General features: G+C 39.4%; 1 protein-coding gene across 3 annotated transcripts; it reads right to left on the bottom strand.

Annotated features, from left to right (window-relative positions):
- Positions 1 to 54,023: 54,023 nt before the first annotated feature.
- RSPO2 (R-spondin 2) lies at positions 54,024 to 222,866 on the bottom strand. 3 transcript variants are annotated; one of them, XM_068983953.1, is made up of 6 exons: positions 222,769 to 222,866; positions 206,558 to 206,571; positions 134,798 to 134,986; positions 112,066 to 112,209; positions 109,853 to 110,041; positions 54,024 to 54,469 (listed from the first exon to the last, which is right to left on the bottom strand). In XM_068983953.1, exons 1-6 carry the CDS (start codon positions 222,864 to 222,866, stop codon positions 54,354 to 54,356), a joined length of 750 nt encoding a protein of 249 aa, XP_068840054.1. In that variant the 3' UTR covers positions 54,024 to 54,353. The 3 variants fall into 3 exon arrangements, with proteins under 3 accessions (XP_068840054.1, XP_068840053.1, XP_068840055.1); XM_068983952.1 differs by lacking the exon at positions 206,558 to 206,571 and having other exon boundaries at positions 222,773 to 222,866; XM_068983954.1 differs by lacking the exons at positions 134,798 to 134,986; positions 206,558 to 206,571 and having other exon boundaries at positions 109,853 to 110,038; positions 222,773 to 222,866.
- Between the last annotated feature and the right edge of the window lie 65,492 nt (positions 222,867 to 288,358).

The following is a 288,358-nucleotide window of genomic DNA, read 5'->3' as shown; positions in this document are numbered from 1 at the left end:
GAGAAGCTAAAACAATTAGCCATGATCATTTGGCAGCCAACCCTTCCAAAACAGAGATAATTCTGTGTAGCAGAAACTAACCAAGAAAGACAGGTCGTTCATCTGTGGCCATTCCTAACTGAAGTTGAGCATTCCGTTAATCAAATATCTTCCTATTTATAGAAATCTGAACTTGGGCATATCCTAATTCACGACCCTTCAGCAGAGTATCAGTTCCTGACTTTTCCCCATTACAGTGATCCATACATGATGAACACAACCCATTGATAAACTGACAGAATAAAAGAACAACACGTAGGATTCTGATACAAAGAAATCCAGTGAGGGAGACCTTTCGTGGTCCAACTCATGAGTGTCACATTTTATACTGTCTCTTTCTGCTTTAGTTGTTGGTATTGTTCAGTTGCTAAGTTGTGTCCGACTCCTTGTGACCCGATGGACTATAGCACAGCAGTCTTCCCTGTCCCTCGAGTTTGCCCAAGTTTATGTCCATTATGTCAGTGATGCTATCCAAGCATCACATCCTCTGCCACCCTCTTCTTTTGCCTTCAGTTTTTCCCAGCATCAGAGCCTTTTCCATTGAGTCAGCTCTTCACATCAAGTGGCCAAAGCACTGGAGTTTCACTTCAGCATCAGTCCTTCCAACGACACTCCAGGACTGATTTCTCTAGGTTTGAATGGTTGCATCTCCTTGCTGTCAAAGAGACTCGCAAGAGTCTTCTTCAGCACCATAGTTCAAAAGCATCCGTTCTTTGGCACTCAGCTTTCTTTATGGTCCAACTCTCACATCCATACATGTCTGCTGGGAAAACCAGAGTGTTGACTAGATGGACCTTTGTCAGCAATGTGATTTACTTTTTAATACGCTGTTTGAGTTTGTCATAGCTTTTCTTCCAAGGAGCAAACATATTTTACTTTCATGGCTGCAGTTACCATTTGCAGTGATTTTGGAGCCCAAGAAAAAATGTCTGTCTCTGTTTCCATTGTTTCCCCATCTATTTGCCATGAAGGAATGGAACCGGATGCCAAAAACGTTCTTAGTTTTTTGAACGTTGGGGTTTAAGTCAGTTTTGTTCACTCTCCTCTTTCACTTTCATCAAGAGGCTCTTTAGTTCCTCTTAGCTTTCTGCCATTACAGTGATATCATCTGCATATCTGAGGTTGTTGATATTTCTCCCAGCAATCTTGATTCCAGCTTGTAACTCATTCAGCCCAGAATTTCACATGATGTACTCTGCACATAAGTTAAATAAACAGGATAACAATATGCAGCCTTGATGTATTCCTTTCCCAATTTTGAACCAGTCTGTTGTTCCACATCTGGTTCTAACTCTTGCTTCTTGACCTGTATACAGATTTTCAGGAGACGGGTAAGATGTTCTGGTATTCCCATCTCTTGAAGAATTTCCACAGTTTGTTGTGATCCACACATTCAAAGGCTTTAGCATAGTCCATGAAACAGAAGTAGGTGTTTTTCTGGAATCCCCTTGCTTTCTCTCTGATCCAATGAACATCGTCAATTTGATCTCTGATTCCTCTGCCTTTTCTAAACCCAACTTGTTCACTCTGCTAAACTAGGCAGTATTCTCAAAGTCCCCCTTTTCTATAATTCCCATAGTTTTTTTTCTGGAGAAAATTATAGAACCATTCTGATTCACTGAAAATCCATGATACATATAGCTTAGTTGATGTTCTACCATCTTTTTATACTTATTTTATTGGCTCTTAAATACCCTCCTCCATAGCAACTATACAAAAGGTCCAGTCTCCCCAGATATTTCCACTTAAATTAAATAACTCCACCTATTTGTATTGAGAAGGAAGCCATATGACATATTTCCTCATTTCTCTTCTTTGAAGTGTGTCTTGATATCATACCATGATTGGACTGTCTTTGTAAATACAGAAAGTGAGAACGCAAGGTACACAATAGACAATTACAATGATAGACTGCTTTTATATATAACTAAAAGTTCATGTAACTGCTCAGCCATCTGGCTTATACATGGAAGAGAGTAGACTTACAGAATTGGCTGAGAAACACAAGAGGAATCATCTGCTCATCTAACAAACATAGCTTGAGTTCCTAATCTGCCAGGAACTGTACCGAAGATTGAAGATAATAGTTCGGTCCTATGGGGCTCCACACAAGAAAGGCTTTTCCAGTTTGAATTCTCTAATAATTGTATAGTCTATCTTGAAAAACCTATGAATACTCCATTAGTCAACTAGATATCTACTGACCACATCAGATATAGTAAAAATAAGTGGCTTTCTTTTTTCACCCTACTGTAAGAGATAAAAATAATTGAGTTGTTTTTTAACTCAATATTTGTATGAAATCACAATTCTAGGTCCTTTATCCAGTATTCACTTTATACTCAGCACTGTTTTTATTTTCCCATTGCTTTGAAAATGGACCTATTCTCAGAGTCACCTGTTTGATGATGACTCTTCAGTGGTTTCTTCTAGTCCTGATTATCCCTCTAAGCACTCGTCATGCTGCCTGCTGGACATTTCCAGTTGGTTGTCTTGCTGTCTTTCCAGTTATTTGATCAAATTTATCCTTAACTCAAAAATAAGTACTGTTTCTAAAATTTATATTTCTATCAATAGCACCACTTTATTCTTTCAGTGATTTTTGTCACAGAGTTTGGTAGTCACCATTGATGTGCTGTGTCTCTCAAGCCTGAGAAATTATTAATCATTGATCATGTTGGTTCATTATTTCTAATGTTCTCTGATCCACTTAAAGAAATGTTCTACCCACCCTTCCTAGTTGTTGACTCTATTCCTTAGGACGGTTAAAGAGTAGGGTACAGTATCCCTCAGTCTCTCTCTTTCTATTTCTTCATATAAGCACATCCACACTTTTTATTTTAAAGTTTTGCTGCCTATTAATTATAGTCTTTATCACAATGTAAATTAGTTTTGACCATATTTCTCTATAGCAACTGAGAGGGAAATTTATTTCTCTCCATTTCAGTAAATAGCTAATGAAATAGAAAAGTGGAAGTATACCCCTAAAATACGTAAGTCATTTACAATTCAGAAAAACTGTTTCATTGTTGCTTATTTTTATACATACAAGTCAAATTAGACCACTCTTTACAACATTATTGTCTCCATGGGTTTTTTTTTTTTTATAACTCTGACTCTGAAAGGCTGGGCCTTACCTGGATGTATAATCTCCATCTCCAGGATTAGCAGAAGATTGACATATGGCTAGTAGTAATCCCATTTTCTTGCATTGATTGATGGTAACTTCATTAGACTAGCCTATAAGAAACCTGAAGGATGGGACCTTGTTTTCAAGTATTTGGATTCTTAGATCCTAGCAAAGAGCATTGCATTTAGTGAATTTGTTCGATAAAGAAACCCTGATTTTTGCTTTTTGAAGGCGTTGTTAAAAGAATAAAAAGACAAACCACAGACTTGGGGAAAATAGTGGCAAATTAATTGTTAAGCAATTGTATTCAGACCTCATGAAACAGTCCATAGCGTCGCAAAGAGTCGGACATGACTGAGCAGCTGACACAAGACACACATTCAGAAAATACAAAGAACTGCTCAAAACTCACTAATAAGAAAATAATCAATCTAATGTTTTAAATGGGCAAAACAATCAAGCAGACACTTCACTGAAGAAGATATAAAGATGACAAATAAGCACAGGAAAATATGCCAACAGCATACTAACTAAAGCCAATGATATACTACTATACACCTATCAGAATTTCTAAAATGAAAAGAGAAAAAAAAAAAAAAAAAACCCTGACCATATCAAGCGTTGGTAAGGATGTAGACCAACTGGATCTCATACACTACTGAGAATGTAAAATAGTAAGATCACTTTAGAAAATAACTGGTCAGTTTTTAAAATCTTAAACCTACCATAAAACCGAACCATTCTACCCTTAGGAATCTATTTAGGGGGAAGAGGGTTTCCTTTGTGGCTCAGCTGGCAAAGAATCCACCTGTAGTGTGGGAGACCTGGGTTTGATCCCTGGAAGATCCCCTGGAGAAAGGAAAGGGTACCCACTCCAGTATTCTGGCCTGGAGAATTCCATGGACTGTATAGTCCATGGGATTGCAAAGAGTTGGACATGACTGAGCAAGTTTCACTAAGCAGTAAAAAAGCTCACATTCTCACAAAGACTTGCACACAGATGTTTCATGGTAACTTTTTTGGGAATAGCCAAAAGCTGTAAAGGACCCAAATATCAATCAGCTGGTAAATGGACAAATTGTGGTATACTCTTGCAATGAAATTTGTTGCTCAGTTGCTCAGTAATGTCCAACTCTTTGCAACCCCATGGACTGCAGCTTGCCAGGCTTCCCTGTCCTTCACTATCTCTCAGTTTTCTCAAACTCATGTCCATTGAGTGGGTGATGCCATCCAACCATCCTCTGTCGTCCCCTTCTCCTCCTGCTTCCAATCTTTTCCAGCATCAGGTTTTCCAGTGAATCGGCTCGTCACATCAGGTGGCCAAAGTATTGGAGCTTCACTTTCAGCGTCAGTCCTTCCAATGAATATTCAGGGTTGATTTCCTTTTGGATTTACTGGTTTGATCTCCTTGCTTTCCAAGGGACTCTTAAGAGTCTTCTCCCACACCACAATTCAAAAGCATCAATTCTTCAGCGCTCAGCCTTCTTTATGGTCCAGCTATCACATCCATACATGACTGCTGGAAAAACCATAGTTTAGACTATATGAACCTTTGTCAGCAAAGTGATATCTCTGCTTTTTAATATGCTGTCTAGGTTTGTTATAACTTTTCTTCCAAGGAGCAAGCATCTTTTAATTTCATGGCTGCAGTCACCATCCACAGTGATTTTGCAGCCCAAGAAAATAAAGTCTGTCACTGTTTCCATTGTATTTACAATGAAATACTACTCGGCAAAAAAAAAAAAAGGACTAGTATAACAACATATGTTAAATCTTAAAATAATAATGCTGAGTGAAAGAAACCAGGCATAAATGAGTACATACTGTATTATTCCATTTATATAGAATTCTAGAAAATTTAAATAATATATAGTGACAAAAATCAGGTCATTGGTTGCCTGGGGACAGAGCATTGCCAAGGGGTATAAGTACACTTTCAGAGGTGATGAATATGTTCATTATCTTCATTGTAGTAATGATTTCATGGATGTATACATATGTCAAATGTTACCAAGTTGTACACTTTAAATATATACAGTTCTGTGTATGTCAATTATTCCTTCATAAACCTGAGGGGAAAAAAAGGAAAACCCTTACTTTCACTGTATTTGAAGATATCAATCATAAGGGATAAATATGTCACAGAGGGAGACTTGCATTTTTTTAATGAAAATCTGACTAAGGATTATTGCTGCAAATGTAAGATTGACTCATTCAGTCACTTGTGCCATGCTTAGTTTCTCAGTCGTGTCCAACTCTTGTGACCCCATGGACTGTAGCCTGCCAGGCTCCTCTGTCCATGGGATTCTCCAGGCAAGAATACCGGAGTTGCCATTTCCTTCTACAGGGGCTCTTCCCAACCTGGGGATCATACTCAGGTCTCCTGCATTGCAGGCAGATTCTTTACTGTCTGAGCCACCAGGGAACCTATTCACTCATTCACTTAGTATCTACTTATTTAGGACTTATCTTCTAGGTGCTATTCTAGGCACCAGAAATATATCCTTGAATGATGAAGGTAAAGTTCCCACTTTCTTGGAGATTAAACTTTAGGGGTAGAGGAGATGAAATACTTATTGCATAGACAAATTGATTCCCTGTTTTTGTCAGAAAGAGTGCAGCAGGGGAAGCAGATAGACAGGAATGATGTGGGGTTGTAGGGACAGGTTTCTATTTTAATTTGGATGGTCAGGGAAGATCTGACAAGTAACATTTGAGCATACAACCTTTTTCATACATCAATGGTTTTAATTCACAAATTTTCATAATTTTATTTTTTGAGATTTTAGATAGGGAAATAATGTTCTGGAGAGTAATTTATAATTCCTTGATCCTTTATGTGACTTACTTCCTCTATCTTAAGAAAGAATTTGGGGGGTTTGGTGGTAGGGGAGTGAGCTACAGAAAGTTAAACAAAATGTATATAAATTAAAGGCCTGTGAGAATTCTAAAAGCCAGACACCAATTAGGGAGCTAGTTTCAAATTAGAATCATCTCTTTAATTACAACTTGGAAAGGAATTACCTTGCTCCCCATAATAGAACATGTAGTTCCCTTTCATTTTGCAGCTGGGCCTAAGCATTCTGTTTTTTATTTACCTTTTCTTGTCTGTACTGACTTTTATGTGATGAAATCAACACATTCATATCAACGAATGATGAGATCATTTCTATCTGAGCATATTGGCCCCTCTGGATTATAGTCTATCATTTACCATCCAGCCAGCATGTACTAAGCCCCTACTATGCTCTGTGCATGAGGCTATGGAAATGAATCATACATAGACCTTGAACTTGAATGGCTAATATTGTCTCCTGTAAACATATGTCTTCTACATATATTTATATTTAAATATATTCACATATAAATGTAAATACATTTACATGTATTTTTAGTAGATACATGTAAATAAGTGAGAAATGAAATTGTCAGAGGTGTTGACTTACAAGATAAAGCAGAAGGAGAAAGTGGCTTGTCATGCCCACTATTATGGGTGTCCTTGGTGACCTTTCTGTGAGGTGGAGTTTTCTCCCCCTCACTGTGATACCGTGTCTTTAGCTCTTTGGAGCCAAAAAATCTGTTATATCTTTAAATATCTTTCAGGTACTTAAACCTCTTCCAGCTGTTTACCTATAAAGTTGGAGATAGGTAGCAATAAAGAATTAAAATATACAACAAATATAAAGTGTCTTACAGATTAAATGTCCAACCGATGTTACTTTCCCCCATGTTTTGCTCACCCTAAAAATCAAGTCTGATTTTACATTTCAAAGGGTCTACAAAATTATGAAATGTTTCAGATACAAAAGAGTTTAAGGAATAAATCAGTCAACTTAGCCTCAGAAACAAAACATTATCAATATAGTTGACATCTATGTATCTGACTTTTTCATCTCTCTCCTAATAGTCAGTTCAGTCGCTCAATCGTGTCCAACTCTTTTCAACCCTGTGAATCGCAGCACCCCAGGCCTCCCTGTCCATCACCAACTCCCAGAATTCACTTGAACTCATGCCCATCAAGTCGGTGATGCCACCCAGCCATCTCATCCTCTGTCGTCCCCTTTTCCTCCTGCCCCCAATCCCTCCCAGCATCAGGGTCTTTTCCAATGAGTCAACTCTTCACATGAGGTGGCCAAAGTATTGGAGCTTCAGCATCAGTCCTTCCAATGAACACCCAGGACTGATCTTCTTTAAGATGGACTGGTTGGATCTCCTTTCAGTCCAAGGAACTCTCAAGAGTCTTCTCCAAAACCACTGTTCAAAAGCATCAATTCCTCGGTGCTAAGCTTTCGTCACAGTCTAACTTTCACATCCATGCATGACCACTGGAAAAACCATAGTCTTGACTAGATGGACCTTTGTTGGCAAGGTAATATCTCTGCTTTTTAATATACTATCTAGGTTGTTCATAACTTTTCTTCCAAGGAGTAAGTGTCTTTTAATTTTATGGCTGCAATCACCATCTGCAGTGTTTCTGGAGCCCCCCAAAATAAAGTCTGCCACTGTTTCCACTGTTTTCCCATCTATTTCCCATGAAGTGATGGGACTGGATGCCATGATCTTCGTTTTCTGAATGTTGAACTTTAAGCCAACTTTTTCACTCTTCTCTTTCACTTTCATCAAGAGGCTTTTTAGTTCCTCTTCACTTTCTGCCATAGGATGGTGTCATCTGCATATCTGAGGTGATTGATATTTCTCCCAGCAATCTTGATTCCAGCTTGTGCTCCTTCCAGTGGGTGTTTCTCGTGATGTATTCTGCATAGAAGTTAAATAAGCAGGGTGACAATATACAGCCTTGACGTACTCCTTTTCCTATTTGGAACCAGTCTGTTGTTCCATGTTCAGTTCTAACTGTTACTTCCTGACCTGCATATAGGTTTCTCAAGAGGCAGGTCAGGTGGTCTGGTATTCCCATCTCTCTCAGAATTTTCCACAGTGTATTGTGATCCATACCGTCAAAGGCTTTGCCATAGTCAGTAAAGCAGAAATAGACGTTTTTCTGGAACTCTCTTGCTTTTTCGATGATCCAGTGTCTGTCGGCAATTTGATCTCTGGTTCCTCTGCCTTTCCTAAAACCAGCTTGAACATCAGGAAATTCACAGTTCACGTATTGCTGAAGCCTGGCTTGGAGAATTTTGAGCATTACTTTACTAGCGTGTGAGATGAGTGCAATTCTGTGGTAGTTTGAGCATTCTTTGGCATTGCCTTTCTTTGGGATTGGAATGAAAACTGACCTTTTCCATTCCTGCGGCCACTGCTGAGTTTTCCAAATTTGCTGGCATATTGAGTGCAGCGCTTTCACAGCATCATCTTTTAGGATTTGAAACAGCTCAACTGGAATGCCATCACCTCCACTAGCTTTATTCATAGTGATGCTTCCCGAGGCCCACTTGACTTCATATTCCAGGATGTCTGGCTCTAGGTGAGTGATCACACCATCGTGATTATCTGGGTCGTGAAGATCTTTTTTGTACAGTTCTTCTTTGTATTCTTGCCACCTCTTCTTAATATCTTCTGCTTCTGTTAGGTCCATACCATTTCTGTCCTTTATCGAGCCCATCTTTGCATGAAATGTTCCCTTGGTATCTCTAATTTCCTTGAAGAGATCTCTAGTCTTTCCTATTCTGTTCTTTTCCTCTATTTCTTTGCATTGATCACTGAGGAAGGCTTTCTTATCTCCTTGCTATTCTTTGGAACTCTGCATTCAGATGCTGATATCTTTCCTTTTCTCCTTTGCTTTTCACTTCTCTTCTTTTCGCAGCTATTTGTAAGGCCTCCTCAAAAACCATTTTGCTTTTTTGCATTTCTTTTCCATGGGGATGGTCTTGATCCCTGTCTCCTGTACAATGTCACGAACCTCATTCCATAGTTCTTCAGGCACTCTGTCTATCAGATCTAGTCCCTTAAATCTATTTCTCACTTCCACTGTATAAGGGATTTGATTTAGGTCATACCTGAATGGTCTAGTGGTTTTCCCCACTTTCTTCAATTTAAGTCTGAATTTGGCAATAAGGTATTCATGATCTGAGCCACAGTCAGCTCCCGGTCTTGGTTTTGCTGACTATATAGAGCTTCTCCATCTTTGGCTGCATAGAATATAATCAATCTGATCTCGGTGTTGACCATCTGGTGATGTCCATGTGTAGAGTCTTCTCTTGTGTTGTTGGAAGAGGGTGTTTGCTATGACCAGTGCATTCTTGGCAAAATTCTGTTAGCCTTTGCCCTACTTCATTCCATATTCCAAGGCCAAATTTGCCTGTTACTCCAGGTGTTTCTTGACTTCCTACTTTTGCATTCCAGTCCCCTATAATGAAAAGGACATCTTTTTTGAGTGTTAGTTCTAAAAGGTCTTGTAGGTCTTCATAGAACCGTTCAACTTTAGCTTCTTCAGCATTACTGGTTGGAGCATAGGCTTGGATCACCGTGATATTGAATGGTTTGCCTTGGAGACGAACAGAGATCATTCTGTCGTTTTTGAGATTGCATCCAAGTACTGCATTTCGGACTCTTTTGTTGACCATGATGGCTACTCCATTTCTTCTAAGGGATTCTTGCTCACAGTAGTAGATATAATGGTCATCTGAGTTAAATTCACCCATTCCAGTCCATTTTAGTTCACTGATTCCTAGAATGTCAACAGTCACTCTTGCCATCTTCTGCTTGACCACTTCCAATTTGCGTTGATTCATGGACCTAACATTCCAGGTTTCTATGCAATATTGCTCTTTACAGCATGGAACCTTGCTTCTATCACCAGTGTCATCCACAACTAGGTGTTGTTTTTGCTTTCGTTCCATCCCTTCATTCTTTCTGGAGTTATTTCTCCACTGATCTCCAGTAACATATTGGGCACCTACCGACCTGGGGAGTTCCTCTTTCAGTATCCTATCATTTTGCCTTTTCATACTGTTAATGGGGCTCTGAAGGCAAGAATACTGAAGTGGTTTGCCATTCCCTTCTCCAGTGGACCACATTCTATCAGACCTCTCCACCATGACCCTCCCTCCTTGGGTGGCCCCACGTGGCATGGCTTAGTTTCATTGAGTTAGACAAGGCTGTGGTCCGTGTGATCAGATTGGCTAATTGTCTGTGAGTATGGTTTCAGTGTGTCTGCCCTCTGATGCCCTCTTGCAACACCTACCATCTTACTCGGGTTTCTCTTACCTTGGACGAGGAGTATCTCCTCACTGTCACCACTCCTGACCTTGAACGTGGAGTAGTTCCTCTCAGCCCTCCTGCGCCCCTGCAGATGCCACTCTTTGGACATGGAGTTGCCTCTCTCCTAATAGTAACCCCTTCCAAAAGTAATTTCTATCCAAAATTTTCAGTCTTCAACCCATGCATTTCTTTATATTTTTACTACTTATGTATACATATATACTACATGTGTGTACAATGTTGCTTTGTATGTTTGTAAAACTACATAAATAGCTTCATATTTTAGGTATTCTGAAAACCAAGATTTTCCTGCAAACTTGTCTGTAAGATGCATCCTTGTTGATATATATAGAACTGGTTCAGTCACTTCTCTGAGCTCTTCTTTGAAGATATGTTATGACACACACACACAAATACACAATAGAATATAACCCACAAAAGCAAATAAAGTCAGTGAATCTGTTTCTGTTTTGTAAGTAAGTTCATTTTTAGATTCCTCTTATAAAAAAATCATATAAAATTTGTCTTTCTCTGACTTTACTTAGTATTATAATCTCAGGTCTATCCATGCTGCAAGTGACATTATTTCATTCTTTTTAGTGACTAATATTCCATTGTATACATGTACCAAATCTTCTTTATCCTTTCGTCTGTCGATGGACCTTTAGGTTGCTTCCATGTCTTGGCTGTTGTAAAAGTGCTACAATGAACACTGGGGTGCATGTACTGTTTCGAACCATGTTTCCCTGTGGTATATGCCCAGAAGTAGAATTGCTGTATCATATGGTAGCTCTATTTTAGTTTCTGAGGAAGCTCCATACTGTTCTCCATAGGGCTGCTGCTGCTGCTAAGTGGCTTCAGTCGTGTCTGACTCTGTGCGGCCCCATAGGCAACAGCCCACCAGGCTCCTCTGTCCTTTGGATTCTCCCTTTCCATTCCCACCTACAGTGTAGGAAGATTTCCTTTTCTCCACACCCTTCCCAGAATTTATTGTTTGTAGATTTTTTGATGGTGGCCATTCTGACTGGTGTGAGGTGATATTTCATTGTAGTTTTGATTTGCATTCCTCTAATAATTAGCAATTTTGAGCATCTTTTCATGTGTTTCTTAACCATCTATCTGCCTTCTTTGGCAAGACGTCTAAGTCTTCTGCCCATTTTTAATTGTGTTGTTTGTTTTTTGGATATTAAGCCACATAAGCTTTTTATAAATTTTGGAGACTAATCCTTTGTCAGTCACATCATATGCAGATATTTTCCCCCATTCTGTGAGTTGTCTTTGTGTTTTGTTTGTGGTTTTCTTTGCTGTTAAAAACTTTTAAGTTTAATTAGATCCCATTTATTTATTTTTGTTTTTATTTCTATTACTCTGGGAGACAGATTGAAAAGATACTGCTGTGATTTATGTCAGAGTGTTTTGCCTATGTTTTCCTCTAAGAGTATTACAGTATCCAGCCTTACATTTAGGGCTTTAATCCATTTTCATTTATTTTTGTGTATGGTATTGAAGAATGTTCGTTTCATATCTTTTACATGTAGCTGTCCAATCTTCCCAGAACTATTTATTAAAGAGACTGTTTTTTCTCCATTGTATGGTCTTGTCCCTTTTGTCATAGAATAATAGACTGTAAGTGTGTAGGTTTCTTTCTGGACATTCTGTCCTGTCCCATTGATTTATATTTCTGTTTTTGTGCCAATACCATATTATTTTTGATGACTAGAGCTTTGTAGTATAGTGTTAAATCAGGGAGCCTGATTCCTCCAGTTCTGTTTTTCTTTCTCACATTTACTTTGGCTATTTTGTGTCTTTTGTGTCTCCAAACAGATTTTAAATGAGGTGACTTCAGTGGTTAAAAAAAAAAAGTAAGTGAAATCTTGCCATTGAAAACAACATGAATGGACCAAAAGAGTATAAAGCTATGTGAGATAAATCAGACAGAGAAGACAAATACCATATGCTTTCACTTAGGTGTAGAATCTAAAGATCAAAACAAACGAACATTTACAACAAAACGGAAACAGAGTCATAGATACAGACAGAGAACAAACAGGTAGTTGCCAGAGTGGAGGAGAGAAATAGGTCAGGGAAGTTAATAGATACAAACTTTCAATTACAAAATAAATGAGTCAGGGTGATGAAATGTACAGTGTGGGAAAAAACGTTTTCAAATGGAAGAGTGTGAAATGGTAATTCAATATGGTTTCAACTGACATTTTCCTTTCTACGGGTGGAGCTGAGCATCTTTTCATGGGCTTAGTGGTCATTTGGGTTTCTTCTCATATGAATAACTTTTGCCAGTTTTCTCCATGTGTCTTCATAGCAGAATAGGATGCAATTGAATCTTTTTGGAATATATATTTTTAAAAACATAAATGAGGGAGATTCTTTATGCCCTCCTAGTGTCTATGCTGAGAGCTTTGAACTTTCCTCCTCTCTAATAAATCCTATTCACTTGGTACCATGAATGTTTGCATGTTTGTGGATTCCGTTCTTTGGCTGCATGAATAAGAACTCAGATTCCTGTTTCATCTTTTGGGAGCTCATCTGGGATTCCTCAGTGCTGACTCAAGCACAGACACTCACTCTCAACTGTGTCATTCTGTAAGTCCTGCCTTTGGGGGGACTCTTTACCCGGTGTCAGTGTCTATGCCAAGAACTCTGTACTTTATTTCTAATAAATCCTATTTGCTTGCTACCATTAAAAAAAAAAAAAACATAATGAGATTTTCCTACCACCTGTATCCCCAACCACCGTTTTCCTGTTTATAATTAACTTGTTTTCAAATTTGAAATCTGTAAGCAACACATGGGATTATTGTTTTTACCTGGTGGTTGTTCCATCTGTGCAGTGAGGGGAAATATATTAAGTAGAGTGAAACTTATGGTACTGTGACAATTTTTCAAGGACCAGAGAGACCAGAGTCAGTCAAAAGGCATTTAGTATCCTTGTGCAGAGAGAGACAGGGTGAAAATAAAAGAGAGAGAATGGCCATTGATGGTTCAAAGTCACAGAGAAAATTGAGAATGGAAAGTTTCATCCCACTGGAGAGCTTAGGCTGGAACTGTCCTTGAGTACAGAAGTCCTAGGACCCATCAGCTTGGGTATGAACCTGTCTGTCTGAATACAAGGTAAAGAATACTGGGTTGTACAGAGATGAGGGAGTCCATACCTGGTATCCAGAGTTTCTTTACAAAGCCTGTTGAGTCATGCAACATGATGGATGTTGCTTCAAGGTTCTCTGACATTATAATGAATAATATGCCTATGGCTTGTATTTATTAAGTGTTTGTTATATAGGAAATACTTTGGAGACTAGCTCATTGGATTTATCAATACTTCTAACAGATTATTGAACCATTTCACAGATGAAAAACCTGAGGTTCATACTGGGGAATAGTTTACCCATAGTCATAACTGATATGTTACAGTTTGCCTTGTGATGAAGTCTAGATTCATTTAAAATTCATTGGGAAGGAGAGTTTAGTTATTCTCAAGTTAAAGTTGTTGAATCACCCACCTGCAAGTGAGAATGACCAGTTTATTGGGAAATGGCTGGGTTATTTCACACCACACCTCACATAGCATTTCTTTACAATGAAGGTATCATATGTACAGGGTATATAAATCTCAGAAAGGTGGATGCCAGGTCACCACTGAGAAAGATCTGACTGGAAACCCAAACAGTTGAATATTTCTAAACATATAGCACTTCTTCCTTAGTGCTATCATCCTCAATCATCTCCCCCTGGATATCGGTAGAGGGAAAAGGTACTCTTACGTCACAGCTTTCTGGATTTATCATAAAAATGATGAAACCTCAGATGTTGGCAATTTTCAGTTCTGCAAGGAATTTTTAACCACCTAGCTCTATGATCCCACACTTGCATATGCTAGCCAAAATGAACTCCTCCAGAATTTTCTTTCAGGGTTCCCTAAAACATTCCCCACTCTCCCAAGGTCACCTATCTCTGAGGCTGTGAGAAGTACTTGAGTGTGAACTTGAGGGTCTAACTGCCAGTTGTTGTTATTTAGTCACTAAGTTGTGTCCAACACTTTTGCAACCCCATGGACTGTACAGCTCCTGTCCAGTGGGAGCCTGGCTCTGTCCATGGGATTTCCCAGGCAAAAATACTGGAATGGGTTGCCATTTCCTTCTCCAAGGGATCTTCCTGACCCAGAAATTGAACCCACATCTCCTGCATTGGCAGGCAGATTCTTTACCACTGAGCCTCCAGGGAAGCCCTAACTGCCAGTGCTAGAAGGTTTACTTACTACTAAAAGAAGTTTCTCAGATGAAAATTCAGTGTCTTTTATAAAAAAAAAAAAAAATTAAACATGTGTTTTAAAAGATAATTTGTTCTCCCTGAAACGCTTTGTGCTTTTCAGCAGAATGAATCAAGCCAATTTGGTGGTGGGGGGTGGCGGTGGGTGTTCATCTTTAAAACTCAGGTGGCCGCTAATCCACATAAGGTGTTTACTCCTTTGAAGTTTCCTTTCATTCTGACCTGACAGGGTTTTAGTCAAATCTGGCTTTAGGAGACCTTCAGAGATTATTCTCTGCCTAGGTTGTGTCCTCTCTGTGTAGTGGTTGAGCCCTTGGCTTAAATTTCAAGGGGAGAACCAAGTTGCTGAAGTACAAGGCAGACTAGGAGAGATTTGTTTCCAGTTCAGGTAAGAGGGTGTGTTTTCAGTTCCAGTAAGAGGGTGTGTGTGTGTGTGTGCGTGCGCACATGCATATGTATGTGTGCGTGTGTGTGCGCATCTGTGTGTGCATGTGTGTGCGTGCATGTGTGCACGCGCTGCTTTGGTTTTACTGGAGTGAACCCAGGAGATATGTATTGAAAAGTTTAATTGTGTGCTTAGTGTTTTCTAAACATTTATGTTTATCGGGTCTAGAAATAACTTTGTTTCCAAATGGTAAGGACTATACAATGGTTATTCTCTATATATCATTCTTTCCCCAAGAACTTCTTACCTAACTTGAAATAATGATGAAATAATCTCAGTAAATTATCTAATAAAAAGTGTCATGCCAAATTGACCCTGAGCAGCAATGAAAAAGTAGCACATAAAAGTGGTTAAGCGTATTACCCAAAGTTCCCATTACTGTATTCAGCCATCTCGCTTTACAAAGCACTAATATTTCTCTTAAATAGGGTCATGGATCATTAATTCCCTACCTGGCCTTGCAATCTCTTATTATTAAAAGTGTTACTTAGCAACTTTTAGACATTGAAGTTAATCCAAGCACAAAAAGCCAAAATGTCTATTGGTCTCTTCACTCTTATTGTAAAAAAACGATTGATGTCCTGTGCTGAAATATTTTTCATTTGCTTTCTTAGAATTATATTGTATTGACTGGGTTAGGGAAAAAAAGGAGTAAAATGTAAGTTTCCTTGGCTCCCATAGATGAGAGAACAAAATCAAAAGCATATTAGGTGTTTATCTCATATGTCTGCTTCACTATTCTTCATAAATGAAAATGATTTTCTTCTGTCTTCCAAATGTTGGATTCAGTCTTTAAACAATACATACCATGTAATATCTAGCTGGTAATCCAGCAGGTCCAAATATGCCTATTGCTTTTTCTGCAGGTTTGATTCAGTGTCTGCAATTTTTTTCCTGAAAACAATCGGGTTTATGTTGATTACCATATCCTGACTGCTGGGGCTACTAGAACTGTCCAGGATGAGAACTCCATTTCCACTGCAGGATGTGAATTTAATGCTGCACATGCCTATCTTGAAATTCATATGTTTTCAAGAAGATGATCAACATTTTTTGTCTTGTACAGATCTCCACATGTAGCTAATTCTGCTTACATGTCTGTCTTCTAACTGGAGTTGAGCTATTGGAGGGAAGAGGTTGGCCAGCTAACCCATGTTGCATGGATCGATTGTTTCATGGAAAGAAGAAAGTTTTGATTACTCATAGTACAACCTGATAATACATTATTTATTTTAAGTTTTGAACAGAAACTTCTTTTTTCAAGTTGAAGTCTGTACCTAAATGATGCAATCAATGTATTTTAAGTATCTCGTTTAGGTTCCTGAAATGCTTTGGGTACCAAGGCATGGAAAATTAAGGATAAAAGACTGTTTTTCTCAAGAGGAAGTTTAGAATTAAATGTGATAGCATAGCTTTCTACCTGAGAGGAGAAAGCATCTTATTATTAAGGTTTTAAAATCTCATTTAGATGGTTATTAAAACTTGTGGATTTAATAACATAACTGCTCTTAAATAGTGGCTATTAGCTATCATCATTCTTTTCTCTGTGCTCTGCATATAAAACATACTTGTATTTGTTACTTTTTTCCTTTCAATTAGATCTCAAAATAGGACATTTTCATGCACTATTGGTAGGAATAAAAATTATGATAAACTTTCTATAATGTAATATGGAATAATAATAAAAATCTTAAAATATACAAACTCTCAACTGACCAACATTTTAATTCCAGGATTTTCTCCTAAAATGCATTACATCTATAACAGTAAAATATAGGGATAAATAAATAGTTTATTTAAAAATAATATATATTATTTTAATGATTGAGGGCAGTTACAGAATAATTATAAATAAATATAAATTATAAAAGAGTTGTAAAGCCATGCTTAAATTTTTATTATTCCAATTTTATTTTTCAATGGATAAATGCATTCAGTTCAATTCAGTCGCTCAATCGTGTCTGACTCTTTGTGACCCCATGAACTGCAGCACGCTAGGCCTCCCTGTCCATCACCAACTCCCGGAGTTCACCCAAACCCATGTCCATTGAATTGGTGATGCCATCCAACCATCTCATCCTCTGCCATCCCCTTTTCCTCCTGCCCTCAATCTTTCCCAGCATCAGGGTCTTTTCAAATGAGTCAGCACATTAAGAAGTAGAAATAAACATACTAAAATACTAAAAGGAATGCTCTTTTGGAAGAAGGGATTATAGATAATTTTTGTTTTCTTTTTAATTTCTATATTAAAATATAGAATATTTTATAGAAATATATTAAATATATAGAATATATTAAAATGATTGTTACATGTTTTTAAATATTAGTTTTCAACATTTGAGGTTGCCTCCTTCTTTGTTAAAGATGTTAATCTAAAATTTTATGCCTGTGTATCAAAGATTGTATTTAAACTACAGAAACCCTTAAGTTATATTTGAATTTTTCAGGAATGGATGTAAACCCCAATGAATCCTTAAATGCAATGATGTTGAACTTGGAAAGCGTTCCCTTATTCCATTCTTTCAAAAAACATTGCCTGAGAATCAGCATCATGGGCAAACACCAACTGTCCAACTTTGCAAGTCACCTTAACACTGCAGGAAAGCAACAGATATTCCCTGGACTTGGGAAAGAATTTTATAATGATAGATCCCTAAGTAAATATGTAAGACTGGGTCTATTGGACTGATCTCTTTGCACATGGTGGCAGAACTTTTGTTTTAACAGAGGAATTTATTCACAGCTCATTTTTAACACTTTGCATTCAAAGTGTTCAAGTATCACTTGGCAGGTCTGTTTTCATTGCTAACTTCATGCTGCTTGAGGGCAGTCATGCACCACATATTTTTCACATACCACCCCTCCCAATGCACAGCACAGGCACTGGCAGATAATAAGACACTATATATGTTTTGAGAATGAGTGAGGAATGTGCAAAGGCAAGCCTTATTTATCCTAATGTGGGTCATGTTTCTTGACCTTTGGTGTTCAATAAAGCTTTATAAGTGCTTTTTATATTTAAGTTAAACAGAACTAAGTTTTGGTGTCAAACTTTTGAATAAGATGATGGAAACAGGCCTTAAATTTAGTTATAATAGCTGTTTAGTCCCAGAGAAAACACCTCTACAGTTTCACAGAACATTTGGCTGCCAATTTCAGATTCATTACTGAACAAATGTTAGTTGATAGCCTGGTTTAAAAAGAACCATAGATGTAGATAAATTACTCACTCATTCTGTTTCCTGTTGTGTCAAATGGGAATACCACTATTTGCTTGTTGTACCTCACAGTCTTGTAGAGGCCAAATTTAAAAAATAACAAAGCTCTGCAGAAACATTACTTATTATAAGCCCCATGTTAAATGATCTGGGAAAGCAATCCTTTAAACCCCAAATTCCTATCTTCAGGGAATTTATAATCAAATTACAAGTTTGAATTGTTCAGTCTAACAATGGTGGGGGAGTGGTTAACAATGGTGGGGGGCAATTTATTTGTTTTTTGGATCACAGAGCAGAATTACCTCCATGATAAATCAATCCATCAAAGCCTCCTATTTCTACTATAGACTTTGTGAACCTGTGCTTTTTAGCTGCTCAGACTTTCAGACAGTTTGAAACCTTAATTTTCGTAATTTTGCACATTTGAAACAATGACAAGAGGCAAAGATTCTTATTGTTCTTTTTGAGTTTTTTCTGCTTTGAATAACATATAATTTCCAACAAAAATCATGGACCATAACTTTTCCTGAATTGTTTTTCTCAAGTTGAGACAGATTATGGGAAAACAGAGGGGCTGGTGGAGTGGGAAAGAAAGAGACAGAAACAGAGAGAGGAAGAAAGAGAGACAGGGAATATGAGGGGCAGAAAGGGAGGGTGGGAAGCTGATAGAGTAGAATCAGGACTGTCTGCGAAGGTTGCATTAGCATCTTATATTCATCCTCTTATCTCCTAGGCTTGTGAAAAATTTACCATATTTCCTGAATGAGGACACTTGGTAAACATTTTAATATCTTCATATAAAATAATTTTTTAAGTTATAATAAGTTTTCTCAAAATCATTGTCATCATTGCTACCAGAGGAAGGGAGAGGTTATATTTAAGGAATAAGTCTATACAGTAGTATAGAATTGGCATCACTAAGAAATTCTGTCACTTTAGGTAAACTTGGGCATGTCTAAGATATAAATTGAATCTGCCTTCAACTGGGACAATTTGAGTTTTCCCTGGAAGAACACAGAAGGAATTGCTCAGGTAATAATAGCCCAGAGATTTATGCAGAGCAGATGTGGGATGTGAGGTAGTAGGGAAAAAAACCACTCCTATCCTTCTTTTATCTGGGCCCCAATTTCCTGTAACTCCATTGTCTAGGGAGTCCAGACCAGTTTCTGGACTCACTATAAACTTTACCCAACCTTCAACTACACTCATTTTTATGTAGTTTTATATTAAATCATCCAAGGCCCTCACAGAATCATAGGGTGAGTTTGTGGTAGCTTTTCCCCCAAATTATTCTGGAATGTGTTTGGATTGGCATTCGAGCACCAGTTTTATTTGTCTCCGAGTGTAAATCAAAGAAATAATCATTTCTGGGTAGAGCCAGATCCAAATATCTCCAACACAGCTGAAGTATACATGCAGTCAGTAGAATGTTATTTATTTTAATTCATTTTTATAAAATACTGTTTGTACATAAAAAAGTTTTAAAAACAAATCATGTCAGCACTTAATCAGTACTGTGAAGTTAAAAAAAAATCATATAATCTGAGAAAATATGTTTAATAATTGGTGCCAATTTTTAGATGGTGGTCTTTTGAATTTTCTAAATTTCCTAATTAGGGTGTAGTAAGTTTAATGACAAAGGACTGCACACAAGCACCTAATTATAGTGGAGCACCACTGATATTGAAAAGCTAAAGAAAGGGTAACTGACATACCATCCATTTTGCCTGTTGCTATTCCGCAAAACACATCAGAGTTCAAAACTATAAGATGAAACACATTCAGCCAGCCTATTTTCAAAAGCTCAATTGCCTGTGTTTTTGAAATGCACTAATTTAAATTTAAAGACACATATTTAATGTTTCCCCTTTGTAGGCTTTTCAGCAGCAAACACACGTGGCATCACCATCTGTTTTCTGCCTGGTTCATTACCAATTCATCCCCTGCTCTGTGTGATCAGATCAAGAGGGTGGACGTAAATTTGGCCACCTGGGCACTGGTGTCATTAATGGGCAGTCCAGCCACACACTCATAAAGTGGTTTTGCTTGGAGCTATAGCTTCGTGGTGCTTCCTTTTTCCATTTGATCAATGTTGAGTTTTGCTCAGTAAGCTCTTAATAGTGTAATTTCAGGACAAACTAAGAACCAAGAGCTTTTCAGGAGTCCTACATATCTAGGAGAAAATAATTAGTGTTTTCAGGGACAAATACAGATTGACAAAACTCGCAGGGGTAGAGTCAGAGAGAGAGTAGAAAGGCAGTGAGAGATACACAAAGAAACACAAACGGGAACAGAGAAACATACACAGGGCCTTGTCCCTTTTATTTTAATGAATATGTATATGAAAGAGTTCAGACTATTTCAGTATAATTCTGAGTATAGTTCATGATTGAAAATGGGTGAGTCCATGTTTTTTCTTTGTTGTAATAGAAACCCATAGCTATTCATCCCAAATCACTTAGTTCATCACAAAATAAAGATGTTATATTTAAAACAGATGTTTTACATCCCTAATTAAAGCTTTAACTGACCAAATATCACATTGCAAACTACAGTGAATGGAGAAATAATATGATAAATTATGAAGTCAATTAAGACAGATAAATCACCCTGTTTCCTTTTTTCTACCTCCTTTAAACATTGAGCAAAATCACAGAAACCCAGTTGTCTTAGAGATATGATAGAAAATAATTTATAGTATAGCAATCACAGAAATTAATATAATTGAAAAATCTTACAATTAATATAAAAATTATAGCCTGTGAATCTCAGAAAAACTTTCTTGTGGTTCTGAGAAGTCAGATTTTAATAATCAAAAACTCAAAGCATGTACCATTAACCAAATCCTTTAGTGAAAGCCTACTATGCAGTTTTGAGAAATAGAAGGATGAAATATATAGCATGGACTCTCATCTCAAGGATTTACAATCAATTGATGAGATTATTCACTTGAAAAAGTTATATTAACTCTCAAATCATTTTTACAGTGGAAATTCAGAGAAGGAAGGTATTGTAAGTCAGGAAAGTAAGGGTACATAGAGGAGGTGATAAGAATTTTGTGAAAGCTGGTAAATAGTCTTCTAAAGTTACCAAAACAAAATACCATAGACTGGGTGGTTAAGTAACAGAAATTTATTTCTCTTAGTTCAGAGGCCAAACGTCTAAGATCAGGTATTGGAAGGTTTGATTTTTCTTTAGACCTCTCCCCTTGGTTCACAGGTAGCTATCTTCTCATTGTGTCCTCATATGGCTTTTCCTCTGTGCATGCATGCTTTTGGTGTTTCTCCTCTTATAAGAACACCAGTCTTATTGGATTTAGATCCCTCTTATAACTTTATCACCTTCTTGATGGCCTTATCTCCAAATGCAGTCACACTGAGGGTTAGAGCTTCAGTGTAAGGATTTTGATGGTGCATGATTCAGTGTGTAATAGCTGGAATTTGGATGGGAATATTTTGTGGGATGAGTGGTCAGTGATGTGATACATGATATGATAAGGCAGTCAGAGATCAGCCTCATTAAAGTAGAATAATTGCAGGCTATTAGTTTCAGTCATTTTTTCCTTTGGCTTTATTGAAGTATAATTGTACATTATTTGATATATATTATGGTATATATTATGAAAAAATTCCCCCCATACATCACCTCTCATATTTATCAATTTATTGTGTGAGAGAACATTTAAGTTCTACACTCAGCAAAATCCAGCTATACAATACAGTGTTATCAACTGAAAATCACCGTTAAATACAGATGGTCCTTGTGATTTTTCAGCTTTACAGTGGTATAAAAGTTATATGCATTCAGTAGAAACCATGTTTTGAATTTTGATTTTTTCCCTAGCTACTGATATTCAGTACAATTCTCTTCCTGTTTTTCTCTCTCTCATGATGCTGGGCCACAGTAGCTAGCCACAGCTTTCAGTAAACCATGCAATCTTGAGGGTAAATAACTACTCTGCACCCAAACAACCATTCTGTTTTTCAGTTTCAGTATAGTATTCAGTAAATTACATCAACTATTTAATACTTTATTATAAAATAGGATTTGTGTTAGATAATTTTGCCCAGCTATAAGCTACTACAAGTGTTCTGAGCACATTTAGGTTAGACTAGGCTTCCCTGTGTATGCAGAGTACATCATGAGAAACGCGGGGCTGGAAGAAGCACAAGCTGGAATCAAGACTGCCGGGAGAAATATCAATAACCTCAGATATGCAGATGACACCACCCCTATGGCAGAAAGTGAAGAGGAACTAAAAAGCCTCTTGATGAAAGTGAAAGAGGACAGTGAAAAAGTTGGCTTAAAGCTCAACATTCAGAAAACAAAGATCATGGCATACAGTCCCATCACTTCATGGGAAATAGATGGGGTAACAGTGGAAACAGTGTCAGACTTTATTTTTTTGGGCTCCAAAATCACTGCAGATGGTGACTGCAGCCATGAAATTAAAAGACGCTTACTCCTTGGAAGAAAAGTTATGACCAACCTAGACAGCATATTAAAAAGCAGAGATATTACCTTGCCAACAAAGGTCCATCTAGTCAAGGCTATGGTTTTTCCTGTGGTCATGTATGGATGTGAGAGTTGGACTGTGAAGAAAGCTGAGCTCTGAAGAATTGATGCTTTTGAACTGTGGTGTTGGAGAAGACTCTTGAGAGTCCCTTGGACTGCAAGGAGATCCAACCAGTCCATTCTGAAGGAAATCAGCCCTGGGATTTCTTTGGAGGGAATGATGCTGAAGCTAAAACTCCGGTACTTTGGCCACCTCATGTGAAGCGTTGACTCATTGGAAAAGACCCTGATGCTGGGAGGGATTGGGGGCAGGAGGAGAAGGGGGCGACAGAGGATGAGATGGCTGGATGGCATCACGGACTCGATGGATGTGAGTCTGAGTGAACTCCGGGAGTTGGTGATGGACAGGGAGGCCTGGCGTGCTGCAATTCATGGGGTCGCAAAGAGTCGGACACGACTGAGCAACTGAACTGAGGCTTCCCTGAAGGTCAGAGAGTAAAGAATTTGCCTTCAATGAGAGAGACTCAGGTTTGATCTCAGGGTCTGGAAGATCCCCTGGAGAAGGAAATGTCTACCCACTCCAGTAACCTAACCTGGCAAATTCCATGGACAAAGAAGCCTGGTGGGGTTGCAAAGAGTTAGACACTACTCAGCAACTATGTTCGGATAGGTTAAATGTATTAAATGTATTTTGACAATATTTTCAAATCATGATGGGTTTTTGAGGACCTAATTATGTAAGTCAAGGAATATATTTGGATATTATGCATCATGTAACTAAAAATTTCTACCTTTTTACCAACCATTTCTTTCTCCCCCACCCCTGGCAACCACTTTTCTACTCTCAGTTTCTCCACATGATGCCATGCAGTATTTATCTTCATCTGTCTGGCTTATGTTGCTTAGCATAATGCTCTTCAGAGGCATCCATGTTGTTACAAATTACACAATTTTCTTCTTCTTTTTAAAAAATTTGTTTCTTGTTTTTTTGGCTCTGCTGGGTCTTCATTGCTGCACTGGCTTTTCTCTAGTTGCAGCAAGTGGGGGCTACTCTCCAGTTGCAACGGCTTCTCAATATAGTGGCTTCCCTTATGCTGAGCATGGGCTCTAGGGCACGTGGGCTTCAATAGTTGTAGTTCCTGGGCTCTAGAGCACAGGCTCAATAGTTGTGGTGCATGGGTTTAGTTGCTTTGCAGCATGTGGGATCTTCCCAGGCCAGAGATCAGACCTGTCTCTCCTGCACTGGCAGGTGATTTCTATACCACTGAGCCACCAGGGAAGCCCCACAATTTTTTTCTTTTTTAAGGCTGAATAATATCTCATTATATATATATATACACACACACACACATATATATATGCATTTTTTTCCAGGCCTTCATCTGTTGAGACCCACTTAGGTTACTTTCATACCTTGGCTATTATGAATAATGCTGCAATCAATGTGTATGCATGCTAAGTTGCTTCAGTCGTGTCAAACTCTTTTTTTGATCCTGTGGACTCTAGCCTGCCAGGCTCTTCTGTCCATTCTCCAGGCAAGAATATTGGAATGGGTTGCTATGTCCTCCTCCGGGGGATCTTCCCAATCCTGGGTTTGATCCCGGGTCTACTTATTTCTCCTGCATTGGCAGGTGGGTTCTTTACCTCTAAGCATGTTCTCTACCTATAAGCATGTTCTTTACCTCTAAACACCATGGGAGTTTAATTATTTCTTCAAGATAATTATTTCCTTGGAATTTATAATCAGAAGTGTGGTTGCTGGATTATATGATAGTTCTATTTTTATTTTCTTGAGAAGTCTCCAGGCTGTTTCCCATAATGGCTATACCAGTTCACTTTATCACCAACACCATATAAGCATTCCTTTCTCAGCTTATCATCTTGATTTTTTTGATAACAGCCATCTTAACAGGTGTGAGATGCTGTCTTATTGTTGGCCTTTTAGTTTAGTTTTGTTTTGGTAACTAGAATCATTTTAATGGAGATTGTGAAGAGATTGGATTCTGGAATAAGTTAATATTAGTTAAGAGTAAGTGTGAAGTGTTGTCTTTTTAATTCACTCTTGGGATTATCATTTTCATTATTCAACATTTTTTATTTTTTCCAGTTTTACTGCATTATAATTGACATATGACATTGCATTAGTTCAAGATATATAACAATGATTAGATATGTCTACATTGTGAAAGGATTATCTCAATAAGTGTAGTTAATATTCCTCACCTCACAGTTACAATTATACTGTCCTAGTAACTTTATAGTACAGTATTGTTAACTATGGTAATTATGCTATAGACTATATCCCCATAACTTTATTTTATAACTAGAAGTTTATACCTTTTGACCACCTTCATTCATTTCCTCTACTGTCACCCCCCGCCTTTAGCAACCACCAATCTGTTATCTGTTTCTATTAGTTCAGATTTTATCAAATTCCACAAATAAGTGACATTTGTGTTTCTCTGTCTTATTACCTCACTTGGCAGAATGCTTTCAATTTCCATCAATATAGTCACAAATGACAGAATTCCATCTTTTTTTATAACTGAAAACTATTTCATTGTGTGTATACATGCACATATCACATTTTCTTTATCCATTCATCCCCAGATAAACACTTAGGTTGTTCCCATGTCTTAGCTATTTTAAGTAATGCTGCAGTGAACATGGAGACACACGGATGTGGAGATATCTCTTTGATTTTTCCTTTAGTTGAATATTCAGAAGTGGGATTGATGGATCACATAGTTCTTTATTTAATTTTTTGAGGTGATGTCACACAAGTTTTCAGAACACCAGTGAACAGGGGTTCTCTTTTCTCTCTGTCTTCACTAGTATTTGTTATCTGTTACTGGTTTTTTATGACTGCCGGTTTAACAGATGTAAGATTATATCACATTTTGCTTTTGATTTGCATTTTCCTAATGATTAGTGATCTTGAGTATCTTTTCATATATCTCCTGGTCATCTGTATGTCTTCTTTGGAAAAGTGTTTATTTGGGTCCATTATTCATTTTTTAATTTGGTTATTGTTTTGCTATTGGTTTTTATGTGTTTCTTCTGTATTTTGGATATTAATGCCTTATTAGGTGCGTGTTTTGCAAATATTTTCCCCCATTCCACAGGTTGTATTTTCATTTGATTAATGGTTTCCTTTACTCAGCAGAAACTTTGGTTTGATGTAGTCCCATTTGTTTATTTCTGCCTTTGTTGCCTTTGCTTTTAGTGAAATCCAAAAAAACAAAAAACAAAAAAACCTACTGCCAAAACCAATGTTAAGTTTACCCCATATGTTCTCTTCTAGGAATTTTACAGTTCAGATCTTATTTAAAGTCTTCAATTTATTTTAGGTTTATTTCAATGTTTGGTATAATTTAGGGATCTGGTTTCATTCTTTTTCATGTGACAAGTTCCTAACACATTTATTGAAATGACAACCCTTTTGCATCATATATTCTTGACTTCTTTGTCATAAACTAATTGACCATACATACATGGGTTTGTTTCTGGGTTCTCTATTCTGTTGCAGAGAGCTATGTGCTTGTTTTTGTACCTGTGCCATATTGTTTTAGTTAATGTAGCTTTGTAGTTTAGTCTGAAGTCAGGGAAAATGATACATACAGCTCTGTTCTTCTTTCACAATATTGCTTTGGCTACTCAGGGTCTTTTATATTTCTATAAAATTTTAGAATTATTCCTAGTTCTGTGAAAAATATCACTTAATAGATTACATTAAATCTTATCTGTAGATTGTCTTGAGTAATATCATCATTTTAATAGTATTAATGCTTCCAGTCCATGAGCAAAGTATATCTTTCCATCTGTTTGGATCCTCTTCAGATTCCTTCAGCACTGTTTTATAATTTTCCTTTTACCTCCTTAGATAGATTTATTCCTAGGTATTTTATTCTGTTTTGGTGCTATGGTAAATGGAATTTTTTTTGTTTCTATTTTTGACAGTTCATTGTTAGTGTGTAAAAATGAAACATTTCTGTATATTAATTTTCTAGGTAGCAACTTTATCAAATACATTGAGCTCCAGTAATTTTTTGGTAGTGTCTTTGGGATTTTCTGTATATAGTATCATGTCATCTGCAAACAATTTGGACACCCTATTATCCTCTTTTTTTGGTCGTTGGTCTAACTGGGACTTCTACTCCTGTGTTGAATAAAAGTGGTGAAAATAGGCGTTCTTGCCTTGTTCATGATCCTAAAGCTTGCAACTTTTTACTGTTTAGCATAAGATTGGCTATGGACTTATCATATACAGCCATTTTTATGTTGAGAAAGATTCTACTATACCAAGTTTTTTGAGAATTTTTATCATAAATGGATGCTGAATTTTGTCCAAAAGCTTTCTCTGCACCTGTTGAGATGATCATAGGATTTCTATTCTTCATTTGTTAATGTGGTGTATCACATTCATTGATTAGCAGATATTGAACCAACTTTGCATCCCTGGGTAAATCCCACTTGCCCATGATTCATGATCTTTTTAATGTATTGTTAAATTTGGTTTGCTAATATTTTGTTGATGATTTTTGCATCTTTGTCCTTTTTTATTGGCTTGTAATTTTCTTTTCTGTGATATCTTTGGATTTGATATCAGGGTGATGCTGGCCTTATAGAATGAGTTTGGAAGTGTTCCTTCCTCTGAAATTTTTGGTAATAGTTTGTGAGGATAGGTGTTAACTCTTCTCTAAATGCTATGTAGAATTTACTCTCTGGTCATGGACTTTGGAAAATGTTCCTCTGTCATCTCCTTTTGCCTAATTTGCTGGTTTTTTCCTATGTATCTGGTAGGTTGGTTATGTTTTCTGACTTGGAGTAATCGCCTTTTGTAGAATTGTCCTATGTGTCCCAGTAGCACATTCTACTCTGCTCACCAGAGATACGTTCTCTAGGGGTAGCCTCCTGTGGGGTGTGTGGGTACTTCTCTTGTGGTGGACTGGCTACTATGGTTTATCTGGTAGACATGGCTGGCCCCTGGTCCAATTGTTGCCAGACCCTTCCTTGTACAGAGTCTGCCATTTCTAGTTGGCAGGGCTAGGTCATGAGGCAGCTGGCTACAGGAACCGAGGGACACCCAGAGCTACTGTTGGTTCACTGGTGGTAGAGCTGACTCCTGGGGTAGTTATTTTCAGGGTCTGGATTCACAGATCTAGTGTCAGCCTGCTAGTTGGTGGGGCTAGTTGCAGACATGGTTGGCTTTGAGTTCTGAGGTATCCCAAAGCTGGTCTACCAGTGTGTGTGGCTAAGTTTTAGTGTGGCTCATCTCCTTGAAGGAGATCAAAGTGTCTCAGAGCTGTTGTTTGTTGGTAGATGGATCTAAGTCCCAGCCTCTGACTGTAGACTCCTGGAGGTCTCAGAGCTGGTGTCAGCCCATTGGTGTGTGGGGCTGGATCCTAGAGTTGCTGGTTAAGAGACTCAAGTTGTCTGAGAGCTCTTGTAGGCCTGCTGGTAGGCAAGGTTGGGATATGAGGGGTCCCAGGTCTGATGCCATTCTGCTACTCTATTGACTGTATCCCAGTAGGCAGGCTGCAGAGGCTCAGGTGATCATGGGGCTGGTGTCCACCCACTGGTGAGAGAAGCTGGGTCCCAGAGCTAGTGCTGCCCCACTTGCAAGTAGAGCCAAATCCTGGGGTCTCTGGTGCAGGGCTTAGGTGTCTCTGAGCTGGCTTAAAACTATTGGTGGGTAGGTCCAAGGCCCAGGGGTTTCTGGGTGTAGTTCAAACTGACTGGTAAACAAAGCTGAGTCCTGGGATCTCTGTCTGCACAGCCCTTAGGGCCAGGAGCTAGTGTAGGCCTGCTGGTAGGTGGACTGGTTCCTGACAGCTTTCTGGGGGTTCTGGGGTGTCCAAGAGCTTGTGTCAGTGGGTGGTAGCTGGGACCAGATCCAGGGTTCCTGACTGAGGGGCCAAGATGTATCAGAACTACTGTTGGCCTGCTGGTGGGTGTGGCTGGTCCCAGGGCGAGGCTTTGGTGGGTGGGGCCAAGGCCCAAGAGGTTGCAGGGCTAATGCTAGCTCACTGGTAGATGCAGCCAGGTCTCAAGTTCTCTGGCTACAGGGCCCTGTGTGTCCTAGAGTTGGCATGTCAGCCTCCTAGTGGTGGGGCTGGGGCCTAGGATTTCCTGAGGTTGTTATTTGTACGCTGGTAGGTGAGACTGGTTCTGAGACTGGAGCTGGATCACTGGGGGTCAGAGCTGAGTCCCAGTGTCTCTGGCTGTAGGATCCTGGGTGTCCTCGGGCCACAGTGCCTACACACTGGTATGTGGGGCCAGGTCCTGGGTGCTTTAGTGATCAGGATTGTATCCCAGCATGATTGTGGGCTTAGGAGGTCTTAAGGCAGCCTGCCTACTGGTAGGTGGGGCTGTGTTGTTGCCCAGCTAGTTGCTTAGCCTGAGGTGTCCCAGTGCTGGTGCCAACAGGCTGGTGGGTGGGGCTGGGTCCAGGTGCTAATAAGCTGGAGGGAGTTTTCCAAAATGATGCTTGCCCGCACCAGTGTCCATCTGATAGAATGAGCTCTCTATAATGCCTGCCACCAGGGTCTATGTCCGCAACATGAACTGTAGTTTTTCCTTTCTCTTCAGGAGACTTTACAAGAGCAGCAAATGGATCTGACCCTTGCTTCTTTCAAATTATTGTTTATTCCCTGGGTCTCAGAATGTGTGAAATTTTGTGTGTGCTCTTTAAGAGTGGAGGCTCTATTTCCCACAGCCTTCTGGGTCTCCCCAAAGTAAGCTCCACTGGCTTTCAAAGTCAGACATTTTGGAGACTCAGCTTTGCAGTGTAGGATCCTGAAGTTTGGAAGCTCAGTGTGGGGCTCAGGCTCATTGCTCCCTGAGGAACTCTGCAAGTTTAATTATTCTCTCATTTGTAGGCCACTCATCCTGGGGTATGATTCTTGACTATACCACAACTTGTTTATATCTTTAGTTATATAAGGTTTTTGTTTTTGCTAGATTCTGGTCTTTCTCATCAATAGTTAAAACTTTGGTGTGCCCATGACAGGAAGTAAACTCATGGTCTTCCCACTCTTCCATCTTGGCCTGGACCTCTGTTTATAGTTATATTTAATCTTTATACAACAGTTATAAGTGATTTACCCACACACATTATATGAGAGTATTTTGAATTTAACTATATGTTTATATTTACCAGTGAGTTTTATACTGTCATATATTTTCTTGTTACTAAACAACATCCTTTTGTCCCAGCTTGAACAATTCCTTTTAACATTTCCTGTAAGGCCAGTGTAATTGTGATGAACTCCTTCAGCTTTTCTTTGTCTGGGAAATTCTTTATTTTTCCTTTTACTCTGAAGGACAACTTTGCCAGGTAGAGAATTATAGGTTAATAGCTTTTCTTTTTTCTTTTAGCATTTTGATTATGTCATTCCACTCCCTTATGGCCTACAAAGTTTCTGCTGAAAACTTTCAGAGTCTTATGGGGGTTCCCTTATGCATAACATGTTGCTTTTCTATTACTGCTTTTAAAATTTTCCTCTTCTCTGTAACTTTTGACAATTTCATTATGTTTGTTGGTGTGTGTCTCTTTAAATTTATCTTATTTGGTTCTCTCTGGGCTTTCTAGATCTGGATATCTGTTTCTTTCCCCAGGTTATGCAATTTTTCAGTCATTAGTTTTTTTAATAAGTTTTTTGCTCTCTCTTACTTCTCCTTCTGACACTGTCTATAATGTATATACATTGGCCCACTTGATAGTGTTCCAGAAGTCCTTTAAGCTGTCTTCCTTCTTCTCTCTCTCTCTTTTTTTTTTTTGACTCTTCTAATTGGATGACTGCCCTGTCTTTGAGTTCACTGATCCTTTATTCTGTTTTACCTAGTCTGCTATTGAACCCCCTCTATTGAATTTTTGTTGTTGTTCAGTTGTGCCGTCGTGTCTGACTCTTTGCAACCCCATAGGATGCAGCACATCAGGCCTCTCTGTCCCTCACCATCTGCCAAAGTTTGCCCAAGTTCTTGTCCATTGCATTGGCGAAGCCATCCAGCCATCTCATCCTCTAATGCCCTCTTCTCCTTCTGCCCTCAATCTTTCCCAGCATCAGGAACTTTTCCAATGAGTCAGCTGTTCGCATCAGATGACCAAAATACTGGAGTTTCAACTTCAGCATCTGTCCTTTCAACGATTCACAGTTGATTTCCCTTAAGGTTGACTGCTTTGACCTCCTTGCTGTCCAAGTAACTGTCAGGCGTCTTCTCCAACACCATAACTTGAAGGCATTAATTCTTTAGTGTGCCACCTTTACAGTCCAGCTCTCACAACTGTCCATGACCACTGGGAAGACCATAGCCTTGACTATATGGATCTTTGTTGGCAGAGTAATATCTCTGCTTTTCAGCACACTGTCTAGATTTGTCATAGCTTTCCTGCTAAGAAGCAAATGTCTTATGCTTTCATGGCTGCAGTCACCATCCACAGTGACTTTAGAGCCCAAGAAGAGGAAATCTGTCACTGCTGCCACCTTTTCCCCCTCTATTTGCCATGAAGTAGTAGGCCAAATGCCATGATCTTAGTTTTTTAACATTTAGTTTTAAGCCGGTTCTTTCACTCACCTCCTTCACCCTCATCAAGAGGTTCTTTAGTTCCTCTTTGCTTTCTGCCCTTAGAGTGATATCATCTGCATATCTGAGGTTGTTGTTCCTCCTGCCTATCTTGATTCCAGCATATAATTCATCCAGCCCAGCATTTCTCATGATGTGCTCAGCATAGATTAAACAAACAGGGTGACAGCAGACAGCCCTGTCCTACGCCTTTATCAGTTTTGAACCAATCACTTGTTCCATAGAAGGTTCTATATTTTTAGGTTCAGTTATTGTATTTTTCAGCTCTGTGACTTTCATATGTTTCTATATTTTCTCTCTGTCAAAATTCTTGTTTTGTTTGTAAATTGCTCTCATCTCTTCAGTGAGCATCTTTATATCATTACTTGTTGTATTTTTTTAACAGTTAAAATAAAGGGATTTTTTTTTTTTTCTGAGCCAAATTGAGGATTATAACCTAGGAGACAGATTCTCAGAAAGCTCTGAGAATTGTTCTGCCTGTTAGAAGTCAAAGTTCCAGTTGTATATGTTTTTGAGAGTAAAGATTATATACCAAAATGATATACTAATATTTTACATAATGTTCATCAAAATATATTGTCAAGGTAAGCACAACAAAGTGAGCACTAAAACATTATGACTTTCCCTAATTTAGGTTAGCAAATCTATGAGGCTGCACATTACCAAGAGATAAAGAAGCTATTTGAGTAGAAATACTGTTTTAAAAAAAACTATAGTTAAAAAATTTCCTTAAAAATTGATATAATTTATATCCACATAATTTATTTGTTCTTAACTATCATACATAGATTATTCATGAAAGTTTTATGAGACATTAACTAAGTCATTATTTTAAAGATCTTTTTTTCATTTTGCTGACAAATTTTATAACAGATAAAAATGAGCCTATTTGATTTTACTTGACACAGGTATAATAAATATGTATAATATGCATAATACTGATACCTTTAAAGACATGTCTATATTAATTTCATCAACAGAGTTAAACTAGCTTTTATTTAGCAAAAATAAATTTATTTATAATTTTATTTATAAAATTTTATTTATCTTTATTATAAAATTATATTTTATTATAAAATTTTTATTTATATTTTTATTTAGCAAAAATAATCCTAGATCATATGAAATTCAAAAATATTTTGCTTAGCTTTATTTTTTAGAATCTATATTTAATTGTCGAATCAGTATTTGATATATATATATATATATATATACACACACAGACACACATAGATAAAAATAGACATAGGCAGAAATCTCATAGTTTTTATTTAAAACTTTAGGAGTGTTGTTGTTGTTGTTCAGTTGCTCAGTCATGTCCACATCTTTGCAACCCCAGGGACTGCAGCACGCCAAGCTTCCCTGTCCTTCACTATCTCCCAGAGTTTGCTCAAACTCATGTCCATTGACTCGATGAGATGATCAAACCATCTCATCTCTATGTAGCCCCCTTCTCCTCTTGCCCTCAATCTTTCCCAGAATCAGGGTCTTTTCCAGTGAGTCGGCTCTTCCCATCAGATGGCTACAGTATTCGACCTTCAGCTTCAGCATCAGTCCTTCCAATGAATATTTAGTATTTATTTCCTTTAGGATTGACTGGTTGGATCTCCTTGCAGTCCAAGGGACTCTCAAGAGTCTCCTCCAACACCACATCAAAAGCATCACTCCTTTGATGCTCAGCTTTCTTTATGGCCCAACACTCATATCCATACATGACTACTGGAAAAACCATAGCTTTGACTTTACAGACCTTTGTTGGCAAAGTAATGTCTCTGGTTTTTAACACACTCTATAGGTTTTCTTCTACATCATAGCTTTTATTCTATGGGGCAAGCGTCTTTTAATTTCATGGCTGCAATCACCATCTGCTGTGATTTTGGAGCCTAGAAAAATAAAGTCAGCCACTGTTTCCACTGTTTCCCCATCTATTTCCCATGAAGTGATGGGACCAGATGCCATGATCTTCGTTTTCTGAATGTTGAGTTTTAAGCCAGCTTTTTCTCTCTCCTCTTTCAGCTTCATCAAGAGGCTCTTTACTTCCTCTTCGCTTTAGGGTGGTGTCATCTGCATATCTGAGGTTATTGATATGTCTCCCTGTGATCTCGATTCCAGCATGTGCTTCATCCAGCCCGGCATTTCTCACGGTATACTCTGAATGAATATAAGTTAAATAAGCAGGGTGACAATATACAGCCTTGATGTACTCCTTTCCCAATTTTGAACCAGTCTGTTGTTCCATATCTGGTTTTAACTGTTGGTTTTTGACCTGCTTACAGGTTTTTCAGGAGGCAGGTAAGGTGACCTGGTACTCCTATCTCTTGAAGAATTTTCCAAAGTTTGTTGTGGTCCATATAGTCAAAGGCTTTTTTCTGGGATTCTCATGCTTTCTTTATGATCCAACAGATGTTGGCAATTTCATCTCTGGTTCCTTTACCTTTTCTAAATCCAGCTTGAATATCTGGGAGTTCTCAGTTCACATACTGTTGAAGCCTAACTTGGAGAATTTTGAGCATTATTTTGCTAGCATGTGAATTGAGTGCAATTGTGTGGTGCTTTTTACATTCTTTGGCATTGGCCTTCTTTGGTATTGGAATGAAAACTGACCCTTTCCAGTCCTGGGGCCACTGCTGAGTTTTCCAAATTTGCTGGCATATTGAGTGCAGCACTTTCACAGCATCATCTTTTAGCATTTGAAATAGCTCAGCTGGAATTCCATCACTTCCACTAGCTCTGTTCATAGTGCTGTTTGCCTTGACATGAACTTCTTTAAAATTAATTTTTATTGGAGTATAGTTGCTTTATAATGTTGTTTTAGTTTGTACTGTACAACAAAATAAACCAGCCATATATATATGTGTGTGTGTGTATATATATATATGGGGAATTATGTAGGTAAGCCCTTTCCTGGGAGAACTTGGGGAATAGTCATTTTCACCTGTTCACTCAGTCTGGGCTGGGGTTTTAGCCATCATGGGGAGGGGAAGGAGGTGTTCTTCTATACCCACTAAGAATCACTTCTTTGCTGCATTTGTGTGGGATCATGAGTGCCATCCCCATTGGCTCTTAGAGCCAGGAGATCAGAGGCCTGTCCCTCAGGCAGCAGCCATGAAAGCTGGGGTGTCCGATGTGAGTATGGCTCCCCTCATGGAGATACTTGTTACCTGGAGTGGCCTATGGGGAGAAAATGGAGGAGGTGTCCATCAGCTTCCCTGTTCTCCAAGAACAATAGTTGTCAGCCCCTTAAGTGCATGTTAAGTTAAATGTCTGGCCCTCAGGCAGAAGCTTTTAAAGTATGCAGATTCATTCCTTTCTGGGAGACTAGGAAATGGGCATTTTTGCCTTTTCCCTTTGCACTGAACCTTGGGGGATAGCCATTTAATAACAGTTTTTGTGGGTTTCATGGGTGGAAGCTCTATTGGCTGTCAGAGCCAGCCAATCCAGGGATCCGTTCCTCAAGTGGCAGCACAACAGCAGGGGTGCAGGTACGTCTAGCAGCTCCTTCCGGGGAGATACTAGTGATTTGTAGCCAGCTGCAGGATGACAGGGAGGTGTCCACTGGTGTCTGTGGTTTTCAGGGATGATCACAGACAGCCCCTGGATGTGTGATAAGTTAGGAACATAACCCTCAGATGTGTGTGTTAGTCCCTCAGTCGAGTCTGACTCTTTGCAACCCCATGGACTGTAGCCCACCAGTCTCCTCTGTCCATGGGATTCCCCAGGCAAGAATATGGAGTGGGTTACCATTCCCTCCTCCAGGGCATCTTCCTGACCCCAGGATTTAACCGGGTCTCCTGCACAGCAGGCAGATTCTTTACCATCTGAGTCACCAGGCAGGCCTCAGGTAGCACCTTTCAAACTATGCAGATGGACCTCTCTCAGGCAAAAACTGGGAGATGAGCAGTTTGCTTCTTCTGCTCCCTCTGCACTGAGCCTTGGGCAGATAGCCATAGTGAGAATTTGTACCAGTTAACAACTGCTTCTTTGTTTGCTATAGTCTTGTGGGTCTCATGGACAAGAGCTTCCTTGGCTTTCAGAGCTAGGTGTTTTGGGTGCCTGACCCTCTGGTGGGAGTCTTAAAAGCTGAGGTACTAACTTATAGGGTCAAAAATTCTTCCATCTTCAGGAAGAAGCTGGGAGTTTGAAGCACCCTCTCAATTGTATGGTGCTATCCTGGGAGAAGGGTTTATGGTAAATGTATGTCTCAGCCTTTCCTATCCATTTCACAGTGGGTATTTTCTCACTTGCCCGATGTGGAGGAGTCATTCCTCTAGTTTATGGATCTCTTTTAGAGCTTTTACTCTGTAGCTGTACATTCAGTGTGTCTGTGGGAGGAGGAGGACTGAAACTCTTGATCAACCCCCACTATTGGCATATTATAGGCTCCCTACACTTGTTGCATAGGGTAGGTGTGTGGAGACAAACTATGGCGATCATGCGTTGCCTTGAATATCTAAGAATATTTTATGAGCCTTTGAGAAAGTATGACAACAAATTATTGCACCATCATTATCAGAATGTCAATCTCTTACATCAAAATGAGACAGTTCACTAAAAGTAGATGTCATTGTTCTAATTCTAAACTTACACAAGCTAATTATTTTGGTCAACTATCCTTTTGATTTTTCTACTTTTGTGTATCTACTGTTTGCTGCTGCTAATTTGCTTTAGTCGCATCCAACTCTGTGCGACCCCATAGACGGCAGCCCACCAGGCTCCCCCGTCCCTGGGATTCTCCAGGCAAGAACACTGGAGTGGAGTGGGTTGCCATTTCCTTCTCCAATGCATAAAAGTGAAAGTGAAAATGTAGTCGCTCAGTCGTGTCCGACTCCTAACGACCCCATGGACTGCAGCCTATCAGGCTCCTCCGTCCATGGGATTTTCCAGGCAAAAGTACTGGAGTGGGGTGCCATCACCTTCTCCGATCTACTGTTTAGGTTACAACTAATAAGTAAGAGTTTCTTGATCCTAATAAAAAGTGAAACACTACTCTGAAACCAAAGAATTGATGCTTTTGAACTGTGGTGTTGGAGAAGACCCCTGAGAGTCCCTTGGACTGCAAAAAGATCCAACCATTCTATCCTAAAGGAAATCAGTCCTGAATATTCATTGGAAGGACTGATGCTGAAGCTGAAACTCCAGTACTTTGGCCACCTGATTGGAAGAACTGAGTCACTGGAAAAGACCCTGTTGCTGGGAAAGATTGAAGGTGGGAGGAGAAGGGGATGACAGAGGATGAGATGGTCAGATGGCATCACTGACTCAATGGACATGAATTTGAGTTGGTGATGGACAGGGAGGCCTGGTATGCTGCAGTCCATAGGGTCGCAAAGAGTCAGACACAGCTGAGTGACTGAAATGAACTGAACCCTGAAACACTGCATTTATACAGAGTAATGTGAGACCATGCAAGGTAACTGATGACTTCAGAATCTCAGTGGATTAATACAATAAAGGTTTATTCCTTGCTTGTGTAAAATCAGAATTAGGTTGACCAACCACCCAAGGCAACTGTTTTTCTGTGCATTGACTCAGAAATCCAGGCTTATTTCATCTTGTGATTCTGCCTTTTTAGTCACAGCCAAAGAAGAAAAGAAATCATGAAGAGCATATATCTGCTTTTAAGTGCCCCAGCCTTGAAATGACACATATAGTTTCCTGCCAAATTTTATTGGTTAAAGTCAATCACAAGACCCCACCTAACTAAGAGGATTGAGAAATAGAATATTCCTTGAAGGTCAGAAGGAGAGAACTGGATATAAGTAAGCGCTAGGTTCTCTACCACATTTAGTTTTTCCAGATAGTAGTAATATGTAGGAGCGACTAAACTTAGGAGAAGCGTGTGTGATGGGAAAAAAAGATTAGAAAAGCAAAAGAAAAAAAAATTAGAAACATATTTTTCATTTACAAATGTAATAGGACTTAAAACTTTAGCCATCCTATTTTATACAATGAACACTGAAAAATGTACTCTGACCCTTGTCTTGTTTTCCAGTCAAGTACCATGATTATGTATGTGTGTGCAGTACCTAACACTGTTCAGACATGTATGGTCTTACATCAGAAAGCTGTTACAAAAGTGGCCCAATAATTACAAGTTTAAAAAATCCTCACTGTTGAAAATTACAAGCCTAAGGACCTATAATTCTCAGAAGTCTGTTTCTTGCTATTCACTTGATATATTTCATTAAATTTTAAAGAAATTAGAAAATTCTTAGTTGGGTCATTGAAATAATTATTTCATCATAAGTATAGATGAAATTGGTATAGTAAAATATGGTAACCTGAAATTAAGTATCATTATCACATTTATGTAAAGAATTTAATATAGTTTTTAAGAATTTACTTGAGTTCATTCTATATCAATACTGTTTTCAAGGAAAAATAAAACTATTGGTAAGTTTCACTTCTGGAATGTAAAATGAGGGAAAAAAGATTGAAAAGACCAAATTCCTTGATTATAACAAAATTTTCCTAATTGTCCTCCACTTCTTCTGGTGATTTTTCCTAAAATGAAGGGGAAAGGAACAATGTAAGCCTTAAATCCAAGCTCTTGTGGTCTCTCTTAGTGACTGACAGATCCTGGTTTTCCTCCCTGGACACTTTCTCACTGTCTTTTACTGGTACTTCCTTTTTTGGTTGATGTCTGAAGGTTGAGTGAGTCTATGTTTCTATGCTCCTCTCTGTCCATTCATTCTCTGCATCAGCCCACAAAGTTCCTTGGTGCCAAGTGCCATCTGTACACTGATACAGCTCACAATTATATCTCTAGCCCTGACCTTTTCCCTAAACTCCGTATTTATATCCAGCTGCCTATGTGGTATCTCCATTTAGCTATTTAGCAAGCATTTCAAACTAAGCATGTGAAAAATGGATTTATTTAAGCTCCAGTTTTCCTTACTTCTCTATATATCCTGTTGCATAGGGCAAGAAACTTAGGGGACATATTCTGTTCTTTTACCCCATGTTCCTCCTGGCTACCCTCTAGCAACTTCTCGCTTTGGTCCATACTTTGATCATGCGGACCCTTTTCGCACTTCAAGACCTTTGCACCTCAAGACACTGGTTGTTTCCAGTGTCTGCGCTACGTCTTTCCCAGATCGGCATACACCCAGGGTCCAGGCTTCATGCCAAAGTCCACCTCTTGAGAGAGATCTTCCTTGACACTTCTGCCATTATCACATAATCTGTTCTGTTGTCCATAGTAGAAGAGCACAGGATGACACAGTCTAAAAATCACTGAGCAGCCAAAATGAATAAGCCGGAAAACAGGCGCACTACAATCATTGTCTATAAAATTTCAGTTTTAAAAAGACATGGCATATTAGGTTTTCATAAAATGAAGCCAAACTCTAATGCAAAGAAAAGGCACTAAGATAATGGGGGAATACAATTAAGGAATCATAGTCCCTAGAAGTATAAATAAGCCAATAAGTGTAATCAAATAATCATTTTGAAAAGTGTCTTTTGCTGTGTCTAAAATGTGTCCACTTCTATAAGAACAGAGTACACCACTGACACCTGTTACAGAAAAAATATGGGGAGGTCTTGATGTTGAAGGGACAGAAGATAAAGTATAGGTATGATTCTCTAAACAGAACACAAGGGCTCTGCTATGCTACAAGATAGCTGCCACAATGAAGTTATAAAGGAGAGAACTTAGAAAAAATAATTTTGCTTTTTGAGGTTTTACTATTTCACTTCAGGTTTCGGCCAGAAATATACTAAGAGTCTATGGCCAGTAAGAAATAAAGCTAGAATTGGAGTGAGATATCAAGAGTGGAAATATCAATTCTGTACTTATCACCATACACAGAGTGGTTTTAAAATAGCATATGCATTCAATACATTTAGTGGATGCCTCCAGAGGCAGATTGTGAAGAGCTGAGGCAGAGTTAGAGGCAGCCTCTCAAAGAGTTTGCAAGGGGAGTCCATGAGCCAACAAGTTATCTTCTGTATCAAGGATTCAGGATAGTCCTGGACCAACAAGGGTCAACAAACCCAGCCTGCGGCTAAATCCAGTCTCCCATTTATTTTTATATAACTGGTGAGCTAACAATTTTACATTTCTTAAATGGGTGGAAAAAATCAGAGGAAGAGTAATATATCACGACATGTGAAGACTGAAATTCATATGTGTTTGTACATAAAATTTTATTGCACTATGCTGCTGCTGCTGCTAAGTCACATAGCCATTTGTTTATATATTGTCTTGTTTTGTGCTACAAGAGCACAAAAGTAGTTTGAGTAGTTGTGACTGAGACATGTGGCTTGTAAAATCTAAAATATTAAATCTCTGGCCCTTTACAGAAAAAAATCTGATAACCTCTCTTCTCCAAAACAGACATAGGGAGGAAAGGTTGTGGTTGAACTTTATATTGATAACTAAAGTAAGAGGGAGAAAGGGAACCAGTAGGAAAGAATTAGAGTTGGATGTGCACCCAGACAGCATGCTGCCATGGAAGCTAAGGTTATAAAACCGATGGAGGAGAGAGCTGGTTAAGACACTAGAGAACTTCAGAACACCACCAAAGGGCCACTGCTGAGTTACTTAAAGGGGGATATGCATTTCTCCAAGTATAAGTGACTATGTGCCAAGGAGTATATGAAGCCACAGGACCCATAAGCATGAAACATCATCTTGGAGCATGATTTCACTCCAGGTTTGTGGAGGGGTGGGGGAATGCTAAAGGCTGGGGGAGTGGTTTTATATATAAACATTTTACTGAGTAGAATGCAAAATTTGCATGATGTTTTATATTAAAATTTTTGTTGCATAAATAATTTGTATATTTAAATCAGGATGCTGAAACACTTCAAATTTTAAATAAGTCGGCTCCATGTTAAAATCCTAGAATTGTAAATTCACTTTTCTCTGTCTTTAAGGGTACTTTCATGGGAAGGTTTGAAAAACAGGACATGGAATACTCGAGAGGGTATTTCTGAGAGACAACAGTTGCCACCATCTAAGGCTTTAAGTTGACCTGGAAATCAAAACTATTATACCGCCGAAAGGTTATGACTCCTCTGTCAACTCCAGTCTATTGGTAGTGTTTCCTTGGAAGAGCTTTGCTGGGATGGATTCTGAGACTTGTGTTTAGTTCAGCAGTGTTTAGATTAGCAATGTGTTCCAATGCTGGGGGAGGTGATCCATGGCAGTTTGCTTTAATGATTCACTATAGATTAATATGAGAATCTATTTAAATCTTTGACACACTTTTCATACTGTTTAACTGCTTAATCAGAGTTACATTAAGCATCTACTTTCAAAGCCAGAGTTGCCTTTATGTCTCTGCCTTCATGATTCAGGGGTATCAACAAACATGACAAGCATATCCAAGTTTACCATAAAAGAATCCTTGAAAATTTTACAGTAATTATCATCGCAGTCCATTCTTAATCCCCACAAAATACATAATCCCCACAAAATACATAAGAAAATTAAAAGGACACTATATTGCATGTGAACATTTTAAATATTTTATTATACAAGGACAGGATAGCATTTCAGAGAAGGCAATGGCACCCCACTCCAGTACTCTTGCCTGGAAAATCCCATGGGTGGAGGAGCCTGGTAGGCTGTAGTCCATGGAGTCGCTAAGAGTTGGACATGACTGAGTGACTTCACTTTTACTTTTCACTTTCATGCATTGGAGAAGGAAATGGCAGCCCACTCCAGTGTTCTTGCCTGGAGAATCCCAGGGACGGGGGAGCCTTGTGGGCTGCCATCTATGGGGTCACACAGAGTCGGACAAGACTGAAGTGACTTAGCAGCAGCAGCAGCAGGATAGCATTTGAGAAGCTAGCAGAATAAATGTATTAATAGAAAAATAAATGAAAAGTCGAGCGACGTTGGGGCAAGAATATTTAGGATAAAAATAGGAAAGTTCAGAAGAGAGACAAAGAGGATCAAACAGGCTTAAGTGAAGAGGTAGGGAGAAATTCAAGAGATGTTTCTAATGTAGACTCATTAGAATCTAGTAGCAGATTTGATGTATAGAACAATGATAGTAAATGGTGAATACAAGAGTCTTTTAGCTTAACCAACTAGGTATGTAAAAATGTTAATTATTAAATGGGGAAAGCAGGAAGAGGAATTGATTTGGGAGGTGGGTAAACCAGTGATTATGCCATAGCATCACAGAGAACTACATTATCCAGGGTCCCTGGTTTCCAAGCAAGTGAAGACAGGTGCTGTTGCAAGACTGGGAGTGACTGTAGGGAGAAGCTAGGGTATTTCTTAGTCTCTCACTTTGCTTCAGGCAGCATTTCTCCTGGTGACTGGAATCTTTTCCGAGATTTCACTTCCTATTAGACAAGTTTTCTGTGTTTGGTTCCAGCTTCCCTAGTGGCCATAGCTCTAGCCTCAGCTACAACTCTAGCTCTAGCTGGGTGGCCTTGCCGTCTGGACTTTGGAAACTCCACCTCATCCTGTTACCCCTCTTGATAGTGGCTTTCTGCTGTTGCTACTCTGGTTATCTTGTCACCCCAATTTTAGTTTCTCATCTCATTCAACACTGGTATAAGCAATTCCCAATATTAAATTTCCTGTTTGAAATACCTAGACTGTTTTTTTTCCCTTATCTGAAACCTAAATGATAAAGTAATTAATTCAGTTCTAGAAATATTGAGCTTCAGATAAGTATGGGGCCCCCTGGTAAAGATATTTAGTGGAGGCTTGGAAATAGTTAACAAAGCCCTGGAGACAGAGATAACAGACCTACAAGCCAACAACTGCAGGTGGTAGTTAAAGCCATAAGATCTGATTTCCCAGGTGGAATGAGGAGGTAGAAAGATTAAACCAAAAGGATTAAGCAGTGGGCTAACCCCTGAAAAGTCAATATTTTTTTCATTTAAATCAGGAAAGAACTGAAGACTGAAAAGGAGTAACCAGAGAAGTAGAAACCCAGGTTAGGAATGTCACAGAAGCCAAATGAGAAACAAAAGTCCTCAAGGGAAGGGCCCAGTGGAGTCAAATTTGGTGGAAATAGCAGATAGAACACATTAAAGGATTGAGGCAAATAAAGCAAATATTTTCCTTTGTGTCTAGCAAAGGGACTGTATTGCTATGTCTGTCAGAACAATTATAATACAGTGGCTGAAAGAAACAAGATTATGAGTTAAGACATAAATGAGGATAGGAAGAAGTTGACCATGTCAAGGAACATAGGCTACTTTTTCAGGATTCCTAATGATGAAGACCTTGAAAGAAAGAATACCTTAAGTTGGAGGGAGAGGAAGGCCTGCAGCTATGAATGGAGTGGATACTGAAGGTCTCACTGAAGAGGGGATGGGTCAAGAGTAGAAGCAGAATGGTTACCCCTTTTGAAATAAGGAGGATAATATGGGTGGTCAACATGTTCAAGGTTACTAAGTCTGCTTTTTGTAACATGGTATTATCAAGAAGTATCCATTGTGCGCTGCTGCTACTGCTAAGTCGCTTCAGTCGTATCCAACTGTGCGACCCCACAGACGATAGCCCACCAGGCTCCGCCGTTCCTGGGATTCTCCAGGCAAGAACACTGGAGTGGGTTGCCATTGCCATTGTGCACAGATTTCTCCCAAATGAACAGAAATACCACTCACTTTTGCTCTCCTACTCATAGCTCCCCTCTAAATCAACAACAAAAATGTAGTCCATTGAAAGAATCATGATCATTTTTATATATAAATCACACCCTAGGGGCTGAGTGTTAACTCTTCTCCAAATGTTTCCACCAAGACATGAAAATTCCACATTTTAAATGGGTGATATGTGCATTATGAGAAAGAACAAAGATATATTCATAAAATTGGCTTTCCTAAGTGCTAATCTGTCAAATTTTTTTTCTCTTGTGATGAGGTCATTTAAGATTTACTCTCTTAGCAACTTTCGAATATGCAATATTTTTTGTGATACAAATCTATTAACTACAGTCACCATGCTGTACATTACATCCCATGACTTATTATATAACTGGAAGTTTGTTGCTTTTGACCTCCTTCACCCATTTCACCCATCCCCCACTCACTTTTTTTTTTAATTGAAGTATGCTGCTGCTGCTACTGCTGCTAAGTCGCTTCAGTCGTGTCCGACTCTGTGTGACCCACAAGGCTTCCTTGTCCCTGGGATCCTCCAGGCAAGAACACTGGAGTGGGTTGCCATTTCCTTCTACAATGCATGAAAGTGAAAAGTGAAAGTGAAGATGTTCAGTCGTGTCTGACTCTTCGTGACCCCATGGACTGCAGCCCACCAGGCTCCTCCATCCATGGGATTTTCCAGGCAAAAGTACTGGAGTGGGGTGCCATTGCCTTCTCCAAATTGAAGTATAGTTCATGTAAAAATATTATGCAAGTTACAGGTGTACAATATAGTAATTCACATTTTAAAACCTATACTCATTTATATTTATCAAATATTGGCTATACGTCCTGTGTTGTACAATCTATCCTTGTAGATTATTTTTTAATATAGACTTATTTATTTTAATTGGAGGCTAATTACTTTACAATATTGTATTGGTTTTGCCATACATCAACATGAATCTGCCAGGTTATTTTATACATAATAGTTTTTACCTCTTAATCTCCTACCATATTATGCCCCTCCCCTCTTCCTTCTCCCAACTGTACCCACTGATTTGTTCTCTATATCTGTGAGTCTGCTTCTTTTTTTATGTTCACTAGTTGTATTTTTTAGATTCAGCAAATTAGGAAAACTCAGCAGTGGCCTCAGGGCTGCAAAAGGTCAGTTTTCTTTCCAATCTCAAAGAAAAGCAATGCCAAAACTACCGCACAATTGCACTCATCTCACACACTAGCAAAGTAATGCTCGAACTTCTCCAAGGCAGGCTTCAACAGTATGTGAACTGTGAACTTTCAGATGTTCCAGCTGGATTTAGCAAAGGCAGAGGAACCAAAGATCAAACTGCCCACATCCGTTGGATCATTGAAAAAGCAAGAGAGTTCCAGAAAAACTTCTGCTTTATTGACTATGCCAAAGCCTTTGACTGTGTAGATCACAACAGACTCTGGAAACTTCAAGAGATGGGAAGAGACCATCTGACCTGCCTCTTGAGAAATCTGTATGCAGGTCAGGAAGCAACAGTTAGAACTGGACATGGAGCAACAGACTGGTTCCAAACAGGGAAAGGAGTACATCAAGGTTGTATATTGCCACCCTGCTTATTTAACTTACATGCAGAGTACATCATGAAAATGCTGGACTGGATGAAGCACAAGCTGGAATCAAGATTTCTGGGAGAAACATCAATAACCTCAGATATGCAGAGAATATCACCCTTATGGCAGAAAGCAAAGAAGAACTAAAGAGCCTCTTGATGAAAGTGAAAGAAGAGGGTGAAAATGTTGGCTTAAAACTCAACATTCAGAAAACGAAGATCATGGCATCTGGTCCCATCACTTCACGGAGAATAGATGGGGAAACAGTGGCAGACTTTATTTTGGGGGGCTCCAAAATCACTGCAGATGGTGACTGCAGCCATGAAATTAAAAGACTCCTACTCCTTGGAAGAAAAGTTATGACCAACCTAGACAAAATATTAAAAAGCAGAGACATCACTTTGCCAACAAAGGTCCATCTAGTCAAAGCTATGGTTTTTCTAGTAGTCATGTATGGATGTGAGAGTTGGACTATAAAGAAAGTTTAGCGCCAAAGAATTGATGTTTTTGAACTGTAGTGTTGGAGAAGACTCTTGAGAGTCCCTTGGAATACAAGGAGATCAAACCAGTCAATCCTAAAGGAAATCAGTCCTGAATGTTCACTGATGCTGAATATGACTGATGCTGAAGCTGAAACTCCAATACTCTGGCCACCTGATGCAAAGAACTGACTCATTTGAAAAGACCCTGATGCTGGGAAAGATTGAAGGCAGGAGTAGAAGGGGACGACAGAGGATGTGATGGCTGGATGGCATCACTGACTCAATGGACATCAGTTTGAGTAAATTCCAGGAGTTGGTGATGGACAGGGAGGCCTGGCGTGCTGCAGTCCATGGGGTCACAGAGAGTCAGACACTACTGAACGACTGAACTGAACTGATGAACATTGGGGTGGGTGTATCTTTTCAAATGACAGTTTTCAAATATATACCCAGGAGTGGAACTGCTGGGTCATATGGTAGTTCTATTTTTAGTTTTTTGAGGAACATCTATACTGTTTTCCACAGTAGCTGTACCAATTTACATTCCCACCAATAATGCATGAGGGTTCCCTTTCCTTCACATCCTCACCACCATTTGTGTTCTTTTTGATGACAGCCATTCTGACACATGTGAAGTGATAACTCATTATGCTTTAGGTTTGCTTTTCCTTGATGATTAGTGACGTTAATCATCATGTGCTTGTTAGCTATCTGCATTTCTTCTTTAAAAAAAATGCCTATTCAGGTCTTCTGCCTATTTTACAACTTGAGTATTTTTATGATGTGTTGTATGAGCTATTTATATATTTTGGATATTAACCCTTTGTTGGTCATTTAATTTGTAAATAGTTTCTCCCTTTTGGTAGGTTGTCTTTTCAGTATATCAGTGATTTCCTTTGCTGTGCAAAAGTTTTTAATTTAATTAGGTCCCATTTGTTTATTTTTGCTTTTATTTCCTTTAGGAAATTATCCTGAAGCTTTAGGAATCATATACAAAAAGATATTGCTACGATTTATATCAAATAGTGTTCTGCCTACGTTTTCCTCTAAAGGTTTTATGGTTTCTGGTCTTAAATTTAGGTCTTTAATTCATTCTGTGCTTATTTTTTGTACATGGTGTTAGAGGATGTTCTAATTCCATTCTTTTACATGTATCTGTCCATCTTTCCCAGCACCACTTGAAGATACTGTCTTTCCACCATGTATATTCTTGCCTGCCTTGTCCTAGATTGGCCAGAAGTCTGTGGGTTTATTTCTAAGCTCTCTATTCTATTCCATTTTTTTCTTTTCTTTTTTTTAATTTTTATTTTTTAAATGTATTTATTTTAGTAGGAGGCTAATTCTTTACAATATTGTAGTGGTTTTTGCCATACATTGTAATGACTCAGCCATGGGTTTATATGTGTTCCCCTCCTGAACCCCCTCCCACCTCTCTCCCCATCCCATCCCTCTGGGTCATCCCAGTGCACCAGCCCTGAGCACCCTGTCTCATGCATCGAACCTGGACTGGCAATCTGTTTCATATATGATAATATACATGTTTTAATGCTATTCTCTCAGATCATCCCACCCTCGCCTTCTCCCACAGAATCCAAAAGACTGTTCTATACATCTGTGTCTCTTTTGCTGTCTCGCATATAGGGTTATCATTACCATCTTTCTCAATTCCATATACATGTGTTAGTATACTATATTGGTGTTTTTCTTTCTGGCTTACTTCACTCTGTATAATAGGCTCCAGTTTCATCCACTTCATTAGAACTGATTCAAATATATTATTTTCAATGGCTGAGTAATATTCCATTGTGTATATGTACCACAGCTTTCTTATCCATTCATCTGCTGATGGACATCTAGGTTGCTTCCATGTCCTGGCTATTATAAACAGTGCTGCGATGAACATTGGGATACATGTGTCTCTTTCAGTTCTGGTTTCCTTGGTATATATGCCCAGCAGTAGGATTGCTGGGTCATATGGCAGTTCTATTTCCAGTTTTTTAAGGAATCTCCACACTGTTCTTCATAGTGGCTGTACTAGTTTGCATTTCCACCAACAGTGTAAGAGGGTTCCCTTTTCTCCACACCCTCTCTAGAATTTATTGCTTGTAGATTTTTGGATTGCAGCCATTCTGACTGGTGTGAAATGGTACCTCATTGTGGTTTTGATTTGCATTTCTCTGATAATGAGTGATGTTGAGCATCTTTTCATGTGTTTGTTAGCCATCTGTATGTCTTCTTTGGAGAAATGTCTGTTTAGTTCCTTGGCCCATTTTTTTTTATTGGGTCATTTATTTTTCTGGAATTGAGCTTTAGGAGTTGCAACTAAGGTCCATCTAGTCAAGGCTATGGTTTTTCCAGTAGTCATGTATGGATGTGAGAGTTGGACTGTGAAGAAGGCTGAGCACTGAAGAATTGATGCTTTTGAACTGTGGTGTTGGAGAAGACTCTTGAGAGTCCCTTGGACTGCAAGGAGATCCAACCAGTCCATTCTGAAGGACATCAACCCTGGGATTTCTTTGGAAGGAATGAGGCTAAAGCTGAAACTCCAGTACTTTGGCCACCTCATGCAAAGAGTTGACTCATTGGAAAAGACTCTGATGCTGGGAGGGATTGGGGGCAGGAGGAGAAGGGGACAACAGAGGATGAGATGGCTGGATGGCATCACTGACTCGATGGATGTGAGTCTGAGTGAACTCTGGGAGTTGGTGATGGACAGGGAGGCCTGGTGTGCTGCGATTCATGGGGTCACAAAGAGTTGGACACAACTGAGTGACTGAACTGTATATTTTTGAGATTAATTTTTGTCAGTTGCTTCATTTACTATTATTTTCTCCTGAAGGCTGTCTTTTCACTTTGCTTATAGTTTCCTTTGTTGTGCAAAAGCTTTTAAGTTTAATTAGGTCCCATTTGTTTATTTTTGCTTTTATTTCCTTTACTCTGGGAGATGGGTCATAGAGGATCCTGCTGTGATTTATGTCCAAGAGTGTTTTCCCTATGTTTTCCTCTAGGAGTTTTATGGTTTCCAGTCTTATGTTTAGATCTTTAATCCATTTTGAGTTTAATTTTGTGTATGGTGTTAGAAAGTGTTCTGCTGCTGCTGCTAAGTTGCTTCAGTTGTGTCCGACTCTGTGCAACCCCAGAGATGGCAGCCCACAAGGCTCCCCCTTCCCTGGGATCTCCAGGCAAGAACACTGGAATGGGTTGCCATTTCCTTCTACAATGCGTGAAAGTGAAGATGCTCAGTTGTGTCCAACTCTTAGCAACCCCATGAACTGCAGCCCACCAGGCTCCTCTGTCCATGGGATTTTCCAGGCAAGAGTACTGGAGTGGGTTTCCATTGCCTTCTCCTAGAAGTGTTCTAGTTTCATTCTTTTACAAGTGGTTGACCAGTTTTCCCAATACCACTTGTTAAAGAGATTGTCTTTTCTCCATTGTATATTCTTGCCTCCTTTGTCAAAGATCAGGTGTCCATAGGTGCATGGATTTATCTCTGGACTTTCTATTTTGTTCCATTGATCTATATGTCTGTCTTTGTGCCGGTACCATACTGTCTTGATGACTGTAGCTTTGTAATAGAGCCTGAAGTCAGGCAGGTTGATTCCTCTGTTCCATTCTTTCTTCTCAAGATTGCTTTGGCTCTTTGAGGTTTTTTTGTATTTCCATACAAATTGTGAAATAATTTGTTCTAGTTCTGTGAAAAATACCATTGGTAGCCTGAAAGGGATTGCATTGAATCTATAGATTGCTTTGGGTAGTATACTCATTTTCACTATATTGATTCTTCCAATCCATGAACATGGTATATTTCTCCATCTATTTGTGCCCTCTTTGATTTCTTTCATCAGTGTTTTATAGTTTTCTATGTATAGGTCTTTTGTTTCTTTAGGTAGATATATTCCTAAGTATTTTATTCTTTTCATTGCAATGGTGAATGGAATTGTTTCCTTAATTTCTTTCTGTTTTCTCATTGTTAGTGTATAGGAATGCAAGGGATTTCTGTGTGTTGATTTTATATCCTGCAACTTTACTATATTCATTGATTAGCTCTAGTACTTTTCTGGTAGAGTCTTTAGGGTTTTCTATGTAGAGGATCATGTCATCTGCAAACAGAGTTTTACTTCTTTTCCAATCTGGATTCCTTTTATTTCTTTTTCTGCTCTGATTGCTGTGGCCAAAACTTCGAAAACTATGTTGAATAGTAGTGGTGGGAGTGGGCACCCTTGCCTTGTTCCTTATTTTAGGGGAAATGCTTTCAATTGAGGATAATGTTTGCTGTGAGTTTGTCATATATAGGTTTTATTGTGTTGAGGAATGTTCCTTCTCTTCCTACTTTCTGGAGAGTTTTTATCATAAATGGAAGTTAAATTTTGTCAAAGGCTTTTTATGCATCTATTGAGATAATCATATGGTTTTTATTTTTCAATTTGTTAATGTGGTGTCTTACATTGATTGATTTGTGGATGTTAAAGAATCCTTGCATTCCTGGGATGAAGCCCACTTGATCATGATGTATGATCTTTTTAATGTGTTGTTGGATTCTGTTTGCTAGAATTTTGTTAAGGATTTTTGCATCTATGTTTATCAGAGATATTGGCCTGTAGTTTTCTTTTTTGGTGGCATCTTTGTCTGGTTTTGATATTAGGGTGATGGTGGCCTCATAGAATGAGTTTGGAAGTTTACCTTCTGCAGTTTTCTGGAAGAGTTTGAGTAAGATGTGTTAGCTCTTCTCTAAATTTTTGGTAGAATTCAGTTGTGAAGCCATCTGGTCCTGGCCTTTCATTTGCTGGAAGATTTCTGATTACAGGTTTGATTTCCATGCTTGTGATGGGTCTGTTAAGATCTTATGTTTCTTCCTGATTCAGTTTTGGAAAGTTATACTTTTCTAAGAATTTTTCCATTTCTTCCAAGTTGTCCATTTTATTAGCATATAGTTGCTGATAGTAGTCTCTTATGATCCTTTATATTTCTGTGTTGTCTGTTGTGATTTCTCCATTTTCATTTCTAATTTTGTTGATTTGATTCTTCTCCCTTTGTTTTTTTGATGAGTGTGTCTAATGTCTTTTCAATTTTATTTATCTTCTCAAAAAAATAGCTTTTAGCTTTGTTGATTTTTGCTATGGTCTCTTTTGTTTCTTTTGCATTTATTTCTGCCCTAATTTTTAAGATTTTTTTTCCTTCTACTTTTCCTGGGGTTCTTCATTCCTTCCTTTTCTAGTTGCTCTAGGTGTAGAGTTAGGTTATTTATTTGACTTTTTTCTTGCTTCTTGAGGTAAGCCTGTATTGCTATGAACCTTCCCCTTAGCACTGCTTTTACAGTGTCCCATAGCTTTTAGGCTGTTGTGTTTTCATTTTCATTCATTTATATGCATATTCTAATTTCTTTTTTGATTTCTTCTATGATATGTTGGTTATTCAGAAGCTTGTTGTTTAGCCTCCATATGTTGGAATTTTTAATAGTTTTTTTTTTTTCCTATAATTGAGATCTAATCTTACTGCATTGTGGTCAGAAAAGATGATTGGAATGATTTCAATTTTTTTTTAATTTACCAAGGCTAGATTTATGGCCCAGGATGTGATCTATCCTGGAGAAGGTTCCATGTGCACTTGGGGAAAAGGTGAAATTCATTGTTTTGTTGTGAAATGTCCTATAGATATTAGGTCTAGCTGGTCCATTGTGTCATTTAAAATTTGTGTTTCCTTGTTAATTTTCTGTTTAGTTGATCTATCCATAGGTATGAGTGGGGTATTAAAGTCTCCCACTGTTATTGTGTTATTGTTAATTTCCCCTTTCATACTTGTTAGCATTTGCCTTACATATTGTGGTGCTCCTATGTTGGATGCATATATATTTATAATGATCTATGTGTCTGTTTTTGTGCCAGTACTGGTCTGGATTTAATTAGTAGCTTTGTCATATATAGTGTGAAGTCAGAATGGGATTCCTCCATCTCTGTTCTTTCTCAGGATTGTTTTGCCTATTTATAGTCTCTTGTGTGTCCATGAAAATCTTAAAAATTGTCCTAGTTTTTGTGAAAAGTACCATTGCTATTTTGATAGAGATTGGAAAGGAAGATGTAAACTGTTACTCTTTGCAGATAACATAAGATTATACGTAGAAAAATCCCAAAGATGCCACCAAAAAACTACTAGAGCCCAAAGAATTCAATAAAGTTGCAGGATCCAAAATTAATGTACAGAAATATACTGCATTTTATACACTAACAATGAACTACCAGAAAGAGAAATTAACCTCCAATTTAAAGTAAATTAAAAACAACACAAAACAGAAAGAAGTGAACAATCTCATTTGCCATCACATCAAAAAGAATAACATATAAAGGAATAAACCTACCCAAGGAGGCAAAAGAAGACCCATAATCAGAAAATCATAAGACACTGATGAAAGAAATTGAAGACAACATAAGCTGATGGAAAGATAGTTTTCTTGGATTGAAAGAAAAATGGCCATACTGCTGAAGGCAATCTACAATGCAGTGCAATCCCTATCAAAATACCACTCAAGCTTCTTAATTGAGAAAGTTGTAGTTCCATATTTTACTTCTACAGATGCTAAGATACCTGAAAATGCTAAGAAACCAGTTTCACATGTTCTATTTATATACACTGTATGAAGTATATGAATGGTATAGCCACTTATGGAAAACCACCAGATCTTCTTTGTATAATTATCCTGAAGCTGTGCATTACACTGTAGTCAGTCAGTCTTTCTTTCTCTGACTCTCTCTCTCATGAGTGCATGCATGCAGTTTGTTTATAACTGCTGCTGCTAAGTTGCTTCAGTCGTGTCTGACTCTGTGTGACCCCAGAGACGGCAGCCCACCAGGCTCCCCTGTCCCAGGGATTCTCCAGGCAAGAACACTGGAGTGGGTTGCCATTGCCTTCTCCAATGCATGAAAGTGAAAAGTGAAAGTGAAATTCACTTCACTTGCTTATAACTAGAGGCTTAAAAATCAAGTAGCTTTAATCAATTCCTATAGAAGTTTGAGCAAAGAATATCCAGACATCAAAAATAGTTTGAAGGGAATGGATATTTTCATAAATATATTCTAGTGTGTTGATAAGGAAGATAATTTGGGGAATAAATAGCCAAGGACACAGGCAATAAGAGTAGCAGGTAACAACTTGTGTATTGCTTAGTCTATACCATGCTGTACTGACCATACCTTACACAGTTTACCTTAAGACACAACCTTACATGGTAGGTAATACTATTACCTCCATTTTACAGATGACAAAACTGAGACCTGGGAAGACAGTTTGCTCCAGATTAGACCTCAGGCAGTGTGGCTTTAAAATCCCCACTCTTAATCACTCTGTGTGCATGCTAAGTCTCTTCAGTCATGTCCAACTCCATTGCTGCAATGCAATTTATAGCTAGTTAATCTCCTCAATGTACTTAAAACGCAGGTTTTTAAAAGTTGCTTTTTTTTAAAGACCACTATTTGGGGATACAGTTGATAAAATATTGCTTTCCCCCCCAAATGTATCTCTAAAGAAAAGAATATGTCCACAAAAATAATTTTGAATTTTTTAATGCACAAAAAGAACATCCCAGAAACAGAACAAGTATTGATTTATTAACGATGAAGCACTATATAAAGAAGCCCCCTCCCCACTTAGTAAATAGGAATATAGTTTAAATAGATGTGAAAGGAAGTGAACACTTTAGGATTAAATGCAAACCCTAAAGTTGTATACAACATTCATATATGGCTTATCTCATAGCAATATTATTTTCATAATGATGTACATGACATTTATACTTATTGGTAAGATGCTTTTGACTCAAAAGTTAAACAAAAATGCAAAGAGGTAGTTTAGCCAATGCAAGGTGAGAAAAAAGGCTTTTACCTTGCTTTGTTTTTTCCCCTCAAAAAATCTTCAACCATTCCTTTTGGTTCTAATTTTCTTCTGGATCATCCAAGAAAATAATAATGCTTCTGGAAGAAGCATCATTATCAAAACCCTCTAAGAACTGATACCCCCTAGTGGACAATGGTGTTTTTGAAAACAACTACTCTGAAAGTCACCTGGGAAGTCTCCACAGGGTTCCTCTCTCAGTCTTGAATCAGAAATTCTGGTTCAAGGGGGCCCTGTTAAGATCTGACCAGTAATTGTAGGAATTCCTCGTGTTTTCTCCTCCAATTCTATGCATGGTCTCATGAGGTGGTCATTTCAGCACTGACCCAAGAATATTGGTAGGTGCTCTGTCATTGCAAGTCAGGAACTGCTTTAAATAAAAACTATACATATTGAAGTTTGAAAGTAAAAATTTGAAAAATTCTCTAGCTGGCCTGTGAAACTGCATGAGTAGTAGTATAAGTAACTGCATGTAATTGCTCATGCAGTTGTGTTTCATAAAGTCATCACATCTTAGACTCAAAGGCAGTTTTTGGCTTCTGACCTCCAGATGCCTCATGCGTTAGCTATGGTGAGGAGTGGGGAAGGTCTATTGATATTCAAATTCTTTGACAGGAGTCATTTGATCCTATGTACAAACTAGCTTATCCTATCTTTACAATAAGAAATAAGCCCACAAAGAGAAGTTTCAAGGGGCAGCAAAACACTCATCAATTCGCAAAACTAGAACAGTCATTTATGGGACAATGGTTAGAAACCACTAGAAACGGGAGACATAACATTAATTGGATATGACTTGTGACACAGAAAAAAAGCATAAATATACAGTAAATAAGAGGTTTATATGCAGCCCCAGCAGGATATGTACACATCCGAGCTGCTGTGAAACTGGGCAGGAATTCCTGCTGCTAAGAGCAGTCTCCGGACACAACAGTTGGAAGGTAACAGATGCTGAGAACAATGTGTGGTAACACTAGGCAGATATCCACATACACTGATGCTTGAAAATGCACAACGTGGGAAAAACACAGGTCACAAATGAAACAGCACTTTGCCAGCCAAGGGTCGTCATTCCATAAATATGCACAAGTCAGTTCTCCAGTCGAGGGGGTGGGGGTTCTGCAGTCTTGCAACTCCGGGCAGGCAGCCTCTCCGCCTCGGGGCACACAGGGAACCCAGTCACACGCTCTACAACTCACTCCTGCTGCCTTGGCTGCAGGTCACAATCGCCCACCTTCACAGTCTCCCGATGCAAATCAAAGCATAAATAACATAGAGCCCACGCTTGCGGGTCCTCCTTTCCCAAGGTTACTGGGAACAGGTACTGGTCAGAGCAGCACAAATGCCGCCACCACATCCAGGAGTGGAGAGTAGCTGTGTGCACTTTTGCAAAAAAACACCACCCCCTGCCCTCCACCCAAAACAAAGCAAAACCTCCACCCTCCGTGTCTTTTATTTTACTGGTTAGCTCTGTCTGTAGCTAGGAAGACGCTGTGTTGCTCCTGGGCTCTTTCTATCAGCTTCCTCTTCTTTTTCTTGTTCTTTTTCTCCTTTGCTTTTGGAGTTCTCTTCCCTACAATAACCGGAAGAGAAAGAAATGAAGACATGTCAGAAAAGGCTCTTGCTCTTGGAAAGAAAACACAAAACATTAAGAGTTTTACACAAAGCCCATCTGGAAAACATCACCTATGGAAAAAGCAGCCTCAAAGAGAAAATTGTTCACATTAATTTTGATGGAATAATAATAATTTACTAAATTGGATATGCTGTCTCAGAGACTGATCTTCCCGTTACAGGGAACTGGCATATTTAAAAACCTCCCAGCGGCCTGATCAGTCTTGCAAATATCATTCTGCCACAAAAATTCCATTTATCCCCTCCTCCTTTTAACAATGCTGCCCTGTGCTAGACATCTTTACATCTTTCTACTGCTCCACATGTCAGTGGGTCAAAAGAAAATAAGCATTTATCTACAGTAAATATACCAGAAGTTTCAAACACCCCTCTCCCTGTCCCAAGGGAGAAAAAAATGTCTAGCTTTTAACATTATTCCCTCAGTGTTCTCCAAGGCCAATATTTGAAATGACATATGTGGAATACCTCTTTATTTTCTATAAAAATTCATGGGGACATCATTTATTATGTGGTTTATGGCTTTTTATATAAATCTTCCTAACCAAGGTATTCTTACTGAGAGCAAGAAAAATGCTTGTTTCTGAGGAACTAGTAGGGGTGTGTCTTACCACCAGAAAACAATCACACCCTGTTATTCCTGTTTCTCCTTTTCACCTTAGCCACTAGGAAGCCCAGACCACAGCTAAATAGTTGAGGTTTCCCTCCATCAGGAGTTTGGGGATGCAGTTTTCCCTTGGTCTTGACTTCTTCCACTTTGTGGTTACCATTTCCAGTCTTCATAAGGTCTCAACATTTCTTTGCAAGTATGTCTACATCGAACTGTGAGAAAAAAGAATACGGAACATAGATTTTGCTTTAGGTCCTTTGCCCTCTTTGAGTTCTAAGCACATAGGAATCATGGGACTTTGTGAACAGGAAGGAGCTTGAAAGTTCATCTGCATTTGTAATTTGGTACTGTACACCTTCAGTACAGGAACGTTCTTCTTCACAGAGTAAAAAGAATCCTCCTGTCAGCTCTTTTTCCCCTTCTACCTGTCCCTACTTCCAATTTTATCATGTAGTTGCACAAAACGTAAGCTTTCTCTTCCTGTGAGGTATAGCTATTTGGTACCACAGATAGAACATTCCATTCTAATCCATGATCTCCATCCTTCCTACATCTAAGAAATCCAATATTCCTGAGATCCTTTTATTACACAGACATAGCTGGTCAGCTTTTCAATCCAGAGAGTGGAGAAGGTGGCTGATGACACGACATGGAAAATAAACAGACCAGAGGTTAGGATGATAGATACGTGCTGTAGGAAACTAGAGTCATCCAAGATTAAAGGAGGTCATGGGACTTTTAAGTGAGGAAGGTGGTTCTCATTTCTCCTCTTTCTGATCAGAAATGGTCTGTTTTGTTTGAGAATGGAAAACAGTCTCACTCATGAGATGCTGGCACCTGGTAGGCACATAGTTGGTATTCAATAAGTACAACTTTGCTGAGTTAAACTTTTTATCACAAGAACAAAGATAGGATGCTATGGTAAAATAATAAGAATATAAGGGTACCCTCATATTAAATTATAAATGTCCTTGAAGTTAACTTCTGGTTCTCATTAAATTCTGGCATTAATGTTATAATGGCATTTTGCCATCTTTAAATGTAGTTAATCCTACCCAGTGAAACTTTAGTGGAAGCCTTCATTAATCAAAGAAACTGTAAAGTTACAACTATTTAGTAACACTGTGTCTAATGATGAGACACACCTAATGAGGGCAGAGAAATACTTAACATAAAATAGCATATTTTAAAAGAAGCTCCACTTATAAAGTTTAATGAAGGTTGTCTTAGTTCTATGTTCTCTCTAAAAAAAAAATCTTTTGTTAAAAAAATTCACTGCTGACTACCATTTAAAAATTCAGTCCATTTCTGTTTCATTTATTTAAAGGCTGGAATTTCTTTTAGAATCAAAACAAAATTAAATGAAAAAATATTTATGCAAACATTCCTAGATTTTAATATTTGTTAAGATATATGCTGAATATACATTATTTAAAGAAAACGTCACAATCATTTCAATTCTTCATATAAATTATGTAGTTGAATGTTAAATGTCCCCTACTTTCACTAACAGCAAATCCATGCTTAATGACTGAAAAGAGACGGTTACTTTCATATCACTTACCTAATGTATTATTGTGATGTAACTGTAAGTGCCAAGTGTTTTTGTGTTTGCTGGCTGATAGAACACTGTGGGGTAGGGAAGTTATTCAGTATTTGCATAAGGCAGTTCATATTGTGGCAGAAAATTCAGAAATGCTTCTGAAAACTTATTACCAGTGTGATAATCATACAATCATATAAAATAAGTTATATGGTACTGCTTCCAGCTAGAGATGTTTCGGGAGATTTTATTGCAACCCTAAAATTTGCCTTAGACCTCTCTCTTAAATGACATCTCTGTGCTATTGGTTCATTGCTGGGCTTTGCTTTTGGTCAGCCCTATTTCTCATGTAGGATATATTGCAAACACCAAAGGCTTAAAGCTGGTTAGCCAAGATTTGACCATGGACAGTCCTAAATGAACTGAAAATATTTTGTGGTCCATAGTAGGTTGTTTTGACTTTAAGCCAACTCTGAGTAATAAACTATTAAAATATAACCTACCATAAGGTATGGAAGGGGTCTTGCACACATTTTCTGAACTCTACTAAGATTTTCAGATATAAAGAATTGGGAAGATTAAACCTAATAAAATATATATATTTGAAGGTAAGTTATATTGGACATGTGAGCATGTTAATTCATTTCCACTTAAGTTCTCAACATCTGTGACTATGAAATTAGACCCAGAGAATAACTTCTGTACTTTCAGATTATTTCACATTATCAAGCACATTCACTCTGAGCATTTAAGAGCAAATATGATGCCAGTCACCCAAAGAGTAATTCAACTCATGAACCTAACTTTCTTAGTTCACAAGAGAAAATGTTCTGCCCAAGATGAGAAGAAAAGGTTTGAGTTTTATGAGGAGACTGTCAGCCTTCAGGTATGTTCAACTCCAGTGAAAAATTCTGCATATCCTAGGTACTTGAAAGTTGTCTTAAGTCACTATTAGAAGAATCTCTTCAAGATCAGGCAGAATTTGATCTACAGAGCAAATATTAATAGCCCTGTTATGTAAATGCAAGAAGATGACTGGCCCAGATATTAAAATTTTTAAGGAAAACATTGCATTTAATAGAGAAAGGCCCCTCTGGGAGGTAAGAAACCTGGTAGGTAGGCAGTCTTGTAACTGAGTTGTCTAGTAACACATTATGGCTGTGACTTTCAGTTTTGACATTTATAAAATAAAGATACTACAACCATCTTTCCCCTTGAAGCTTATGAGGCATTATGTAAAAAAGGTTGTGTTCCTAGGATGAAAAGATGTGTAAAATATCACGAGCGAGACATGATTATCATCAAAATGAACAAAGTTAGAAGGATGCTATCAAAGCTACACTAACCAACATAATGACATTGACTTGCACACATGTGGAAATGGTCCTACAGGATAACCTATCAACTCTTCTACAGAAAAAGATGAACAGTCCCTTATGGAAATACTCGTAACATCTAGCTTTAGATTGCTGCTATTAGAATCAGAAATAGGATAGATTATTTTGAACCAAGGTATCAGTCAGACTCACAAATTACATGAAGCTGTGAAAATACCGGCTCCACTGCCAGTCAAACATGAATTCCATTCTTTCATAAGCTCCTTCATTCAAGGAAGGTCTTCAAATGATTTTTCCTCTTACTATATTTAGAGTCTTTTCATCATTGGAACAATGGTTCTTGTACATACATCAGTAACATACTGTGGCTGTCTAGGGTTTACATTTTGATTACTAAGTGCTTTGAGAAAGATTTCCTTATGGTAAATACAATACAAAAAAAATTGAAAAATAAATTCAGTAGCTGTGACTATGGAAAAAGATAAAAGCTTCTCTCTGTAGACACACATGTACACACACAACAGGGCAAAGTAAGCCACATTATGCAAATGTAATTGACCATAATTACCATTGTTATAGCCACAACTATGATGAAGAGGCTAATCACCTGAAACCAGTACCAATTTTTACTAAATTTTAATGATAAGTCTGTGATGTTGACTGGAACCTGGGCTTCACTGTATTTATGAAATTCAGTATGGGGACTTGGGAGTCACCTCCAGTGCTCCTTCAAAGCAGCTGAAACTGAGGACTAGAAGTCTAACTACTCATTCAATGAATCTTAGACTTCAGATGGGGTGCTGGATGCATAACATAAGGTTGCTTCAACATCTAAAGCCACAAGGACTGAGATGTAGACAATAAACAGAAATTGGGTTATTTCTCTTTTTTTGTATGAGCAACTTCAGTTTGCCCAATAGCAAACTAAAGCAACTGAGATTTATTTATTCAAGAGTGATTGATAATTCTCTGGAAAAGTGCCAGCTGCTTCCTGAAATACTTTAAAAGCTAAAAATAAACACACAAAAGACAAATATAAGTCATAAAGGAAGTAAAATAGCTATTAAGTATATTTCAAGAATCAAATCTCATAATTAAAACCTCCAACTAGAATGAGTTGTCACTGCAAAAATTCTTAAAATATGTAAAAGCTAGCAAGACTGTGATAAGATAGGCATCAGGATGCATTATGAGAATATAAAATTGATACAGCCTTTTTGAAAAGCCATCTGGCAATGTATACAAAAGCATTAAAAATATTCTTAACTTTTGACTCAGATCTAGAAAACTAGCATAGGAAAGTGACCAAAAGTTGGACAGAGATTTACATGTAAGAGATGTTTACTATTATTCTAGAAAAATTGCAAATTACCTAAATGTCCTACTGTAATTTTTCATGACTTCTTTTTTTATGATTACAGAAATAATAGTTTGTTTTCAGCTATGAAGTTTTTTGTATTTTAAGGCCATGACAAATTTATTCCTAGGAGTACTACTATAACTTGTCCCTAAAACTTATCATAATGAGTATAACGAAAAGCCTGTCATTCAGAAGCATTCATACTGTGGTGGTAAGCATGTTCCTCAGTAGAGGCATCCGTCACAAAAGTATCTAAGCCGTGAAACCTTAAGAACTACTACCTAAATATTTTAGACATTAACCTCACAAAGCTTCTTTTATCTAGAAAGGAGTCCAAAGAGGCAAATATGATGAACATGACTGGGACCTACCCCTCTATATTCTACACAGCCCAAGATAAAAATCTTACCACTGTTCATAATGGTTCAGAACAACATATTGATGGTTATTTATTTACATCAGCTGGAAAGCTAGAGAGAGTGAGCTAGAATAGTGAGTCTATTTACTCCTTGATAACAGTAGTACAGAGTTCATTAATTGTATTTTTATCTGGTTTTTAAAAAATGCACTCCACTAAAAACATTTCACAGAGAGACGGTTGTCTTTTTAAAGGACTGGCAAATTGTTCAATAGCTGTTTGATGACTATGATCAAATTTTCTTTGAGAAAATTTTAGGGACAATCCAATAAACATCATGGTGTTGAAAAATAACAAGCCACCTAGTAAGGAAACTTTACTAGACATCTTGAATTTCAAGTCATAATTTCAAACTTCCAAGTAGTCACTTAATCTTTTCATCTTTATATATATATATATAAAAGAGCATGTGCTTTTAAAATATGCACACAATCTGGAGATAACTTACTAGTTAGCTTGTTCATATTACAAGGCCATTGGTGGAGAGTAACAACCATCCAAAGTAAAAAATAACCAAGAAAATGGGTTTCTCTGAACATATAACATGAAAATGATTCAGAATTCAGAATATGTACTACCTATGCAGAGTTATACTAACTTGTAAACACTAATTCAATAAACCAATTCTGTGTATTATCTGTAAAATTTTACTGTTCTTTGTTGCAAAAAGACAGTTACAAAATGGCTTCCTTTGTCTTTGAGGCCTCTCTACTCTTCTCAGAGACAATTTAGTAGGCATGAGGTCTGTTGCCTATTTTGCTGAAAGGGAAGTCCCATTTAGTTTAAAAATCTTATTTCATTGTTCAAACTGATGAGAGTAGAAGAGAAAAAGTAATCCTGAGGTTTACCTAAACCTTTATGAATTAAGTGTATTACCACTAAGATGTCCTGCATGTGGTATTTCAAAATTTCCTCAGTGAGTAGCTCTAGAAAAAATAATTGTTCTTCAGGTATAGGACACAACTTCTACTCCTGATAGAATATTCTATCAGGATATCACAACTATTCCTGAGTCCTTATCAACTCATGTGAAGCAATAGAGATTACAGAAAAGTAACTTGAATAATATCTGAGTTTGTTCTATACAATATTGATCACTCCAAGTTCTTTGATATCTGGTACCTCAAACAGAAAAGGAAAATCAATTTAGACAAAGTTCCATAGAGTTTAAGATGAGTGAGAATAAACAGAGAGGTGGCTTCAAAAATATCTCAGGTTGTTTTCATAACTACTTTAGATTCACTGTAAAGGACAAAGAGTTTCAGGGTAGAGAAGACTGAAATATCCTGTCCAAAATTTCATTTGTGTGAAAAAACAAATATATAACTCTACCACAAGGGGGCAATAATTCACTTTTACTGTAAGAATATCTCTGGTTTCAAATATATATATACAGGGGAGGTTTTAGGCTCTCACATCTTAAACACTTTCTTTTAACCCCAACTGAAGGTCTTTTTTTTTGGCTGGCAGTGGTAAGCTCTGTAATGGACTAAAGAGTACATAGCATGATCCGAATGCACGATGAGGAAAAATATAGTTATTACATTTCTATTAAAAAGATGTTTGAAGGTAAAGGAGGTGAAGAAGAAAGAAAACAATTAAGATGAAATCTGCTGAAATTATGCAAACATGGATTTAGGAGGAAAAAAGTATTATTCATAAACTCAGGTTTCCACTTTCTTACGAGGAAAGTTAACCTACCTGCAAACAGTGGGTCTTTTTCTCTTCACATCTCTTTATCTATGAGAATGGCATTGTAAATATGAAAATGATCTTCATTATCTTTTGGTCCAGGAAATGCACGGAGACTTAATATCAAGTACAAAAGCTGATCACTAGGTGATGATTCCTAACCAAGGCTTCTGCTGGTGTTGGCTTCCCAGCCTCAGTCAGTGGGCTGTGTTCAAAAGAGTGGAGAGACAGCAAGTATGCCTGACATCACTACCCTCTGCTCTAGTCCAGCTCTGCTAAATGCTTTAGAAATGAAGCAGGCCAGGCATACAAAACTCAAGTGACCCATCCAAGTTCCTACAGCTAATCAGCAGCAGAGCTGGATTTGGAACCAGCTTTCAGTATTTCTCTCTCAATTTTACAGCTTTAAAAGTCCCTGGATAAGGACACAGCAATAGTTACTTTTCAAAAGACAGAAAAGCATTAGACAACTAATATTGCTGTGACAGACTTCTAGGAGGAAAGTCCATGACCTCATCTTAACTGAAAACCCTTTATGAACTGGTAAGTACAGCGTACATGACAGCTTATCTGTAACTTAGACTTTCTGTAAATTTATACTGCATTGATTCATTGCTTATTCTTTTCCATACTTTTTATCAAGATGCAATCTATGAAATTTCTTGAGGGGGCAAGTGGATTGGTGAACATTCTGCTCTAGACTACGCATTTTAAGCACTTCATGCACAGTCTCATGTAACTGAACATCATCAAAAAATGTAAGAACCAAACCATTCTGCTGGGATGTCGTACAACCACGCACCCTGTTTACTCAAAATAAATAAAATTTGCAGAAAACCATCATGCTTATTTGCCACTCTTAAATTAAGTCAGAAAAACATCAAGTTCTGCAGAGAAAATGATACTGATTTTATTTGATTAGGAGTGATGGGATAAGCAGAGAAGAATTTCAAGTTGCTCCAAAGCTGACTTCATACTGTAACGGAAGGTACCTTTTAAGATAATTCTATTTGAATAAGATGATTTAATCCCTTCATCTTGATCTTCAATCAATAGCCATTAACTAAATGAAAAAAGAAGTCCAAGAAATGATATTTAGGACTATCATCATATGGCAAGCATTTATTTAATTTGGACTCCACATAATTTGGAACTTGAAGACATACCTACAAGTAAAAAGAACATAAGTACTGGCTTCTATATGGTAGCCACATCAGAGCGTGGGTTATCAGTCTAGCCTATGGCACACCTAGGTGTCAGGCCCTACATGAGGACAGTCAACACGGGGTGACATGAGGGGATGGGCGCTCCAGCCTCCATAAATGTGTCCCCTCCCCTGTGCCCTTGCAGTACTGTAAACCTCCCTTCCTAAAATATTGGCCACCTTTTGTTGTAATTTTATGTATGCTTGTATTTCATGGCTACTAATTTGTGAATAAGTACAAATAGCCAGAATTTAATGCCAATATGTGTCACAGAATACTGGTTAGAGACTTTCTAAAAATCAGATATTCACTCAAAGTGATCTCAACTGCTATGGTGAGTTAGAGCAAAGATTTTAACATTGAATATGGTCAGGAGCCAAAACCTGACGTCTCTGTCGCCCATCATCAAGTGAACTCTCTTGCTTTTCCTGGGCTCCACAGGGCTTTCGCCCTCAACTACAGTTTACACATGAGCTATGAAGAGACCTCTGGCCCTGAAAAAACTCCCATGACCTTTTAGCTCACCTCCCTCTTACAAAAGCCTCAATCTCTTTTGCCCGAATTGCATACTCCCAAGGGAAGAATTCAATGTGCCTTGCTCCCCGTTGAGCTAAAACACAGACAGAGTCATGGATGCCTGGCCAGTCCACGTCCAGCCTGGCAGGGGAGTCCCATGACACTGGATGGGGCGTCTAGGACACATGGTTAAGGACATGGGTTTGGGGGTCAGATAGTCATAGATTCAAACCAGAGCTCTGCCTCTCCAAAGCTAATGATCCACTTTTTCTAAGGCTTAGTTTTCTCTTTTCTAGACTGATAATATCAATGGTATCCACCTTGACATTGCTGTAGGGGTAAAGAAAATGTCAAGTTTCAGATACTCTACCTGGCACGTACATGCTAAATCACTTCTAGCACCAGATGAGGTGCCTCGCGTGTGTTTTCTAATCCTTATGACAGCCTGCGAGGTAAGCATTATTTTCATTTTGCCAATGAGGAAATAGGTTTAGAGAAGTTAAGTAAATAGCTCAGAATCACACGGCTCGGCAGTGAGTCAAACCAACATCTGGCAGATTCTAAAACCTGTACTCTTTCCACTATACTCTTTGGATCCCTTGTGCCCAGCAAAACGTCTTTGATCTCATAATCATTTAAATGGCTGCTGAACAAACAAATTAATCAGTAAATACTAGACCAAAGAAAGGCATCGACCTCCCCATCCAGTCCCCCGACACATCAGGGTGCTTGTGGGCTGTATTAGCTCCCCTGTGGACCTGGCCTACAATCTCCATTTCTCATATTAATTATTCTCTGGGGTTAAAGGCCTTCAAAGCCTCAGTTTCCTGGGGTCAAGCAACACATTTAGCATTTTGAACTCAGTATCAACAGTGCGCCTGTGGTAAAACTCAAGGGAAGATGACACAAGGATGTTTCTTTTTCAGCTGAGAGTTCCAAGAGCTAGATCATGGGCCAGAGACAGTAGAATCCTCCAAGGAGGTGGTCTGTTTTTTTTTTCTTAAATATAGGTTCCCTAGCCATACACTCACTTCTGAATGAAACTTTCAGGCGGGAAAATCCAGGATTTTTGGCTAAGCTTCAGACATGATTCAATGCAAAATCAAGATGCTATACGAGTCTAGAACATAAAGCTACGCTGAAAAGGGTGTGGGCAGTAGAGAGAAAGAGCTTTGGAGCAGCAGAGAGAAAGGGGAACTAGTGTGTGCATGCTCAATTGCTTCAGTCATGTCCGACTCTGCGACCCCATGGACTGTAGCCCACTAGGGTCCTCTGTTCATGGGATTCTCCAGGCAAGAATACTCGAGTGGGTTGCCCTTTCCTCCTGCAGGGGATCTTCCTGACCCAGAAATCAAACACCTATTCTCCAGGTGAATTCTTTACCACTGAGCAACCAGGAAAAGCCCAAGGAGTGCTAAACATCCCTTTAAAATAAATGGCATCCTCCTTCCAACTCAGCTGAGAGGTCACTTCCAAATTATGAAATGAAGCAAACCTCTTTGTGCCTGGACTCCCCTTCCAAGGTTCTGCTTCTGGTGATGCTCAAAGAAAGCAGCAGAGATCAAGCTACCAATGTTGGAAGGCATGTGCACACCTTATCTTTTCATTCAAGCTGGGTTATTCATGCTGTAGGTCACTCAGGTTACAGCAGGTTCATTTCTCCAGTGATTATATCCCACAAACTTGCTTCACCCTATAGACTCTATCAATTCACTCAATATATTTTGTTTTGAAAGACAATCTATTTGGTTTGCCAAAATTCTAGAGTTGGACAAAAAAAGAAAAAATATATAGCTGAAAAAAATTAAACTTATTATCAACTTTGGAGCTTCTACCTTACTTGGGTACAGATTTGGCACTTTAAACATTGGAAAAACAAGAGAAGTACTCCCTCATACCTGGTGACGCAAATACCAGGGGTATTAAAATGTTATTGGCTGTATCACAGAAAGGAGGAGACATATTACAAATCTTTTTCCTTCTTTCAGAAAGATACTATGAGTTTCCTTCATGTTATTAAATCATCACCACGATGCTGTTAGCTGTGTGCCAGGACTAAGTGTTTTATATACGTTATCTCATTTCATACTAAAAATATTCCTATGAAATAGATATTCTCTTTGGTCCGACTTTGCAGAAGATCCAGAAGGTCAGAGAGGTAAGATGACCTCAGGTGACACAGCCAGTAAGTAGGAGAGTTTGGATTTGAACTCAGTCTGGTCCCAAAGCTTACCCTCTTATTATCCATTATGCTATACTTTCTCTCATCACCTCTGTGGTGTAATAACTGTGATCTCCTTAGAGGGAAGCAAGTAAGATGGAGTCACTATTACACTCCTCCCTTTAATCATAAAGTCCCACAAATCCTATGATTAGGTCATTCGATTAAACAGTTGAACCATTAAGTTCCTAAAATGGGGGCTGGGACTATCATTGGTTTGTTATAAGACCAAGACGATCAAGGGCATATTTTCTTTGTTATTCTTACAAAATAAGCAAAGTAAACAAACACTTGCCAAAATAAATAGTCTCTACAAGTAAAGATCAGACAAATGTTTTGGTCACTGTGAATCTGTGTCAACCACCAGAGTAGCAGCAATGGATTTCAATTAGAAGAAAAATACTTCTCAAGGTACTCTAAATAACATTTCACACAATTAATGATGATTAATTAAATCTAAAGAGCATGTTCCACACAATTAATGATGATTAAAGACATCACATTTCTAAGGTTGTAAAAAGTCTGCAATACTTGCTGGGTTATCTTGAATCCTAGTATCTTTGTGATTCAGTTCAGTTCAGTCATTCAGTCGTGTCTGACTCTCTGCGACCCCATGAATCGCAGCACACCAGGCCTCCCTGTCCATCACCAACTCCCGGAGTTCACCCAAACTCATGTCCATCGAGTGGGTAATGCCATCCAGCCATCTCATCCTCTGTCGTCCACTTCTCCTCCTGCCCCCAATCCCTCCCAGCATCAGAGTCTTTTCCAATGAGTCAACTAATCGCATGAGGTGGCCAAAGTATAGGAGTTTTGGTTTTAGCATCAGTTCCTCAAATGAACACCCAGGACTGATCTCCTTTAGAATGGGCTGGTTGGATCTCCTTGCAGTCCAAGGGACTCTCAACAGTCTTCTCCAACACCACAGTTCAAAAGCATCAATTCTTCAGCACTCAGCTTTCCTCACAGTCCAACTCTCACATCCATACGTGACCACTGGAAAAACCTTAGCCTTGACTAGACGGACCTTTGTTGGCAAAGTAATGTCTCTGCTTTTGCATATACTATCTAGGTTGGTCATAACTTTCCTTCCAAGGAGTAAGCGTCTTTTAGTTTCATGGCTGTAATCACCATTGGCAGTGATTTTGGAGCACCAAAAAATAAAGTCTGGCACTGTTTCCACTGTTTCCCAATCTATTTCCCATGAAGTAATGGGACCAGATGCCATGATCTTCATTTTCTGAATGTTGAGCTTTAAGCCAACTTTTTCACTCTCCTCTTTCACTTTCATCAAGAGGCTTTTTAGTTCCTCTTCACTTTCTGCCATAAGGGTGGTGTCATCTGCATATCTGAGGTTATTGAGATTTCCCCTGTCAATCTTGATTCCAGCTTGTGCTTCTTCCAGCCCAGTGTTTCTCATGATGTACTCTGCATATAAGTTAAATAAGCACAGTGTCAATATACAGCCTTGATGTACTCCTTTTCCTATTTGGAACCAATCTGTTGGTCCATGTCTAGTTCTAACTGTTGCTTCCTGACCTGCATATAGGTTTCTCAAGAGGCAGGTCAGGTGGTCTGGTATTCCCATCTCTCTCAGAATTTTCCACTTTGTTGTGATCCACACAGTCAAAAGCTTTGGCATAGTCAATAAAGCAGAAATAGATGTTTTTCTGGAACTCTCTTGCTTTTCCAATGATCCAGCAGATGTTGGCAATTTGATCTCTGGTTCCTCTGCCTTTTCTAAAACCAGCTTGAACATCTGGAAGTTCACAGTTCACGTATTGCTGAAGCCTGCTTGGAGAATTTTGAGCATTATTTTACTAGCGTGTGAGATGAGTGCAATTGTGTGGTAGTTTGAGCATTCTTTGGCATTGCCTTTTTTGGGGATTGGAATGAAAACTGACCTTTTCCAGTCCTGTGGCCACTGCTGAGTTTTCCAAATTCGCTGGCATATTGAGTGGAGCACGTTCACAGCATCATCTTTCAGGATTTGAAATAGTTCAACTGGAATTCCATCACCTTCACTAGCTTTGTTCATAGTGATGCTTTCTAAGGCCCACTTGACTTCACATTCCAGGATGTCTGGCTCTAGGTGAGTGATCACACCATCGTGATTATCTAGGTCATGAAGATCTTTTTTGTACAGGTCTCCTGTGTATTCTTGCCACCTCTTCTTAATATCTTCTGCTTCTGTTAGGTCCAGACCATTTCTGTCCTTTATTGTGCCCATCTTTGTATGAAATATTCCCTTGGTATCTCTAATTTGATTGAGTTAAGTTCAGTCGCTCTGACTGTTTGTGACCCCATGAATCGCAGCACGCCAGGCCTCCCTGTCCATCACCAACTCCCGGAATTCACTCAGACTCACGTCCATCGAGTCAGTGATGCCATCCAGCCATCTCATCCTCAGTCATCCCCTTCTCCTCCTGCCCACAATCCCTCCCAGCATCAGAGTCTTTTCCAACTCTTTGCCAGATGTGGCCTAAGTACTGGAGTTTCAGCTTTAGTATCATTCCTTCCAAAGAAATCCCAGGGCTGATCTCCTTCAGAATGGACTGGTTGGATCTCCTTGTAGTCCAAAGGACTCTCAAGAGTTTTCTCCAACACCACAGTTAGAAAGCATCAATTCTTCAGCACTCAGCTTTCTTCACAATCCAACTCTCACATCCATACATGACCATTGGAAAAACCATAGCCTTGACTAGATGGACCTTTGTTGGCAAAGTAATGTCTCTGCTTTTCAATATGCTATCTAGGTTGGTCATAACTTTTCTTCCAAGGAGTAAGCCTCTTTTAATTTCATGGCTGCAGTCACCATCTGCAGTGATTTTGATTACCAGTTATCAAAAGAGCAGAACATAGCTAATTATATTTTCCACAAGTATCTTACTGTTTAATAGAATGAGTTTACTTCCCCACAACTGAAAATGGCATTTCACTCTCCAGAAAGTATACTTAGACTGTTAAATATATATAAGCTAAAATCAAAATAAACTACTTCACATACACACACATATACACATAAATATCTGTAGTATTTCCCAAGTGCTGCTTATGTTCATGTTTGTATCACTATGTTCTAATCAGTTTTATTTGACTTATGTGTTAAATAAAAACATGAGAAATGAAAAGTTTATGTATAACATGAAAAAATTTAATGTAAATGATTTAAAATAAATCATCACTGAACCAGATATATCCAAGAGGAGACTTGCATTCCAAACTACTATAATTTCAGTAAAGACATCACCTGAAATTTGATAAAAACTACATTTCAAAGTCCTGTGTTGAAACTTGACCTAAAGCTTCAATATGAAAATGGTTATTTTAAAAAGGACTTTTGAGAAATACTACAGAGAATCAAAAAAGATGTCAATGGTCATAGGATATGTTAACAATTATCTTTTAAAATAGAACTGCTCTCAACCTTTCTACATTGTTGCTAATCAAAAATAGATATTAATACAATTATAGCTACAGAGCTATCATACAACCATGTGAAGTGAAAGTCACTCAGTCATGTCTGACCCTTTGTGACCCCTTGGACTATACTAGTCCATAAAATTCTCCAGGCCAGAATACTGGAGTGTGTAGACTTTACCTTCTCCCAGGGGATCTTCCCAACCCAGGGATCAAACCCAGGTCTCCCTCATTGCAGGCAGATTCTTTAACAACTGAGCCACAAGGGAAGCCCAAGAATACTGGAGTGGGTAGCCTATCCCCTCTCGAGGGTATCTTCCTGACCCAGGAATTGAACCGGGGTCTCCTGCATTGCAGGCAGATTCTTTACCAACTGAGCTATCAGGGAATACAAACAAAATAATTTCTTTATCTCTTGAAGTTAGAGAGAAAGTTACTGAGAACAGATGTGAAAAGCTTTCTGCTTTACCACTTTTCAAAAATTAGGTTACCATTTTTCAAAAATTAAGTTACCATTTTTCTGACAGTAGCTTAATTAGAACTCAGTTGGAAGACAAGGGATGAATTCAGAAAACTTCTGGAAATCACTTCCCATCAGTTTGATTCTAATACAAAACAGAAATAAATGTGTGGGTAATAAATGTAAGATCGTTACTTATACTTTGATCCTTTTTAGAAGTAATATTGAATTACCCTAATGTGTTTCCACTTGGTTACCTGATGAGAAGAGCTGACTCACTGGAAAAGACCCTGATGCTGGGAAAGATTGAAGGCAGGAGGAGAAGAGGATGACGGAGGATGAGATGGTTTGATGGCATCACCGACTCAATGGACATGAGTCTGAGTAAGTTCTGGGAGACCTTCAGGACAGGGAAGCCTGGCATGCTGGAATCCATGGGATTGTAAATATAGGACACCACTGAGCAACTGATGTGTTTCCAAGTCTTCTTGTAGAAGAATTTAAAATTCTACCAAATAATGCCATTGAAATATCTTAAATTCTGGTTCACTGAAAGTCTCAGTAGCAATGAGGTATGCAAACAAAATTACCAGGAACAATTTCTCTGAGGTGCATGTGTGTATTCCTAAGTGCATGTGTATCCAAAATATATGCTCCTCCATAGACTATCTAAGCATATTAGTTTAGAGGCCAGCTTACTTTCATGTATGTGTGTTCGTCTTACAGCATACAATTATATATTTTTGGATTATAACCAACAAATTACAAGTTTGTTTTAAAATAACACTAAAAAATTCTGGGGAATTTAAAAATTGTAAACTGAAGAAGGCTTGCAAAATTCCTATGGTAAACGTTTATGACTTGGAGTCATCAATAATCAATGCTATTTTTCTGGCTCTGACAAAGAACATTCTGCACTGAACAGCAAACTTTCTTTAAGGGGCTAGTTTTCATCCATAAAATACAGGAAAATGATTCCTATTAACTTAGGACAGAGCACAACTTAAGATTTCTCTTCCAGTTCCTGTGCTCATAAATAAAATATGGAAATAACCAAAAATATGGACAAGAGGAAGTTGTGTGGTGCCAGGGAAGAAGAGAGGGAGGAAGGAAAGAAAGGGAGAGGAAAATGATTGGTCATTATGGCTACCATTCAACTCAAATCCAAATTGGTCTAGGGGACCATTTTAGAAATATTTCCTCATTTAGAAATCAATCACTGATGTAACTCAAAGACAAGGAGACATTTTCATCATGATAGGATATGATTTTTGAAGCCTTACTAAACTACTACTTGTTAGAGCTTATCAGCTTATATAAAGATTGCTTTGTCATAGGTCCTATCCTAAGGATTTCCATTATAGAAACACCAATGAAACTAGATCATAAGGAGGTTCTGAACACATGATCTGCTAGGGAAGTGTGCAAGGAAGATGTTACAGAAACAAAATGGCAACATTTGGGTCATATGCATTTTGTTCTAAGCATTAAAGTAAAAAGGCATATGATGACTATAGTTACTAACACTGTAGTGTGTCTGTGTGCATAGTCATGTCTTACTCTTTGCAACCCTCTGGACTGTAGCCTGCCAGGCTCCTCTGTCCATTGGATTTTCCTGGCAAGAACACTGGAGTGGGTTGCTGTTTCCTCATCCAAGGGGATCTTCCCAATCCAGGGATCAAATCCATGTCTCCCATATCTCCTGCATTGCAGGCAGATTCTTTAATGCTGAACCACTGGGGAAAATTTGCTAAGAGTAGATTTCATGTGTTCTCATCCAACACACAGAACAGTAGGTATGTGAGAAGACATGTTAATTAGCTAAACTGTACTAATCATTTTGTATATGTAAATCAAATCATCATGTACACGCTGCTGCTGCTAAGTCGCTTCAGTCGTGTCCGACTCTGTGCGACCCCATAGACGGCAGCCCACCAGGCTCCCCTGCTAAAGATATACAATTCTTATTTAAAAACTAAGGAAAAGAAAATGGCCATTTGATTTGGTCCCTGGGACACCATCAATGACCTTTAAAGCAGGAGTTCAGAGATGCTGAATGCAGAAACCAGGCTGGCTGCATTAAGTCAGAAATGAGGGAGTCAAGCAGAGAACATAAAGGCTTCACTAGAAAGCACTGTTCCAAGAAAGAGATGGAAGGAGCAAGCAAGGGATTCTTCAGAATGGGGAAATCTGAGCTTATTGACACCTGAGGAAGAGAAGCAAACAGCACATTGGAGATGCTTTCTATGGCTATGATGTGTCTGGTCACATTCACACAATCAAAGGGGCTATAAAAAAGCAAAGAGAAGGGACTCTCTCCAGGCAAAACCGCATTAGCACCTTATCTGGTAATATTAGACTTAAGCAAAGGAAACTATTTAATTCCTGTGTAATTCGCTTTGTATCTGGAGTGCAGGGAAATCCAGAGACCATGGACATGTTTAATAGCTTTCTTTGGTTCCTGATCCCTTCCTCATACTGTCATTCTTAGATCTCTTTATAAGAGAAAGCCAAAAAATTAATGGTCTTTCCAGCAGGAAAAAATTGAATTAATGTATTCTCTGTGCCAAACTGTGATAATAAAAAGTAAATAAAAGAAAAAGAAAAGTAATATTTGAGCTTAAATCCTTTTCCAAATTCATTTCACGTAACTCCACAAATTGTGCATTACACAAGTTGAGTACACTGATGAAATACTGTGGCTTTTCCATTGAGTAATAAATACTCCCTAATGCCAGCAAAATTCTATTTTATAGGTAGAAATTAGATCAGTTCCCATTAAGGGTTATCTGAATGTATAATGTTATGTAGGTAAAGTGTTTTTTCCCTAAGTGTTACTCCATGGGAATTTTGTATACTATCAACTACAATGCACCAATAACATGTATACATTCAAAAATAAGTGCAGTAAGCATGACGTAGATTAAAAAATAATGGAGTATTTACATATATGTCTGGTTTAAGTGTAAAGTAATACAATCCTTCTGAAAGGAGACTTTCACCTGTTTTCTTCTAGCAATTTTACGTCTTCAGGTCCTACATTTTGATCTTTAATCCATTTTGAGTTCATTTCTGTTGATGTAAGCTAGGGGCCCAAATTCATTCTTTTGCATATGGATATGTAGATTTCCTACAGCCATTTCCTGAAGAGACTATCCTCCCCACATTGAGCATTCTTGGCTTCTCTGCCAAATATTAGTTGACCTGATGTGTTTGGGTTTACTTCTGTGTGTCTGCTCTTATGCCAGTACTAAACTGTTCTGATTGCTTTGTACCATAGTTTGAAATCAGGAAGTGTGATGCCTCCAGCTTTGTCTTTTCTCAAGATTGCTCTGGCTATTTGGGGTCTTCTATGGTTCCACATGAAAATTAGGATTGTGTTTTCTATTTCTGTGAAAAACAGTGATGGAATTTTGATAAGAGATTACTCTGAATCTATAGATGGCTTTGGGTAGTATCAATATTTTAACAATATTAACTCTTCTGATTCCTGAATATAGGATATCTTTCCATTTGTGTCTTCTTCAATGTCTTTCGTTACTGTAATTTTTGGTGTGTAGATCATTCACTCCCATGGTTAAATTTATTTCAACAGTATTCCCTTTTTTTTGATGCTATTGTAAATGGACTTGTTTTATTTCTTTTCCCAGTAGTTCATTCTTAGTGTACAGAAGGGTATGTTTGTATGTTGATTTTGTATCCTGAAAGTTTACTAAATTCATTTATAAGGTATAAAAAATTTTCAGTGGAGTTTTAAATTTTTTCTAGGAACAAGATCATACAGTCAGCAAATAGCCAGTTTTACTTCTTCCTTCCCAATTTGAATGCCTTTTATTTCTTTTCCTTGTCTAATAGATTGCTCTGGCTAGGAATTCCAGTAATATGTTGAACAGGGGTGGGGCAAGTAAGCACCCTCTCAACCGCATGGTCTTTGGTGATGCTCCAGGAAGAATATCTGCAGTGGCCACAAGGGCAGTTGGGGTTCTCAGAGGTGAGCCCCAGTTCAGAGGCTAGGGACCAAGGCAGGCAGCAGTAGTGGCTGGAGCCTGTTGTGAACACACACTCGGCTGTGGCAGGGGCCAGCTGCAAACACACACACAGTGGTGGGAGCCAGGGCAGGCGAGAGGGGCTGCAGCTACAGGTGCACCAGCAGCTGTGAGGATTCTGGCTGTCAGTGTGACTGTCCCAGCTGCTGACTCTGGTCTCTAGGGCACAGCAGTGGAGCCTGGTGTCAGGAGTCAGGCTGGTAGCATGTGACATACAGCTGGAGTGACTAGCTGCAGGTGCACAGTGGTACAGGCCAGTGATAGCAGACAGGGCTAGATCCGGATCCACAAGCAGCTGTAGGGGCTGTGCTATCCGCACACCCTCCTGTGACTGCATGGTCTCTCTGTGGGTGTGCACATAGCAGTAGAGGACAGTGATGGAGGCTGGGCCAGAGGTATGCAGCTGTGCAGCTGGAGGGGCTAGCTGCAGGTGAGTCCACCCAAGTGGTTCGGGCCAGTGACCAGGCCAGATCCAGGACCACAAGCAGCCTTGGAGGTCTTGGCTATCAGCGTGCACCTACATGGCTGTAAGACCTTGTCACAGGTGCACACATGGCCATGGAGGCCGATGATGGGCGTGAGACAAGCAGTGTGCAAGTGCACAGCAGGAGGGGCTAGCCTCTGGGTGCCCAGAGAGCACACAGAGCAGAGAGGTCAGCTGGGGGGCTCCAGGCTGGAGTCAGCCAGGCACACAGCCACAGAGGGTCCCCAGCTTTTGCTTGGGTGGGAGGGGCCAGGGGAGTGAGGAGGGACTCCGGTGGCTGGTGTCAGCAAACACGAATACTCTGGGGGTGAGAGCCCAGTGAAGTCAGTGGTGACTGTGTGGGCCCCTGGCTCTTCGGTAGCAAAAGCTGCTGTTCTCATCTGCAGGACAGGCCAGTGGGCACCGTGCTTTCTTCCTCTGTGGATCTGACACTGTAACACTGGCAGCCGTCTTTACGGGTCACGCCCCAGCTCTGCTGGTCTCTGGTAGGGGTGACTGAAGTGGGTCCTTCAAGTAATACCCCCGAAGGGCAGGGGAGCTGGTCACTCAGCCCACTCTTCCTCTCCCTGTGGGGGGAACTCTTTCCAGCTGGGGAGTCTCCTTTGGTGCCAAGAATGTGGCCTTGGGGGCCAGGATGATGAAGGCAGAAAAGAAACGTTCTTCCTTCCCTTTTTGTGGGGTTGTTCTCAAGTTGTTTTAGTCAACTGAGTTGCTGAAGTTTCTCTGATTCCAGAACTCTCCCAGCACTGTTTTAGTTTGTGGATAGCTCTCTACTTGATTGATTTTTGTGGAGGGATGGAGGCTGAAGATCTCCTACTCTGCCATCTTAGTGAAATCACTGATAACTCTCTACTTTATAAACAGAATGGTAGAGTGCAAGGATGACTTTATCATTGTTGTTTAAATTGTACATAGAGGTTACATGCACTTTTCAGTACGTATAGTATTTCTCTAAAAAAATACAAAATCACCATAAAATATCCCCCCAAAATAGAAAAACAACCCTCAGAGATAACTTGTTAACCAAAAGTGTATGTATCTATATATACATACACACACACATTCTGTAAACAAAAGTGTTACCATTCATAAATGCCAATCAACCACTTGGTTTCTTACAGTGTTTTGCAATGTTTTTTCAAGAAATGAATACACCGGCATTATATTTTATAATTGTCATACATTTAAGTATATCTCTGTCCTGTCACTACAGTAATCCTCACTATCTGAAGCTAATTCATTCCTGAAAAACAGGCTGGATGGCAAATTTTGGAATAGTGGAAGCCAGTCTTCCATTTTTGAAATGGAAAAAGTAATTTATTTCCAATTAACAAAAATATCCCAATTTCCCAGAATATCTCTAAAATCCTTGAAAATATCTATGTAACAATCCAGCCAAGGCTTTCTGAATCAAAAAATAAAATAAAATAAACAAGTCATTAGGTTATATAATAAAATTCAATAAACTCTTTAATGTGTTTGTGTTAACCAAGCAATGATGCTGTATAGTGCTGAGTTCAGTTGTTCAGTTCAGTTGCTCAGTCGTGTCCAACTCTTTGTGACCCCATGGACTGCAGCACACCAGGCTTCCCTGTCCATCACCAACTCCTTTACTCAAACTCATGTCTATCATGTATAGTGCTGAAAGCCTTCTATACTGGGAAATAAAGTGAGCAGTGAGAAACAGTATAGTGATGTGACCCCAAGAGAGCCACCAGCATTTTCTTCCGTTCTTGTTCCCATATGCCATCCTCTCACCCCCAGGAGTCTGATCCTCCACTCCCTTTGAATCTGGGCTTGCATGACAGACACGATATTCTGGAACTTCTTTCACTAGAATCATTACAGCTCCATTCTAGGCCCACCATCCTGTAAGGAAATCCAAGCTAATCATGTGGAGAGACTATGTGGATAGAGAGACATCAGTCAATACCAACTGTTCCGCCCACACCAGCCTAGGCAGCAAACATGGGAGTAAGAAGCCTTCAGATGGATGCACCTTCAGGAGTGACTTGATACAGCAGAATGAGCACCCCCAAACGAGAGCCTCCTCACTGCAACCGGTCTATGCTTAGATCCATGCAAAATTAAACTTCTTGATTGTTAGCTACTAAATTTTGGAATGTTTGTCATGCAGCAATGCACTATCCTATTGAGAAGACTGAGGTAGGATTGAAAGGCACTGTACCTCTTTCTTGCTTGGAGTCACATCATTGAAATCTTTTTGCCTGGCAAGTGCAAGTGCATCTGAATCCATCACGACAGAGTTTGACTCATAAATTTGGAGTAAAACTTCGCAAGTTACAGAAATATCCCCTTAGTGACAATTCATGATTGTCACTAAGGTAACACAATATGTCAGTAAAGATAACTTAGCTGGGTTACAAGATTATAGGGTTAGATTCTTCATCTTTCAAAATTTAAATGCTATTTCTACTACTTAGAAAACAAAACACCAAAACTGGAAGCCTGAGGACAGCTTGACTTTGATTTTTGTCCTTTGGATGTAAAGTACTTTCTTTAGAATTTTCTTTTTATCCTTTTTTCAAAATTTATTTTTTATGAAGGAAAATTGCTTTACAGAATTTTGTTGTTTTCTGTCAAACCTCAACATGAATCAGTCATGTTTTTGCCAGGCTATGACTATAGGTAGTTCTCTCTTTAACAGACTAAGTTCTTTGTCTTTATAAAACCGGGCTACTTTTCAACTAAGATTTTTTACTGTTAATATCTATCATCTTTTCCATCACCATTTTTAGCAATTTGTCCTTATCTGCTAAAATTCTATTCACTTCCCAAGTTTCTCCCCTATATAATTATTCTATTTCCCAAATGATCAGTTCTGTACCTGACACTCTCCAATGAACATGTTAATGTGACCATTCTATGTTCAGTTTCTTTCAACTTTTTATCTTGCCCAACCTCTGTTTATCTCAGTCTATTTACTATTACTTTCTAACCTATTTTATGAATGTTATGTTTTCCCTGTATCTTTCTGAGGACAAACTTTCCCCCTAATTTTTTCCTCTATCTTATAATACAATATCAGGAATCTGAACTTTGCTATGTTTTAGAATGATTTCCCTCTTATTTTACAGTAATTATTCCATAAATTCATATTTTCCTCCAAAAAATATAGTCTACTCAGATTTAAGGGATGAATTGGTGGGACTGCCTTTAGAGCTTCTCTTTGCCCATCTTGGTGTTGATTAAATTCCATATTCATCTCAACTCTTGAACAGTACTTGATTTAGCCAGCTCCCAACCTAATCAGCCTTTTGCTGTGCACCAAAGAATTGATGCCTTCGAATGTGCTCCTGGAGGAGACTCCTAAGAGTCCCTTGGACTACAAGGAGATCAAACCAGTCAATCCTAAAGGAAATAAGTTTTGAATATTCATTGGAAGGACTGATGCTGAAGCTGAAGCTTCAATCCTTTGGTCACCTGTTGCAAAGAGCTGACTCAATGGAAAAGACCCTGATGCTGGTAAAGATTGGAGGCAAGAGGAGAAGAGGACGACAGAGGATGAGATGGGTGGATGGCATCACAGACTCAATGGACATGAGTTTGAGCAAGCTCCAGGAGATGGTGAAGGACAGGGAAGCCTGGTGTGCTGCTGCCCATGGGGTCACAAAGAGTTGGACAAGACTGAGCGACTGAACAACAGCAACCTAGTCTGTGCTTCCCAGGTGGTGCTAGTGACGAAGAATCTGCCTGCCAGTACAGGAGATGCAGAAGACATAGGGTTGATCTCTAGGTTGAGAAGATCCCCTGTAAAAGGAAATGGCAACCAATTCCAGTACTCTTGCCTGGAAAATTCCATGGACAGAGGAGACTGGCGGGCTACAGTCCGTAGGTCCACAGAGTTGTCAGACATGACTGAAGACACACACACAACCTAATCCAATGATTAGGCATTTTTTCTCTGCTATGACTATGCTGAACTAAAATGGAACCTTCTCTAAATGACTGTTTAGATTTCAGACACAATAAAGAGAAACACATTAAATTACGATCTTTAACAATCACTCCCATCAGGTTCTTCCTGGCACCCCCTGACTTACAGCAGTTAAAGGAACCACATTTTCCAGGACCCAATGTGCATGCTTATGTAAATGCTTATTTTCTGGGGACTGGTATTTGTAAGAAGAGCAATACCAATAGACTTTAGAGAGAAAGATGAGGGAAAGAAGAATCTGGCTTCATAGGCAGTTTATCCTTGTCACTAGGAGCACAGGCCCTGAAATCAGACAGTGCAGATTCAAATTCTGGCCCCATTAGTCCACTTGCTCAAACCACACAGTTAATGCTGATCATCTCTGTGCCTCTATTTCCTCATCTGGAAATCATGAACAACAACAGAATCTAACTCACAAAATTATTATACTAATTAAACAAGCTAATGTATTTAATGGACTATTTTAAGTATTTACTATTAGGTATATCACTATTAGTTACAATTATCATTTTGTTGTTATTAAGCTGAGGCCACACAACAAAAGGACATGCCTCCAGTTTTCTAATTGACACGGAACTTTCATTTCTGACACAGGAGCCAGTCAGTTGCAAGTGCAGAAAGTATTTCTAGCTTTCAGGGAGACATAGTCAGCAGCAGCATAATGTAAATGACCCTCCACTTATGTTTTTAAATATAGTCCTTTCAGTTCTTACTGAAACTTCCCTCTGGATTCTGATGACAAGTTGCCGGTTGGTTTTAGTTTACAGTGTCATCCATTTCACCCTTATCAGGGTTTTAGGGAGAAGTCAGGAGGGGGGTCGCAAGGGCAAATCTATCTAGATACCATTCTAAACCAGAGGCCATTGATCACTAATCCTAAATATGTTCAAATGCTAAAACCTCAAGTTTACATGACTAAGGACAGCTCTCAAGTCCAACTCTCTTATGTTTACACCAATGGCACATGTCAAATTCTAAAAACCACCTCTCACTAATCAGAATTATTAAATGTGGACCCTAAAAATATCACAGTGCTGGCCAGGACATGGAGAACACATCTACTCCATCAATCTGCCTTAAAATGTGTCTGTATCCATTTATCCTGGAAAAAAGCATATTGGAGACCCAAAGGAATACTTCAGTTCTGTTCAGTCAGTCAGTCGTGTCCAACTCTTTGCGACCCCATGAATCGCAGCACGCCAGGCCTCCCTGTCCATCACCAACTCCCAGAGTTCACTCAGACTCACGTCCATCGAGTCGGTGATGCCATCCAGCCATCTGATCCTCGGTTGTCCCCTTCTCCTCCTGCCCCCAATGCCTCCCAGCATCAGAGTCTTTTCCATTGAGTCAACTCTTCGCATGAGGTGGCCAAAGTACTGGAGTTTCAGCTTCAGCATCATTAAAACCTTAAGTACCAAGGAGCTCTTGATTATGTGAATTCCAAGCCTTCTCCTGTGGTTATACAAGTACCGTTTTTCAAAGAGAAAAATAGTTGGCCACCGGGTTCTGTGTAATCTTTATGTTCTTTAAACCTTATTAGATCATCCTTTACTGCCCTTTTTCTCAAGTATATAGTTAACAGCCACTTCACATGAAGTCGCTCAGTCGTGTCCGACTCTTTGCGACCCCATGGACAGTAGCCAACCAGGCTCCTCTGTTCATGGGATTTTCCAGACAAGAATACTGGAGTGGGTTGCCATTTCCTTCTCCAGATAGTTAACAGAGGCACTGCTTAACTGAGAAAGTTTGCATAAATAACTAGGCTTATGTAAATACACCCATTCTTCTTTGGAAATGTCTCGTTTATTGTAACAAGAAACTAAAAGTTTAGTCGTGCCAAATTAGGTAAAGATTTCTCCAACACTGTTTCTGGCCTCACCTTTTGATTCCTTTTACTGGAGGTACTTACATTAGATAAAAGTAAAGGAACTGGGAGACATGCCATTCCAAATTTTTACGTATACAGCATTTAAAAGTGGTACGTTCCTAAAGTGGATACTTTCCAACAGTCAACTGAGTTCAGGAAAGCAACATTGCCTAGGAGGTTATTACATGCTCCTTAGAGACTGAGAAACCCAACGTAAATCTTCGCTCTGCCACATTCATTCATCCACAGCCTCATAGCTGGTATCTTCTAAGCCTCAGTTTCCCATTTTTTTAATGTAAGAAATAGTTGTTCCTACCAGATAAAGTTGGGGTTATGATTAAACAAGGAAATAAAGTTTTAGCCCAGTTCATGACAAGTACTGGGCTGCCCAGAAAGTTTATTTGGGTTTTTTCATAAGATATTATGGGGGGAAAAAAAAACAAACAACAGAACAAACTCTTTGCCATGCAAACAGTAAGCACTGACTGTATGTTAGTAGTGGTGGTGGTGATGGTGATGATAATAATAATAACAAAAAGACTATACATGAGACAGATAGGAAGAAATCTCCTTAGCATCCCTTAAACCAGCCACGTGAAACAAGCTGACTCACAGCCAAACCACAGGGGAGGTTTGATCACATGCCCGACACTGCCATAAGCTCGTCAGGGCCCTTCTGTTCCAGCTCGGATGGACTGTTAGCTTTCTGACTTGTGTTAGAAGTTGCTCTTCCTCCCACCTCTGGATGGATGGGAACTGCTGCTTTGAATGGGATTTACGTTACATCCTCTGACTTAAACAGCTTTGCAAAAGTAATTTTTCCCTTGTTTTGAGAGGATAAGTAACCCTACAGAAGTACTTGGGTTCAACAAAGTGAGGATCACGCAACAAAAGGCAAACACCCAAAGGAAAACAGAAGTGTAGAGGAGATAAACTCACTTCAGGATGGACGGCCAGAAAGAGATACATGCACAGTTCCCGCAGCTGGGGCCAACGGCAAGCTACGCGCCCCCTGTCTAGCAGCTGAAATGCAGCCAGGTCCTGCGGCTTGGCTCCCTCACAAACTTTAAATACGTGGACTTGCAGAACTGCACCCAAGGAAGCAAATGACATGCAAACTGCTTTCGGCTAAGAATAGAGAGAAAAGACAGAAGTTTTTCAATAACTTCAAGCTTGAAGAGATTATACAGATAAATGGGTTCAGTTTTGCCAAGGTAGAAACATTCAATTAAGTTTTCAAAATCTCTAAAGGATGCCTTAAAACTCTCTTCTCTTGCTTTGTCTCTCTCATCTTACAACTAGCTAAGATGGGTTGTAGGACATTTAGATAAATTTAGTATTTTAAATAGCTGCTTTTTCTTCTACTTTTTTCTACTCACCCAAATAGGTTTCCCTGGTGGCTCAGATGGTAAAGCGTCTTGCTTACAATGCGGGAGACCTGGGTTTGATCCCTGGGTAGGGAAGATCCTCTGGAGAAGGAAATGGCAACCCACTCCAGTACTCTTGCCTGGAAAATCCCATGGACAGAGGAGCATGGTGGGCTACAGTCCACGGGGTTGCAAAGAGTCGAACGCGACTTCACTTCAAATAGGTTTCCCACTCTGACAGGAAATGCGAAGCAATTCTGTCTACACTATTAACTCTGATATTTTTAAGAAGCTGTAAGGCAGAATATCTACCAGTGAGGAAAATTTTGCCAGTGGGGATTATGCGATCTCTTTTCAGCTAAAGTATTCATAGAAAAAAATCTATGTGTCTATTTTGCTACCTATTTTAAGTCATCTGGTTGATTCTGCTGTGCTCTCCTTATATTGGATCCTCTCTCTAGATGAGTGCCATTAAAATTGTTTTATCTGTCTTCTTTAATTGGACTGATATTACCAATATCCTTATTAGTTAACATCCATGTGAGGTATTATACTCCGCCAGGCATTTCACATGTATTGATCCACTTAGTTTTCATTACAACTTTGGAGGTGGGTGTTATCATTTTACAAATGAGTAAACGAAGGACTTGAAGTTGAGCAACTACAAGTAAAGGAACCAGGACCTAATTCCAAAGCTTCAACAATATGTCATCATGCCTGGTTAAGTGAAAGTTTCAAGAGTTTGAAATACAGTAGGAGTAGAGAGTAGGAAACCAGATTTGAAAGAACAACAAAGAGGATTTCAACTTCCCAGGCTCTGTTAGCCCAATCTCTATCAGTCTAATTGCTGTACTGTCCCACTGTCTCCAGTTCTGAAGGACCATAAATCTTTCAATTGCTCAGCTGATGAAAATGGTGAGTCCATCACACATCTGACCTAATAAATGTCCTTCCTGACACCATGTTCCCACCAGGATTTCTCGTGAATGGCAGAAGCAGTCTGAACCACGATGAAGAAAAATACCAAAAATTATGTAGTCTTGGTTTTGTAATGATTTTGAAGAATGTTGCTTCATCCCTAAATAAGTCATCTCACTCATGGCAGGCACTCAACAAAGCCTTATTGAAAACACACAACTCTGATCTCGCACTTGGAGAAACTGCTTCCTGTCAGGGGCCCAAACACCATCCCCTACGTCAATAGCAGAGCCATGCACTGAGGTTGAGCTGTTACCAGATTGGTCCTGACCACTGTGTGACAATGATATGGTTCAAATCCTAACTTAACTAACTGACATGCTAAACTACCAAGTAGGATTTTATAATCTGGTTTGCTGCTCATCATTTAGGCAGCTGTTTTAACCAAACTGGGCTAACTTGTTTTAGGACATACATAAAATCCATCATTCCTCTACCCAGGCTAGAAACATAATAGCACTTCGCCAGGGAATAAAAAAGCTGAGATGGCTCCCATTAAAACCTGTGACACGAAATTAAGCTAACTATAAGATGCAAACTTAAGGCTTAAACTACTTAATTCTTATTAATCTTACACTGAAAATTGAAGCTAACAATGGACAAGAGTTACTTTGTGTAAACTCTCTTCAAGTTAATGCTACTTCCTTTATAGTAAAAAGAAATGTTAATATAAAGTAGGTCTTTATTCTTCACATACCCTCCAAATCATAGCCTTGCAACACTTATAGCTCCAAGATAGCCAAAGTCCTGTAATGCCCTTGGTAATTTGAGATCTGTAGTACACTTTTGACATAGCCTCCTTTATTTTCCCTTTAAATGCTGTCAAAACACATGAATGTTATCACTCCACATTACTTATGTTTGGATGCCTGGTGCTCCCAAAATGAATTGAATCATTTTTGGTGTCAAGTTACAGAAACAAATATTGTACCAAAAATAGAAAAGCAAAATAAACCTTACAAAAGTCCAGTTACATAAAATTAGGAACTAACAATGAATATGAAACAAGACGTTGGCTAAAATTTAAAGTGAGGTGATACTAATAGAATAAATGCAACATGTATTTTTTTTTAAAGACTATCACTAAATAATAGTTAATCTAGAAATGTCAGCAACATTTTTAAAATGTGTATATTTGTTTCAAGGTAATACCTGGATGAAATTAGATTCTAGTTTCACATACTAAATAGGTACTCTTCTAAAGTTAGAGGGGGGAAAAGACCAGTCAAGAAACTACTAAAGTAGTCAAGGTGGGAAAAACGAAGGAAGAGTGGGACTGAACGAAGACAGGGAGTGCTCAATAAGTTGTTGAGGTGGTAGAATCAAGTAGAAATTCACTCAGTCGTGTCCGACTCTTTGTGACCCCATGGACTACCGTCCATGAACTTCTCCAGGCCAGAATACTGGAGTGGGTAGCCAGCCGTTCCCTTCTCCAGGGGATCTTCCCGACACAGGGATTGAACCCAGGTCTCCTGCATTGCAGGCGGATTCTTTACCAACTGAGCCACAGGAGAAGCTCAAATCAAGGAGAATCAGTGACCAGATGAATATGGAAAATAAGGATAACAGAGGAGTCAGATGATTTCCAGGCCAAAATGAGTCAGGAGGTGATGCCAGTCTCTAAAATAGGACATAGTAGGTGGCAGAGCTTATTTGAAAGAAGAATTAGAAGTCATTTTAAATGTTTAAAATTTGAAGTACGTCAATACAAGTAGAAATGTTGGGTCAGGGATTAGGGTAATGAAGTCACTGAGAGGGAAGATATAATAAAGAAAAGGTCATAACAGATAAATAACTCCTTGAGGAGAAGGGCCCAGACTCAGAAATACTGGGGTAGCCTGGAAAGAAAAAGGTTTGTCTTTTTCATGAGAAAATACAAGTTGAGTAGGTACAGTATTTGAAAACATACACATGGAAAGAAAGGTAAGGAAGTTTAATTGTCTGTCCTAAAGGGAAGATGTTGTCATCTGAAGAGTCAAGATTAGGAACAGCTTCTGTGAAAAATGAGAAAGAGCTTAGAGACTAAGAGGTAACAGGGTCTTCCATCTGGGCTGAGGAATTCGCTAGGATTGTGAGGTCTTCTGCACACATGGCTTGTGATTTCCTCAGCCTTAGACTGAATCAGGTTTGGAGGATTCTGAAGGATTAGAAGATGCGGCTAAGTCCCAGCCTATCCTACTGAGCCTGCCGTTCAGTCACAGCAAGACTAACAGCCGTTCTGCAACCTCCTCAGAACACTGCCTCATGGAGTTTCCACTTATATATACATATGCCTCTCTGATCTGATGCTGAGTTTAAGTGAACATTGTCACTATCAACATGAAAAAGATGGCATCATTTTTCCAGTATTACAACCAAAACCACATACATGTTCAGTCTGCTGTAAAAGTAAACTTAAACTCACATAAAGCAGTCAACTTTTAAAAAGAAACTGGCCAAAGAGACTGCATATTTGTTCATGTGAAATGTTGTTGTTCAGTCGCTAAGTCATGTCTGACTCTTTGTAACCCCATGGACTGCAGCACTCCAGGCTTCCCTGTCCTCCGCTATCTCCTGGAGTTTGCTCAAAATCATGTCCATTGAATCAGTGATGCTATTTAACCATCTCATCCTCTGCCATGCATATTTCAAACACATATGAAATATACATTTATTGAAATGATCCATTCTCTTTCCATCAGTGCTCCTTAAAGAAATGCTGGTCTCAAATTTATCACCCATATAAATAATACAAATTGATGTTAAAAAAAAAATCGTAAGTACCATCACATGAACAATTCTAAAAAATGTTGAAACCTGTGAACAGATTTCTGGGGGAGCACATATGCCAAATTTTACCTCAAAGGAATATTTTAAAATTCGTTTTCTTAAAACAATTTTTCAAAAGAAAAGCTTAATTCTTTTTGTTTTAGCCGCTTAATTTAGCCCCTTAATTCTGTTTGTTTTAACCGGCACTACTCAAGATTTAGAAAGCTTAGAAGACAAGAGCAGAAGCTAAAACTATCATTGTACAACACAAAAGATTAGAAAGTCAACATTTTTATGCAACTTTGTACTCATCTCAATCCATCTAAAAGTTAGAAACTTTATACTTAGACTGGACAATCTATTCATAAATAACCAGCTGTGATCATTTCAAAACTCTTTTCCATTGTGAAGGTTTTAGACCTTCATCTTAAAAAATAAAATGACCACATAATTCTTTCTATCTCTTTTCTCCAAAGCTTCTTAATAAATACACATGTTCGTTGCCTATCATGGGCAAAGGTTCCAAAGGCAATTCACAAAAGACGAAGCGCAGCTGGTAAACAAAAGAGCAGAAGAGGGAGCCCCCTCATTAACAAATGAATATAATGGAAAACAGATGAAATATTTTTAAAAACATAATTGTTTTAAAATAGAACACGTAGTTCTGGCAAGTTGTAGCACAAGGTTAATACTATTTTGCCAGTAGCACAATAATACACACAAGTCCTTTGGAAAGACATTTGGCAATATGAATTTGGCTAAAAAAAACCATTCTTTGATATAGTAATTCTACTACTCAATCTAAGAAAATAGTTCAAAATATTAGTACATTTATAATAATAATCACAAAAATATTTTCTTGTAAAATAACTTTAGGGTATTTTTTCCTGATTATAATACTAAGATAATGTTATTCATGCAAAATTTAAAAACTTCAAAAAAGTACAAAGGAGGAACATTTTACGTAGCTACATGCATTCAGATATTTCCTGACTACCTACTTATATAGGGCTTCCCTGATAGCTCAGTTGGTAAAGAATCTGCCTGCAATGCAGGAGACCCTGGGTTGATTCCTGGGTCAGGAAGATCCACTGGAGAAGGGATAGGCTATCCACTCCAGTATTCTTGGGCTTCCCTGGTGGCTCAGCTGGTTAAAAAAAAAAAAAAAAAATCCACCTGCAATGTGAGAGACCTGGGTTGGGAAGATCCCCTGGAAAAGGGAAGGGCTACCCACTCCAGTATTCTGACCTGGATAATTCCATGGAATGTATGGTCCATGGGGTTGCAAAGAGTTGGACACAACTGAGTGACTTTCACTTTAACTAAACACTGAGGACTGAGAAGTGGGTGTGACAGTCCTTTCCATCAGAAATATAAACCGTGTTGGCTTATGGTTGATTGACTAATGCTTCTAGGGATGCTATTGATTTTTTTCATGATAACTCTTTTTGTTTAGGAGCCTTGTTGACCAAAAAAATAAACTCTCCCCAAATGCAGGAAAACCTTAGGTGCTCAAATTTATATTTAGATATGGTAAAAAAAAAAAAAATAGGATTTTACCTACAAGGTGTCTTTTTATTCCTATGATTATATCATATCTTCCTAAGATACTTATATATATGTGTAAAGTAATTATATATATAATTTAATATATATTTTATACAATAGTCAGACTTTAATATGTATAAAAATGTCCAGATACACAAAAATTATGTACTACTGCAAATCTATAAGCTAATAAGTTTAAAACTAGTTTCAGAAAACATAGTAGTAACGCAAAAGCTGCCTATCATGAGATAAGGCTTTGAATTTTGCCATCTCATGGCTTCCTGCTGAGTCCTGGATTTGTGGGAAGTCCTTACACCTGTGGGAAGATAGTCAAGATTGGGGGAAACCATGACCAGGTCTGAATTAAAGACAATTGCCCAACTAAGTGAGCAGAATCAGGAGACATAAAGGCGTAGGACTGATGCATCAGGGCCACAGAATAGTACTAAATACTTACTCAGTGGCAGAAGGTGCCTGAGGGCCTCATGAATGAATGACCTAGGTTTATGTGTCTAAGAGGAGCTAGGAATCTGAAATAGTATTACTGCTTTCTAGAAGCCGAAGCTCTCTAGCATCCTAGCAAGTCATCCAGGGTCGGCTGGAGGAGTTGACAGACCCACACTAACAAACAGTAAGCATCGGGAGACACGAGCTATACACATGACACCATGTACTCTCTCTCCCTAAAGCCTGAAAGGTCCCATTTCATGGGTCCAAGGACAAAGAGTTAATGAGCGGTAGCCCTGGTGAGACAGTCTCCAGACGTGCAACTGCAAAGCCTTTGCTCTCTTTACGCCTTTGCTCTTTCTGCCTCTCATCATTTGAGGGCTGCAAAACACAGAAACAGAAATAGCAGGTGGCCCTACAGTGGAAGCCCAGGTGGTGGTGGCATCAAGGCTGAAAGAGGGCGATACCAACTGGAGATGCAAGGACATCGAGAAGCAAGATGGTTCACAGGTGGGACACCAAAATATTCACCCCTGGAAATGTAACCTGCAATTCTACATTATGACTTTTCTGGATAGTTTTATCACCAAGCCTTTTAGTAACTGAGTATATCACTGAATGGATTTGACCCATATTACTGGGAGAGTTCCCCCTCCATGTTTTCAGCAGACCACTTAAGAAAATATACATCTTGGTCATATATACACATACAGAGGGAATATGAATGAATGAGGTATATAAATACTGATATTTCTTGTAGGTTCTCTTAAAATCCTGAACCTGTCCACAATAGGATTCTTGAAATTACAACCTAGTAGGGCTTTTTCAGGCAACATTCTCGTAACATAAAAATTTAGTGTCCTTTAGAGTTTAAATGTCAAGTTAGAAGAGATTAAGACATTTAATAGACTCAGCAGTTTTATTGCTACAGATAAAAATGTTAGTTTTGCTGCATTTCTTGGCATGTTTATTGAATCAAATATTTGACTTCTGTTGTCAAGTGTATATGAATTCAGAACTTGAATATATTAAGAAATTAAAATTAACCCAGAAAGGTCCGAGTAATTTCATTCTTGTGACAGTTCACAACTACCCACCATTTTTCAAGGCAATGCTCTTGGAACCCTCTTTAAAACACATTATCTTAAACCTTCCAGTTATGAATTCCTGCAGAATTACTTAATGTATTGAAGTGAAAGGTTTTCTTCTCAAAATATACAGTCTCTTTGCCCACAACACTATCAGCACAAAAGGTCATTTATTAAAGCTGTAATATCCCACCCACTTAGTGAAAATAAATAAATACAATAAAACAGACCATAACACCCCAGCCTATCAACCAAATGGATTAAAAATTGGGTAACTCACCTGATTGTGGCTCTAGAAATGTTAAATGTATTTGGAAGCTAAACATGAAGCATGGGCTCAGGAAAAAGGAGCCCCTCCCAGGAGGCATATAGCCTCTGAGGAGACAGGTGACAGATGTGCCTGTGCACCAAAATAAAATAAAGATCTGGCTGACCAAGCTGAGAAGGAATCTAAACACAACAGAAACTCACGTTAGCACATGTTGGTGCCAAATGTATTCTGAAATCTTTGTGAGTAAAGCATTTTGATGAACTGAGGCTGTAAGTCATGGACTTGAAACGAAAACCTAAGCACCTACCCCTGCCTGCCGGCCACAAATGCTCCCCACATTTTGCCATAACACAGGCCAACATTGTACTGTGGCAAGAGATTTGAGGTTCTGCTGTTACTATGTTTTTAATGAATGGTAGGAATCAAAACAAAGCTTTGAATCAGCACAGAATACACTCTTCTCTCGAAGAGTGAAGCCAGGTCTCAGAAAAGACCAATGTGTCTACAGAAGATGAGGAAAGGTGTTGTGGAGAAAGGAAACATGTTTGTGAGCAAAAATAAGATTACAACTCTTGTTATTAACTCTGGCCAAGCCTAAACAAACTTTTTTTTTTCTTCCAGTTATTATTGAGTCATATGGCCACCGGCAGGAACTGTTATCACTTCATTTTCTGCAGAATGTTTCAGAAACTTGAAACCTCCCACACTTTCCCCCATGTGAATACTTTGGATTTTTAAACAACCATGAAGTGTTTGCTTCCAAAATTGAATACATTTGATGGCCTGGTAGTACAGCTGATCCCTCACAAACTGTTTAGCAGGGAGAATGAGGCAGCAGAGAAGGTACCTAGAAAGTTACTAGACCAAAGGGCACAATGATTTAAAAGTTATTCTGGGACAGCTACATGGAACAGCAGTTTAATTTTGAGCATTAAAACTGTCTTTACTGTGCCTTAGCCTCTGCTTTGCTGTTCAGTCACACAAAATAGAGAACATTTGCAAGTGTACAGCCTGGAACACTGAACATAAAGAAGTAAAATAAATTTGTTGTAATCTTCCTCGCGTTACTGACCTCCGTGAAGCACCTGCTCATCTGTAAAGAAACATGAAGCTGCCAAGTAAGTTAAATGCCAAGTATTCTGCCTATATCCTATGAACATTAAAAAAAAAAAAAAAAGCTATCTAGAATCTCAAAGGCCAGTGTGGGCTGCTGCTGCTGCTGCTGCTGCTAAGTTGCTTCAGTGTGGGCTACAACCTTGGTAATAAAAAATAAATAAATCCTTGATTTTTCTACAGCTGTTTCAAAAATAAAGTGCCTATTTGGGGTGTTTTTCTCTAAACATCATCTCTCCCCAAAACAAAACAAACTACAATGCTTAATATCATCTTTGAACTAGAGATAACTTTAAGGAAATCTCTGATACCAACAGATCCAAACTGACCTCTCAGAAGTCAACACAGCAGAACACAGCTTCCTCAGCCTCATAGCTTGTAACCCCCAAACCCTTTTCATTTTGCTATCATAACATCATATTCGATTTCAACCAGTTTGAAAGGCGTCCTGCCTTTTGCCACTGACCTGGCTAAAGAAACCACTTTGTCCCAAGGGGGTTTCCCCTCATGCTGGTCTACCCTTTCCTGAGCTCAGGGCTAGTTCTTAAATTTTCACAGAGGTGGTCGTTTCTGCTTAGAAGGTCAAGTGTTGAATTTTGCCTAAAAGGAACCTGAAATGTGAAACACCAGGTTTCACAGCTCCAGCCAAGTTAAGTATGTGTGCTTTATAACAGATGCTAGGCAGAAATGCAAAGGATTTCTGTAAAGTTTTAATCCTGTTATCAATCCCTTGAGACACACCCCCTTACCCCTGATCTCTCCCCTGGCTATGGTTCTACATTTTTATGGCATGTTTTATAAAAGAAAAACACTAGTAAAGATACCCTAGTTTCTGGTTTAGAAGTCCCAAGAGATGACACCGAGGTGTAGACTTAGATGGTTTTCTAATTAAAAAGTCAGATGATCTGTTTCTCTGAGAAAAGCTTCAGTTCCCAGTATGTGCCTGTGGGTGTTTTGCTCATGGCCTCTTGGCCCAAAGCCATTTAAGATCTGCCTCAACAAGCCCCTTCCTGAAGTTGGGTCTCTCAAATGGAGAGTCGGGATATCAAAGATTTGTAACCTTAAATATGTACTGTTTTATCATAATTTTACAAATATGTTTTAAAAGAACTTGGAGATCTGAAGAATATAAACACAGTTTTGAAAGGAAAGTCATTATATAGAAAAAGCAACTTGAAAATTTTTATCAAATAGATTAAACGGAATCAAATATACTGAACGGTTTTAGCTATTGATGAAAACATTAATCACATGTCCCTTCTGATAATCTTTTTTTTTTTTTAGGGTTAGAGTGGGTGAATTGAAAGAGCACCATTGACATGTATACACTACTTTGTGTAAAACAGGTAGCTAGCAGGGAGCTCCCTGAACACAGGGGAGACTGGGTGGTGGTGGGAGGGAGGCTTAAAAGGGAGGGGATATATATATACTTGTGTTAGTTTCTAACACAACATTGAAAAGCAATTATCCTCCAATTAAAAAAAAAGGTATAATATAACTCCTTTATGAACCTCAAGCAAATTGCCTTCAACATTTCTCTATGGTGCCTATTCCCTTCTTTCAGCATTTGGTTCTTGCTTTATAATTTCAGCTGTAGAAGATTTGTTTGAAATCTTGAATCACATTTTAACATGGCTCATGGTTTGTAGAATATCTATTATAATAAGAAACCATGCATCTTACCAAAAAAATGCATATTTTATTAATTTCTTTCAAGCCTGTTGATCAACAAACCCTTACACCGAGAAGACAGCAATTGTATTCAGACTCCAGAGTAACTATTTTCAACTCATCTGGAGCTGTGGCATAGACTACAGTCAGAACCCATCAAACAGCCTGAGACACAGAGCTGCTACAATTCACTCTCTTTTATTCTTCATCTAGAAATTATCTTCTGTGGTGGCTTTCTCTAAATCAAACTGCATGGAAGTCTAGGACTTGGGTATACAAAAGCTTCACCAGATCTTTGGTATAGATTGTGGATAATAGTAACAGCTGCAGGAACTAAATGTGTTAGTCACTCGGTCATGTCCAACTCTTTGCAGTCCCATGGACTATAGCCTGCCAGGCTCCTCTATCCATGGAATTCTCCAGGCAAGAATATTGGAGTGGGTAGCCATTCCCTTCTCCACAGGATCTTCCTGACCCAGGGATCGAACTCCGGTCTCCTGTACTGCAGGAGGATTCTTTACCATCTGAGCCACCAGGAAAACCCACAAGAGCTAAATAAGTCAGTACAAAAAAAAAAAAATCAGTATAATAAAGAGTACATTGAAATCATTTATAGAGGTAATTTCTGCACATGGTACATAAATAAATATGGAACATTTTTATTTTGTGTTTTGGGGCTACATCTGTAAAATCCACTAAGATAACCCTTGCCAGATAATTCATAAATTACTTAAAATATAAATGCAGTGAAATTTACACCACCATAAGATACCACTCTGATAAAGGTTTATTTCCATCAGAATGGGCATCAGTCAGACCACGAGTAAACTTAACAAGTGAGGAGTTGGCATTTAGGTGATCCCATTCTGTTTTTAGTGGCTTCCCTAGTAGCTCAAATGTTCAAGCATCCACCTGCAATGCAGGAGACCTGGGTTTGATCCCTGGGTTGGGAAGATCCCCTGGAGAAGGAAATGGCAACCCACTCCAGTATTCTTGCCCAGAGAATTCCATGGACAGAGGAGTCTGGTGGGCTACAGTCCATGGGGTCTCAAAGAGTCAGACATGACTGAGCAACTAACACACACATTCTGTTTTTAAATAGAAAAGCAGCTTGGTTTCATAGTTGGCAGAACCCAGTAATTCTGTAACTCTGAAGTGGTCCTTGATTGAACACTCTATAAACAATGTAGTAAAACTAATAAGTGAACTCTTAATAGTTAGTGTTTAATAGATCAGGTAGGTTATGCCCACTGAAAACTGACCCAGGGAAAAAACATGAAAAAGAAAATAATTTGAATTAGGTTATGCGAAGGTACAGAAACAGATGATTTTGAAGAAATGTAACGTACCTAACTTTCTTTCAGGGCTATAGAACTGCCTTGAATTATCAACCACCAATTATCTGTCTTCCATTAAAATGCCGCCATCTATAAGCATTTTTTAATTTACAATACTGTATTGGTTTTGCCATACATCAACATGAATCTGCCACGGTTGTACACGTGTTCCCAATCCTGAACCCCCCTCCCACCTCTCTCCCCATACCATCTCTCTGGGTCATCCCAGTGCACCAGCCCCAAGCATCCTGTATCCTGCATCGAAACTAGACTGGCAATTAGTTTCTTATATGATTAGTTTCTTATACATGTTTCAATGCCATTCTCCCAAATCATCCCATCCTCTCCCTCTCCCACAGAGTCCAAAAGACTGTTCTATACATCTGTGTCTCTTTTGCTGTCTTGCATACAGGGTTATCGTTACCATCTTTCTAAATTCCATATATATGCATTAGTATATTGTATTTTGAGTGGGGATGTTCTGTGCTAGACTTTGCAAGTCAAAATCTAAAATCACTTTAGGGAATCGACTCAAATCAGAAAACTGAGATAAGTATCTCCAAGCGTCCAAAGAGCAGCCCCAGTCTTTTTAAGAATTGATGAGGGTGGCTGCATTGTCCATGGTTACAGAATAAAAGCAGGCTATCTCTTCCAATTCTACAACCAATACACATTAGATTTAGAAGCCTTGGGGACACCAGAAGACTGCTGGCATCCTATGTAAATGGGGAAGATATATTAGCTGAAGAGCTAAATGTCCTATTTCAGACTGTGAACATTCTGAAGATCCTATTGTACAATCGTGGCCTAAACCTCTTAAAATTCTAGCATTAGCCTTTGACTGTGTGGATCACAATAAACTGTGGAAAATTCTGAAAGAGATGGGAATACCAGACCACCTGACCTGCCTCTTGAGAAACCTGTATGCAGGTCAGGAAGCAACAGTTAGAACTGGACATGGAACAACAGACTGGTTCCAAATAGGAAAAGGAGTACATCAAGGCTGTATATTGACACTGTGCGTATTTAATTTATATGCAGAGTACATCATGAGAAACGCTGGGCTGGAAGAAGCACAAGCTGGAATCAAGATTGCTGGGAGAAATATAAATAACCACAGATATGCAGATGACACCACCCTTATGGCAGAAAGTGAAGAAGAACTAAAAAGCCTCTTGATAAAAGTGAAAGAGGAGAGTGAAAAAGTTGGCTTAAACCTCAACATTCAGAAAACGAAGATCATGGCATCCGGTCCCATCACTTCATGGCAAATAGATGGGGAAACAGTGTCAGACTTTATTTTGGGGGGCTCCAAAATCACTGCAGATGGTGGCTGCAGCCATGAAATTAAAAGACGCTTACTCCTTGGAAGGAAAGTTATGACCAACCTAGATAGCGTATTCAAAAGCAGAGATATTACTTTGCCGACTAAAGTCTGTCTAGTCAAGGCTATGGTTTTTCCTGTGGTCATGTATAGATGTGAGAGTTGGACTGTGAAGAAGGCTGAGCGCCGAAGAATTGATGCTTTTGAACTGTGGTGTTGGAGAAGACTCTTGAGAGTCCCTTGGACTGCAAGGAGATCTAACCAGTCCATTCTGAAGGAGATCAGCCCTGGGATTTCTTTGGAAGGAATGATGCTAAAGCTGAAACTCCAGTACTTTGGCCACCTGATGCGAAGAGTTGACTCATTGGAAAAGACTCTGATGCTGGGAGGGATTGGGGTCAGGAGGAGAAGGGGACGACCGAGGATGAGATGGCTGGATGGCATCACGGACTTGATGTACGTGAGTCTGAGTGAACTCCAGGAGTTGGTGATGGACAGGGAGGCCTGGCGTGCTGCAATTCATGGGGTCGCAAAGAGTATCACACGACTGAGCAACTGAGCTGAACTGAATGATCTCCAAAGAGATACACTGGTCTCCCATTCAAGTACTAACCAGGCCGAACCCTGCTTAGCTTCTGAGATCAGGTGAGATTGGGCATATTCAGAGTGGTATGGCCATAGACTCCAAAGAGAGACATTGGTAACAATGGTATCCCCTAATTTAATCACACAAGAGTTCCGCAAGTTTTATTCCCTCTATGTCATAAGAATCAGAAATTAAGATTTAACTTTAGGAGTCTTTTGACTCCAAAATTCTTTGATTCCTTTATTGTACTGGCTTTGTAGCCTAAAATATCAGTAGGAGGTACAATTTAAAAGTTGTTTCCTTGGTTGACAAAAGGGAATATCATCTTGTGTTTAATATAAAAAATATTTTTGTCCGCCTTGGGAAAATCCAGATAATGGGACATGAAACCTTTTTTCATGGTCAACAAGAAAACTATTTCTCTAAGTTCACGGCTGAGGGTAGTTTTGGCTAATAGCTAATTCTGATTTTATCACTATTAAAAGGAATGGATGCTAACACTTTTTTTAAAAGAAGTCTGAATGTGTGGACAGTAGTTCTGAAACAAAGGTATAAAATGAACTTCTCCTGTCGTTCCTTTTTGTGTTTGAGCTATCTTTGTTTCCTACAGGGCTTCTATCTCCAGTAGCAGACAAAAGCTCTAATTTTCTCAATATGGAAAATGCCAGCATTAAAGCCAAATAAAGTCGAGTTTAAGATAATTACACTAGATTTCATCAAAGCAACTTGGCACTCATCAAAATTCAATCCCAGTTAGCTGATGTGATTTCATCAGGCTGCTTAAGAAGCAGGAAAATAAACAAAATGGAGAGACAATGAAAACAACGTGACAACTGTCAAACAAAATGCCGAGTGCAATGTTGAACATTTCCCTGAATGCAGCACAGAGATCACTAGCTCTCATCCCCACCACACGTGCACATAAGTGTGTGTACAAGAATAAATGACCGCAAGTTTTGAAGTTTCAATCCATCTTTCATTGTGCATTCATTGCTTAACACTGATTGTGGAATCACTGGTTACCAAATACTAAAAGTTGCATAAGAGATGAACAACTTAAGGACTGTCCGATTGAAAAAAAAAAGGGGGTTTTAAAATATGGGTGTCTAAGAGGTCACCACCCTTGTTTGAACTCCTTTAAGCAAGTTCTTAATAAATGTAAGCTATTATAAAAGGCATGGTTCAAATTAGGCTACTACCGATGTTATAGTTCTGCAACCAGATATGCTCACATGTCATCCACCTGGTGGAAAATTTCACATAGTGGTTCTTGGGATATACAGGTCTTATGTTTCTGATAAAGCAGAAGCAAACTGGTAACGGCAACACACTGCACTGCTTCAAACAAGGCTACAGAAGTTAGCCAAATAACTCTTAATTCAAAGCATATCTGATGACTGTATTAGGTCAGTCTGTGAGCTTAGAGCTGACAATTACACCAAGTAGAGGAAGATCTGAAACGCTACTGACACTTGACATTTGAAGCAGAAATTACTTCAAATTACTAAGGTTATCAATACCACTCTCAACATGAAGATACAAGACTACTACAAGAAATCTTTGCACACATCCAAGACATCCGTGTGGTTTCCTCCTATGGTTTTGATGTAAAATGAAAAGAGACGAAAGGAACAGGAGTCTACACGATATACATCTTACAGGGATTAGCATTAGTTACTTTTTACCATTTCATTTCATCAGAGGTTTATTTCCTTTAGAGTTTTCAAGAAAGGGATAGTTTGGAAAGTAGGTATTTTTATATACATAGATATTTTTTAAAATAGGCTCTTTGTATCAGCCAAAGTCTGTTGTAAATTTTCTCCAAGATAATAATCAAAGGCTTATTATGAATTCAAGTTTCTAGTTCTTGGTTATTATCTAATAATTAAATCAAGGCTATATCAATGACAAAATGACCATAGGACTTTTTCACCAAAAAGTGAGCAGAAAAGATGTAAGACCTGCCAGGATTTTCCCCTAGGAACAAGGGAAGATAATACCTACTGAGTAAAAATGTTAAAGAGGCAGCTCAAGATGAAATGAAGTTGTGTTTGGAGCATATCATGTGCTTGTCCATCTAATACCATATTTAACTCTATGTAATTTGCATACCCAATTAGAAAAACTGTAAACTAGCTAAAGGCAGGGTTGGGACTGTCTTATTGGTCCATCACAGAATCTTGTACAGTCCACCTTAATGAAAAGCACATACTTTATTGAATCAGCCTGAGCTGAGTTTTATACCACTATTTGGAGAGAAAACAGTGCAAAAATAAAGTGCCAATCAATACCGGAGATGTATGTATGCAAGAACATGAAAATCCTAGTCATAGCACCTCTGAGGAATTCCCAGAGATAACTATATGCTGAACAGAAAAGAGGCTGTGTGGGTGCTCTGTGATGACCTAGAGGGGTGGGATGGGAGGGAGGCTCAAGCGGGAGGGGATATATATGTACTTACAGCTGATTCACTCTGTTGTACTGCAGAAACTTAACATAACATTGTAAAGAAACTCGACCCTTTTTTTTTTTTTAAAGGAGGCTGTATGGAAGCAAGAGTTCTAGGTTTGGTGTCTAAGCCAGAAACAAGCTTTGCCCTTATCCTCTGTTACCCTAGGGAGTTCACTTATCCTCTCTGTACCTTAGCTTCTGCCATGTAAAGGAAGGGATGTAAATGAATGCAACTTAAACTTTTGTTTTAGAGAGAGACAAGTCCCCCCCCCCCCACCAAAGGAAAACACATGAAAAAAAAACCCAAAACATAAAAAGGAAAAAAGTAAAGTTATTCTCTCTCAGCCAAGGTGAGAGACCAGATACTTCCCTCCTGGGCCTCCTCCTCACAAGCCATGAAGCAACTCACGTCCTGTGAAAACTTGCAGAGAATCTAGTTTGGCTACTCCTGGATCTATGTCTAGAGACTTCTTCCCTTCTATGGATCCCATCTTCCCCTCAACCTATGGATTTCACTCTCTCAAGATTAAATGACTAATACATAATGGGTTTAAGAAATTGAATTCCCATAGCAAAAATGTCTTTAGGTACAGTGAAGCGACATGCATTACTGTATCTGTATACATCCACACCCTATACCCATCTTTCTTTCTGAGGATGAGCTTTGAGGTTTGTAAATGAATCATCATAAATCAGCAGAAACTCTCTTCCTTGTGATAATTCTTCAGTTAGTCTCAATTTTTTTCTGGCACCAGTCAATCTATGAGGCTCAATTTGGTAACATTAATTTTGAGGAATTTACTGGGTTCACTTGTTGTCTTTCTTTCATTTTGCCCCAATTTTTCCTTTCTTTGCTTCCTGACACATACATTATATCAAGTAGATGCCCCATATCTACTTAGATGGTAGCTATACACATCCATTTTTCATGTTTTTGCTCATTTGATCTTCTCCCTCTCCTCAATTTTACTTACTCAAATCCCCCCCATGACTCTAGATCTATATTCTGAATGTATCACCTTTTCAGCCACTATTAACCTTTCCTAGTTATACTGAAACCTTCATCCCTTTCAACATTTGAGGCTGGCTCTGTCATAGACCCTGTGCTAATCAGGACACTCAGTAGCTGTCCCAGCCATTTCTAAAACTGTTTCAGTTTTACCACCGAGATTATACTATGTGTGCACGGATGCTCAATTGCTCAGTTGTGTCTGACTCTGCGATGCTATGGACTGTAGCCCGCCAGGCTCCTCTGTCCGTGGGATTATTCTGGAAAGAATACTGGAGTGAGTTGCCAAAATGAGGTTAAAAGAGTTTAATGTTGAATATGCTGAAACAACTGTTAACTGGGATGCAAATTAACCTACATTCTCTCCGCCTACCAAAGGATATTACAATCTTCTAGGTAAAGAGAATAAAAAGGCTTTAAGTCGAGTAGAGATGACAGAAATAAAAAGGAACAGTGGAGAAACAGAACTGGATAAGCAGTTATTTTAAAAAGATGAAATAATAACAACCCATATTTTCTGATCCCATACAAAGCAAGGTACGAATGATGTTTAACCCTCTTAGAAATCCTATGCAGCAGGCATCTATTGAAAGGCATCTATTATTATGTTCCAAATATAATACATGCTGGAGTGTAGAAAGATTAAGTAAACTTTTCAAGTTTTCAAACTTTTTAGGCGGCTGAGCAAAGATCTGAGCTTGATTTGTGTGAATGTGAAGAAGAGATTTAAAGGCAGGGCTGAGGTCCTAGGTAAGTGGGAAGCTAGTGATGCCTTTAGAAATGTTAGCCATTCCCAGAAAAACAAGGTTTTGCAAGGATAGTAGGGTAGGTTTCAGCTGTGCTTAGTTTGACATGCTGGCAGGATATCTAAGGAAGCATCAATGGCCAGATCTGTGGGTTTGGGGCTCAAACAGGAGATGGATGATTCATGTTGAATGAGAGCATGACTAGGTAAGAGTAAACCCTGGGAAGAATGGAAAATACAGCAGAATTAACAAGGAAATTACAACAAAATGTAGAGAATAATAGGAATTCATCAACTTGCATATATGCTCATTTACTCCTCACAACAATCCCTTGACATAATATCCCCAGTTCGTAAATGACTAAGTTTTAGGAAATTAAGTAATTTGACTAATGCCATTCAACCACTGTGGGACCAAGACCAGTATAAACCAAATTTACAACTCTTTCCACTAGTTTTTCATACTGCTTTTTTTCCAATATACATTCATTCACTACCATTAAAGGTATAAGATAGAAGGTTGATGACTGTTTATCAGAGATAGCCAAGTTTGTGTTGGGGACTTGGAGGATTACAGAATTAGTGGGAATAAATACAACATTATTTTCCGTCCCACACCATGAACAGTGCAAATTGATAACTATACAGTTTTCTCCTAAACAGCATTTAACTCAGATTCCTTCTCAACCCAGCATTCCAGGCAGCTGCTAGTAAACAACATGCTAGATAAAACCATCTTAGATTATACAATTGAAATAGGATCGAGAAGAATCATTTCATCCTTGCCCTGAATAATATATGATTTGTGTACTTTAAACTGTCAGAATACTCCAAGATAGCTGGTAAAGGACATCCATTCGAAGAGTAACATCATAAATTAGAAAATAGGGAAAAATACATCCAAGGGTCTTGCTAAGTGGCAAATGGAAGCGGCAGTTAGAAAGCAAATATAGTTCAGTTAAAGTGTTAGTCACTTAGTCGTGTCTGACTCTTTGCAATCCCATGGACTATAGCCTGCCAGGTTCCCCTGTCCATGGAATTCTCCAGGCAAGACTATTTGAGTGGGTAGCCATTCCTTTCTCCAGGGGATTTTCCCAACTGAGGGATCGAACTGGGGTCTCCTTGCTTTGCAGGTGGAATGTTTACCATCTGAGCCACCAGAGAGGCCCATAGTTCAGTTAAGGTGAATGCAAAATGTATCTAGATCTTAAAAAAATGCACTAATACAAACTGGGGAATGGCTTGGCTTAGAAAGTTGGCAGAAAAAGATTTAAGGGTCACAGTGGACGGCGAGTCAAGGCAAAATCCTGTGCTCTTTAGAGAAGCAAGCATTACAGAAAAATGCATAAACATCAGAACCCAGAAGTATTCTCTGGGAATTCTCCCAAACTCAGACTCTGCTTGATGCCCTGCCCCAAATCGAGACGGGCGGTTTACCTCCTTCTGTGTGTATGCGCTCAGTTGTGTCTGACTCTTTGCAGCCCCATGTGCTGTAGCCCACCAGGCTCCTCTGTCCATGGGATTTTCCAGGCAAGAATACTGGAGTGGGTTGCCGTGCCCTCCTCCAGCAGATCTTCCCCACCCAGGAATCAAACCCGCATCTCTTGGATCTCCTGCGTTGGCAGGCAGATTCTTTAGCACTAGCCCACCTGGGAAGCCTGCTGCACTGTACCAACACACCCTCAGCCACTCCCACCTTCAATCAGTGTTCTACCAAAATACTCCCATGCTCAGAAGTCCTCTAGGACTCCCCTTTGTTCAAGATAAAATTCAAAATCCTATTCTTTCCAAACAGGTGCCTCACTCAGTTTACAGCTTGTATTTTTGTTGTGAGCTGCTTATGACTGCCATCCTCAATATCTGAATTCAGCCAGGCTCTTCTGCTCAGCCTCCCTTGGACACAAGAGGTACTTGTTGGCATCTATATCTTGTTCCTACAGTGTTCCATCTCAAACGATCTCCCTATTCAAACATGTTTTTCACCCACCTCTCCTACATGTTTTGCTCCTCAGGAAGCATTCCCTTGCACAACAGCTAAAACAGGATATGTTTCCTATCATTTCAGGGCCTATAATAATACTTATATTTACAAATTCAATTTTATTTCTTTGGTTACTTTACATGTTTCTTTATATTACTTTGTAATGTGCATTTTTTTTTCATCCCCAACTAGACTATAAACATTTGTTTCTATCACCTCCCACTCCCAATTTGCCCATTTCTTTAAAACATGAGATTTAAATAGTTCATTTGATGAACCTACAGACATAGCTAGGGGAAAATCACAGACTGCATTCGAAACTCAGCTCCACCTCTTAATACCTGAATTATATAAGGGAAGTAGACCTGAAAGAGGCATTAGAAGATACCCTGTAACATATTTTAATAAAGTCAATTCAGAATTTCCCTGGTGGTCTAGTGGTTAAGAATCTGCCTTGCAATGCAGGAGACATGGATTCAATCACTGGTTGGGAGCTCAGATCCCACATGCCATGGGACAACTAAATCTTGATTGATTGTATAGTTCCATAGAGAGATAAACAGTAAGCAAACTCGAGTCCATGCATCGCATGATGCAATGAAGAAGATCCCGCATGCCACAATTAAGACCCAACACAGCCAAATAAATATATTTTTTAAAAGCTTTAAAAATAAAGTCATTCAACTCAGTAAGAATTTACTCAAGATCCACGTGGTTCTCTCATGTCAAACCACTTTTAAAGGTTAAAATAATTGAAGGCCAGGCTTAGAGAACAAATATCACAAAAAGGTGTTTAAAATGTTAGTGTGGGGGCTGAGATAATCACCAGAAGTAACTCGGCATCTAAATACACAACTTCTGAACTTAGTTAAGAACATCTTACCAAGTAGATAAGACACTTGGCTTATTGAACAAGCTCAAATCATAGTTGACCCTCAGTACAAATGCTCATTTTCTAGATTCTCTGGATACCATGAAGTTCTCAGAGGATTCAATATTCCGACTGTATTCAAATGTAACTGGTAAGTCAGAAAGTCCTGATTCCATGATGCCTGTTCCTCCGTAGACTCATATTTCACTATTAAGCCTTCCCCCTTCACTGAGGGATAAACACTCCCAAGTTGCCCTCCACCTCCAGAAACATACATATGTTTGACATGTGTGTTGTTGAAGACACTGTCTGCCTTACTACTCCTTGTTCTTGATAGGCTTTCCCACTTGAGAAATCTGTTTAGTGTTTACCTTCTCATGGAACTAGAATATTCCCCCTACTGTGAGAATTATTAGTTTCCTTAATTAATTCTACAATGTAAGTCTCACCCCCTATGCACACCTTAATGTGTCTGAAGGTGAAGTATACATACATGTCCTGTGTGTGTCATGTATAAATGTGTGAATATGCATATACATTTATATATACATGAACGGAGAAGGCAATGGCACCCCACTCCAGTACTCTTGCCTGAAAAATGCCATGGACAGAGGAGCCTGGTGGGCTGCAGTCCATGGGGTCGTGAAGAGTCGGACATGACTGAGCGACTTCCCTTTCACTTTTCACTTTCGTGCACTGGAGAAGGAAATGGCAACCCACTCCAGTGTTCTTGCCTGGAGAATCCCAGGATGGGGGAGCCTGATGGGCTGCCGTCTCTGGGGTCGCACAGTTGGACACGACGGAAGCGACTTAGCAGCATGTGGGCATGTGTATATATTCATGTGTTTGTGTGTATGTTTGGGTATATATGTGCTGTGTGTATATACATATGTGTACGTGTGGTGATTTTCTCTCCAAAAGCTGTTATTAAATTGACACTATATTTTATAAGTAACCATTTATTTTTAATTAAGATAGAATCATAGCCATGTTTTCCCACTACCTGGTAGGAAATCCAATGTCAAATTTTTGGCCCAGCTATTTCACCCAACACATATTAGTATGGCCCATTCTCCTTGTCAGTCCTGAGCTCTTATTCTAAGTTTTTCCTAGTTCTGATCTTTAAAAATTTGTCCTGTTTTAGCATGTTATCAAATACTTTTTACATTAAGTTATCATTAAATCCTTGAGTAACAGGCAGGCTGTAGGTTATGACACCAATTATTAACGTCTCTGTACTTACACCAGTTCAAATAATTTTACTCATTTCCAAAGTCCTTAAAAACAAGAAAATAAGCCTGCTACACAGAATATTAGGTCCAAATATTACACAAACAAGTCAACTGTAAAGCAGAATCTACTGCCCTTAACATTTTGAGTTTAAACTGGAATCGAGTTTGCCACCTGAACTTTGCCCCCCTCTGCAGCACAAAGTAATTTTGTCGTCTTAACCACTTCTGTACGATGACAACATGAACCACGCTGGGATTTGAGTAGAACTCTGTCATCATTTCCATGAAAATGTTTTCTTTCTGCGTCCTAATCCTGGAGGAGATCCATAAGTCCAACTGGAGGTCAATCCAGTAGCTGGAGCATTTACAGGAAATCTCACCGAGCGACCCGCCTGTGCTTTTTATCAACACCATTTAAAGAGCCCAGAGAGGTGTCTGCTGAGGAAAATAAGTTGTTCCAAGAAACCATTAGGGGATTTATACTTGAGACTCCCTTATCTCATAAGGGAAAAAAAAAAAGTCTCCTGTAAGAAGGGGAAAAAAAGAAAATCTACCACTGACACCATGTGTGTCCTATTAAAGTTGTTTTTATTTTAGAGTGTTGTAAAAATTGTTTTATATATTTTACATTAAGATCAGAGTAGCTTACTGCTGGGTAGAATTCATAAAAGAAAGCCTCCTCCAAAACGTTCCTATCCTTGCCTTGTTACACATAGACCTTCAGTGGCATACGTAGTTGAGAAATCCTTTTTACGAGCACCCATAAAAGAGACTAGTACATGTTGCTCCAGACTCTAATTACATGGGGCTCATAGAGATTCCAGACGGGAAGCTGCAGAGAATGGCACAGAGGTGTGGGTTCACTCTCGCTCCCTGACCCCTCGGGCAAGCAAGCCTGGCCCCAGGACAGGCTCAAAATGCAGCTGGGAGAAGAGGCTGTCTTAAATCCCCCCACTCACTCCATGTGAGGGGCGCTGGTCATGCCCCTGAACTTCTGTGTCTGAGTCCAAGGCTGCACTGCATCTTCCCCTCTCCGGGCTTTGCATGAACTGCCACGCACAGCACACCAGGCCCCACTTTGCTGCTCCCCCATTCCTCAGACCCTTACCTTCTGAAATGTGAGAACTGAAAAATCTGAAGAAAAAAAAAAATCATTGCCCCACACACCCAGAAAAAAGCCCAGACAAGGAAGAATAAAAACCACCACCACTACCCACCACCAGGTGCCACTGGTTATCCCCTACCCTTTTCCAGAAATAAGTTTTAAAAATGTGAAGATAGTGTGTGGGGGTGGGGACGGCAGCGAGAGGAGATACACCCCAAGACACAGCCTGAAGGCTCATTGTTAATACAAATGAAGCAGGACTTACAGATACTTTACTGAGAGAAATGTTTGGGAAGCAAGTGAATCTTTGTTAAATGTCAATTTTATATGATAAGCATACATTTACATTTAAGAAGTGGCTGCTTATGAGTGACCTCCCCAACTTATAATCAAAATAAACATTACCATTTGCTGCCGTGTGTCCAGAGTACTCGGGAAATAGTACAATTTTCTTAAGGCGACTAACACAAATCACTGATTTTAAAAGAAACAATTTAGCTTAGCAAACAAAGGGGCAAAAAGAATTCCCATTTTCTAGATGCTCTCTTCTTCATATAAAAATGTCGATATCTACATTCTTGACAACTCTGAAAGTTTCAAAAGAAAAGAGGTTTTTCTCTTATCCTCTCTCCTCCAAACTACTTTTGAGGTTGGCATGTATAAAACAGACCACATAAATTGCAACTCAAATGTAAACAAAATGTACAGAAATAAAGAACATATGTCTAAAGCATATTTTCTTGACCCCATCTACTGAAAATGTGCTTATTTCCTGCTCTTGGTTTAATCCATCACAATCTACAATCATCTTTGGTTATAGCATCTAATACCTAATCCACATGTTGCTGTCAGTTTATACACAGAAAACAAAAACTAAAGAGGTCTTATTAATATTGCCTTTAAAAAGTAGATGTTTACAAGAGATTCTGGTTCTAGCTTGCTAAATAGTATTTTCTTTTAGATCCTATCAAGTTAAAAGCCAGAGCTTCCCCAGTGGCTCAGCAGTAAAGAATCTGCCTGTAATTCAGGAGATGTGGGTTTGATCCCTGGTGTGGGAAGATGCCCTGGAGAAGGAAATGGCAACTCACTCCAGTGTTCTTGCCTGGGAAATCCAATGGACCAAGGAGCCTGGTGGGCTACTGTCCATGGGGTTGCAAAAGAGTCAGACACCACTTAGTGACTAAAGAACAACAAAGTTAAAAGCCACTTAAAATCACAAAGTAGATGCTGGTCAAATAATGTCACATAAGAGGAGGAGTGAGTTATTTTCAAGTTGAAATCCTAAGTAGCAGTTTTTATATTTAAATTTTAGCACAGTCCTGAGAAAATATGACCTAGGGCTTAAAGCTTGGAGAAGGCAATGGCACCCCACTTCAGTACTCTTGCCTGGAAAATCCCATGGACGGAGGAGCCTGGTAGGCTGCAGTCCATGGGGTCGCTGAGGGTCAGACACGACTGAGCGACTTCCCTTTCACTTTTCACTTTCATGCATTGGAGAAGGAAATGGCAACCCACTCCAGTGTTCTTGCCTGGAGAATCCCAGGGACGGGGGAGCCTGGTGGGCTGCCGTCTCTGGGGTCGTACAGAGTCGGACACGACTGAAGTGACTTAGCAGCAGCAGGGCTTAAAGAATTGCTCCATTTGTTACTAACAGCTGCAGTATGGTACACTGAGGCTGCCATGAGCAAAAAAGACAGAAGGCCATCTGTGCATCTGTCCAAGCATTACCTAAATTACTTTAACCATCTGATTGCTTAGATGTGTCAGAAAGAGAGAAGCCATTCCACGAGCTACTAGAAGTGGGGTTGGGTTCAGATCCAGGGCTCCTGGGCAGGCCAGGGAGCAAAGGGTTAGAGCAGAGTGCTAGGCATGGTTCTGTGGGGACAGCCTCAATGGGAGGGCGACCTTGAAAGACTAAGGATGGAAAGAACAATCTTGCACTCGTACTTTCCCCCTCAACAAACGGAGGGCCAATGATACTAAAATTACGGAAGAAGATGGCCTTCTCCTGTAAGGTGGGAATGGCAAAGCCAGTGACTCAACACTTGGCATTAATAAAATGACCTTTGAGGTATGCTTCACTAGCTATCTCAAGCGGGAAGATGTTGGGAGGTGATAGTGATGGCAGGAAGTCAGCTACTTTGATGTTAGACAACTATGGGTTTATCTTTGCATTTTATAAGGAACAAGGAAAAGGTACAAGTAAACATGAGCTTCCCACTCTTGGCTTTACCATTAATAACTTGCTACATCTCTGTGGCCCAGGAAAAGAATCCTAGATCTCAGTCCCTTGCTCTTCTCTAATAGGTAATGGGAGAATCAATGATGTTCAAAAAACATAGCCATTGGGTCAAGGGCTTAAAAAAAAAAGAAGAAGAAAATTTCCCTTAGGTCTTCAAAAGATCTCCGTCATTCAGATTTGTGACCAAATGTTACTCCCTCAATTTCCCTGAACACCCGACATAATACACCCCCAATCCAATCTTTCACTTGCTCCTTATCCTGCTTTGCTTTTCTTCACACGACTCCCACCTCCACATGAAATAAAGCACTCATCCACTTCTCTAATGCCATGATATCCACTAGGAAAAACACTGTTAGAACTGTGTACTGATGATTTGTACACAGGACTGCTCAATAAACACCTGATGAATCAACTGAAATTAGTTGTCATGGGACTTTACAGAGAGGACAGACTATTTTAGGTTGAGGTGGCATTGGTCAATCCTGTGAAAAACTACTGTCCCCTCCAAATGACATTTCCCCCCACCATACATGAATGTCTCCCAACTTCGCAGCTGAGCAGCCATGATTTTATTCTTCCATTTGTCACTTAAATATAATAGCATATTCATATTTTTCTATTAATATATTGCCTAATACTACAACATAGTTCAGACTTCAAATTTTTTCCATTTAAAGATGCAGGTTATATATGAATAGGATAACTTGGTCCCAACATGATGAATTCTGTTAGTGAGCTCAGGGTGGGAGAGGGAGAAATGAAGACAGTTACATCTGCTAGGGGCCAAGTCTTCATTTTTAGTAGTCTGTTCTTTTATCCCTTGCTTCCTACACTCATTGTTCAATTTTTTCCCTCTAACTCATTGTCATCCTTTCCCTGTTTCCCATTATCTTTTTATGATGCCCCTCCTCCTGCTCTCATTCTCCGTATCTCCCACTAACTAAACTATAAGTCATTTGAAGATTTTACAAGAATCTTGCTCAGTCTTTGAGAGTCTTTGAGAAGGAAGGAGGAGAGAGGAAGAGTGTGAACTACCAGATGGAAAAGGCTGCGCGAATGCACAGTTGTAGCTACTGGAAAAGTGTTCAGTTCTTGGTCATAAAACAATCTTCCTGGGCTTACGATTCTCTTGCTCACCCTTCACATGACAACCACAAAATATATTCCTGTTATTTTTGGCAATTAGTCTTAGAATCATTGGATTTTAGAACTGGACTGGATCTTCAAGATTGCCTACCCCAATACCCTCACTTTAAAATAGGAAATAGAGGCCAGGAGAGGTTAAGTGACTTGCCAAGGATCATAGAATTAATGAGCTGACAGGGTGCAGAGACCCAGATCATCCGATCACCAGACCAGAATCCTGAAGAAGGAATGTCAGAGGAGTGCAAGGAACTCTACAGATTACATCATCAGAAATGAAGGAGAAGATAACTGATCAAGAAAAGTTTGCAAATGGACGCTTACTTCATGTCATATGTCAGTCCATGACTTAAGATATCTTCAAATATCCTTTCATTGTTTTCGAGCAAATAAGCATTGATAGTTAAGGAGAAATAGGCTAAAGTATTACATTGTTGTTTTTAAATCTTACAGCCATTTATTGTTTCATTTGTAATAGTTTTTAGTGTAATATCTTATATATTTACTTAGGACTACTCCATTTTGCTGACCTCTAACTTATGCCTTCCAGTAATGAAAAGCAGCTGATTTTAATGTGTCTGTGCTCTAGTGTGAAGGAGGTTAAGGCTGCGTTTGTGTGCAATCAGGTTAAGACTGGCTCCAACAGGAGGAAAATCCATACATATGTTGAAAAGATCTGAAAAATTCCTGTATTCCCAACCTGATTACGACTTACATTTTTGCATGGTTTGTCAAAGCAGATCACTGAAATCAAGTCAAGATGTAAAATGGGATAAAGTGGTTTTCTTCTCCATTCTTCCATTAATTACCGTGACCTACAGAAGAAAGGAACCTTTTCCTCTCTCACCTGAGGCAAGGTGGGATACTCCACTGAAAGTTATGCCAATTTTTATCAATTGGTGCTCAAGTTCCAAAATTAATTTTCTAGTTTTCATTTCCTACATTTGTAAATAGAAGTTATTTTATTGCAGAGTCATTTTCCATTTCTATCAATTTTATGTTAGTTCCTTTTTTATAAAACAGAAAACAAATTCCAGTATAACTTTTAAACCTAATGACTTTAAAGGTTACTTAAAATTTTAATTTATTAAGCTGAATATGTTGATACAGGGACTAGAGAAATAGCTTATCTCTGCAAATGTCTATCCTAATAAATAATATTTGGCAAAACCTAAATGTAAATTAAGTAAGAGTTCATTACTGGTTCACTTGTCAAAGAAAATATTAACAGATGATACATAAACTTTTGTTTTGACATGATTTTAATTGCTGACAGTGTCAGGTTATATCTCTTGAGACAGTACATTGCTTTTGGAAGCATAAAAAAAATGCAATAAGCATTATAGGTTAAAAATCTAGCTGTTATCTACAAAATTCTCAGCAAGACCAGGGCTAAGTCAAAATAGTTTCTGAGGGGAGGGGGGCATACTGGTTCTTGTTACACATAAGCGTGTTTGTTATAGGAGCATTTTCAGGTTAATTTTTGCTATTAACGTAAACCACAATTGGGGGACCATGTTGCTGGAAGAGGAGTGGGGGGTAGTTATATAAACAATATACAACAAAGAAAGCCTTTATTCCCAATACCTGAATACATCGGGTTTGTTTTTAGGCACAAGGTTGCAGGTTAAATGCTCTCAGCTATCCAAGAAGTGGCTTATTAGTTTTGTAAGAAAATATTTTCTTATATTTTGACTGAAAAATACCCAGTTTAACTGAACAAAACCATCCTTGTTAGTGCAAAGCAGACCCAAAAAAACTTTGTTTCCAAGACTCAGCAAGGAAAAGCAAAACTAATTCAAGAGGAAAAGCTGCCTTCCTAACAGTAGCTTCTGAATCTGGATCTAATAGTTCTCAAAAGGCCGACTGGAGTCTTCAAGTCTTAAAAGTTTTGTCTTCCTCCATGGATCACAGACATTCTCTATGAGGCAGCAGAATATGGATATAAATCCATTCTAAGCAGATACATATTCTTCTCTGGGCTACAGCCACAAAGCTGAAAGCTATGCCCCAACAGCAAGAATGAAGGCAAACGAAAGTTTTGATTGTTTCATAGGGCAATTTTCTACATGCAACTTTCTTTTTTTGCTCTTCTATTTTGTGCACTAGAAAAATCCTAACTTCATTTTTGGCAATGCGGCATCCGCTAGTGATAAAATAAACAGTAACAAGAGATTATGCTTTCAGAAGCACAGCATCAGCGCTAAGAACTGCATTTCAACATACTGACTCGGCTCCAGCCAGCACCTGAGCTATGTACACTTCTCCCAATTCATAAGTGGGCCTAATCCTGTTATTACAGAATAATTGCTGCAAATCAGCACAATTACTACAAAGACACAAATAAACATACACATACTAGTAGCTGTTTTCCACAAATTATTATCAAAACAGAGAACCGGCTAATTGTGGCAACATTAAGACAATGTTTATTCCTCCCAGTGTTTGGGCAAGTTTATTTTAAGTTGTCATCTTCAACTAGTAGTGATACAGATGATTTTACGGATTCCATAAACTTTTCTAATCTAAACTCTTCTCAACTGAAAGTTGGCTGCTTCTCTTAGAGCAACATCTGCAAAGGCCTGATTTCATAAGAACTGGCTTTTATGGTACATTAGTGAAAAAAAGAAAAAGAAAAACACTGACACACACATACACACACTTTTAGAAATCTCGTTTTAAAAGTTGATTTGTAAAGTTGTCTTCCAAATTACTTTCAAGGTATCATGAAATTAAACAGTCATTTTATATTCTTCACAATTTAAGCATTTGTCTCTAAGGAAGTTCGATGTGGAATTTTACCCTCTTGCCAATGTTATTATCAGGTTTCCTTCTTGGATAAATATTCTTTATTGGGAGCAAGGGTGGTTAGGGAGGAAGAAAATCCAGAAAGCACATAGTCCACAATAGGGATTATCTGAACTCACCTCCTGGACAATGCCTCATGGCCATCTTACATCTCCTGGATTCAGCAATGGTTGGACATGGTATCGTGTCTTTTGCTGGCTTTTTAACAATTTGCCGTGTTCTGGTTTCCAGACCCCACTTAAATCCACATGTGCGATTATTTCTGCTACAAGTTCCCCATTCACTCCAGTGGCCAACCTCACATCCTTCTAATAGAGAAAAAACAGATAACAATTTGGTATACATTTCTCCATTGTTACAAAATTTATATAGCAGTATTTCTCTACTCCTTCACTTTCAGATACCAAAAATTAAGCTGTACAGCCCACAAGACCTATATACACCTTTTGGGAAATTTTGGCATTATGGAGTTACAAGTAGTAGTAAAAAACTGCCACATAAGAAATTTAAGAACTATTACTTTCTTTTTGTCCTGGTTCATTTTTTGATGAGATGCTAACTGGTCCATTCTAAAGACATCGAGTGTATTATCTTTAAAAGATTCAACAGCTAAAACCTACAGTAAAATATACTGTTTTCATACCATGAAGAGGAGACAAAATTTTACAGGTAAATTCTCCATGCCTCCACTGAATTTCACAAGTGTGTTAGTTTTAGTTAGAAGTAAATATTAATACTTCATGAAAAGGATACAGAGTGTTTTTGAATTTTCTGATTATCTCATTTCCTTTAATAGGTGTTTGAAAACCACAGTAGGTATCTATTCCCTAAATTGATGCTATAGTTTAAAAAGTAAACAAATATCAGATATTTGAAAATGTATGTTTTCCCAGGTATGTAAAAACTTTTAGCATTCTCCTTTTTTAACTTCATATAATGAAAAAGTAGTCTACTCTGCAACCCCCCTGGGATAAAAAGAACAAAAATATACAGAGTTAAGCCTCATCAAATTTACCATTAAAAGCCCCTAGTGTAATAGCAGAGGAGGACTCAGGCACAGAATCCACACATGATGAATATTTCTTCACCCAGATCTCATAAGGCGTCATGGTGACTCTTAGGTTTTTCAAAGCTATTTAAGATTTTCATCCAGGGGAATGCATAGGACTGCTGTTAATTTGTTAGGACTACTGTTAATATGTTAATGCTTAAAAGTTTCCTAAGAACTTCCTCTGGACTTCTGTAATTGATTTGGGTCTCACCTCTCAAAAACAAATCCAACATTTTGAATGTGCTCTTTTGGTGACTTTTCTATATTTCTCAATAGAGTGTTGCTTATATGCATGTATTAATTCACACATATATAGGAACATAAGCATACATTTCTCCAAAAATCTCTCATTTAAATGTGTTCTCTGCAAGCTTTCAAATATAGTTACAGACTACTTTGGTATTTATGCAGGAAAGAAGTTCTCAACTGAAGTCTCCATTTTAAAAAGATGGAAAGTCTCATTCATAATACATTGCTCTGTTGTACACCATTTCAGATATAAAACATGGCAAATAAAATTCAGGCATGGTGGGGGTGGTAAAGATGCCATTACACTTGATTAGATTCAGCCATTTATCAAAATGTAGGTACTGACAGAGCTTTACATTTTAATCAGTGGCATTAAAAAATGCCAAAAGGTTTTTTAAACACAGCCCCCCCCCCAAAATTGGTAAAAATATGTATTCCTAATTATTATTTACAAATAGCATATATGTGCAAATTAAATTATGCATTCTACATACCTAAATTTAGTAAAATTGTTTTAATGCACTTTGCAACATGCAGTCAATCATCAACAAAGTATATGTGGCACACACACAAAAAAATCTCTTCCTAATTGATTTTTTTTATACAAATGTGTGGCCAAGCAAGAAGATACAAAATTAATACACATAATGAAAATGATAGGCTAACTAACCACATGACGCTGCTTAAACAGTTTCTTCTAAACAAAATGTTCTTCTCTAACAGTTACTAATAAGATAGTTAAGAAATGGATATATTCCATAGATCATAAAAACATTATTCTCAGCATTTCAGTAGTTTAACCTAATGTTCTATCAGCAAATTTTGTAGCAAAATATAATTTATGATACTACCCAATGGCAGAATGACTAAAGAACTCAATAACATACAACTTCAATAATTTTCGGTTCTAATTAATAACATGAGAACCAATTCGTTTTTAGGATGAATACATCCAGCATGCATTTTTTTCCCTCAAGAAACAGGTGTTAAAATAAAAGTGGAAATTTGAAAGTTACATGAAACACTACTCACCCACACATTCCATGGTTTCATCTAATGGTGCAAAACCATCTGGACATTCCTCAAAGCAACGGCCTCTATGCAAATAAAAGCCTACTTTGCACTTGGTACAAAAGTCTTTGCTAAAGCAAGAATCACAGTTTTCTATTCTGCATCCTAAAAACAATTTTAAAGAGAAAGAAAATTTCAGTCAAACAATTTACTGGTTTTGCAAGTAAAACTTTCATAAACTCACCAGTTAGCTCAATTGGAATTCTAGTGGTCAGAGAAATATGTGTTTAGCTCATTAGTTTCCTGATGCCATCTCCTTCTACATCACTCCTACCTCTTCCAACAGCTCACCACATCAATAAGCTGAGACAAAATTGCAGCCCGGGGCCCTAGGCAGCATGAGACCCTTCAGAAATTTTTGCAGCTCTAAATGGGATTAAAATGAAGGTTAAAAAGAAAAATATCCCCACTACAAATGACATTGCTGCTGGGACTGTAGTCTGTTCTGCTCTTCCAAAGACGTACTATGAAAAATGCAATGGAAACAATCTAATCAGTCTCTTCTGTTCCAAGACAGTAAATTAAAATTCTGTAATGCATTTGCTTTCATCAGCGAGTGTCAACCAGGAGGGGGACTTTAGGTCATTTTTTGGAAGACCCACAATGTGCCATACATTTCCACTTCACGACAATCCATCAGGGTGAGTGGTAGTACCCCTATTTTGCAAATAAGAAGCCTGAGACTAAGTCAAGAAGTTGATAGTGGCTGAGTTGGTGCTGAGAGTCCCTACACAGACTGCCTTCTAAATCTATTCTCTATAACACATTAACTGCATTTCGTTGGAAACAGTTGATGAAAGAGAAGTGCTTTCACGTCTGCCAGGTATGGTTTTGACCTTGACTCCCAGCTCTGACCTTCCCAGTTCTTGACTTTGAACAGCTATTTATACAGGCCTCTCTGAGTCTCTATTTCCTCTGTATAAAACAGGGGTGTCACTAACTTTGTAAGGCTGTTGTGAGGATTTGAAATAACACATGTAAATTGACTAGCTTATAATTGGTGGTCTGCACCAGTGGATTAGAAACATATATTTTTCCATCAAACCATTCACATTACAACAAGGTATAAAGAGAAGCAATAATTTAGACTTGTACTCAAGATCAGATTCCCTGGTATGCCAGTAACATCTGGGCCAGAGGTAATTGGCATGTATAAGTGAAAATAAATAGACTCTAAACTACTCTTCAAGGAGAAGGAAGGAAAGGTTGGAGAACTGGTTAATTGAAAGGTGAGGTTTTCAACAGATTACAGTACATTATTACTTGTAACAGATTTAATTGCTGGCAATTAACAGCACATAAAGCTCTATGAAAACTCCCTGGCAACACTTTTACTCATTTAACAAGCCTCTGAGTAACTGTATTTGGTGATTTAATGATTCGGAAAAGCTTTCAAATCTAGTTTCTGCAACCAAAGATATAATTGAATAAAAAATGTAACCAAAACATGAAATCACTGAATTCCAAAATTTTAAAAATTAAGAAGGCAAAGCCAAAATGTGGACTATAAACACTAAAAAAAAAAGCTTCTGTTAAAACAATTACAATATAAATAATGACAGTTTCTAGACTTATAAAAAGACAGTGGCAACTCATCACCTTTTAATTTTGAGTCTAAACAGGACTTTATGTATTAAATGACCACCCTGAACCAGCTAATTCAACTTCTAAAATGTTACCCAAATTTACAATTAGAAAACCAACTATGTGTGGGTGAAAGTCCATAGTCAAATTATACTATTGCTCTTTTAGGGGAGGATGGTGGTCATAGAAGAACAATTTATCACCCTATAAAATGTTCATCTGTAGTCTTAAATGCTGTAACCTATATTTTAATAGAACAGTGACCTATTGCTGGTCAGTAGCTTCTTAACCATGGTCAAAATATATGACCATCCTGTCCACAAATTGTTGGCTTTCTTGCTACATTTCGTTTTAAAGCAAGCTGCCTTTCTTGTTAGCAGTATATTTTCCAAGAAGTAATGATAAACATTCCAAAGTATAAAAGAGAACTAAAGGGTGAAGAGAACAACGCATTATATTTTTAAAAAGAGAAGACTGTACACTTCATAAATCAGCTTGTTATCTATAAGAGCTGATTTTAACCTGGTCTGCACCAACAAGCCTTCTGGCCAAAAAGTTATAACAGTATGCGTTTGGAAATAATTTTACAAGATCCTTTCCTGATCATTACTGTTACCTGTAGGTCCCTTTCCTCATTTCATTCCATGCTCCTAATACCAGTGCATAGAATGATAGGTATTCCAGAAATTCCACATTCTCTCTAAAGTCCCTTTTCCAGGTGTAAATCTGGCTAAAAGAAAGTTTAATTATTTGTTCTCAAATTTAAGTACAATAAAATATTGATGCATTCAAATTGTAAAACACTTAAACCATGAAAAAGCACAAGGTGAATTATAAGCAATGACTGAGAATAAGCTCTAAGCCACATCATTAAATGAAAAAGGCAAGTGCAGGGTATATAGAATACGATGCAATAAAACCACGACATGAGTGTGTGTGTGTCTGTATGGAGTAGCCTAGAGAAGTTAATTTGGGAATGGGAATGTGGAATTTTGAAATGTTAAAAGTTATATTTCTGAGCTATGAATCTTTTAATTGTAATATATTTATGTACTAAAAGTAAAACAAAAGTGATTTTTCAATACATACTTGTGACCTACTTAAATATACAGAAAATACCACTATATTAACATTCCAAATGAAATTCTTTTGATTTTTTACCAGGCAAGACTGAATAAAAAAATATTATCCTATGCCAATTATTTTTTTCAGATTTGGGAGCATGAAATTATACCCCTTATAAAGTGAAAGTGAAGTCGTTCAGTCATGTCTGACTCTCTGCGTCCCCATGGACTGTAGCCCACCAGGCTCCTCCATCCATGGAATTTTCCAGGCAAGAGTACTGGAGTGCCATTTCCTTCTAAAGAGGATCTTTCCCACCCAGGGATCAAACCCGGGCCTCCCGCATTGCAGACAGATGCTTTTACCATCTGAGCCACGAGGGCAGCTATATACAACAGGGACCTACAGGTAACAGTAACAACGATCAGGAAAGGGTCTTGTATATGATAATGGTAAACCTGCCTTAGCCTTCCAAATAATCATTTGACCATCTCTTGCCAGTATCCTTTGTTTTCACATGTTCGGTGGTGCTTTCCAAATCATTAGGAAAATAGCTAAACATTGTTTATTCATTGAAGCATTTAAATAATACACTTGATTGGTGGTAAAGAATCCACCCTTATGGCAGAAAGTGAAGAGGAACTAAAAAGCCTCTTGATGAAAGTGAAAGAGGAGAGTGAAAAAGTTGGCTTAAAGCTCAACATTCAGAAAATGAAGATCATGGCATCTGGTCCCATCACTTCATGGCAAATAGATGAGGAAACAGTGGAAACAGTGTCAGACTTTATTTTGTGGGGGGCTCCAAAATCACTGCAGATGGTGATTGCAGCCATGAAATTAAAAGACGCTTACTCCTTGGAAGAAAGTTATGACCAACCTAGCTAGCATATTAAAAAGCAGAGATATTACTTTGCCAACAAAGGTCCATCTAGTCAAGGCTATGGTTTTTCCAATGGTCATATATGGATGTGAGAGTTGGATTGTGAAGAAAAATGAGTGCTGAAGAATTGACTTTTGAACTGTGGTGTTGGAGAAGACTGTTGAGAGTCCCTTGGACTGCAAGGAGATCCAACCAGTCCATCCTAAAGGAGATCAGTCCTGGGTGTTCATTGGAAGGACTGATGCTGAAGCTGCAACTCCAGTACTTTGGCCACCTCATGAGAAGAGTTAACTCATTGGAAAAGACCCTGATGCTAGGAAGGATTGGGGGCAGGAGGAGAAGGGGATAACAGAGGGTGAGATGGCTGGAGGGCATCACCGACTCGATGGACGTAAGTTTGAGTGAACTCCGGAAGTTGGTGATGGACAGGAAGGCCTGGCATGCTGTGATTCATGGGGTCGCAAAGAATTGGACATGACTGAGTGAGTGAACTGAACTGAAAGAATCCATGTGCAATGAGGGAGATACAGGCTCAGTTCGTAGGTCCAGAAGATCCCCTGGAGAAGGGAATGGCAACCGACTCCAGCATGCTTGCCTGGAGAATCCCATGGACAGAGGAGCCTGGCAGGCTACAGTCCATGAGTTGCAAAAAGTTGCACATGACTGAGGGACTAAGCATGAATCCAATAACAGCCTTTGCTATAACTACAGGCTTCCCTGGTGGCTAAGATGTTGAATAATCTTCCTGCAGTGTAGCAGATTGGGTTCAATTCCTGGGTAGGGGAAATCCTGTGGAGAAGGAAATGGTTACCTACTCCAGTATCCTTGCCTGGAGAATTCCGTGGACAGAGGACCTTGGCAGGCTGCAGTCCATGAGGAAACAAAGAGCTGGGCATGACTGAATAACTAACACTTTCACTTTTCACTTTTGATTGGTGCCAAGTTGTAATGGTTCCAAATCAGGAAAGGAGTACATCAAGGCTGTATATTGTCACCCTGCTCATTTAACTTATATGCAGAGTACATCATGAGAAATGCTGGGCTGGAAGAAGCACAAGCTGGAATCAAGATTGCCAAGAGAAACATCAATAACCTCAGATAAGCAGATGACACCACCCTTATGGCAGAAAGCAAAGAACTAAACAGCCTCTTGATGAAAGTGAAAGAGGAGAGTGAAAAAGTTGGCTGAAAACTCAACATTCAGAAAACTAAGATCAAGGCATCTGGTCCCATCACTTCATGGCAAATAGATAGGAAACACTGGAAACAGTGACAGACTTGGGGGGCTCCAAAAGCACAGCAAATGGTGACTGCAGCCATGAAGTTAAAAGATGCTTATTCCTTGGAAGAAAAGTTATGACCAACCTAGGCAGCATATTAAAAAGCAGGGACATTACTTTAGCAACAAAGGTCCATCTAATCAAAGCTATGGTTTTTCCAGTAGTCATATATGGATGTGAGAGTTGGACCATAAACAAAGCTGAGCACCAAAGAATTGATGCTTTTGAACTGTGGTGTTGAAGAAGACTCTTGAGAGTCTCTTGGACTGCAAGGAGATCCAAACAGTCCATCCTAAAGGAGATCAGTCCTGAGTGCTCATTGGAAGGACTGATGCTGAAGCTAAAACTCCAATACTTTGGCCTCCTGATATGAAGAACTGACTCACTTGAAAAGACTCTGTTGCTGGGAAAGATTGAAGGCAGGAGGAGAAGGGGACAACAGAGGATGAGATGTTTGGATGGCATCATCGACTCAATGGATATGAGTTTGAGTTAGCTCTAGGAGTTGGTGATGGTATGGTAGCCTGGCATGCTGCAGTCCATGGGGTTGCAAAGAGTCAGACATGACTGAGCTGAACTGAAGTTGTAATGTGATCCAAAGCTCCTCTGACCTTCATACCTTCCTGTTCTCAGTCCCTCGTTGCCATAACATAAAACCAAAGCAGGCCACCTACACACTGAGCAACCTGAACTGACACAAGTAATTTAATCATGAACACCTTGGAATTAGAATTTTTTTTAAAGCTAACAACTGCATAAAACCACCTACCTGCCAGTATGCTTCCTGACAGACTTCAGCCCCTGAAAGCCTTTGCTCCCTGGCTTCAGGTCCAACCACAACCCATTGCCCAATTCAGCCACTTCTCTTGAAACTGAAGAGAGTTCTAGAAAACCACCATTTGTGCAGCCTCATAGATCTGTCCTTTCCCCTCCAGCCAGAAGCCTGTCCCCAAAATTCTTAAGCTTTAAACAACTAATATTCACATCAACTCTATTAACTCATTTTTATACAAAGGTATATTTGTATATAAAAGTAAAGCATCCTCATTACAAATAAAAATTCAAAACAATACAGAAGCTTTAACAGAAAATGCAGAAATATTCTTTCTTACCTGAATGACACACCATGTCTACTCCCCAGAAATAGCCACTGTATTAAAACATCAGGAAAATCTTTATGTCCATTTTATAAACAAGTGAGTTTCAAAATACCAATGGGATCATTCAGTACACTGGTAAGCTTTAAAAAACTTCATACTGCCTAAGAAAATAGGTTTATCAAACTTGACTAAACATAGGTCTTGTCTATAAAAATCTGGGCTTTAAGTCCCTGTTCAGAAATACAAGACCCTGCTTTATCCAATGTACATGTTTCTAAATTACAATGCTTCCTCAAAAAATGTAATCCACTGAATGAGGACTGCCAGTGTCAGTTTAAGTAAAATACTGCCCAAGTAAAACTGTGTCCAAATGCTAACTGATAGGGCTGTCATTTGGCAAGGGAGGCTTGCTCCAGCCAAGAAACAGAAAAATAGCCCTGGTATCCCCTCTGTCCTCCCACAGGATCCATACTGCCTCCATTGTAACAGTTCTCAAATTATACTCTAGTTCAGTTCAAACATTCTCAAAAAATGGCAGTATGTGCCAGGTATTGTGCCATTTTATGAGAACATAAAATTATAATCCTCGTTCCCTGTCCTGAAGGTGCAAAAGCTAAAGAAAAGGGGCCATGTGGCACTTTCAGGGCATTGCAACAGAACTTAAGAGATATTAGAAGCATGTGCTGGGTACATTAGAGGCAGAGAAGAAAGATCCATTTCTCTTCTGCTATTACAAACTTGATTTTTGTTTTCAATCTGTGAATCCTTGTTTCTAACACAGTGCTGGACACATGGTTGAGTTTTAGAGCTTGCCAAGAGAATGCCATTTAAAAACTCAATTCCTTTACATTTAAAAACTCATTTGAATGTTTAATATGAGATGGCTTGCACATGCACTGTAAATATCTTTAATATAGAAAGAAAAACTATGGTTGCTAGTAAAAGACTACAGATCATATTGGAGGAACAAATACTCCAACATCTGAAAACTATTATAATGAGAATGTAAATATGGAAGTGTGGCAGGTCATAGGAACTATGGAAGTTGGAACCTGTGCTGAGCAGGTGTGAGATAGAGGGGAGAGAAGAATCCAAAGAGGGCAACCCCATCTATAAAACATACTGGAGATGGTTCCCATGGTGTGTGATGGTCCCTGAGGCGAGAACGAACTGCGGGTTAGATGGAGGGAGTTACTTGAGTTTAGATGAATGTGGGTGGGGAATTTCACCTCTTAGTTTGTTTAGTTTCGAAACAGGAGGTAAATTGTAAACTATCTCTACTTTGAGTGGTTTTAAGTGTTCGAGTAGCAAATGAAGAAAAATGAAGTTCAAGATTAGGTCTTTATCTAACTAGATGTAAGAGGTCCCCATAGACTGAGCATGGCTGTTTTATTCCCTCGCTTCAACAGATAAGGGCCAGACATCAGGATGGTAGCTAGTGTATGTGTGCTAAATTGCTTCAGTTCTGTCCACCTCTTTGCAACCTAGAGGCATAGATAAAAAAGCAAAGTTCCTGCACTTCAGGATCTTCTGTCTACTAATAGAAAAGGTACCCAGACAGGCAACAAGAAAATAATGTAGCTATGCTAAAGTTTATACAGGGTGAGCTGGGGAGAGCTTATTTTCAGCTAACCAGGTGGTGCTAGAATTAAAGAACTTGCCTGCCAATGCAGGAGACATTAGAGATGCAGGTTCAGTCCCTGGGTCAGGAAGATCCCCTGGAGGAGGGCATGGCAACCCACTCTAGTATTCTTGCCAGGAAAATCCCATGGACAGAGGAGCCTGGCAGGCTATGGTCCATAGGGTCACGAGAAGTCAGACACAACTGAAGCAACTTAGCATGCATGCATACAAGCTTCTTGAAAGCAGGAAGAGAGTGGAGGTAAGGAAAAACCACTGAGAGGCTCATACTCTAAGAGCTAACAGCCACGGAAAAAGAAGTTACAATGAATCAACAGAACCAACAAACGGGGTGGACGAGAAGGTGATCCCCCTCATCCCTCTCCTCTTCCTATGGTGCCTCACGACTCAAGGCCTTGACACAGCGAGAGGGTTTTATTATCTCCCCAGCAAAACCTAGATGACAAAAACCATCTCTTATTTGAATATCACTGTGTGGCTAATAATATAAACAGAAAAATGAAAACCTTAAATAAAAAAAAAAAATCAACCTTTGCTCAACTCAACTGTGGAAATGTAATTTGTATTTCTATAGGTTTCAATCAATTATTGGAGAAAGGAAGGAATCGGTGAGGTAGAGAGGACCTCAGACACACACTGAGGAGTCTTATTTCTTGGTCACCAGGGCTGTGGGCCTCAGGCTCCTCAGTATGTTGTGAATATCTGATTGCGTATGGTTCTCTAATCATCCTTTAGTGTTGGCACCTCCATTCAGAACCTGACAGACACACCCATGCAGAAACAGGGCAGGGGGGGTAAGGGCATTCAGTCTTCAGGTTGCCCTTGCAAGGATCAAAGAACAGCAAGTTAACCCCTGGAAAACTAGAAGCTTCTTGGCTCAGTGTATGCTCAACTTTGAACAGAAATTAAAGGAACAGGTTGTTCCAAAAGACATTTGAAATTAGACTTTAAGCAGTTGTTTCACATGGAAAGTAGCAGACTGTGCAACTTCATATGAGGTTTCTTAAAATTGTTTAAATATTTTTAGGCTTCTCTAACAACTTCAAATACTGCTGTTTAACATTCCTTCTCAAAACATGCAATGGTTTATAAATATCCCTAAATAAAGTTTTTCAGCTTTATGTTACCCAAGTCATTCCTCTGCCATGTGTACTATTGCAGTAATCCCATTAGAGTAGGGGCTGATGAAAACTTATGACTTAAAATCTAAAATTACATTTTTTCTGGTAAGGTCTAGTTACACATAGCTCATCAGAAACTTCATTATAGTTCAACCTAAAGGAAAAAAAGGACAGATTCAGAGGTTTCAGGACTCAGTGTTTCATACTTAGAACTGCGCTATTTGAATGATGATGCAGAAACGCAGCATTAATTTCACTAAATGAAGAGAAGATCCAGGAGAGAAGTCTGTGTAAAGCCCACCAGAATGGATTTAAGTCAAGAGTGTCTTTATTATTTAGGAGAGTTAAAACAGAGTGAAATTCAACTATGTCAAGTGCAGAAGAGGACACTTTGAACAAGCACCAAAGGCAGAGAATAAGAACTATGCTGAGAATATAGTGTTCTTGCAAATAGTATAGTGGTTAGCAGAGCTGAGGTTACAGTCTTGGCTCCCTTACCGTTGTGTGACTGTCAACAAGTCAGTAAAGCTCTCTTTGGCTCAGTATCCTCACCTTTAAAAAGGAGGTAACATCAGGCCCTATCTCAGAGATGAGAAGAGTCAGAGGTTTAACAGAGGCAAAGGTCTCAGCATAATATCTAAGAAAAGAATGTGAACTATTATAAGTGTAAAAACTTGCCAAGGATAGTTTAAGAAGGAAGCTCAAATAAGGTATCAGGATACTGTGTGTATTGGTATATGTGTATATATTTTAATTATATATCCTATACATTCATATCGGAGAAGGCAATGGCACCCCACTCCAGTACTCTTGCCTGGAAAATCCATGGACAGAGGAGCCTGTTAGGCTGCAGTCCATCGGGTCGCTAAGAGTCAGGCACGACTGAGCGACTTCACTTTGACTTTTCACCTTCATGCATTGGAGAAGGAAATGGCAACCCACTCCAGTGTTCTTGCCTGGAGAATCCCAGGGACGGGGGAGCCTGGTGGGCTACCGTCTATGGGGTCGCACAGAGTTGGACACAACTGAAGCAACTTAGCAGCAGCAGCATATATTCATATAAATTTTAACTATATACCTGTGAGTATATATGTATATATAGGTACTACTCAAATGAAAGGCATTATCCAAAGACCACTGTCTATAATAAACATAGTATATCCTTACTCTTGTTTAGGTCATATAGCTAAACACACTGAATATGATCATTTGTTGAGTATTGACATGGAAAGTCATCTACTTCAAACATTCAGAGCCAGGATTTAGGAAAATTAAGATCTAAATGTAATTTTGAATTTGGTGGGGGGGAAAGTTACATCCTCTTTGTGCCCTAGTTAGTCCCTTCACTGTCAGATACGAGGAGAAAATATCTGACTTACCTATAGCAGAGTATCAAGTTAAAGATCAGAACATAAGAAAAGGTTAAAAGATACCACATGAAATCTGTATTACATTCTAGAGCCAAATAAACCTAACCTTCAGCAGATTGCTTCAAATATTCAGCATCCCTTTGTAAGCACTATAAAGATGTTCAGTTTATGAAGTGCATTAAAGATGGCATGGCCTTTGGAGTAGTGACAGGATGGGAAAAATCTTGCCCTGACAGCAATTTTAATCCTCAAATTGCAATTTGGTAGAATGGATTCAGTCCAAAAATGTATACACTGGTTTTTCAGATAACTACAGAATTCTGTTTTATATGCCAAAGTGTGTTGTTAGTTGCTCAGTTGCATCTGACTCTTTGCAACCCCATGAACTATAGCCTGCCAGGCTCCTCTGTCCATGGAATTCTCCAGGTAAGAATACTGGAGTGGGTTGCCACTTCCTCCTCCAGGGGATCTTCTCAACCCAAGTCTCCTGCATTACAGGCAGATTCTTTACCAGCTGAGCCACAGGTGAAGCCCAATATCAGAATTGAAGGCTTATTTCAATTTCAGAGTATATATATGTTGTCAAAAATTGTTTTCTCCTGATTTAAAGTGTTACAACACTTCTTTTGAAAAACCCTCAAATTTGTAAAATATGTTGCTGGTACCTTCACTGCAACATCTGACTATTTAAAAATTATATCTTGCCCACCCACACAAAGAAATCTGAAGAAACACTGAGCCTTGTGTAAAATCATGTGGTCAAATAATAAGGAACTATAAAAGTGTTGGCTTCATTTCTCATATGTTCAAGTGATGGATACTTGAAATAACTCTCAAAACAATGGGAATACAAAGCTAGGTGTTAAAAGGGCTTTTTTTTCCCATTTAAAGAATATGAAAGAAAGGGATGACTACCTCAAAATAAAATAGAAAAGGAATGTGATAACAATGAAAGAAGTTTCAAAAATTATAAACCAAATTAATATCTCTTTTCAAATTTTAAATTCCTGCCAGTAGCCAATCTCTCATGTAGTTTACTCCTGTGCTTTTCTTTTTTTGGTACCTTGTTACCCTTTTACATTAAGGTGGAACTAAAGCAGTTTAATAAATTTCAGACCTGAGACTTAGTTGAACTCTTCCAAATGTTGGAAAATGCAGATCTCTCCACCCAACTAAATGGAAAAGCATATGTAAGTTAATATATGCCTTGCACGCCACTCAACCTCTATCCAAGGAAAACAGGAAGAATCTCTCAATTCCTTCACACTCCGAAAAGGTAAAAGCCTTTCACCTTTTCCTGTGAAAGGCCAGACAGTGGGTATTCCAGGTGTTGTGGGCCCTACAGTCTCTGTCTAAACATGATTAGATTAAATGATTACACATGACTGTTTTCCAATAAAACTTTATTCATGAACCCCAAACCTTACAGTATCATTTTTATGTGTCATAAAATACCATTTTTCTGACTTTCTCCAACCAATAAAAAATCTGAAAATTATTCTCACCTTAAGGGTCCTATCAAAAAGGTGACAGGCCTGATTTTGCTGCTGGTCATATGATGCTGACTATGAAAGCTAGAAAATGATGGAAATTCATGGGCACATTAGAAAGGGGAAAAAAATAAAAAGAATTTCATTCTTAAAACACCAAATGAAAGCACTCAAGCTTAGAGAGATATAGAGATGTCTTATACACACGGGCTGTGTAACACAAATACAGTATCAAACAAATATAAGGATGCTATAATTTAGTTATTTCAGCATGGGACAATATTACTTCTATGTTCAACACACTATATTGATAAATTTAAAAGGATGACTACTTATCAGTTTGCAACTGGTCAAAATTCCACCCTATTTTATAAGCTTTTACTTTCTCAATTATGTGTGGCATTCCTTTGTCAGTGAAGGGGTTGACTGAAGAGGAAGAAAAAGAATACTTTTACAAAACAAGATTTTGGCTAAAACCTGCCTTGTGTTTGCATCTAGTGATCTGATCTGATATATTTACCCAGCTCTGTTTGTGAAGGTAGCTTTGTCACGTCTGCTAACTCGTTTGATGATAAAAGTAGATTAGGTCTTTGCTCTGCCATGCGGTGGCAGCCAACCCTGAGCCTTGTCAGTGGACTAACCTTGCTCTGTAAGTAGGAATAATACTACCACCATCATAGGATTGTTCAGAACAAATGAAAGAATGTACTGGAAAGCACTTTAAAAATGAAAGTGCAAAAGAGGTGCCATACACAAAGGGAAATAGTGCAAGGTAGCATCTGTCTTTAAGAGAGAATGATACTGTTGGACTTGGGTGTATCCTGAAATAATAGGCTCATTCGAGAGAGCTGCAAAACCCACAAGAAAATTAAATGTAAGCTTGAAAAAGAGCTCTTCTGTTAAGTATCAGGACAGACTCTTTCCAAACCTTGCTACTATACTTTAAAAATTTTAAATATTTTATAAGTAGTATTGAAAATCACATAGCTGTGTTTGCCACGGAGAGGAAGCTCTTAGAATATCTATTTGATGTAATCTGTCTTCCAGATCAAATAGCAAGAAAGAGCACCCTTTGAGTTTTCTCTAGAGGTTATCTGATACAATTAAGGCAGAGCCTTTCTTGCTACAAGTAGTCACAGCATGGCTACCCTAGGTCGGCACAGTAAACATCTGCAGCGTGAAGGTGAATAACCATAACTGGAGTTGTTAACAGTCTCTCCAATCTGGCCTACATCTTAAATCCTTGATGGTTTAAGCATACCAGTATTTCAGATCACAACGATCAAACTAAGATTGTTTGACTGCAGCTACCTGAGGACTTCTGTGATCTTTCAAAAACACAAGTTAGTCATGTCATTTTCTTGCTTTAAAATTTTTCAGTGGCTCTCCTTCACTCCTGGAATCAGTTCAAACCTTCAGTTTTCAAACACAAGATCCTTCTTGCTAGACATACCATCTATTAATACTACTTTCATTCATCACCCTGTGTACCTTTCACCCTAGCCATGAAGTTTCCTCAAAACCCCTCAGGTCTCCCAGCACCAAGATACCCATGATGGTAATTCTTCTCATAATCGTTAATAACTATGTTCACTATAATCACCCTATTAAATGGAGAGCCCCGAAGAAGACAGAGCATGTCTTAGTCTATTCAGTATTCACAGGGCATGGGTGCTTGACACAACAGATGACGACAGATGTATCTGCTGAATGACTAACAAATTTAACAGTGAATCTCTTTCAGGTTAGAATCAACACTGAAGCAGAATCCACCTCATGAATTTTAATGCAATAACATGATTTTGTTACAAACAAAAATACTTAAATAATAAAGAGCTCCATTTCCAAATTAGGCATCAATTTATTACAAACTACACTGAAGCGCCTATGTTTCATTTTTTGTCTTTAAGAAATAAAAGTATGCATATTCATGGAAACCAAAAAGATAAGGTTTGAAAGGAGAGACTGAACACAGCAGAAAGCAGACTTAAAATACATATAAAGTCACAGAGAAATCAATATTAGAGAAGTGAATGGCCAATACCAGGTAGTACTCCATTACCAAGTTTTTTATAGATATTTACGAGAATTATTATGAATTAGAAGTTTGTTATTAGAATTATAAATTAGAAGGTTACTATGAACTAGAAGGTTATTATTTCAGAGTGGGTTACACAATTTGTCTAAGTTTGCAAAGCTACAAACTTACTGCAAAAGCCCAATCAGAGCCCAGGAGTTCCTTGTAATACAGTGTTCTTTTAAAGTGATTTTCCCCAAATTGATTTCTTCTAGAAAAACCAAATGTCTTGCAATTGTTAATGGGATTTAAAACATTTAAACTGACCATTCATTTAAAAAAAACAGTCAAAGAAACTCTGATATCTTTCTCTAATACTCAGGTTTGTAACTGTGCATAACAGTTTTATCTATATTACATGGTTTATTTTTAAGGAACAGTATAATGGAAAGAATATTCCATTGGAGTCAGTATCTCAGACACTGAGGCCACTCTGCTACTAACAAATTGTGTGATTTTAGGGAAACACTTACTTCATAAGCCTCAATATGCACATTTGTGGGGGTTGGGGGGTGAAGGGAGAGAGGGAACAGAATCAATTAGGTTTCTTCCAGATCTATGTGTAGTTTTTAATTAGTTTAAAGGAATTTCTACATGCTTGCCAGAGGCCTTGTAGGGTTGTGGACACACACAGATTACTCAGTGAAAGTGTTTATTAATTGAATAAAACATCTTCTCCTTTAAGAACTATTAGAAATATGCTGTTATTACCTGCTTTCCTCACCACAGTGCAATAAGCTATTGCTTATCTTTATCTGAACTTTGTTTACAGAATGAAAAGATAGGAAATGTCTTCACATATACCCAATTAAAAAAGAAAAGATTAAAAAAATGAAAAAAAATTACTCATAGCTAACAACATATTCAGCGGTGAAAAGGTGAAAGCATTTCTTCTCAAGATCAGAAACAAGACAAAGGTATCTATTCTTGCCACCTTTATTCAACATAGTTTTGTAAACCCTAACCACAACAATCAGAGAAGAAAAAAATAAAAGAAATCCAAACTGGAAAAGAAGTAAAACTGTCATTATTGAGCAGATGACATGATACTATACATAGAAAATTCCTAGAGATGCTACCAGAAAACTACTAAAGTTCATCAATGAATTTGGTAAAGTCACAGAATACAAAGTGAATACACAGAATCTGTTGAATTTCTATACACTAACAAGAGGGATTTCTGAAGGCATTCAGAATCCCAGCATGTTAGAGTTAACTTTTCATAGACTCCCCTGGTTTTTATAGGTAAGGACACTGGAGCTCACAATATGAGGCTCATCAGTTGTCAAAGAGTAAAGCTATAATACCTGATCCATCTCCATTCTTGTGCCAGCTGTAGACAAGGCCAACAGAAGGCCCCCTCTCTACCTGGGTAGTCAGCATGATCCTGCTTTTCTGCCAGTTAACACTCCCCTGCTCTTCCGTTTAAAGTCTGGTCCGAAATAAAAGTTTACAGTGCTTCTGCTGCTGCTGCTGCTAAGTCGCTTCAGTCGTGTCCGACTCTGTGCAACCCCGTAGACGGCAGCCCACCAGGCTCCCCCGTCCCTGGGATTCTCCAGGCAAGAGTACTGGAGTGGGTTGCCATTTCCTTTTCCAGGGGATCTTCCTGATCCAGGGATCAAACCTGGGTCTCCCACATTGCAGGCAGATTCTTTACTGTCTGAGTCCCTAGAAGAAGCTACTTTAAATCAGAATCTTTTGTCAGAAACTCTGTCCACAAAATCAAAGCATATGGGAATTAGATTCCTAGATAGCAAGACACAATTATAAATTCGAATACCATATATGCCAGAATACATACACTACTGGAATCGTAGAGAATTAGGAAGAGGGAATTATGACAAAGTGGGGGAGGCAGAGAAGGGAGCCAGCATAGAGTCAGGAGCATTGAAAGCCTGATCTGAAAGTCAGTGTATTCCACCATGGTCAACTTAGTAGAATCCACAATCAGATATATGATAATTTATTTTAATACACTGATGATTAATGAGGGATGTGGGGAAGAATACTCATCACAATATCCTTATGTGTTTATGCATATTAAAATGTGTCTTTTACTAAGTGCAAAGCCTTCTCTTCCATAATCAGCGACAGAGACAACATAATTATTATACTGTAGCAGTGATTCCCGAGGCCAGCCACGGCAGCATGACCTGGAAACTCATTGAAAAGGCAAGTTCTAGGGCACCATGTCCAATCTACCTAAGCAGAAAATCTAGGGGAGGACCCTGCAACCCCTGTTTTTATAGGTGATTCTGATGTACATTTCAGTTTAAGAATCACCTCACTTAACTCCTTGCTGCCCCTAGAGAAAATTCAAACAAGTAAACTGCTTGCCCAACTTATGGATCCTCCATCCTCATCTTCCAGGATTCCATTCTCGAACTTTCTCCGACTCTCAGCGGACTCCCGCTGTGAATGCCCTTTTTCCTCTTGCTCTTACTCACCGTACTCCTCCTCTGGGATCATTTCAGACGATACACTCTCCACAAAATCTTAAGACTTACCCACCTCCAGGTGCATGTTAACTGATGTCCATGGGTTCCCTGAGTACCCAGGGCATCCCTATCAAGGTTCTTACCACATCGTATTCCCTTGCATTTTTTTTCCTAAAAACACACATTGCCCTTGTATAGTGTATATAAGGTAAGCATCAAGTGTGTGCTACATTTGCACACTTTTTTACGTAGCCTAAACCAACTCCAGAATTACAGTCTGCCCTCTTTCCTCACCAGATAAATACACACTATTATTAGCACTAGAAAAATTACTCAAGTCCTTCCCTTATTATTATGCTTCCTTGACTCTAGCACAGCCTCTACTCCAAAATAATTAGACTATGAGAGACTCCTGTGTATCCCTAATCCATTTGCTAGTTTGCTGAAGATCAAACCCAAAGCAAAACAACTCTAACACAATAGTTGATGTAGGACATTTCTTGTTTCATTTAAGTATATAATCAGAATTTCAGTCCCTAAATTTGAATATTATTTTTAGTTGGAGCTATATCACTTATCACCTCCAGATTTCACATCAAGGTCTCATTACTGGCCCTTTCATACCTCATGCTCATGCATGTCCTCTGAATTCCTCCTAGCTCTTCACTACTGATCTAGCCACCAAGGCTAGATGGTGGCAGGAGAGAATATACCTAAGTCACACAATTTCCGGAGCTTTTCATGACTGTTCTCACCTAACCGCTGACTTATCCCTTTTCTAGCACCATTTCTGGTTTTACAGTAGAGATGTACTCAACCACCTGCATCTTACTTCAAAATGAATGATTTTTTTTTTTTTTTTGGTGCAACTCCATACCTTTCCATGTATTTTTCCCCGTTTTTTCTTCCTATAATACTTAATCCTAATAATTCTGAAAACATATACAGTCTTTATAAGTGGCATCTCCTTCATTGCTGAAATCTACCCCAAACATTAGAAAGTGTATTTTGCTCAGTTGGTAACCTCATCCATAAATTAGAAACACCATAACCTACTTTCCACATTTATTTGAAAGGTAAAATGAGAAAAAGTACATCTAATAGCATAGTTGGCACAGGATGGAAGCTAAGTAGTTAGCAGCCTCTACCACATAATACGCTTTATTAACTATCTGTCTTTCCACTAGACCAGGCTTTCTCAACCTCACAAGTACTGATATTTTGGGCCCAGTAATTCTTTGTTGCAGGAGGCTGCCCTGTGCACTGCAGAGCATTGAGTGGTGCCCATGGCCTCTGTCCACTAGATGCCAGGAGCACTGTCATATCCAAAATGTCTCCAAACACTACTAAAATATTCTCTAGTGGGCAAAAATCATCCCTGGTAGAGAATCACTGCACTACACCATAAACAACTCGAAGGACAGAAACTAATTATTACTCATTATTTTGTCTCTAGGTATCTAGGATTGAAGTCAGCACACAGTAGGTGTTCAATAAATGCATATCTCTAGCACCATAGATTAATTTTACCTATTTTTTGAAAAGCATGTAAATGTACATATTATTTTATAGCCTCTTTCATTCAATGTCAGATTATGGGATGTATTTATGATGCTTGTGTTGCAGTTCATCTCCAGTTCTCCATAGACTTTTTTATACACTATTGTTTGGACACTTGAGTTGTTTCCAATTTGTAGCTAGTATAATTAGCGTTGTCATGAATAAGCTTTTGCATGGTTTTCGTTACAAGTCAGGATACCAGTTTTGTTGAAAGAGGAGAAAGGGGAGTAATTGGTAAGGATACAATGAGGGTTCTTGGGAGTGCTGTTAACATTTATTCTCGAGTAGTGGTACCATATGTGTGTCCACTTTGTGGTAATTCATGGAATGCTCCATTTATGATCTGTGAATATATCATTCTCTTTTACACTTCATTTGAAGTTTTTATTTATATTACTAAGGAAACAGTTGTGCAAATAGATGGAAAACGAAGGCCAATGATTCTGGCAAATATTCTACAATGCCAATATTTATGTGAAAAATAAATGTTTACCTCCATTTGTATCATCAGTTCAGTTCAGCTGCTCAGTCGTGTCTGACTCTTTGCGACCCCACGAAATGCAGCACAGCAGGCCTCCCTGTCCATCACCAACTCCCGGAGTCCACCCAAACCCATGTCCATCGAGTTGGTGATGCCATCCAACCATCTCATCCTCTGTTATCCCCTTCTCCTCCTGCCCTCAATCTTTCCCAGCATCAGGGTCTTTTCCAATGAGTCAGCTCTTCGCATCAGGTGGCCAAAGTATTGGAGTTTCAGCTTCAACATCAGTCCTTCCAATGAACACCCAGGACTGATCTCCTTTAGGATGGACTAATTGGATCTCCTTGCAGTCCAAGGGACTCTCAAGAGTCTTCTCCAATACCACAGTTCAAAGCATCAATTCTTCTGTGCTCAGCTTTCTTAATAGTCCAACTCACACATCCATACATGAGTACTGGAAAAACCATAGCCTTGACTAGACGGACCTTTGTTGGCAAAGTAATGTCTCTGCTTTTTAATATGCTGTCTAGGTTGGTCACAACTTTCCTTCCAAGGAGTAAGCATCTTTTAATTCCATGGCTGCCATCACCATCTGCAGTGATTTTGGAGCCCAGAAAAATAAAGTCAGCCACTGTTTCCACTGTTTCCCCATCTATTTGCCATGAAGTGATGGGACCAGATGCCATGATCTTAGTTTTCTGAATGTTGAGCATTTGTATCACAGAAAAGCATATTAAAAGAAAAAAGTGTTTTATACTTTTTGTCATTAGTACCCATTGTTGGTGAGAAGCAAGGGAAAATGTCTGCTCTCAGTAAATATGTAAACAGGCACAACTTTTCCAGAAGACCATTTAGCAATATATATGAAAAAAAATCTTTGAAATTTGCATTATGCTTGTATCTCAATTATATCTCAATAAAGCTGGGGAAATATGCTATGTTTAAAAGTTTATCTTATGAAAATAAATCAGAAAAATGCATAATACTACATATGTGTGTATAAACAGAAGAATCTATATACAAGGAAATTCTTCATATAACTGCTTATGATGGTAAAAACTGAAAGCAAATTTTCAATAGATGATTAGCTAGATATATTATTGTCATCTATTAAGTAGAAAACACGCACTCATATTTAATGACAAGGAAAAATGTTCATAACGCATCAAGTAAAAACAAATTACAAGACAGGATGAAACATTTGTAAGGAAAGAAAGACATAAATATGCACAGAAACAAAATGTCAAGAAAAGAAGGCAGAATATTAGTCAGCCAGGACTTTTGGACTCTGTGGGAGAGGCAGAGGGTGGGATGATTTGGGAGAATTTCATTGAAACATGTATACTATCATGTAAGAAACGAATTGCCAGTCTACGTTCAATACAGGTTACAGGATGCTTGGGGCTGGTGCACGGGCAAGATCCAGAGAGATGATGTGGGGTGGGAGGGGGGCTCAGGATTGGGAACTCACGTACACCCGTGGCGGATTCATGTCAATGTATGGCAAAACCAATACAGTATTGTAGAGCAAAATAAAGTAAAAATAAAAATTTAAAAAGAAAAGAACAGAATAGTGCCATTTGCAGTAACACGGAAGGCCCTAGAGATTGTCATACTGACTGAAGTCAGACTCAGAAAGACAAATATCATATGATACGGCTTATATGTGGAAACTTAGAAAAGGGTACAAATGAAGTGAGTTACAAACCAGAAGGAGAGTCACAGATGTAGAGAACAAATCCATGGTTACCAGGGGATAAGTAGGGGGAGGAATAAATTCGGAGATTAGGATCAACATATACACACTACTATATGTAAAATAGATAACTAATAAGAACCTGCTCATAGCACAGGACACTCTTCTCAAAACTGTAATGGCCTATATATGGCAAAAGAATCTAAATAAATAGAGTGGAGTGTATCATCCTCCGTAAAAAATATAAATAGCATGCAACATATGCCAAGTACCCATGAAAAAGAGCCAATATTACTAAGAACAGACCATGGTCATCTGGAGTCATACACTGAGAATTAAGAAATAATCTTCCACTTTCACTTTGCTTCACAGGAGCCTTGTTAATAAGCACTTCCTGCTTGTACCAAATAAGTAATGATTTCTAGGTCAGTCAATTGCAACATTGATCGCATTCACTTACAATAAGTATAACCATGGCAAACCCATTTTCACATGGAGATTCTCTTTCTAAGGCTGATTTACAGTCACTGCTCTCCTCCCTGTTTCTGAGAAAAGGGGTCACCTTAGCCAAAATGTATGTGTTAACCCCTGTCTCAGAGTGTCTCTCTAAGGAAGACCCTGTTGATAGCCTGAGATATTGCTGAATGACTACCCATTCCAGTTTGCCTAAGACAGTCCTGGTTTATGCCTCATGTCCCTGCATAGTTGTTAAGAGCAGCCACTTTCGGTCCCCAGCGTCCCAGATGGAGCAAAACATTAATGGCCACCCTCCTGTCCATACCCAGTGTATAGAATGCTAAGCATAGAACTTGGAATAAATGCCGAGCCACCTGAACTCTTGTCTCATCTTCCCTGTACACTGTTCGTCTAGAATAAGCACCCGCACAGATCATTCATGGGCTCAGATCCCCACCGCCACCACATAGGTGGTCGAAAGCAATCTGAACGGGAATCCATTTCAAGTTGGCCCCATTCTCCTACGGGTGGTTCAAAAACTATGAGAATACACATTATTAGCTACCTCAAATCATACACTTTAAGGATAAGGTACATATTTGAAAAATTTGATCTATGTATTGATACTTTGGGGGAGCTATGTCTGTCTAGTTATTAATCCAAATAATTCTATGAAATGGAAGTATCAATACATGCAAATTTCCTGTAACACTATATATTTCTATCTGTGCTAATGGCAAAACTATTCAGCCAATCACCTTAGCCAGAAACCCTATGATCAAATTTGGTTCTCTCTGCACTCTGAAATTAGTTAGTTACTAAGTCTCATTGATTCTAAATCTCTGAAATTCACTGCCCACATACTTCTCATCAGAACAAGATTTCACATCTGCAATTGTTACAGTAGGCTTCTCCAACTCATCTCCTGCACTTCTGCAAGAATTATCTTAAATAAAGCAATTGCTCTAGTTCACAGCCTGCTCAAAACCCTCAGATAACATCCAGACTTCTTAACATGGCACTCAAGAACTTTATTATTTGCACTCAAGCCTCCTTTTTCATCCTCAATTCCAACCATACCTCACACAAAGCACATACTACTCAGTGGTTCTTCTCCAGGGGTGGTACTGCTCCCCTAGGAGGTGTTGGGAAATGTCTGGGGATGACTTTTATTCTCATGGTGATTTGGGGGAATGAAGATTATTTAAGGAGCAGAGACTAAGCATGCTCAATGACCAGCAGTGCAGGACTTGTGCCTTGTCAAGATGCCAATAGCACCATAAATGAGACTTCTCATCGCCCAAACACATTATTTTTTCAAACGTGTTGTTTCTTCCTCCCAGATTCCATTTAATCTTCCTCTATTAGTTGTGCCTCCTTCCAAAATAACATTGTCCTTGGACGATAAAACTCAAACACTCTTCTTACCTAAAGACCTCAGCTGATTTAACAGTCATGCACAATGTGTTAGAGGTAATTAAGTCACTCCCATAACACATTGGTTGCCTGCTGATCTTGTGCTTAGTACATTGAATTATGATTAAACTTCTTACCCATCTGTCATTTCACTCCATGTTCCCCTTCTCCTTACCCATTCTATCCTCTAAAATTTGAGCTGTTTAAAAAAGAGGATGTTCCTTTGTCATTGCATTTTTTAAACTCCAATTTCTACCATCTACCTAGAAGTTTAGAATCATGCTATAATGATAAATGATTTTTGAATTTAAAAATTGTACTTGCATTCCTATCCATAGAATGACATTCCCTAATGACCTTTTTGTAGTTGCTAAACTTAAAATACTTTGAAGTAAACTAAATATTTTCATTACATCTTTTATCAGTAATGGTGCTTTAAATTAATGTATTAAATTACAGATTAGACTAATTCGGGTATTACAAACTTAAGTATAAGAGGAAAAAGAAGCCTCAGATACTGTGGTAAAACTCAAGAGGATGTTCCCAGTATAAAGGTATTTAAAGTCCTTTATTTTTTGATAAGTGCTAAGCAAGTATGTCTTACAAAGATCTGCCTACCATGTTTGTGTCCAAGACACATGTTATGAAAAAGTACTTATGTAATCTTAAAAGTGTATGTACAATGTTCATTGTTGTTTAGTCGCTGAGTAGTGTCCACCTCTTTTACGACCCCATGAACTGTAGCCTGCGAGGCTCCTCTGTCCATGGAATTGTCCAGGCAAGAATACTGGAGTGGGTTGCCATTTCCTTCTCCAGGGAATCTTCCCAACCCAGGGAGCCACCAGGGAAGCCCCACGGACAATACATTTCTATACAAAAGATAAAGTAAAAGTGTTCTTATTGCACCCCACTCATTTTTAAGTTGAAGCTTAAACTATTTCTGTAGTACATTAAAAACATACTTAATCAAAATTTTCAACTTTTAACTCCCCCTAAGTTGCATAAGCAGTAAAATAGGGTGGACGAAAGTCAACTGCTTACTTGCACATCTGTTCATATCTGGGGCTCGATGTCCATAGTACCCGGATGGGCAGGAATGCAGACATTCTCCGTACTGGCGCATGCCTTCTCTTCGAAGAAAGAAGAATAACTTCTGTTGACATCGGCTGCACCCATTGTCCTTTGAACAAGACAAGCAACCCTTGCAAATGGGATTTGATACATAACCAGCTGTAAAAGAAAACAGAATACGTGCTTAAATATGAATACGGTCAGACTCTGGTCAGCACAACATGCTGGAAAGACAAGTATCTCTTTTCCTTTTGCTCTAATCACATAGAAATGCTAAACAAAATAACCTTTGCCATTTAGAAAAAAACAAAAAGGTTAAAACACAACCGAACTTAGCAACAAAAAGGAAACCCAGAGGCAGACTTGCGGCTGAAAGCTCAAAACTAAATGGCTGGAGATGTTGAAGCAGACAGAGGCAGACCTCATGTTAGGGTCCTGAGTCCAAACCAAGAAAACATGCGTGGCAAGTCACATTGCTGTAAACACGAAACTAACAGCATTGTGAGAACTATACTTCCATGTAAATAAGTAAAGAAGTGTGCATGTAAAGAGCTAACATTTGGTTCTGTGCAGAGTGGAGTCATGAAGGCTGTTTGTCCATGAAACAAGTGTTGGGAGCCCCACCTCCAACTGGCCAGAGAAAACGTTTCCAACCCTGGATTAGGGGGCATACAGGAGGAGAGGAAAATATAACCCATGAGAAATAACTACACCAAATCTATGAGACATCCGAGTGTGGGATACAAGTTCAAATCATCAATGTAGTATGGGGTTTCTAAGTCAAGAGGTTAGATCCAGGAATATCCATAAAGAAAAAAAAAAGTATGAAATGACCCTACAGAAATTTTCTGCAACCCTGACACCTGGGACTTAAGGAAAACCACCTTAACATCAAAATGAACAAATCACATGTGCAGGCAAACCCCCATGAGGAACAATCGGTCTGAGTAAAAGATTTCATACCTAAAGAATAAGAAAGAACAATATGAAAGTAACCTTAAAGTGAGTATCTTTAGCATATTGGAAGGGATGGAATGACTAGAAATCACGTGCAGGAAGAAACAGTATCATAAAATATGCAAATGAGAAAAATTAAAACTCTAAACCTGAAAAAAAACTTATGGACAAGTTGAATGGTAGACTGGGAGAGGGACTCAGCTAGAAAATAGTTTTAAAGAACTGTACCACAAAAGGTAAGAAACATGTAAGAAAAAAAATAGCATCTGAAATATATAAACCTCATGAAGTTCACTACAGTTAGTGCCAAAAAGGATAATTAAAAGAATGCATTCTGTTTCTAGTCCTGGTATAAAATTAAAAAATGATACAACCTGAAATCCCAATATAATTTCTAACATATGAAAAATTCATGTAACTTTTAGTTATCCTTATACCAAGCAAGGTCATAAATACAACAAGATATATAAGGCCACACTGACTTCATTTTACTGAGTTAGCCCACAAAAGTCTTAAGAAGGAATAGAAAATTCATCAATTATTGAAACTTTCCACTTTGAGACTACAATCCTATTTGCCCTACATATAATCTTTATTGCATAAGAAATAAACATTCAGTATTCAGACTAGCAGCAATACCACGAAGTATGCTGTATACCACACCCATCCTTTACTTAAAATGTTTCAGTATCCAATATATTTACTTCTACTTGGAGCAGTTCTTCTTAGGTTTCAGTTCCACAAACACTCTCTCCCCACTTCTCCTGGGTTCCCTGATTGTTCTTACAGTCTCTCCTCCAGAGAGATCACCAAAACAAGGGCTTAACCTAACATTTCAGAGAAGGAGCCAAAAAAGAACTAAGGTACTCAGGATCAGAAACCAAGGCCAAGATAACCCTTTGCATTGGCCACTGAGGTCTGCTTCTTCCCACCTATTCTAGGACTTTGTTCTATCAACTGTTCAACTGCTTTTATCTACATAGTGAATCTATCTTATGGACTTTTTCTTGCTTGCAAGCCTATCTATGCTTCCCAACTAATTTCTTATTTACCACTTATTTTCTTTAACCTGCAACTGTGGAGCAAAAAAGAATCAAATCAAATGGAAAGTCACCTTCTCATATAGAATTCTTAATAAAATCATAAACTTTCCAGATACCCCTTTATATATGTACACTTATACAACAGTTATAATATGTAACTGGGATTTTTCATAACTGTGATCAGACTTTACATGAAGTATGATAATTGCTCAAATTTCATCAGGTTGTGAGCATCCTCTCCTACCAATGAACCAGACCAATATCACTCATGTTTCTTGGAAGTGTCAGTTTTATCTGTAGCCTCTACCCACCAACACCATTCATTCAAGTATGCCCAACACTGTTTTTATGAAGACCACAACCAGTTTTCAGAGCCTCGATTCAAGACCTCATCCTCAGTCGCTGGTCCTCCCAGCTCCTGTGTCTGGGTCATTACTGAAAGTTTTCTTCCTCTTCTAGCTCCCATGATAATGTCTTCTGAAGATGTAGTCTGAACCCTTACTCTTGTGATTTCCACTAATCTTCTTATAGGTCAGGCCCTTGCTACCTCTAGCTTAGACACCCTAACCACCCTACCCTCTGCCCCACCTATCTTTCTCTACTTCCCTCTCCATTCTACTGTAGGGTCCGTTTTTCTGCTTCTATTCTCATCATAAGATTTCTATTCTGCCTTACTCTCATGAAATAATCACAATTTATAAAGCGTTTTCACTTAGCTGACTGGAAATATAAAGTGAAAGTGAATGTATTAGTTGCTCAGTCATGTCTGACTCTGGACTGTAGCCCGCCAGGCTCTTCTATCCATGGAATTCTCCAGGCAAGAATAATAGAGTGGGTAGCCTTTCCCTTCTCCAGGGAATCTTCCTGATCCAGGGATCAAACCCAGATGTCCTGTATTGCAGATGGATTCTTTACCATCTGAGCCATCAGTGAAGCCCCTGGAAATAAGCCTAGACTATTTACAATTTTCCCAGATGCCTCTGAAGGGGTTTTATTCTAAGATTTTGTTATTATTGTTCAGAGCAGGGTGTAAGGAATCAATATATATTTCAAAAACTGGAACACAGACTAACTTCCATGCAAGAAGGAGGTAAAGACAGAGTAGGGTGGGTAGGGTGTAGAACATGAGCGAAGGGAACAGAATCAGAAAGACTCAGCAGCTCTGTGATGGATGAAATGACTTTGGCAGAGGAAGTGGTGACTGGGGAGAACCCAGATCATTTAATTTTCAGGGCTGTCTAAGAACATAACCCACCTTAAGCAGAAAGACCCTTCTGGCATGATATTTGGAGATGTAATTTATGACTCTCATGACTCTCTTGTGGAGGAAAAAAAAAAAAGCCTTTAAGTAGGAACAACCAGGAGACTAAGGCAAAGACAGGAGCTGCTGGCTAGAGCTCAGCAAAAGGCAGCCCCACATCGCAGAGCGCTCTGCAGTAGTTCACTGGTGCCTTTTGCCCTGCAACTTAACTACAAATATGAACCTGTAATGTCAAGGTTATCCATATCCCAAACAGCTTCATAAGTAAAAAGAGAATTTGGAAGATTTACATATGTAGCAAAATAGTTTAAGGAGAAGGTTCTCTGGACCACAGTCATCACAAAGTAAAAGTGAAGCTATACTGAAAGTTCAAAAGTTAAACACAGAGCTATCACTATAAATCACACTCCATAGCAAGAAAGATGGAGAAAAGAGAATTACAGAGCTAAGAGAATCATTATAAATTAAAGGCTTTTTGTTTTGTTTTGTTTTATGTATCAGAAGTCAGCTTTCATCTTGACCACAAAGATTTCAGAGTCAACAAAGTGTACTCCACATTTTTAAAAAGGTTTTCTTAAAATCAGTAAATGCATTGCTTTATTTACTTGAACCTTAACTGACAATGAAAATGAAGTAGGGAATACTTACCTGAGTCCATACCTTAGATATCATTATAACCCTACGTAAGAGGAATCCTCTTAAAACAAAAGTGATGTGAGCCACACCCAGCTGTGAGTGCTCTCTCTTTCCTTGCCCCAAACTTCAGCAGTGCTCCTCAAAGCTGAAGGATAAGAACACATGTAATTTTTGCAGTTTGAAGCTTCATGGCCCAAACCTCAAACACATTTTTCGGTTTAATTAACCACTGTCCAGTGTCAACTATCCTGGTCTCCTCTGTGTTGTAAATCAGCAGCTAAATTCAACAAGTTCAATGGATGAACTTCTTCATCCATTATATGGTGACTATACCAATCTCTGAGCTTCCCTAGTAGCTCAGATGGTAAAGCATCTATCTGCCTGCAATGCAGGAGGCCTGGGTTCAATCCCTGGGTTGGTAAGATCCCCTGGAGGAGGATGTGGCAACCCACTCCAGTACTCTTGCCTGGAGAATTTCATGGACAGAAATGGCAGGCTATGGTCCATGGGGTCGCAAAGAGTCAGACGTGACTGAGCGACTAACATACACACACGTACACCTATCTCTATATATCTAAAGCCAAGCAAAAATTAGACCTTTAAACATGACTAGAGTAATTTATTTTGTCAGGATCTTAATAAGTCAAATGGCTCAGCCTATTTCTATGAGATTTAATTCAAGTGTGCAGGTGAATAAACAGATCTTAATTCCCAGCTTTGAAGACCATGTTTATTTGCTCTCCCCGTAAGCTTCAACTTTTCCAACCCTGAAGCCTGCTGAGATCCAGGGCCTCATCATTCCAACCAAAACACTTTTATAAATCTAGACCCACCCAAAATTCTAAGGGTGAAATATATCACATAAAACATTAAAAATCCTCTAAAAGGTGTTAGACAGTGGTATTAACACAAATCCACACATATCTCCTTGACGGGAAAAGGAATATACTGGTATAGAAAACAAAAACTCATGAGGCAAAAACCAGGTAACAATTCCTTATATCACTAATAAGTACACAAGGAGAAAAAAAAACAGCCTAAGTAAAACTCTTCACTCTTAATTCTAATCACGTGATTTGTATTCCTCTTAAATTGCAAAGTAAGTTTGGTTTTTTATGAATCCTGATATTTTAAGTTTGATACTTTGTTAAATCAAACCCAGTTATACACATTTTATCCCATAGAACATTTTATGTAGGTGCTGAATGCCCATCTGTTTCTAATATGCTCCTAATACTTCTTAAAAGTGTTTCCCTGTTTCTGTTGTAAGCCCTGCCAAACAAGAAGAAATCTAAATTCTTACTAGCTGAAAGCATCCATTCCTGACAAAGGGTACAGATTTCTAATTCTGAATATAATGAGACTGAACAATAGGTTGTTAGCATAGCATCTTAGCCTCATTCCATAGTTTCAAGTTAAATAATGTCACAAGTTCAACAGCTTTTCAAAAAAAAAAATGAACACTTATTATTAACTTCATTGATCCATCCTATCACAAAATTGCTAACATTTATCTCCACCCAATTCCAAATTTAAGATACATATTTGGAAACAAAAACCCTACCTCTGGCACCAATAATAGAGAACTTGCCTGTCAGATCCTATACAAATCAAGTTGGGCCTAGATCCTTCCACTAGAACTTGACATCACTGGGATTAAAAAAAATCCTGTAATCATGTACACTACCAAGCTCAAACTTGACTAAGCCATCAAGATTATGAATGAACAAGCCATGCAAAATTTGACCAAAATGAGAAATAGCCAATCAATTTTAAATGTTGATAAAAATGAAATATGTAATCTGATCTTTGATGCAAAGACAACAGGTTTTAACATGCTAGATATTCACCATTACAATCATGCCTTAGAAAACAGATGTTAAAATGAACAATTTTAATAAAGCTCTGACAGAGGTAAGTTTCTAAATGTCCACTGAAGTTTTAGAGGAGCTAAAATAACATGAGTTTAGTCTAGGAAAAAAAAAATGTGAAGGGCAAACCTGTGCCAACGATTCAAAAGTTTCATAACCTGTAGAATTGAAACACACCTTCTGACAATCATTTTTTTATCTTTTGTTGTGAGTGCTTCAATAGATACCAATATTTTTAGGAAAAAGACTTATGAAACTTTTAGCTTCTCCAAGAAGCTTTGAGAAACCCATATCCATTGGGTGTCTGAAAATGTTATTAGTCAATAATTAATAATATCATTGTTTATCGACCTAAAACATGTCAATTAGGAATGAAAGACTCGATATATCCCTAACTTCAGAAGTATTCCTTAGGAAAACAATACTTCTAAAATTTTATAAGCCTCCCAAAATATTGAAATCATCTCTGCAAGTGATGACTTCCCTAAGGACTTCCCTGGTGGCTCAGACCATAAAGTGTCTGCCTATAATGCGGGAGACCCAGGTTCAATCCCTGGGTCAGGAAGATCTCCTGGAGAAGGAAATGGCAACTCACTCCAGTATTCTTGCCTGAAAAATCCCACGGACAGAGAAGCCTGGTAGGCTACAGTTCATGGGGTCGCAATGAGTCCGACACAACTGAGTGATTTCACTTTCACTTTATACTTTCACTTTCTGTAAGAAAGTCATGTCTGACTCTTTGCGATCTCATGGACTGTAGCCTGCCAGGCTCCTCTGTCCATGGAATTCTCCAGGCCAGAACACTGGAGTGGGTAGCCATTCCTTTCTCCAGAGGATCTTCCCAGCCCAGGTCTCCCACATTGCAGGCAGATTCTTCACCATATGAGACACCCAGAGAAGCCCAGGAATAATGGAGTAGGTAGCCTATCCCTTCTTCAGGGGATCTTCCTGACCCAGGAATTGAATCAAGGTCTCCTACATTGCAGGCAGATTTTTTACCGAAATACCAGGTAATATTCTCAATGACATCAGGATTAAAGGAATTTAATTAGATGATTTTTCTGCTCCTACCACAGTATGTATCTTACTGTACAAAAACTCAAATCTACTAGACGATTTTAAAATATGGAGGGAGAAAGTTAAGTAGAGTTACACGTTTATTTTAACACATGAAGTGCTAATATCGTCACAAAAAAAAGAGGAAAAAGACCACAGCTGTAAACTCCTAATTCCTCTCGAGTGCTAGCACCACATGAGTCATAATCCTCATAGATTGGCACCTCAGAAATACATTTACAACCAAGATTAGCCATGGCTGTTGTGTGGTTAACCAGATGGGATATTTTTTTAAAAACACATTACAAGAAAGCAGAAAGCTTGTATGAGGCATGTGTCATGCATGCTTCAAGTCTGAACTAAGATGTCCCAGGGAAGCCCAGAATACTCAGAATGCAGGTCAAACAAAGATGACGAACTAAGATATGGTTGCAAAATAAATGTGGATGGAATCTTACATGAGTTTGTTTGAGGGCACATGGACCTATTCAGAAAACAATAAACACATTCCCCTTCTAATTTAACAAATCATCATTAATATTCAAGGCAGTCTGCTAAAACTGGAGGAAATTGAAATGTTGCACCAAAGCAGTCACTGCAATCATCAGGAAAAATTACTTTGGTGCAACACATTTTACCTTGAGACAAAGCAGTATCCTTTCAACATGCTGCTGCTGCTAAGTCGCTTCAGTCATGTCCAACTCTGTCCAACCCAAGAGACAGCAGCCCATCAGGCTCCCCCGTCCCTGAGATTCTCCAGGCAAGAACACTGGAGTGGGTTGCCATTTTCTTCTCCAATGCATGAAAGTGAAAAGTGAAAGTGAAGTTGCTCAGTCGTGTCCAACTCTTAGCAACCCCATGGACTGCAGCCAACCAGGCTCCTCCATCCATGGGATTTTCCAGGCAAGAGTACTGGAGTGGGGTGCCATTGCCTTCTCTGATCGTTTCAACATAGTTCACCGTAAAGTAAGCAGCTGAAGCAGATGCAGGTTACACATCTGGTGATGTAAGCCACAGATTTCCCAAAAAAGCTTCGGAATGCACATGTTACATTGCAATGCAAGGTAACTAAGTGTTTTTTGTTTGTTTGTTTTTAATCAGTACCCATCAGGTCCTGATCCTGAGAGTTTGGCACCACTGAGTTCTAGAATCACAGTTATCCAAGTCTATGCCCCAACCAGTAACGCTGAAGAAACTGAAGTTGAACAATTTTATGAAGACCTACAAGACCTTTTAGAACTAACACCCAAAAAAAGATGTCCTTTTCATTATAGAGGACTGGAATGCAAAAGTAGGAAGTCAAGAAACGCCTGGAGTAACAGGCAAATTTGGCCTCGGAATGCGGAATGAGGCAGGGCAAAGACTAATAGAGTTCTGCCAAGATAATGCACTGGTCATAGCAAACACTCCTTCCAACAACACAAGAGAAGACTCTACACATGGACATCACCAGATGGTCAACACCGAAATCAGACTGATTATATTCTTTGCAGCCAAAGATGGAGAAGCTCTATACAGTCAAAAAAAACAAGACCAGGAGCTGACTGTGGCTCAGATCATGAACTCCTTATTACCAAATTCAGACTCAAATTGAAGAAAGTAGGGAAAAATGCTAGACCATTCAGGTATGACCTAAATCAAATCCCTTATGGTTACACAGTGGAAGTGAGAAATAGATTTAAGGGCCTAGATCTGATAGATAGAGTGCCTGATGAACTATGGAATGAGGTTCGTGACATTGTACGGGAGACAGGGATCAAGACCATCCCCATGGAAAAGAAATGCGAAAAAGCAAAATGGCTGTCTGGGGAGGCCTTACAAATAGCTGTGAAAAGAAGAGAGGTGAAAAGCAAAGGAGAAAAGGAAAGATATAAGTATCTGAATGCAGAGTTCCAAAGAATAGCAAGAAGAGATAAGAAAGCCTTCTTCAGTGATCAATGCAAAGAAATAGAGGAAAAGAACAGAATGGGAAAGACTAGAGATCTCTTCAAGAAAATTAGAGAGACCTCGGGAATATTTCATGCAAAGATGGGCTCGATAAAGGACAGAAATGATATGGACCTAACAGAAGCAGAAGATATTAAGAAGAGGTGGCAAGAATACACAGAAGAACTGGACAAAAAAGATCTTCACGACCCAGATAATCATGATGATGTGATCACTCATCTAGAGCCAGACATCTTGGAATGTGAAGTCAAGTGGGCCTTAGAAAGCATCACTACGAACAAAGCTAGTAGAGGTGATCGAATTCCAGTTGACCTGTTTCAAATCCTGAATGATGCTGCTGTGAAAGTGCTGCACACAATATGCCAGCAAATTTGGAAAACTCAGCAGTGGCCACAGGACTGGAAAAGGTCAGTTTTCATTCCAATCCCAAAGAAAGGCAACGCCAAAGAATGCTCAAACTACTGCACAATTGCACTCATCTCACATGCTAGTAAAATAATGCTCAAAATTCTCCAAGCCAGGCTTCAGCAATACGTGAACTGTGCACTCCCTGATGTTCAAGCTGGTTTTAGAAAAGCAGAGGAACCAGAGATCAAATTGCCAACATCCGCTGGATCGTGGAAAAAGCAAGAGAGTTCCAGAAATAATCTATTTCTGCTTTATTGACTATGCCAAAGCCTTTGACTGTGTGGATCACAATAAACTGTGGGAAATTCTGAAAAAGATGGGAATACCAGACCACCTAACCTGCCTCTTGAGAAATCTGTATGCAGGTCAGGAAGCAACAGTTAGAACTGGATATGGAACAACAGACAGGTTCCAGATAGGAAAAGGAGTACGTGAAGGCTGTATATTATCACCCTGCTTATTTAACTTCTATGCAGACTACATCATGAGAAACGCTGGACTGAAAGAAACACAAGCTGGAATCAAGATTGCTGGGAGAAATATCAACAACCTCAGATATGCAGATGACACCACCCTTATGGCAGAAAGTGAAGAGGAGCTTTTTAAAAAGTCTCTTGATGAAAGTGAAAGAGGAGAGTGAAAAAGTTGGCTTAAAGCTCAACATTCAGAAAATGAAGATCATGGCATCTGGTCCCATCACTTCATGGGAAATAGATGGGGAAACAGTGGAAACAGTGTCAGACTTTATTTTGAGGGGCTCCCAAATCACTGCAGATGGTGACTGCAGCCATGAAATTAAGACGCTTACTCCTTGGAAGAAAAGTTATGACCAACCTAGATAGTCTATTCAAAAGCAGAGACATTACTTTGCCGTCTAAGGTCCGTCTAGTCAAGGCTATGGTTTTTCCAGTGGTCATGTATGGATGTGAGAGCTGGACTGTGAAGAAGGCTGAATGCTGAAGAATTGATGCTTTTGCACTGTGGTGTTGGAGAAGGCTCTTGAGAGTCCCTTGGACTGCAAGGAGATCCAACCAGTCCATTCTGAAGGAGATCAACCCTGGGATTTCTTTGGAAGGAATGATGCTAAAGCTGAAGTTCCAGTACTTTGGCCACCTCATGCGAGGAGCTGACTCATTGGAAAAGACTCTGATGCTGGGAGGGATTGAAGGCAGGAGGAGAAGGGGACGACAGAGGATGAGATGGCTGGATGGCATCACGGACTCGATGGACGTGAGTGTGAGTGAACTCCGGGAGATGGTGATGGACAGGGAGGCCTGGCGTGCTGCGATTCATGGAGTCGCAAAGAGTCGGACACGACTGAGTGACTGAACTGAACTGAACTGACTGAGTTCTAGAAGCTCATGGAAGGTTGAAATGAGCACTCTGATGTGCCAGTTCTATGCACTCATCCACTAACCATCAAGCAGAATGTAAGAATTTGAATAAATGAGACCCAGAAACATTTTTCCAAAAACAGTCATTAACATCCAACATCAAGTAAGAAGACCCAAGCAAATATGAAAGTGGCTATGTATAGATGCTAATGAAAAATTAAAATCATGAGCCCTCAAGTAAGCATATACAATTCCCCAAAGAGTGAAGTATTTCTCATAATGAACACTCACTGTCGAAGTCAAGCCCTTTAAGAATTATTCCTCTTCCCCTCACTCCCACCACAAACTCTGACACAAAAATCTGAATGCATATTCCCAGGCTAAATGTTAACTCTGACAGATAATGGGGGAAAATGTACAATTAAGGATATGAACATGCTCATCCCCAAACTAAACTATTAACATGGGCAAAGGCATAAGCTCTTCAGTTTCTACAACAGCTATGGCCATTAACATTCATTAGGTGATGAAGTCAGAGAACAATATAAGATGCTTTGAGATTGCTCATTTGCCCAAAGTTATATGATGTTTTGAAACCTAGGAAGATATATCTTACATTGTATAAAATAAGCCACCAGCTTGAATCTGGACAGAGGAAGAAAAAATTACTTCATCAAACTGTTCTAATGCCAGAAGATACGTAAGTTTAAAGTTAGAATGTGTGGGATCCTCTCAGCCGTGCCTAGAAACTGCTGTGCAGTATAGATTACTCACTTCAAGGGTTGGCTGGGACTTTCTTAACATACTTAAAAGACCCTGTGGAAATGTTGACAGAATGTTGGTGCTAATGGTAACTCAAACATGGACAGATCTAAATATATACATTTATGAAGATTGTGAAACCACCACTTTCACATGAGTCCAAGTTTACACAAGGAGATAATCCAATTATTTAAATAAAAAAAAAAAAACTGCCCATAAACAGAGCTGCACTTCTATTCCATAAAGTATTTAAATACTTCTTATACTAACAGTATTTCAAAATAAGTTATGCATACTTCCTAAATACTGTAAGCTAAGTGCCATAGTGTCTGACCTACCCAACTGCCTATAGGAAACTGCCCCTTCCAAAGATTAAATTGGTTTTTTATTTAATTTTTTAAATTTTTTTATTTTTTAATTTTTCATATTTTTTTTTTTTACTTTACAATATTGTATTGGTTTTGCCATACATCAACATGAATCCACCACGTGTGTACACATGTTCCCAATCCTGAACCCCTCCCACCTCCCTCCCCATACCATCTCTCTGGGTCATCCCAGAAACAAGGTATGATGGAATTCTCACCGTGTACAAGTTACTCAACTGTCTCTCATGTACCATGTGCTTCCTAGAATAGAAACTGACTCCTGCTTATTTCACGATTTTAATTGTAAGACAATAAATGGGAAGTCAATTGGATAGCTTATTTGGTGTCATAAACACAGCCCTCAAGAACCACCAGTGTCATAACTAACCAGATTAAACAATCCATGTATTTTAGATGTGGATTATACCACTGGGTTTTAAAATTGAGAATGAATACTGTTAGCTACACTGTCCTAGAGAAAGGTCTCTTCAAATGAAGATAATAAAAAATAAATTTATATTGTCTTAACGAAAAACACACTAGCAAACCCTTAGGGCTGACAAACATTATTGTATAACAATTACTCAGGAATACACTATGATGCAAAAATGAAAAGTGAAAGCTTTATTACACTCGATCTAGGTCACTGTGGGTGAAATGTCACGTAGACTTAATTAAAATTAGAAAGATTCACTATTAAATCTTCAGACCTACACAGGGTTTAGTTCTCTGTAATTTTTAAATCAATCACCTGAATTCAACATTTATCAAAGTTCATTTTAACATGCTTTGTCAGTTTGCTAAGTTTATAGCAATCAATACCTTAGTTTGAAATCTAGCTACTTAATCATTCTTGTTCTAAGAAGTTATGTGTATTCAGAACAAGAAGAAATGAAAATGAGGAAAATCAATGTGGGAGGAGAAGAAAATGAACACAGAGGAACACACTATGTGAGAAATTGCAGGCTATATGCTTTCATCATTTTTGAAAGTAGTGCTTATTACTCATAATTTCTGTTTATCAGAAGGGAATAAACAGATTAGAGAGTTAAGAAACCTTTCCAAAGTCATACACTTTGTTAGTGACAAATTTAAATCCAGCTCTGACCTCTGATTTCAAAAGCCAGGCTTTTAATTTCCTCATTAAAAGATATATGTACAGCACCTAGGGAAAAAATGCATTGTACCAAGATTAAAACTGTGAAAACTTTCTTTCAAATTAGGCTGTACCCTTGTAATTTTCTCACTGCCCCTGTGCTCTGTTTTTAGCTACAAGGAAATAATCAAGCATCCTTTTGATGATTAGTCACTAAGAGTACTAAACTAATTCTTTCCTAACATAACTAGAACTATACTAAGTCCCATAAATCAACAAAATTAGGATGTCATCCCCAAGAACACTTGAGTCAAATTGCTGATATAGCAAGAAGGATAATAGGGGAAACTGCGTTACAGGTTTCTTCTGGCAGAAGTTAAAGAGAAATCCTCAAAATTATAAATGTAAAGTCTTTTAACGGTTTGGGCATACAGCAAAAGGCCAGAACTTTTAAAACTGGAATCTCCAATTGACAAGTTCAAAAAAACATCACCCCCAAACCATGCAATTTCCTGCAAACGGACCACTCTCCTCACTGTCTTTGAAGACAAATCCCGCCCTGGACAAGGAGCCTTTGATGTAACACAGCAAGTGTACCTATGTAATTAGAAAGGCTCTGTGCGCCATCCAAATGAGTCAAACTAGACTTTCAAGATGCACTGCAGTGAAGCGGTGCAGACTCACAGAGTGACAGAGTTCAAGAGCCGTTTGCCTCTGCCCCCAGCCATAATTCTCCTTAACTCGTCCAAGCCTAAGAAGCTAAAAGCAAATTGCACATGCACTGCTGGAAAACTGTTGATAGTAGTTGGTCACTCTCAAAAAGTGGCAAAACTGTATGTGCGCATGTTTACAGACATGTGCTCACTCAGTCGGGTCCAACTCCTTGAGACCCCATAGACGGTAGCCCACCAGGCTCCTCTGTCCATGGAATTTTCCAGGCAAAAGTACTGGGGTGGGCTGCCCTTTCCTTCTCCAGGATATCTTCCTGACCCAGGGATCGAACCTGTGTCTCTGGCATCTCCTGCATTGACAGGCAGACTCTTTACCACTAGCGCCACCTGGGAAGCCCGTTTGCAGATATGTATTTGTATATAGAGACCTACATTTATGCCTGTATATATAAATATATTCATATACTGTTTTCTGAACCATTTGAGTACAAGTTGTAGATGTTACATTCTACAGTGAAATTACTCTACACTGAAATTTCAGTGTTCAATATATATTTCGAAAACAAGATATTGTCTTATAATATCTTCCATATTGATATAATCCAATACTATATCCTAACCGCAGTGCATATTCAGTCATCCCAACACTGTTCCTTTATCTACTTTTTTCCTAGCCTAGAATCCCATCCGAGATTATCCGTTGCAATAGGCTGTCATACCTATCGGTCTCCCTTATTCTGGAACAGTTCCTCTTTTGTGAGCTTGATGTTTTGGAAGAGAACAGGTCAGTTATTTACAGGATATCTATGAGTGACTGATCTCACATTTGGGGGATAACGTATGAACTGATGTTATGGCCTTTTCTGTGCAGATCAAGAAGCACTTGATGAATTTGGTTGCAATACTGGTAATACTAATTTTGATCCCTTGGCTAAAGTCGTACCTGCCAGGTTTCTATATTATCAGGTCACTATTTTGCCCTCTGTAACAGGGGCCCCAACCCCAGGGCTGATACTGGCTCTTGACCTGTTAGGAACTGATCGAAGCTTCATTTGCAGCTCCCTGATGGTAGAGAATCTGCCTGTAATACAGGAGACCCAGGTTCGATCCCTGGGTTAGATCAGGAAGTTCCCCTGGAGAAGGAAATGACAACCCATTCCAGTATTCTTGTCCAGAGAATTCCATGCAGAGGAGCCTGGCAGGCTACAGTTTATGCGTTACAAAGAGTAGGACACAGCTGAGCAGGCTAATAGCTTCACTTTCACTTTATCGCTCACATTGCCTGAACCATCACTCATGTTACCTGCACCATCCCCCTCCACATTGCTGGCATTACTGCCTGAACCATCCCACCTCCCCTCACTGGACAAACTGTCTTCCACGAAACCGGTCCCTGGTGCCAAAAAGGTTGGGAACTGCTGCTCTAGAAGACATATTTTTTGAGGAGATATAGTGAGACTAAGTACCCATCCTGTTCTTCAAACTTCCACACTGGTTTAAAACCTTCCTTGATGAGGAGCCATGAAATTAAAAGATGCTTACTCCTTGGAAGGAAAGTTATGACCAACCTAGAAGCATATTAAAAAGCAGAGACATTACTTTGCCAACAAAGGTCCATCTAGTCAAGGCTATGGTTTTTCCAGTAGTCATGTATGGATATGAGACTTGGACTATAAAGAAAGCTAAGCACTGAAGAATTGATGCTTTTGAACTATGGTGTTGGAGAAGACTCTTGAGAGTCTCTTGGACTGCAAGGAGATCCAACCAGTCTATCCTAAAGGAAATAAGTCCTGAATATTCATTGGAAGAACTGATATTGAAGCTGAAACTCCAATACTTTGGCCACCTGATGAGAAGAGCTGACTCATCAGCTCTGATGATGAGAAAGACCCTGATGCTGGGAAAGACTGAAGGTGGGAGGAGAAGGGGATGACAGAGGATGAGATGGTTGGATGGCATCACCGACTCAATGCACATGAGTTTGGGTAAACTCTGGGAGTTGGTGATGGACAGGGAGGCCTGGCATGCTGTAGTCCATGGGGTCCCAAAGAGTCAGACACGACTGAGTGACCAAACTGAACTAGCTTGATGTGCGTGCCTGTGCAGTCACTAAGTTGTGTCCAGCTCTTTGGGACCCCATGCACTGTAGCCCACCAGGCTCTTCTGTCCATGGGATTCTCCAGGCAAGAACACTGGAGTGGGTTGCCATTTCCTCCTCCAGGGGATCTTCCTGACCCAGGGACTGAACTCGTGTCTCGGGAATTGCAGGTGGATTCTTTGCCACTGAGCCACCTGTGTAGCCCAATGATTCTTGCCTGAATCAACTATTCTTTGGATGACTCTCGAAGGTGATTCTCTAACTCCGTCATTCTCCATTTATCAGGGGGCATTCTGGCGTTGGAATGAGCTTTCCCTTCTCCCTCATTTGTTGGTCTGCTTGTTTGTTTATATTCATAGGGAATCACAGATTTTGTTCATTGTACAATCATCTGTTATGTTTGTGCTCAACTTATTCTAGATTTGTTCACAGAGAGCCTTTAAAGGTGGTGTTGTTCATTCACTAAGGTGCTGTGGACTTTAAGCTGTATTTTCGGTGCACACTGCCAAGTGCGTAGGGATAGAGAAGAAAGAGATTCATCCTAGAGAGCTAAGATACAGGTGGTAAGATGACCTGGGTCTTGAAGAGAGACCAGGAGTTTGCCAGCTGGAGGAGAATATCCAAAGAAGAGAAACAGGACATGCACACAGTTGGAGGAGGCTGGACTCTTTGTGCTAGTATGTCAGATAAAGCGTGGCCTACCTTTCAGACAACAGCAGAAACAGCAAAAGGAGACACTCAATACTTAACTGGAACACAAGGAAGCATTTGCTGAGAATTATAATGTTCAGTTCAGTTGCTCAGTCATGTCCGACTCTTTGTGGCCCCATGAATTGCAGCACGCCAGGCCGCCCTGTCCATCACCAAATCCTGGAGTTCACCCAAACTCATGTGCATCGAAGTCAGTGATGCCATCCAGCCATCTCATCCTCTGTCGTCCCCTTCTCTTCCTGCCCTCAATCCCTCCCAGCATCAGGGCCTTTTCCAATGAGTCAACTCTTCACATGAGGTGGCCAAAATATTGGAGTTTCAGCTTTAGCATCAGTCCTTCCAGTGAACACCCAGGACTGATCTCCTTTAGAATGGGCTGGTTGGATCTCCTTGCAGTCCAAGGGACTCTCAAGATTCTTCTCCAACACCACAGTTCAAAAGCATCAATTCTTCGGCGCTCAGTCTTCACCACAGTCCAACTCTCACATCCATACATTACCACTGGAAAAACCATAGCCTTGACTAGATGGACCCTTTATTGCCAAAGTAATGTCTCTGCTTTTGAATATGCTATCTAGGTTGGTCATAACTTTCCTTCCAAGGAGTAAGCATCTTTTAATTTCATGGCTGCAGTCACCGTCTGTAGTAATTTTGGAGCCCCCACAAAATAAAATCTGACACTATTTACACTGTTTCCTCATCTATTTGCCATGAAGTGATGGGACCAGATGCCATGATCTTAGTTTTCTGAATGTTGAGCTTTAAGCCAACTTTTTCACTCTCCTCTTTCACTTTCATCAAGAGGCTCTTTAGTTCCTCTTCACTTTCTGCCATAAGGGTGATGTCATCTGCATATCTGAGGTTATTGATAGTTCTTCTGGCAATCTTGATTCCAGCTTGTGCTTCTTCCATCCCAGCGTTTCTCATGATGTACTCTGCATATAAGTTAAATAAGCAGGGTGACAATATACAGCCTTGACATACTCCTTTTCCTCTTTGGAACCAGTCTGTTGTTCCATGTCCAGTTCTAACTGTTGCTTCCTGACCTGCATACAGGTTTCTCAAGAGGCAGGTCAGGTGGTCTGGTATTCCCATCTTTCTCAGAATTTTCCACAGTTTATTGTGATCCACACAGTCAAAGGCTTTGGCATAGTCAATAAAGCAGAAATAGATGTTTTTCTGGAACTCTCTTGCTTTTTCCACGATCCAGCGGATGTTGGCAATTTGATCTCTGGTTCCTCTGCCTTTTCTAAAACCAGCTTGAACATCAGGAAGTTCTCAGTTCAAGGGTTTATAAGTATAGAATATATAGAAACTGCAACAGTAGAAAAAAATCCAAGACTTTAAGGATGGATTTCTTTTTTAAGTTTGGAAGGATACAGGATTGGCTTTGCAGCCAACATTTCTAAGTTAGAAAAGGAATTAAGAGGATATTTTCAAAATAATACTCTACTTACATAATCTCAATGAGGAAAAAAATGAATCATATGCTATTCTATAGCATTCAATAAGGCTTCATAGGAAGTCCTCTGATGAACGTAAACATTTAAGAAACATGTACAAAAGGATATATTCATGAGAAAAACAGAAAAATCACAAAGAAATGTGAAGAAGGCTAAAGTTTCCTATGGTTTATGGGAAACATTTTTTAAGAGCAAAATTAACAAGATGACATTGTTAAGCTCAACTTTTAAGATATAACAGTAGATGAAGGAGACAGAAAACTTATTTTCTGCTTCCATTTTATATTTATTAAAAATAAAGACATGAACAGAGATAAATATCACAGATTAATAAAAAATAGTGAATATGGGATAGGCAAGAAGATCCTAGTAAACATATCTTTTTTTAATATTAAGAAATTGATTCCTGAAAAAAATGGAGGGCTTTAAAGATGAGACATGAATAAATATCTCATTTTCAATAAGTTGGGAAAACTGAATTTCAAGAACTCCAGATTCTAGAAGTTGCTTTAGGACACTAGCATTGTAAGCACTTATAGTTTAAAATAATTAATACAAACACTTATCTTGGTATTTATAAGTCACTAAGAACAAGTTATTTCAAAATTAGCCTAATTATTTAAAAACATCATAATATTCCTTGCTTTCTCTCCCTACCTATGCATCTATGTCTCTTTCTATATACACAGAGATCTACAGATAGAAAGATACAAGTAAGTTGCAGACACCACAATACTTCACATGCAATTATGCTGCACGTACCTTGGGAGAATAAGAACATTGTCTTACATATTCACAATATCATTGTCAGACCTCAGAAATTTAGCATGGACAAAACATTATTATTAATATGCTGTCTATATCCATACTTTGTCAGCCATACCCAATGTTCTGTTTTTCCATCTATCCAGAAACTAATTAAGAACTGTGGGCTGCATTTGGTTGTTTCTTTAGTCCTTTTAATTTGGAACACCTTCCCCACTATTTTTTGTCTTTCTTGACATTGAGATTTTTAGAATCCAGGCCAGTTTTCTTATGGAATATCCTTGAAGCTGCATTTAAATGACTATGGCCATATAATTTGGGCTTCCTCCTCGATGGCTCAGAGGGTAAAGAATCCGCCTGCAATGCAGGAGGCATGGGAAATGTAGGTTCAATCCCTGGGCCTGGATGATCTCTGGGAGGCAACCCACTCCAGTATTCTTGCCTGGAAAATTCCATGGACAGAGGAGCCTGGCAGGCTATACAATTAGACATGCCATTTTGCCATCATTGATACAATCATTTAATTCAGGCAGGGACCATCATCAACTAATACCATTAGGTAAAAGTTAATTGGGAAAAAAATATTGCCCAGGAGATTACTTACTAATTCCAAAGGAGGGAGTTGCCTTTATAGTGAAGAGATTTGGTCGAATCCATATTAACAAAGGGATCAAACTGAGTATCACCACCAAAAACAGAACAAGTTGCCTTATGTGCTTCCTGATGTGGTGAAATGGGGAGTCATACTTGTCAAGAATTTTTGTCAACAGATACTTCTCTGATCACTTTGTAATCACTAAGTCTCCATTTCATTGTCAGGGATGCTCAACTTGATATTGCAGAGACACATTTCTTCCTCTTTATTCTTTTCATTTTTACTTATCGTACTCTGAGAGCAATATATTTCAAAAAGGAGTGGAGCCAAAGAGGAAGAGAAGGAGCCAGTAGACAGATGATGAAGGATTGTCTGCTCTCATTAAGAAGCAATTATCAGGCCCATACACACAGGCACTTGTGCAAACACAGACACATATATGCATGCCCATACACCCCAAGCAAGCGGGCTGGGGTGACATTAGCTACTTTTTGGGAAAATCAGTCTATCACTGTGGAATAGAAGCATTTCTAAGGCCACCACGTGAACTCGTACACTACAAAGCTCTGCCGCCGCTGCTGCGGCTAAGTCGCTTCAGTCATGTCAGACTCTAGGGGACACTATTTACGTATAGCAGTTCTGCCTCGAAAGAATATAAAGCAGAGATTCCCACCTGATGGCCACGAGCCCTAGGCAGACTATAGAAGGACTTTGTTTTCCCCCTAAATTTTTTTTCTGGAAATTCAGCTTTCTTGTTTTTTCTTGAATAATCAGATGGTATGGGTATCATACCATCATTCCTCCTTAATAACCATCAACTGAGGGATATGGCAGTTGCCTCCATCAGACATTCCCTGTCCATTTCAGCTTATCACTCTCCATGGTCTAGCACGTGACCAGCTTCACACACAGAGCAGCCAACTGGCCTCAAGGATCACCTTCCATAAAAGAGATAAGACACTCAAGTTCATGCTCTCATTGATGACATTTTCCTAACATTCGATTCACTTACTCCCTGGGAGATGTACAGCATCTCACAAACCACTGTAACTTCCTCTCTGTGAGTTAATAATCATGAAATAGCAACTTTTTCACTGTAGCCTAGCAGAGACCAGTTGGCATAAAGAAAAATAGTATTATTATATAAGAAATATCAGTGAAAAACAAAATTAGATTCAAGTATTAAACTACTATAAACATTTAAATGTACCTAAATTTCACACATGTGATAAAACACACACACACACACACACACACACACACACTTTGTAAAACGGCTTGCTGCTGCTGCTAAGTCACTTCAGTCATGTCCAACTCTGTGCGACCCCATAGATGGCCTCCTACCAGGCTCCTCTGTCCCTGGGATTCTCCAGGCAAGAACACTGGAGTGGGTTGCCATTTCCTTCTCCAATGCATGAAAGTGAAAAGTGAAAGGTAAAATGGCTTACCTATTTTAAAATCTATGTTCACAGAGCAAAAGAATCTCCTGAAAGGCTGTGTGACAAAGTCAGAAATTGCAAAAAAAAAAAAAAAAAAAAACACTTATTAACAAAGAAACAAATTGGAAAAAATTATAGCAACACACAAAAAGAGTACATTTTTTTGTATATTGAATACTTGTAGATCAACATGGAGAATGGTTCTCTTAGAAGAGGAAGCAGGGAACTTAAACTGCTAAACACTGATCAAAGAAATGGAAAATGTACATGAAAATGTTCAACCTCACTAGTGACAAAAAATGCAAATTAAAATATATAAAATATATTAAAATATATTAAAGTTTAGGAGTTGGCTGATTAAAAGCTATCAATAAGCATTTAGAAAATGACCTCATATACTTCCAGTAGTAATGTGAATTAGTACAGATCTTCTAGAGTATAATTTAGCAATACTGTAGTTTTCCTTTGACCCAGCAATGTAACTTTCAGGAATCCTACAGAAAGAAATGGACAAATACATAAAGGTATAAAATTCACATCACAGCATTTGTTTTTATAGTGAAAATGTAGTAAACTGCCAAAATGTCCAGCAATAGAATACTGAATAATTTATATTAGATCTAAAATACTGATTTTAAAGATCATTTGTTATATATAGCAATGTTATCATGCAAAGAAGGCTCTTTTGATATAGAAGAATGTGAGAAGGCAAATTATAAAAATGATACAGGACTCATTTGATTTAAAAACACATACATGTGTATAATGGCATTATATTCTGGAGTATAACTGATTTTTTTTTTCTTAGTCCTTAGTCCTTAGGTTTTTCTTTATTCAAATAAACAAGTGGAATTCACTGGCTCAGGGAAGAGTTTCTCAAAGAAAGAAGTGCAAATACTCAAATTTTAAGTTTCCAAGTGAGATTTTAAAACACTTAAAAGAAACAAAACCTTCCCATTCCTTTCATTTCACCACGTTATGAGACACTGAGTTTTGACTTTCAAAAACAGGAGGCAAAATTCACAGAGAACAAAAGCTTCTGTCCTAAATAAGCATGAAAGATTATCAGAGCCAATTACCTGCTTAGACAGGATAAAGACCTCATGAATTGCCAGGTGGGGGAGGAAGAAGAGAACACTCAGTTTAGGCGGAGTGTGTCTCTACCAAGGGTCATATGCCCTAACCTTAGGGGAATGGCTGCACAAAAGAATATTCATATCCTGTCCAGATAAGCTAGAGAGTCAGACCAGAAGATATATGTGAAACCCAAGAATGCAGGCACATCTAGGTGTGTGCTTCCAAGCTGGACACTTAAGAGCCACGAGATGGAGACATGGGAGTGAGGTATGGAGAGCCTGCGAAGGCCTCTCAAGCCCAAAGCAATCTAGGAGACCATCCGAAATTACCTCACATGCCAAGAAGAGCACAGATGGGGCTGAGAGAAACCACAGGTTAGGGCCAGAGGGCAGAGACCTTGCGGGCATGAATTGAGGTCCTGGCAGTAGTGTACAGGGCTAGCCATGGAAGAGTCAAGACCAACACTGACCACGCACAGCAGTGCAGAGTGGCGCCAGGATGACGGAGGCCCCCCACTGCTTTTTCTCCCCAGACAAGCCTGATGCAAACCTTGCTGAGAAGCCAGCGGTGGAGACGGAGGAAAGGGCAGCGCTCATCTGGGGATGAAAATGTAAAAACACTTAACTGACAAGTACTTGAATTTACCAGGATTAATTTTCCACTACTAAGAAGAACAAGGCTTCGAGACAGACACCAAACTCAAGTGTAGAAAATAAAGCAACTTTGCTGCACCCCTGGGCATGCGTCTTAGGAAATGTCTATATTCTAAATACACAGAGAAAAAATATCTTAGAAATATAGATGCAAAAACATTAACAGTGGTTAATGCAAGGAAGTAGAATGGATCCATCATTTTTCTGTATACTGTTCAGCATTTCATAAAGTCTTGCAACAAACCCATGTTACCTTAATAGAAAACAAAATTACTTTGGAAATAAAAGTTAAGTGACAATTATTTTTCCTTAAAATGTTTTAAAGAATTGAAAGTAATAATTACGTTTTTAAAATAATTTTGGTAGCAAAATACAATGGCCTACTTTTCTCCACTCCTTAGTCTGTACTTTTCATTATCCTACTTTCACATAGGAAGTGGAGGAAAAACAGTCCTTAATGCCTGTGATTCATCTACAAGAACAAAGTTGCCCATGTGCCGTTTGCACCATAGGCACTGAACGCACATGCATACCCCAGCAAAGGTCATAATTTTTCAGGGAAGTGTTACTGTCTCTTTAGAAAAAATAAAAATTTTAATTTGCTTAAAATACACACAGAAACCCAAAGGCCTTAATAACCATAATTACAATTTCCTCCAAGTAGAACATTCATAACCCTTAAATCTCTTTACTGAGTTTTATTGCTAGTAATTAGGCAAAGTACACAGAACTAAAGTGTGTGCGTGTGTTTGTGTGTGTTTAATTTAATAATATCAAGAAAGATTTGTGTCATTTAGCCCTCACTTTTCAATACTGAATTGAAATATTCAAGAAGGAAAGGGAAGAGAGATGGGAAGAATTCAGAAGAGGTAGAAAAGAAGGACTTTCTAGATTAGTTCAACATCCAAATAAATGTAGTATTTGGACCCTGCTCATATAAGTTATTTGTTTTAATTATTCCCTAAACTTTCCAAAAACATTTAGTGGGAAATCTGAAACCAAGATTGGTTTTTCAAACTACAGTGCTATATTAGCAAGTAGTCCTTTCAAGTCCTGCTCTGCAAAATGTGGTCCTTAGACTCCAGGCAGCAGCACCCTCTGGAAGCAGAATCTCAGGCCTCCCCCTACACCTACTAAATGCAAATCCATTTCAAAACAAGATCCCTGCCTTGACCCCTACACACTACTCTAATGCATTCAGATTCAAGCTTTGAATGTAGCACTTCCCTCCAAAATAAAAGTTATAATAAGGAAAATTAAACTCTGTACCTAAAAACACTAAACCTACCTGTTGTGCTTGCCTACACATAGATTATAATCAATTCAAAGGGGACTTTTATCTTTCTATCAGAAAAACCGAAAGTCATAATTAAAATAAAATCTTTCCATTTTAGTTTTTCAGTCTTAAACTGCAAGTTAAAAATGGGTTAATGTGCAAAAGAAAGGTGGGTGTAAGATTTATTTTCCAAGGTTATTTGTTGACCCTATTCAACCCTCAGGATAGGAAACTACTTGGTTACCAGGTACCATCCTCGTCAAATAAAAGCTACATAATAAGAGATCTCAAACAGTTGAAAGATGAGGTTTAAGAGTATATTATATAAAGAACAACGATTAGGAAATATAGAAATTAAGATTTTCAAGTTTTCATTCATTGAAATTTACAACCCTCATATAGGAATTTACCCTAAATTTACAACCCACACAAACCTGGCAGAGTCTACTGGGTCTTGCCACATTGGATCAGACTCATGCTTCTTCCCGTCCAGGATTCTGATGATGGCACCGAGGGACACGCTGTGGGAAGAACGGCTGTTCTTTGATGTCAGCCTCAAAGGTTAGGAGTGTACCCAAAACATCCTAACTCTCTGTAATAACCCATTAGGAAGCTGTCATCCACAAACTCAGTTAATCATTTTTGAGGTTATTTATATTTTCTACCCCTACTTCCTCTTAGAGAAATCAGTTCTATAAGTTTGTAACTAGTTGGGTAAGGTGATGTTTTCTAGTCCTCAGTTCAGTTCAGTTGCTCAGTCGTGTCTGACTCTTTGTGACCCCATGAATCGCAGCACGCCAGGCCTCCCTGTCCATCACCAACTCCCGGAATTCATTCAGACTCACGTCCATCGAGTCAGTGATGCCATCCAGCCATCTGATCCTCGGTTGTCCCCTTCTCCTCCTGCCCCCAATCCCTCCCAGCATCAGAGTCTTTTCCAATGAGTCAACTCTTGGCATGAGGTGGCCAGAGTACTGGAGTTTCAGCTTTAGCATCATTCCTTCCAAAGAAATCCCAGGGTTTACTGCTCAACAAAACAGAATAAGGCAGTGTCCATACTGTCAATACTGTTCACATCATCCATGATGTAAAAGGAAAATGGCCACGTGTCCTCACAGCACTTGCGTCCATTGATGCCTATTGTTTTTTTCTTTTCTCTCCATGGGCAGGCATTTTCTATTGTGAACATTTTAGACTCCTTGTATCTTCTCCAATTTCAGTATAGAACTTTTGAGGAGAGTATCAGTCTATTACAAGAAACCAGTGTACTGCTAACTTGTTCACAGACAAGAGAATGCTCTCCACTTGATTTCAAAATTCATTTCCTGACAACTTACTACGACTAAACTCAAATTCTTAGAGATGCTGTAACCCGTCATCAAAATTAGAAGCAAACTAGAAACTTAACTTCCCCTACTGACAATTTTCCTTCTTCGTTAATTTTTTTGTTTGTTGGTTCTTCCCGGTGGCACTGGGGAGCTTCTCTCTTATACTTGCCCACATTGTGAACATAAATTCATCCACCTGTTTCTGTTTCTCAGGTAACCTCTTGAGAAATGAGTTAATGTGCAAAAATTTCTCTTGTATGGCTCGACCTCGTAGTATCTGGCAGAGATGAGCATTGGCAGCAAAAAGTAGAACCGGCATACCCTTTAAAAATAGTAAGTTTTATTGACCATCAACTTTTAAGATACCCAGCTTGGCACAGACTTTAAAGTTGAGCCTAGTTCTAAACTGAAGTCTCTTTTATCACAAAGCAAAAGTTCCTAAATAAAATCTGTTTGTTTGTTTTTTTTTTACCACTTTACTGCCAGTTCTAGTTTTCTTTAACAAACACAAAGAAAAGAAAAAGATACCAAGCACAGGCACCTATGGTAACTTTTAAGGGCTTCTCTCGTGGGCTCAGTCCATAAATAATCTGTCCGCAGTGCAGGAGGTCCAGGTTCAATCCCTGGCTTGGGAAGATCCCCTGGAGAAGGAAATGACAACTCACTCCAGCATCTTGCCTGGAAAATCCCATGGACAGAGGAGCCTGGCGGGCTACAGTCTATGGGGTTGCAAGAGTCGGACACAACTTAGCGACTAAACCATGGTCACTTTTGAAGGTGAGGGTGCAGAAAAAGAAAAGATACCCTTCTCCAAGGGTAGAAGCACATTCTCCTAACTTCCAGCATCCACCCAGGTGCTAGAGAAGAACTAGAGAGGAAAGAAATTAAGAGAGTTAGATACAGTGAGTGCTACCACAGAGCCTAGCCTGAGGTTCAAATATGGGAGTGAGATGGCTATAGAAAGTCTTCAGAAAGTATCCAGAGAATCACCCAAAGCAATCAACTTTGAAGAAGAATAAAAACATTTTCTGACATGTAAGGCCCCCAAAATATATATTGCATTACCTTTTCTCAGTAAGTTACTGAAGGATATGCTCTACAAAAATAGGAAACAGTGAAAGTTTTAGTCACTCAGTTGTGTCTGACTCGTGACCCCATGAACTGTAGCCCGCCAGGCTCCTCTGTCCATGGAATTTTCCAGGCAAGAATACTGGAGTGGGTTGCCATTTCCTCCCTCAGGGGATCTTCCTGACCCAGGGATAGAACCCCAGTCTCCTGCATTGCAGGGAGATTCTTGACCGTTTGAGCCACCAGGGAAACCACAAAAACAGGGGAGTAAGGTAAAAAAGGAGAAAGAAAGTAAAAGATGGAATCCAGGAACCTGCACATTCAACACTAGTGCGAGGCGGAAGGAATCGCCAGAGCAATTACCTGTGAAGCAGCATATATAGCAACCAGTTTAGACTGTACCATATCAGAGACCCCGAAGTTTCTTCAAAGGTTACAATTAGGAAAATAGTTAATATATTCTAACATACTAGGAAGCGATTCAGGCAAGCTGAAGAGAAGAGTTGAATTAGGGATGCATCTATAAAGGAAAAACCATCTCCAGAAAAAAACAAGTTCTGCAGGAAACAAGATGTAATAAATATATATATATATACACATATTATGTGACCCAGCTGTGTTTGCATGGTTATCATAATATAGACACCGGTTACTCATCCTTCTAAAATTATACAATAACCATATGGGAGGATAGGGAGGAGAAGCGAGCTTGTTCATAGTGAGGAAGGGCAGTAAGGAAAGTGGGCTAAATCCTTATCTCCCGTAGTGGAATTATGCCCCAGATAGTGCCCCAAACTAATATGAATAGCAGGAACAATGAGAGCACGTTGTGGACAGTTAGGACCATAAACACCCAAAGATTCTAAAGGCGCTGAAATTAGTCAAGAGAGAGTTAGAAGGTGGGAACTGGGACAAGGACAGTAGTTTTTCATAACAACCTTAGTAGAACTATTTGACTCTAAACCATATGTGTGTTTAACTTCGGTAAAAGATGAAAGACGTGGTATTTCCTTGTGATATTAGTAATGGGTGATTTATCTATACTTAGGAATTTTTTAAATGTATGCAATTAAATTAGAAGAAATTACAAGCTAAAGATTTAATTACATAGCACTTACAAAGTCAAAGAGAAATAAATATATAGCTGAATGGTAATATTTTGTGGGTTGTCAGCAGTTAATACCACAATATTCAAATTCCCAGATTTGTTCTAACTGCTAGCAAGTAACAAAAAGACTTCAGAACCTCAAGGCTCATTGTACAGTATCTTCCTTCATTCAGCAATTGAACAATTTATTTGATGTAGAGGAAAATATTATTTGCAATAATGTTTTTATTTAATTATGGATAAATTATCCCCTTCATTCACATTTATATTTCCCTACTAAAAGACAAATCTTGGCAGAAAGCAAATCTCAAGATGGACACAAAGTTCATCTCATTCTGTGATGAACCATTTTAGAGGGGGTGTCTCTTATTTTACTCAGAGGGAAGGAACCCAAGTTATTGTGTGTGTTCTTATATAAAATATTGGGTTTACAAGGAAAGAATGCCTGTACTAATGACACATGGCATTTGTAATAAATCCTTCTCACACTGTGGTATATTAACCAGTATTTCCCAAAACTCCCTTAGGTCAACACAAGAGGCCTCAAACAGCCAACCAGATTAACTAGGACCACATCAAGTAAAACCAGGCCACACAGGAGTACTTTCCTACATAAGAGACAAAACAATACATGTATGATTTCAATAGTTTCTCAAGCTGTTCCAGTGTTGGCTAAAACTTACATCTTTCCAGACTTAGCAAAAATACAGACGTTATCCAGGCCTAAGGAGTTTCATATTCAGTAAGAATTAAGCCTCTTTGTTCCTCTTTGCCAAGATGTCTCAAAGTCTTAAATAGAAATGGAAAGGGGGTAAAGATGTGATAGAAAATCCAGATAAAGCATTAAAAGTAAATGCATGTATCACCAAACGTGAAGTTTTTTCTGTAAAACATGAAGAATCTCAAAGTGCCAGTCTCTGAATTTCATGCCTTTATGATCTTTTAGTGAATTTGGTTTTCAAATTAACAATTCATTCTTTAAAAAAACAAACTTTATGCCAGCCCAAGAAGCGCACATATGCTATTGCATATACGTTTGAAACAGTTTTGAAAACTGACATATGGTGGTAGAGTTAAGTGTAGCCAATACAGTATAAATTATAAATACAAGAGAGGTGTATATAAAAGCAAACTTGATGGAAGATTTATTATTTTATTCCCAGTCTAGGGACCTCATAGTCTGTAATATTTTCAAGCCTAACAAAATGAATTCAATTCAAAATGTTACTGTGAACTACCCAACACTGACTCTTGTCATTAAAAAATATATATATATATTTATATATATATATAACCCATACAAATCTTTTCATTTTATATCTTTATTACATTTTCTACAAAGCTGACCCAAGCTCCACGGTAGCCTTTCCCTTCTGGTGGGCTTCCCTCAGCCTTTTGGTCTGAGCCACATAATAATCATATATTTACATGCTGCTTTTAACATTCGTTTGGAAGTTTTTTTGTTTTCTTGGGGTTTTTTTTAACTTTTCATTCAAAGCAAGCTGGGTGACAAAGACCATAATCTCCTCCTTTCTTTTTTGTTTTTCTGTCTTAGGAAGGGTTAGTCCCTGTTGAATGAGTACATGTTAAAAAATATGACAGTCACATTTTTCTTGCAAATACAGTAATGCCCCACTGGTACAGGATGTTTTCCTCAAAATGTTCTTTAAAAGAATAGACTTGGTGCTTCTTTGTTTAACACTGACATTAAGAAGACTAACAGGTCACTCACCACCTGTCTGACATTATTAATTAGCTGTTTACCCTTGTTTCAGGATCCCAATTCTCTTTAGGAAGGCAATAGGCTTGGTAAAAAAAAATTTCCTTCCCAGACCTTCTGGTAGTTAGGACGTATTTGTTACATGGCACATTATGCGTGGGTGCAGGCTAAGTCACTTCAGTCATGTCCAACTCTTTGCAGCTCTATGGACTGCAGCCTGCCAGGCTTCTCTGTCCATGGGATTCTCCAGGCAAGAATACTGGAGTGGGTTGCCATGCCCTCTTGCAGGGGGTCTTCCCCACCTAGGAATCGAACCCACATCTCTTATGTCTCATGCTTTGGCAGACAGGTTCTTTATCACCAGCGCCATATCTAGGCAGGGACAAAGGTATATGCCATTTGAGTCTCTCTTATTTTTAATAAGAAACCAACAGCTTTTCCCAGAAGCCCTATCCAGGAGATTTCTGCTTATATCTCAGAGACCAAAACCTTTATCCATCCTAGACACCCATCCCCTCACCACAGTCAGCTACCGATTCCTAATGATCACTTACCACACATGCATGCTAAGTCACTTCAGTCAGGTCTGACTCTTTGTAACCCTTTGGACTGTAGCCCACCAAGCTCCTCTGTCCATGGGATTCTCCAGGCAAGAATACTGGAGTGGGTTACCATGCCTTCTTCCAGGGGATCTTCCCAACCCAGGGATTGAACGCATCTTTTATGCCTCCTGCATTGGCAAGCAGGTTCTTTACCAACAGCACCACCTGGGAAGCCCAGTCTTTACTTTCCAGTACATCCTGTACTCCAATCCCTCTTCAACATAGCTATTACCATATTTCTAACTGCAGCACTTGGGCCATTCCAACAGCCTACAAATTTTCAAGCTTCCACCTCTCACCTGCCTCCATCTAATCCCTTCATGAAACTTTCAGAGGGACTTTTAAAAATTAAAATCCTGTCGCTCCACCTGTTTAAAAATCCACTGTGGTCTCCACTACCCAAAGAACAAGTCCAGTCGCATCTCTGAGCTATGCCTCAACCCTCCACAAAGCTCCAGTTCCAAACTCTTGAGTTTCTGTTTCCACTCTTCACCATCCACCCCCAGAATACCTTCACCCTCACCATCCGCCCTTATTTTTGTAGTTACTTTATATTTGTTATTCAAGTATTATGTCAGGTTCTATTTTATTCATTAATTCAACAAAATTGACAATAAACTCCCCCATAAGATGTGGAGTAGAAGACGTGTGCTCATCTTCTCCTGCGAGAACAGCAAAATTGCAAGGAACTGGTGAACAGCCATCGACAGGAGAATGTTGGAACCAGCAAAAAAAGATATCCCAAGATCAAGGGCAAAGGAGAAGCCGCAACAAGATGGTAGAGGGGTGCAATCACATTTAAAATCAAACCTCATACCCACCAGAGATGCTTGGAGGGAACAAACAAAACCTTGTGTATACCCAGACCAAAAGAAAGGAGCAGTGACCTCCACAAGAGGCTGGAACAGAGCCACCTGTGAGCGTCTGAGAGTCTCCTGCAGAGGCATGAGTGAGCGGTAGTCTGGCGCGGGGACAGAGGCTATGGCAACAGCAGTCCTGGGAGACACCGTGTGTGGCCTGAGTCCCCTTGAAGGAGGTCACCATTAGCCCCACTAGAGAGCTGCTCGGCAGGCAAGTCACAAACTAGAAAACAATTGTACCAAAGAAGTTCTCACACTGCTGTGAAAATTCTAGGCCCCATAACAGACTTCCCAACCTGGGGATCTGGCAAAGGGACCAAGAATCCCCAGGGAACCTGACTCGGAAGGTCAGCAGATTTGATTCCAGAACCTCCACAGGACTGGGGAAGCAGAGACTCTTGGAAGCACAAACAAAATCATGCTCACACCAGGACCCAGGAGAAAGGAGCTGCGACCCCGCAAGAGACTGAGCCAGGCTTGCCTGTGTGCTCTGGGAGTCTCTGGCGGAGGCATGGGTTGACAGCGGCCTGTCACGGGGTCAGGGACACCGACTACAACAGTCCTGGGAGGCCCAGCATGCTGGCATACGTCCTTTTTCTGAAGGAGGTGACCATTACCGCCATTACCCCCACCACAGTTTGGCCTCAGGCCAAACTACAGAGAGGGAACATAGCCCCACCCATCAGCAGAAAATTGGATTAAAGACCTACTGAGCATGCCCTTGCCCACCAGAACAAGACCCAGTTTTCCCCACAGCCAGTCCCTTCCATCAGGAATCTTTCGTAAGCCTCTTACCCTCTTCCATCAGAGGGCAGACAGAATGAAACCACAGTCACAGAAAACTAACCAAGCTGTGAATACATGGACCACAGTCTTGCCTAACTCAATGAAACTATGAGCCACGGCGCGTAGGGACACCCAGGACAGATGAGTCATGATGGAGAGTTCTGACAAAATGTGGTCCACTGGAGAAGGGAATGGCAAACCACATCAGCATTCTTGCCTTGGGAACATCATGAACACTGTGAAAAGTCAAAAAGATACAACAGTGACAGATGAACACTTAGGTTGGTAGCTGTCTAATATACTACTGGAAAACAGTGGAGAAATAGTTCCAGAAGGAATGAAGAGGCTGAGCCAAAGTGGAAACAATGCCTAGTTGTGGATGTGTCTGGTGGTGAAAGTAAAGTCCAATGCTGTAAAGAACATTATTGCATAGGAACCTGGAATGTTAGGTTCATAAATCAAGGTATTGGAAGTGATCAGACAGGAGAGAGCAAGAGTGAACACCAACAGCTTGAGGAATCAGTGAACTAAAATGGACAGGAATGGTCAAATTTAATTCCAATGACCATTATACCTACCACTGTGGGCAAAAATCCCTTGGAAGAAATGGAGTAGTCCTCATAGTCAACAAAAGAGTCCAAAATGAAGTACTTGGGTGCAATCTCAAAAATAACAAAGATCCCAGTTCATTTCAGTGGTAAACCATTCAGTATCACAGTAATCCAAGTCTATGCGCCAACCACTAACGCTGAAGAAGCTGAAGTTGAACGGTTCTATGAAGACCTAAAAGACTAGAACTAACACCCAAAAAAGAATTCCTTTTCATTATAGGGGACTGGAATGCAAAAGTAGGAAGTCAAGAGATACCCGGTGTGCATCTGCGTGCTCAACTGCTTCAGTCGTGTCCAACTCTCTGTGACTCTATGGACTGCAGCCTGCCAGGCTCCTCTGTCCATGAGGATTCTCCAGGCAAGAATACTGAAGTGGGTTGCCATGAACTCCTCCAGGGGATCTCCCCAACCCAGGGATCGAACCCAAGACTCATGTCTCCTAAATTGGCAGGCAGGTTCTTTACCACTAGTGACACCTGGGAAGCCTGAAGAGATACCTGGAGTAACAGGCAAGTTTGGCCTTGGAGTACAAAATGAGGCAGGACAAAGGCTAAAAGAGTTCTGCCAAGAGAATGCGCTAGTCATAGCAAACACCCTCTACCAATAACACGAGATGACTACACTTGAACATCATCAGGTCAATACTGAAATCAGATTGATTATATTCTTTGTAGCTGAAGATGGAGAAGCTCTATATAGTCAGCAAAAACAAGACTGGGAGCTGATTGTGGCTCAGATCATGAACTCCTTATTGCAAAATTCAGATTTAAATTGAAGAATGTAGGGAAAACCACTAGGCCATTCAGGTATGACCTAAATCAAATCCCTTATAATTATACAGTGGCAGTGACAGATAATTCAAGGGTTTAGATCTGACTGACAGAGTGCCTGAAGAATTATGGATGGACTTGGAAAGTCAAAACCATCCCTCAGAAGAGTAAACCCAAAACGGGAAAATGGTTGTCGGAGGATGCCTTAAAAACAGCTTAAGAAAAGAAGAGAAGTGAAAGGCAAAGGAGAAAAGGAATGATAGAGCCATCTGAATGCAGAACTCCAGAGAATAGCAAGGAGGGATAAGGAAGCCTTTTTAAGTGAACAACGCAAAGAAATGGAGGAAAACAATAGAATGGGAAAGACTAGCGATCTCTTCAAGAAAATCAGAAATGCCAAGGGAACATTTCATGCAAAGATCAGCACAATAAAGGACAGAAACGGTAGGGACCTAACAGAAGCAGAAAATCTTAAGAAGAGGTGGCAAGAATACACAGAACTAGATGTTAATGACCCAGATAACCACAAAGATGTGATCACTCACCTAGAGCCAGACATGCTGGAGTGATGAGATCCACTTAACTCAGGAAGCATCACTACAAACAAAGCTAGTGGAGGTGATGGAATTCCAGCTGAGCTATTTCACGTCCTAAAAGATGATGTTGTTAAAGTGCTGTACTCTATTTGTCAGCAAATTTGGAAAACAAAGCAGTAGCCACAGGACTAGAAAAGGTCAGTTTTCATGCCATTCCCAAAGAAGGGCATTGCCAAAGACTGTTGCAACGACCGCAAATTGCACTCATTTCACATGCTAGCAAAGTAATACCCAAAACCCTTCAAGCTAGGCTTCAAAAGCACATGAACCTCCGGATGTACAAACTGGATTTAGAAAAGGCAGCAGAACCAGAGATCAAATTGCTGACATCTGTTGGATAATAGAAAAAGTTAGAGAATTCCAGAAAAAACATCTACTTCTGCTTCATTGACTACACTATAGTCTTTGACAGTATAGATCACAACAAACTATGGAAAATCTTAAAGAGATGAGAATGTCAGACTACCTTACCTGCCTCCTGAGAAACCTGCATGCAGGTCAAGAAGCAACAGTTAGAACTGGACATGTAACAATTGACTGGTTCAAAATTGGAGGAGTACAACACGGCTCTGTATATTGTCACCCTGCTTACTTAACTTATATGCAGAGTACATCATGTGAAATGCCAGGCTGGATGAAGCACAAGCTGGAATCGAGATGCGAGAAGAAATATCAATAACCTCAGATATGCAGTTGACACCACTGCTATGGCAGAAAGTGAAGAGGAATTAAAGAGCTTCTTGATGAGGGTGAAAGAGGAGAGAGAAAAATCGGGTGTAAAACTCAACATTCAAAAAACTCAATCATGGCATATGGTCCCATCACTTCATGGCAAATAGATGGGAAAAATGGAAACAGTGACAGACTATTTTCTTGGGCTCCAAAATCACTGCAGATGGTGACTGCAGCTATGAAATTAAAAGACGCTTGTTCCTTGAAAGAAAAATACCCAGACAGCATATTAAAAAGCAGACTTTGCCAATAAAGGTCTGTATAGTCAAAGCTATGGTTTTTCTAGTAGTCATGTACAGACGTGAAAGCTGGACAATAAAAAAGGCTGAGTGCTGAAGAACTGATGCCTTCAAACTGGTGCTGGAGAAGACTCTCAAGAGTCCCTTGGACTGCAGGGAGATCCAACTAGTCCATCCTAAAGGAAATCAGTCCTGAATGTTCATTGGAAGGACTGATGTTGAAGCTGAAGCTGCAATACTTAGGCCACCTGATGCAAAGAGTTGACTCACTGGAAAAGACCCTCATGCTGGGAAGGATTGAAGGCAGTTGAAGAAGGGGACAACAGAGGATAAGATGGTTGGATGGTATCACCAACTCGAAGGACATGAGTTTGAGCATTCTCTGGGAGATGGTGAAGGACAGGGAAGCCTGACATGCTACAATACATGGGGTTGCAAAGAGTCAGACATGACAGAGCAACGGAACAACAGCAAATATTTATAATTATTACCTACATCACACACTAGGGACACAATGATAAGTAAAATAAATTACCATTTCCCAACTTGAAAAGAAACATGCAGCCCCCATCAGGAAGTTGCCACTGATACCTGAACCACTTTTAAAGGGTTTAAGGGCCACTACAGTTTGCCCTCAGACATGCTGGTCATCTACCACTATGTTTGCCACATTATGACGAAATTAGCCAGCTATCTATACATCCTCCCCAGTGGAAGGCAAGCTCTTCAAAGGCAGATATCACCTCCTGTACATTCTGACATACTCAGAGTCTACTTTATTTCTTCACATCTAGCACTGCTGTTCACTCACTCAGTCATGTCTGACTCTGCGACACCATGGACTACAGCACGCCAGCATCCAGCTCCTTCACTCTCTCTCAGTTTGCTAAAACCATGTCCAATGAGTCAATGATGCCATCCAACCATCTCATCCTCTGTTGCCCCCTTCTCTTCTTGCCCTGAATCTTCCCCAGCATCAGGGTCTTTTATGAGTTGGCTCTTCCCATGAGGTGACCAAAGTATTGGAGTTTCAGCATCAGTCCTACCAGAGTATTCAGGGCTGATTTCCTTTAGGATTGATCTAGCATACATATTTTCTATTATGCAACAACTTAATTCTCAAATGCAGTGTCTTTCAACTAACACATTTCAGTGCATACTCCTTTAGTCAGCTTGTTAGAAAATAAGACTCCGGTTCTCCAGAAACTACTTTCTAATTCAACAGGATATAAATATGTATGTCCCATGGAAAAGAAATGAAAAAAAGCAAAATGGCTGTCTGGGGAGGCCTTACGAATAGCTGTGAAAAGAAGAGAGGCAAAAAGCAAAGGAGAAAAAGAAAGATATAAGCATCTGAATGCAGAGTCCCAAAGAATAGCAAGGAGAGATAAGAAAGTCTTCCTCGGTGATCAATGCAAAGAAATAGAAGAAAACACCAGAATGGGGAACACGAGATCTCAAGCAAATTAGAGACACCAAGGGAACATTTCATGTAAAGATGGGCTCGATAAAGGACAGAAATGATATGGACCTAACATAAGCAGAAGATATTAAGAAGAGGTGGCAAGAATACACAGATAAACTGTACAAAAAAGATCTTCACAACCAAGATAATCACGATGGTGTGATCACTCACCTAGAGCCACACATCCTTGAATATGAAGTCAAGTGGGCCTTAGAAAGCATCACTACGAACAAAGCTAGTGGAGGTGACAGAATTCCAGTTGATCTATTTTAAATTCTGGAAGATGATGCTGTGAAAGTGCTGCACTCTATATGCCAGCAAATTTGGAAAACTCAGCAGTGGCCACAGGACTGGAAAAGGTCAGTATTCATTCCAATCCCAAAGAAAGGCAATGCCAAAGAATGCTCAAACTACCGCACAATTGCACTCATCTCACATGCTAGTAAAGTAATGCTTAAAATTCTCCAAGCCAGGCTTCAGCAATACATGAATCGTGAACTTCCAGATGTTCAAGCTGGTTTTAGAAAAGGCAGAGGAACCAAAAATCAAATTGCCAACATCTGCTGGATTGTGAAAAAAGCAAGAGAGTTCCAGAAAAACATCTATTTCTGCTTTATTGACTATGCCAAAGCCTTTGACTGTGTGGATCACAATAAACTGGAAAATTCTGAAAGAGATGGGAATGCCAGACCACTTGACCTGCCTCTTGAGAAATCTGTATGCAGGTCAGGAAGCAACAGTTAGAACTGGACATGGAACAACAGACTGGTTCCAAATAGGAAAAGGAGTATGTCAAGGCTGTATATTGTCACCCTGCCTATTTAACTTATATGCAGCAGAGTACATCATGAGAAACATGGGGCTGGAAGAAACACAAGCTGAAATCAAGATTGCCAGGAGAAATATCAATAACCTCAGATATGTAGATGACACCACCCTTATGGCAGAAAGTAAAGAGGAACTAAAAAGCCTCTTGATGAAAGTGAAAGAGGAGAGTGAAGAAGTTCGCATAAAGCTCAACATTCAGAAAACGAAGATCATGGCATCTGGTCCCATCACTGCATGGCAAATAGATGGGGAAACAGTGGCAGACTTTATCTTGGGGGGCTCCAAAATCACTGCAGATGGTGATTACAGCCATGAAACTAAAAGATGCTTACTCTTTGGAAGGAAAGTTATGACAAACCTAGACAGCATATTCAAAAGCAGAGACATTACTTGGCCAACAAAGGTCCATCTAGTCAAGGCTATGGTTTTTCCAGTGGTCATGTATGGATGTGAGAGTTGGACTGTGAAGAAAGCCGAGCGCCAAAGTATTGATGCTTCTGAACTGTGGTGTTGGAGAAGACTCTTGAGAGTCCCTTGGACTGCAAGGAGATCCAACCAGTCCATCCTAAAGGAGATCAGTCCTGGGTGTTCATTGGAAGGACTGATGCTAAAGCTGAAACTCCAGTACTTTGGCCACTTCATGCAAAGAGTTGACTCATTGGAAAAGACTCTGATGCTGGGAGGGATTGGGGGCAGGAGGAGAACGGGACGACAGAGGATAAGATGGCTGGATGGCATCACCAACTCGATGGACATGAGTTTGGGTGAACTACATAGTTGGTGATGGACAGGGAGGCCTGGCGTGCTGAAATTCATGGAGTCACAGAGAGTCAGACACAACTAAGTGACTGAACTGAAATAATAAAGAGAACAATCTCTAAGGTTTGGTCTCAATCATTTTGAACAATCTTACGACAGTGTATTATAGATCATGGATTTGAAAAACACATCAGCTGTATGCATCTCTTTTCCAAACAATTAACCCACTTCCTAAGACAGTCTGACTGACTGATATGTAAATAAACCACCCCTCAAACTGGCTGCCATCATCTGTTGCCCTGAATACTCACTTTCTAGTTGGCATGCTGATCAGAATCCATAAATGAAAGCAAAATAAATTTATTATGGTGGTTCTTGAATTTTTAAGACCTGTTCCTTTTTATTTTAAAAATCAATTTAAATTGAATATGCTGCTGCTGCTGCCAAATCACTTCAGTCGTGTCTGACTGTGCGACCCCAAAGATGGCAGCCCACCAGGCTCCCCCATCCCTGGGATTCTCCAGGCAAGAACACTGGAGTGGGTTGCCATTTCCTTCAATGCATGAAAGCAAAAAGTGAAAGTGAAGTCACTCAGTTGTGTCCGACTCTTAGCGACCCCACGGACTGCTCCCCACCAGGCTCCTCCATCCAGGCAAGAGTACTCAAGTGAGGTGCCATTGCCTTCTCCAAAATTGAATATTAAGCCAAAGCCTTTCCTCCATTCCACACAAACAGGCAGGAAAAGTCTAATTCCCCAACATCTATGGTATACAGGGATTGGCTTCATTAACTCCCCATTGAGCTAGAGAGGAAAAAGAGCTCTCTTAAACGATAGGGTTTCATCTCTCTCATTAGCTGGCCTTAGTTGTCTCATGCTGATGGGCTCAGGATGGAGGAGTGATGAGACCACCTTCATCAACAGCAACCTTGTCAGGGAGGGCCTCCTGCCCATAGCAACTTCCCTAGGTGTCCCTTTACACATTTCACCAGGCCTTCCGGCTGACACTGTCCACACAGTGTCCCCTCAATGCAAGCTTTACCTAGCCCCCTCCCAACCATGGTGCAAAGGTCCCATCAAGACCATAATCCTAGTCTCATCCACTCTAACCGAACATGCAGGCTGCGTCTTCAGTGTTTCCATCTCCCAGTCTCCTTTCTCTTCTTCAGACAGAAAGACGGCAATGGTGAAATGTCTAAACAGCTTCCAGCAGTGGAGGGAAAAGTCATACTCCTCTTTCTGACAGTAGCAACAAAATTTAGGAATGATTTTCTAAAAGTCCCCACCCTGTCTTTGGGGAGTCACTGCCCTTTCATCCTCAAGCTCTGAAACTTGAAGAGTTTATATGTTGTGTGGGTGTTAGTCACTCAGCCATGTCCAGCTCTTTGTGACCCCATAGACTGTAGCCCACCAGGCTTCTCTGTCCATGGAATTCTCCAGGCAAGGATACTGGAGTGGGATGCCATTCCCACTTCTCCACAGGAACTTCGTCCTCAAGCTTGCAAACTGTAACAGTTTATTGTGAGGGTACAAATGTATAGAAAATATAAGAAATTGACATAAAATAATAGTTGCATGTACAGAGGGTAATGAGCAGGTACACTGGAGACAAGCTTTTCACTTTGTTTTCTTTCTTTCTTTCTTCATTTTCTTTTTTCTTTAATAATAAAGATGTATTATATACAAGTGCAACTAAATGAGGATGAAAGGAGAGAAAAAAGAGGAGGAAATGAAGGAGAATAGATTGATTGCTTCCTTATAATGAAATGACTCAATGATCAAATTTTCGAGTTAAACTCTTTGTGTTCACATTGCTGTTTATTAATTTACTCTTTAGAAATAGTGAGAACAATTCTTCTTTGTGGTTACTGCAAACAAATAAAATTACATCATCTTAATCAAATACAACAAATTCAGAATTAAGGAAAACTTCATAGGATTTGAACATCCCTGAGGAGTACGCCACGTTACCTCTAGAGCCCATTCAAACACGAAGCTTAGGAAGCACCAGCTTCTGGTTAAAGTCAATCAACTCAGAAACAACAGCGTCTTTGTCAAGGAAACCCGAGTTCAAGTGCGTGAGGATCACATAAAACACAACACATGGCATCTGAGCTAAAATGCTATGCTTTGATTTTAGATTAGACGTTAAGAAATCAGCAGAATGTGAACCCTTAAGAGAAAGGATGCACAAATAAAATTAAGACTGGCTTCCTCTTAGATGGTGACAGTTGAACAGGAAAATGGTAATAGTAAAAAGTGCTGCAGAGCAGCCCTAAAAACATCTTTACTTGTAAATTCACAATGTAGAGAGTTTTACTTAGTAAGACATTGTACTATGGTCACAGATAAGAGATATTAGATAACCAAGTGTTTAGAAAGTACACTGTTTGGGAGACTACTGATAATAAAAGAACAACTATTAATTCGGAAAAGCACATGGCCCTGCTTGTGGTCTTTAAGGCCTGTATCCTGTACAAGGAGGAGGAAGTGGTGGATGGAAGGAGTTATGCAGAGCTGTGTCTCAATTACGGCTATAAAACCAGCTCCCCAAGTTCTTTTAGAACCTCTCGTTAGAAGCTACTCAGATTACCTAAGATAATAAAAAGCCAGGAAGCATAAGGGCTCTTTTGACCACACATTAAACATGAATTAAATTACTGAAATTTCATGGTGAGTAGTCCCAATACGGTGCGTTTCTGTTTAAAAGTAGGAGAATTTAACAATTTTATATACTGAAGATGCTTCCAAAGGAAAAAAAAAATGTAACTCCAAAATTCTCTTCATCACAGAAAACTTAGGCAATACTTGGATTAAATTGCTTCAATGAAATAAAAATTATATCAATCTGAAAATATATTTGTACAGAGTTATTCTCTGTAGCATTGTTTTTCCCTGCAAAATACTGGAAACAACCTAATTGTCTACACGCCGAAGAGTAAGTGGATAAATGAGGATACATCCACAGGACAGGATAGAGCACATCCATAAAAAAGAGGGAGGGAGAACTCTAAACTTAAATGGAATGATTTCCAGAATGTAGTGATAAGTTAAAAAAAAGAAGAAGAAGAAGGAAAGAAATCAAAGTGCAACAGGGTAACTAATGCATGATACCTTTTATATCAGGGGAAAGGAGGTAAATAAGAAAAATGTGAAATGTCTCCTCACTTGTGCAACATATACATAAGATAAATTAACCAGAAGCTAGTGGAACAGGTCACTGCATTAGACAGGTGAAATGGAGTTAAAAAGATAGGAGAATGTAAGTAGGTTAGAAGGGGTAGGGTATGGGAAAGGCAGACACCTCTTTTATACTGTTCTGACTTTAATAATCATGTTAACATTTGACATACTCAAAAAATAAATGCAAACAGTAAGGATGGGGAAGAGGGACTCCTCCCACTAAAAAAGCCCAATCTAACTGAATTTCAGATGAACAGAACCACACTGAAATGAGAGAAGTAACCTAAGTAACTTTTGAACATAAAGAAAACTGTAAACAAATACTGACTCTGAGTAGGTTGCGTTTCCCAGTGGTATGGGTTAGCATCTCTAAAAGCCTGCTATGCAGATTCTTAAATTGAACAGATGAGTAAATATATTGTGGATGAGAGGTTTTTCATTGCTAGAAATGAGTTCGAAATATGGGAAAAGATCACACTAAAATACATCCTGTAATGCTGGGTTGGAACTAGAGGTTACTGCATCGTGAAGCCATTTTTAATATGTTCATAGAGATGGATTATATATGTATATATGGGCATACACACAGGCATACACACAGACACAGAAATACATGCATATGTTTTCTAGCTTTGTTTACTGAGGAATTTTAGGGTTAATGTCTTTCCCAATAGCAATGAACACACCAAGTGTCCAGATTCTGTTTTCCAAATTCTATTCTCAGTTAAGCTTCCCAGGTAGCTCAGCTGGTAAAGAATCTGCCTGCAATGCAGGAGACCCTGGTTCAATTCCCTGGGAAGTTCCCCTGGGGAAGGGATAGGCTACCTACTCCAGTATTCTTGGGCTGCCCCGGTGGCTCAGATGGTAAAGAATCTGCCTGCAATGCAGGAGACCTGGGTTTGATCCCTCGATTGGGAAGATCCCCTGGAGGAGGGCATGGCAACCCACTCTAGTATTCTTGCCTGGAGAATCACCATGGATAGAGGAGCCTGGTGGGCTACAGTGCATGGGGTCACGAAGAGTCAGACACAACTGAATGACTAAGCACAGCACATTCTCAACTAAAAGAAGCTGTAGCCTCCTGGAGAAATGGTTAATTCAAAGGTGAGGTCAGGGAAAGTACAAAATCAGCCTGAGACACCTTGTACCAGAAAGCAGAGAAGTCTTCAAGGAATGCTGGAAACATGTCAAAAATACAGAAGATTAAAAGAGCTCCCAGTGGCCCAATCTAGGACAATTTGAGCAACAGAATTATACTTAACAGATTATAATCCATAGAAGAAAACAACAAACCATGAATCTACACTGCTAAGAATGAATGAATGAATGAGGGAGAAGAGCTCTTTGTAGAATTCTAACTAAAATAAAATATGTAAGGAGATTTCCCCTACTTGGAAATCACCATAGTAATAATCATTTTAGGCACTAAAGATGTCAAGTACATAATTGATGAGTAAAAGATTTTATAGCATCGAAGCATTTCCAACAAAACACTTTTTTCAGAGAGAGAGATTGTAACTTTACAAGACACCTTAGTGATCAAAACTAGTATCACCAAAAATGGGACAAATCAGTACCAAGTGCTTCTTGACATGATGCACTGAAAAAAAATTACATCATTTCTGTCATAGCCCTGGCAAAAACAGAGAACTTCAATCTAGTCATGAGACCACATCAGACTATCCACATTGGGAATTTTATATAGTATAACCAACCAATACTCTTCAAAAATGTCAAGGTCATGTTGTGAAAAGGCTGAAGAACTGGTCCAGATTAAAAAGCAAATAAACATAAAGTAATGTGTGATCCCAGATTGGATCTGAAACAGACTTCTCTTCTTTTACTACCTAACACAATAGTGGGACAATTGGGAAAGTTTGAATAAGCTCTATAAACTAGGTATCAGTGTATTTCAGTGCTGTTTTATTTTAATAAATGCACTGTTGTAAATTGGGTTTTCATTTTTAAGAATGAAATGATGTCTTTTAAGGAGCTTCATGTCTCTACTCAGTTTCAGAAGAAATAGATAATATGATATAGCAATTATAAAGTGTGGTAAGATCATACTTAAGGAACCTAGGTAAAGAGTAGATAAGATTTCTTTGTACAATTTTTAATCTTTTCTATAACTCTGAAATTATTTCAAAATAAGTTAAACAATATAAAGATTCAAATTTAGGCAGAAATAGCAATAACCAATTCATTTCAAAATAATTGACATAATAATTACCTATTTAAAAACTATAGCAATTAATACAAAGAAGTTTTATGAAACTACTTCCAGTTTTCCAAGGAACCAGATTTCTATTTCACGTCTATATTTCCTGGAGTTCTTGAGTAACTCATAAAAACCATCTCTGATATTTCTTAGATAATAAAGCTTATTACTTAAAAAGACTAGAATACTCTAACAATGCAGTTTCCTATTAGATTTTTCAGTAGCGGGAGTTATGTACCTGATTAATTAACAAATAGTTATTGAATGAGAGACACTTTCTAAATGCTTAAGCAGATAGCATCTACATCTGGTTCATCCAGTTCTGGGCCAACAACAAACGACCATACAAGTGTTACCCTGCTGTCTTTGCCAAATGAATTATCAGTCTGGTCAATCTGGTAGGACTACCACATACCAGCAGAACATTCAATACAGTCATGATAATAAAGCTACTCTTGAATAATAATTTCAAGGAACTTACTAGAAATGCATCCTTCAATGCATTTTTATCTAGGAAAATACAACAGTAGAGAGTTTGCATTTAACAACAGTAGCAATCAATCCATGAGTTCAATTCATTATATATAACAATTCGTTCCTAATCACAATTCATTAGATTTTTTTAATTGTGGTGTAACTGACATAAAACATTGTGCATGTTTAAGGTGTCCAATGCATTGATTTTATACATTTATATATTGCAATATAATTACCACCACTGCATTAGCTAACACCACCATAACATCACATAAACCTCTATCCATTAGAACGGACAGATCAGGATGGATGTAGATTTGGGAAGTGAATTCTAAGTAGCTCTGAACAGGAGCAATACAAATGGATCATACAGCTCTTAGAGTTTCATCCTTCTCAAAAACAGAATCCTTCTTGATGTTTCAGTTTACTCTCTAAAATATTCTCATCTAGTTTATATTCAATAGTTTGCAAACTCCTTTCTACATATTTGCCATACTCTAAGATTCAACCCCATATCCTTCAAGAATTCTTCAATGGTTCCTAACATCTACTGATAGTAGCCTTTGGCCTCTCACCTTTCATTTTCAGCCTAGTGAGTCCCTTAAGGAAGTAACTGCACGACCTGCCAAAAATGTAGCCATTTCATATATTGTGCATGTGTGCATGGTAAGTCGCTTCCGTCGTGTCTGACTCTTTGCAACCCTATGGACTATAGCCCACCCGGCTCCCCTGTCCGTGTGATTCTCTAGGCAAGAATACTGTTGCCATTTTCTATATATTGTACCATCCAACAGACTTAAGTTTCAAGTGCCTAGCCAGACACTCAAGAGAACAGCCATCCCATTTGTACAGAACTGAGGGGTTTCCTCGGATTCTAGACTTCAAGGTGTCTCAGACAAATCAAGGTGTTACATCATGCTAGAAGTGACCCCCTGCTCCTTATATTCCCTCTCTCTGGCTCATCCTTCCCTGTCATTTCCACATATCCAAGTGAAAATTATTCACATACTTGTCTAAATGCCACCTTCTTGGTCAAACATTTCCTTCTCTCCTATCCTGGACGTAATTTCTCTTCACTATAAATTTCAAAGCATCTCAACTGTTTTCACCCTTGTGGAGCTTGTACTATGTTGGGGGAGGAAGAGGTGAGTCACTCACTCCCTACATCTGGTGTTCTCTTTTTCAAAGGGTAGGGGCTAGAATATCTTTATATATTGTGCACATTCTCCACCTTTTCACTAGTTCTTTACCAAAAAATGAAGAGGAAGTCCTCTGGATGGGGAATTTGGGACAAGAAACCATGCACCCTTGTCCATCTTTCCTCTTTGGAATTGCCTTGCGTTGCCAAAGTGTTCCAACAGCGGGCCTCTTTGTGGAGTCCTGTGGTTGCATACGCTGCCTGCGTCTAGCCAGATGGACTCATTCAAATCCAAGGTATGGAATTGGGAAGTTCATGGTATGGGATTGGGAAGTTCATTTTCGCTGAACATCAAAGCCATGCTCTCCAGTAAGCTATACCATTAACAAAATGATATTTAATTTGTCAACTGAAAACCCCAGTCTCTCTTGTTATCATTCATAACTTAGGCAGGTAAAAGGAAAGTTATTTATCAACTTCCACCTGCTCTAAACTGTAGGTTCCTGTAACTGGGCCTGTATCATCTCCAAAGCATACTGGACAGTGTCTGGCATGTAGTAGACACTCCTAACCAAATGGGTGGATAATAATCTCTCATTGTTGAAGTCTTTCACTACTGACAGAGTGAAGTCAATTTATGCTACAGAGAAAGACAAACACTGTATATCATTATATGTAGAATCTAAAAAGTACAACAGACTGGTGAATACAACGATAGAAAAGCAGACTCATGTATATGGAGAACAAATTATTAGTTACTAGTTGCAAGAGGGAAGTAGGGAAGGGTCAATTTAGGGAAAGAGGATTAACAGCTTCAAACTATTAGATATACAATGAGCTATTAGGATACATTGTAAAAACATGAGGAATATGGTCAATATTTAAAATAACTATAAATGGAATATGACCTTTAAAAAATTGTGAACCACTATATTGTGTACTAGTAAATTCTATAATATTGTACAGCAACTATCCTTCAATTAAAAAAATCAACAGAATTGGTACTTCTTAGCAAGGTGGTCTTGGGTAAATCTCATCATCAGAGTCCCATTTTTTTTCCCCCAATTAAGGAGTTGTTACAGAAACTTATTAGCCATAAAGCCTAAAATATTTACTCTTTGGCCCTGTACAGATAAAGTTAGCCAATCCTCCTCTAAGAAGTGATGTGAGGATTACAGATCAGATGCTCTTTACTAATAGTGCCTAGCATATTTTTGGCTGTTACCAATTTAAATGCCATGGTAATACTTAAAGTAATATTTTTAAAAGAAAATTTCTATGGACATACAATATTAATAGCTCAAAAATGCTATAATCAGATTGTCCACACCTAAAAGAGGGGAAAACAGACCATAAGAATCATCATTTTTAATTTGCTACAAATTATGGGACTCAGGAAGCATTACTGACCACAAAACTCTTACACTGCAAAGCATCTGAAACATTTATCACTGTGTTCCCAAGAACGATGATGACTCAAGAGAAATAAAAGATACACTAAACATTTTTTCCACTAAAAGGGAATCTTGGAATAGAACTTGAGCAACAAGAATATTTACATATTTAATATTCTTTAGCGGATGAGAAGCAAAGGGTACTGATGAGAGTTATTCCAGCTTAGAGTGAAAGCTATTAAGTCTGACCAAGACACTGCAATAACTCTTCCTCCAATTAACTTTGACTTCTTTAACTTTGTGTGAAGTGCCATGGATAGATAGTCCTGGCCCTTGTAGAATTCAAAGTCCAGTGAGGAACACAAACATGCATTTAACAAAGTTATCTAAACTCTCCAAGCTGGAGTTCAGTGCTAAGCTAAGAAAGCACTTTCTCAACTCTGTATTGGTTTTGTTTGGCATCAGGGATGAAAGGGAAGAATTTTGCAAGGGAGGGTCCTAGGACAGGTAAAAAGACAAGACAGCTAAGCTTGTGATGCTGGCCAGCCCTTTGGACTGGATTTTAGTTCCTGAAGTAGGAGAGAAATCCTAGCCAGATGGCTGGCAGAGAAGACTGTGGAGAGACAGTATTCATTTACACGATCAAAGTACAACTTAGGGTTTGGGAGAGTGCCAGTCTCTCTGGCTATGCATGGAAACCAGCATGGCTCCAGAACTCTACAGGTTGGCAACTTGAGATGTTTCAGAAGCAAGTCTTTGGTCCTGTCTGGTACCTGCACTGTCCTAAGCAGTGCCCATGGTGAGGCTCCTTCAAATGACTTAATAAACCACAGACATTGGCTAATCCTGTCTACAGGAAGAAAGCCATAATATAGGATGCTATATGGTGATGACCAGTGATGCCCAGAAATAACTGGACAAATTGATAGGGAATGGAACCCACAATCCTTTAGTCACTCCTTCGCTGGCTTAAATGTACCTACTCATTTAGGATATATATGAAAATAAAACTAGTACATTGTGCTTAGTGCTATGATAGAGGTCTGCACAAGCTCCTGTGGGAATCCAGAGGAGGGGTTGCAAATTCAACCAGTGGAGGCAAGTCAAAAAGAACTCTGAGGAAGATCAGTTGTGTTCTTAAAAATGTAATAAGGAGAGCCATTGCTTACTGTGAAATGGTTCTCTTTCCACATTTCTATCAGCTGTTCAGTTTCCTCTCTTCTAAAGAGAACAGTGTGACAATGGGATATATTTCACCAAGTGTATCTTCCAATGAAATCCTTGTATGAGGTCCCTAAAGAACTGGCAAGCATTTTGCCACTGATGATTATACACCTGTGTTAGTATTTTTGAGGCTCAGGATGACTCTTAATGCTCTCTGAGAGACTTAGTGTTTCCCATTTATTGAGTTCTTTCAGACACGACCAATTCCATTGTTAAATTATTCTCGTGTCTCACAGGATATGCATCTAAGTTATATTTTCAAACTGGAACAAGCATAACTTGAACTGGCCTCTTAATAAATCTTTCTTCAAATGATGGCTGTAAAGAGGGTACTTAAAAGATCCAAAAGACCTTGCATCACTAATGGGTCACCATTACATGGTGCAGAAAACGTGACTCAGGAAGTTGTAAGAGTCAACAGATGGGGTCCATTATAACCTTTCCTTTCTTGTGGTGTAACTGAAGGGCCTTATTATGCTACCAAGTTGAAAAAATAAATTGTCGTGTTAATTACTGATTATTAGAAACACCATGCATTTTGAAAAATAGAGAGTAGACTGTCGATCCAAATCTTTAATGTTTGTAAGCACCTTTTCAGAATAAGTGGAATACACGTATTAAGTGTCACCTGGATGAGAATAAGAAATAACACAAATTGGAGAATAAAAGACCATAATTTTATACAGTAAAAATTCAAGATCAACCATGAATGAAAATGTAAAAATGTTTACTGATGCTAGGAATGCTAAAGACTGAACCTTTGGTTAGACTTTTGTTTCTGCATTTTTTCCCTTGCTCTGTAAATGGAAAAGGGAAAAAAAGTGACCTTGACCTTAAACCAAGAGATCCATTAAGCTGCCAAGGTTGTTGGCAATCTTTTGTAGACAGAAACTAGTGTCTTCAATTTGGGGCACTAAGAAAAGAAATGTGATAGAATGAAAAAAGGATTGGTGCCCCACACCTCACTCGTAACCCAATTGGCCCAGCCACCACGATGATGGCTTAGACTGGCAGAGACCAGTGAGTGGGAGGGGACAGAGGGAAAGTTGTCACTCCAAGCACCAGCACCCAGCTTGTACAGGAGGCTGCCCCAGCCCAGGAACTATGACTAGAGCACAGGCATGAGGACAAATAGAAGTGCTGACCCCAGTCCCGCCTCTTCAATAACTTCAGTCGAGTATCTTACACACTCCTGTTCTAACTCTAAAGTTAAGATGTTTTCTAAAGGAAAACAAAAACAGGAGAGAAAGGTAGACAGGATATTATAGAAAAAAACTGGTTTTACCATATCTAGGCCTAATTATAATCAGAAACGTTTAACAATTACATAATTCATATGTAGTCTATCCCTCTCCCTACTCATTCATCTTCATTCCTGATCAAGTATGAACTTCTTGGGGCAGACACTCTTAAATTTGTGTCACTGACACCTTAATAAAGTCTCTATTACATGAGGGTTGATCAGATAATCAGTTGATCTATCATGTGTCCTGGTCACACTTCCTAGATATATAGGGAGCATTTCTTCTTGGCTGACTCTGGTTTCAAAGTGAGGGCATCAAAATTAAAGAAAAAAACAAAATCAAGCCCCTGCATCAATTTTCAGGTTTCTTCTCAAAAACATAGTAAATATATTATTGTGTACTACAACACAAATTCTTGGTCACCCTGTTCTTTCATTCCTCAGATCCAGTAAGTTACCAAGGTAAAAGTGAAAGTGTCAGTTGCTCAGTTGTATGCCACTCTTTGCAACCCCACAGACTGTAGCCCGCCAGGCTCCTCTATCCATGGGATTCGCCAGGCAAGAATACAGAAGTGGGTAGCCATTCCCTTTTCCAGAGGATCTTCCCAATCCAGGGTTCAAACCTGGGTCTCCCACATAGCAGGCAGATTCTTCACCATCTGAACCACCAAGGAAGCCCACCAAGGTGTAAGGATACTTCTAAACCTTTCTAGCATCTGTTCTCGTGGCCCAATGCTAGGACTCTCATCCAGCTGCTAATTAACTTGTGCTACACCTACAGCAAGAGCTTTCAGGTAACCTCCCTGATTCAGCTTCCTCCCCTCCAAACCACCAGTTTTCCCCATACCCCACTTCCATCCCTCTTGGAAGACAGTCATGCCTGGAAGGCAGGTGCCATGTCTTACCAACTCAGTGTCCCTTTCACATGTTTGCAATAAAAACTTTCAAGTGCCTCATGGACCAAGGTACCACATGAACATCAATGTATTTTCAAAATTAGACTTCTTTGAACTCATTATTTTATGTAGAGTCTTACGAATCTTTGTAATTGCAAGGGAAGAGATCATTTACTTCTTATTAGGAAGCAGCTCTGGAGAAGGCGATGGCACCCCACTCCAGTACTCTTGCCTGGAAAATCCCATGGATGGAGGAGCCTGGTAGGCTGTGGTCCATGGGGTCGCGAAGAGTCGGACATGACTGAGCGACCCCCTCTCACTTATCACTTTCATGCATTGGAGAAGAAAATGGCAACCCACTCCAGTGTTCTTGCCTGGAGAATCCCAGGGACAGGGGAGCCTGGTGGGCTGCCGTCTATGGGGTCACACAGAGTCGGACACGACTGAAGTGACTTAGCAGCAGTAGCAGGAAGCAGCTCTTTCTAGAGATCATCTATATTCACCTGTATTACCACTCACCTGTGTACTGTGCTTCTCAGACTCTTGTTAAGTCATAAAAATAAATACATAAACAAGATGAAGAAAAGGAGGCTGGATGTGCTTGGTGCTGGTGTGGAAAGAAAGGCATGGGGAGCAGAGAAATACAGCACTAGGTTGAACATTCTTTATGCAATTCCATCATAATTGGAGAGCTAAAAATGACAACCCACTGGCAACACCCTTCGCTGAGTCACAGTATTTTGTGTGTGCATTTTTCTAAGAGCAATCAAAACGGTAATTGCAGGACTAACTTTAGAATATGAAATCACTGTTTCTGCACCAACATGGAATGCAATGTGAAAAGTAATCTCTCATTAAACCAGAAACTGTGGTTTACAGTGTTTAAAAAGTGCCTTGGGTCGCTCATTCTCAGGGGATAGATCATAGTGCTCCTTAAGGACAGAAAACTTAAAGAAAGTATTAGCTCCTGCCACAAAATACTTAAGAAATCCCATGAGGTTCTGGGTTTTCCCCCCACTTGTTCTAATTATATCAGGAATAAAACGTTCTTCATGCATGTCTTTAGCACTACTCCTAAAAATGTCCTGTTCCCAAACTAGGTTCCCAATTCAAATAAGCAAACTGTAAAAAGCCATTTTTGAAATAATCTGAGAAATTTGATTGCAGTAAGTAATAAATGATGCTGACGAATTGTTAATTTTGCTAACTCAGGAAATGGTACTGTGATTATAAAATAGCCTCATTTTATTAAATGATGAGGTATGTTAAGGTAAATTTTATTTAAAATACTTTATCAGATAAAAAAGAAAAAGAATATATATATATTAATTAATATTGAGTCTGAGCAATGACTATAGGGGGTATTCCCTATTTTGGGTTTGGTTTGATATGAAAAATTCATAATAAAAATGCTTGTAATGTACACAATAAAAACATTTGTAAAGTTATCTTTCCATTTTGTGTGGGACTCAGAGGAATGACTGCAGTAGCCCAGTGGAGAAGGTGTTAGGCCACAGCAGCAGCAAAGCAGAGAAGATTTGGGGTGATCAGGCTGTGGCTAAAGTCATGTGACGATCAGTGCGGGAAGTGTCCTAAACAGAAAGTCTAGGAAAGATGTGCACGTGTGCACAGTAACAATCTTGCGATGACCTCACATGACCAAGCAGACTCCTACACAGAAGAGAAGTGCTATTTTCATGTTTTGAATGAAATCACTAACTTTCCTCCAAGCATCCACTTTGGTTTCCCCCCACAACCATAACATGCATGTGTTTTACATTAAATAATTGAAACCTACTGAAAAGTGCCTCCAGGTAAACACACCTTCCAAGTTTTGACCACTGCTCAGTGGGGAGGGGAAAAAAAGGAGGTGATGGGAAGGGACAAGATTAGATCCTTTTCCAAGAAAATAATAAGGTGGACACAAAAGACCAAATGATTACCCAGGGATCTGGTATTAGCAAGAGAACATGAGAAATCTGTCTCTTTTCTGAATGATATTGTTATCTGCAAATCACTGCCTCTTGAAGCTGCTTCCTAGGAAAACGTACCAGATAAGTGGGCTTCCCAGGTGGCACTGGTGGTAAAGAATCCACCTGCCAATGCAGGAGACATAAGAGATGAGGAATTCCATACCTGGGCTGGGAAGATCCCTGGAGAAGGGCAGGGCAACCCACTCCAGTATTCTTGCCTGGAGAATCCCATGGACAGAGGAATGGTGCATAGGGTTGCAAAGAGTCAGACATGGCTGAAGTGACTTAGCATGCATGCCCACGCCAGGTAAGTGCCAGTCAAAGGCTTCTCGATACTTCCTACTGAGTTCCAACTCTGTCTTCTTACTGTGTTTCATTTCACTTCTGAGTCTTCCTTAGTTTCACAGACACAGTGAGTTGTTTCCATGTCAACAGCACAAGCTCACGGCGACCACTGGCTTCTCCCACAGTTCTCCAGCACCTGTGACTCCTGGATGCAGAGTCTGAGTTTTTCCTCGGAGAGTCTGCTCCAGTTTATCTGGAGGGAGGCCCAGGCTTCCCCATCATTAAATGCTCCCCAGATGATTCCCACCATTATCAGGTTTAGGAACCACAGACAAAAATCTTTGTATGGATTGCCTAATATGGAAAACTTTTTCTTGATTTTGTTAAATATATTAAAAAGACAGAGATACAAGGGTATCCTGTGAATATGTGCATACTGCCCTCCAAGTATTAAAAAGCAACTTTTTTAAAAGTTGGTTCTAAAACCAAAGATATTTTATGTAACAACAACAAAATCCCAGAATATTTGGTACAATTAGCATTCCCTTCATATCAACTAAACCACAACTGGCACTTTGCTGTCCTCACAGATCTTGGTAAAGCAAACAAAACAAAAAATCCCACCTGACATCACTGAGGTCTATAGCAGAAGACGCACTCTGTCCCCTCTGTAAAAGTCTGACCACTTTCAAGACTCAGCTACTCCAACACCATAGAAACCTATGGCACATCCTATATATCTGTGTCCACAGCACTTAACATTGAGCTGCAGTTATTTAACAGTTTATCCTAAAAAGCTGAGCATCCACAAAATAAAAGCCATGTGTTGCTCATCTTCACACTACCAGCATCTAGAAGTACTGGGTCAATGCTTTGCTCAGTGTCTACTAGGTGGTACATAATCATCCATGTTCTAGAATGGTTTAAGTAATTAACTCAGTTGCTTGGTGCCTTGGTGTATCTGACAGTCTCCCTGGTGGCTCAGCTGGTAGAGAATCCACCTGCAATGCAGGAGACCTAGACTCAATCCCTGGGTTGAGAAGATCTCCTGGAGAAGGAATAGGCTATCCACTCCAGTACTGTGGCCTGGAGAAGTCCATGGACTGTATAATCCATGGGGTTGGCAAAGAGTTGGACACAAGTGAGCAGCTTTCACTGCACTCGGTCCCTGGGTGTATATGACAAACCAATACGAGGCTGGATTCCTTAATTTTCTCTGATATTTCCATTCGTCTGCTCTTTCACTATGCTCTATATCTTAAGAGATTTTAGATCTTAAGGGTACTTATCCTCATATGTTAAAATCATCTTGTTGCTGTTCAGTCGCCAAGTCATGTCTGACAATTTTCTGACCCCATAGACTGTAGCCTTGTCAGGCTCCTCTGTCCACGGGATTTCCCAGGCAAGAAAACAAGAGTAGGTTGCCACTTCCTTCTCCAGGGGATCTTCCTGACCCAGGGACGGAAACCCTGTCTCCTGCATTGGCAGGCAGATTCTTTACCATCTGAGCCGCCAGGGAAGCACTGTATAGTGCCTCAGCACACTGGAAAAAAATAGATCCATACTAATGTCTATTATCTTGCATTTTCTGAACAGTGGCAGCAAAGAGAAAATTCCACTCATTTTCAAAAAGAAAGTACATAGAAACAAATTCTAATATATCTATTGCTTGTACCAATTCCCTCATTGCTTAATAGTAGTAATATTAATTGCCAGCATTTGAGAATATTCTATTTGCCATATTTAATATGTTCTGCATGTATTAACTTATTATTTTTAAGCACATTATGAATAAATTATTATTCCAATTATACAGAGTTAAAGTAAAGCACAGAAAAGGTTATCTATTGGGTTGGCCAAAAAGTTTGTTAGAGTTTTCTGGCAAGATATGACAGAAAAATCCAAACAAACTGTTTGGCCAGCCCAATATCTTGCCCAAGGCCTTTCAGTCACTAAGAGACGAAGCCAGGATTCAAACCCAGGCAGCCTGGCTTCAGTGCTTCAAGTGTGTTTTCTTGTGTATTTAAAAACAGATGAATAAAATGAGCATTTCTCATAAGTTTCCTTTCCAAAAGAAAAGAATGAGTTGGTAATGAAGAGGTCTGAGATCGTCCATGCATCCCCACACCAGGCCAGCCCAGCTCCTCTCGCCTCCATCAATCTCAAGAGCCCCAGTAAATACCGAGCTGCCAAGCACATTTACCCTTTCTCACTGCTGGCCAAATAATAAATAGTATAAACAAGGGATTAATCAAGAAACTAATACTGAGCACCTGTTGCTAGAGGACTCTGAGGAATTGGAGAATAGAAGACAGAACTGAAGTCCTTGAAAAGCATCCAGTTTAAAGGGCTGTATGAACAGGCATTAGATCGTCTACCCTACTAACAGGCGCTAAGTGTAACAGAAATTTCCTGCTTTAATCCACTACTTCCTCAACTGGGATGATCACTGAATGCATCTGAACTGGGTCTGGTGGGTTAGACTTCAAACAGAAGGAAGGTACGAGGAAATAAAGGTATTTTAATTGCCAGAGTAATATTATTTCTGTTTATTAATAAACAGAAAAAAAAACAAAAAACCCATGTAAGCAAATGTATGCAAACAATTCGTCCTGCAATTCAGCAGAAGCACAAATGGTCTCAGAAGACAGCTGAAAAGGTAGGTTGAGTCCCGACCAGACAGACATGGAATATCACACTGAGTAAGAAAATTAGTGTCCAGACACTGATAAGTCCTTAAAAACCTGAGCAGGAAAGTGATATGATCAAAGGGTAGTTAGAGAAGGACTAATCCAGTTTGATGTCTAAAACTTAACAGATGGAGATGGGTGATGAATGGAGACAAGAATCAGTTAAGAGGCTTTTGCAACAATCATGACTGAAAAACTGATTTGGGCCAGAGCACTGGCGAGCTGAATTTTGGACTTGATTCGTTATGAACTAAAACTAAGAAGGATAACAGATGAGTGTGGAGATCTGAAGGAGACAGAATATTTGAAGATGTAGTCAAAATTTTCATCCTGGGGAAGAGAATGGAGGTATCACCAAAAACAGAAGCAAAGTCAGTGACAAGCTAGGTGAGTACAGTGTGGATTTCATCAGTTTAATTCTGACCAGGGGAGGAGGTACAAAGAGTTCACCTTTTAGAAGTTAAGTTGACCATGAAAATGAAGCTCCCCAGGATGCAAATGAAAACACAGGGCTTGTCTACAGAGAGATTTTAAAGTTATTGAACAATTTAGGAGGGGAACCCCAAAGCATGAACTAAAATCAGGTCTTTTTCACTCAGTCATGTCCTATTCTTTGTGACCCCATGGACTGTAGCCTGCCAGGCTCCTCTGTCCATGGAATTCTCCAGACAAGAATACTGGAGTTGGTTGCCATTCCCTTCTCCAGGGGATCTTCCCAACCCAGGGATTGAACCTGGGTCTCCCACATTGCATGCGTATTCTTTACCGTCTGAGCCACCTGGGAAGGCACAACATTTTAGAACCAGATAAATCCTGAATGTGTGACAAGAAAGAAGAATCTGACAGGGACCGCAAAAGATTTTTTTCCCAAAGGTTGAACAATGGAAAGAATGCAAAATAAAGTGGCAAAAGGGACCATTTTAAGGATTGTAGAGTCAAAGGTATTTTTATTTTATATGTAATATGGAGGATATCTAAAAACTTTTGATAAGTAAGAGGAGACAGTGTCAAGGAGGAGTGAGAGACAGATGGAAGATCAAATTTAAGAGATCCTACCGGAGAAAAGCTCCAAAAAGGGAACATAGGGCCAAAAGTACAAGCAGTAGTAGTGAAAGTCACTCAGCCATGTCTGACTCTTGTGACCCCATGGACTATAGTCCGCCAGGCTCCTCTGTCCATGGATTCTCCAGGCAAGAATACTGGAGTGGGTTGCTACTCATCTGAGATAGGAAAATATATATATGAAAGAATGGGTGACATTTTTAAAAGAAGCTTTTAAGCAGAGTAGGGTATGGTAACAGAAAGGTACAATATAGTGAGAATGAGAGAAAAGATTAGTGAGCTGTCATTGGACAACTTTGATTTTCCTCAGTAAATTAAGTGGTGAGGTTGTTATCTGAGTGATAAGAGACTGCATGTGTTAGGGGAAACACTGACCAAAACCCCCCACCCTGGCCAGGCACCATAGGAACCATCTGCATGAACTATTTTACAATAGGAGGTCCTAAAGAACATGGAACTAATAAGCTGCCACCAACTGGAAGAGTTCAGGAAAGGTCAAAATGAGATGCCATGCATCCTACCAACCTTCCAGAATCCTTCTCACTGGAACCCATCTTGGCTGAGCAATGTGCGCACCCCCAGGAAGGACCCTGAGTCAGAACGATTGGCCAGATACAACTCAGAAACTAATCCCATCACCATAAAACCCAAGAATGCAAGCATATATATGGCAGAGCAGTTCTTCTGGGTTCCCTTACCCTACTGCTCTCCACTCAGGCGCCCCTTCCTAATAAAGTCTCTTGCTTTGTTAGCTCGTAGTCTCCCTTGGACAGTTCATTTCTGTGTGTTAGACAAGAGCCCACTTTTGGGCCCTGAAAAAGGTCCTCCTTCCTGCAACGCATGGACAAAAAGACCAGGACTGCAGAAAAACATTTGAAAGAGTTACTATTAAAAGGACTGCAATGAAGAGTCCCAAAGGAGTAATGAAGAGGGTTTCCATGGAGTAGGAAATCCCACCTGTGGACAAAGAGCATACCAAATCCCCCATAGCTGCGTGAGATCTGCACCACAAAAAGGCAAAGGGAAAAAGCATTAAGATAATAAAGACAGCATTTTGGAGGGATTGAATGTTTATGTCCTCTCAACATTCCTATGTTGAAACTGTAATCCAAATATGACAGTATTTGAAGGTAGAGCTTTGTGGGGGCAGTAGCGGGGGCGGGGGGGGGGGGGGAGGGCAGTGGTGGTGGATATAAGATCATAAGCGTGCAGCCCTCAAGAATAGGACTGGTGCCCTTAAAAGAAGCAGAGACTTGACTAGCCTTCTCTCCATCATGTGAGGATACAACAAGAAACACTGGAAGAAGATCCTTGCCAAACCCAATCATGCTGTCACCCTGATCTCAGACCTCCAGCCTCCAGAACTGTGAGAAGTAAATCTCAGTGGCTTATAAGCCACCTTCTCTATGGTATTCTGTTATAGCAGCCCAAATGGCCTAAGACAACGACCATAAATCCAGTCAGAATTCTGAGTTTACCAATACGTTGACAGTCCAAGTGAAGTGGCTCAGTCTTGTCCGACTCTTTGCCACCCCATGGACTGTAACCTATCAGGCTCCTCTGTCCATGGATTTTCCAGGCAATAGCACTGGAGTGGATTGCCATTTCCTTCTCCAGCAGATCTTCCTGACCCAGGGACAGAACCCAGGTCTCCCGCATTGTAGACAGACGCTTTACCGTCTGAGCCACCAGGGAAGTCAAATTTTGGACTATTAGCAGTTTTTAGACCTGTGGCTACCAAAGGTCAAAGAACAAGCTCAATTACTTTATGGTAAGGAAAGGTTAAGCTATATAAGTTGTAAGTGAGAGAAGACACAAATTTGAGAACTAGGAATTAGAAGGGTTTTGAGATGCAGTCACTTCACCAGGTAATTGAGGAGAAAATGAGATCAAGGACAAACGTCATGGGTTACCAACATGATACCTACTGGTGCTGAATTTAGAGGAACCTCGTATGATCCCAGTTTGAAGCAGCTAATGAAAGATGGTGAAGGAAGATTCTGAATCTACAGGCATGGTGACAATGTGCAGAAAGCAGCAGAAATGACTGTAGTAGACTACAAAGAAGGAAACTGTTAAATAACCATGGTCAGAAACAGTGGTGAGGATGAAGCACAGAAATGAGAAGCAGGCCTTCCTTTTCCAAGGAAATCTAGAAAGGCGGAGGAGGGTGGGTCCTCCACAGGAGGCAGGCTCCAGAAAAGAGGCAATATGCTTCACCCAGATTTCCTTACAGCTCATTAAATGCCGAGTTCACGAATGGCAAGAAGATGCAGGAGTCATTGCAAAGAAACAGAAGCAGCTTCCCTATTAACATAGCTTTCTCCTGATACCTGGAGAACCAAAGTGACAAAATGCGGAGCACGGAAAAAGGAGATTCTGAGTTCTTAAAGACGATGACTAACACAGAGGCGGATGCAAGATAAACTTCGTGTCTAGGGCAACAATGATGGATAACAGATGAAGGAAGTATCAAAGTGGCAGAGGAGGCAGCACAAAATGGGAAATGGGGGGGCGGGGAGGGGGGGGAATCAAACACTTTGGAGTCAGGCCCAGCCTCAGATCCTGGTTCCATCACATGTAAGCTTTAAGAACTTCTCTTACCTCTTTGCTCCCTTCAACTCCTAGTCTACGAGTTTCCAAAATCCATTCCAAACTCATGTGGCGACTGCAAGCCATAAATGAAATAATGAGTACTTGTTAAGTACGCAGCTGAAACAAACTACGTACACAAACACAGTAAAAATAAATGACAACTATCATTATGAGAAGGAAAGAAGCACGGAATAGTCTCATACAGAGGCTGTGAAAAGTGAAAACAGCCTTGGGCAGACTGTGGATGAAGGACAGGAGAGGAAGAAAGTGAATGCATGACAGCAAGTGCCTTGATAATTAGAGCTTTTAAACCTTAATGGTGAGTGCACTCAATTTGCAGCGGGGAGTTTGTTCTGATGAAAACCCTTGTTCTGTTTACAGGTAATGTTAATGCTTCATCACCTGAAGATTTTGCACTCTAAAATCCTTCTTGTCTAAGTCTGAGAGATTTAGGCAGTGGGTGGTGAGACTGCCACTGATGTCTCTTCTCATTTCAGCAAGGTAAGGATTATGTTTCATCCACTCTGAGTCTCTAATGGTGCCAAATAAGTAATACTATTTCATTCCCATTAAGGAATGAAAGAAAGTATTTAAGTTGGGTCTAAAACACTATGCTACTCTTTTTGCTAAATTACTATAGGAGAATAGTTACTTTTATTTGGTTATACTTTTTACCAAGATACTTTGGTGGGGGTGGGGAGTAGCATCTTGGGAAAAAAATGAATAGTGTCAGCCCCTCACACCCTGAAGCAGGCCAACATTGTCTCATTCCATATTTAATTCAAAAGAAAATTACAGATATACCCATGACATTTTGGCTGAATTTATAACTGTGATAGCGAATCAAGAAGCACAGGCATCCAAAAGCTCTGCAGCCAGCCAGGGTTATCCCAACAGAGGTAAGGACAGGAAAGGAGTTTCTGATGGGCACGGATGCTCCAGAGAAAAGTGAAATGAAAGAGTCACTGTGCAGGTCATTGCTTTGATAACTAGGAATTTTAAGGGATGTTACAGGGAAAGAACTACATTTGAATTGTTACCAATAGGAGCTTTTATTTTTTTTTTATTTTTTTTTTTTATTTTTATTTTTTTTAAATTTTAAAATCTTTAATTCTTACATGTGTTCCCAAACATGAAACCCCCTCCCACCTCCCTCCCCATAACATCTCTGTGGGTGATCCCCATGCACCAGCCCCAAGCATGCTGTAGGAGCCCCAAGCATGCCAATAGGAGCTTTTAGAGGGAAAATAATGCTTAGATTTCCGCTAAAATTTTTTAATATAAAAGCAATGCTTTTACTGACTGACAAAAAATCACTTCTAGCACAACACCTGACACCCAGCAGGAATTCAAAAGAGTTTTCTCAGTGATTCCATGTCCCGTGGAAGAGTGGATCCATCCTAATGATTACACCACAGTTCTAAAATGGGCTTACATACCGTCACAAATGTCACTGATTCTGCAGTCCAGAAAAATAAAAACAAAACTCTGGATATTTACAATGTGCTCAAGAAAGGAAAAACTCTGATTTTAGAGGTCAAGAAGTATCACTAGTATCTACACCTCTAATTCCTCAAAAAGCTAATAAAAGATTAATTTTAAACACAAATGTTTCTCTTGGTCACAAAGCCCATGCGTTAGACACCTGGATTCAAAATCCAAACACTCAGAACATTAATTTCTTTCTCCCTTTATTATATAACATGACACATTTAATATTATAAAGTAACTTTCATTCATTATTCACAAAAATACCAAAACTCCCAAGCATTAACATTTTTTGGTGGGCAGGGGGCACTGGGTAGTGGCAAGCAATGTCAGTTTCACATGTAGCTACAATACAAGCTTGCTGACTCACAGTCATCTTTTCTAGACATTAGAAGATAGCCATCTTGTCTGTGTATGTTACACTGATATATACATCTTAAATAGTAAAAGATCTTTTCAAACTACATCTACTTAAGTGAAGTTGCAAGGGGAAACGTGAACAATTTGCTAACTGCTTATTCCACCCAGACCGCCATAGAGTCGGCACTCCAGGATACATAGATATGGTTGGAATTAAGCTGTGTAATATAAAACACAGCTATGTTTTTAATCTGTCCTCCTACTTCACCATCTTTAGTCACTAAAGTGAAGAATCCCTGTATCTCAGGTTCACATAAATCAATATTCAATAAAACATGAAATGCTTCTTATCTTGGAGAAGCAAAAAGCCAGTGCAGGTAGAGTTAAATGCTAAATGCCTCCTTTTTCCAGACAGTGTGAATGATGCCAGTGGCTGCTTAAAGAAGGCTCCCCTGCACACGTTTCACAGAATATGGAAACCATTTGTTAATGAGAAGCCATAATTTAGGCCTAAGGCCTTATGAAAAGAAAACGTTTATACATTTGCAGAACAGCATAATGAGATCTCACAAATGCAAAGATAAAACGTGCTATCATTTATCTTGGATTAAACTATCTGGGGTTTGACTGCCTTGAGAAAAGTCCAAATCAAGAACTATTATAGATTTTTCTCACACCACATTCACCATGAAACATTTAACAAATACTTCTTTTAGACTACTCAAAAGATTAGAAAGAAAATTGTCTATTCAGTGGCAGTCAAAACCAGTAAGAGGGCAATACAATATGAAGTACAGAAGAAAAACAACGAGAACTGAGACCAGCCGCGAAAAAGATCAGTGGTCAGTTTTTTCACCCTTGCTTTAGGGGAGGACAGTCTTATATCCAGCCATGCAAACTTTTCTCTTGGGTCAAAATTGGCACCTAGGGATAAAAAACATCATTTGCAAAATACATCTCTTTAGCTTCATGGTTTGTCAGTGACCTGAAACACTGTGTGCTTCCAGCCCATCATTCAAGTCTGGCCCAATGTGTTAATGCAATTCTGCGAAATTATACATGAAATGGACAAAAACTTTAATATTCATCCTATCAATCCCCTCTCCCAGCACAATTGTCAAGGGAAATACTCATTAACCTTTCTAGAAATAAGGTAAACAATTTGGGTGTGCAGACAAAATACTAAGAGACCAAAAAAAAAAAAAAAATCAAGAAAGGTTAAAAAAAAAAAGAGGAAAAAAGGAAAATAGCAAAGATGGAGATTGGAAACTGCATGAGTCAGGATCACAGAGTAGGACGTAGAGACTGAGTGTTCAGCAGGACTCCACCCACAGCCAGAAAGCCATTTCTTTTCCAGTGGTCACCCGTAGAAGCAGGGCAAGCAACTGGTAATAGCTTTAACCACCTTCCTGCTCTCCAGTACTACTTAATATAAACTATAAGCATTATCTAGGACATGAAATATTGCTAATGAAGGTGAAATTTAACCATGTACCAGAAAACATCATCTGAAGCTTTCCCATATTATAAGTATCTGAATTGTAGTCTTTAATACCGTGCATGACAGAGGCCAGGCCAAGTACATTAAGGGGAATTTTGGGGAATTTGTGACCTCATGTCTTGTCAGCAAAAGTGCTATATTCCAATACCAATGAAAAATCTGAACACTTCACTGCAACATGCTCTTCAAAACACCTCAGGAAAATTCTTCAAAGGTAAGTTCTTCTTACTCAGTGAATAACTTGGTAAAATAAAAAAGTGCCTGCAACTAGAGAGGAAGCCTGCAATTCAATGCGTTTATAACATTCACCCAAAGTAATGGGATAGATAAAGGACTGACACCCTAAAGATTTCTTTATTGTAAAAAGAAAATATCTGTATACAAGGGAACTGCTTCTGTGTAGTTCCTAAATATTTCTGCTTAAAATTAATGATAGCCAGAACATTTTTTGTCCTTACTATGTGCTGGATACTTTGTTAAGCACTTTTTAAGTATCGCTATCCAGGCTTTACAATTACCCTAGGGAGGCAGGCACTCTTAATGTCCTTTTAACAGATAGAAAAACTGAGGCCCAAGAGGTTGAACAACTTGAAGACACACAGCTTAGACCCTAGGGTGCTATCCATTAAGCACCCTGCCTCCCTTTACGTGCCTCATGTCAAATTATGAGAAAGAAAATTTTAAAAAAGCAAATTCCTGAGGAACTTTAAGAAAGTAAATTCCAGGACCACTGGGAAAGGGATTGGGACTGACCCATCAACATTTATTCACATTAATATCCCACACTAGGCTTCATGATAACCCAATAGTTAAACTTAGAAATAACAGCCAAAAAAAAAAAAAAAAACGTGAAATTACAGAAAATCTACTAGAGCCAGGAAAATAGAAAAAAGAACATCGATTTTTCTGAGTTCCAACACTTAAAATAATCATTTTCATTTACTTGGAATCTTGGCTTTCTAAACTGACTTATTCTCTGCTGCACCTTTAAAATCCTAATGTTTAGAAAGAACCATAAAACTCATCCTATTCACATTTTTTTAACCCCAAGCTAGTAATTATAAAGTTTTTTTAAACATCTATCTGGTACATAATTCCATAATCTCAGAATAAAAAAGAAAACACTAGACCACTCACTGTTCTTTTTCTACTACAGTTAGTCAGCATTGGGAAACCTTTAGAACCCTCCAAACCACTTGTGTTTCCAGGATATATTTGTTTTAAATCTATTACATTTTCAAACAATTTCCACAGGCCAGAAAAAAGGCTTTCCAATGAAAACAAATTGCCTTTTACTTTTATATATTTAAGTGCTAGAATGTTTGCTTTCATAAGATTTTGGACTTAAGGTATAGATCTGTTAATCAGAATAATGCTTAAATTTAAGAAGAGTTTATACAAGAGTAAGATCCATCCTTTTGGGTAATTTGTCACTTTTTTCAGAGCACGGAACTAAACAGCTCAATTTATCTATTAAAAATTAGTAACAAAAATATGTATATAAAGAAATAATGAAGCAAAGATAACAAAACGGTAACTTTATTTTCATCTGTGGGTATGGAGATGTTTATTTTCCTATTATGTTTCTGATTATTCCCAGTTTATCAAAATTAAAAGTGAAAAATATAGTTTTCAAGTAACAAAAGCTATAAGGTGGAATTAATAACATCTCATTTGGAATGAACAAAACAAAGAAGTAAACTGCAAGCATGAATAAATAAAACAAGCTCCAGGGGAAAATGCTGCCACTCCCTGGTCTGTGTTAAGCAAGGACCTGAAACCTGGCTGGGCTGATCATCAGTTCCCATCTCATCACCCTCTGTGGCTGGAGAGGGGACCAGCAGCACATACAGTCTATGAGATGAGGGAAGAGAGTACGTTATCTACATCCCCAAGCGTGGAAGAATCACCTTTAAAAAAAAAACAAACTGATGCTCTGCTGCTTTGTCCAGGGTTTCTTTTTACTGACTTGAACCTTCCGATTTCTTGCTGGGAGATTAATTACAGTAACAGCTACAGCAACATACCACAAATGAATCAAGAAGTGAAGTACCCTCTTACACCATAAAATCAAAACCACATGGAAGGATGTGTGCAAGAGCTGAAGAAGGCCTTGGGGCTTTCAGCAATGAGCAAGCATCACCAGCCCCACTGCACCACTATGCCGCCAATACGCCTGGTGAAGAAAAAGAAAACTCATTGAAATGTGAAAGGAGAGAATCAAACCTGGTAGCTGATTTTTTTTAAGCTCATCTAAATACTAAAATAGATGCTGTGACTTGTCTCACTGGCAGTCAACAAGTTGAGAGTGAGCACTGCAAAAGCAGTTTTAGGGGTGGGAGCAAAAATCAGGACTTCAAATTCTGCCCAGTTGAGATTTGGGTTGAAGGGCTCCATCAGCAGGAAAAAAAAAAAAAAAAAACGGCAAAGAAACTTAAGTTTTCTTTTGAAGTGTCTTCATTCACTGGACAGAAAGTATGAGTACTAAGAGATGTCAAATGATTTAAAAGAAATTTTTTAAATACTTACTAGCTGTTGCCTGAAAACCTTGTCAATATAGATAGCAATGCACAGAGAAAACACATGAATGTTTCAAGACTGGTATAGAAGAGTCTTGATCTCATCAGGACTTGTTTTTAATATGTTAAATATATCTTTTTAAATTTTGTTTTTATTTTCAAGATTTTTTTTAATGTGGACCATGTTTAAAGTCTTTACTGAATTTGTTATAGTATTGCTTCTGTTTTAGATTTTGTTTTTTGGGCCATGAGGCATGTGTGATCTTAGCTCCCTGACCAGAGTCAAATCTGTACCCCTTGCATTGGAAAAGCAATGTCTTAACCACTGGACAACCTTCCCCCGCCCACCCGCCCCCGCCCCAGTGCTTGGGAAGTCCCTTATTAGAACTTTTGAAAGGACAACTGGAACAGCTGAACTAAGTAAATTTGAATATTATCCCAGTAAATGAAGACAGACAGGGAGTTAAGTCTTAATAGGGAGTTAAGTCTTTAGAGACAAAAGGTGGAAGAACATGAATCCGCTACAGATATACACGTGTTCCCCATCCTGAACCCCTCTCCCTCCTCCCTTCCCGTAACATCCCTCTGGCGGGTTCATGTTGATGTATGGCAAAACCAATACAATATTGTAATTAACCTCCAATTAAAATAAATAAATTTATATTAAAAAAAAGTCAAAATTCAAAGGTAAAAAAATAAGAGATCCTAAAAGTTTCCAGGGTAGAATTTGGGAGAAGAGATTGTATACAAAATGAATAAACAACCAAACCAATTTTAAAAAAAAAAGGTGGAAGAACATTCACGAACTCAAATTCAGTCTTTGCACACAAGGCCCTAAAAGATTCAAGGTATATAGTCATGGTGAGAGCTGACGCTGCACTGGAACTCTAACCCAGGACTCCTGACTCTTAAGCCAGTGGTTTTCTACTAAACTGTCTCCGCAGAATTCAAAACACAGACACATCAGCAAGCTCCGAAACCTATTGTTAGCACAGTGCTTATATCTAACAGCCCTGCATCATGCGCTTAACAGTTCACTAAGAGGGTAGATCTTATGCTAAGTGCTCTTATCACAAAATAATAACAACAATAGAGATGGGAGGGAACTTTGGGAGATGATGTGTATCTTTACGGCCTTGATGGTTTCACAACCTACTTGTCCCCAAGTACAATTTCTCACGTCAATTATGTCTCAACAAAAAGCTTTTTTTTAAATTACATACACACCCAAGGTTAAGTCAGTCAATTAAATTTTTGTCCTGTATTTTTCTTGGGTATTTTCATCCTAGTTCTTTGGTAACCTTTATCAAACTAAAAAAATGTACATAAAATAAAAAACAAGTTAAAAAAATTTTTTAATGTACATGCTTATGTATAACTTTTAAAAAGTAAAAGTTCTGTTAATATAAAGAAGGAAAATTTTAGCTTTTTCAGCTGGGGAAGTATTTCCAATGTGACTCATTTTCAAATTGAAAAAACTATTTATAGAAACTGGATCAAGCAGGAACGAGATCATACAGAAAGCCAGCAAATAAACCACATGCTGACTTAGGGTTCTAGATTAAGGAGTTTCTCTGAACTCGTTACATTTTGAAAGGTGACCTTTGCACTTTAGCTCACATTTGGTATCTCTAAGCCATGTACATGTTCTGTTCTTCACCAAAATCTGTCAGTTTAAAAGAAAAAGCGCCTTCCTTTGAGAGATATAAATTGATCTATGATTCTGAACAAACTTCCAACAGGAATGTATTCCTTGAAAATTCATTAGAATGAATTTTTATTATTTTATTTTTTGGTCATAGCTAGCCAATGGTGTTTTATTAATTCTTTCTTAGTATCTAGAATGAATTTTTTTAAAGACACCATTTCATGGAGTTTTTCAAAACCATGAATGGAGAATTTGTTAGAGACCTAGGATGGGAGCAAATATGAGCAAAGACACACTGAGTAAGCAAGGAGGAAACAGAAACAGCAGCAGCAAGGGCTCACTGCTCACTGCCAGGCTCTTCTCCAAGGGCTCGACATGGACCCTCTAATTCTTACAGGAAAATCATCAGCTAGGTAACTCCCATTTCCTCCTCTTTACAAACAGCAATACTGAGGCAGAGAGATATGAAATATGCTTGATGTTACAAGGTAATTAAGAAATGGAAGAACTGCAAGTGCAAAAATTTGGACCACAGGAAGAATAGAAAAATGAATTTTATTGTTGAAAAGATTCTGAGGACTATTTAGTCTAAATCTTGTATTTTAAATAGGCAGGATGTCTGGTCAAAAGGTAAATTTAAGGTCTGTCTCTTACACACAGAGAGAGTTTGTGGCAGAGCTAGTGAAGAGTTACTTGTCAGGGCTAATTCAGGTACAGAGAGCCCTTCACAGCCATTCCCACCAGAGAGTGTGACTTACCAGTGACTTTAGAATAAAAGTAGGAATAAAAGCCTCAGATTTTATATAGCCTAGTCTTAATTAGGGGCTTCCCCAGTGGCTGAGCAGTAAAGAATTTGCCTGCAATGCAGACAGGTTCAATCCCTGGGTTGGAAGGTCCCCTAGAGAAGGAAATGGTAACCCACTTCAGTATTCTTGGCTGGAGAATCCCATGGACAAAGAAACCTGGCAGGCTACAGTCCATGAGGTCACAAGAGTCAGACATGACTTCTTAGCAATGAAACAATGGTCTTAACTCTGGTACAGAGCCTTATACCAGAATCTTCTAATGGATCATAAATCCTGAGCCATCTACTGCCATCAGTTTATCCTGTTCTCAGGGGCTCGCAGGGTGGGCTTCTTGGTGGAAAGGTGTCCACAGCAAGTGGTACAAAACTCCTTCCATCCCCACCACCTGTCTGGAAACGTCATTGGTAGTAATCACTCTCCTCTTACCTGTCCTCCTTCACATCCACAATCTCAAGACTTCTCAAGACTTCCCAGAAAATAAAAACACGTTCTCTTCTTAAAAGGGTTTAAAGAAACCCTTAACCTTGACCAAAAATCCTTCCCATTATCAATGCAACACAATGCCCTTCTCCAGAGCCTATAGACATTTCTACAAGGAATGCCACCAGATCCTAACCCTAAACTGATGTTTATATCACAAGGCAAGCAAAATAATCTATTGAACCTTTAACATTAAGGAATTTCCCTGCATCAGTAATAAAAGCAGACATTCCTTCTCTGTTTCATTTTAAATTCCCAAAAGTTCAAATATATATTGGGCACGAAAAGTGAAAGTGTTAGCTTCTCAGTCATGCCTAACTCTCTGCGACCCCATGGACTGTATCCCACCAGGCTTCTCTGTCCATGGGATTTTCCAGGCATGAATACTGGAGTGCCTAGCCAATCCCTTCTCCAGGGATCATCCTGACCCAGGGATCAAACCCAGGTCTCCTGCATTGCAGGCAGATTCTTTACCATCTGAGCCATCAGGTATAATCAGTAAGAAATAAAGACAAGAAATTTTCAACATTTTCCAGTCATATTAAATGAAATTATATAAAAATTACATAATGTAATATATAAAAATTATATTTATGTAAAAATGATTAGATATAGTAAGCTGTTAAATTTTGTACTTTTTATGTGAATGTACTGTGCTGTACATTTAAGTTTCCAAAATCTCTATGACTAAGAAATATAAGGACCACTTTATAAATTGTGAATCTTATGTTTAAGATTCCATGAGATCTTTTCCTAGAGCATCATCCATTCCTTCTCTTGTGAACCCAGATGTTTCCCATCTGTATTCTCCTTTCAGCATTCTATCCTGAATTTCTTGTATACTGCTATTGATAGTCTGCATGTATTTGTTCAAAAAACATTTGATACTCACAGCCTAAGCACTGTACTGGGTACTACTGATACAATGTGAACAAGGTCACCACAATTTGGAGCATGCTTCAAAAGCTCTGGTGTGAGTAAGGGAGCTTGTATCAGTTAAGGAAGAAATGCTAGCCCCTCCCTTTTTTTTTGGGTTTTTTTTTTGTTTTCCTGCTTAAAGTATAATTGACAAATTTGTAATATAAAGTATACAATGTGATATTTTGATATATGTATACAGTGTGAAAGGATTCCCCCAATCATGTTAATTAACACATTTAATTTGCACGTCTCACATTTACTTTTTTTTTTTTGGTGAGACTATTAAGTTCTAGCAAATCTCAGTAACAGTATAGTGTTACCAACTATAGTCACATTACACCTTAGCCCCTTAGAACATCATTTTTTTTTCATATTTAGTTCTTTTTAAAAAATGTTTTACAATGCTGTGTTGGTTTCTGCGGTACAACTCAAATCATCCATAATTAGGCATATATCCCCCTCCTCATGAGCCTCCCTCCCCTGGCCATCCCAGTCCTCTAGCTCTTATTCATCTTAGAGCCGAAAGTTTGAACCCTGTACCAACCTCTCCCTCTTTCCCCCACCCCTCAGCCCCTGGCATCCACTTTTGTACTCTGTTCCTGTGAACCTGATTTTTTCTTTGATTCCACACATAACTGCTACCAGGCAGTCTTGGTCTCTGGCTGATTATTTCACTTAGCATAATACCCTCCAGATTCATCCATGTTGTGTCAAATGTCAAGTCTTGGTGGCTTTAACACAAAAGGAGTTTGTTTCTTGCTGACACAGGGCTGGGTGCAGATGTGCAGTAGAGAGGCTCACAGGGGGTCACTCAAGGACCTAAGCTCCATGCACCTGGTGGTCCCGCCACCCCCTGGGGGCTCCGAGAAGGGGGCTGGGTCCTCTGCACCAAGGTGGCCAACTCAAGATGAGAGACAGTTTCTCTGGCAGGAGGCTTGGGGGACAAGTCCTGAGGCAGGAAGAACATCCCTTCTGCGCATTTTCCAGGACAAACTGAGGCCACGGCCACACCCAACTCCAAAGGAGGCTGGAAACCAGAGTCTAGCTAATGACGCCCAAGAGACAAAAGAAACAAATGATGAATGTGGAGTGTTCGCTGCCACAGGAGCAAAGAGAATTCTACTGTGTTTAAGAAGTAAATAGCTGATATAACAGAGTAGGGCTGGGACTCAAGTGAGGTGAGCAAGGCTCTGACAGGAGGTGCTGAAAGTCGCTCTCTCTGTCTCAGGCAAGTACACTCTTTGGATCTATGTTGTGGGCGCCCCTCTTGCCTCACTGTATCCTGCCCCTGATGGTTTAACTGCACAAAACAGATAACCACGCTGCTTCAGAAACACTTACTGGAAAGGAGTCTGTCACAGAGGATGAGAAAAGAACTTGTTAGTCAGAGTACACAGCAAATGCAAGGGCCCAAGTCAGGAACCATTGATGCTGTCTGAGAAACAGGAAGAGTCCGACAGGACTGAGATAACAAACGGAGAGCTGGAGAAATAAGAAGTGACCAGCTCACACACAGACGTTCCAGCTGAGTCGAATTTGGGTTTTATTTCAAATACAACGGAAATGTACTGAAGCATTTCTATGGCAGAATCAGATACTCCAACTTTTGTTTTACAAGCAATTGCTCCAACTGCCTGTGGAGAATGGATCACTGGGAGAGGAACTGGAAGGACACCCATGTGGTTCAGGAAAGAGATGGTGATAGCAAGTGACATAACAAGAGTGAGAGTCTAACAAGCGGCAAAAGATACAGAAGAAGGATTCAAAATATACTGGAGAGGGGTCAAGAAATCATAAGTATTGCGAGAAGCAAAGAAAACTTTATGCAACTAAGTGGACATTAATGTTATATGAAGCCAGGGGGAATGAAAGAAAATGTTTTGTCTGTTCTAAATAGTGAGTTTCTTGAGAGTAAGGGAGATGTTTCTTTCTATTCTCAGTTGTAGGAGTAATCCAACAAGATTTTTTTAAATTATTTTTAAATTGAAGGATAATTGCTTTACAGCACTGCCAACAAGACGTTTTTTAAAAATAGAGTATCAAAGGCTCAAGGCAGAATGCACACCATCTCCCATCTACAGAATAAGAATCAGTATCATATCCTGGAGAACAACTGGCATTAAGATCACAAGCTTCACCTTTCCATCTTGTGGTTAAGGGCATGGCTGAGTCAAAATCCCTAGACTGATGCCAGCTCTATTAATGAGTGCTGTAACTTTGGGCAAATTATTTACTCCCCTGTTCCTGCAACTCTTCCTTTGTAAAATGGAGAGAAAAATAGAGCCTACCTCACAAGGTCATTTGAGGATTAAATAAGATAACATGTAGCAAGAAGATCTGTGACCGGCACATAGTAGGTGCTCAATAAATGTCATGGTTAAAAAATTGTTATCACTCATTCTGTGAATGACTCCTAAGGAAAAAAGATGCGGAAAAAGATGTACAAAGATGTTCACAGTAGCATTACTAACACAGAAAACTTGCGTTGTTTAACTGTCTAATTATAAGGAAATGTATTTTAAAATGTCATGATGGAATAGTATTGAAACATGTATATTACCATATGTAAAATAGATGACCAGTGCAAGTTCAATGCATGAACCAAAGTCCATTCTCTGGGACAACCCAGAGGGATGGCTTGGGGAGGGAGGTGGGAGGTGGGTTCAGGATGGGGGACACATGTACACCTGTGGCTGATTCATGTCAATGATGGCAAAACCAGCATAATATTGTAAAGTAATTACTCTCCAATTAAAATTAATTAATTTAAAAATAAATAAAATATGAACAATGACTTATGAAATAAACATATTATTAAAATAATTATGACTGTGTACTTGATGATGTATTAAATTTGAAAACCTTTTTATTTATGTACAAGGTGAGGAAATATCTTGAAGGAGAAAAATCAAAATGTTAACAGTGATTACTGCTAAGTGGAAAGATGACTGGTAGCATTGTTTCCTTATTGTTTTATCCTCTATTTTCCATATTTCCATCAATAAATTAATGTTGGAATTATATCCATAATAAACTCTGCAGTTAGTGGTTTTTAAATGAATGACTTACATGAACACAGTATAAAGTCTTTACCAGTTGCTCCAAGACAAAACACCTCAATATTTCAACAAGATGGGGATTTTGTACCAAAATAAATCTCAAATCTAAATGAAGAAAATGGGACATGAACTACTAGCCCTAATTAGTGAATAAAGCTCATTTTTTCCTACTTTACACAGATTGAAGTGAGGCACCTTGCCAGTTCTGTTTCCCTGACTTCCAATATAACCAATTTCTTCAGCTCATAACACTTTCTGCTCTCTTAACACTGTGAAGGCACTTTACTTCTAAAAAAACCACATACCTACCAAGTTGTTTTGCGAGCCCCGCTCTAAATGTGTTTATATTTATGTTCAAAAACCTTTTTAGCATGCTCTTATCTACTCTTCCCGATAGACATTTGTGGGAGTAAATCTTCAATTTCACTAAATAAAATTAGGGAATGTAGATATTATACTATTTTTCAACAGGTAACACAAAAATGATACCAATGGCAACTTAATAGCAACAAGCTAGGTTTTCAAATGGATAAAGGAAAGATTTCTGTAATTAGCAAGAACTAGCCGCAGCTAATAAGTAGGAGGAATTGTTTTCCTACAACTTTTACTGCCACTTAAGTGCTGAAGACAATCTCTAGATGCTTCCTTCACATACCGTCAAGTTAAAGACTGCACAGCTAAAACTTAGCCGTCGATGGGCGTGGGGCGCCCATTCTAAGTGGCATGCAGCCATTCAGGTCAACCTTTGAGGAAACTTTAATCCTTCTCAGGCGACACTACTTCTCTTCTACCATATCCAGTTGATCTCCTCAAATACTTTCCTTCCTCCCCTCCCTAAGCCGGCCAGCAAGTGTTTAAGTAGCACAAAGTACTGTTTTTCTACCCAATGAGTGTCAGATTACACTAGGCTGACGCTACCGTATGTTCACTCACTACCTTCCCCGAAAGCTGATGACAGAACATTATCAGGAGATGTCTAATAGAATTCAGGTTTTCAGAAGGCTTGCATTTCATTTCTGTTAGCAGAAGCCAAAAAAGAGGTGTTTTTTTTTTTTTTTTTTTTTTTTTTTATGTCATCCAGCACTAATGTTTCAGTAAGCAGAAACTACTGGAAGACTTCACCTCCCCCACCCGACAGGCCATGGCTGGACACAAATCAAAGCTGACCCATTGGCCAGCCAAACATGCATCAACTCCTTACTCTGAACACTACTCTGCAATTAAAGAGGAAGAATTAAGTACTGCCTGCTCTCTCTAAGAACTGTTGCATAGTTAACAAAATGACTATGGTTGAAAAGGAACAGTTCTTTTATATTGAATTTCATGTAATAATTGTGGAAGGAATAAAAATAGAAGACAAACAAAAAAGTTATTTTACAACCCCTAAAGTAATTGATGCTTCACACAAAGATCAATGGGAGAAACTATTACACGAAAAGTTAATAGGAACCTCAGTATGGAAGAATCGGGCTGTTACCACATGAACCTACTGGTTAACCTCAGCATCACTAAGAATGGGATGTTGCGTGCTTCCTGACACATTATAATATGAGGTCCACAGCAGCAGCTGTAAGCATTCTAGTCAAAAGAGTTGAGCTTGACTGTAATTAAACCTTCAGGAGAACGTCTAGATTACAAAAACATGGCAGATAAAGGATATCAAATTACCCCCACAAGGGAGTGAAAGGAAAAATCCAAAATGTCAGATATTTTGTAGAAAACAGATCTGACCTTTTCAATAAGTCAGTGATACGGAAAACTGAGTGGGAAGAAAGCACTGCTCTAGAATCTAAGGAACTTGAGGAACATACCAAGTACAGTGAGTGGGTGTTACGTCAATGCCAATTCATGCATATCAGCTGTATAAAGACATTGCTGAGGCAGCTGATGAAGCTTGATGACATTCTGATTATGAGGTGTTACCAAGGAATAAGAAACTTAGTCAAGTACATTAATAACATCGTGGTTTGCTAAGAAAATGTTCGTATTTGTAAGAAATGCATTCAGAAATAGGTAAAACGGTATAATATCTAAGATTTGCTTTATAACATATAGCAATAAAAACATAAGGATATGAAGAATAGATGAAACCAGTGTGATGAAATCTCAATACTCATTCAACCTGGGTGACAGGCAGTCATTATGCCACCCTCTCTGCTTTTGTGTATGTTTAAAACTTATCACATTCAAAACATGAGAACATTTAAGTATGTTCTTCCTAGCCCTTTATAGAGAGCACACAAGCATGAACAGATCCAGCTCCTGTGTGTGCACTCAGTTGCTCAGTCATGTCCCACTCTTTGCAGCGCCATGGACTGTAACCTACCAGGCTCCTCTAGCCATGGGGTTTCTCAGGCAAGAATACTGGAGTGGTTGCCACTTCCTGTTCCAGGGGATCTTCCCCACCCAGGGACTGAGCCCTCATCTCTTGTGTCTCCTGCATTGGCAGGCAGGTTCTTTACCACTAGCACCACCTGGGAAGCTCCCAGGTAGTGCCAATATTAGATACTACTCAAAATCAGAGGGAACTAATTTAAGATACCTCTAACACCAGAAGCATGTTGACCATGTTGATATTTGAGTAGCTGACAACATTACTTCATAAAGGAGGCTAACAGCTCCTGGAGTTCTGTAAACTTCAAAAAAAGGCAGCTGAAGAGAATTCTCAGGTTTTTTTTGGCTTCCCTGGTGGCTCAGAGGGAAAAGCATCTGTGTGCAGTGCAGGAGACCTAGGTTCAATCCCTGGTTCGGGAAGATCCCCTGGAGAATGAAATGGCAACCCACTCCAGTTTTCTTGCCTGGAGAATCCCATGGATGGAGGAGCCTGGTAGGCTACAGTTCATGGGGTCACAAAGGGTCGGACACGACTGAGCGACCTTACTTTCACTTTCTTTCTCAGTTTTAGCTGAACAAGAAGTCAATTTGATTCATGTATTTAACTGAAAATGTAAATCAACACACTCAGATGGATTTATGCAATTTCGTGGAATTTTAGCGGCAAAAAGGAATTTGTGGGTCCCATTGCAAAACCTGTACACTTATAAACCATGTCTAAAGCATCCCCACGCCCAGGGCCACTGTGTGCACAAGTCCAGAGGTGTCATTAATATCATGCTTTGTATGTGGTACACAGTCTACATACAGTGGTCTAGTTATTAATATTATACTTCTGTTGCCAATATCTTTAATACTATTGTTATGGTATAATTAATAATACTTATTTCAGAGTTTTGAAAATGAGGATTTAAAGAACCTAAAAGGTCTGACACAGTTTAAGACCTATAGGTTGAGTGGTACTCTCCAAAATATATGCTGAAGTCATATACCCCAGTACCCATGAATGTGAAATATTATCTTTGCAGCTGTAATTAAGCAAATATGGGGTATCCTCCAACATACATGGTATTGTTGTAAGAAGAGATGAGAAACCAAATACAGAGGGATGACAGCCTTGTGAAAACGAAGGAAGTGATTGGAGCTAGGCTGCCGCAAACTAAGGAACAGCTAAGGCTCCCAGGAGCTGGAAGAGGCAAGGAAGGGTCCTCCCCTATAGTCTCAAAGTGGGCACAGACCTGCTGACACCTTAATACCGTGCTTCTAGCTTCTAGAACTGTAAGAAAATTAATTTTTGCTTTTTAAGTTACCTAGTTTGTGGTACTTTGCTACAGGAGCCCTAGGAAATCGATGCAGTATTATAACGTGTGCTGCCAATTCTGAAAGTAGTGACATTTAGAGAAGGACCCTGGTGTGGGCTGAGGACCTTCACCTACCTCGTTCTTTAATGTAGGTAAACATTTCTCTTAATGCAACCAACTCGTTTTTGCAACTATATCATTACTATATCCCACTGTCACCTCAGGATCAATCAAAAATGAATGATAATCCCTTCTCTCCAACATCCTTTTCTTCCATAGTCGGTTTCTTCAACTTAAGATCTAAACTCTGTACTTTTCTTGTTAAGATTTCATTCAGGGACTCCCTTGGTGGTCCAGCAGCTAAGACTGTGCCCCCAGTGCAGGGGGCCCAGATTCGATCCCCTTCTCAGGGAACTAGATCCCACCTGCTGAACCTAAGTTTAGATCCTACATGCCACAACTAAAAACTGAAGATCTCGAGTACCACAGCTGAGACCTGATTCAGCCAAATTACTGACCAAATTCAGCCAAATTTTTAAAAAAATATTTTATTCATAAGTTCCTCCTGCTATTATTCCCAGCCATCAGGATCTTTTTGTAACCAACCAACATTTAATGTCCTCTTCAACTTCATATTATGCAAAAGTGTGGTTAACATGCCATCTGTATTCAACCAAAACATTAAGAAAATACTGTTCCAAACGAGACTGAAGAGAAGTCCTTTATTGTACCAGAGTGTATCAATCGTTACTCACCACTCTGTCAAATGTAATTCAAGTAACATAATCTTAATATTGCATAATATGCATGCATTTCTGTGTTCCAAAAGAATTTTTAAGCCTATTATGCTTTCATAAGTGCAAAGTAGTATGATTAATAAGTTTTTTTGTCAAATGCTTCTTTATCTTCCAGTCTAGTCACCCCATTAAAGAAAGCAAAGTATTTGTACGGTAAAACCCATGCTGGTTATAGCTGCATTGAAATCTGACTTTCTTACAATGAAATGTTCTTGAAACTGACATCATGGTCATGTACCAACTGAGAAATATCTTTTGCTTTTTGAGAATTCAGATTAAACTTCAACATGGATGATATTTATCATTGAAACTTAGACTCATAACTCAGAGGAATGAGATGCAGAATCTAAAGAATTTTGTTTAGTGTCCTCTATTTAGGAAGGACACAGTTAGGTCTTATAATTTGAGTCCAAATAATTGCCAGCACAAATTTCTATTTACACACCTCTTAGACATCAGCAATACGTGAACCGTGAACTTCCTGATGGTCAAGCTGGTTTTAGGAAAGGCAGAGGAACCAGAGATCAAATTGCCAACATCTGCTGGATCATGGAAAAAGCAAGAGAGTTCCAGGAAAACAGCTATTTCTGCTTTATTGACTATGCCAAAGCCTTTGACTGTGTGGATCACAATAAACTGTGGAAAATTCTGAAAGAGATGGGAATACCAGACCACCTGACCTGCCTCCTGAGAAATCTGTATGCAGGCCAGGAAGCAACAGTTAGAACTGGACATGGAACAACAGACTGGTTCCAAATAGGAAAAGGAGTGCGGCAAGCCTGTATATTGTCACCCTGCTTATTTAACTTCTATGCAGAGTACATCATGAGAAACGCTGGGCTGGAAGAAGCACAAGCTGGAATCAAGATTGCTGGGAGAAATATCAATAACCTCAGATATGCAGATGACACCACCCTTATGGCAGAAAGTGAGGAGGAACTGAAACGCCTCTTGATGAAGGTAAAAGAGGAGAGTGAAAAAGAAAGATCATGGCATCCAGTCCCATCACTTCATGGGAAATAGATGGAGAACCAGTGGAAACAGTGTCAGACTTTATTTTGGGGGGGTCCAAAATCACTGCAGATGGTGACTGCAGCCATGAAATTAAAAGACACTTACTCCTTGGAAGAAAAGTTATGACCAACCTAGATAGCATATTCAAAGGAAGAGACATTACTTTGCCAACTAAGGTCCGTCTAGTCAAGGCTATGTTTTTCCAGTGGTCATGTATGGATGTGAGAGTTGGACTGTGAAGAAGGCTGAGCGCCGAAGAATTGATGCTTTTGAACTGTGGTGTTGGAGAAGACTCTTGAGAGTCCCTTGGACTGCAAGAAGATCCAACCAGTCCATTCTGAAGGAGATCAACCCTGGGATTTCTTTGGAAGGAATGATGCTAAAGCTGACACTCCAGTACTTTGGCCACCTGATGCGAAGAGTTGACTCATTGGAAAAGACTCTGATGCTGGAAGGGATTGGGGGCAGGAGGAGAAGGGGACGACAGAGGATGAGATGGCTGGATGGCATCACTGACTCAATGGACGCGAGTCTGAGTGAACTCTGGAAGTTGGTGATGGACAGGGAGGCCTGGCGTGCTTCGATTCATGGGGTCGCAAAGAGTCAGACACGACTGAGCGACTGAACTGGACATCAGATGCGTTGCAAGTGTCCTCATCATGGCTCTTACAGTGTGAGTGGCCCTCCAATATTTCTCTACACTCAGTACAGCCACTGTTTTTACAATACCCTTAAGAGATATGCTCTACTGTTGGAGAAGGGCAATTTCCAATGATTCAGGGCATCAAGAAGGAGTCTTTTACATGAACGGATAGTTTCTTAAATATAAGCCATACTCTTCCTCCCTGTGAGCCTCCATCTTGCCTGAATCCCAAAAAAATGAATCACATCCTTTTATTTAAATTACATTTGACAGAGTGGTAATGGATTGAAACACACTTTGCAGGAAGGCTCTGGTATAGACATGCCTCAAGTCCTGGAAAGAACTGATCCTATTTTTGCTCTTTCCTCTTCTCACTAGGTCCAAGTTCTCCCATTTCTTCAAAACTCCCTCAGAATTCAACAACAACAACAAAAAAAGAGGACGACTCCAAGCTTGCCAAAGCCTTTAGAACAGTTATTATTTACGTTGAGTCACTTTTGAGTCAAAATCATTGAGATCACCCACAGCAGCTGCAAAGTAGTAGTTATTTTCACTTCTACATAAGAACAATTAAATTGCACAAAATTTATAACTTTAAACAATCAATGTTCAAAGGACAATTGTTCAGCCCTAAATCAATGTTCAGGGTAGTATTATTTAAAGAGGGGACAGAGAAATCTTTCATAATTGCCAGATTCGGTCAAGAATCACATCAGTCACTACATGACTTACTGACCACCGGGAGTGGTGTGAATAGCTACCCATGCTCCGCAGCCAAACTAACCTCAACCCACTAATCACACTTCTGGGAACCACCGCTGTCCACTATCAAACAACATTTGGTTTTTCAAATTAGTCTCCTACCCCTAACAACTGGACTGCCAGGGAATTTCAAAAGCTATCTTTTGACTACAAGAAAAAGGCATTACAAAATGAAATAGATTACAAAAAGAAAAAATACAAAATGGAAGGTGATCAACAACAAGGGGACAGAATTAAGTTTTCTATCAGACTTTATTACATGAAGGGGAAAGAGAACCTAAAAAAATTAAACTTTGGATTTTCAAGATAAGATCGTACAATTTTTACCATTTTCAAAGGGTTACAACGTGAGAGATCTGTTGAATGAAATGGGTCTCTACATAAAGATTACAGAATTTGACAAACAATTGAGAAGTATTAACTTGAAGTCGTTTGGTCAACTCCAAATTTTACCAACTGCTTACACTTTAAGGCATGTACCTTATGGTAAACCTTCTTTTTAAAAAAATAAAAACTAATGTTTTCCAAAGTAGCTACAGAAGCTGTAATGCACTTCCAGGTTAACACAATCTCTAGGCTTAATCTCTGCCTCACAGTTATTAAAATTGTGAGGTTGGTTAAGTTTGCCTTTTGGTGAGAAGGTCTTGTCATAAGGAGTCTAGGTACCAAAACCAGACATTTCAGTAAAACTGAAAGCTCTCTTTATGATTTTTTCCCCTTCCTCTCCATGAGGAAGTCAAGTTATTCACAGTATCAGTCTTACTGGAAATTGCAGAACAGGTTTGCCACCTGAACCTACTGGACAGAGAGAGCAAGGCAAGCACAAAACCTACAGAACTTCCTAGAACAAAGCACGAGGAAAAGAATGCAAAGTGCGCCCTCTATTGGTCTGTTTTAAAAGCTGGTGGCTGGTTGGATTGCTCAGTCCATCGATAGGTAAGAGACTAAGGCCATCAGAGTAGGAAAATTCTAAGTGTGGTGACCAGGCAGCAAAAATCTAGTAAAAGCACGCTTGGTCAGAAGTCAAGAGTACTCTGCCTGGTTCTGACCGGTCTGTGAACTGGCAGCGTGATACATACAAATCCCATCAATGCCAGCACTGCACATCGTCAGCTGGAAAATTGCAACACTCATTTCTAAAACTTTATATTACTGTTTAGTTAACGAGATAAAAATTAGACCATACGAGAAGTTTTAACAGAGCCCCTTATTTTGTTTATTTTGTACTTTTATAAACTTTTTAGGGAATAGAGACAATATAACAACTATTGCCTTTGAGAAAGGGAATATTAGCCAAGTAATTACTTACTGAAATAAGTCTTGAGGTAGTGTTTCCAATGTGTCCTCATATTATGAAGTACACACATGGCAAATGGCTGGAAACCCACACACTGAAAATAAACTTTTAGGAAACAAATATCTATTTGAATTTGAAGCAGCCAATGGGCATCATGCTCATTAATACGGTCTACCTTCTATTTCTTTAACCAATGCTTCTTAACTGCTTTAAGGAAAGATAACCATGGCCACTTTAAGACTGCAGTGAAAGCTCTAGAATCTCTCTTTACGCTCAAAAAAAGAAAGAAAATATTTGGAGACTCACAAAATCCCTGACCCCATCTCTGGACCCCAAGTTAAGAAGCTTTGCTCAAAAAAAGTGTGTAGAGCCAGTTGTTTTATAAGCGCTTTTAGTATCTTTCAGCAGCTGATGAAAAAAATCAAATGGCTTTAAGTAAATTGTAAAGGTTTTCCCCAAAATGACTAGATAAGGTGAAGAACTACCTAGAATTATAGTTTCTTGACATTTTAGAGTAAAAATAATACTTACTAGCTTTCCTCTAACTTTGATTGACTATTCTGATCATACGATGGTTTCATGATATAAATGTGTATATATATGTATATATTATATATATATATACACACATACATGCACACACCTACCACACACATATTTATATACAAATGCACAAGCACACCCTCAGAGACATGCACATAATTGTTCTGGCTATTGCTGCTGCTGCTGCTAAGTCGCTTCAGTCGTGTCCGACTCTGTGTGACCCCATAGACAGCAGCCCAGCAGGCTTCCTCGTCCCTGGGATTCTCCAGGCAAGAACACTGGAGTGGGTTGCCATTTCCTTCTCCAATGCATGAAAGTGAAAAGTAAAAGTGAAGTCGCTCAGTCATGTCCAACTCTTAGTGACCCCATAGACTGCAGCCTACCAGGCCTCCCTGTCCTTCACTATCTCCTGGAGCTTGCTCAAACTCATGTCCATTGAATAGGTGATGCCATCCAACAATCTCATCTTCTGTTGTCCCCTTCTCCTCCTGCTTTCCATCTTTCCCAGCATCAGGATGTTTTACAGCCCTAAACCTCAGTTTCAAGTTCCTTAACACCAGTTATGTTAGCATTATTGAGTTGCAGCAAGTTCTGAGGCTCAGTGAAACTCTGGATCCAAAGAGCATTTGAATGACTTCAAAGGTGATTCCTTCTTTTAAAATGAATGCTTATGTTGAAACTGTACTTTGTTCAGGAAAAGTCAGTGAGCTCAGGAGGGCTGGGTTCTAGTTCTAGCTCTCTTCCACTTAACTATTGGGTTCTTAAATAACACATTTCAGTAAGCACCTCAGCTGCTTCATTTAGTCAAGCCAGTCTCAGGTCCTTCAAACAGCAGCAAAATGTCTGTGTTCTCCTGGTAGGCACTGGACAGAAACTATGTAGTAGTATTCACATCTACACCGAAATTTGTAATACCCACGCACACACACCCCTGTCTCTCATAGGTATGCCTACATAGCTATCTTACTCTGAAGTCATAAATATAAGATTGAATGTCTGCCTGAACTAATTTATGTTATTAATATGATTGCCTTTTAAGAAGATAAAAACTACTTTCCTTTTGGTCTAAATAATTATTCATACAGAAAAAGAGTTTGGAAATAAAACCCCCTTTTGGCCCTTTATTTAGAAGTATTTTTATTTATTTATAATTTATTTGTTTTTATTTTTTGTTTTTCTAGAAGTATCTTTAGATACAGGTTACTCCCAGTTTCCCCTCCCCTGCCCCAACTCATCCTCTATCATCCACATAATAAACAGGTATAGGAGAACACACAAGGGCACTCATGTATTCTGTGAAATCCTGAGGACCATCAGAGGCTTCAGAATAAGGCCAGGCTGGGGATGCTTTCATATGTCAGCACTGCTTATCTTTAAACTCTAAAGAACAGTAAATAATGAAGTTATATCTATTATCTAATTATTCATCCAGACTTCAACTATGTGCAAAGAACTTTGAATTTAAAACAAAAAACATTTCTACCGTTTGCAGCAACATGGATGGACCTAGAGATTGTCATACTGAGTGAAGAAGTCAGACAGAGGAAGAGACACATTACATGAAACCCCTTACATGTGGAATCTAAGAAGAAATGACACGAATGAACTTATAAAACAGATTCACAGACTTAGAGAATGAAGGTGCAGTTTCTTGGGGGAAGGGACAGTTAGGGAGTCTGGGATGGACATGTACACACTGCTATAATTTAAATGGATAACCAACAAGGACCTACTGTAAAGTGCAGATAACTCTGCTCAATGTCATGTGGCAGCCTGGGTGGTGGGGAGTTGGAGAATGAACATGCGTATATGTGTGGCTGAGTCCCTTCACTGTTCACCTGAAACTATCACAACATTGTAAATCAGCTATACCCGATACAAAATAAAAAGTTGAAAGCTGACCCCCTCAACAACAAGAAAAATTTTCTCATTAAGTAATTAGCATTATTTTAAGAGCAAACAACAACATCTCAATGACTTTTTTGTTCAGGCACAACTTGTGTAGGAAGCACTCTACTTGGCCTGGTTTGAGCAGTATGACACCACCCTTATGGCAGAAAGTGAAGAGGAACTAAAAAGCCTCTTGATGAAAGTGAAAGAGGAGAGTGAAAAGGCTGGCTTAAAGCTCAACGTTCAGAAAACGAAGATCATGGCATCTGGTCCCATCACTTCATGGGAAATAGATGGGGAAACAGTGGAAACAGTGTCAGACTTTATTTTTTTGGGGCTCCAAAATCACCTCATGCAAAGAGTTGACTCATTAGAAAAGACTCTGATGCTGGGAGGGATTGGGGGCAGGAGAAGAAGGGGACGACAGAGGATGAGATGGCTGGATGGCATCACTGACTTGATGGACAAGAGTTTGGGTGAACTCCGGGAGCTGGCGATTGACAGGGAGGCCTAGCGTGGTGCAATTTATGGGGTCGCAAAGAGGTGGACACAACTGAGTGACTGAACTGAACTGAAGATGAATGTGCCAAAGTTCTGCCCTAGAGGAGCTCAATATATAGAAAAGTAACCAGAATAAAGGTAAAATGAGAGTCCTTTAGGAGTAGCATGAAAAGCTAAGCAAGGTTTTAGGGAAAATTCCAGGAAGGCTTCACAGAGGCGGTGACATTTTATTTAACAAACACAACAAACAGCATGCTCAACAACACAAAAGCATGACAACACAATGGTATGGTTGAAAATGAAATAATTTAGTATAGCTTGAGCGTACAGTACTTTCATGGTGGTGGAAGATTAGAAAAAGGCTGTGATCAGATGGTGGAGTGCCCTTGAATGTAAAGTGAAAGAAGCTGGAACTTATTCTTAAGTCAATATGGAGACCTGGGAGGTTTCAGGTTTATTAGCAAAGAAGTAACATGCTCACATCTGTGGATCACATTGAGAAAAATTCAGTGTGGCAGCATTGTAAAGGATGGAGTGAGGAGGAAGTGGATGATGAGAGATGAGGAGTGACTGAGGATCTGAACTAGGAAATACCTTTGGGAATGGAAAGTATCGGGTAGATACAAGCAACATTTCTGATACCTCCTCCTAAGACTGAATAAACCAATAACAGAGACAACGGGAAAGCCAAAGACTGCAGTGAGGCTTCCAGCCTTGACACACAGAAGCCCGTGAACAGGAAAAAGGAGAACAAGCAGAGGAACATATCTGGGAGAGAGCCCGAGATGGCTGGATGGCATCACGGACTCGATGGACGTGAGGCTGAGTGAACTCCGGGAGTTGGTGATGGACAGGGAGGCTGAGTGAACTCCGGGAGTTGGTGATGGACAGGGAGGCCTGGCGTGCTGTGATTCATGGGGTCACAAAGAGTCCGACACGACTGAGCGACTGAACTGAACTGATAGAAGAGGGACTGCATTGTCAAGTTTAGTGTGCATGGAATGGAGTATCTATCCACATATGAGGGTGTATGAAGTATCTATCCATACAGCAGTAGCTGGGAAATCAGAAAGTAATATAACCTGAAGCTCAAAAAAAATGGGGGATAGAGCTAAAGAACTTTACATGGAAAAAGCAGTTGAGCATACAGGGATGGATAAAATCCTCCAAGGGAAAGAAGAAAAGTAAGGAAATACTAGCATACTCCGACTGTGAATGAGACCACCAAAGAAGGAAAATGCACAGAATATGGGAGGCAAAACTAGAGCACCGTGTCACTAAGAGAGAAAAAAACCGTGGAAAGGAGTGATCATCTTAGTGACAGGAGGGGACCGGAACGACATAGGCGGTGTTGGCGTTGAGGTGAGTACTGAGCATGGATGACCACTAGGAAAATCCTTCCCATAAAACAGAGGTAGAAGCCAGGCTGTGACAGATTGCAGAGAGTGAATGAAAGAGGATCATAAGGCAAGAAGAGAGAAGGGCTGACGTGAAGCACAAGGCTGGAAAGAAATACGAGGAAGAAGGAAATTTCAGGACAAGAGGGACAGCAGCCTGCTTGAAAAGAGGGCTACTCATACAGAAAGGTCCTAGAGGCGAGAAAGACAGGGGAGGGGTGGGCCTTGGAAAGAGTGAGAACACTGTGTCCTTACCCATTCCCTCTCCTAGTCCTCAACCCCTCACCTACAGCTTTCCTCTTGACCCCTGTCCTGCTCCTGAGAACAAGATGGAAAACGGGAAAGATGAGCAAAAGTCCCTTTTAGTTACAAAAAGCCAACCATCCATGGTCATACTGTCCCCCCTCCACACACACCTACATATACACACACGTATAAGCATGTAATAGATATGCCTTCCCTATCATATATGATTATACATTATTTATGTACTGTATTAATTAGTGCCTTCCAGTTCAAAATGTGAAAACTTACCAATATGACACGCGACACTCTTTATCTAATGGTCAATCCTTGACTGTGGCAGATAATGGAGGGGGAGGAGAACGAACATCACAACATTTTGAAAAAAGAATATTTTGAGCTTACTACCTCCTTTTAGCAGTGTGGTTCTGAAATATTATGTCGAGTGATTTGTCTGTCATCTATTTCCTGAATTTGGGAGGTGTAAGAGTGCTTATTTCCAGGAAAAAAAAAAAAAGGTTCAAACGGCAGTCAGTTGGGAGAAAAGGAATAAAAAGTGGCCGGGACAATCTATAAACTGGCCAGTTAGTCTCTGAATAAATCAAGAGGTGGCTGTTCATTAAGAAATTAGAAGTGTCATTTCTAACTTGTGATTTCTGCAAACATTGGATTCTACCCAAGCTGAATTTATAAACAGTTAACAAAGCCAGAATTAAGTGGAGGCCTGACGAAATGTCACCTATTCTTAATCACTTCCAAATTTCAGGAGCAGAGTAAGATGTTGGCTAGGACATGGCAACTTTCTAACCTCTGTGCATTGGTAAGATACTAGCCAGAAAAACTCAGAATTATGTTGAAAGAAAACCCCATTAACAACAGAAGAAAAGAAAGCATGTATTTATGCTACAAAGTTAAACATCACACCGAGCTTTTCTGAAACACTCTGGAACTTAAAAAGGCAAGCATACAAAATGTATTTTGAAGCTTTTAAGAGTAGGTTAATATGTTCCATGTGCCATTTTTATTTTCAAAGAATACTGTGAGAAATGAGCTATCATTAAAAGTACTTGTGAAACTTGTAAATATCTCCACATCTTTTCATTCAATTTTTAAAAATACAAATTAATTCAGCGCTACAAGTTTTAAGAGAAAACATGAGTTGTTTTTTTTTTTAACCAAAGTTGCCAGAAACATACCATACTATTTGTGATAAACATTTGTTTCATGGAAGAAGCCAAGGCTAATCATATAGGAAAATGCGCAGTTATGGAGGGAGAAGCTGAAGCTTCAGTAGGGAAAAGGCTATAGCAGGAAACACTTGTCATATCGCGCCCCCTACCATCAGACCACCAGAAACACAATTACATGTCTGGGAGCCTTGCTGCTTTAAAGAGTTTCATGAAGTTTTCACAAATCCCTGGCAAATTTGTGACCGGTAAAAATCACTGGGACAAAAGGTATACAAAATGAAATCACTAAAGTCAAGAAATCCTAGGAATACCATAATAAAGTCATGATATCTATCCACTTTTCAGTAATTCAGCCTGAAATGTGACTTACAACCAACCCCCCAAATAAAACAAATTGAATAACCCAGTTTACCACGCAAATAAATCTTAAGAGGGCCCAAGATAGATTCAGGCTATAGGGGTTAACAGTAGCTAATAATGACTATATTTTCAAAAGGGACTGGGGAGTGAGAGGGCCAATGAGTTACAACTGTTACCACGTAGACAAAACACGGGTTGTCAATCAGCTTTTCAAAACATTGGCATGTGTCTCCCCTCTATAAGAAATCCATTCACACTATTGTGTTTGTGCCTTACTTTCGAATATATTGCTGCCAGGCCCCAGCAGTCACTATCAAATGCATTTCTATTGTCTTCTTTTGTTTTCTAAATAAGCAGACAAAAGACTCGTAGGTGGCTAGTGTTGTTTATGATGGTCTCAAGTTTTATCTGATATTCTAGTCTCTAATCCTCTGGCCATATTTTGAAATAAAGCATAGAGTTAAATGATATATTTGCTCTCTATTCTAGACTGGATGCAATTGATTTTAACTGACTAAATTATCTGATCTCTGCCAAGAATTTTATTTCATTAAGAAAATGATATTATAGAGCATCTGAGATCATAGAGCAGACTAAACATAATGCCAAAGGAGTTCTGAGAATGCTCCACAGTGAAGGTTTGATTATTTGCAGATGGAATATGAAAAAAAGGCAAAGAATCAGATCCCAGGCATTAGCCTAACCAATCCTGATATCATTGCTGCCGACATCACAGCACAAAGTCAAGAAAATAACTGATCTTCTAAGCCACAGCACCTTTTTTTTTTAATGGTACTAATCACTTTTCTTCCTAGAAGGTAATACTTAACTGCCACCATCCAAAACAAAGGGAAAAGGGGAAATGCTGGTACCACAATAGGCTCCAGCATGTCAACTGTCACTACTGACATGATTTGGCTAGTACTCAAGCATTCACCAAGGAACTAATTTAAATCAATCTCCTTTGGGAAAGCCAATTGTTTGGTATGCGCAACAATTGGTGTATGATCAATCAGCGGACATGAGATCAATTAAAACCAGCTTAAGCCTGTGAAGAGGGACAATTCACACAACCTGAGTTAGATCTCTCTTCATTTCAGTACTCTCACAATGCAATCCTTAAGCTTCCTTGCAAAGCAGAAAAGCTACTATCACCCTACACTGTCTAGCCAGCCCTTTAAGTAGTTCCACTTTTAATTAAAAACACAGTATGCCTTTTGTTGGCACAGATAGTGTGGTCACTTTTAAGGACCGAAGTTATTTTAGCCAGCAGCTTGAGGTTTGGGAAGGGACATCTGTTAAGGGAAACACACACACTGTGATTTTTTTTTTTCCTTTACAACCTTACTAGTTTATATGTAGTTTGAAAGCATTTGAATTTTATTAAATTGAAAGGTTTGTCTGGCAAAAGTTACTGCAGTGGCAAAAGTTGCAGACTTTAGAATTGGGTTTCTAAAGGTCAGCACTTGGGGATGTAGCTGTAATTGCCATGAGATTTTGCTAAAGCAGCTTTGAAACAAATAGGTTGTGCATCAGATACTTGAGGCGGCATAGGCAGAACTTTAGAGATGGCACTGCAAATAAAAGCATGCAGTATCGCTTCTGGCCGCAGGGGTGCTGTAAAGCCATGCTCCACCAAAGAACATCTATGTGTTAAGTTCTACTAAAGCAACAAGCTCAATTGCTCCCCATTCAACCACAATGCAACAAGCAGTGTGGATCAGAAAGACATCGCTGAATTAGCAAGTCATTTAATAAACAAGAATTTGGCGAAGGGTTTTAGCTCTTTCTGTTAAGTTGAATGTTAGTCTTTTCAATTAAATAGACTGTAACCTCTATTTATAAGGAGGAGGGTGGGGGGGAACCTCTCCAAACACTTTGACCACAGTGTAATCAAAACCTGCCAGCTCTACCAAGTGATACCTGGAAAGAAAATACTGGGGTGGAGAAAGGAAAAGGAGGTGAAGGAGATGGAAAGGGACTTTTGCAAGTCATAACAATAGTAAACTTTGACAGCCTCTGGGAAGAAATTCCTCCCTAATGTATTTATTCAGAAAAACTTGTGAAGATAAGCATTTTCGAAATGTCAGAAACGAGAGACCAAGAGTAAGAGAAACGGGGGTTGGAGAACAGGGTGTCCTTTTTAAGCACAGCTCCATGGTGTCAATTGGAGAGGGGAGGCGGCGGAAATCGCACACGACCAGCTGTCCTGGGCTCTGCCCTCAGGCCGGCCAACCTTCAGCCCTGTGGGTAGGTGAGAACAGCTTAACGACGTCCTAAAAAGCTTTGAAAAAATAAGGGCGCAAAAAGCTCTCTCCAAAATCTGGATGCAGGACTGGAGAGTCCATAAAATGAGTCAGAAACAACCCACATCACAGGTCGAGCGAGACATTCACATCCCAGAAAAATCCAAATCTGTCAACCTCAGGACAAATTCTAACTGCGCATAAATCCAAATTGCTAGACCAAGATGGATAAGCTCTGGGGAGCTGCTGTCCACCTTCCGCGAGACAGTAGTGCAAGGTGAGTGTGTGTGTTGGCGGTGGCAGTGTTGTGGTTTGTGTTTCAGTCCTTCAGGAGACTTAATTGTGTTTACCAGCCCTGCCCCTAAAATGAAGTTAGATTAGCTGCAGCCGTAGCAGGACTCAAACACGGGCGCACTAAATCTTCGGGGAAGCTAGCTCTCTAAAACCGTTCTGGAGGCTTCCACTGGCCTTCCGGCAGCGCACACAGGTGATGGAGAGGGAGAGGCGGCTAAAAAGCCATAAGTGAGTGTCACCGAGGCCAGGAACCTCAGAAATAACTGCTTGTGAGGGAAGTAAACGCAGAGGGCAAACTCGGGCCTGTCCCCAAAATATTATGCCAGCGAACATCCTCCCCCGCCCCCACAACAAACAACCTGCGCACGAGTTGCTGCTCAGTGTACCAAGTTCAGTGAGTCCTTCCACCTCGTCTTAAGGTCCAGAGGAAGACAGTATTGCTCTTTTCCTGGAAATGCAGATCCTCCACAGCGACTTGGTACCCCTCCCCAGCCCTCTCGCTAGCGCTTTCTGGCCCACACGCGCGCACAGACACAGCACAGACACACACACACAGTTGTAGGTAGGCCGTGTCGAAAACCATCTGGGGACCGGGTTTGGGGCGCACGTGGGTGGCGAAGATAGAGAAAAATGAGAGCAGGGGAGATAGTTGAGAGGACTAAAAAGAGAAAAGGACAAAAAAAAAAAAATAACAAGAAAAAAAAGGAAGCCAGATTAAAAAAAAGAGAGAGAGAGACCTAAAGCGAAGAGTTCAGAAGTAGAAGCTCGACAGCTAACGTGGGTGCGGACCGCACCTCTCAGCCCGGAGCGCCCGCAGGAAGCCCGGCTCACCCGGCTCGCCGCGCCTCCGTCTCCGGAGGACAGAAAAGACCCAGTTCTCGGCAGCGCCCCGGGGCCTGGAAAGTGAGGAGCCCGAAGGCCGGGTGGAGGGCACGGCCCTGCCCACCTGAGCCCGGGTGCGAGTGCCGCCGCCGGCGCCCCCGAACCCCACGCGGCTCCGGCAGAGTAGAACCCACCTCTCTTACTGCGTCTCCATCGATTGCCTTGGCAGTGGCTGTAATCCATACAGTTCAGGATGATGAGGGCAAAAGAGAAGAGACGAAACTGCATCTGGGCGGTCGGGCGGGGGAGAGACGCCTCTCAAAGTAGGGGAACTGGAGGGCTCATCCGAGGAGCCGGCGCAGACCGCGCTGCTGGGGAAGACGCCGAGGGGGCGAGCCTCCACTAGCCAGGGGGGCCGCGCGGGTCAGTTCGGCATCTCTCCGCCTTGAACCTGAGAGACGAGGAGGAAAAGCCGGGTGGAGAGAGGCCCAGGGAGGCAGCTGCCTCTTCACGCGTCCCAATTTAAGAAGGGAAGGGAGGGGAAAAGCGAGCTCACTGCCTGGCGCGAGCCGCGGAGCGGCTTAACCCGGAGCGCACAGCTGCAGGCAACTTGGAGAGCAAGGTGATTACAATCAGTGAATTAGCAACCTCCGCGGACCTACAGGCTGCGACCCCGGGGAAGGGACATTGCGCGGGCGCTTCGGAAAAAGAAAAGAGCTCCACGGTCCCCGAGGGTGCAGGGTTAAAGGCGCGCTCTTAGGTCCTTGGGCCCAGCAGTGGGGTACCCAGGCGCTGTGGCCACGGTGGCGGGCGCGGGTCGCCTACCGTGAGCACTCACGTCTCAGGCTGCGCGGCGTGCCTAGGCGCGGCGCTCCATCCCGGGATCGGGAAGCGAGACACCTCGCTAGCACGTGGACTGGGGAAAAGTTTGCCGAGACCCACAGGGAGCGCGTGGCAGCTCTGGGGTGCAGGCGGCCGCGATGGGTTCGAAGCGCGCAGAGGTTCCTCCGGACTGACCGCGCCTAGCAGGAGCGCGGCTGGGCGGGCGGGACCGCAGCCTCTGGGATGCTGCGTCCCCGCCGGTGAGTGCGATCCTCAGGCGAGGGGCACGCCCGCTCTCACTCTCTGGATCCGTATCCAATTGTGCGGTTTCCAGAGCTCTCTCCACAGCCACTTTTCAGCTAAGGTTTCTCCCTTTCAAACTGTGGGAGACAGAACGCTCCTGGGAGGGCGAAGGGATGGCGAGCGCACTTTCCGATGGAGATGCAGCCGGGCGCAGGCTCGGGATGCTTCTATAAGTAGGTGGTGCTGTGGTCCAAGGCAACTAAGGCAGGGCTGCCTCGGAGTTCCTGGGTCCTAAAGCCAGAATCTCTCGGGTTTCCCTGAGGTCCTAAAGAGCGCTGACAGCCTCCAGAGAGCCTACCCCCAGGCGAGTCCCCTCTGCGCTTTCCTGGAGTAGGTGGCTAAACTGAAGAGTGGCTGAGATGGAGGCGCACCCCCAGACTGTGCCGGCCCTACAGCCCAGCTGTCTTCACCCCAGGCCGTCTGCTCTGGGGCTGCAGGGCCGGTTCCAACAGCGACGCCGGCCTTCCTGCGGGAAGACCTGACCGACGGCTTCTCCTAGACCTTGCTTTCCGAGCTCTGAGCCGGGACTGCTGTTTCTGATGCGGAGTTTAAACTTGAGCCTCATCCCGAAAGATGCCACACCTCTGATACTCTTACATTTACGTCTTGGCTTTGTTTTATAGGAAGATGTCTTAGCACAGCTGAATCTAAAACGCGTCCTCGGTTTAGGGAAGGAAAGGGGTGTTCCAATCCTTTGCTTATCCTTAAAAGTTTTCTTTCTTAACTTTGTGTCTCCTCCAGAAAAACTTCCAAAAACCTTTGATCCCTTGCTTGCAGTATTCTAGAAATTAGGGCCTTGCTTCTTCAAAGAGAAGTTCAGTTCTTACTGAAACACTTCTTATTCATGATCCTCCTCCCTCCCCCACCCTCGCAGTCTCCTGAATTGAACTTTTAGGCGCTTTGAGCTTAGGGAATACTCTGTTTAACGAAGTGCTACATACTCTTGATGCTATTAGATTTCATTCTGGTGAAATCTTAGGTTCCGAAGTCATTACTGTAGGAATGAATTTACTGCCTAGGCAAAAGATAAGAATTTATACTGCTAACCAGGGGTTTAGGAATGTTTGCAAATATGACCACAAGTACCATATTATTATGCTAGCATTTTGTACCATTTAAATTTCTCTATGCCTTCAGTTTAAGATGTTCAGAAGTTTGGAGATTTGAAACATTCATATAGAAACAATAAGACTATTAAAATAGTACAATCATTAATTGTCCCATTAATACCTATCTGTAACTATTTTTATAGACATTACTATTTACATAGCAGCATTTACATGGCTAAGAATTTTGGTGTTAATCATTTTATGTATGTCTGAGAACATCCAAGTCAATCTGAGTTGAAGTCCCTGGTCCCATTTCCCAGATAAGAAAATTCAGCCCTTGAGACTGGCCCATAGGACACAAACAGAGTTAAGCACATAATGGCTAGAGCGGATTTGTTTCTTAGCTTTCAGAACCTTTGATTTTTGTCACAGAATTTGGAAGTGATTGGAAACAATTCAGTTTAGGGAGTGGCCCAGTATTTGGCATGATATTGCAGTGACTACCCCCTAAGCATCATAAATGCCATTTCTCCCACAGACTCACAAATACACCCACCAAATTCATTGCACTTGCAAAGGAATTCAACCCATGACACAAAAAACTCTTCTCTAAATAAACCCTCTGCCTTTATAGCCTTGGGATCCATTCAAGATTAGAGATCATCAGTGTCTTTTAAAATATTTAAAGACAAAAATAAGTACAAGACCAAGTAGACCTAGCTCCACGTGGATCATTTTAGACACATCTCTGGATCTTTTTCCTTGTCAGTACTTTTAGGAAATTAGAACAAGATCTCTTTCACCCCTACCATGTTCTGATTTACAGTTAATTTTCTATTTCTGTCAAGTGAGTCCAACAGCGTGAGGACAAACTTGTCATTGATGAGTTCTCATTGTAGAAAGATGAGAATTAGCCACTGTCATCCTTAAATTTACAGACCACTTTCAATCTTCTGTCTTCAAAGGTTACTGTCCAAAATTTTAATCATTTGGATTGCACTGTTGGCATTTTTAAAACCAGAGATACTTTTCAGCTTAGTGAACTGCTAAATCCATTTCACACATAAAAAAGAATTTTAATAGTATCACTTCTGCTGAATATTGGTTAATGCTGTTAAGACAAGAACAGACTCTGGAAGCAAAGAAGATTCCTAATTCCTTTCTCCTTGTACTCTCTCCTGGTCTGTCTCTAAAGGATACCAAGGAACTTCAAAAATCTTTCACACTTTGTTCTTAGGGTACTTAGGATCTCACACTTAATCTCTTTGGACTAGTTTGTTGATAAAGCAGAATTTTTTTTTTCCCTTTTTTGCCATTCACTGAATATTTTTCCTGATTTCAAGAACCCAGGAATGTTTTTGCTACTAAAAAATACACCCCTAGCAGATCCTAAACTATCATTAACTTTAATCCCATATTTCTGCATCCTTTCATTTCTAAACTGTGAAAGTGTTGTTGATGAGGCTCAGTGCTCAGAGTTTCTCCATCGTAGGGACTCAATGGACTTTTTCTTTAAACTGAGTTTAGATGGTGGTTTCATTAAACTCGCTTTATAAACAGACATGTGTCTGGTGTATGTTTACAGAGAAGCGTACCGAGGAGGTTGACATCATCCCACTCACTAGTGATAGAGAAGGTTAACCGAGTGTGAGGGAATGCCTTCCACAGAGATTCTATCCAATTTCAGTGTATGAAAGTGCCCATCTCCCTATAAACCAGCCAGTGTGTTTTGATCTTTAGCACTCTGAGGTAAAATATGATATATCAATGGTTTTAATTTTTATTTCTTTTAAATGAAATTATGCACCTTTAATATGCTTAGGCAATTTATATTTCCTTTTTCATCAACTTTTCAAAGATATCATTTACCTCTTTTTCTGCTCTTGCTCGCTTAATTTTATTTTATACAATATACTATAAATATGTATAAATATATTATCTTTTGCAATTTGGGTTGCAAATGCTTTTTCCAGGTTTATCATTTGTCTCTTTACTTAAATTTAAAAAATAATTTTATGTAAAATTTGTCAGTCTTATCTTTATAATTTCTTTGTGTTACAGTTGTAAAAAGCTCTTCTTCAGGCCGTTCTATTTAGTTTTTATTTGGGAGTTTTCTAAGACACTTTTTTCAATGGTAAAAACTGTAAGATGTTAGTGGTTTCATAACTGTATGATGTGGCTACATTAGAATAGAGTTTACATTTTCTAAATTTTTGCTAAGCATTTATGTTCACAGATTTGGTTGATTTTGGCTCTGACTCTCATTTTCATCATCTAATTGATTTAGAGTCTTCTTATCATTTCTGTTATCAGATATTATTCTCAGAGTTAAAGTTTCCCACAATCTTCTTATTGAATGTTGAAATTAGTTGGTGTCATACTTACTCTTCCACTCTAGAATTTATCCGTTATTAACTTTGGAACAAATTATGGCATTTTTGCCATTGTATTGGAGAAGGAAATGGCAACCCACTCCAGTACTCTTGCCTGGAAAATTCCATAGACTGAGGAGCCTGATAGGCTACAGTCCATGGGATCGCAGAGTCGGACACGACTGAGCGACTTCAGTTTCAGTTTCAATATTGATAGTATATGTTTTTTCTGTTAAATATAAGCCAAATGTCCATTTTGCTAGTTACATGTGATAGCCTATGTTCATTTATTATATTTTGTATGAGATAATTAAATTAATTCATACAAAAGATCTTCAACCAGGTCACTGACCAGTTCTTATCCAGGCTAATTTGTTGTTTTTAAAAGCCACATCATAATCACTTATTTAACATTTGAAAAATGTGTAAATATTTGACTCCTCCAAATATTAATACTATGTCCTGCCACTTGAGAACTCTTCTGTAGACTGATGTGATAAGGTCCATTTCTCATTTTGTCCTCCATCCTCATGGAAGAGATCCAGGAGGCTCTCTTCAAAGGAAGTCTAACTCAGACCAGCTCATAAAGAAAAAAACACAAGATTTGACCTGAAGGTTTAAAATTATTCCCTTTATTTAATCTTGTGCACTCTGAACTCTTTTGAACTAAAATAGTGTCATTTCCATTCTTTTTTGTGTGAATGTGGTTGCTGGAAGGAAGTGTTACTACACTTGGTTAATAACAAGAGATAAAGATTCTCAGCTATTTTAAGAATGAGACAGTTTTCATTAATAGAAGAGAAAGTCTCTTTTTGCTGTTTGTGGATATTCAATTAGTTATGCTAACTGAGATGAACAATAGAACAAGTAATCCCTAAGAGCAGGAAATACGCTTCCTAGAACTTTTTTCAGTACCCATGTCATGAATAGCTTTGCCTCTCCTAAGCATTTGGTCTGTCTTTAACTTATGGTTATAATGAGCTGTGTTACTGTTCAGGACCAAATGTGTGGTTTACCATCACCAAGTGTACAAGGTGATCAGGAACTTTATGTACTAGTCTCATTTCTTGGTCCATTTTATATTTCTACTCTTATTTTCCCTTTGCTGTGTTTTTTGCACCTATTTTTAATGTTGCATTTTTCAGTATTATTATGCATCTTTATAAGCTGCTCTAACTAACTTTGGAACAATAGAGAAAACTTAAAAATAATAATACATACCTTACCACACATGATAATTTATATATATAGGTTGAAGACCATAGGGGTTCTAGTTCAACATAGGGGTTCTAGTTGCCAACTATGTCTATTCCAATTCACTCTAGAACTGAGGAAATAATCATGGCATGAATCATGGAATCCACTAGGCCCATAGAGAGGTGAACCCAAACCCAAACTCTATTAATTACCCAGTCTTCATAAGCCACTTCTCTTGACATTTTGGGTGTCAAGAAATTAACCAAAGTCTAGTTACTTCTCCTTCCCTAAAGCATAGTCATCTGAGTAAATGGCTCCAGGTCCTGTGGGGGAAGACCGGGAAAAAGACTTATGGTGAGAGTCCTTCCTCAGGAGACCTTACCTTCTCTTCATTCAAGGAGTTCTCTTCATTTTATGGTTCTGAACTGGCTCAAGTCTTGGTTGGATAAGAGGCGGGGGCTTCCCTGGTGGCTCAGTGGTAAAGAATCTGCCTGCCAATGCAGAAGACACGGATTCTATCTCTGATCCAGGAAGATCCCACATGCCTCACAGCAGCTAACCCCTGGAACACAACCACTGATCCTGTGCTCTAGAGCCCAGGAGCTGAGGCCCTAGAGCCCGAACTTTGCAGCAAGAGAAGCTACCGCAATGAGAGGCCCATGTGCACGGCAACTAGGGAAGTCCTCGCAGCAATGAAGACCCCACACAGCCAAAAGAAATAAATACAATTATTTTAAATAAAAGGAGAGGCTGTGACTATTGTGGTGACTCAGATTATACTTCTATAAGTCAGAACTAAGGTTTTCCTGGTATATAACACTTTATAGTCTGTCCTGTCTACCTCAGTCCTAGGAAAAAGTAAGTTATAAATACCAACTACAATCACACAACTAGCTGCAGAAACACATACTGCAGCAATAAGTACTTCTTTCTTGATTTGATATAAATATCAAATATCAATATTTTGTCATCTCCTATTCCTATTTACAGCTGGTAAAGAATCCACCTGCAATGCAGGAGACCTGGCTTCAATCCCTGGGTTGAGAAGATCCCCTGGAGAAAGGAAAGGCTACCCACTCCAGTATTCTGGCCTGGAGAACTCCATGGACAGTCTATAGGGTCGCAAAGAGTCAGACACGACTGAGCGACTTTCACTTTCAATTTCGTTCCTCTACTATTTAACATAAAATGTATAAGTTGCAGCTAACCTTATATCTCAATATTTAAGCTACAGAGTACAGAATTGTGAGTATGACTCAGCTAAAAGAATGACTGTCGCCCCAAAATGAATAAAGGGACACCTGAGACTTTGAGTATCCTCTTCTGGGATGCAGGTCTATATGTTTTCATGTGGATAGCTGTGCCAAGTACTGTGGAAACATAAATATGTGTTTATCTTTATTTGTAAGTTAAATGTGGTTAAAAGACATGTGTAGTGAATGCCAGATTGTCAACAGCTGGATTGTTGTAGTTTATGCTCACTTGGTTGGGAACTGTATTTCTCAAATCCTCTGCTATGCAATGATACTGAATTGCAGCTGACTTAAAGAGGAATTTGAGCTCCAAGGGTAACTCAGTCATAAAGAGTCTGCCAGTCAATGCAGGAGACTCTAGTTCGATTCCTGGGTCAGAAAGATCCCCTGGAGAAGGAAATAGCAACCAGTTTCAGTGTTCTTGCCTGTGAAATCCCATGGACAGAGGAGCCTGGCAGGCTACTCCATGGGGTCACAAAAATTGATTTCGTGATTCAACAACAAGAGAGAAATTTACATGAGATTTGGGGGACAGAAATTAAACAGTGGTCACGACTTCCCAGAGGTCTTTCTTCAGCAAGATCCAATGATGGACAGAAGCCTAGGTATGCAGTGGGTACGAGCTTGAAACTCACTCTACTCTACATCCTGCTTTTCTTCTGAATTCTGACCCTGCTTACCCAGAACCCCTAGTCCTACCACTAGATGACCAGCTGCAGAGGCAGTATATTTCCAGAGGCCACCCACAAATTCCCCTTTTGCCATCACACTCTGGTGGCGGGGTACACTTGGCTTCCCAGACATATTAGTGACTCCTCTGCCCCTCCAACCCTCCAGTCCCCCTTCCAGAACTTCTCTTCTTCAGGTCCTCTCCCAATCACATTAAGTCTAATTCTTCTAATAGTTCCATCTGTAACACCCAGTGACTTTACTCTTCTGCCTGTACCATGGCTGACATAAGATTATCTGCTGACTTTTCCACTATTAAATATGAGAACTTATTCCCTTTTCTTCCCGCTTCTCCCTAAGCACCATCCTCTACCTGCCTCACCCTCGTCCTTCAAGTATGGCCAGATCAATACCGAATGGCTGTGTTACTGTGTCTGTTTTTCAGAGCTCAGTCATGTGTAAACTGGACTACTGTTACTTTCCTGGGCAACTCTGTTTTCTCTAAAACTACCATTACCTTGTGTCTCCTCTGCAGAGTTTTCTGTAGCTTACCAGAAATTGAACCCAAACATTTATCTTAATCACCTCTTAATGTGTTCCTTCGTCCCATGTAGACCATCAGTTTCATCTTCTTCAAGTTCCTCTTGAAGGCTCTGGAGTACTTTTGCTCAACTGGTTCCCCTTTGTGCCTGATACACGATTGTCATTATGTCCCTTCACTAAGTTCCTGGGAATTCTTTTCTCTCACCTCTAGTGGGCTTTTTTTTTTTTTTCTATGACCCATGTCTTCCTCTTTCCAAGTTAATTTTCATTGTGGTGGAGGATATTCTCCAGGAGTTTCCTGAAAAATTTTGTATAAGGGTAAACGTTTTTTGAGACTTTTCTATGTCCAAAGTGTCCTCATTTAACTCTCACAACTATTTGGATAAGGTATAAAATTTCATGTTAAAATCATTTTTCTTTAGTAGTTTGAAAACATGACTCTGTTGCTTTTTACTTTGCCATAATGCTTTGAGAAGTTCACACCTTTCTAATGACTGATTCTTTCTCATGCTCCTGTCTCTAGCCCACTCCTAGAAGACTGAAGGGCTGAAATTTCACTGATACTACTTTGTTATGGATTTTTTTTATGATTTTGTTAGAAGTTTGATGGCCCTTTTAACACTGAAAATGTATGTTTTTCAGTTCTATAAATGTTTTTTAATTATTTGGTATATGATTCCTCTCAAGCCCATACACACATTTTTCTTTCCTCTTTTTTTTTTTTTTTTGAGAATACCTACTGTTCAAATATCCTAGAGTGGCCCTCTAATTTTCCCATATTTTTTCTCCTACTTTTCATGTCTTTGCATTTTTTCTCTACTTTCTGGAATATTCCCTCAACTTCATCCTTCAAGTCTTCTAATTAGTTTTCATTGCTCTTCTAACTTTTTTTTTTTTTTAATTTCAGGAGCTCTCTTTCATTTTAAAGTTGTCTTTACTGTGCATAGTCTTATTATTTTCAAGTTGTGGTTTGTTTTGGTCTTTATCTTTCATCTTAGAGACTTTTCTTGATATTTTATAATTCTTGGCTATTTGTTTATATTTAAAATTGAGAGATTAACAAGCCAATCTTTAAAAAAAAAATTCTTACCACTTTGGTGATGCTTGCCAACCTCAACTTTCCTGTGTGGTAAAAATGGAACATAAGTAACCTGAACGAGGAATTTATTGGAAGGAATCAAAATACAATTTATTTAAATATTTTCACTAGGGTTGGTCAGATTTCTCAGAGAAAAGTTTTCCAATATTCTGCAAAGATGGAGGGTTGAGGGGAGGCAGTTATTGTCTTGTCTTTAATTCTTCCTTTCTCTGTGTTTTTCTCCCCTTATGAAAAAGTTATTTTACTTAAGATTTCATAAGACTTCAGAAGAGAGAAAAATAAAAGGCATGGAAATCCATTCTATTATTACTTGCCTTTGTATGTTTTTCCTTTATTCACTCAACCAAATAATAATTGAAGTCCTGTATATTGACACAGTTATGGGTGCTGAGAATACAGCCGTGAGAAAGGAAGACAAGATCCTTATGGAGACTATATCTTAAGTGGGAAGAGAGTTAAATGATAAAAACTAAATACATGGGGATTGTCTTAATAAATAAAAAGTGTTTATTTTTGTACATTTATCTTGATGCAAATTCAAACACTTACACATACTCTTTCCCGAACATGACTAATAATTTAAATTTTGCTGCACTGACTTTATCATTCACTTCTTTACCTCTACAACTATACATATTTTTCTGAACCACTGATGTGTAAGTTTAAACATGGTCTGTTAGTCCTAAATACCTCAATGTATACTCCCTGAGAACAAGAGCATCCACTTATATAACCTCAACATTATCAAAATTAAGAAGTTTAACACTGATAATATATTGTTACTTAATTCATACTCTGTATTCAGATTTTCTCAGTTATCCAACGTGCCCTTTATAGCTACTGATTCCCCAGCATGGACTTGAATCCAGGATCACACACTACATTGACTTGTCATGCGTCACTGTCTCCTTTGGCCTGGAACTCTTTCTCAATTTTTCTTGGTCATTGATGGCCTTGATATTTTTGAAGAACACATTCTATTTTGCCTCCTAAGAAATCTGTTTGCAGGTCAAGAAGCAACAGTTAAAACTGGACATGGAACAACAGACTGGTTCCAAATCGGGAAAGGAGTACGTCAAGGCTGTATATTGTTACCCTGCTTATTTAACATATATGCAGAATACATCATGCGAAATGCCGGGCTGGATGAAGCACAAACTGGAATCAAGATTGCTGGGAGAAATATCAATAATGTCAGATATGCAGATGACATCACCCTTATGGCAGAAAGTGAAGAGGAACTAAAAAGCCTCTTGATGAAGGTGAAAGAGGGAATTAAAAAGTTGGCTTGAGGTTCAACATTCAGAAAACTGATATCATGGCATCTAGTCCCATCACTTCATGGAAAATAGGGAAACAATGGAAACGGTGAGAGACTTTTGGGCTCTGTAATCACTACAGTGACTGCAGCCATGAAATTAAAAGACACTTGCTCCTTGGAAGAAAAGCTATGACAAACATAGACAGTATATTAAAAAGCAGAGACATTACTTTGCCAACAAAGGTCCATCTAGTCACAGCTATAGTTTTTCCAGTAGTTATGTATGGATGTGAGAGTTGGACTATAAAGGAAGCTGAGCACCGAAGAATTGATGCTTTTGAACTGTGGTGTTGAAGAAGACTCTTGAGAGTCCCTTGGACTGCAAGGAGATCCAACCAGTCCATCCTAAAGGAAATCAGTCCTGAATATTCATTGGAAGGACTGATGCTGATGCTGAACTCCAAATCTTTGGCCACCTGATGTGAAGAACTGACTCATTAGAAAAGACCCTGATGCTGGGAAAGACTGAAGGTGGGAGAAGGGGACAACAGAGGCTGAGATGGTTGCATGGTATCACCAACTCAATGGACATGAGTTTGGGTAAACTCCAGGAGTTGGTGATGGACAGGGAGGCCTGGCATGCTGTGGTCCATGGGGTCACAAAGAGTCGGACACAACTGAGCCACTAAACTGGACTGAATTGAACTTATAGGAAACACTTTGAGATTATGGAAATACCCTCTTTCTCATCAAACGTTCACCCTAATTTTGTCATACATTAATGGTTGTTAACTGGTAATTAATAAATCATTACTCTGATGGTTGTGAAATGGTGATTTTTCTAACTATTTCTTCCACATTTAATAGTTGTTATTCTACTGTAGGGAAAAGTTTTCTCTTCTCCCTGATCAGTAGATGGAAAGCATACGGACCCACAGATTCTTATTTTGCTCAATGTGTTATACTGTGTTATTACACTTATTTTCCATCTTAATTTTCCCAGATTTGGCCTGTGGAGAATATTAGGCTGGGTTCTGCACTCCAAAAAATTGAACCCATGTCTGTTGCATCTCCTGCATTGGCAGGCAGATTCTTTACCACTAAGCCACCCAGTTCTACCTTAGGAAGATAATTACTATGCTAGCACTGAAAATGCACTGAAGAGAAACCAGTTCAGAGGTTAATTACTATACTATATTATATATGATATATATAATTATACATATATACACATACACATGAACACAGTTGATTCTCATTATTTATGGTAGTTGTATTCTACAAAGTCAACAATGAAATAGCAAATACTGACCCATTGCTCCTTAGAGAAATACAGGGTAGGATTCTTTTAAGCCTCTCATCTCTTTCCATCAACCCACCAATATATAACCTTGTTATATGTATGTTTCTGTTTAAAGACACCTTATTTAATATATATTATTAATTCACTAACATCCTAATCACAGCAAGAGCACTATAAATTTACATCTGAATGAAGTTTATTTAACATATTTTTTCCTGAAAGGCACATCACAGCCGGGGGACACTAGGCAACACTTCAACACTATACCTGGGGACCTTTTTAACTGAAATTACCAACAACAATCCAAAATGTGAGAAATCTGGCCCTAAACAGATCACAAAAAGTTACTTGTTTACAGTATGAGAGCTGAAAGAAGAAGGCAGAATGCCACCTCATTCAACCTCAGCTGGGAATATAAATGTCATGTGACTCAAATTTTTGCCACTCTGTGCATGTCCATGAGTGACTATGAAAGCACCAGGAATATTGATTTTCACGCTACAAATAAATTTTAATGAATAGGCAAATTTGCAAAAGCAGAATCTGTGGATAATGAGTATTGACTACATACCTACATATGTATAAAAGTAAACCAGTGCAATGTTAGTGGAAACAAAAATGAAGGATTTGATCAACTAAATGTGGGAATGGGGGAGATACGCAAAGATGATGCTGAAGTTCCTATTTTAAAAGACTAGGTGAATATTAATGCTATTACCAAAAAATATAATCCTGAAAAAGAGACTGGAGGAGACAGATAATAAAATTTTGGAAATATAGAATTTTAGAACAAGGATAACATCCTGGCAGAGATAGACAGTAATTGTGATGATACGGAACTGAAGCACCCAACAGAGGCCATAGCTAGATATAAAATTTGATTATTGGGTACATATAGAATACAATTGAAGTGTTAGGACTACAAGAGATTACTTAGGTAAGAAGCAAAAAAATCCATGATAGAACCTTGAAAAATGTACTAAATTTAAGATGTCTAGAGGAGGAGAACCAATGAAAGAGCCAAGGAGAAGATTGTGGGGGGAAAACTCAAATCTAAGGGGATTACATAAGGTTTCCTTATAACTCAGTTGGTAAAGAATCTGCCTGCAATGCAGGAGACCTGGGTTCGATTCCTGGGTCAGAAAAATCCCCTGGAGAAGGAAATAGCAACCCACTCCAGTATTCTTGTCTGGAGAATCCCATGGAGAGAGGAACCTGGCAGGCTACAGTCCATGGGGTCACACAAGTCGGACACGACTTAGCAACTAAACCAAGGGGATTACAAGAACAAAAACAAGTAAAAAGGCTAGTAAATGATCCCCAAGCAGAACAGGAAGTAAAGGAAATACATGTCTAAACATGTATGTTATACGATTCTAAATATGCAACATTATTTGTATATTTGGTGCCCCTTGCCTGTGTCACACTAATTTTTATCATGCTTTCAGATGTTAGACATGATTTAAGATTGGAGAAAGATAGATATCCTACAAATACACCGGAGTCCACGTGGACCAAGATGATAGTTTTTTGGAGAAATTGGAAACAACTTGTACCATCAATCTCACGACAGAGAAAGTATATGAACCAAAAATAATGAAAAGCTGATCCATGATGTCATGTCAAGAAACAGGTTTTTCTATCCCATTGCAGTAAGGCTTATCTATAAGGAAAGAACAGGAGCAGAAAACCAGGAGAGCAGACTTCAGAAAGAAAAAACCAGGAATATTGAAGCATTAACCAGAGTTTTCAGAGAGAAGACTTCCATTTCCTGGGAATGGAAGGCTGGATTATTTGAACAACTCTCCTGCTGAAACCAACTAAAAATGCCAGCTATAATAAACATCTTTCTAATAGGCACAAAGAACTAAGAAGATATTAAGAAATAACAAGCCAAACAAGAACTCAGGATGGTAAGTGAACACAAAAGCCACTTTCAACCTGAAAATATTTGCCCAACATGAAAATATGAATGTTTGTTTTCTCAGGATGGTGAGTGTGTCTTGTAGGAAGGGAAATAGAAATTCAAAGCAAGGTACATATTAGTTGAGAAATTAAATAGGAGACCCTCCTCTCAATAAGTTGATACTGCAGCTACACCCTTAAAGTCAGGGTGACTCAGTAGCAAACCAGCCCCCACCACTTCTTGCACCCCAGATTTACATTACCTGAGCAGTCTACAGACTCTCAGAATTTAATTTGCATTAAGATGATCCTGGACTGATAGTGTCTGTGGCTGCTGGCAGAAGCAAATTCTAAACCTATCCAGGGGACCTCCCTGGTGGTAGTGGATAAGAATCTGCCTGGCCATGCAGGGAACATGAGTTCAATCCCTGGTCCGGGATGATCCCACATGCCACGGAGCAACTAAGCCCTACGAGCCACAACTGCTGAGCCCACCTGCTGCAACTGCTGAAGCTCGTGCGCCTAGAGCCTGTGCATCAGAAGCCACTGCAGGAGAAACCGATCCTACAAAGAGCAGCTTCTGCTCGCCGCAACTAGAGAAAGTCCGCACACAGCAATGAAGACCCAGCACAACCGAAAAGCTACATAAATAAGTAAATAACCTGCCAGGGAATAAAATAAAGTACATACATCCTGAATTCACATTATTTCTATGGATAATTTTTTGAATAGAAAAACAAAATACAAAAGAACCAAGTGTACACACACAAAATACTCACTGGACAAGAAACAATGGACAACAGACCCACAAAGATTATAAATATTGGTACAATCAAGCAAACTCTAAAGCAATTATGCTTTAGTGTATTTAAAGAAATACTAAAAACAAGCTTGATAATATCTGCAGGCAATAGGATTGGCTGTGAATGAGGTAGGGAGACAAAGCTAAGGACAACAAAGTTTTGGGGAGAAAACTTGGAAAATTATGTTGCATACATACTAATCTAATGAAGAAAATCAATAACAATACCATCACTTTCATCAACGTGCTATTAAGCCCCCACTATGTAGCAGATCTCTGTTGTTTTTGCTTGTCTATTTTCCACTCCCTTCCTCTCAAGTAGCAATCTTACTTTCCTTAATAAGGAAACATATATACCATAAGGAAGACTCACCTTCTTTCAGGCTCCAAGAGTGGCAGTGAGACCCCAGACTGACCAACTGAACCACTCCCTTCACCTGGTGACTGTAACTGATTCAGGAGTGGGACTGTTTTCCAAGAAAGACCAATGAACATAGGACTTTTGCTGGAACTCCTGGGGTAGCTGGAACTGCTGAGGTTGCTAACCTGGTAGGCTGGAAGTCCGAGGGCTGTCTTAGGACCTTGAGGAGACAGTCTGCCTGTAGATAGAGCCAACACCAAGAAAAGAAAAGTGAAGAAAGAGAAATAGATTCCTGATGATATCCTTTAAACATATAGATTCTATACCTATAGGCCAGAAATATCTCCATTTCTTATACCAGGTAGTACATTCCCTTTTTATGCTTAAGTCAGTTAGAGCTGTGCTTCTATAACTTGCAAATTAGAGTCCTGGTATATAAGAACAGTATTTGAAGCCCTGGACTGGTCACCAAGGATAAAATATCTGAAAGAGGTAGAGTTGGTCTTGGAATGGAAATTTTTAAAAGAGAATATGATTTAAAAATTCAGGTAATGAGACTTATCTATTGCCAACTCATCCTGAAAATAATTTCTTTCTACCGATTTTCATAGCATTTTATCAATTACCTGATCCAAGCACTCAAAACATTTTACTTGGTATTATAGCAAACTTTGTATATAGTTATCTCTTCTATAAATCCGCATACCTGTGGAGGAAACAATCATATAGAATTTCAGAGAAAGAAAGTAACTTGGACAGCCTTAGAAGAACCTTCTTATTTCATAAATTGAAGTAGAGAGGACTTCCCAGGTGATGCAGTGGATAAGAATCCTCCTGCCAGTGCAGGGGACACAAGTTCCATCCTTGGTCCAGGAAGATTCAACATGCTGCAGAGCAACCAAGTCTATGAGCCACAACTTCTTAGCCAGCTGCTCTAGAGCCTGTGAGCTGCAATTACTGAGCCCCAGTGCTATAACCCCTGAAGCCTGCACACCTAGAGCTTGTGTTCAGCAACAAGAAAAGCCACTGCAATAAGAAGCTCACACCCAGTAACAAAGAGTAGTCCCCACTTGCCACAACTAGAGAAAGCTAGTGGGCAGTAACAAAGACTCAGTGCAACCAAAAATAAATAAACAACACTTGAGGTAGGAACTATATTTTATCTCAGTATCTTAGATAGATTTAGGAAGTAATAATAATTGAAAGAATGAGTTGAAAAAGGGGAAGGAAATAATAAAGAAGAGAAATTAAGGGGGGAAAGAAGAGACATAATGAATGACATTTATGTACTTTGGAGGTCTTCCTTGGTGGCTCATTTGGTGAAGAGTTTGTCTGCAGTGAAGAAGATCCATGTTCAATCCCTGGATCAGGAAGATCCTCTGGAGAATGATTCCATGGACAGAGGAGCCTGGCGGGCTACACAGTCCATGGGGTCACTAGAGTCAGACACAACTTAGCAACTAAACCTACCTCTCGACTTTGGAAAAAGGAGAAGAAGAGAAGTTGGAAGACACAGAATAAAGAGAAAAAGAATACGAGAAGATACAAGAAATTAGAAACATTAAGCAATACTTCTGGGCATCTCCAGTTGTGAGCTACATTATGATGTTTTCTTTTAGAATCTTGACCCTTCTGAGTTTTCTCTGCTTTCACAAATAATAGAATTTATTTCTTAATATCCCAAGTGCACATCAAATGATAAGAGGAAGGAATTGTGGATGCACTCTTCATGGCAGGGGGAGCCCTCATTTAAATCATGAAAGTAGCATGGCAAGTGGAAGCACCCTGGCCTGACTGATGATGAGTTTATGTAAGTTCCTCTGGATTATCCTGTTAGGTGATACTGTGGTTTTCAATGATTTGCTTCCCCTTTGCTTTAGGACAATTATCTCACCCATTGCCATGCAGTCTGCCGTGACTTCTTGTGGGAGAAACACACCTCCCTGGCCCACTGATTTTCGTCTTGGCCATAGAATTTCATTTGGTCAACATCATGTATGACCCATGCCACATCCAAGCAGAAGCTTCAAGAGCCATGGTTTGTCTTGTTCTTTCTCTTTAGATGTGAAAATGACATTTCATGCATGCTGAGTTGCCTCAGTCGTGTCTGACTCTACAGCCATGGACTGTAGCTTGCCAGGCTCCTCTGTCCATGGAATTCTCCAGGGATGAAATTGGAGTGGGTTGTCATGCCCACGCCAGGGGATCTTCCCGACCCAGGGAACAGACCTGTGTCTCTTTTGCCTCCTAAATTAGCAGGTGGGTTCTTAAACCACTAGTGCCACCTGTGAGACATTTCATGGGGGAGAATAAATACACGTGAATGTATGGCTGAGTCCCTTTACTGTCCACCTGAAACTATCACAACATTGTTAATCGGCTATACTACAACCCAAAATAAAAAGTTTAAAAAGAAAAGAAAGAAAATTATGTTTCCAATAAGAGCTGTTCCCTTATCCCGAATCCTAGAATAAGAGGACAGGGGCAGCAGAGCCATAGCTCATCTTCAGATACCTCTGTTGTTCATTAACTGGGATTGAGGGACAGTTTGTTACCAAAGCAGAGCTGACTTATACATCATTGTCTTTGATGTGCAAACTAAAGTTCGTTTTTTTTTTTAAAGCAAATGCCTGAGTTACTTTGTTTCCAGAGGTACATATGTTCTGAGACAAAACTGATTCAGAAAAAAAAGGCAATGTTTGAAATATAAATGTGTATATGTTTATAAGCCTTTTTTATTTCTCAATATCTATATTGTACATGAAAGAGAACCACAAAAATCAATCCATAAACTGTAAAATTCACAGATCTACAATGTCTGAGAATGCAATAAAAGAGAATAATCACATATTTTCCTGGGTTTCTTTGCTCATTGCAGGAAAAATAGGTTACTTATAAATGTTAGGAAAAAAATTATAAGGCAGTCTGTGTGTATAGAGAAGACCACCTCTTTCTTCACCACTACCACCATAAAAATATTTACAGACTATAAATATCTTGGTTTCAGGACCCACTGGTCATCTGATAGTTCAGTAATCGTCTCAGTGCAGAAAGAAAAATATGTTTCTTGGTTTTAGAGGAAGGAAAAGGAAAACAACTCCAATAGTTGCATTTTTAAATTCCAAGCTGCAAAGGAAATGTTTTCTTTCGTGAAAAACCAGTGAAGCAAGACTACCCTGAATTTTTATATAAAGCTCAAAAAAAGGGTAATGAACTGTGTAATACCACTTCATAAAAGGTGAGCTTTTCATTTAAAAATGTGATAATAATGAGCAAGAGTACTACCAAGAATACAGTATATATGTGAGTATGTATAGATTGAGCCAACCTGCTTACACAGTCTTCCTCTTTGAAAAAATCAAAATTCCTTTTCCTTTAAATATAAAACATAATAAATTTTACCCCCCCACCCCAGTTTCTTTCCAGTCACAGGAAAAAAGAAAGTAACAATTAGGAAAAAAAAAAATAACTAAAGGAATGGCCTTTATAAGCCTTTTGAGTTTCAGTTTCAGGGACTTAAAAATTTTTTTTTCTGAAAAGCTAGATATGCATAAAAAATAATAAGAAAAATATGCTGTTCACTGCATCTGAATCTTCATCTTTCAAACTGGACCTATTTGTGAGTGTCAGTTAGAGCCTGCCAACTATAGAAGCTGTATTCCTGCTGGAAAGTCCTAGCACGAGAATATTATATTTCTTCTGTAGAGGACCCATTGCAATTTGCTAATATTCTTAAGGTGAGAGGGCAAATTCAGCCTGCCAGCTGTACGCCAAGTCGGTTTTGGAAGATGTTGATGGTTGGATATTCAGAAAGAGATTTTTTAGATTCTAAATGTCTCTTATTTGTTGGATTTTTTTTTTTTTAAGAAATTCTCATCCATCAAACAAAGGAGTTAGATTTCCTTTCCTGTTTGGGAAAGAATCTATTCTTTCCCCCTTTTTGGTGGCAATACATTATTTTTACAAGATTAATCACTGGCCATAAACCTCATGTGTTTAAGGCACTTGGCCTGCTCTTTGCTGCATCACTGTAAAATATTAGTAAATCTAATATAACAGATTGTGTCATCCAACGTATGGGTTTTTGAAAGGGGAAGCCAAATGTAAGTAAATTGAACTGGCTGACTTCTAAGAACCAGAGAGCTGTAAGCAGTACTTTAAACTGAGCACAATCTCAGCCCACCTCTGCTCCTCCCCCTTCAGAAACCAAGTTCTTTAATTGCAACCCCTACCTGCTGAAAGGCTGGTCTTGTTGATCATGAAAGATCTTTATGCAGCCTAGTGAAATGGAATTTGGAATCTTTCATTTCTTTCCCCTCCATTTCTCAGTGTACAAATAGCTGTATCAGCTTTGCCCCCACATGCAGCTCCTCTGCAGGGGTTCATTCCTTCCAGCCCTGACCAGACACCTCTTCATCAGGTCCAATCACACTTCTCACGGTATTTTTGGAAAACAATGAGGTAACCCCTTCTTCCTTGGATGCCCCCTGCCTTTTAACCAGACAATCACATGTTGCCAAAATCACAAATTGAACCAGTTATTCTGGATCAAATAGGTAACATAAATGAATAAAGTGAGTGGACAGGGACTGTGGTGAATTATAGGTTCCATGTCCCCTCCAGAGTCACTACTTAGTTCTGGCCAATTTTTTCACATAAGCATTTGACTTATCAAAGCCAAGTCTTTCCTTTTTCCAAGAGAAATGGTTTATCAGTATACAGCCAACCAAGAAAACCACACAAATCCAATTTTTTTGTTGTTGTTCAGTCACTCAGTCATGTCCAACTCTTTGGGACCCCATGGACTAGAGCACGCCAGGCTTCCCTGTCCTTGATCAACTCCCAGAGCTTGATCAAACTCACGTCCATTGAGTTGGTGATGCCATCCAACCATCTCATCTTCTGCTGTCCCCTTCTCCTCCTGCCTTCAATCTTTCCCAGCATCAGGGTCTTTTCTAATGAGTCGGCTCTTTGTATCAGGTGGACAAAGTATTGGTGCTTCAACTTCAGCATCAGTCCTTCCAATGAATATTCAGGACTGATTTCCCAATTAGGATTGACAAGGTCCCAGTCCTTTCAGCACAAGGGATTCTCAAGAGTCTTCTCCAACACCACAGTTCAAAAGCATCAATTCTTCAGTGTTCAGCTTTTTTTATGGTCCAACTTTCACATCCATACATGACTACTGGAAAAACCATAGCTTTGACTGTAAGGACCTTCATGGGTGAAGTAATGTCTCTGCTTTCTAATATGCTGTCTAGGTTTGTCATAGCTTTTCTTCCAAGGAGCAACCATCTTTTAATTTTGTGGCTGCAGTCACCATTTGCAGTGATTTGGGGGCCCAAGAAAATAAAGTCTGTCATTGTTTCCATTAAGGGCTTCCCTTCCATTAAGGGTTTCAACTGGTAAAGAATCTGCCTGCAATGCAGGAGACCTGGGTTCAATTCCTAGGCTGGGAAGATCCCTGGGAGAAGGAATGGCAACCCACTCCAGTATTCTTGCCTGGAGAATCCCAAGGACAGAGGAGCCAGGTGGGCTACAGCCCACGGGGTCACAGGAGTTGGATATGACTTATCAATTAAATTGCCACTACCACTCCTGTCCATTGTTTTCCCATCTGTTTGGCATGAAATAATGGGACTGGATGCCCTGATCTTTGTTTTCTGAGTGTGGAGTTTTAAGCCAAATTTTTACTCCCCTCTTTCACCTTTATCAAACTCGGTTGGTAAAGCATCTGCCTACTATGTGGAAGACCTGGGTTGAATTCCTGGGTTGGAAAGTTCCCCTGGAGAAGGAAATGGCAACCCACTCCAGTATTGTTGCCTGGAGAATCCCATGGACAGAGGACTCTGGCAGGCTACAGTTCATGGGATCACAATAGTCAGATATGACTTAGTGCTATCTTTCTTTATTTCTAAGAGGTTCTTTAGTTCCTCTTCACTTTCAGCCATAAGGGTGGTGTCATCTGCATATCTGAGGTTATTGATATTTCTCCCAGAAATCTTGATTCCAGCTAGTGCTTCATCCAGCCCAGCATTTCTCCTGATGTACTCTGCATATAAGTTAAATAAGCAGGGTGACAATATACAGTCTTGATGGACTCCGTACAGCCAATCAAGAAAACCACACAAATCCAAATTTTTATGCTATGTTATATCCCAACTTATACCTATAGCTAACAAACTTAAATTTTAAATATACATACATGCATAACTTACCAAATTAAATCTGTGGGCCTCCAGTTTGTGATAGTGAGTGACAGTATTTCTCCAGACAAGTAAATGGACAAAGTTAGCCTCTTAAAATAATTCACTGAAGTTCCAGTCTCAGCTTTTTAGGACAGCAGGACACATTCACCTCAATAACTTCAGTCTATTTAACTTTGTGATCTTTCACTTATTTATTCATTTACCCATTAAGCATTTATGGAATACCTATGCTAGGGGGCAGCTGTATAGAGAAATAAGACATAGTACCTGCCTTCAAGGAGCTTACAAACTACCTAGGGAGTCTGACATATAAACTAAAGTAATACAGCTATAAGAGGCTTTTGAACTGTGGTGTTGGAGAAGACTCTTGAGAGTCCCTTGGGCTGCAAGGAGATCCAACCAGTCCATTCTGAAGGAGATCAACCCTGGGATTTCTTTGGAAGGAATGATGCTAAAGCTGAAGCTCCAGTACTTTGGCCACCTCATGCGAAGAGTTGACTCATTGGAAAAGACTCTGATGCTGGGAGGGATTGGGGGCAGGAGGAGAAGGGGACGACCTAGGATGAGATGGCTGGATGGCATCACGGACTCGATGGACGTGAGTCTGAGTGAACTCCGGGAGTTGGTGATGGACAGGGAGGCCTGGCGTGCTGCGATTCACGGGTTCGCAAAGAGTCGGACACAACTGAGTGACTGAACTGAACTGAACTTGCCCTTAGAGACATCTCACCCTAAAATGTAAATAGATATCCAAATACCCAGGACCGAGGAATGGCATTAGAATAGAAGGGTTTTCTGATGTTTGGGGATTATTTTTTTTTTTTCTGTGTAATTATAGCTGGATTTTGGGGGTCTCTACACAGATGAAAATCAACAACTCAAAACAAGTTATTGGCATCCCCTGGAATAACTGGTGTTTACTGAGTATCTTTTATGTTTCAGGTACTATGTTAGCGAATTTTTGCTAATTTACTAATTTTTGCTAATTTACATTTCCAGATGAGGAAACAGATTTGGGAAAACTGAATGTGCTTAGTCACTCAGTCATGTCCAACTCTTTGCAGCCCTGTGGACTGTAGCCCACCAGGCTCCTCTGTCCATGGTTATTCTCTAGGCAAGAATATTGGAGTGGGTTGCCATGCCCTCCTCCAAGGGATCTTCCCAACCCAGGGATTGAACCCAGGTCTCCCACATTGCAGTCAGATTCTTTACCATCTGATCCACTAAAATCACACACTGCTAAGTTGCTAAGTCGCTTCAGTCGTGTCCGACTCTGTGTGACCCCATAGACAGCAGCCCACCAAGCTCCCCCATCCCTGGGATTCTCCAGGCAAGAACACTGGAGTGGGTTGCCATTTCCTTCTCCAATAAAATCACACACTAGTTAGTGGCAAAGCCAGAGTGTAAATGAAGTTCTTCTGCCCCTGGACCTTTGCTCCTCCTACTAAACCACTGTTACTTTAAAGCAGACACCGAGTAGATCATTTCTTACCTAGTCAGGTGAGATTTTACAAATATAGATCACTTAGCTGACACCTGATCTTTTAGCCAAAGAACAAAAGAGCCAGAGGACAATTGAAAATTTCAAATACAGTTATATGTGACCAATTCTTAATAATAAGACTATAGTCTGCTTTCAGCCATGGTCCTGGCAAAGACATGCAGTATAATGCCAATGAATCACTCTCTCTGGTAATAAGTAGGATTTGGTGATAATTACATTCATAAGATAATATTGGTTATTCTCTTGGAACTTACAGCAGGAGTAAACTGGCATCACTAAGATTGAGGATGGAAGAATTGACATATCTCCTTTTCATAATACAAAGAGACAAATTGTCACTGGTTGTTATTAACATCAACTATCAATGAGCTAATGCTGTTCGGCCTCCTCACAATCTCCCCTGGCCCAGCTGCCTGCCTATTCCCACCCGCTACAGATATCATACGCGTTAATTAGTGCATGTGCTGAAGTAGTTCTGTGTCTGCTACATGCTTTACACCCAGTAAGGTTCATTACTCTATCAAATTGTGCAAAGAAGTCAACCACACACCACTTTCTCAGGTTCTCAGATCTACATTGAAAAGCGTAGATTCTAGAGTCACCCAGAAGGTTGAAGAGGGTCTGGTGTGGACCAAGTTCCCACCCATCTACTTCCCAATTCCACAAGTTCATATTCTAGAACTCTAATCATCGAATAGATAGGAGCTGGACATCTCTAATGCAGGCTCAAGAGGAGGTTGAGAAGTCAATATTAGGCCTTGATTTTTCGTGTGGATACGATCAACAGGAAAAAAAATCAGAGCAGAGCAGAGCTTGGCTCTTTCCCTATGATTCTGAGCCAATCCTCAACTCACGCTTTTTTCAGATCCAAAACCCTTCCATTCGAGGTTTTACGTCACTCCGCCCCTCTAATACTGTCCACTGATTTGCACTACTTGGAATTAAGTTCAGCCATGTGATGAACCCTGGTGGTCTCCTTCCTGTAAGAGCTCACAGGGACGGGAGAATCAGCTTCCTGCCTAGTGTACCCATTCTGCTCCCAAACTCTGTTCATCTGTGTGGTAACAGAGACTTTAAATGAAAGAGTCCCCTGAACCATTCCAGGGCCAATTATTTTAATAATACTTGATACCAACACATAATCATTTGAGAGTATCCCTTACTGACTTTCCTTTGTGCTGTCATTTACTTCTTGATCAATCTTCTTTATTCATCATCACTTTAGTACCTAGCTCACTGTTTCTCCCTCCATCACTTATTCCTATCATCTTTTTAAAAATTTTAGTTTTGGAGTCTCAGTTGATAAAAAGTCTGCCTGCAATGAGGGAGAGCCAGGTGCAATCCCTGGGTTGGGAAGATCCTCTGGAAAAGGAAATGGCAACCCACTCCAGTATTCTTGCCTGGAGAATTCCATGGACAGAGGAGCTTGGTGGGCTACAGTCCTTGGGGTCACAGAGTCGCACACGACTGATTGACCAAAACTTTCACAATTGCTTTATAATATTGTGTTGGTTTCTGCTGTACAATAAAGTAAGTCAGCTATATGGATACATATATCCCCTCTCTCTTAAGCCTCCCTCCCATCTCCCATCCCACTCTTCTCTTCTAATCATTATCTATTTAACTTTAAATAGATAATTCACCAACACCTAGGTCTTTCAGTTTCTTGACTTCTTGAATTGCAGGGATGGCTTCTTACACAGCTAATGAAAGAATATTTCTATCTAATTAGCATTGGAAATGTAAGAATTTCTAATTTGCATGGAAATGCAAGAATATTCTCATAGTATTATATCATTCATTGCGTAATAAGTACTACATTAAGATATAGTTTAAATAGGTTATATAAGGTTGCCTGACTCTGTCATCTAATTATTCTGTTTTTAACACTGCTTACTAAAATTATAAGCATTCCTTTAATAATGAAATATACTGAAATTAAATACTGAAATGTAATAATCTAATATGTGAAAGACTCTTAATGACCATTTATAAGCAGGCACATTAAAAACCCATATGCAAAAGTCTGACTTCTAGTATCACAATAAAACTACTTCAAAATGCAAACTCTCCCAGTTTGCATGATCTCTATTATGCTGGATGCATAGTTTATATTATTATATAGTTATTGGCTGATTTATACAATCAACATTGCATGTTATTTGCACTTATTTACTAGATGCTGCTAATAGTATCTAAGAATAGTGATAAACTACTGATAAATAATATAAAATCATACCCATCCACAAGAAAATAATTATCTAATTGAAGAGAGAAAGTTAGAAAAGATAAAGAGATAAAGGGAATAAATAATTGATTTATGTTATGACAATGACTGTAAGTACATGAGGATATTAGATAGGTGTTCCAATAAGTTATACATATCATCCACTAAGCTATTCTGAATTATCCAAGTGGGGGATTACATTGTCACACAAGAAAAAAATATGGCTATAGATAAGCAGTGTAGAGCTGCTAGTGCAATAGCTCCATGATATTACCAACATCCCAGACTACTTCCCTCTTTATGCTATGCCATCTTTAGCATTTTATTATTAATTTGGTTATGTTGTAACCATGAGATGACTGCTACACTTGCAACTTATAGTTCAAGTTCTAGAGAGAAGATGAAAAAGAAAAAAAAATCATACAATTTATCAGTAGATACAGAAAAAACATTTGACGAAATTCAACATTCTTTCATGATAAGAATTCTCAACATTTAGGTATAAAAGGAATGTAATAAAGGTCATTTACGACAAGCACAGCTAACACAATACTCAACAGTTGAAAGGCTGAAGGCTTTTTCCCTAAGATCAGAAACAAGACAAGGGTGCCCCCTCTCATCATTGCTATTCAACATGGTACTGGAAGTTTCAGCCAGAGCAAGTAGGTAAGAAAAATAAATAGAGAACATCCAAACCTGAGAGAAAAATAAGATGATAAGATCATATCACCTCTGTTTGCAGATGATATGGAAAATCCTGAAGACTTTACCCCTCTCCAAAAAAAAAAAAACTGTTGGAGAGAGTAGAAAAATGGTCCCAGGGGCTTGGACATAAGGAAAATAGGGAAGGACTGGCAAAAGACTACAAACTTTCAATTATAAGAAGAATAAGAGTTTCCCCTTATAAGGTTCAGACAGTAAAGTGTCCACCTGCAATGCAGGAGATTCAATCCCTGGGTCAGGAAGATCCCCTGGAATAGGGAACGGCTACCCATTCCAGTGTTCTTGCCTGGAGAATCCCATGAACAGAGGAGCCTGGCAGGCTGCAGTCCATGGGGAAGCAAAGAGTAAGACACAACTGAATGACTAAGTACACACACATATACTGTATAACATGACAACTCTAGCTGATAAAACTGTATTACATAATTGAAATTTGCTAAGAGAGTAGAATTTAAATGTTCTAGTTAATAATATGTGAGGTGATGATGTGTTTAACTAGATTGGAGGAATCTTTTCACAATATATACACATATTGAGTCACTACAAGGTACACTTTAAATATCTTATTTGTCAATTATATTTCAATAAAGCTTAAAAACTGTTCGAACTAATAAATAAATTCGGTAAAGCTGCTGGATACAAAAATCAATCATGTTTCTATACACTGACATTGAACTATCTGAAAAAGAAATTTTTTAAAAACCCCATTTACAATAGCATCAAAATCAATAAAATACTTAAAAATAAAGTTAACCAAGGAGGTGAAAGATTTATATACTGAAAACTATAAAACACTGATTAAAGAAGTTGAAAAAGACACAAAGATTTTTTGCTTATGGATTAAAAGCATTAATATTGTTAAAATGTCCATGCTACCCCAAACCGTCTGTAGATTCAATGTACCCTCTATCAAAATTCAATGTCATTTTCCTATAATTTGTGTGGAACCACAAAAGACAATAGTCTAAACAATCTTGAGAAAAAAGAGCAAAGCTGAGAGCATTATACTTCCTGATTTCAAACTATACTGTACTACAAAGCTATAGTAACCAAAACAGTATGGTATTGGCATAAAAACAGACATATAGATCAATGAAACAGAATGAAGAGCTCCCAGATAAACCTATGCATATACAGGAAACTAGTATTTGACAAAGGAGCCAAGAATATTTTCAGAGAAGAATAGTCTCATCAATAAATGGTGCTAGGAAAACTGGATAGTCACTTACAAAATAATGAAAATGGACCCCTATCTAATACCAACCACAGAAATTAACTCAAAATAGATTAAAAGCCTAAATGGAAGATGTGAAGCTGCAAAACTCCTAGAATAAAACAGGGAAAACCTCTTTGACGTCGGTCTTGGTAATGATTCTTTTTATATGACACCCAAAACACAAGCAACAAAAGCAGGACTATACTAAACTAAAAAATTTCTGCACAGCAAAAGAAACAATCAACAAAATGAAAAAGCAACATATAGAATGAGAGAAAATATTGCAAACCAAATAGCTAAGTGGTTAATATTTAAAACAGAGAGGGAACACATATGAATCAAAAACACAAACATAATTTGATTAAAAAGTGGGAAAAGAACCTGAATAGACATTTTCCCAAGAAAGACATAAAGTGGCTATAGAAAGGTGCTCAACATCACTAATCATCAGGATAATGCAAATCAGGATGATATTTGTGATAAATGATAAACCTTATACCTGTCAGAATGGTTAGTATCAAAAGACAAGAAATGACAAGTGCTGGCAAGGGTGTGGAAAAAAGGGAAGTCTGGTGCATTGTTGACAGAACTTTAAATTGGTATGGCCGCTAGGGAAAACAATTAAAACTAGAACTACCATTTGATACAGCAATCCTATTCCTGAGTATAAAAGTAAGATTGGCTATAAGTATAAGTTAAAGGAGATGAAATCACCATCTGGAAGAGATACTGCACTCCCATGCACATTGCAGTCTTATTCACAATATCCAAGAGACAAAAACAACCTTCACGTGAATGCATAAAGAAAATGTGGTATATATAAACAATGGAATATTATTCAGCCATGAGAAAGAAGGAAGTCTTGCCATTTGCAACAACACAGATAAAACTTGAGGGCATTGTGCTAAGTCAAATAAGTCAGAGAAGGACACATACCGGTATCACATGTACGGAATCTAAAGAAGCTGAACTTAGAATAACTGAGAGTTGATTGGTGGTTCCAGGGCCTGGAAGGTGGAGGAAAAGAGATGCTGGTCACAGGAATAAATTTCCAAATATAAAATGAATTGGTTATGGAAATTATATTCAGCATGATGATTATAGTTGACTATGTTATATAATTGTATACTTGAAAATTGCTGAGAGTAGATCTTAATTGTTCTTACCACACAAAAAGACACACAAAAGGTAACTATATGAGGTAAAAGATATAAGTAACATTATGGTTCAGTTCAGTTCAGTTCAGTCGCTCAGTCATGTCCGACTCTTTGTGACCCCATGAATCGCAGCACGCCAGGCCTCCCTGTCCATCACCATCTCCTGGAGTTCACCCAGACTCACGTCCATTGAGTCCGTGATGCCATCCAGCCATCTCATCCTCTGTCGTCCCCTTCTCCTCCTGCCCCCTATCAAAGTCTTTTCCAATGAGTCAACTCTTCACATGAGGTGGCCAAAGTACTGGAGCTTCAGCTTTAGCATCATTCCTTCCAAAGAAATCCATCATGGTGGAGAGGTCTGACAGAATGTGGTCCACTGGAGAAGGGAATGGCAAGCCACTTCAGTATTCTTGCCTTGAGAACCCCATGAACATTATGGTAGAATCACTTATATGTATATGAATACCTTACTTACAAAATGTTATATGTCAATTTTTTCCCAATAAAGCTGGAAAAAACATGAAAGAAGCACAGGAGGAAAAGGTGACACCATGTCTAAATTGGGAAAGCAATTCCTGGAAATTCATTTCTGTCTAACTAGCCAGAATATTATCACTCCTTGCCACAAAAGAGCTGTCCAGAACAAAGTTGCTTGTGTGCTGTCATTCAGCCATGCCTGACTGTTTGTGATGCTATAGACTGTAGCCCCCCATGCTTACCTGGCCATAGGATTTTCCAGGCAAGAATACTGGAGTGGGCTGCCACTCCCTTCTCCACAGAGCAAAACTGGGATTCTATAAAAGAAAAGGAAAAGTAGGGTTGACATAAGTAGATGACTATTTGTTTCTGCAGTATTGAGAATTGAAAGAACAGAGAAAATTCTTGGAAATGGCTTCATGGAGGAAGTGAAACAAGTGCCTGATCTTGAAAGATGTCAGGATCTGGTTATCCCAAAGAAGACAGAAGTTTACTCCAGTGGCAGGAACAGCATGATCAGAAGTAGAGGGCAGATTTGCCTGATTAGCCTGACATATTCAGAGAAGAGATTAAGGAAAGACTATGCCTGGGAACAATGAGAGAACACTGAATAGATGGAGTGAATTCAAGTTGTGGAGATCTTTGTGAAGACTTTGGAATTGACATGGAACATATTAAGGATTGGGCATCCCCTGGTGACTCAGCAGTAAAGAATCTTCCTGCAATGCAGGAGCCGCAGGAGACATGGGTTTGATCCCTGGCTTGGGAAGATCCCTTGGAGGAGGGCACAGCAACCCACTCCAGTTTTCTTGTCTGGAGAATCCCATGGACAGAGGAGCCTGGTGGGCTACAGGCCATGGGGTCGCAAAGAGTTGGACATGACTGAAGTAACTTAGTGTGCACATGTATTAAGGATCTATGGAAAGTTTTGAAGCAAGAGAAAGAATGTGTTTAACTAATAGTTTGAGAAAACTTTTTGTGGTTGCAGAATGTGGTGCGGATTAAAGTGGAAAGAGATTGGACATATTTGCTTATGATGTCACTGAATAACATTCAACTGCCTTCACTGCATCAATTATAGTGGTTGCCCAACTGAAGGTCTTGGAGTTACCTTGACACAAGTGTTTGCTGACTAATGGTTCACAAACTGGCACTCATCCACGACATGTTCTCTGATCCTCCCAGAAAATGTGCTATTCGTTCTGGAGTCTTCACTAAACAGTCATTATCAGAACAATATTGTCACTATATTTTTCAACATATGAGACATTCTCTACCTTGGAATTGTAGCAATGGGAGATTTTGAGAAGGAAATGTAAGTGGTAATCTTTTAAAAGCAGGCCATTTTTATTTTGGTCAACATGTTAGACGTGTTAACAGCATCCATGTGTGGAGAAGCGTGTAAAGACTAATTTTTATGCCAGTGTCTTTTTCAAACACTGTGCATGAAACCCTGGTTTAATGGCCTGCCTCATTCTCCATTCCTTTCCCATCCCTCATTCTCCATCCCTTGGGCAACTCATATTTCTACAACAGGCTGAAACTTAGCCCACCCTCTATCTTCCTTTCTCCTTTTAGAGGGTAAATTCTGGAACTATAATCACCTAGCTCAATGACTCAGCAACCCAGCATGAAGTCAGCCTTGTTTCTGGACATGGTTAACCTTTGAATCCCTTTCTGGTGATTGGGTTCTAGTTTTGTTTTTCCTTATTGAACACCCTGTTGTGACTGGCTGACCCAGTGCCCACCTCTCCAGAGCTAGGCTTCTGCCTGTCTCCCATGGGTCCTCCTTAAGGCCAGTGTCCTAACCCTGAGTCTCAATGCCCTCCTCTCTCTTTGCTAAACCTTTCTGATGCTTCTTCTCTTCTTGTTGACATTTCTAACTCTTTCTCGTAACCAAATCCCCAGCAGCTCACCTGCCAATACTTATTTTCTCTCATAGCCTGTTTCCTATGGCTGAGATTTGACTAGTCTTCTGAGTCAAGTTTGTTGAACAACTGACTAAGACCCTGATTCAAATTAGTTCTTTGTTTTTATTCAGGTTCACATCTCTGAGCCAGTCTTTCAGCTTTTTAATGTGGAAGCATTTTTCCCTAAAATATTAATACATTTTTATTCTTTATGTTTTTCCCTTCCTCTTCCATTCCAAGCAAGTAAACAGGCTCTTAGTAATTCTGTGATGCAGAGATTTTTTTCTAAGAAGGCAGAAGCCACTTAAAGAAGATGGCTTTTTTTTTTTTTTTTTGTCTTTTGGAAAAAACTTGTTGTTGTTTAGTCGCTAGCTAGGTAATGTTGGATTCCTGCAACCCCATGGACTGTAGCCCTCCAGGCTCCTCTGTCCATGGGATCTCCCAGGCAAGAATACTAGAGCGGGTTGCATTTCCTTCTCCAGGGGATCTTACCAGCCAGGGAGCGAACCTGCACCTCCTGAGTTGGCAAGCGGATTCTTTACCACTGAGCCACTAGGGAAACCCTTTGGGAAAAATTTACTGAAGAGCTTATATTAAATGGGTAGAACAGAGAAATGTGTATTCTACAGAAAAAAAAAAAGGATGAGGACACAGGACCATCTCAGGGGAGTACTCCTGGGGCTGACAAGGCCTCAGAGATTTGTCTGTATGAGTTACCAAGGAATCTATGCCCAGGAACTCCATGCCTAAGTTTCTCACCCCCCATATGGTACAGATGGTACACAGCTACAAAAAATGAAAGGACCATGCCAGCGTGGATTAAGCTGTCTCAATAGTAGCAGTGTGGACTTACAATGGGAGGGCAAGCAACAAGAATGAGACTGATTATCCCTCCAGCCTACTGTGATAGGGGTTCAAAGAGGGATTCAGTTTGGTTTTCTAAGTAATCCTAGATAACATAGCTATAAATAAGGCACAAACATTGCCTTCGAGGAATTTCAAGATAACTATGGAAAATAAGACAAGGTCGTTATATGTCATGGTGCATATGCATTATACATATCCTAATATATAATGTAACATAGCCTAACAACATAATATCTGTGCCATCAAAGAAGTAAAAAATTTTACCTTTGATTGGAAGTTTCGGAAACATCCTTCACAGACCTAAAGAGTTGGTAAAATTTACATAAGCAAAACCTCTCAAGTTGGAAAGAAGTTAAAGCAACATTCAGTGGGAAGTCCATTTGGCTGAAACTCACAATGCCTCAAGTGTCACTGGAGGAGATAAAGTTAGAGATGAAACAGGACATGGTGACACTCTGTTCTGCTGACAGAGAGAACAGAATATGCAAAGTGATCAGAGGAAATGTGTTTACAACGTGGGAGACTAATTCCAGACAGTAGAGTCATCCTGCAGTATGTCAAGAGTTAGTAGGGACATAAACACGAACTAGTGATCTCTTATCTCATTTATAACAAATGGTAGAACCAATCAACATAAAGTAAGATTGGCAACAGCCACATTGTGAGGTCTTCAATTTGACCTGGGACAGTTAGACTTATTAAAAAACAGGAATCAAAAGGAAATCCAAAACTTACAAATAGACTAAGTCATAATTGGTATACTCTATATGGGCAAAAAAACTAACCAAGGAATCAAGTTTCACTGCGAAGTTCTCACAGGTCTTAGTAAAAATAATAAAAGTTAATTAAATAAGAATGAAAATGGAAATATTAGAAATGTTTGACTGTGTGCAATAGGAATCAACAAGGAATGAAACTGACTTGGTACAAGATACTCTGGAAAAATAGATTCTCAATAAAAATGTATATTTCCTGTGGAATGATTGTGATGACAACTGACACTCTTGTGTGAGAACAGAAGCACCATAGGGGTAGGAACTTTGTCTTATCCACTGCTGAATCATCAGCACTTAACCCAATAAAGCCTCAGATCTCCATTTCCATTTAATTTCATTCAGCCAACTCGGTAATTATTTCAGTTCAGTTCAGTTCAGTTCAGTCACTCAGTCGTGTCCGACTCTTTGCGACCCCATGAACTGCAGCACGCCAGGCCTCCCTGCCCATCACCAACTCCCGGAGTCCACTCAAATCCATGTCCATCGCATCAGTGATGCCAGGCACCCATCTCATCTTCTGTTGTCCCCCTCTCTTCCCGCCCTTAATCTTTCCCAGCATCAGGGTCTTTTCAAATGAGTCAGCTCTTCGTATCAGGTGGCCAAAATATTGGAGTTTCAGCTTCAGCATCAGTCCTTCCAATGAACACCCAGGACTGATCTCCTTTAGGATGGACTGGTTGGATCTCCTTGCAGTCCAAGGGACTCTCAAGAGTCTTCTCCAACACCACAGTTCAAAAGCATCAATTCTCCGGCACTCAGCTTTCTTTATAGTCCAACTCTCACATCCATACATGACCACTGGAAAAACCATAACCTTGACTAGACGGATCTTTGTTGGCAAAGTAATGTCTCTGCTTTTTAATAGGCTGTCTAGGTTGGTCATAACTTTCCTTCCAAGGAGTAAGTGTCTTTTAATTTCATGGCTGCAGTCACCATGTGAAGTGATTTTGGAGCCCAGAAAAATAAAGTCAGCCACTGTTTCCACTGTTTACCCCATCTATTTGCAATGAAGTGATGGGACCGGATGCCATGATCTTAGTTTTCTGAATGTTGAGCTTGAAGCCAACTTTTTCACTCTCCTCTTTCACTTTCATCAAGAGGCTCTTTAGTTCTTCTTTACTTTCTGCCATAAGAGTGGTGTCATCTGCATATCTGAGGTTATTGATGTTTCTCCCAGCAATCTTGATTCCAGCTTGTGCTTCCTCCAGCCCAGCATTTCTCATGATGTACTCTGCATATAAGTTAAATAAGCAAGGTGACAATATACAGCCTTGACGTACTCCTTTTCCTATTTGGAACCAGTCTGTTCCATGTCTAGTTCTAATTGTTGCTTCCTGACCTGTATATAGATTTCTCAAGAGGCAGGTCAGATGGACTGGTATTCCCATCTCTTTCAGAATTTTCCAAGTTTATTGTGATCCACACAGTCACAGGCTTTGGCATAGTCCATAAAGCAGAAATAGCTGTTTTCCTGGAACTCTCTTGCTTTTTCAATGATCCAGAGGATGCTGGCAATTTGATCTCTGATTCCTCTGCCTTTTCTAAAACCAGCTGTACATCTGGAAGTTCACGGTTCATGTATTGCTGAAGCCTGGCTTGGAGAACAAGTCTTTATTAGGTGTTCTGAATAGAGCTATGAACAGGAGAGACATTGCCCTTGACCACTGGAGCTCTTTTAGGGTCCCAGGGTCTCACCAGGAAATCTTCTTAGCATGCGTTGCTATCCAGTAAAGTCACTAGGATTCTGAATCCAATACATGCTCCTCTAGGCCTCAACCTATTCAAGTAGAACCCATCTTCTTTAGCCTCAAGAGTCATTATAAGCAATGTGGAGCAAGGTCTCACCATTGATTTTGTCTTTTTCGGATTCTTCTCTCTCTCTTTTTTTTTTTGATGTTATTGTTGATATACAATATTATAGAAGTTACAAGTGTAGACTATAGTGATGCACAATGTTACAAGGCCATATTCCTCTTACAGTTATTATAAAATACTGGCTACATTCCCTGTACTGTACAATCTATCCTGTAGCTTACTTATGCATAATAGTTTGTACCTCTTAATCCCCTGCCCTTATAGTCCCTCTCCCCTGGCAACCACGAGATTGTTCTCTGCACCTGTGAATCTGTTTCTTTCTGTTATATTCACTAGTTTGTTGTATTTTGTAGATTCCACATGTAAGTGATGTCACACAGTGAATTGGCAGCATTTCAATCTCTTCCCCCCCTCCCCCCATGGAACTGTTTAGGTACAACTGTGTTTCAACTTATTCTCATCCCCAACTTAGTAAAAGGTTGCAAAATAACACTCTACCACAAGTAAATTAGAATTCAGGAGTTAAGGCCAACTCCACTAAGAATGTACATAATTACCTCACACATTCAGAAATTATGATCCCAACTGCTTATAACTTTGTATTTTGTCATTTAAAAGAAATTGGATTATTTTCAGACAATCAACCAGGACCTATGTAGAGCACAGGGAACTGTACTCGCTACTCTGTAATAACCTATTTAGGAAAAGAATCTGAAAAAGGATACCTGCATGTGCAAGCATGCTTAGTCGTGTCTGACTTTTTGCGACCCCATAGACTATAGCCAGCCAAGCTTCTCTATCAGATTTCCCAGGCAAAAATACTGGAGTCAGTTGCCATTTCCTCCTCCAATGAATCTTTCTGACCCAGGGATCGAACCCCTGTCTCCTATGTCTCCTGCATTGGCACGCAGATTCTTTTACCATTAAGCTACCTGGGAAGCCCAGATATCTGTATATGTATAACTAAATCACTTTGCTATACACTTGAAACTAATACAATATTGTAAATCAACTACATTCCAATATAAATTAAAATTTTTCTAATAAATCATTTTTAAAAGTAAAAAAAAATTAATTAATGTGGTATAGCCACACAACATAACATTATTCAGCCATAAAAAGGAATGAAGTACTGATACCAGCCACAACATGGTTCAGATGAACCTTGAAAACCTTATGCAAAGTGAAAAAAGTCACATGAAAGACCACATATTAGATAATTCCACTTTTATGAAAAGTCCAAAGGTGACAAAACCAGAGACAAACTGATAGCATAGTGGTAGCCTAGGGCTGGGGGCTGAAAGGAATGAAGAGTGCTGCTGGGTAAAGTTTCTATTTAGGGGAATGATGACGTCAAAAACTCAGATTATGGGGATAGTAGCGACTCTGTAAGTAAACTAAAATCCACTAAATTGTTTACATAGTGAATTTTATGGACTGTAAATTATGTATCAATAAAGTGGTTTTTTTAAATCACATACAAAGCAATTGGATTATTTTCTTTTTTTTAATTTTTATTTTATTTTACTTTACAATACTGTATTGGTTTTGCCATACATTGGCATGAATCCACCACGGGTGTACATGAGTTCCCAATCCTGAATCCCCCTCCCACCTCCCACCCCATATCATCTCTCTGGATCATCCCCGTGCACCAGCCCCAAGTGTCCTGTATCCTGCATCGAACATAGACTGGTGATTCGTTTCTTACATGATAGTATACATGTTTCAGTGTCATTCTCCCAAATCATCCCACCCTCTTCCTCTCCTTCAGAGTTCAAAAGTCTGTTCTATACATCTGTGTCTCTTTTGCTGTCTCACATACAGGGTTATCATTACCATCTTTCTAAATTCCTTATATATGTGTTAGTATACTGTATTGGTGTTTTTCTTTCTGGCTTACTTCACTCTGTATAATCGGCTCCAGTTTCATCCATCTCATTAGAACTGATTCAAATGTATTCTTTTTAACTGCTGAGTAATACTCGATTGTGTACATGTACCAAAGCTTTCTTATCCATTCATCTGCTGATGGACATCTAGGTTGTTTCCATGTCCTGGCTATTATAAACAGTGCTGCGATGAACATTGGGGTACATGTGTCTCTTTCAATTCTGGTTTCCTCGGTGTGTATGCCCAGCAGTGGGATTGCTGGGTCATATGGCAGTTCTATTTGCTACTTTTTAAGGAATCTCCACACTGTTCTCCATAGTGGCTGTACTAGTTTGCATTCCCACCAACAGTGTAAGAGGATTCCCTTTTCTCCACACCCTCTCCAGCATTTATTACTTGCAGACTTTTGGATCGCAGCCATTCTGACTGGTGTGAAATGATACCTCCTTGTGGTCTTGATTGGCATTTCTCTGATAATGAGTGATGTTGAGCATCTTTTCATGTGTTTGTTAGCCATCCGTATGTCTTCTTTCATAATTAAAATCAAGGTAATCCTTGTTTCATCTTCCTGTATATTTATCAAAAATATCCTTTCTTCCGTGTCTACCAAAATATGGTTTCTGGACTTGAGAAATGATTTTTAAAAAGAAACAAGAAAACCCTTTCTCTTCAAACCCTTTGGGGTAATTACAAAAAGAAACCCATCCTGGGTATGTGAAACTACATAATTATTCACAAAAGAGAAAATGGCATTGGGTGTGAGTCGCTCTTCGAACCCAATGTAAAAACAGATATAAGTTCTATTAAAAATACTCTGCAACTATTTTTTTTTTCACAGAGAAAAGTTCTCTTCTATGTGAAGACATTGAGCATATTTGGATTTCTTATGCCAGGACTGTGAAGCATTCTGATGGCAGAGAAAGCATAGGAGGTTAGAACACCAGCTCTGTCTCCCCACTATGGACCACCATTCTCTTCCCCTCTCTCTGCGACTGTTGCCCCCTTTTCCACCATGACCCACTCTTTTCTAAATCCCAACTCACTCATTTAACAAACATTCACAGAGAACCTGTATCACCAAGGATGCTTGAACTGAAGGCAAAACACACTCATTCCTTTTCCCATCCCCTTGTCAAGGGCATTTTGCCTTGATGTGTGGGAGGAAATGAGGAAATTAAGACTGTGCTACAGAGTTCCGGAGAAGGCAATGGCGCCCCACTCCAGTACTCTTGCCTGGAAAATCCCAAGGACGGAGGAGCCTGGTGGGCTGCAGTCCATGCGGTCGGGAAGAGTCGGACACGACTGAGCGACTTCCCTTTCACTTTTCACTTTCATGCATTGGAGAAGGAAATGGCAACCCACTCCAGTGTTCTTGCCTGGAGAATCCCAGGGACGGGGGAGCCTGGTGGGCTGCAGTCTCTGGGGTCGCACAGAGTAGGACACGACTGAAGCGACTTAGCAGCAGCAGCAGCAGCTACAGAGTTCCAGGGAGGACCTGTGAGACAGCCTCCAACCTGGGTCTGCCCATCAGGGCATGGGACAGTATTTAAAGTTCTACAGGAACAGCAAAGCAATTTAACAAACCATCCCTTCTCTGTTCTCCTTAGTAAGTTACCACATCACAGCGCTTGAAAGACCAGAATATACCCTTTATTAATCTCATTACCAAGACAGTCCCTTCTGAACAAGACCTAAATCCCATCCCAGTTCTGATACAATAGGATTCTCAGAAGAGAAAACTTCACAGGGAAAGAGCAGTAAATCAGGAGGCAGTTCCTCCCGTACTCTTCTCCAGCAAATGTATTTTCCAGGCAAATAGGAACAAGCCGCAAAAAAAAAAAAAAAAAGAGCTCAGGTTTCCCTGTGATGCGATTACCACCTTGAAAGAGGGGGAGAAGGGTGGATGGAGAGAAAATCTGACCCTACCTTGGATTAAAAAAAAAGAAAAGCTGGCATTTTGGCAGTCCGTCTACAAGTGCTTTCAGAATGCCAAGTGCACGGCAGAACGCAGCAGGACACAGAGGCCTCCGCTCCCTCCTGATAAGCCACTGTTTCTCTCGCCCCACTTTTCAATAGTGTCAGGTGAACGGAGCCTTGCGCTGCAACCTTAGACCCGGGAGAACAGAGGCTTCGAGGCAACCAAACACCCGCTCCAACCACCGGCCCAAGTGCCAGGCTGGGGGAGGGGACGGCCGGCCTTCCTTCTCTAAAGAAAGAGCTTGCTATTTTGCCCTTGTTCTTAGCCTTTCCTTTTCTGTGTACTCCAGGCAGGTTTATCAGTCAGTGGACCAAGTTGGACCAGCTCACACCACACCTTTGCTTGGGCAATTGCACCCTCAGGGGTCTCCCAGGGTGAAGAGCTTGACTTCCACCTCATCTGTCCTCCCTTTTTATTTTGCAGTGTCAGGAGAACCAGCTTGAGTTCAACACACTGAACTTGACTTTGGCTGGATATTCTTGGGCACCAGAGGTCACCTCTCTGAACTTGTTTCCTCACCTGTGAAATGAAGATTGTTATACTTGCCCTTCAGTGACAAGGGTTTGGGATTAATAAAATAATACATAGAATACTTACAGTCAAGTCTAGCACACAAATTGAACAGCAGGGATTGAATACAGGTATATGCACAAAACAGATGTGAAAAAACACACCTAGATTTTATTTTACCTGGAAGGGGCCGTAAGTGTGCCTGTGCTGATTTGTTCCTCCAGGTGAGCAGGAGGAACCTATACCTCTCTGCCCCTAGAAAAATCCTGCCCAACTTCAAAGAGTTCAGTGCTCTTTGCTCCTTATTTCCAAAGCAAATTGTTTGAGCATCTACACAACTGTAGTTCCTGCATGGTTGAATATAGTCATTTCCTTGTCTGTCAGCCCAGTCCTGCTATACTCTGAACACTTGAAAGGCAAAGAGGAGATTTTTCAGTGTGAGGGTTATAAGCACAGTCTCTGGGGCCGAACTGCCTGAGACTAAACCCACTTCTCTTTTTCCTAGTTAACTGTGTGCCTCTGCATTTTCTCTGAGTGACAATAATATCACCCGCCTCCCAAGGTTCTTAAAAGGGCGCACAACATCACAGAAGTGTCAGCTTGGATTGCTGTTCTCGTCTGTGACTCCAGAGCCTGGGAGATAGCTGGTACTTGATGCATGTGGGCTGGAGGAAAGTGATCCATGCATTTTATTCAGGGGCAACACATCATATAGTGGTTCAAGAATGGCTAAATTGGTCCCCCAAAGTTGCCAAAAGATGCCAAAGAGATATTTGGTTACTCATGCTCACTGCAGCACAATCCACAGATCCAAATTTGGATCCACCATAAGAATGTAGAAGTGACCTAAATGTCCACTGATGAATGAATGGATAAAGAAAATGTGTGTATATATTATATAGATATATATACAATAAAAATATGTATATTATATGTACAATGAAAATAAAATATATTTGTATGTGTATGTGAATTTGCTGAATGTTATTCAGCCTTAGAAAAGGAAATCCTGCCATATGCTACAACATGGATGACATTTGAGAACATTATGCTAAGTGAAATAAGCCAGTCACAAAATGACAAAGGTTGTATAATTCTACTTCTATGAAGTATCCGACATAAACTCATAGGAACAGAAAGTAGAATGGTGGTTGGTTGCCAGGGACTGTTGGGAGGAGGAAACAGGGAATTGCTGTTGATGGATGTAGAGTTTCAGTGATGCAAGATGAAATGATTCTAGAGAGCTGCTGTAGATAATGTGCATATAGTTAAAGATTTTTTAAATGCAGAATTAAAGCCAAAAAAAGAAGAAGAAATAAAGTGAATGTGTCAAGTGCAGCACCACAGGCCTATTTATGCCCAGTTCAGTGTTCATGGGGCAGTGAAACCTGACCTTGATACATGGTTCCCTCTTTATGGCAAGTACACATATCTCTCTGTCTGCACAAAGATGTGTATTTTTTGCTGAGTGTCACTGACATCATTTGAGAGTCCTGAAGCTTTCAAGTGGGTAAACTGTACAGAATGAACGCTATCTAAAGTGTTAAAGCTTTACTTTCTCTCTAGTCAAGTAGTTTGCTTTCCAAACACGTCTTCTGCTAGATAGCCTGCTTTGTTTTTCATCGTAGCACTTATCTCCACTAGCATTAATAACATAGTCATTGGGTTATTGGTCTTTCATCTTCTAGTAAAGTATAATTTCATGAGAGCATTCACTGCTCCATCCCCAGTATCTGCAAGAATTCCTATCACACAGCAGATGTTCAATAAATATTTGTTGAGTGAATGGATGGATGAATTGGTCCCCCTTGTTAGGGGAGGGACAAGAAAAAAGTAGATGGTCCTTAGCTCACCAAAGTTAAGGTGCCTAAGTTGGACAAGAAATTGTCTTTAAAAGGATAGAATACCTTATTTCATTGCACTGCATTGTTTTACCCCCTGGGAGTCAGACACGACTGAGCGACTTCACTTTCACTTTTTCGCTTTAGTGCTTTGGAGAGGAAATGGCGACCCACTCCAGTGTTCTTGCCTGGAGAATCCCAGGGACGGGGGAGCCTGGTGGGCTGCAGTCTCTGGGGTCGCACAGAGTCGGACACGACTGAAGCGATTTAGCAGCAGCAGCAGCAGCAGCAGCAGTAGTGTGGGCATACAGATCTCAGCTCTGCTGTGCATCACAGCAAATATGAATTCAGCTATGATTCTTAAACTAGATATGTCCGGGACACACTAAACTTTATAGATGATTGTCAACTAGATTATCCCAGAAATTGAACTTAGTGACAAGAATTCATTAGACATAGCAGATGGAAAAGAACAAATCCCTCAGGTCAGGCCAAGAAGACAGAAATAATTATATCCTGAGCCATTTCAATAAATTCTCAGATAGCATTGCTTGAAAATGGGTTCAGAAACAAAGAAAGGAAAGTGCCTCAAACACACAGTATCACCCAGGTATTCGTTCCATAAGCCTTCAAATACTGAGTCCTCACACTGAGTGAAAACTCTTCCTTTGCTGCTTTTCAAAGCCGACCAAATTCTCTACCAAAGACATCAGCTAGATTTGTAAGGCTTAGAACCCTGGGACTGAAGAGTCACTCTGCAAGTATCTTGATGCTCTCTTTGCATGCCAATTAAGAGGATGAACCACCTTCCCCCCATTCTGACATGTGGGGATACCCCATGTCTACAACCATCCAACAGGCCCTGTTTGTTCTGAAGCTCAGTTCCTTTGAGCCAACATTTCCATCTGTAGCATGCCATCCCCCCTGGGAGTCCGCAGAAGATTATTTTTACATGCTTCTTTAGGTTTTCTTGTGAAATACTGGATCAGAGTGCTTTTCAGAATGATAACTGGAGAGTCTATCAAAGCTTCAGAGAGACAAGATACCAATGGCACTTTTTCTCTTTATTTTTCTTTGAAACAACCCATGGAGGAGGCTTGGGAGAACCTCGGATTGGCTTATGATCTTCTTGCATCAACAAGCAGCGACCCAAACTGTCAGTAGCTGACTTTGCACAGCAGCCTGAAACCCAGAAACCAAAATAACTGCCAGTAAGAACCTACTGACAGCAAGATATTTCCCTTTTGTGTAACCCAGTCTCCATTCCACCTTCCCTCCCAAAGATCATTCCACCGGGACGGATCGTTTCCCTTCTCCTGCCCCTAGCAAGTGCCGCATAAATACATCTGCAGTTTGTAAGACTCCTCAGTCAGATTGGATGTGGCAGGGAAAGATTTCGGTGGGATGAGAGCCCTCTCCGACCTTGACTCCCCGATCAGGGTGGCTCAAGGAGAGCTCAGAGTCCTGGGACTATCTCAAAGAGTGAACACATACATGCAAGTAAAACCAGATTAAAGCAACATCAGTTGCAGTATTCAAAGAGGAAATGGAGTCAAGAAGGGAAACAGGAAGCTGTCAGCAGATGTGAGCAAAAAAAGGGAAAAGATTTTGTCTCAGGGGTGGCAGTGGACAGACTCATTGAAGAGCAGTTAATATGTGACTTTAATGTTAATGATAATAATGATAGCTAGCATTTCTTAAACACCTGTGATGCCCACTGTGGCAATTCTTTCCATACTTTAGCTTGTTCAGTCACAATGTAATATGTGCAACTGCCTTTAATTCTGTCTCTCAGATGCAGGTCCCAAGGCTTAGAGAAATGAATAACTTGAGCATGCTCATTCAGTTGCAGAGAAGAGCTATGATTTGAACTCAGGTCCGTGTGACTCCCATGTGGCTGTCCTAACCCCTGGGCAGGACTGCCATCCTGGGAGCTTTGGACTGAACTCTAGTTGGAGTATTCTAGTTCTGACTCATGCCCTCTTTCTTCCAGCTCCCTGACAATCCAGCATGCACAAGGGAAAAGGCGGGGGTGGGTGGAATGAACCAGGGAGGCAATTTCTGCTTTCTCCCTCTCCTAGGGGCTGCTCTCTGCTCAGATTCCTAGAGATGGGATAGACTAAGATGGAATGACGGGGAGCAACAAGAAGTCCACACATGGGGCTCATTTTGCCATGCCACACCCTTTCACAATATATGTGACCCAAGACTCTTGGCCCCATGAGGTGCCCACCTGGACTTGTGCTCCGTTGTCTATTTTCCTGTCTGAAAGCTCAATTTGTTGATTATTCTTCTGTTTCTAATAATACTTTAGCTCAGCTCAGCTTTTGCTGACTCTTCACACTCTTTCCCGTGAGCATTGCTTCCTTCAGCTGCCAATGTGGAGATCAGCAGAATGGGAACACCAAGGGGAAGCCAGGGAGCCCCCAGGCAAGGCTTCCTTGGCAGCCGGGTGTTTGACTGGCAAGAACAGGCAGGGATTCCAAAGAACACAAATATTCCCATTTTTCTTTTTGGCAGGACTAGTGGATAAGTGCTTTAACAAAGATGAGAATAGGACAGAGGGAAGCTGGGAAGGAATGAGTAAAGAGAAGAGGCCTTTGAGGAGATAAGAGGCCAGCGTTGAGCTCATCTTCTATGCTGCGAAGATGATGTTACACTCACTCAGAAAAGAGCCTTATCTCCTATGTTCTCAGCAGCTTTTTCCACATTGTCAGAGCTCCACACATTTTGGTTTTCTGGGCTGGGAACAAAAACCATTTTCTTCCCCAAAGCTAACTACAATAATGACGATGATAGCTATCCTGTCTACGAGACCCATCATTTTACTTGATGATGGTGGTTGGTGATAATGAAGTCTCACAACTTCACAGTGAACCACATACCAGGCAACGTTCTAACCAATTTATATACATATTAACTCATATACTAAGACATGAGTTAACATATTAATCCTGACAACAGAAGTTTGAGATGGATACTATCATTATCCCATTTTACACATGAGGAAACTGAAGAACAAAGAATTTGACTTGCTCAAGATCATGACCCTGAAAGGTAGGTATTTATTTCCCAGGAAACCAAGGTTCAAGAGGGTTTAGTAACCTGCTCAAGTTCACACACAATGAGAAAACGGTGAAGTGAAATTTTAAACCAAATCTTCTGCACTCCAAAGCATATGCTGTTGGAACATATGCTTGATTAACTCTCTAATTCTTGATTAACTTGATTGATTAACTCTAATTCTCTCTATAGATATACATATATCATGGTTAACTCTCTAATTCTCTCTATTGATATAGATATATGTACAGACACACATATATACATAATGCATATATATGTAAACACACATCCACATCCCCACAGCCTAGCAAACCAGAGGTTTGATGGGGTCAAATAGCCATCTTGTGTTTCTCTCTAAGAATGCAGAACTGTTAGGTTCCAAGACAGCTTTTCTTAGTGCCTCTAAATATGTCACATGTGCACAAAAGGACTATATTTGAAAATGACTTGCGATACATAAAGAAGGCTGCTGAAGTCCCTTTTAAGGCCTTGTTTTACCACCTGTGAGCTGAAAGGATCGATATTTTGGAATCCTGAAATTTTGAGAAGTTCTATTTGAGAAGTTCTGCTCAGAGAAATGCTCCAGGCATGTAAGCAGGAAGTGAACTGAAAACTTCCCCCGTGTTCCCTCCTTCTCATCTCTACTGTTTCTGTTTCTGCACCTACTCTGAACTTCAGTGTCTTCAGGAATAAAAAGAAATGCGCTGCACTTCCCTGGTGGTACAGTGGTTAAGAATCCACCTGCCAGTATAGGGAACACAGGTTCGATCCCTGGTCCTCGAAGATTCCACATGCCTCAGAGCAACTAAGCCCATGCACCACAACTACTGAGCCCTCCCGCCCTAGAGCCCTGCTCTGCAACAAGAAAGGCCACTGCGATGAGAAGCCCACACACCGCAGCTAGAGAAAGCCCACACACAGCAACGAACAGCCAAAAACAAATAGAGTGAGCGAGAAACGTGCTGAATAAAGTCAGGTTCGCCACTAAACACAAATAAAGAGGCCCCACCACCTGAAAAATCCCAGTGACAACTTTCCTTTTCCTTTCTTCTTCCTCCAGGGAAACCGAACAATAGTAATTAAAATGGAGGCGTCAGGAAACCCAGAGCTCACTGTGAATGCCATTTGCCTAGAAGACAACGAGCTGCAATTCCACTGCCCCCCACCCCATGAACAACAACTACTGCCGGGCAACACCCATCATCAAAACCTGCCTGCCGGAGGAGCAGCATGGGCCTGTGAGGGTGCTGGGTTCCTTCCTAGCCAAAACGGTGTGAGCCGCACCAAGACATCGGGCGCAGGAATGCCCTGGCCGAAAGGCATTCTGTGTGACTGGCAGCCAGTTCTTTCTGGCTTTCAGTTTTATGTTTCTCAAATTCTAATTGATTTGCAACCACACCAGGAGGAGTTCTGCTCCATTTCTCTGTTACATGAAGCTGGATAGCCTTAGGGCACAAGGGCTGTGGAGTTCTCTGGTGCTCAGGCTTGGAGTGAGTGAGCCCATTTCCAAAGCTGACTCCGTGCAAGAGACAGAGAGAAAAGAAGATGGTAACTGCGAGCCTTCGCTTCTTTGCATTTTCCCTTTGGAAGCTGCACAGTGATAGATGCTGGGTAAACCCTGTTGCTTCCAATGCCAGATGCAAGGTACATGTGTTGTCAAACTAGGATTAGTTTGTTATTTCTCCGTTAAGTAGGTTAAGCTTTTTTAAGCGGGGGTAATTAAGATTATGACTAGACAACAAATGAAGAAATCATGGGGCTTAATGAGGGGATGGTAGTTACCCTCAAATGAAAACGATAACAAGTTTGCTTTTATGTGTAGGAGAAAAAAGTTATTTTTAAAGGAAAGATGGACAGGGAAACCTGGCATGCTGCAGTCCATGGGGTCACAAACAGTCAGCCACGACTGAGCAACTGAACTGAAAGGAAAGATGGCAATAAAAGATACACAGATACACAGCTCCATCTGCAAGCCTTTGGCAGAGTTGGGAGCATGCACTGCACATGAAGGTAACTGGACGGTCCCTTTGGGAATTCATTTTTCAGAACAGTTGCCTCCCACTGCTTGTTGGCTCCTTAAATTATCTGTGGTTACTAATTTCAAAATACTTTATCCCTAAAGATAAAGGTGGTGATGTTGGCACAAACACTTTCTGATCATGGGTTCTGGATATCTGCTGAAAAGAACTCAGTGGAAAACAGAAAGGTGTAAAGGAGAGGAAAAGTCAGATGGTAGGTGCAAACTCTCTCAATGACTGTATCCAGAAACTGTTCCTCCTATCTGTCCTCCACTCCCAGGACTCCTTGCCAATGCTTTCCACAGCTCTCACTGTCTCACTTCTGAAAAAAATGCAAGAATCGCAACCTCCTTGCTTCTAGTTGGTCCTCCTGCCACCCAAGGGCCAGATGGACTGCTCTAATAGGCCAACTTGTTCATGCCACTCCCCTGTTTACAGTTATTCCTGGGGCACAGAAATTTCACCTTGAGGAGCATCTCCTGTAAGTAAAACGTGAATGTTTTCAAAGACAAAAATATTCAAATCAGCGTTGTGTATTGACTAGCAACATATTTAACATCTATCATTAGTGGACTGGTTAAATAAACCATGGTTCAACCACATAATTGGGAAACACGGAGCTGTGGAAAAGAATGAGATAGAGCCAAATGTGCCAGATGTGCTGATACAGAACAATCTCAAGATACAAAGCAAGGTCTGTATGGTATGTACCAGAGTGTGCAACAAAGGGTGAAGACAAGAGACACAACGTACACCGTGTCCACGGAGACGCACAAGTCGTTAGTGATTACGGTTGCTTCCCAGGAGGAAGGCAGTGGAACTGAAGATCAAGGGTGCCAAAGATTCTTTTTATTGTGTGCTCTTTGTAAGTTTTAAAATCATATGTAGACATCATCTTTGTAATTAGAAATACTAATTTTAAAAAGTAAAAACAAAATCCTCTGTGTAATGAAAGCATCTAACAAAGGCACTTTGTCACCTGGCCTGGCCTGCCTTGAGTCCTCCTCCATTGGCTCAGGTCACACCACGCCATTTGCCACTGCCTAACCAATCATGCTACCCAAGAATATTGCAAACCTATGCACACAGATGGGTCTCCTTAATTACACATGGAAGATACTAACAGCGCCCATTGCATAGTTTTTTGAGAATTAAATGAGATAAAACACAAGTGCTCATAACAGTATCTAGCAAATAATAAGTTCTCCATAAATATTAGTTGCTATTATTCTATCCTAAAGCAGCCCTTCTCTTTAGAAAGGCTTTTGTTCCATTCTCTTCCAACTGAAAGGCCACTTAGACTTGATGGTCTAGCTCAGATATCATCTCTCTGCCATCTTCACAGCCTCCAAACTCTGAGCACTTTGTTCATACCCTTCGTGTAGAGCTTTTCATAGCCTATCACAATTAATAACATACAGATCTGCTTCTATCCATGTCTTATGGGGTAAATAGAGCAAGGAATGTGACTATATAACTTTATAGAATCTAATATAAGTTAATGTAAGGAAAGCAGTACAAAAATACCCAGAAGATACAGCATGTACATATCAAAGCAATCAAAATCCTCTCACAGTGTGTCTGCTAATGGTTTCCTCACTGTGTGACACTTAGAAGAATCTTCTGGGAAATAAGGATTAGTATTAGTGCCAAGATTTCCCCACAAGGTGATCTAAGCACTTCATACCATTTTGGTTGTCAGGCCTCACTGTTCACAGTTCATCCTTCTTGCCAGAATTCTGGGCCAGCTTTTAGTACTTAGTAATATAGATTGTGAGCTAACACTTGGCCAATGTCTAATTTAAAAGATTGACTGTGCATTAAAAGCCCTATAAGACAAAAAAAAAAAAAGACTTGAATAAATCATTATAAGAACAATCTCTTGGCTGATTATCATTTTGGATTTCAGTCTCTATTATTAATATACTTAACAATATTCACTTGTCCTTCATGTTCATGTGGAGAATAATAAATTATTCAGAGACATAAAATACAATTTCAGAGTGAAAATATCTGAGTGGGAAGAAAGGTTTTCCTACACGGATATATCTCTGCAAATAACGTGTTATCAGAATCACCTGGAAGTACTTGTTTAAGATGGTTTCTCAGGTTCACTCAAGGCCAGCTAAATGAGAATCTCTAGCAACAAGGACCCTGGAATCTGCTTTGTCATATAGGATGTCGTGGCATGGTTCTTGCATTTGAAACCTTGCCACTGATTCATGATAATATTCATGAAATGCAGCTTGAATGAGAAAGTGCAGTAAATGTAAAGATCATGACATGAAATGTCAAGCTTCTCAAATCACCAAACCCCAAAGGTGTGCTGCTTCCCTCTCGTGTGCTTTTCAGGCAGGAATTTTGGGTTTTGCTAGGCATCGTGCACAATGTCATGCTTGCAAAAATGCCAAGGATATAGCTTTGGACAACTATAGAGAACTGAAATATGGTCAGCTAGTGACTGAAACTTTTTCTCTTAGGCTATACTTTAAGCGTCTCAGTTTTCAGTAGAGCTACACTTTCTTGCGTGTCTCAGGCCTGGTTAGGAATAATGGTCATGGGAGGGAAAAGGGGAAGCAACACAGTGTGTCTTGGGGCTCAATATTATAATATGGAAGATTGGGTCAAGATTGTACTTTACCCTTTGTGCCCATTTGTTCTACATTTTTAAATGCCTTTCTTTTGAGTAGACTCAGTTGCCTTTCTAGTCTTTCTTCACACAACACATGAGTACATGGCATAAATTAGGTAATCAAGAGCAACACACTCTCCTCTTCCTCTTCAACCACAATAGACAAGTCAGCTCAGTAGGATTTGGGAGTCATTATGCCATATGAATGAAATTACATTAATAGAGATTTACTGCAAAGCTATAGCCTCTAGTGAAAGAGGAGAGTGAAAAAGTTGGCCTAAAGCTCAACATTCAGAAAACGAAGATCATGGCATCTGGTCCCATCACTTCATGGGAAACAGATGGGGAAACAGTGGAAATAGTGTCAGACTTTATTTTGGGGGGCTCCAAAATCACTGCATCTGGTGACTGCAGCCATGAAGTTAAAAGACACTTACTTCTTGGAAGGAAAGTTATGACTAACCTAGATAGCATATGAAAAAGCAGAGACATTCCTTTGCCAACAAAGGTCCGTCTAGTCAAGGCTATGGTTTTTCCTGTGGTCATGTATGGATGTGAGAGTTGGACTGTGAAGAAGGCTGAGCGCCGAAGAATTGATGCTTTTGAACAGTGGTGTTGGAGAAGACTCTTGAGAGTCCCTTGGACTGCAAGGATATCCAACCAGTCCATCCTAAAGGAGATCAGTCCTGGGTGTTCATTGGAAGGACTGATACTGAAGCTGAAACTCCAATACTTTGGCCACCTCATGCAAAAAGTTGACTCATTGGAAAAGACCCTGATGCTGGGAGGGATTGGGGGCAGGAGGAGAAGGGGACGACAGAGGATGAGATGGCTGGATGGCATCACCAACTCGATGAACATGAGTTTGGGTAAACTCCGGGAGTTGGTGATGGACAGGGAGGCCTGTCATGCTGTGATTCATGGAGACACAAAAGAGTTGGACACAACTGATCGACTGAACTGACTGAACCGATAGCCACTAGTGGAAGGATCATTTGTTTTCCCTGGTGGCTCAGACAATAAAGCATCTCTCTACAATGCAGGAGACCCAGGTTCGATCCCTGTGTTGGGAAGATGCCCTGGAGAAGGAAATGGCAATCCACTCCAGGACTATTGTCTGGAAAATCCCATGGACAGAGGAGCCTGGTAGGCTATAGTCCATGGGGTCGCCAAGAGTCGGACACGACTGAGTGACTTCACTATATCACTATATCTATGTTTAAGACCCATTTCATCTTTTCTTAGATGTGCAACCTTAATGAAGCATTTCATTTCTCCTTTCTGAACCATGGTTTTATTTGCAAGAGAATAAGAATTTCTACTTTTAGTAATAAAGGATATAAAGGAGAAAAGAAATATATTTATATAAATCCTTATAAGGATAAAAGAAATAATGTTTTAAAAGCATTAGAATATTGTCTTGGGATTTAATAACATGTCATTAATTCAGTCAACAAATAACAAAGCATTTATGATTTCCTACTATGTGGTATTAATAACTGTGCTACTCTGGATAATACTAAGAGTAGTACCTTAAGCTACTATTGATAAACAAACTATAATAATATTGTATAGACATTATTTAAGTAATAATACAATATATGTCATAAGGCAGTATGAGATCAAGTGCTAAAGTAAGAGTTTAATTTTAAAATAAATAAATAAGGGGAATGAAGAAATAATTTAGGCTTCAGAAAAGCAGTTTGCTAAGATCACTCTGAAAATTCCTGAGGCACTCATGAAAGTATATCTTTATTCACTCAACAAATATTTCCTGAGTCCCTGAGTATAAGCAGGGACTCTACTAGGCTCTGGGATGCAGTGATAAACAAGGCAGAAAAGGTTCCTGTTACCATGGAGCCTATATTCTCACAGCAGGAGAAAGACAAAGGGAATAACTGTGTTCACAACGAATATAATTCCAGGGAGTGAGTGATAAATTCTAGGGTAATTCCTTCATGTAGGACCAGGTGCATTAGTCACTCAGTTGTGACTCTTTGCGACCCTATGGACTGTACCCACCAGGCTCCTCTGTCCATGGAACTCTCCAGGCAAGAATATTGAAGTGGGTTGCCTTTCCGTTCTCCAGAGAATCTTACGGACCGAGGGACTGAACCTGAGTCTCCTGCATTGCAGGCGGATTCTTTACCGTCAGAGCCACCAGGGAAACCCCAAAGTAGAACTAATTGGTAGCTATTTTAGAATTGTCAAGGAAGACCTCTCTCAAGTTTTCAAGGATAAGTTTGATCAGAGACCTAAATGACGTAAGAGAGCAAGCCAAGAAAGGTCAGAGGAAGGCAAAGGAGCAGCAGGGACAAAAGCAGGAATGAACTTGGATGCAAGATCCTGTAGGTAAACCAGTGTGGCTGGAGTTAGGGGAGCCTGGAGAGCAGCAGCAGGAGGCCCAGGAGAGGGGAAGGTGGAGGCCAGATTCCACAGAGCTGCCTCGGCCATCACAAGAGAGGGTTTTACTCTAAATTGTGATGTGAGCCCATCTCAGGATTTTGAACAAGGCAGTAGCATAATTTACTTATTTCTTTTAAGATAATCATGTATGAAGAAGAGATCCAGAGGAGAGAGAATAAATATGAGATCAGTTAGTAAATTAATACGTTGGTCCAGGAAAGATGACAATGGCTTAAGATGTAGGAGATGAGAAATGAAACTAAAAATACAGTCATTAAAAGAAGATATTAAGAGACTACCAAAAGGAGAATGAGGAAAATATAACAGGCTGGTGGAAAATATAACAAAAGTAAAAAGAGGATAAAGAAAAAATTAGTTAAAGCCAGAGTGAGAAATAAGGAGTTCAGAAAGAGTTATTGTTTGGGTAACAGAGTGTAAAGACCTGGAATCTGGAGCCCACGCACTTGAATTTGAATGACAACCCCATCACTTTTGGAAATGTTACTTAACATTTCTAAGCAGTTTCCTCATTTGTAAAATAAGAATAATAACATCTATGTCATAGAGTTGTGAGAGTCAAATGAGAAAACATACCAATTTCCTGCCAAACTGTAGGTCCTCCAAAAAATATTTTTCCCCATATTGAATTTAACCTTCATTCAACCCCTTTTAATCACAAGAATTCTCTAAATACCATTATTTAGAAACAAGAAACATTGTTGTAGCAAATCTACAATTATAGTTTATTTTAGTTACTTTATTCTCCAATGATCCAAAGACAGTCCTAAAAACTGGCCTAGCCTCGTGGCAATTCAGGAAGAGACTTCTAGGCAAACTATGTGGCATGGTCAGATCACTTTAAGGGGAATCTCTGTGCCAAGCCCTATTTACCAGATGGCTCAGTCTTGGGTCTACTGAAATTGTGAACATTAGCAGGCACATTGTGGGGCAATTTTGATTGTCTGGGACACTGTATAAGGGGAGGCGGGCTTGAAGGTAATCAAAGCATAAACTCTATAGAGCTTTATGGATTAAGGTCACTGCCCCTCGATGAATACATAATGCCCTAAAGATGATTCTCTCTTGCTCATCCAAAAGGGGAAATGGAACAACAGAAGGGAGGTGGCTTTTATTTCCATTGTGCTGAACTAAGTGACATCAGGACTCACTGCGGTTTCCTATCAGAGCCTCTTCCTTTTAGTACAGCTTCCTATGCCTGTAGCATGTAGGAAAATTAAACAATTTTCTAAAAATTAGGATTAACTCCAGGAAAGAGTTGAAGATGAAGTGTTGAGTCAGAGTGCCCCCATAAAATATATAGCTCAAGGCTTGTTCTTGCACACTGTTAGAAGCACTTTATTAAATACTGGACACATGACCAAACTAAAAGAGGGATTACTGTTGGTACCATATCGATGTGATATGCAAAAAAGAACTTGGGGTTGGGCATGGTGGAGAAAGAGAGGTAAAATCACCTAAGAAGATTAAATCTCACAAGTTGAGAATGAAACACACAAGTACTTTAAAGCAATCAACAGTTTTTTTCTCCCATCTTATCCAAAAGATGCCAGCTGAAAATAGTGGCCACGAATTAATCTAAATATATCATGTAAAGCACATTTCTATCAGTCCCTTAATTGCTCCATGATGCTGGGCAAAGCGATAGCTTCTGATTCTGAGGTCCCAACTAAAATATTGTGGTCCAATAAAAATTATTTGTGACCCCCCCCCAAAAAAAATGGAGAATTTTGATAACAGATGTATCAGCCCCTTAGAATTAAATCAGATATTACCAATGACCATAATTTCTATAGTATAAGTGATAAATTTAATCATGGCAAGGAAAAAAGGTTCCCCCTGGTTCATAGGTATTTTGATTAGAAAAACAAATGGAGTTTTGAATCATCTCATTGATTTCTATAAAGATTTTAATCAAACTACAGAAAATACATTGTTCAAGGTTAATATCTTGTTCAAACAGAAGTAGATTTTGCTCATCTATCTCTATATTCAACAGGTGTACTTTTCAAATTTAAATTTTATAAAATTCTTATCTAGAAATTTCTTACTAAAGAAAATAAAAAGATCTCACCTGCTATGTTCTACACACCTGTACACAACAGTTTTTTGGGGAAAAAGACTTAATTGCTTGCCCACAATATTGAGGTTTTTGTAATAAAAATATTGGTCACTTTTCAGTTTCCGTAAAATGTACAGAAGCATTTGATAAGATTATTGGCTTTATAGAAATGGAAGGAGATTGTGTCCTTAGATGTGTGACCACAGGATGGGTCTGGCCATTGTTACTGGCACAGAAAAGATGTTAAAACATTAGCTTACTGTAAAATCATATTTTAAAAGTGTCAGACAAGAGGAATGTCCTTCTCTAATATGAAAATGCATCCAGAAGGAGAATGGAAAAAAAGATTACAGTAAAACAGAAATGTATATGCTGTTTCTCTGAAACTTCAATGATCTTTAAAGAGGCCATAAGGAACCTGGAAAAGGGTGGATTGACTGCACATGAATTGTTTGATGTTATGTGTAGATTTCAACAAAATTCATACAGTGAAAAAAAATGACTCTTTTTTTTTTGAGAAATTAGACTGCTTTAAAACTCAGAAAATGGCAGCCAAGTTAAACAGGACTTTCTCATTTCTTTACTAAACTACCCTATTTGAAATCTAACTTTTCAATTTCACAAGTTCAAATTACCTCTGCCTTCGATGCTGAGAAAGAGCATTTAATATGGTGATATCCTATGTGCTTAAGAATGTTTAAAAATGATGAATGATTTAGATATGGATAACCTACCTGATTTGGAGAAGGCAATGGCACCCCACTTCAGTACTCTTGCCTGGAAAATCCCATGGGCGGAGTAGCCTGGTAGGCTGCAGTCCATGAGGTCGTACAGAGTCAGACACGACTGAAGTGACTTAGCAGCAGCAGCAGCCTACCTGATTAACTGCTACATGCACAGGATCTGATTGAGAACAAGCTGGTGTGTAGATACAAAATGAATGGACTTTTTGGAAGACCTTGAAATTAATTCTTATACATCTAAAAACATGCTGTCATTACCAAGTAAAATCCCAAATATTCAATGCCCAAATTGTTGAGATGATATCTGGATCAATATCAGATTGGATTGACATCAGAAATAAGTGGGCTTATACCTATGTACTATCTTTGACTGGTAGCTAAACTTATCATGAGGATCATTTGAAGTATATAGAAATATCAAATCACTGTGGTGCATAACAGGCTCTAACACAGTGTTGTAGATTAATTATACTTCAGAAACAAACCAACAAATAAACTCATAGAAAAAGAGGTCAGATTTGTAGTTATTGAGTTTGTGAAAGGGGGAATTCAATGAAGGCAGTCAAAAGGTCAGACTTCCAGTTATAAGTAAGCACTTATAACTTACTTACAAAAGACATAATGTACAACATGATAAACATAATTACCACTTCTGTATAAGTGAAAGTTTTTAAGACAGTAAATCCTCATGAGTTCTCACCACAAGAAAAAAAATTTCTATTTCCTTAATTTTGTATTTGTATGCTAAAATGGATACTCACTAAACTTGTGGTAATCATTTTACAACATATGTAAGCTGAACCACTATGCTGTACACCTTAAACTGTGCTGTATATCAATTGTATCTCAATAAAATTGGAGGACAAAAAGAGCAGACCTGCAAGTCAAAACGAATTTTACATTCAACTAACTATGTTTATTTTCAGTTCAGTTCAGTTCAGTCGCGCAGTCTTGTCCGACTCTTTGCAACCCCATGAATCACAGCACGCCAGGCCTCCCTGTCCATCACCAACTCCCGGAGTTCACTCAGACTCACGTCCATCGAGTCCGTGATGCCATCCAGCCATCTCATTCTCCGTCGTCCCCTTCTCCTCCTGCCCCCAATCCCTCCCAGCATCAGAGTCTTTTCCAATGAGTCAACTCTTCCCATGAGGTGGCCAAAGTACTGGAGCTTCAGCTTTAGCATCATTCCTTCCAAAGAAATCCCAGGGTTGATCTCCTTCAGAATGGACTGGTTGGATCTCCTTGCAGTCCAAGGGACTCTCAAGAGTCTTCTCCAACACCACGGTTCAAAAGCATCAATACTTTGGCGCTCAGCCTTCTTCACAGTCCAACTCTCACATCCATACATGACCACTGGAAAAACCATAGCCTTGACTAGATGGACCTTAGTCGGCAAAGTAATGTCTCTGCTTTTGAATATACTATCTAGGTTGGTCACAACTTTTCTTCCAAGGAGTAAGCATCTTTTAATTTCACGGCTGCAATCACCATCTGCAGTGATTTTGGAGCCCCCCAAAATAAAGTCTGACACTGTTTCCACTGTTTCCCCATTTATTTCCCATGAAGTGATGGGACCAGATGCCATGATCTTCGTTTTCTGAATGTTGAGCTTTAAGCCAACTTTTTCGTTCTCCTCTTTCACTTTCATCAAGAGGCTTTTTAGCTCCTCTTCACTTTCTGCCATAAGGGTGGTGTCATCTGCATATCTGAGGTGATTGATATTTCTCCCAGCAATCTTGATTCCAGCTTGTGTTTCTTCCAGTCCAGTGTTTCTCATGATGTACTCTGCATAGAAGTTAAATAAGCAGGGTGACAATATACAGCCTTGACATACTCCTTTTCCTATTTGGAACCAGTCTGTTGTACCATGTCCAGCTCTAACTGTTGCTTCCTGGCCTGCATACAGATTTCTCAAGAGGCAGGTTAGGTGGCCTGGTATTCCCATCTCTTTCAGAATTTTCCACAGTTGATTGTGATCCACAGAGTCAAAGGCTTTGGCATAGTCAATAAAGCAGAAATAGATGTTTTTCTGGAATTCTCTTGCTTTTTCGATGATCCAGCGGATGTTGGCAGTTTGATCTCTGGTTCCTCTGCCTTTTCTAAAACCAGCTTGAACATCAGGGAGTTCACCGTTCACATATTGCTGAAGCCTGGCTTGGAGAATTTTGAGCATTACTTTACTAGTGTGTGAGATGAGTGCAATTGTACGGTAGTTTGAGCATTCTTTTGCATTGCCTTTCTTTGGAATTGGAATGAAAACTTTTTCCAGTCCTGTGGCCACTGCTGAGGTTTCCAAATTTGCTGGCATATAGAGTGCAGCACTTTCACAGCAGCATCTTTCAGGATTTGAAACAGCTCAACTGGAATTCCATCACCTCCACTAGCTTTGTTCATAGTGATGCTTTCTAAGGCCCACTTGACTTCACATTCCAAGATGTCTGGCTCTAGATGAGTGATCACATCATCATGATTATCTGGGTCGTGAAGATCTTTTTTGTACAGTTCTTCCATGTATGCTTGCCACCTCTTCTTAGTATCTTCTGCTTCTGTTAGGTCCATATGATTTCTGTCCTTTATCGAGCCCATCTTTGCATGAAATATTCCCTTGGTATCTCTAATCTTCTTAAAGAGATCTCTAGTCTTTCCCATTCTGTTCTTTTCCTCTATTTCTTTGCATTGATCGCTGATGAAGGCTTTCTTATCTCTCCTTGCTATTCTTTGGAACTCTGCATTCAGATACTTATATCTTTCCTTTTCTCCTTTGCTTTTTGCCTCTCTTCCTTTCACAGCTATTTGTAAGCCCTCCCCAGACAGCCATTTTGCCTTTTTGCATTTCTTTTCCATGGGGATGGTCTTGATCCCTGTCTTCTGTACAATGTCACGAACCTCATTACACACTTCATCAGGCTCTCTATCTATCAGATCTAGGCCCTTAAATCTATTTCTCACTTCCATTTTATAATCATAAGGGATTTGATTTAGGTCATACCTGAATGGTGTAGTGGTTTTCCCTATTTTCTTCAATTTGAGTCTCAATTTGGTAATAAGGAGTTCATGATCTGAGCCACAGTCAGCTCCTGGTCTTGTTTTTGTTTACTGTATAGAGCTTCTCCATCTTGGGCTGCAAAGAATATAATCAATCTGATTTCAGTGTTGACCATCTGGTGATGTCCATGTGTAGAGTCTTCTCTTGTGTTGTTGGAAGAGGGTGTTAGCTATGACCAGTGCATTTTCTTGGCAAAACTCTATTAGTCTTTGCCCTGCTTCATTCCGCACTCCAAGGCCAAATTTGCCTGTTACTCCAAATGTTTCTTGACTTCCTACTTTTGCATTCCAGTCTCCTATAATGAAAAGGACATCTTTTTTGGGTGTTAGTTCTAAAAGATCTTGTAGGTCTTCGTAAAACCATTCAACTTCAGTTTCTTCAGCGTTACTGGTTGGGGCATAGACTTGGATAACTGTGATACTGAATGGTTTGCCTTGGAGACGAACAGAGATCATTCTGTCATTTTTGAGATTACATCCAAGTACTGCATTTTGGACTCTTTTGTTGACCATGATGGCTACTCCATTTCTTCTGAGGGAGAAGAAGTTTACTTTCACCACTACAGAAAAGGAAAAAAGTATGTCCTAAGGCAAAGGCTTCAGGCATTCAGAGAAGTGTCACTGAAAAAGGAAACTGAGTGTTTCCTTCGTGGTCCAGTGGTAAAGAATCTGCCTGCCAATGAAGTGGACACGGGTTCAAAACTCGGTCTGGGAAGGTTCCACATGCCATGTGGCAACTAAGCCGCTGCACCACAACTGCTGAGCCCATGTTCTGGAGCCCTTGCTCCACGACAAGAGAAGCCATCACAATGAGAAACCCGCACATTGCAACAAAGAGTGGCCCCCACTTGTCGCAACTAGAGAAAGCCTACGTGCAGGAACGAAGACTCAGCACAGCCAAAAATAAATAACTAAATCTTTAACAAAAAGAAAAAGCAAACCGAAAGAGTACAAATATTCTCCTGTGCTCATAAGACATCTCATTGTTACTTTTTTGGTTAGACAGATATGGGCAGTATCTGTTTAATTAATATGAATCTTAAAAATACATACAAGTATAGCCTGCAATTATTTAGTACACCATTAAGAAAAATAGTTAAAATAAATCATTACATCAGAGGGAAGAAATATTATCAAAATCTTATTAAATCTTCCTCACACATATAATTCATTAGTCCTACTATTAATTACTACTGCGATGGCACCCCACTCGAGTACTCTTGCCTGGAAAATCCCATGGACAGAGGAGCCTGGTGGGCTGCAGTCCATGGGGTCGCGAAGAATTGGATACGACTGAGCAACTTCCCTTTCACTTTTCACTTTCATGCACTGGAGAAGGAAATTACAACCCATTCCAGTGTTCTTGCCTGGAGAATCCCAGGGACGGGGGAGCCTGGTGAGCTGCTGTCTATGGGGTCACACAGAGTCGGACATGACTGAAGCGACTTAGCAGCAGCAGCAGCAACTACCACTGTTAACTAGTTTCATTGCTTTGGTTAGAAAAAAAAAATGGCATTTATATAACAGAAAAGTAAATAATACAGAATTTAATATAATTTCAAATAAAACCCATTTTTTCATATCTTTATTTTAAAGTAATAACAGATTATATACTATAGGTAGCTGTCTCCCAAGTAGGAGCTCTACTAAATCGTTCACCATAATATCTCCCAGACCAGTCCTGTTCCCTCACCCAAGCACACTCTTCAGTAAATTTTCTTCACATAACTCCCCATCAGCCAGTCTGATTCTGGGGAGCCCAATGACAATGAGCAACACAGAAATGTCTCCTTCCTTTATGAACTTACAGCCTAGCAGGAAAGAAAAACATCAAACATGTTCATTAAAAAAAAAAAAAAGAAGGTCTGTGGAGGGAGAGACAGGATAGGGATCCATAGAGAACAAGAGAAAGTCCAACTGAAAGAACCAATCTGGCCTTCCCTGAGGAAGGGACAGCTAGTTAATTCTCCGGAGGCTAAGAAGAAAACCATCTGCAAGCCCAAGTTGGCAGCACTGGAATAAGTTCACGGTTGCAAACTAGTTGCCTACAGGGCAAACTCAGACTGATGGCAGACTTTGTTCGGTCATTATAGTGTGTTTTGTAAAAACTCAGACACAATACAATTCTTTTTTTGTTTTTTCAATCAGGAGATTTTTCTTTTTAACGTAAAGTCTGGATTTCTGGCCTCTTGAAAAGTAAGAAAATTAGGCCTAAATCCCACATTACAACAATGTAATGCATGAGGAGCCACTGCCCACTTTACTTGACTTACATCTTTTCCAATTCACATGGTCCCCTTACCTCCCAGTCTTTCATTAGTTCAGAAAGACTTCCCCTAGATACACCAGTCTTTCAGGGAACGATCTTCCCACCTCTGTGACCAGCTCTGATAAGATTCCTTTTCAAGTCTTCTCCTGCTTTTTGCTTTCTGGAGAAGGAAATGGCAACCCTCTCCAGTATTCTTGCCTAGAGAATCCTGTGGACGGAGGAGCCTGGTGGGCTGCCATTTATGGAGTCACAAAGAGTCGGACACGACTGAAGCGACTTAGCATGTGTGCCTGCATTGGAGAAGGAAATGGCAACCCACTCCAGTGTTCTTGCCTGGAGAATCCCAGGGAGAGAGGAGCCTGGTGGGCTGCCATCTATGGGGTTGCACAGAGTCGGACACAACTGAAGTGACTTAGCAGCAGCAGCACCATGCTTTTTAAGAAACTAGTGATTACCTGACTACTGCCTTTGAGTTGTTTTCAGACAGAACCAAGTTGGCATCTGAGCTGCACTATACGTTTCTGGTCAAATTATTTAACCTCTCAGCATCTCCATTTTCTGATTGAGAAAAAGAGCAATTTTGCAAGGTTGTTGAGGAATTATGTAAAGTGTCTACTACTTTACATACAATAACAACAGTAAAATAAAGGTCATAAAAAGGCAAGCTTCTTCTGTATTCTAGTGTTCTTATTCACCCTTGGATATTTACCTTGTTCCCAGAATAATTTCTGAGAGTGAGGGATAGAGACAGAGCAATTTTAATTGAACCCAAATAACACAGAAATACTTTCAAATATCCAGCTATCTATCTCTTAGCTGCTGGATATTAAAAAAATAATAATAAGGAGCTCAGAATAAACCTTTTCATTGCTGGCTAAATTCTAGAAGCATTCAAATAGAATGTTAAACTTATTGATTTTAGTTTCCACCTGCTCAGCTTGCATCTTATTTCCTCGACAGCAGAATTAAAAGAAAAAGAGCAATGAGTAATGGAATGTCTGGGGCAGATTTCGGACACAAGAGATAAACTCCAAGTGTCTAAACTTGCACATGTATCAGCCTATATCTCTTTCTGATCTTCCTGGTAGAAGTACATTCCTTTGGCTTATCCTTGTTAGATCTCTTCCATTTTCCCACTGAGGACTGACCAGATTCTGCTTTAACCATACCCTCGATAGCAGAATGAATTTCATCGTCTCTTACGGTGGGGTGTCATTTGTCAGCTGGAATAAGGGCCTCAATTGTGATGAGGAAGCCCTGAATATCGACAGACAACTGCTGGCTATCAACGCCTAACTCTTGCCTTGCGTCTGATACCCTGGCCCAGCTAGCTAGGTGTCAGAGGTAACATTCCTCTCTGAGGTTTCAATACCCTCCATCATGACCCCTTGACTCTGCTTGATGACTTCCATTATTTGTTTTTATATATTGAGGAAGGTGAGATTTTTAAGCTTACAGAGGGAGTAAAGCAACCAATTGGATACCATTTAGGACTCAGAAAGAAATGGATTGAATATCACCTTATTTAATTCCTGCATACAACATCCACAGCATACAATATCCTCTAGCTGAGCAGGCTAACTTCCTGGACTCCATTCACTCTTACTTTTAATCTATTTTACTTTTTATTATGAAATACATCATCCATAAAAAAGAATATATAAAGTATACACATATATATTTTTTAATTGTAAGGAAAATACCCACGTTCTCATACATACCCTCACTATGAAATGATAGAACATTAATTTTTCATGAGACCTTCTCTTCCTTTCCCCAGATGTAATCACTGTTTTAACTTTTGCAGTAATCACTGTTAAAAGTTTATCATTTACATTTGTTATCCTGTAACAGTGTGATTTGGTTTTGCCTGTCTTAGAATTTTATATAAATAGATAATAATAGCTTTTATTTTGTGACTGCTTGTTTTATTCCATATTCTGTTTGTAATATTTGTCCACACTGGTATATAGGTATAATTAGTTAATTTTCCCTGCTGTATAGCAACTCATTGCACTACTTTACTATATTCCAGTTTCCTGTATCCATGCCAGTGGACATTTGCTTCTCCATCTATACTTTGCTCCACTTATGCTTTAATGCCTTTATCCCAGCCTAATAGACTCTCCTCAGAATATGAATGCTGTTTTTCCTCATTCTTCCTCGCCAATTCACTGACTGTTCTCTGGGCTGCTAATGCATACCTTGATTAATTAATCAAATACTTTGAGTTCTCAGTGCTAAGAACTTAGATTGAATACTTCACGGTTTAATACTCAGTATATCTCAAAAATCTTTTACGAACACAGGTGGACTCATAACAGTGCTCAATTAGTACATGTTAATCCTTGGTTGAGAATAATAACAACAATAACAATAATAGTCATACTAGTGATATCTAACACTTATTGTGTACTTACTATGTGCAAACCACTGTTCTTAGAGCATTAAAAGTATAACTTATTTGGTCCTCACAATGATACTATGAAATCAGTACTATTATTCTTAGACTCATTTCATAGATGAGAAAACTAAGATCAGAGAAATTATATCACTATGCCCAAAGTGAGTGTTAGAATAGAAGGAATAATAACAACTTAAATACAGTCAATTTAGTTATTCCATGCTGATTTACAAAGGTATAATTATAACATTAATAGTAACAATTATTACTTAAGTCTCCTCATAGTACCAAACATTAAATTCAGCCCCCTTACAAGATCTTGTTAATTCTCACAATACTTTTTAATATTTTGTTAAATTTCCGCTTTGAAATCAGGGAAACTGAGGCTCATAGAGATTAAGTAACTTAGTCCTAAGTAAGCTAAAAGTGATGGGCTGAGGTTTGAACCTAAATATGTCTGACCTCAACATCTATGCTCTGCCATAACACTCTGCTACCTCCCTGTAGGTTTTACCAGCCCTTTGGCATTGATGCTTTTCCTTATTCTACTTTTTTTTCTTTCACTCTGCTTCCTGTCTTCCTCTTCCTCCTTCATTTCACTGCCTTTCAACAGAATGTAATGAGAAATAAAACCTATCAACTTCAACCTTCCAATGTGCAATGATACCAAATTAAGAGATGTCATCACTGGTTGGACTGACAGTATTGTATATGCTCCAAAGAAATTTCTTATCATACTGCTCTCTCTATACATCACCATAAGTGATTGGGTGTTGCACAGGAAGTAAAAGTGAGTGTGACAATCAACCCTGCTCAGTAGGACTTTGGCGAATATCAAGACATTTTCTTTTCTCCCATCAGTCCCTCAGATTATTCACTTCCTTGTTTCCTCAGAGTAGAAGTTACCAGTTGGATCCCTCTCTGAATTCTCTGCTGCACCTATTGCTCTAACCAGTGAAAACACCACACAATGCTTTTAGAACCATCATGGAAAAAGTACAATTATGACCATAGATGAGTATTACTTTATAGTTAATCATGCCATTTAAATAATAGCTAAAACTTTATACTTTTCATATGAATTACCACATGTAGCTAAATCTTGGGCCCCCAAATGACATTTGTTTATCTTACATAACTGCAAAGCAATTTTTAAACTGATAAGTGTAGAGATGTGCCTTGCAAAAGCCCTGTTTTAATTAACTGAGGAGGAATTTAAAAAACTAGTATGCACAGAAATGACTGAGAGATGATAAAGTGAAAAAAATCAGAGCTGTAGATGGGTTTTTATATCAGTTTACAAATGGTAAAACTTTTCGGTATACAGCTCTATCAGTTTTGACAAATGCACATAGCTGTACAGCCATTACCACAAACAAAATATATAACAGTTCCATCAGCCTCCCCCAGATCTCCTGGTCTGCACTTTGGGAATCAGTCTTTCCCCCTACCCTCAATGCCTGGCTACCATTGATATGTATTCTATCTCTATAGTTTTACCTTTCTGAGAGTATCATATACATGAAATCATATTGTAAATAGTCTATTTTTTCTTTTTTCTACATAAGTCATCATCACAGATTTTCAGCTGAATATGGTCCAACTCTGAAACTTAAGTACTTTTTTATACACAAATCGTGACTTCTTAAAATTTTCTAATTTTAAGATACTCAGTTTTGTGATAGAAAAAGAAAACAGATGACTACTTGGACTTATGTCAAACAGCATCTTGTATTTTAGCACTCGGTGAATTAAGAGAATAATTTTTAACAGAATTTAAAACTTCAAAAGTTTTTATTATTGAAATGTTATTGATATAAAGAATTGCTAGTTTCAGGTGTACTACATAATGGTTTGACATTTGCATAATCATGAAATGATCACCACGATCAGCCTAGTAAACATCTGTCCTCATCCAAAGTTATTTCAATATTATTGATCATACTCCTTAGCCTGTATATTATATCCTTCTGACTTACTATATAACTACAGGTTTGTACCTCCTACTCCTCTTCACCTATTTTCCCCCCGCCCCAACCTCCCTCCCTTCTGGCAACCATGAGTTTTTTCTGTATATCTATGAGTCTGTTTTTGTTTTGTTTTCAATATTCCACATATAAGTGAGATCATGTGATATTTGTCTTTATCTGATTTATTTCACTTAATACATACTCTCTAGATCCACCCATGTTGTTGCAAGTGGAAAAAATTTCATTTTTAAAAATGGCTGAGTAGCATTCCCTGTGTGTATGTACATATACATATGTTGTATATATACACCACATATTCTTTATCCGTTTGTCTATCAATAGACATTTAGATGCTTTTGAACTGTGGTGTTGGAGGAGACTCTTGAGAGTCCCCTGGACTGCAAGGAGATCCAACCAGTCAATCCTAAAGGAAGTCAGTCCTGAATATGCATTGGAAGGACTGACGCTGAAGCTGACACTCCAGTACTTTGGCCACCTAATACAAAGAACTAACTCATTTGAAAAGACCCTGATGCTGGTAACATTGAAGGCGGGAGGAAAAGGGGATGACAGAGAATGAGATGGCTGGATGGCATCACCGACTCAATGGACATGAGTTTGAGTAAGCTCCAGGAGTTGGTGATGGACAGGGAGGCCTGGTGTGCTGCAGTCCATGGGGTCACAAGGAGTCAGACATGACTGAGCGACTGAACTGAACTGAGATATTTAGACTGCATCTACATCTTGACTATTGTAAATAATGCATGAACATTGGACTCCATATATCTTACTGAGTTGGTGTTATTGTTTTCTTTAAGTAGATACCCAGAAGTGAAATTGTTGGATCATATGGCAGTTCTAATTCTTTGAGGAACCTCCATATTGTTTTCCATAGTAGTTGCACCAGTATACATTCCCATCAACAGTGTACAAGTTTCCCTTTTCCTCATATCCTGCTAATACTTGCTATTTCTTATCCTTTCAGTGATAGCCATTCTGCCATATGTGACATGGTATCTTACTGCGGCTTTGATTTGCATTTCCCTGATGGTTAGTGATGTTGAACATCTTTTCATGTGTCTGTTGGCCATCACTATGTCTTTGGGAAAATGTTTATTCAGATCCTCTGCCCAATTTTTAATTCAGTTGTTTGGTGGATTTTTTTTTTTAAGTTTTATGACTTTTTGTATATTCTGGGTATTAACCCCTTATTGGATATAATGTTTGGAAATATTTTCTCTCACTAAGTGCATTTTCATTTCGTTGACAATTACTTTCAATGTGCAAAACTTTGTACTTTGGCATAGTCCAATTTGTTTATTTTTGCTTTTGTTTCTATCATTTGAGGAGACATCCCCAAAAATACTGCTAAAACTGATGTCAACTATTGTACTGACTGTTTTTTTTGTATATGTTCTGACAGAGTAGTCCAGCTTTCCCCATTGTATATTCTTGTCTTATTTGTCATAGATTAATTGACCATGTACATGTGGGTTTATTTCCGATCAATCCACTCTGTTCCATTGATCTATGCATGTCTGTTTTTTGTGCCAGTATCATACTATTTTAATTACATAGCTTTGTAGTATGGGTTGAAATCAAGGTGTGTAATATCTCCAGCCCTGTTCTCCTTTCTAAAGATTGTTTTGACTATTTGGGGGTCAGTGTTTTGCTTTTCCATAAAAAAATTAGAAATATTTGTTCTGTATCTGTGAAAAATATCATGGGTATTTTGATAAGGATTGCATTGAATTTGTAGATTGCTTTGAGTAGTATGGTCATTTTAACAATATTAATTCCTGCAATCCATTAACACAGTACATCTCTTTACCTGCAACTTCTCTAATTAATGGCTTACAGTTTTTTTTAGTATAAGTCTTTTACCTCCTTGATTAGGTCTATTCATAGGTATTTTATTCTTTTTGATGCAACTGTAAATATGATTGTATTCTTAATTTCTTTTACTGATAGCTCATTGTTAGTGTATAGAAATGCAACAGATTTCTGTATATTAATTTGTATCTTACAACTTTACTAAATTTATGTACTAGTGTAATGGGTTTTTGGTGTCATCTTTAAGATTTTTTACATAGAGCATCATTTCATCTGCAAACAGTGAGTTTTACTCTTTCTTTCTAACTTGGATTCCTTTTATTTCATTTTCTTGTTTGATTGCTATGGTTAGGACTTCCAATATTGTATTGAATAAAATGAGTCAGAGTGGGCATCCTTGTCTTCTCCCTGATTCTAGATGAAATGCTTTCAGCTTTCACCACTCAGTATCACGTTGGTTGTCAGTCTCTCATATAAGGTCTTTAATATGTGAAGTATGTTTCCTCTCTTATTGAGAGATTTTATCATAAATGAATGTTGAATTTTGTCAAAAACTTTTTTGCATCTATTGAGATGACAATATGAGTTTTTATTCTTTAGTTTGCTAATGTGGTATTTGAGATTTTTCTTATTTTCTGAGGTAAGCTTGTATCATCATAAACTTCTCTCTTAGAACTGCTTTTGCTAAGTGCCATATATTTTGGACCATTGTGTTTTCATTTTCATTTGTCTCCAGATAATTTTTTATTTCCTCTTTGTTTTCTTCAATGACCCATTGATTGTTTAGCAGCATATTGTTTAGTCTCCATATATTTGTGTTTTGGCAGTTTTTTTCCCTCTTAGTTGATTTCCAATCTCATAGCATTGTGGTCAAGAGATGTTTTATACAATTTCAACATTCTTTTTTGGGGGGGTTTTCCTTTATATCATCTAACTCTTTGTTTAAACTTATCACTGAGTTCATGGATTCTTCTCCCAAGTTCATTAAGCATCTTTATGATATTATCTTGAACACTTTATCAGTTAGATTGCCTATCTCCATTTCACTTAGTTTTTCTAGGGTTTTGTCTTGTTCCTTTGTTAGGAACATATTCCTCTGTCTCCTCATTTTGCCTAATTCTGTGCTTATTTCCATTTAGTAAATGCCTATGAGTGGAAATGCAGAACTGCATTTTAATTTTATGCTTAAATTTATAAATAACTGTAAAATTGTTTTCCAAAATGCCACATTGTATTCTTACCAGCAAAGGATAAGAGTTCCAGTTGCTA

This window comes from Capricornis sumatraensis, chromosome 11 (assembly GCF_032405125.1).
Source record: "Capricornis sumatraensis isolate serow.1 chromosome 11, serow.2, whole genome shotgun sequence".
NCBI classification, from domain to species: domain Eukaryota; kingdom Metazoa; phylum Chordata; class Mammalia; order Artiodactyla; family Bovidae; genus Capricornis; species Capricornis sumatraensis.
The sequence above is the reverse complement of the archived record's forward strand: the minus strand, read 5'-3'. Positions and strand labels throughout refer to the sequence as shown.

Coding starts and splice junctions, on each gene's coding strand:
- RSPO2 (XM_068983953.1), bottom strand. CDS start 222,866: ATGCAGTTTCGTCTCTTCTCTTTTGCCCTCATCATCCTGAACTGTATG. Junction 110,042..112,065: donor TGAAACCATGGAATGTGTGG/GTGAGTAGTGTT, acceptor TTTCTCTATTAG/AAGGATGTGAGGTTGGCCAC. Junction 54,470..109,852: donor CATGAGGCATTGTCCAGGAG/GTGAGTTCAGAT, acceptor CGGTTATTGTAG/GGAAGAGAACTCCAAAAGCA.